The sequence below is a fragment of the Astyanax mexicanus genome, chromosome 22, assembly GCF_023375975.1.
Source record: "Astyanax mexicanus isolate ESR-SI-001 chromosome 22, AstMex3_surface, whole genome shotgun sequence".
NCBI classification, from domain to species: domain Eukaryota; kingdom Metazoa; phylum Chordata; class Actinopteri; order Characiformes; family Acestrorhamphidae; genus Astyanax; species Astyanax mexicanus.
In genome coordinates this window covers 14,759,079-14,974,742 of record NC_064429.1, presented here as the reverse complement: position 1 = coordinate 14,974,742, position 215,664 = coordinate 14,759,079, and the positions used below count along the sequence as shown (strand labels likewise).

The 215,664-nt window shown below is 38.2% G+C and overlaps 3 protein-coding genes and 1 long non-coding RNA gene across 6 annotated transcripts in view; 1 reads left to right on the top strand and 3 right to left on the bottom strand.

Moving 5' to 3' along the window:
- Positions 1-18,840: 18,840 nt before the first annotated feature.
- pdzd2 (PDZ domain containing 2) lies at positions 18,841-160,627 on the bottom strand. 3 transcript variants are annotated; one of them, XM_007250471.4, is made up of 25 exons: positions 160,228-160,627; positions 129,191-130,110; positions 89,297-89,780; positions 76,555-76,700; positions 70,872-71,004; positions 70,368-70,538; positions 63,603-63,702; positions 62,777-62,925; positions 59,492-59,611; positions 57,909-58,023; positions 54,548-54,621; positions 53,087-53,303; positions 51,153-51,270; positions 46,465-46,597; positions 39,461-39,548; positions 38,961-39,064; positions 37,823-37,994; positions 36,404-37,266; positions 34,684-34,828; positions 27,098-29,864; positions 25,043-25,160; positions 24,191-24,292; positions 22,543-22,816; positions 20,791-20,925; positions 18,841-20,220 (listed from the first exon to the last, which is right to left on the bottom strand). In XM_007250471.4, the coding sequence occupies exons 2-25, from the start codon at positions 129,691-129,693 to the stop codon at positions 20,054-20,056; spliced, it is 7,398 nt and encodes a 2,465-aa protein (XP_007250533.3). In that variant the 5' UTR covers positions 129,694-130,110; positions 160,228-160,627; the 3' UTR covers positions 18,841-20,053. The 3 variants fall into 3 exon arrangements, with proteins under 3 accessions (XP_007250533.3, XP_007250534.3, XP_022520614.2); XM_007250472.4 differs by lacking the exons at positions 129,191-130,110; positions 160,228-160,627 and adding an exon at positions 110,465-110,800; XM_022664893.2 differs by lacking the exons at positions 70,368-70,538; positions 70,872-71,004; positions 76,555-76,700; ... (1 more) ...; positions 129,191-130,110; positions 160,228-160,627 and adding an exon at positions 66,557-66,683.
- Positions 160,628-181,956: 21,329 nt separating this feature from the next.
- Positions 181,957-198,804, bottom strand: golph3a (golgi phosphoprotein 3a). Its single transcript, XM_007250470.4, has 4 exons — positions 198,398-198,804; positions 188,787-188,918; positions 187,792-187,906; positions 181,957-185,502 (listed from the first exon to the last, which is right to left on the bottom strand). The coding sequence occupies exons 1-4, from the start codon at positions 198,596-198,598 to the stop codon at positions 185,078-185,080; spliced, it is 873 nt and encodes a 290-aa protein (XP_007250532.1). The 5' UTR covers positions 198,599-198,804; the 3' UTR covers positions 181,957-185,077.
- LOC125786958 (uncharacterized) lies at positions 198,775-202,726 on the top strand. Its single transcript, XR_007428929.1, has 2 exons — positions 198,775-198,858; positions 202,065-202,726. It is a non-coding gene; the product is annotated as an uncharacterized LOC125786958 (long non-coding RNA).
- Positions 202,727-204,013: 1,287 nt separating this feature from the next.
- Positions 204,014-215,664, bottom strand: part of mtmr12 (myotubularin related protein 12) — a 26,328-nt gene continuing 14,677 nt past the window's right edge. The window contains exons 9-16 of the mRNA XM_049470624.1: positions 215,552-215,649; positions 214,252-214,376; positions 214,092-214,170; positions 213,918-213,988; positions 212,803-212,972; positions 210,574-210,756; positions 208,609-208,767; positions 204,014-206,846 (exon numbers count right to left, since the gene is read on the bottom strand). Coding sequence (XP_049326581.1) covers positions 206,259-206,846; positions 208,609-208,767; positions 210,574-210,756; positions 212,803-212,972; positions 213,918-213,988; positions 214,092-214,170; positions 214,252-214,376; positions 215,552-215,649 — 1,473 coding nt within the window. The 3' untranslated portion in view covers positions 204,014-206,258. The remainder of the gene's footprint in view (positions 206,847-208,608; positions 208,768-210,573; positions 210,757-212,802; positions 212,973-213,917; positions 213,989-214,091; positions 214,171-214,251; positions 214,377-215,551; positions 215,650-215,664) is intronic.

Here is a 215,664-nt window from a genome sequence, read left to right as displayed (position 1 = left end):
ATGCAATTCTTATGAAGATTGTTTTCTTTTTTAGGAGTTTATGCTGACAATAATATCATCATTATAGAGGTGCAGACCAGATTTTTTAAAGTAGCACCTTTTTCTTAGATAGAGACACTTTTGCACATCTTGGCTGGATTTTCTCAGTCAGTTTTATGAGGTAGAGTCACCTGGAATGATCAGCTTTCAGTTAACAGCTGTGCTGAACTCTTCAAGAGTTAATTACATGAATTTCTTCTTGAATCAGTTGTAAAGTTGTGAAGAGGTAGAGTTGGTATACAGTGAATAGCTCTATTTGAGTAATGTTCTTATATATATTATGACAAGAAATACTCAAATAAGTATAGAAAACAATACATTAAGAAATAAAGGTCAGTCAATCTGAAAAATGTCAAGAACTTTGAAAGTATCCTCAAGTGCAGTTTCAAAGACCATCAAAAACATTATGATGAAACTGGCACTCATCAGGACCACCCCAGGAAAGGAAGAGCAAGAGTTCCTTCCCTCTGTTGCCCAGGATAAGTTCACCAGACCAGCCTCAGAAACCGCAAGCTAACAGCTCCTCAGATAAGAGCATGGTTTGGTTTGTTTAACATTTTTAAATTGACTACATTATACATTATGTGTTCCTTCATAGTCTGGATTTCACTATTCACTATTCATTTACAATGTAGGAAATATAAAATAAAAATGAAAACATTGAATGAGCAGGTATGCCAAACTTTTGACTGTTACTATATAATAATGAAGGAAATGAAGTTATCCAGACAAAACCTTGCATATCTCAGGCGCATACTGTCTGCAAACAAATAAAATTAAAAGTAAATGTAAAAGAGACTGTATTTTTTATTTGCATTATTTATACTGTCCGAACTTTATCTGATTTGGGTTTGTACTTTTGTGTTTGCAAATGTTTGGACACCCTTTATAATCAGTACTTATAATTAGAAATATCTTCTGAATCTGTGAAAGTAAAACACTTGTAAACACTTTTTGTAGCCAGTCAAAGAAGCTTATGATCCACTTTTCTGTGAAAGGTATTATTTTATTAAATCACATTTGCACTTTTCACAATATATCACAAACCAGCTTATAGAAATCCATGCACATGCCTCTTTCCAGCAACTGGTCACTGTTGAGAGAAGCATAAAGTGTCCTCCTTTAGAGCAAGAGAAAGCAATATTGAGAGGAACCAATTTATTACGAGAAAGACGCTGGGTAGAAGTAGAAAACGGTGACAGCATAATACATGAGCTCAGAATTATTGCAAAGAATGAGGGGAGCAAAATATTATAAAGTCCACACAGGCTAAACAATCACATGCACAAGTACAAGATTACTTGTACAGATTTCTTTTGCTTATTTGTCATACTTACATTTTCACATTATCAGCAAACTCTAATATCAGTCAGAGACAACCTGAGTAAATATAAAAAGCAGTTTGTAAATGATTGTATTGCAAAAAAAAGCTATCCAAACAAACCTGGCCCTATGTGAATAAACTGTGATTAACTACATTTTCTGGAAAGCTGAGCTCGATTTCACTAGGCACATACAGGTCTGATTAATGCCAGACGTGTAGTATCAAGAAATCACTTAAATAGAACCATGGATTTTGCTCTCCTGAAGGAGAATGTGCATCCGTTAGTTTGTGACTGTAAGCTCAGGTGTACGTGGGTTCTGCAGCAGGACAATGAACAGAAAAATAAAGGTTTTGCAGGGGCCTAGTCAAAGTCTGATGTCGTGGCATGATCCTAAACAGGTGACTTATGATAGAAGACCGTCCAATGTGTCTGAATTAAAACAATTCTGTAAAGAAGAGTGGGATAAAATTCCTCGTTGCCAGTTATCTGTAAAGCTTAATTGCAGTTGTTGCTGCCAAGGGTGGCACAACCAAGTTATTAGTTTTAGGGGGCAAATACTTTTTCACACAGGGCTAGATTGCTTTGGATAGATTTTTTCCCTTAATAAATGAAATCATCATTTAATTTTAACTGCTTTTTATATTTACTCAAATTAGCTTTGTCTGATGATGTCTGAAAATGTGTTTGTTAATCTAAAAATTGTAAGCATGAATAAAAAAGCCAAACCTATAGAAATCTGTAGGAGGGTCAATACGTTTTCACAGCACTGTATGCAGCATCATCCTGCTGTGAACAAATCAATGCAGGGATCTGGAGCAGGGCAGCACTGAGGCGTGCAGCAGGGAAGTGTAGGGAAGTTGAGTTGGGGCAGACAGCAGGAACGGGTCACCTCAAAACATGGGGGAGAGACAGAAACAGGAAACTGAAACAGAAAGGCAGAAAAAACATAGGGGTTAAGAGGGTTATGGCAAAAACAAACAAATCCAGAGGAGAGGAAGGCAGCAGATTCACACCAACAGAGAGCAGGCGGCAGGGGCAGGGCAGCTCAGGACACAGGAGAATAAGAGAGACAGAAGAAAAAAGGGGTTTAAATAAGTTTATACAGTATAGTTGATGGGGAGTTTGTAATAAACTCATTGACAAATAGTGAAAGAAAAAGTTTATTGGAAAAAATGTAGCCTGGATACAAGATGAGATACAGGTTCCATGTGCCATCCTGCAGTACAGTTACCCAGAGAAGTTGCAGCTGGGCCAGTAAAACATAGACAACACTCCTAGGTTGCCAAAAACTAGAACATGAGTAGACTGATAAATCACTAGGATGATATAATTTATTTATTTTAGTGTTTCTAAACTCTGTTAAAGCATGAGTAGACTGATAAATCACTATGTGCTGATATTAGTTATTTACTTTAGTTTTAATAAACTCTACTAAAGCATGAGTAGACTGATAAATCACTGTGTGCTGATATCAGTTATTTACTTTAGTTTTAATAAACTCTACTAAAGCATGAGTAGACTGATAAATCACTGTGTGCTGATATCAGTTTTTTATATCAGTGTTACTGAACTCCACTAAAGCATGAGTTAACTGATAAATCACTGTGTGCTGATATCAGTTATTTATAATCAGTGTTAATGAACTCTACTAAAGCATGAGTAGACTGATAAATATATCAGTGTTACGGAACTCTACTAAAGCATGAGTCGAGTGTGATCGGTTATTACTTGATGTGATTAAATACTGAATGTAATTAAATTGTAAATAGAACATATATAACTCTGTCTAGTGTACAAAGGGATGTGGTGCATTTTCAATTGCTTCATACTGAAGGATGATGCATTTAAGGTGGAAAATCTATTGACACAGTTCTCTAGGAAACACTGGTTGTAAAAACATGCTGAGGCAGGGATGGGCATGGGACAAGTGTTCATTTTGTGTGTGTGTGTGTGTGTGTAAGAGAGAGAGAGAGAGAGAGAGAGAGAGAGAGAGAGTACTTCCCACATCATTTGAGTTGACTGCTTCCTGAACCCGCTTCATTAATCCCAATTTCACAGGGAGGCAGACAGTCAAAGAGTGCTGCACATATGCAGCAGCATACACTTTATCATCAGCTTTTCATGCTACATAAAGTCTGCTTAAGTGTCTGGAGACCACAGATCCAATTTAATAAACATTTCACTCCCTCTATCTTCATGATCAGGATCTCAACACGGCATGTAGCGTTGTTGTATGTTTGGTTTTATATTTGTTAGTTTGCTTATCTGCTTGCCAGCCAGCCTTATTCATCTTAATACGGTTAATCCTCCTGTGCAACTCCACTCTTTTTTGAGTCGTTTTCCTCCCTCCCTGCCCAAGGGTGCTGTTAAATTTATATGACATGCTCCATATATTCTCCTTTATCAACATGGGCCAGGAGGACTGCTTCTTCATTTCAAATGAAACTGTTATAATGTTTACACTGATAATCACACTTCTGGGTGTATTATTTCATCTGTAGTTAAACTCTCTGCACAGCGCAGGACAATCTGCATATATATATATATATATATATATACATATATACATACATATATACTCACTGTCCACCTAAGTACACTGAAAAAAAAGATACTTTGGACCTAACTAAAAAAATACTTTAATTAAACTTATATTATAAATATATTCATTTTTATCAAATTATATTTACGATTTAGTAATAAATGTAAAAAAAAATAATTTTAAATAATTCAATTTATTATTTAACCCAAGTACCAAAAAGGTCTTTAAAACAAAGAAAAAAGATGATTTATAATAATAATTATACACTTTTTTATCTGGAAAACCTATTATTTTCTATTACAGCCATGCATAGTTTTACCTTTAAATAAACTAATTAAATATTTAAATTCTGTTAATTTTATAAACTTTTTGTAATTTCCTTTTTTTATATCCAAAATGCATTTTATATTTATATATTTTCTATAAACATAAGTATGAAACATATTGAATAATGTTAGAGTAACTCAAAATGAGTCAATATTCTAATATTAAGCAACAATTGAAACTGAAGGAACTTTCTAAGTTTCTAATCAGGCTTTTATTCTTAAATTGACCAGAGAAAAGCAGTATAACTGTGCAGTAACACAACTGTGAACACTGCAGTAACTTGCTCTTACAGCCTACAACACGCATTATATAAACTTCCCTCAGTAGCTAAGAGCTAAAAGAGGGAAACAACTTCACAATGATAGTGGGAGAGGTCACACCCTTTTTGTGTAATAGTGGTGACGGGAACCAATGGGATGAGTGTGAGACTGACTGACGGAAAAAAACTCCAGGATGAGTGATCTGATGTGATGATGTCATTTGAATAAATTATTTATTTTAAGTTGTTTTAATAGGGAATGGATTTGCTTTCAGGCAAACTGAGAAAAAAACAGGTTTGAACCAAAAAACATAATTTTTCATAAGACCAACATAAAAATGCACTTTAAATCAATAACATGGTAGTCAGACTTTTTTCAGTGTAGGTACATCTTGCTAGTGCCTTCAGAACAGCCTTAATACTTTGTGGCATAGATTCAACAAGATTCTGGAAACATTCCTCAGAGATACTGGTCCATATTGACATGATATCATCATGTAGTTGCTGTAGATTCATCAGCTGCACATCCATGATGCTAATCTCCCATTCCACCACATCACAAACTCTATTGGACTGAGATCTGGAGACTGTGGAGGACATTCCAGTACAGTGAACTCATTGTCGTGTTCAAGAAACCAGTCTGAGAGGATTCACTCTTTATAACATGGAGCATTATCCTGCTGGAAGTAGCATCAGAAGATGGTACACTGTGGTCATAAAGGGATGGACATGGTCAGCAACAATACTCAGGTAGACTGTGGCATTTACATGATGCTCAATTGGTACTAATGGGCCCAAAGTGTTCCAGGAAAATATCCCCCACACCATTACTGCACCACCACCACCAGCCTGAACCGTTGATACAAGGCAGAATGGATCCATGCTTTCATGTTGTTGACACCAAATTCTGTCCCTACTGACCCTACTCATCAGACACTTATCAGACCAGATTACGTTTTCCAATCCTCTATTGTCTGTGTGAATTGTAGCCTCAGTTTCCTGTTCTTAGCTGCAGGAGCTGCACCCGGTGTGGTCTTGGTCTTCTGCTGCTGTAGCCCATCATCCGCCTCAAGATTCAACCTGTTGTGCTGTTGTTCAGCTGTTGCTCTTCTGCAGACCTCGGTTGTAACGAGTGGTGATTTGAGTTACTGTTTTCGTTCTATCAGCTGGAACCAGTATAGCCGTTCTCCTCTGACCTCTGGCATCAACAAGACATTTGCGCCCACAGAACTGAACTGCAGCTCACTGGATATTTTCTCTTTTTTAGATCATTCTCTGTAAACTCTAGAGATGGTTGTGCGTGAAAATTCCAGTAGATCAGCAGTTTCTAAAATACTCAGATCAGCCCATCTGACACCAATAACCATGCCACCCTCAAAATCACTTAAATCACCTTTCTTCCTCATTCTGATACTCTGATGGTTTGAACTTCAGCAGATGATCTTGGCCATGTCTACATGAATTAATGCATTTAGTTGCTGCCATGTGATTGGCTGATTCGACATTTGCATTAATGAGCAGTTGGACATATATAGTGCATCTAATAAATAGAATAATATTGAAAAGTTACTTTATTTCAGTAATTCAGTTTCTATCTGAGTGATCTATCTGAAGCGTTTATTTATTTTTGTTATTGATGATTATGGATTACAGCCTATGAAAACCCCCCCAAAAAAACAATTGGTACTTTCTGCAGTGTGGGCAGTGTGCCAAGTCCTGCTGGAAAATGAAATCCGCATCTCCATAAAAGTTGTCAGCAGAGGGAAGAAGCATGAAGTGCTGTAAGATTTTGTGGGAAAACAAAACTACACTGACTTTAGACTTGATAATAAAACACAGTGGATCAACACCAGCAGATGACATGTCTCTTCAAACCATCAGTGATCATCAGTAAATTTCATATTTCATTTGTAAATCAAGGGACCAGAGTCTGGAGGAAGAGTGGAGAGACACACAGTCCAAACTGCTTGAGGTCTAGTGTGAAGTTTCTACAATCAGTGATGGTACTTGTCTGACTGCATTCTGCCAAGGGTAAAGTTTGGTAGAGGAGGGATTATAATGTGAACTCAGCCCCTCATTTCCAGTGAAAAGAACTCTTAATGCTTCAGCATACCAGAAGATTTTGGACAATGTCTGTGACATGACTGTGCACCAATCCACAAAGCAAGATCCATAAAGTTATGGATGAGCTGGTGAGTTTGGTGTGGAAGACCTTGACTGGCCTTGACCTCAACTTTACAAACTAACTTTGAGATGAATTAGAGTGAAGATTAAGATCCAGACCTTCTCATCCAACATCAGTGTCTGACCTCACAAGTGCACTTCTATAAGAATGGTCCAAAATTCCCATAAACCCATTCCTTAACCTTGTGGAAAGCCTTTCCAGAGGAGCTGAAGGTGTTGTAGCTGTAAAGGGTGATCATCATATTAAACCCTATGGATTAAGAAGAAGATGTCACTCAATACTTTTGGCAATAAAGTGTAGTTGAAACACCTCAGCTGCTATGTATATTTTCATGAAATTGGACATTTCTAAGTAGGTATTGCAGAGTCCACGTCTGTTTTATAGCACTTTTTAGTCCGGTTAAACTAGGTTAATTTTTACCCATGATACACTTGGTTTCACAATATTCAAGCCACAGTGTTATGCATGTACCGAAAATACTCTAGGTGTTTGTCTATAAGGAGCATAAGTGCTTTCCCGACCATTATATAACAAATAGAGCTTATAATTAAAAGATCACTTAAAAATGATGAGTTTCTTTGATTTTAACAAATTAAAAACCTCTGGAATATAATTAAGAGGAAGATGGATGATCACAAGCCATCAAACCAAACTGAACTGTTTGAATTTTTGCACCAGGAGTAAAGCAGCATAAAGTTATCCAAAAGCAGTGTGTAAGACTGGTGGAAGGTGCATGTTTAAAACTGTGATTAAAAACCAGGGTTATTCCACCAAATATTAATTTATGAACTCTTAAAACTTTACAATTATGAACTTGTTTTCTTTACATTATTTGAGGTTTGAAAGCTCTGCATCTTTTTTGTTATTTCAGCCATTTCTCATTTTCTGCAAATAAATAAAAACAATATTTTTATTTGGGAGAAATGTTGTCTGTGGTTTATAGAATAAAACAACAATGTTCATTTTACTCAAACATAAATTTATAAATAGCAAAACCAGAGAAACTGATTCAGAGACTGAAGTGGTCTCTTAATTATTTGTTTCAGAGCTGTATACAGGTGTTAAAGTGTGTGTATATAAGTGTGTGTTAAGGTAAAGTAAGGGTGTGAAATTTCTGCAGGCACATGCTTTCACATCCTCAATCTAACTATAGACACAACTAGTTACACACTGTAGGTAAGATTCCACCCTGAAGTGTGTGTGAGAAAACTACATGCTGTATTGTTGTAGACCAGCGCAGTACAGACCAGTGCACTTACCAGTCAGTTTGATTATGCATCCATGGCTTTTTAAAGAGGCATCTCATGAGCGCATTAATGATTCACTGCCTGAGTAGAAGAGTACTCTGAGTAGAAATGTTTGTGGAATTGTGAACCTGTGTGGTCCAAAAGCCATTCTCCTCATCCATCATCCAGTCATCACACCTTCAAGTCCCCACACCCACTCAGCTTATGTTCCCGTCCATTTATTGAAGACATCAGCTGAGCGCTTGAGTCATTTCAGCTGTAAGTAGGTTTGTACTTGTGTACTCGTGTATCAGTGTAGGCTGGATTATTGTAGGCTGTAGGTTTACATGACAAACATGTGATTACATCATTACATCATGCATGAGATAAAATGAACAACACATTATATTTATGTAAATTAATATACATTTATATACATAAAGTTATTTATTTTACAGTAACACAGACAAGAGTGTAATTTTTTAGTGTCTGAAAAAACATATGTCCAACAGTGACAGAACTGCATATGTTTACTGCATGTGTACAAACAATCACAAGTCCAGTGTAGAACAATGTACAAACAAACACAACTCTAGTGTATAAAAATGTACAAATAAACAAACTTAATTCTAGTATAGAACTATGTAAAACAAACAAAACACAATTCCAGTGTAGAACAATGTAGCTCAAACAAAAAAGTGAACTAAAAATAGCATATATATATATATATATATGTCTATGCTATTTTTAGTTCACTTTTTTGTAAACTAAAGCCCCTGTTTATATCCCATAACGCTAGCTTCAGCTCTGAGCGCCACCATCACTGAACTAAAAATAGCATAGACATATATATATATATATATATATATATATATATATATATATATATATATATATATATATATATATTTTTTTTTTTTTTTTAGTTCAGTGATGGTGGGGGCTTTTAATAAGCTTTTAAGTTATTAATGCCTCGTTTTAAATGTCAGGGCTCTCTGGATTCTACCAAGAAGGTGTGAAGATACTTTGAGCTGGATAACGGTGTAAAAAGCAATTTATCAAGCAAAATATGCACCTTGTCACCCAGTCTGAAGGGTGTTTGGACAAACTGTTGGGGGAGAACAGAGGTGTTTTTAGCATGTTTTACTACACTAAAAGTTCATTTTTCACCAGTGATACAGAATACAGAATGTATCTTTTGGCTGAATAAATGGTACAAATTTGTACTTGTTGCTGTTAGGAATGACTTTGTACTTCAGAGGGAACAAATCTGACCCTGTAAAGACCAATATTGTACCTTTGAGGATACAATTATGAACAGTGTAGCCTTGAGTACAAAAAAGAATTCATTAGAGTGTAGAGTATTGCCCCTTTTTAGGTGATTTCAGGCTGATTGAATGATTACAATTTTTTTCCATTTGTGTTGATGAAACAGAGATATTTCAGCAAGTTGTCGGTGTATGCCAATTTTAAGGTTTTGTGAATACTACACACTAGAGGCTGTGTAAAACAAAACCATACAAAAAGTCCCAAAGTACCAATTTCTTACTCTGTTCTTACTCTAATTAGTCTGGTATTTATGGAGAATTTTACAGCATAATGGAGACTGGATGCAGCACAGCTCTTTACCCACCCCCTCTGCCGCTGTTAAACTAACAAGTTGATTGGGGCTTCATATCGGAGACGGGCAAATCAAAGGGCAGATTTATTTGGTGGGCAGCGGGCCATTCTCCCGCCGATGGGGGAAAATGTGTGCGCTCGTCCTCGCTTGTCATGTCTGGGATTAATTCATGAGCCTCACATCTTGTATTTCTGTAGTTCCTTCCTGTCGCTTGCCCACTTGAGGCTGGCCTTGAGACGATTGCAGCATTTAAAATATCCACATCTCGCCTGAAAACACAGCAGCGGGGTGGGCTTCACCCTGACCATCCTGAATATTATAAAAGTAGTTACAGCATGCCCTCATCTGTAGGGCTAGGGAAAAGTTGTTAATGTCTTTAATATCCTTAAAGAGAAGAAGAACATGGTGTAATTTTAAAGTGCCCAGTTCTACACGTCTTATTTTTTCAGTCTTTTTCCCCTCAACCTAAATATATTTGCATCCCACTTTTTCTGCGACTTGCATGATTTCAGAGTGAGAGAGAGACAGGTTAGAGAGACAGTTAGAGAGTGTGTGACACAGAGCATCCTGATCTGCTCTGTATTTGTGCTCTATCGACCAGATTTACATCCTAACTGCTCTGTTTTTGGGACATTCCAGGATTTTGGTACATTTCCTGTCCCACCACTTAAATTTCAAATGTATATTTTTTTGTGAACAATGTACTTGTTATAAGACAAACTGTAAAATATGGTGGAAAAATAAGCTCCTTAGATATTATTCAAATGGCCGAATACCTTTGAACCACCTCAAAAAACGGCCGTTTTCTCTTGTTCCACACATTGGGTGACCAAATCCTTTGGCAAATTTAACAATTAAAATAAGCTGATATGCATCTTCTTTACTTATGAAAACAACTTCTTTGGTCTACATTGTTTTGCATGTTACAGTTTTTATGCTATTAAGTTGTGTCCCACAACATGCGCTCAATCCTGTTACCATAAGGAATTTTACCTGGCAGAGAAAGAGTTAAAAATATTTGTCTACTGGCACAAAGGAAGTGACATCACAAGGACATTTTCTGCCCACATGACAAGAGCAAGAGTAAGTGCTCTAACAATTTTCAAGTTTTTTTCCCAAAGATGTTTGTCCAAGTTGTTTGTGTCTCTCAGTGAACGCAACCCTGTTACTCATATTGTAAGACTAATAATGAGTATGAGTCAAAATTTACTTTATATACTTATATAACCATGTTTGTCCTTGATCTTGTTTACATAGCTAAATTTTACAGTTAGCATCCGTTCCTGGGGTAAACCACAACTTAGCCTAGATTTACAACCCTGTTACTCGCAACCCTGTTACTGTAAGTTACCAAATATATTGCATAATCTAATTAAAAAAACTGCTTTGATACCTGAGCTTGACGAATCATTGCTCCACCAGCCGCTCGCGTTCAGTAAAACTGAGCCGGATCCTCTTTTAGAGGCTGTACATGTGATGTAAATACGTAAAGATGCATGAGGTGGCCAGAAGAACTCCTGAGAAAAACGATCCCAATTTTTTGTAGAATAAATACACTGTATTTGGCTTAGCAGAGATGCTCATTCCCTTTTTCACTCAGAAATGCTTCTGCTTTCAATGCAGAAACAAAATAATATGGACTGCCACTTTAAGAGAGCCAATTATACAGTAATTATAAGAGTTATATTCTATTTCATAACTAAAAAGACTATATTTTATTCTGGAAGGTTTGATTAAGACATAACCTTCATATGAATTAAGAGTTTTTGATATCTCCATGGGAATATAGCCCTGCTAGAGTTGGAAGCAGTTATTTAAGAATGCATGCCACTTACTCGACAAGCGGTAGTTACACCAACGAGCCATCCATATTTAAACAGCCCGGCATATCTCCCTTTTTTGAACACGAATCTTTAAAATTCCAGCCCCCAATTCCATTCTCGCTGAATGCAATCATTCAAAGGGGGCCGGACTATTCAAAGGAGGGCAGCAAAGTGGGAAATTAGATGGCGCTGCTCCTAGCTCTGGAGAGCCAGATACAGATACCGCCTCATGCCTTTCTTTTGCCTACCGTGGGGTTAGAGAAGCCGGCGGCCGGGCGACGAGGAGGCTGGGTCCTTGCTCACTTTCAGGTTTTGTGGGTCTGGAAGAAATCCTTAAGAATGAGAAGGAGAAATTCAAACTAAGATAATTCAGGGAATGGAAAGAATTGTCTTCCTTTGAAACTGGAACAAAGGGAGAGTCGTGGAAGGTATTAGGCTCCCAAAGGGCAACGGCAAAGTCAACTTCACATACCAGATCACTTCAAAGGGCAGGAGAGAACTCGAGGGAACATCTCTCATCAATGGCAAACAGACAAAATGTCCCTTAATTTCCCAAAAAGCTAAGTTGGACTGGCTTTGGTAATCTTTCAATCAGTGCGTGACTTTGTTATGCTGTCCGTGCTCTTCCCAGGTATGTTCTCTGTAAGTCTAGGCTAAGGTCTAGACAGGATAGGTCTTTAGTAAAAATGTAGAAATGAACACTCCTTCTCAGTAGCCAGTAACCGAAGCTTTGTGGTGACATCATGTATGCATGAACGTTACATATTGACACTGAGGCGCAATACTTGTGTAATTTTACTTTATTAAAAAAAATGTTCATGAATGATTGTAAAACATTTTAAAACTAATCAATTTACTGTTTTTACTGTTTTTTTATAGCCTACTAGCTGTGATGTAGCGTCTGAGAAATGCAGGCCAGCTCAGTTACAGCGTAATCTTTGTAACGCAACTTCTAGTATATGGGCATGTGCTGATGGCATGTGCTTCTGCTTGGCTGGAATGAAAACCTCCCTCCAAACTGGCCCTTTATGGCGCTTTTAGTCGATGCTTCCAACAGGCAAGTAACACACAAGTGTTGGCAAGTAACACAAAAGTAACGCAATAGTTACTTTTACTGGTAACTAGTTACTTTTGTAGTGGAGTAACTCAGTTACTTTTTTGGAGAAGTAACTAGTAACTATAACTAATTACTTTTTCAAAGTAACGTGCCCAACACTGCTCATCTGATCACGTGACTCTCTGCACACAGCCCTACCAGGAAGTAATCATTGTAATTAGCCTCACCTGTCCCCCTCTGTATTTATACCCCCTCAGTTCATTCTCTCCTTGCCAAGTATTGTTTGGTTTATTCTACTTTAAAACGCGGTTTCCTTGCTCTGTTTGATGATCTGTTTTTAACCCATTTTTTTGTGTAACTCTGCCTTTTTTGTCTGCCCTACATTGCTATATTTGCCTGTGTTTTTGACCCTGGACTGTTTCATCGTTTATGGTATGTCATTCCCTGTTGGATCCTGTTTATCGGCATTGACGCTATTTTGTCTCTTTAAAGTTCTACTTTCAATCAGAAGAGCTACAGTAAAAAGTACTGATCTTAGAGCAGCACATGCTGCAATCAAGACCTCATATTTCGAGGGATGTTTAGGCATGTTTCAACAGGACAATGCACATCCACATGCTGCACATATTACAAAGGCATGGCTTTTTAAGCAGACAAACCATTAAATATGGGTTTTTACTGTCCGCAATCAAGTCAAAGTGAAAGTAAATGGAAGAAACCCTGCACTTTTTTTTAAATTAAACTTTTTCATACTGTCTCAACCTTTCCTGTTTTGGAAGTTACCAAGTTTGTACTCATCAGGACTGTCCACCTCTCATATTCTCTCAATGCTCTGAGCACAAATCAGTTTCAGTACAGCGTGCATGCCTAATTTTCAACTTGATCCTCAAAACGACCACTTAAGCCCACTCATCCTGCCCACTTCAACCGAGACTGTGCTCTAGAAAGGTCAGACAAGATGGCCAATGACGTCCAATTGATCTTTGCCTTTAGTCTTATATTCCTGGCCTTGTGAGTGACATTTCAGCTGCAGTCACGTACACGGCCCAGGCAGGCCAGATACAGACAGAGCCGCTATATTTAAAGCAACAACGTGAACTAAACGACAGCAAGCGTGCTAGAGTCCAATTTTAAAACACAGGACAGCGAGATGGGTTCAAGATCTTTTACAAGGGCAGCACATAATAGCATTTGTAATTAAACTGAGCCAGAGAAAGTCAGACTTCCGGTTTCAGTTGTAGCTATATATTTCTGTCTCTCTGGTTGCTGCAGAGGTAATATATAGCTAGGATCCACCAGCTCCTCTGTTAGCAGTAACTGATAGCAGTTCATATAAGCTTATCGTAGCATGATAGCGTTATCCAGCACTAGTCTGGATCACTTTACCCATCTCAAACTGATTGCTGCCTTCATAGCCAAGCAAATGGCTTTTGTCTAGAAAAGGTTAGCTAACCTTAGCTGAAGCCTAATGGTCATTTGTTCAGAACTTAACAAATTTGTCTTGTAGTCCTTCTGGTCTCTAAGGGCATGTTTTACACCTGTAGTTAATGTCTCTAGTCCAGATCAGTGGATGAATTATTTTACTTGGAGCGTTTTCCCCCTTGGTTTGGTTTGTTTTCACACAGGCACAAACCGAAACGCACCAAAATGTGTCCCAACAAACCACGCAAGCACATTATCTCCTCTGATTGGTCAGGAATGTCTGGTGCAGGAGCAAGAAAGTAAATATAAAAGGAAGGTTGTGTGTTCCAGACCAGTGCCTACATTTGTGCAGTGTATAGTGAGTGTGAAAACACAATGGATTCAATGGGATGTCTTGTAGTAAATGAGATGTCTTGAGTTGCACATCTGCAAGCAGTGCACGCTGCACATAAAGCACTCAGTGTGAAAACAGTTCAGCATGGAGCAGCAGCAGAACCTTGTACGTTCATAGCTATGGTCATTATCTGGCTAATATATTTTTATGGTACCACTTTAAAATAAAACTACCTTTATAAAGGGTTTATAAATGGTTTACAATTAGTTTACTAAAGGTTACTAATTAGGTTTTAAGGGTGTAGGTTTTTGCCCTTTCTACAAATGTGTTATAACTGATTATTAATGATTTTTAAGGCATTTACAATCTAATTAGTAACCATTAATAAACTAATTGTAAACCATTTATAAACACTTTATAAAGGTAGTCTTATTTTAAAGTGGCACCATTTTTATTATAGTTTATTGCTGCAACTGAACTGAGCTGTTTACCTTAAATTAAAATAGTTTATATGACAGTAAGGTTGGGTCGGATTGAGACCAGATCACATTCTTGCAACAACAAACTGCTCCGGAGTTCGTTTGGGACCAGACTGAGACCAACTCCACTAGCAGGTATGGGTGGGTGATATGGCCCTAAAATAATATCACGATATTCCATGGTATTTTCATGATAACGATACTCTTGGCGATATGACAAAATACTGAATTTTAAAAAAATTTATACACTGCAACAAAATGAAAATTAAATGTTATTATTGCATATGGTATGATATGGCACACCCCTAACTGAGATATTAAAAAATAGAAGAATTTTATCATCACATTTGTAACAGAACTCAATGATCTAGAAAGTGATAATACTAATAATACACTCCAAATATCTCCATATATTCAGGATTAAAGTAAAATAAATGATACTGGACAGATATAATCTGTCTCTAGTAGATATATAATAGGAAATGAGAACAGTGTCATTTTTTCTAAAAACAGCAAAAAAGTAGAACCCTGATGTGATAATTAGGGGTGGTGCGATATTTCAGGGTATAATTTCATTCACGATATTCAAAAATGTTGGCGATATTATCGCATACGATGCGATATGGAACACACCTAGTAGCAGTATTTAAATGCAGTATTTATCTTTTTGGGGGCAGCCATTGCCTAAAGCAGGGGTCGGCAATTAAGTTTGGCCGCGGGACAAACATTTTCCAAGCCATTGCGTGACGAGCCACAAAAAAAAAAATTGTTTTGGAAAATAAAGTGTAATGGGATGGAGTGCTACAGACTAGTAGCTCTCCAGCCCAGAGGGTTGATGAACCCAATTCCAGAACAGTTGATCACAAAGCAGGTAAACCCCGAGAAAATAGGAATAAATAAATAAATAAATGAATAAACACACCACTCCTCACGCAGGATTTAACCCGTGTCGTCAGGGTCACGGTCCAATACACTATCAATGCCCCGGCTAGTGAAAACGCTCTTATAAGGAGATAAAGAGCCCAAGAACAGGTGGAAAAATGAGACCGGGAGGAAACTAAAGTCACGTCGAGCAACTAAAGGGAAGAGAACTGGGATTTGGACTAGAATTTTGCCAGTTTAATCCCCTGGACCAGCAGGACATGAAGCTTGAGCACATGACTAAACAGTGCCTTCTCTTTTTTTATCAACAGTCATGGCTGAAATGCTTCTGAGCAAGGCACCCTCGATTGCTCACTGGGTACAACGGTAGCAGCCCACCCATTCTGGGTGTGTTCTAACTGTGCTGTTTACTAGTGTGTGGTTGTGTGTAGCGTTTGTTCTCTGTCATGAATGGGTTAAATGCGTAGGCTAAATTCCACTGTACTGCTGTGCACTGGCCATGAAGTGAGTTTTCCTCTAGTGGTTTTAGCTCACTCGGGTGGCCTGAGATGTGTGACTGTTCAGGGGAGAAAGAGGAAGTGTCTGAGAACTGAAACTTGCGACATTTTCTAGATCACTTTCTAGTTTTTTTCCTTTTACTGAAGCGTGTCATTGTTACACCCACACCCTGAGCACTACTTTTTTTATTTTGCGTCTTTTCTTGTGTCAATTCTTAATTAAATCATATAAATAATCTTAAGTAATTACTGAAGTTATAGGTTATGTACAGTACTTCAGGAATTAGATTGACCGCACAAATAGTACACGTTAACTACTGAACAATATGCAAATTGACTGATCAGGTTTTAAATTTTACCTCTGGTGTAGTCAGTGATGCTGAAATCTCTGCAGTTCACACAAGCAAAAAAACCTGACTACTAACTAGAAATAAAACAGCTGTACTTTAAAACCCAAATTGTCCAAAAACATGGACAATCCCATAATGTTTGTGTCCACTGTGTGCAAATTTGAATTTAAGAAATGTACAGCACATGGCACTGAAACTAACTCTGCTGGATGTGGGTGCAGAAAGCTTTGACTCTGCTATAGGTAATGGGTCTTACAGCAGGACAATGACCCAAAGCGTATCTTAAAAAGTACCCAATAATATTAAAGACAAAGGACACCGTTATTGTATATTATTATAACTCTCCTGGGCATGGAGTTTACCAGAGCTTCACAGGTTTCCACTGGAATGCTTTTCCACTCCTCCATGATGACATCAAGGAGCTGGTGTAGTGGTCGACTTGGAGTTGTGTTTGGGGTCTTTGTCATGCTGGGACGCTGCCATGAGACCGAGTTTCCGGAGGGAGGGGATCATGCTCTGCTTCAGTATTTTACAGTACATATTGGAGTTCATGTGTCCATCAATGAAATGTACAGTAACTCCCCAACACCTACTCCACTCATTCCCACCACCATGCTTGACTGTAGACATGACACACTTTTCTTTGTACTCCTCACCTGATTGCAGCCATGTCCTTTGTTGACACATCTTCAGCAAACTGTTTGCAGGCTTTCTTGTGTACAGACTTCAGAAGAGGCTCCCATCTGGGGTGACAGCCATGCAGACCAGTTTAATGTAATTTGCGGCATATGGTCTGAGCACTGACAGGCTGACCTCCCACCTCTTCAGTCTCTGCAGCAATGCTGACAGCACTCCTGCACCTATCTGTCAAAGACTGCATTTGAACGTGATGCTAAGCACATGTACTCAACTTTTTTAAACGACCAATGAGTTCTGAGCAGACCCTGCTCTTTTAAAACGCTGGATGATCTTGGCCACTGTGTTGCAGCTCAGTTTCAGGGTGTTGGCAATTTTCTTGTATCCATGGCCATCTTCATGTAGTGCAACAATTTGTCTCTTAAGCTCCTCAGAGAGTTCTTTGCCATGAGGTGCCATGTTGGAACTTTCAATGACCAGTATGAGAGATTGTGAGAGCTGTACTACAAAACTGAACACACCTGCTCCCTATGCACACCTGAGAGCAAAAGCAAAAAATTATTTCAAACTGCACTTCCTTTACAAAGACTTGCTCAATGTGCCTTTCAAAATGCAATTATAAGCTGCAGTGTCAGAGTGGTGGAGATTTGCTCTGACTTCTAAGCTATTCAAATCAGCCCAAAAAAAAAAGTTGGCCACATGGGAGGGCTATGGGCTGTCACTGACATACCGCTGCCTCTTGCAGTATTTGCGTTTTGCTGTAAAAATAGCCTGTTTTCCAACTGTTACATCAACAATGTTTTCCGCCCCCCTGCATACTGATATGAACTATTTCTCAGTCTTCGGGCACAAAAAAAAAAAAGTCTCTCCATTAGCTACTGTTCGGGTAAACATTAGGGCTTCCAGGATGCCAAAACAATTCTGAAACATCTGCAGCTTTACCATGTCCCAGCCATTTTTGGGGCGTCCAAAAACAAGTACATATTTACTAAACACGGAGTTCTATTATGAGCAGGCCTCTGTCTGGCAGCTTTTAATGAAGCCTTGGCAGGCGGAGAGCGATGGTGGCAGTCTCAGGAGGCTGTCAGTACCATCTGGACAGGTACAAGACACAAAACATTCCTCCCCCTTACTGGCCACCTTCGAGTTGTCATGTCAGCACACCTGTGGCACTGTGCCAGGCAAGGTAGCACAGTATGTACCAATTAACCTTATTTACACTGCCTAAATATTTGTTCAATATTAGTACCACATTGTTTGCACTATAAGACACACTTAAAATCTTTTAATTTTCCCAAAAATCTTCACTGCGCCTCATGTATGAATTTTACCAGTCAGGTATTAAGGAGCAGTAAAGTCACTCTGAAGTGCAGCGCTATACAGGAGTTTCAGTTTAGTTCTCCAGCTCCGAGACTCGGGACGGGAGCAGTATTGGCATTAACCACTAACTGTGCTAAGCGCTACCTCTTTTGCCGTTCAGAGGCGAGTATTTTTGGCCTATTGGACTGCTAACACAGGATAGCACTGCTGGAGCACCAGTGTAAAAATGTATTTATGTTTAAACATTTCTAACTGTTGTCTGTCTCACTGTTAGCCAATTAGAGGTGATATGTTTGCATGTATGAATATTCATGAGCAAGAGCTGAAATCTTATCGTTTCCCTCTCCATCGGACTAAAGCAGTGTTATACCAGATCACCAGATCAACATTTTTTTTTTTCCCACAAAAAACAGCTCACATGGTATTCATTCATACTAGAGACCACAACTATACATTTTAAAATGAATGAAAAAATGATGGAATGAGAGCTTTAAAGAAAGAAAAAGTAAACAAAAGGAATATTCAGGATCAATGAATATCACTGCATTGAAACATGTTTAATGTATTTTTACACAGGGGCATTAGCATGAAATGCAGGTTAGGGAATGCACAGAAATCATAATGTTCACTTATTAGATTTGTCATGATTCAATATAAACAAACTTGTGCTTGAGAGTCCAGATACATTAAGTTAAAATATTGTTTGTGGGGACCGCAATATTTACACATAGACAATTCAAGTAAAATATGACTACAGCATTGATGCAGTGTTGATACAACATAATAACTCACTGGAAAGTCTTTGAGTTTCTCAAGGAAAAATATTCACAGCTGGAAGAATGCAATCAAGTAGTCCAGAAAGAGTCCGGGACTAAGTTCAAAGCAGTTCTAAGAAGTTTGGTGTGTGATTGAGGATATGCTTTTGGGGAGATGTGTGCTTTTTTTAACCGTGAGTTACTTCCTGTGACAGGAAGCAGGTTCATTTAAGGTGTGAAATATTTCAAATATGGATTGTGTGTCCCACTTCTTAAATGACAGCATTCTTAAAGAAATGATGGAATAAAACAAGATTTTTTCAAACAGTAACTGGAGGCATTGCTCCCACTAGGGGATTGGATAGAAATCAGTTAAAAAACAGAGGAGAGACGACAGAAGAAAGAAAAAACACATTTCGTTAGAGAAATTTCCTCAAAATTCAGGCAGGCAGGCAAGCAATCAAACAAACTTCAGCGTCCTTAGATAAGCTGAAACTAAATCCACATTTCTTCCTTGTGAAACAAATGTATAAATTAACAATATGCATTATTTCTATGTGACAAAGTGTCACAAAATTCATAATATAAGATTCTTTTAAGTTCACTGTACAAATGAGTACTTTCTACTCTGATTGCACAGCCACAAATCATCAGGTTTAAGGTATGAATTTGCTCTTTAAGGTTTTAAGCTTTGTGGACATCAATGAACTGGGCTTCAAAAATAGGACTTAATCAGAAAACCCGTGTTTCAGTCAGACAAACACCTTCCAATTAAAAATGGTCGATTAGTCAGTAGAAATCCCATTAAAAAAACTGTAAAATCACAGGGATTGGTAAAAAAAAAAAAAAAAAAAAAAAAAATACACGTATAAAAAGAGGGAAAAACATCCTTATATGTACAATATGATCAGTTTGGCACTCTGATGATCAGTTTACACACTGAATAAGTCCGCTGCTCACAGTCCTGCTGAACGTCATACTGAAGTCCGGGGTTTTCTGATCACTAACTGGACGGGGCCTTCAGAGATCGCCTTGATGACGTTCCAGGCATCGTAGTGCATTAGGCCTTGCAAGGACCTGCCATTTATAGCTAGAACCTCATCTCCCACATCAATGACCCGGGACACTTCAGCAGCACCTCCTGAGTAAACAAAACAACAAGGTCTGTGATTATCGCTTGGTCTGTTTGTGGTTATCATTAAAGTGGCAGTCACAGACAAATGATAATGCAAATTTACACAGCTAATAACTAAACAAGCTATTAGTGCATCATTTTAAAGCACAGTTTAAGTCTGTCATCACAGTCAATAAGATAAGATACAGGAGTTTAGAAGTCAATATTTGGTGGAATAATCCTGGTTTTTAATCACAGTTTTTTATGCATCTTGGCATGTTCTCCTCCATCAGTCTTACACACTGCTTTTGGATAACTTTATGCTACTCACTCCTGTTGCAAAATTCAAGCAGTTCAGTTTGGTTTGGTGACTTGTGATCATCAATCTTTCTCTTGATTATATTCCAGAGGTTTTCAATTTGGTAAAATCAAAGAAACTTCACTTTTTTAAGTGCTCTCTTAGTTTCTTTTCCCAAAGATGTATATATATGGCCAATTCTGCACTAAATACTGTTTATCCAGTCTTTGACCCATGACAATGTCTCCCTCTAGTGGAGGACTAAGGCTCAGAGCAGAGCAGCTGAAGGGAACGGTTACCTCTGAAAATGCGCTTGATGTAGAGTGGTCTGTCTCCTTGAGCTGATGCTTTGCCGCCCTCTAGGCTGAATCCCAGGCCTGCTGCAGTCTTCTGTAGCTCCACACTCAAAGCTCCATCAGGACCAACTTCCATAACTGTAAGACGCCAAGCCATATAAACAATATTACAATCAGCAAACAAAACAGAAACTAAATGCAAAGAGAAATGTGATTAATTATTCATGTAAATAATGAATAATTGAATATTCAAGAATGCAGGTAAATCATTTTATCATAAATTCCCTTATTACTATGGCTTTTTACAGTGGCTTGCAAAAGTATTCATATACCTTGAACTTTATCGCTTTACACCACATTTTAATTGAGATTTTAAGTGACAGACCAACACAAACTAATTCACATAATTGTGAAGTGGAATGAAAACGATACATTGGTTTATACATTTTAATCAAATAAAAATCTGAAAAGTATTCAGGCACCTCTACTCTGAACCCCCAGTAATTCCCAGTGCAAATCAACTGCCATCAAAAGTCACTTAATTAGTTAATAGACTCCGTCAGTAAAAATACAGCTGTTCTGTGAAGGCCTCAAAAAAAACAGAAAGTATGAAGACCAAGGAACGCACCAGACAGGTCAGAGATAAAGTTGTGGAGAAGTTTAAAGCAGGGTTATGTTATAAAAACATATCCCAAGCTTTGGGCATCCAAAGGAGCACTCTTTAGTCCATCATCCACAAATGGAAAAAGTATTCTTCACCTGCAAACCTACCAAGACATGGTCATTCACCCAAATGACAGGTCAAGCAAGGAGAGCCCTGATCAGAGAAGCAGCCAAGAGGCCCATAGTCACTCTGTAGGAGATGCAGAAATCCACAACTCAGGTGGGAAAATCTGAATACAGGACAATAAATGTACTCCACACCTCTGGCCTTTATGGAAGAGTGGCAAGAAGAAATCCATTGTTGAAAAAAAGGCATAAGCAAATGTGGAAGAAGGTTCTGTGGACAGATGAGACCAGAAAAGTAACACTGCTCATCACCCTGAAAACACCATCCCCACTGTAAAACATGGTGGTGGCGGCATCAAGCTATAGGAATGCTTTTCTTCAGTAGGGACAGAGAAGCTGGTCAGAGTTAATGGGAAAATAGATGGAGCTAAACATAGGAGGCTGCAAAAAACTTGAGACTTTGAAGGAGATTCACCTTCCAGCAAGACGATGACCCTAAACATACAGCCAGAGCTTCAGTGGAACATAAAAGATCAGAGAATATTCATGTGTTAGAATGGCCCAGTCAAAGTCCTGACCTAAATCGCATTGAGCTTCTGTGGCAAGACATGAAAATTGCTATTCAAAGACGCTCTCTATGCAACCTGGCTGAGCTCAAGCTGTTTTATAAAGAAGAATAAGTAAAAATCTTAGTCTCTAGATGTGCAAAGCTGGTAGAGACATACTCCAAAAGACTTGCAGCTGAAATTGCAGTAAAAGGTGGCTCTACTAAGTATTGATATAGGGGGTTGAATACTTTTGGACGTTAGAGTTTTCAGATTTTATTTCATCAAAATTTGGAAAACCATGTATCCTTTTCATTCCACGTCACAATTATGCGCTACTTTGGGTTGGTCTACAATTAAAATCTCAGTAAAACAATCAATCTAAGCAAACCCAGCATCTGCAATTGTTCAACAATTATACTGAAACAATTTATTCTCTACACTAAAGGACACTTCCATGACTTTAGTATGGGTTACTTACTTGTTCCATTCTCTCTACTGTGTTCCTGATAGGCTGGGGAAGGACAGGTTCCTGGCTGTAAGGAAACATCACGTCTAGGTGATGAGGGCTCACTGTCTTTGCCTCTCTGAATGACCACAAGAGCCTGTTTTTGCAATCGGGTCTGATGTAGACAGGAAAGAGCCTCGCCATGGGTGGTCCCACTCAGATTGCTCCCGTTTATGGACAGCACAGCATCCCCTCGACGAATGGTACCTTCCATTCCAGCTGCCCCGTGAGTAAAGACTCGATGAACCTGTAACACACAGAGAGAAAATTAAATTCTACTGTTCAAAATATACTATAAATATTTTCAAAAGTTTCAAAATGCAAACAAAATACATTCCCAGCCTATACTGTTTATATTCAGCTCTAGAAAAAATAAGATACCAATTAAAAAGGTTGAGTTTCTTTGATTTTACCAAATTGAAAAGGGATGATTACAAGCCCTTAAACCAAGCTGAACTGCTTGAATTTTTGCACCAGGGGTGCAGGCATAACAATATCCAAAATCAGTGTGTAAGACTGGTGGAGGAGAACATGCCAAGATGCATGAAAACAGTTACTAAAAAACAAGATTACTCAACCAAATATTGATTTCTGAACGCTTAAAACCTTATGAACATGCATTATTTGAGGTCTGAAAGCTCTGCATCTTTTTTGTCATTTCAGCCAATTCTCATTTTCTGCAAATAAATGCTCTAAATATTTTATTGTCATTTAATATATTTTTTCATTATAATTTAAATGTATATTTGGGAACAATGTTGTCCGTAGTTTATAGAATAAAACAACAAAGTTAATTTTACTCGAACATAAACCGATAAATATCAAAATCAGATAAACTGATTTAGAAACTGTATATGGAATGTCTACATGAATACAGATTTTTTTTTTTAAGAACTGAGGATTTAACAAGGAGAAAACCAGGCTGACAATGCACACAAGTTTCTGGCTGAACCCCAAATACTTCTTTAGTTATTTAGTGAACAATTTAAAGCTTCATTTATAGTTTATTAGGTTCTCTTACCCCATTCAGGGCTAGCATTCTCATGTAAGTATTATCATCTCTGTGTGGATTAAAATAATTTCAAAAAAGGAAGTAGAAGAAAGGGTATGAGAAGAAACCTCAGGTTAGCCCCACCTATTCAGAGTACTTTTTTGAATAGCTTACAACATTGGACAGCCAATCAAAATAGATATAATGTGGGGACTATCTGAGAGATAAACTCCCATCTCCACCACAAGGGGGTGAAAAACATTAGTTTGCATTTTTCTTGTTGGTAAATCCTTTATTAAATCTACACAACATGCAAGTTATGCTTTTCTATGTAGTAATGGAATTCTTATTGCGTATGGAATCCTTATATGTTTAAACTCTACACACAAAAAAAACTAACTCTTATAACTAACTATTATATCTATAAACTAGTAACTATTTAGGAAAATATCTTCCTTACTTTAAAGTACAGCATGTTAATGCAACAGGATTTCATACCAAGCAAGTGTGTGTCTGGTATCTTTGTAAGGTTCATTGCTAACAACTAATTAACTACAGCAAGAAGCTGAGATTTTATCAGTCTGAGATAACATGAGCAGATCTGCTAGGAATTGAAATAGTCATATTTACAGTGATGGATTTCTGCACCAAATCCACTCCTCCAGCGATGCTGAAACCCAATCCAGAGCCTTCCTCCTTGGACAAGACCACAAAGTGCACATCCTCTTTAACCTTAACAAGTTGAAGAAAAAACACAGCTCTTTAGCCTGGATATCTTCTAGAAATTCTCACATTTTTAATGATCCATTACAGTTTTTCCTATGTCGTTGCTGTCCAATCAAAAAACATGTCCCCAAAACAGTAACTTTAAAGGAGAGAGATAAATCTTTCTTAACATACAATTGAAATCGATGTAAAAGACTTTATTTCAGGGCATGCTGGAGAACTTCTATTGGTGCATTAATAAAAAATTAGACAGTGCAAGAGACAGTTTGTGTGTTTAGAATATAAACTAAAAAACAACAAAAACAGAGATACAGTTTTCAATTGTTGATGTATTATAAGAAATGCTGTACTAAACTGAAAAAATAAAAATAAAATAAAAAGCAAAATGCTCAACAATCTAGTTTGGAGAGCTGGAAATGAGAAGTGTACAAGACAGGCAGAATAGCAAGTACTTAAAAACAGTGACATTTTATAAATCACAGAAAGTGATGTCTGTATCTTAAATGCTCTTGTGCCTGAAAACACATCTTCCCTGCATCCTAAAAGGAAGCAGCGCTTGTCAGATAGGCTGCATGTGATCATGCCACTCTTGAGATCAAAGTACTGGCTTTCCACAGGGGAGCTTTTGATCATGTTGACAGTAAAAGTATAATCTGAGATGAAAAGATATGTAGTGAAGTACTGTATTATCTGGTGAGCCCTTGATTAGCCTACTGATACACTGCAGAATGTATTGCCTCGCTCACATAGTATTACCTCTGAAACGCTGTTCAGCTCCTCCATCAGGGTCATCATGTCCACTTTGGCCGAAACAGATTTTAGGACATTCTGTACTTTTGTCTGCTCCAGTGGAGATGATGACACATCTTTCAGGCTGAAATGAAGAAAGAGAAAAAAAAACATGAAAGTGAGTTATATTGTAGCTTACTACCAACTTCAAAACCTCAGCAGTCAGGTGTAAGATCAAGTGCCTAAAACAACCTAATTTCATGCAGTGGATCATCCTAACACTGAATAAATAAACCATTAAGTACATGGAGTAATGCAATGTACAAAGATTCTAGAGAAAGCCTTTCTAAAAATGACAATACAGCACAAACTACTACACCCAAAATGATCTTTTGCAAAAAGCAATGGAACAACATGCAAGGAATACAAATACACATCAGTGCCAGACTGCTTGCTTTAGTTTTTAGATGTTTTCAAAAAACACCAGGCTGTACACTTACCTATTCATGCATTTTGCAGCAGTGCAACGCATAAATTCATGGAGAAATGGGCCAGCAGCCTTAGATAATGTTCACTCTGGCCATTAGAAACTCGAAAATAGAAAGTACTGTTTGCATAAAAACAACACATGCATAAAAATACACCTCAGCAGTATTTGCTAGGTGGTCCTTAATATATTAATATACCTGTGGTATAGGTGCTAAGATGTTGCTTGGTGGATGTAAAAGTGTTGCTAGCTATCAGTGTTATCCACAAGATTCTGGTTAATGTTGCCCAAATGTAAGCCCAAAATCGTTTGGCTAAATATTGAATCCCAAAATTGTTTGGCTAAATGTTATAGTTCAAAATAGTTCGATTAAATTATGACATCCAAACCTGTTTGGCTAAATGTCTAAATGTTGAAGTCCAAAATTGTTTGTCTAAATGTTGATTTTGAAAATCTAGAGGCTAAATGTTGACATTTAAAATCGTTTGGCTAAATGTCTAAACGTTAAAGTCCAAAACTATTTGGCTAAACGTCTAAATGTTCAAAATCATGCAATGCAAATATGTTGGGCTAAAAGACCTGCGTACAGAAACATTTGGCTAAATAGTATAGTGTTAATATATTTGGGTAATTGAGCTGTGTTCACAAGTCTTTGGCTAAATGTTGATGTTTAAAATCATTTGGCTAAATGTCTAAATGTTGAAGTCTAAAGTTGTTGGGCTAAATGTTGAAGTCCATAACTGTTTGGCTAAATGTCTAAATGTTAAAGTCCAAAATCATTTGTCTAAATATTGATGTTAAAAATATAATGGCTAAATGTTGACTTTTAAAATCGTCTGGCTAAATGTTGAAGTCTAAAACTATTTGGCTAAATGTCTAAATGTTTAAAATCGTGCAAATATGTGGGGCTGAAAGACCTGTGTCCAGAAACATTTGGCTTAATAGTATAGTGTAAATATATTTGGCTAATTAAGCTGTGTTCACAAGTCTTTGGCTACACGAATAAGTCCAAATACCTTTGACTAATAGAGCTGTGTCTGCAAGTTTTTGGCAAAATGTGGGGTGCCAAAAAAATTGCACAAGCAGCTTATGATTTGAGGTCATCATGCAAAGCACTAAAATGCAGCAAATGGGCTACAGCAGTAGACAGAATTCATCAATACATGTCCACCTTTTACCCATCTTGTAATGGCTACATTCAACAGGATAATGCTCCATGTCTTAAAGCAAAAGTGGTTGAACAGATTTAATGAACATATTAAATTCAGTTTTCTGCAGTGGCCCTTTCAGTCCCAGGATCTGAACCCAAGAGAACACCTTTGGGATTTGCAGCATAGAAGTATTTGAACCATGAAATCTATGGCACAAAAGTAGTGCTACTGAAAGTAGTTTGAGAGCAAAAAGGAATATTTTCTTTTGACATTACCATTAACTGAACACTGAAGAGACTGAATATAAAAAAAAACTTGTGAAACTTCAATGCTGAATTATTATGCCCTTGAACATTAAAATATTAAATGTTCTGAAACTGAAATCTACTTTATATAACTAGCATAAAATTCATAAATGCAGGGATTTAAGTGAAAGTTACTCACCTGACAGACCAACTTGAAAGTGATGTAGTTTGCTCCTGAGTGTGCCCCCCATTGCTGACAGTGCCAGTAGTTTCCGGGTCAATCATGCTCACCCTGGTTACCACAGTGCACTGCTGATGGTCGGATGGTGGCTCTGTGGGTCTTATAGGGTGGATTTCCAGCTCTGTTTTGAATGTGACATTGCCAGGGTTGCGTGAGAAGTCCTCTGTGCACAGCTTGTCCAGCTCAGGCATGCTAAGCGCCCTCAGTTCTCTCAGTCTTATCCGTGACACCCCGCCATGGGACCGGGCGTTCCGGGAGCGCAGCACTGGTGGAGTGTGTGGTACTGGACTGGACTGGGGTACAGCGTTTTCAGTTGCTACCCTCTCCTCTGTGACTGGTTCAGTGGTTTTATCTGTCGCTGATTGGTTACAATTGTTTAGAACCCCATTTGTAAAGGAGTTTTGTGGTGGTAGTGATGAGTTCAAATTGTCTACACAAGAGCTGAAGCTCCTTCTCAATGAACGATAGTCAGTGGACTGATTGCTAGAAGAGCCCATGTAACCTGACAGTCTTCTATTGAGTGTAGCCTTATAGGTAAGAGCATAAGACTGGATGTCTATGTTCCTTACAACTTGACGATCAAAGCCGGCCAAGTTCTCAAACGATTTTATTCTTTGCCTGACAGAAAAAGGGTTGGGATCCAGAGCTCCACTGGTATCTGTGGAGTAGCTCCTTCGTCCCAGTGCAACATCAAGTTTTGATCTTCCTGATTTTAGACCAGGAGATGATATCTTGGCGTTCATGAGACTACTATCCACATTGCTTACATTGCTAGATACTTCTCCCAACAGTTCTGCTGAGCTTCCAATACAAACACTTTGCTCTAAAGGGTGAACTGAACTTCCCTGAACTTGAATGCTTGAAATATTGACATTCGAGGTTTCGTTGCATGCCAGAACGGTTGAGGATGAAGGAGAGGATGAAGGAGGGGATGGAAAGGAAGACGATGAGAGACGCACCTCAATGAAAGTCCTTTGTTTAGAAGCTGCTGGCTCACACTTGGATATGAGCTCATTCTGCTTAGAAAAGGAATTTTCTTTCTCGGTTTCAGAAACGAGTTCTTCCTTTATACCATCCGTTAACTCTGGTCCATTGGCTTTTAAGGTGCTGGGCACGTTTGAAATATTTGAAGCATTTGAAGCACTTCTCTCTTGGCTTGTTTTAATAGAGGACACTAAGTTCTTCTCTAGTGATCTTATCATTTTTGGACTATTTGTAGGGGTGCTTCTCCTGGCTGCTAGCTTCGGGGACTGAACAGGCGATGAATGGGCCTTTTTTGGCAATACATTTTCAGCCCTGGCTGGCCTGCAGACTTGCTGCTCCTGTCCTTTGCATTTACTTTTAATACTTAAACCTTTAAGCTTGGCAGAGGTGCTGGATTTCTTTTCTTCTGGTTTGAACCTGCTATTTAAGAGAGGTGAGACCGGCGTATCACTCAGAGATTTGTGTCCCAAAGGCCGGGGGGAGTTAGCGGCGGATTTAGCTTGAGACTGTGAAAGAAGTGATTTGGAGTCTGAACTAGAATGAGTTTTATCTTTCTCTTTGTCTTTTGTAGTCTGTGTGGTGGATGTTCTTCCACTGGATTTACCGTTGGAATAATTTGAAGCCTTGGGCTCCGGTACAGCTTGGGTGAGTGACATTTGGACAGTGTTGGGTTTATCTGAGGTTGACAATGAATTTGTCTGCATCTTGGATGTCCTGTCCTGACTCCGTGGGGTCACATGGCGGCTACTCCAGCCTGCAGGGGGAGTACTGACACTTGATGATACTTGTGTTTCGCTGGTTGTGACGGGTACAGTCACAATCGTTTCACACTTCTCATCAGCACTACACTCTGAGGGTTCTGGGTTTGACAAAGTCGCACAGGTTGCCTGGTCCATTGCAGGAAGTTGTTTAGTATCTCCATTCACAGCTGATTCTAAACCTGCTGATTGGGAACATACTGGATGAATGGGAGAGGTGGCGGAAGATATGTTAGGAGATTCTTTCCTAAGAGAAAGAACATCCTCAGGAATAATTTCTTTATCTGTCTGACTTCCTGTGATTTGCCCTTTATGCGAAACACAATTGTCTTTTTCTTGACTTGACTCAATCTTGCTATAACACAGCTCAATCTCCTCATCAGAGTCCGTGTCCTGAGGATCTTTACAGCGATCCGGTGGCTTCTCAGCTTTCACAGCTCTATCTGTGGCTGTGGAGTCACTTTCAGAATCACTTTCATCCAACATATTGTACATGCTTGTTTTTTCACCAAACCCTTTCACAGAAAGGGCTGCGTCTTCATTCGAGAGCTGACTGTAATTCCTGGAGTAGCTGTTCAGAAATGTTGTCCCTACTGGCAAAAGGCAACCTTTGTTCTCTGAATCCAAAACAGAGAAATCCAAAAGTTTTGGTCGTAGTGGAACGGTAGTCGTACTCTCCTTCTCTTCTACTGCACATGCAGTAGTCTCAGTATCTTCTGGAACAGTCTGTATTCTGTCTGAGTTCACATTTTCTTCAAAAGAGTTCAGTTCACTTACAACATCGTCAATATTAGTGACGGGTACCTCGTTAGATGTGGTTTCATCCGTGCTGTTTGAATTTGATTCAAGAGAAGAACATTCTATACTTTCAACCACTGTTTTGTCTGTGCTGGTTTTCTCCTCCAAGGCAGCTTTAGGTGCCTCTGTCTTAGCAGACAGTTCACAGCCAGACGACATCATTAAACTAGAGAGTCGATCTACAGCTGTGGAAAGGAAAAGAAGTATAAAATATTAGATAAAATTATTCAAATATCATTGAGATATTGCACAGTACAGTGCAACAGTCATATATGGTGACAAAGCAAACTGTTCAGATGTGTAAAACTCTTATTCAGCAATACATTACTGATTATTTTAGTTTAGTGTCAGATTTCACCAGGATCAATTATTTTATTGTTTACCAGCAGCACAACTGATTGAACCTAATAAAACCCTGATAAGCCAAACCAGGTATTGCATGATTACCAGAGATGAAAATACCAATCAGTTGGCATTGTCTGATAAGTCCATGAAGTCACAGGACAGTGCAGTTCCTCATTCAATAACTAGATGGCAATACAGACCACACTCATATCTGCAGAAACCCAATAAAGCCAGTGTTCTATGTCCTGAGTCCTAAAAAAAGTCAAATTGTAGATTTGCAGAATCTGTAACAATAACAAGTTTTTGAGGAAGCTGAGTAACACCAATAACTGGATATCCCTCTTGGGAGTGCGTCATGCATCAGTCCAATACAGTACAGTGAGTACCAAAACACAGCAGGCAAAGGTACTCTGAGCTATACAATGCAGTGCAGTAAATTGACAGAGTTTGACAGCATTTTAGATGTGGCTGACTCCATTACCACATTGCATAGTAAGGTTAATGTGGCATCCAGTCCTGCCCTCAATGTTTATTGATCTGTGTGGGCTCTAAATACGCTGATCTCAAATGATACTTACAAGTATTGCTTAACAATTAAATTCTTCACTTCATTTCACTGATATTGTTTGTCTTGCCTATTTAAAGACTTCAGAACAGTGCATGAAAACTGTTTTGAAGAAAAAGAATGTCGTATTGCTTGTACTCAGACCATTGTTTCCATCTAGATGCACCATTAAATTCGCAGTCCCATGCGGTGCCTGGATTAATAATCAACATTCCATTTTTTTTACCAGAAGATTTCCCAGAAAACCCTTTAAACTAATATATCAAATTACACATTCCTTAAAGCTGACCCTACTCCAGGGATCCTGCAGTCTCCAGCCTGAAGCACAAAGCTGTACCTGAGGCACATTTCTGGAAAGATTCTGTGCTCAACTTAATGAAAGCCATCACGAGTCTCAGACTCCAAACGAAACATTTGGCTTCTGTTCACACTCTGTACCTCCTCTGAGCTAAAAGAAATCCCATCTAACAATATTTTAGCTATTTATCAAAGCTCTAAGACATCATAACAGAGCAAATGTAACAAAAGTAGTGTTTTCACTGCAGCAAGCAATGTTAAAAACAGTTTTACTGGAGGCAGTTCACATTTCTTCAGTTTACTGAATTTCCTCTACTTCACACACAACTTAAGCCTCTGATCTTTTCATTCCTGTCTGGATCTCAAAGGGGTTGCAACTCCTGGGAAGTTCTCCAGGACTATTTCCAAGAGTTACATCATGATGCATATATAAAGTAGGCTTGCTTTCACATATGCAGATTATTACATACAGTTGAACAGAAAGATATAAGGCATAAAAAAACATTCATAATACAATATTTACATTTTGCAATGAAATGCAAGAATTCTATTCTACTTCTCCCATTCCAGCATGCATTTGGATGCATGGATGCGTCAGCTTTAAAACTACATGATGGGCATACACAGTTCAGTCAGATTGTTATGACCACCTTCTTATTTCTACATTAATAGTCCATGTTTCATATAGGAGCTCTTTGTAGTTCTATAATTACTGACTGTAGTTCTGTATCTGTGTTGCTCTGCATACTTTATCCTCCTCCTTTCACCCTGTTCTTCAATGGCCAGGACCCCATAGGAGAGACCATCACAGAACAACTATTACTTGGGTGGTGGGTCATTATTCTCAGCAGTGCAGTGACACTGTCTGCTATGAGTAAAATAGTCACAGCAGTGCTGCTGGAGTTTTTAAACACTGCATCCACTCACTGTTCGCTCTATTAAACGCACCTACCCCTAGCTGCACCACCTTGTAGATATAAAGATATAAAGAGACAGGAGTTCATATTTTGTGGCACAGTTTGTGTTGGTCATCCTCTAGTTCTTCCTCAGTGCTCACAGGATGCTTCCTACAGGATGCTGTTAGTGGACTAAGGTGTTTAAAAACTCCAACAGCTGAGAATGCCCCACCACCCCAATAATACCTAATTATAGAACCATAAAGTGCTTCTATATGCTCAGTGAAGCTGAAAAAAAAAATAGATAATGGGTGTAGAAACAAGGAGATGGTCATAATATTTTGACTACATACAAAACCAGAGGGGACTCTACAGTGAAGGACAGACAGACACATGACAATCATTCTACTGGGGTTATTTTCTTGACTTGATTGCTGTTAAATAAAAAAGAAGGCTTGATTAACAGCTCTCTACCATCTAATGATTCCTGGAACATGCACAAAAATAAAACATTCTCAAAACAGCAGCAGTAAACGTACATACTACAACAAGGCTAGGCACTAGAACCTACTGAACTACTACTAATCAATGGCAGTCTAGCACTATGGTAATAAATTAATCAATAGTCACCATGGATACAAAGCCAGCTGCTTGCAGTTCCCTTTGAGGTGGAGAGGGGTACTGCCAGTAAGGGAAAGCCTGCTGTGCTCCTACATCTTTAAGGCAGCAAGGGGAAATACAGACTGTTGTCTTTATTAGAAATTACAGTGCTGACACAGACTGTAGACCATTGATCTCTATTGTGACTTTGATGGTCACATAATAAATGATCGTACAAGTGTTTGGATAATTCTGCTTTAGAGAGCCAGTGGAGCACTACAGTCTCTTAAAAGGGTGGAGCCATCTATATCAACTTCACACTACACAGAACACCAAATGCAGACTGCTTTTTTCATTAATACACTCATTGGCAAAAAAGAAAATGCCCATTTGGTTTTACTCTAGCTGGGATACAAGATGATACAGGTTCCACATGGAACCTCCTGGAGTCTTGAGACATATTTATCCATAGATGTTGCAGCTGGGCCTGTTAATCCTGCACACTGGTAGGGTGATCAAACTGGCACTGCAGCTGGTCCCATAAATGCTTAAATTTAGCGCTTTTCCACAAAAAACCTCTGGTTATTGAACGAGTTCCGTACAGGCTTTTAAGAAACGTGGTGTATCGCGTCACATCAATGTCAAAAATCGGGGGCACAAAAACACCAGGTGAGTTTTACTTCTCAGGAGCGCAAATGTGAAACTTGCAAGCAAAAAAAAAAAAAAGGATGCTGAACAAAATATTGGTCCCAAGCTTCATTTTTCTCCTCTCAAATTCATAGTTCTCCTCCTACGTAAATTGCCTGGGGCTTTTTTTTTTTCTCAAGATGCGCTCAAGTGTTGAAAAGGGTGGTTTTGATAGTTTGGGGGAGGGGTCACGGTCACCTTCCTCAGCAAATGTTATTGGCTCCTTCTTTCTTTCTCCGTCCTCCTCCGGCTGTTGGTAGTAGGCGGTTCGTCACAAGCCCTGCTGGAGATATCGGCCAATGACATTCGTTGAGGAAGGCGACCCTGACCCCGCCCCCAAACTGTCAAAACCACCTCTTTCAACACTCAAGCACAAAAGCCTCAGTCAAGCAAAAGAAGAAGCCGCAGGCAATTTACATGGCGCGTAAGGACAACTGTGAATTTGAGAGGAAAAAAACACCCGAGAGGAGAAAAATCAAGCTCAAAAGCGATATTTTGTTCAGCATGCACGCAGTTCCATTTTCTTTGCTTGCGAGTTTTACATTTGTGCTCACGAGAAGTAAATTTACACACGCAAAATGTTAAAACACTATTAAAGTAAATTTATCTCACCTGGTATTTTTGTGCCCCGGTTTTTTAACACTGACGCTTTAGTGGAACCGCCAAAACGTCACATCATACGTCATCAATAGAGGCCGTTGCACAGCTGCATTGCACAGCTGCATTGCACAGCAGCAGTTACGGTTCCTGCTGTTCCAGCTGCAAATGAACGTTCCTGGTTCTGAAACCTACTTTTGTTGGTGAAACCGTGGCGAACTGGTTTAAAATTACGTTCACAAACCAGAGCAGTGCCAGTTCCATGTCGGTTCCATTCTGGCAAATGATTTAACTGGCAGAGACTTTCCTGGTAAACTCTTCTTGTGTGTGGGTGAGCATTATCTTGTTAATAAATGCCAGTTAAAAGTTCTGCTATTAGAAGCAACACACAAGCACAGGAAATACTGCACATATAACTTTATTAGTGTTATTAGAGTTATTAGTGTACCTCATATCACTTCTAGGGGTAACTGACTAGGAGTGCTCCACAAAAATGGCAAGATTAATACACTCACCAGGAGGCCTCCATTTTTTAACCTGAACATTGTCAGTTCTCAAACAGAATGTTTTTAGTTCAAAGTCGTTCATATTTATTGTTCATAACACCACTGCAAACAAAGACAATGGTGTCTAGTTGGATGGCCTAGACAGTGGACCATCATGCTTCTCTCAGTCCAATGATGCACCCCCCTTTCAAAGTCTTTCAACCGAGCAAAATATCTTAGATCTTAAAAAAATGTTTTAGATCTTTCATCAAGAGGTACACTTTCCAAAAGTAGCCTCTGACAGTGAGGGGAAACACTTTTTTTGTCAATGAGTGCACATTAAATAATTTATAGCTGATCAAGAAGTATTAAACTAATTCAGCTAAGAAATTTAGTCACAGAACAATGCTCAGTTTGAAGCAGGTAAGTATTGTGGCTAGTATGAGTATTAGTATAATATAATATACAACAGGGAGGGACAGAACAGACACCCAAGTTTAAGTAAAGAAAGCACTGCTTGTAAACAGCTCACCTGAGACAGGCTTCTTGATCTCTAATGTCAGAGTGACAGGCAGGTTGTGCATGAGGTCACAGATTTCCTGATAGGACGAGGTGCACACAGGGGTGTCGCCAATGGCTATGATTTCATCTCCCACACTCATTCTCCCTCTGGCTTCCTAATAGATAACAAACAACAAAGTTGCAAGAACAAATAAGTGAATCTGATCATATGTTCTTGTCATGTCTTTTATTGAGTAAATATCCAAAGTGCAGGCTAGAAAAAGTACAGTAAGTTATGACCGTTCTACTGAAGGATTGGCATCATCACAATATTCATACTAAGGCAATCTACACAGATACTGTACATGTCCACAGTTTAAGGCTGCTGTCGAAAGAAATCCAAAATATCAATAGCACGTAAAATGTCTGACTAATTTAAGATTTAAGATTTCCCAAATTTCGGATTCCTAAAGTATTTAACCTATTTGCTGACCCTTGTAGTTTGCCATAATAATGCTTTCTACTGCCTGAACACGTAGCTATTAGGGGTGGGACTCTCAAGGCACCTTACATTTTGATTAAGATTCTGCAATGTAATTTTAAAAGGATTATCGATACATCTTGATGCATTTTTTCTTCTATAAAGGATTAATTTTTCCATATTTAATAGGCTCTTTGACACTATTTCTATTTACTTGAAAAAAATAAGATATTTCAATACAAAAATGATAATTACAATGTTGTGTCACTGAGTTTAAGTGGAAGATTTAATGGAGGAAATAAAATAAATAAAGTGTAGCTCCATATTCTAACATATCTTGGAGAGAGGAAATGTGCTATCAGCTGTGTGTATGAGAGACAGAGCGAGCAAGTGAGAGTGCCTGAGAGTCTTCAGCATAGTGGAAGCTTGGGGTGTGCCATATGGTATCGTACACAATAATATCATCAACATTTTTTTATATTGTGAATGATATCATACCCTGAAATATTGTGCCATATCACCCACCCCTAATTATCACATCAGGATACTACATTTTTGCTGTTTTTTAGCAAAAGAAAAAAATTCACACTGCTCTCATTTCTCAGATTATATCTTTCCAGTATAATTTATTTTACTTTGATCCTGGATATATGGAGTGCATTATTAGTATCATGTCATTCTGGATCATTGACTTCTACAAATATGATTAAAATCTTGTATATTTTAGTATCTCAGTTAGGGGTGTGCCATATCATATTGTATGCAATAATAAAATGGAATTTTCATTTTGTTGCAGTAGTGTATTCTTGAAATATTTTTTTTATTTAGTGTTTTGTCATATCGCCAAAAGTATCGTTATTGCGAAAATACCATGAAATATTGTGATATTATTTTAGAACCATATCACCCACCCCTAGTTTCCACTGTTTGGAAAAAATGATGCAGAGGCAAGTACTGGATGTCTCGATTCAGGTCTGAACCGATTCACAAAAGACATTCGCTACTTAACTCCACTTCATGTAATCGTCCATGTCCGAATGTCCATCTTAAAATCGACCCCCTAATTTCTACATTCTTCAATTTAACCCATTTTAACTGTTTCATAGCAAAGTGTGACAGTAAGGTCACACTGTTATATAATAGACATGCACTAAAATCTAGGTTTGCAAGATCCAATTTAATTACATTATTATATGCAAGTTATGTAATGTGATCCATAACAGTGAAACATGACATACAGCATTTTTTTTTTTTAAGTAAGAGTGCTTACCCTCTCTGCAGCTCCTCCAGGCCTCAGTCCTGTGATCAGCACCTTCAGAGGGGATGATTTGATCTCCAGATCCAGTCCAAAGGACTCCGTCTCACTGCGCTTCAGAACCACAGTCTCAATAGTACAAATGCCAGCCAGTTCACTGGCCTCGCCCCTCCTGCAGTGGTGCTGGGGTCTGCCAGGTGTCCGTGCCCCGCTCTGGCTAGTCTGAGTTGGGTTGGCCGTTGTTGTAGCTGTAGTTTCCTCACCTTTGGGCTTCTGTGGAGGGTTAGGGCACTCGATGCTCATCATACTCTTGACCCGTGTCACGGCTTTGTGCTCCAGTTTGGGTGAGCGCTTTGACTCCTGCACTTCACGGTGCGGTTCCTTCTTCACGCCCAGGTTAGCTCCACTTCCTCCAGCACTGTGCTCAAAGCAGCGAATAGGCATGAAAGGCGACTCTGCGCCGGGCGGGAGGCCGCCTCCTTCCTCCGACTCCAAAGAGCTGCCGTAAGTTGGAGTGGCTGGTTCACTGTGCCTGTGACCCTCACTGCTGTCCTGACTCTCGTCGTCTACTTCCACCGAAGATGTGGCCATGACAATGCCCGAGTCATCCTCCTGCTGGTTGTTCTGGCTGGAATCATGAGGGATGCTGCAGTGCAGCCGTTGGAAGGATCTGGAGTCCCCGTCTGGCCCCAGTTCCTCGTCGCTGGGCTCATCCTCGTAGCATATGACCCGGCGCTGTCGGAGCAAGGGGCTGCGGACGGAGCTGGGGCTGCTGCCCACACTGGCCTGCCGGGTTGGGTCAGCTGTGGTTCGGCTAACAGCGCTTGAAGATTTACAGCCGTCTGCATACGCGGGGTTGCTCTCAGTATCTTTAAAAGCTGTAGAAAATAGAAGACAATAGCATCTATTAGTGATGCACTAAAATATGCTTACTTAATATCCTTGATATTACAGCAAATTTTAAATTGTTTAAAAACTAGACATCTGGGCAATAAGATGGACAGTGAAACCTATATAAGTCCTAATGGTGCCCCCTTGTGGACAGACTTGAATGAATTACATGTTTTTAGACAGGTGCCTGAGGTGCTGTGCATCTAAAACACCATATAACTTAGAATAATCACAAACATTAATGCAGGAAAAAGTCATAATAATTCCAGCTTTTTCTTCTAATACTGTGTTTTTACAAACAAGCAAACACTTATCACTCAGTTAAATTGCTCTGACATTTACTTTCTCATGTGTTAGGAGACATTTGCACTTTACTGTCCACATGATTTAATATTTAAAACACTTTGAATTTATTTGTATGTTGTATTAGTTTATATTTTTTTAGATGACAACTAAACAAAATCTTCTGGATAAAGTCCTTATCTTTGTAAATGTACTTTAGGAGTGGCTTAACTAAAATGATGAAATGAAAAAAACAATTACTATGTGAATGTGCTGCTGTTGGCTCATCCATCGAGGTATTACAGCTTCTGCTGATGTGAACCACGTCCTCATCGCTGGAGCCCGTGGCCATAGTCTCTGAGAGAGAAGACTGGGTGGGAACATCATGTGTGAAGTACTGAGAAAGCTCCGCCTCAGAACTTAAAGAACCTTGCTGCAAGAAAAAAATACATAAATACAAAAACAGTCTATTATGTTTACAAAAATGGATAAGGCACAGAGGATCACTGAGGTATTGGAGTTAAAGCCTTTTTAGAGGTATTTTTTACATGTAATTTACATGGTGCAGTTATTTGATATTAAGCAGAAGCAGTGAGATTTTAAACCTTCAGAGCTTTTAAATTGAAAGTAGTACTTTTACTGAATTGGGAGAGGGCAAAATAATATGATAAATGGCATCAGTGTGCCTCTGCTACTATTGCTGCAAAGACAAATAAAGCTCTGGGGAAAAAAATGATTAGTTTCTTTGATTTTACCAAGTTTAAAACCTCTGGAATATAATCAAGAGGAAGATGGATGATCACAAGCCATCAGATCAAGCTGAACTGCTTAAATTTTTGCATCAGGAGTGGCATTCAAAAGCAGTGTGTAAGACTGTTGGAGGAAAACATGCCAAGATGCATAAAAACTGTGATTAAAAACCAGGGTTACTCCACCAAATATTGATTTCTGAACTCTTAAAATTTAATGAATATGAACTTGTTTTCTTTTTCATTGTTTGAGGTCTGAAAGCTCTGCATCTTTTTTATTATTTTAGTCATTTCTCATTTTCTGCAAAAAAAAATGCTCTAAATGACAATATTTTTATTTGGAATTTGGAAGAAATGTTGTCTGTAGTTTATAGAATAAAACAACGATATTCATTTTACTCAAATATATACCTACAAATAGCAAAATCTTAATTCTAAAAACAAGGGGTCTGGTAGGTCCCAGGACTTTTTGCTGGATTTAAACGCTTTTGCTGGCAACCTGAGCAATCATGGTGCTTGGAGATAAATATAAGTGCAACAGAATTTGCTAAAATCACCAGATTCTTTCACTCTGAAAAGAGTGAAATACCAACTTGGCCTTTAAACTGAAACATTAATTTGTTGTATCAGTGCTTGAGTTGGACGCTTACCCGACTGGCTGGCTCTAAGAACCTCTTCATGGTCCAGCTGAGAGCCTGGTTGCCCTCGCCCTGCCTTGCCTTCACAGTGGGAGAAGGGCTCTTGGACGGCAGTCCTGGCCAGAAAAAGCACACAGTAATGAGCTTTGAATGAGCCTTGTGATCCGAAGTTATAGTGCGCTGCAATTTCCAAAAGAGCCCAATAAAAGGAAGTGAACAACAATTTTACAAAATGGAGAAACTCCTCTTTGCCAGTTTTACACTATGAGTGACAAATGACAACAACAATAAAAAAAAAAGAAATTAAGATAACAATGTTAGGTATGACGATAGGAACCACAGAAAAGTAGCAGTGGCAGCTTTTAAGTGAGTTCCAGGAACTTTAGTGAAAGACACGTTGGTGAAAATAAAAACCATTTGAAGGTTTATGAGAGAATTACATCATTTAAATAACAAGGCGCTTCACTGAGGTTGGGGAATGTCTGCAGCTAAGGAGATGAGGTGCAGCTTACCCAGAGTGTGAGAAGAATGACTGTCCCTGCTTAAACTGTCTCTGTGGGTGGAGCGCGTGATCACTTCGTCCATCTCTTGCTCCGACACCTAATAAGCACAGGTGTGTTCCAGTTTTAGTGGCTCAATTGAAAAAGAGTTTGTGTAAACACAAACACATTACAAGGCAAATCAAATAATGGAATAAAATTTAACATAAAAATATGTATTTTTAATTATATGAGCAAAGTTACAGAAGTGCATCACAATAGGTCAAATAGGTCAAATTCCAAACAAAGTACAAAGGAAAAACATGCCTGAAATAATACAAAATAAGCAGAGCTTTAAGATGAAGATTTGAGAATAAGCCACAAGAAATGTGCTAATCTGCTTCACACTGACTGGATCTGGCAGACTACAGCATTTATTTATTTATTTTTGCAAAACTTAAAGGTAGCAGCCACCAGATGGCACTACACATACTATATATACTGTAGACTGGCTGCAGTTTAAGCAGGATGGAAACAATGAATGACAGAGAGCTTCCTCTTAATCTGATTGTTTCCTAATAATGTCCAAAGTAGAAGCCTGGACATCTTCATGCTCCTCTGTTTCTGGATGTTCTTGGCAGTGGCAGCTTCTTTATAAACTCTTACTACATCAAAACCGAACTCATTTAAACAGAAAAGCCATAATTTCAGTTCTGCTCTGTGTTGTATAGCTATAAAAGCAGCATTTACACGTACTGATTACAGCTTGTATAAGCGTGCCAACAGAAAATTCTAGCAAAGGATGAAAGGGTGAACGGTATGCCATGCTTTTACTCCGCACTTACAAACCTTGTCATAATAAAGGGTTCACAGTTATTTTGGCACAGTTCTTAGTCTATCATTTTACATGGCTGTATTTTTTTTCTAAAGCAAGTAATCTCTTCAGTATTGCTCATCCCACATTCCTATCTAAAACTGTCACACTCTAAAGCTACAGTAAATCAAATTGTTGACTTTTCAGTTTGGTCTGAACCAAAATAGCAGGTGTGAAATTTACTGCAAACCACTGTCAAGACTGAGGCTGCACAGAGCACCCGACAGAAAAAGGTAGTTTGAGGAACCTTCGAAAACAGCTTTAAGGTGTCCTTTCTGCTAAAATCCACCTCCATTATCTGCAGTAAATAGTAAAAGAAAATATTCAGAAAAACAAGTTGATCAGGAAAAGCACCGTTTCTACGTCAACCCGTGAATTAGTATTCATGGCCTCGCCCACCTTGGCTTGCAATCGCCCACAGGCAGACCTGAAGCCACGCAGCGTCACCGTCTCGTCAAATAGGAGCTAATATGGCTAGGAACAACATGGCAGACCATTCCTGTGTTATTTGTGCAAATAACACATCATTGCTATAGGCTTTGCCAAGTAATTCAGAGCCTAAGGAACAAATGGTTAGAATTTGTCTATGGAACGCCATCAGTGAAGTACAATTGAGATTAGATTTCGCGTTTTACAGAGACTCTAAGACTAGGTTAGTGGGTGAACTGCACTTCGCAGGGCATTACATATGTTGAAAAGTAACATATGACATTGTAAAGACTGTTATTAGTGTAAAAATGCCTTTATTTTAAAACATTTCTAACTGTTGTCCGTCTCACAGCCTCCTGGTGTTGCAGTGCTGTTAGACAATCAGAGGCAATATGTTTGTATGTAAGAATATTCATGATTAAGGGACAAAATCCTATTGTTTCTCTCCGTCCACTCCTCCACCGGACTAAAGCAGCGTTATACTGGATCACTGAAGCAATTTTTTTTTCACAAAAACCAGACCAAAACTAGACATTTTAAAATAAATGAAAAAACAATGCAATGATATCTTTAAAGTGCTTCAAGGAAGATTTTCTTCCAAAAACAATACTACTGGGATGATTGGGAAACAGAGGAGGTCACTACTGCTTTGTTCAACTCCAGGCCATGGCAAATGCTGGTTGGAGGATATCAGCAAAGTCTATTACATCATTAAAATAATGCGGCTTACCCAAACAGAAAGAGTAAAACTAATAACGTTAACTTGACCATCGATAACTGTGGACCAGGGGACTGACTGAATGCCTTCCTCAGGCCCCGAGAAGCGTAGATGTCTTCCAGAGAAGGCAGGTGAATGTTTGTAATTTTTCTGCAGTTTTTATGACTCTTTGCAGAGGCTTTTTGTCTGCTGCTGAGCTGCTGCCGTACCACACAAGTATCCCATAAGTTTTAACCAGCGAGATTGTGTTTACTGCCCATGACAGATCTCCTGAAATGTGGGTACCCAGGAACCTAAAGCTGGAGACCCTCTCCACTCACAATTTATATACAGTGGCTGATGCTCATCCTGCTTTTGGCACAATGACTAACTCCTTATGTTTGTTGGTGTTCAGGAACAAGTAATTCTCTGTGCACCAATCTGTCAGTCTCTGTACCTCCTCCCTTTAGGCAGATTCCTTTCCATCAGTGATCAACCCCACCACTGTTGTGTCGTCTGCGAATTTGATAAAGGTATTGGTGTTGTTGCTTTGCATGCAGTCCTGTATGTACAGGTAGACTCTGCTATTAGCTGCGCTATTACATTAAAATATTGGCAGTTTTGAAAGTTGCTTAATATTTCTTGGAGGAAATAAAAGCTATTCGCTACTCCTAGCTTGTGATTGGTAATTGGAAAAGTCTAAATTGGGAAGAAAAAGTTGGGATAAAATAAAGGGAACATTGTGAAGCAATAATGAGTCAGAAATAGTAAGAAATAATGATCTATCAATCGCTAACAACCCCCTAAAATCAATATCTTTAAAAGCAATATCTGTACGCTAGAATCGCAAAAAGCTATTAAATATTCAGTATCACAGAATATTAGTACAGGCACTATTTTGTCCACACATAAACGGATTCAAGTGAATCTTCAGAAGATTCTTCTAACACTGACTCTCAACTCCTGACAGGAACTACACAGAGTCTTTGATATATGATCTGGGCAAACTCTGCTGTCTAGCTCACTGTCTTAATTCATTCCTGACAAAGATTGTATGACACCTCTTAACGTCTAATGGTAGTGCCACAAGCTATCAGGTGTCATTTATAATGGAGATGCACTGCAGGATCTCTGTCAGTCTCGAAGGAAATATATCTTCTAGCAGCTGAAGCTGAAAATTGACTTCCTATTTGAGTTAGGTGCAATTTTATTTTGTAAAAGAAGAGACAGTGGTGTCCAAGGAAAGTAATTGTGAAGTTTATCTAAAACATATAATATAAAGTTTTCTGGTTTTGATTAACAGGTTCTGCATTGTGCCTTAAATGGTTCAAATGGTAACATTTTCCTATTTTCCAAAACAAAAGGAAGCAAGGAGAAAAGGAGGAGGGCCAATTTCTTTTACCAATACAGGTCCAAATTACACTGCCTGGCCAAAAAAAAAAGGTCTCACACTTTGTGTTGCATTAATTTTTCACCAAGATCTTGCAGCAGCATTGATGATGGTAGAGTCTGACCACTGCACAAAGCAGCACTTCTCCATCCAGCACATCCCAAAGATTCTCAATGAGGTTAAGGTATGGACTCTGCGGTGAACAATCCATGTGTGAAAATGATGATCTCATGCTCCCTGAATCACTCTTTCACAATTTCAGCCCCATGAATCCTGATATTGTTATCTTGGAATATGCTCGTGATCATCAGGGAAGAAAAAATCCATTGATGGAATAACCTGGTCTATATTCAGTACATTCAGGTTGTCAGCCGACCTCATTCTTTCAGCACATACTGTTACTGAATCTAGACCTGAACAACTGCAGCATCAACCCCACATCATTTACTTTATTATTATTTTTTTTTTTGGACAGTCGGTGTATGAGTAAAAAGTACACGCATTGTTCCAGTGCTGGTATGCAAAAGCTCCCAGCTAAGGGAACAAAGATTATGTGGCTGCTGTTGAGCTACTGGTGGTCAGTGCAATGATTTATGGTGAACTAAGTGTGGTGATGTTAGATCTATCATTATGAGTAGACTCCATTTCCACCAGACCGTAAATGAGAAGGATCTTATATTCTGTCAAAGCCTCCTGTCCACACAAGGCATCGTGAAAACCTCTACCTTCAGGCTTTGAAAGATAAATGACCCCTAAGAGCACCGTGCTTCACCTCTCTTAACCCCTAATCACAAGCTAAGTATTAGAGCAGGTTTCACCCTGTTAAAGCTCACACTCCATTTGCTTTAGCAATCATTTATTAGCAGAGAATGAGGAGTCAGCATATTCCATCCGCAAATAACCATCCCCCCCACACACCGCAGGCCACTACAGGCTGTTCCTCAAAATCTTCATTCATTAGCTGGAGAAAAACCAGAACCGCCGGTGCACAGGCGACAGGAATGTTGTTTACTTTTAGCCGGGCTTCAATGATTCATAGTAAGGGATAATTAGAGCGTTAGCAGGTGGATGAGGCCGTTTGATTTTGACTGCTGCTCATATGGCAGCATGAAAGGGAGGAGGGTAAAGTGGGTAGGTGAAACTGCTGCTGCTGCTGCTTGTGTTGCAGTCACAGCAATTGGAGATGGATGAGTAAAAGCAGGTTTTATGTGTTGCTTTATAGTTGTTTTTGCTTTGAAAAACATCTTAGTTTAGAAGTAACTGGGCCAGAAGGCTGCCTTGCCATTTGAATGCAGCCTGCTTAAACCTGCATTCACACTAGTAGATGACAGAAATACAAGCACTGGGGCACTTAACATGGAGGGGGGGCTTATAACTACGGAGTCTTCTTTTTTGGGGTTATATGCATGTATATAGAGAAATTAGAAGAAAATACACCAATAAATGGCCACACAAAACAATACAAGCAGCCTGAAATGCATCTCCTAGAGACGACTTTGAGGCGACATGAGCAACTTGTCATGTGCCAGTTAAACAGCATTCCCTGATCAACTTAGGGTGATGTAAACTTATACTCAGGGCCGTTTCAAGGCATTTGGGGGGCCCAAGCATAATAGACCCCAAAACTTATCAAAACCTCTGGTCCACAGCAAATAAACACTTTGCACAGAGCCTACAGCACAGACATACTGTGCAAAACTTAACTCATACTTTATATCATTAAAAATTTTACACAATGCAAATACTGCTTACATATGATGCACATACTGTACACATAGTAATGTTTCCATTTAAAAATACGCAAAAAAAACACCACTATCCCATAACAACAAACATATTAAGAAAGAGCAAATTGTGTAGTAACTATAAAATAAAATATACTTTTATAAATATGCACAGTAACTATTAGTTATATTTAGATTTATGTTTAGTACACAGATTTACTACTTGTAGCTTAATATAGCAGATATATGCATTCTACTGTTTGAGAATTTGACAGGTGCACCTGATGCTCATTCTCACTTATCCTCTCCCTCACATCCTGCAAGTGCAGTTTTGGAAATAGCATTTGAAAATAACTGAAAAGTTGTCTGGCAGCCCCAGGCCAGTTTGTGGCCCCAGGCAATTGCTTGGTTTTCCTGTCCAGTTGCAATGGGCTTGGTTTTTACTTGTATACATATGCCATTATGTTAGCAGTAAAATAGAACAAAATAAATCTGTTCTTTCTTTTATTTTTTCAGGAAAGGCAACCCAAACTAACAACATGCCCTTCTACAAACCAATCAGTGTCAAGCTTAGCTAAACAGGGCCCACACAGCTGATGACAAGATGTGAAATCAAATTGAACCAAACCAAATGTGACCAAATGACCATAAGTATCATAAACATGAACCTTGTTCCAGAGCTTCAGGTGAAACAATGTCCTTAGTCTACACATGACTACAAAGACCTATAACAGTTTTTTTTCTATATATCCTTTAGAGTTCCATAATATTGATGCAGCTTTGAAGAAGCGTTGACCATTACTGCCTCACACATTTAACCATTAGAACAGTCATCATGTGTAAAATATTTCTTTAAGGCTAGTAGTTTATGGGAAGCTTTTGTGTGTGCTGTGTTGTGTGTGCTTTTTAAACGGCTTCATAGCAGAGTGGTTAAATCATTTGTTTTCCATGGAGAAGACCACAGCTCTTATATTATACAGCACTTCAACACTACATTCCTGCTGATCTAATAACTGTAATCCTGAGAGTCAAATCTGTTATCACAACCCGTCATAGTGAGTCCATCATGGGATCTCATATAGCAATAGCAATAATGATAATGGTGATTAATCACACGCTTTAACTGAAACAAAAACTATATACCATATTTTTCGCACACCAAAAATCGACTGGAGACTGGTGCAGCATTAGCATTAGCCAATAAGTGCTAGCTTTTTAGCCGTTCAGAGGTGAGTATTATTGGCCTCTAGCATGTTGTTAACCCCGGCTAGCACTGCTGGAGCAGCATTAGCATTAACAGAGCTAAGTACTAGCTCTTTCTTTGTTCAGAGGTCTCCAGTCCAAATAAACAGTTTTCAGGAGAGAAATCTGTGTAGATTAACATCCAGTACTCGTTTGATTTACAAAAAAAAAAGCTATCCCCCCCACCTCACAGCCATGAGACCTGCTGAATTAAAAGTTCCTTACTAGTGTTGATTAAAGTGCGCCTTATAATTCGGTGTGCCTTATAGTGTGAAAAATGCGGTAATACAAACTAAAAGAGATGTAGGGTGGTTGTTCCATGAACTGAAGATATATTTTTGTTTCAATTTCTTCTTTTGTAGCATTTTTATTTTTTGATGTTTTTATCCCATCTTAACCTTCTCTCTTAATGCCATGGTAGAATCATTCGACGTGTTGTACTAATCTCTTAATGACGGAATTGGTCTATGTTACATTTCATATATCAAAGTCAACTTGGTGTGTAAAGTTCATACATGGATGACATTACAACATCAACAGTAGACATCTTACAAGAGATATCAGCCTAAATCTACAGAGGATAAAAAAGGGAAAAGGCAGTAGGCTTTTTTCTTCATCGTCTGCAAGGAATTCCATCCCCTTTCATCCCCCTATAGATCCTTTACTCTCTTTCAAACTTACCTTTGGGTTGGGATGTCTGCTTATGATGAGGCTCACTGGACCAGGGCCACATTCGCTCAGGATAGCATAGGCCTCGCTTAGTGCTGCATGACGTAAGCTCACGGAATCTACCTCCAGCACCTGGTCCCCTCGGCTGAACACACACACACACAGAAAGAGAGAGAGAGAGGGAGAGAGAGGGAAATTTATAAAGACCACCCTCATAAGCATATACCAAGATTTCACAAGTGTGCGAAACACTTGACATTGATAAAGAGAGTTTTCCAGCACATTAAAATGCCTCTCTATCTGGACAGATCTGGTAACAAACAGCAATACACCTTAACGTGTGCATTACTCTCTTATCTCCCCCCACGGACAGCTGCGAACACTTTCACAGCAGAATCCAACATTCAGGACCTCCAGTCTATCTTCTGCCATAAAGACCCCATTCATGGTGTTTTGGCACCCAGTGCACATTCTTGTTAAGTGAAAAGCAAGCCTTTCAGATGCTTCATCTTGACATGCATAGGCAGGCACACATTCACGTGCAGAGACTGCAACAAACACGGACACAAACACAAACACATAGACACTCCCCCAAATAAAAGGGACAGGGATTAATTAATTAGGTAAAACAAAAACAACCAGAAACTAAGAGCACTGTGCATTACACACCTAAGCATTCCTTATAATACATTTTCATTTCTATTTAGTTTTTTGCAGTTTTAAATTGACAAGAACGCAAAGCAGCCTGAAAATAAAGTCTTGGTACTCTGCATGCTGAGCACTTAGTATCACACCCCCTTTGGCAAGTACCACAACTTGTAAATGCTTTTTGTAGGCTTTTGTTTGAAGTTTTTCGCTTTGGTAAAAGGCTTTTAGTTGGGTAAGATTCTTGGGCTGTCTTACTGCACTGGTCTTTCAAGATCTATAAACATATTTTTTATTTTGTTTATTTGATTACTGTTTTATATTGTTTTCTGTTATTGTTTGATACTGGTTTTGATACTGTTTACTGTAATTTTTTACATTATTATGGTCATTATGCCAAGCAAAACAGCAGGACTTGTTTTTAAAATGCATCAGGGACGTTTTAGTTGCAGTCTCTCGGAAGTCGCAGGAGTCTACCGCATATCAATAACGGCTCCCTGATAAAATCTCCTGGAATCTAGAAAGAGTGGCCCAGCGACAGACTTTTTTCTGTGAGTAAGAAAAGGAGCATCATGGCTCCCATCAAAACTCATTTCACCTCTGAATACTCCAACGTATATCCATGTCTGGTAAAAGTAAAAATCAATGAAAGTCTTGCCTGCCCGTACAGTTTGTAATAGTGATTTTATCACTGACATTTCAGGGGTACCTCCCTGAAATTCATTTTTGCAACTTGTCTGTAGTTGTTCATTTGAAACAGTTTAGATGCTAAACTTTCAAGTGTATACACAGAAAAGGTTATCTTCATATTCTCTATTTAAGGGTCTGCTAAATCTTCCTGAAGGTCTTTTGCAGAAAAAAAAACATTGTTTTATTTTGCCTTACTTACAATTATACAAGCAGACCTTCTGTAAAATTTAATTCCACTGTTCCCAGTAACTATTATTCATAAATTACATTATGGACTGAGAAAACAGGTTCCCAAAGAACACTTTGCTAACTTCCTATAACCTTACAGCCTGGAAAAAATATATTATTTTATTTATTATATAAGTGAGTGCTACACAGCTGTTTAGTTGGGAAACATACATCATATTTTATAACAAAAGTGAATTATATACTGTATATGTATTCACTACCATGATAAATCACCAAAGTACGCTTTTCTGTTTCCAATAGTATAATAGTATTGCATGTATACTCATCTTAATGTTCTTTATATACAGTGTGACTCTAAATACTCTAAATATTTATTTATAAATATTTACTCTAAATATATATTTAATAATTGTGACATTCTTAAAACAAACTTGCACAGACACCCTTACAGTATAAGCATCCGATACACACAGTCCTTCACACTGTGGGCTTTACTGAGAATACACAGATTGATACCTTTGGCTTGTTTTCCCTTGTGAGAACTCATTCCTGTCTCTCTCCCTTTCCTTAAACAAACAGACTCAGTTAAGAGTTTGGATAAATCAGAGTGAAGCAGTATCTGCTGCACAGTTCAATCTTTACGCACTCAAGCCGTCAGCTAATTGCAAACATTTTCCTAATAAACGGCAGTGCTTAGCTTTTTCACTGCCCCAGCATTAGAGATAATGGAGCTAATTCATCTGACCAGCGAGAGTCATGCTCTAATCTACTGCCTGTAGGAAGAAATGAGAGTTGCTCTTTTACATGATTTATGATACTGGAGACGAGAGTGTGAAATATTTGTCTGAGCCCAACAGGATCCGATTATTCACATCAGATTGTGTCAGGTTCGCACATCATTTCTCACATATTTGTCGGGCTTGGGTCGGCTTCAAATTTCACATTTGGGTTTTTCATAATCCTCCTTTTTGGCCTGCTTGTATGCCTCCTTTCATAATCCTGCCAACATTTATTACCTTAAACAGTTCGATCTGGCAGAGTTCCACTGAGATGCAGAAGTTTTTTTTCCTGACTAAAAACCTGTATATCACTGAATGATACACAAATTAGGGTTTTCCTGATTACCTATTTTAAACAATATTATGTTTAATATTTAGTGGCCTAGTGTTTAGTTTGCTATTTGAAGGATAAAAAACAGAATCATTATAAAGCTGTGTCCAGCAGTAAAGTCCAATTTCTTTTTTTTATTCTATGTGTAAATAAAGTACTTCGTCTAAGAAAGATGAGAGAGGTCTGTCATTTTCATCTTGGGGACACTTTACCTATGAGAGACAAAATAAGAAAAAAAATCCAAGAAATAACATTGTAGGAATTTGTCAAGAAATTATTTGTAAATTATGGTGGAAAATAAGTATTTAGTCAAAAACAAAAGTTCAACTTAATACGTAACCATTATGATATAGGTCAAATGTTTCCTGTAAGTCTTCACCAGGTTTGCACACACTCTAGCTGGTATTTTTGCCCATTCCTCCATGTCGATCTTTTCTAGAGCAATGGTGTTTTGGGGCTGTCGCTAAGCAACACAACAGACTTTCAACTCAATCCAAACATTTTCTTTGGGGTTGAAGCCTGGAGACTGGCTGGGCCACTTCAGTACCTTGAAATGCTTTTCACAGAGCTGCTCCTTCATTGCTCGAGCAGTGTGTTTGGGATCATTGTCATGTTGGAAGACCCCAACCACATTCCATGTTCAATGCTCTCACTGATGGAAGGAGGTTTTTGCTTAAAATCTCACGATACATGGCCCCGTTTATTCTTCCCTTAACATGGATCAGCCATCCTGTCCCCTTTACAGAAAAACAGCCCAAAAGCATGATGTTTCCACCCCCACGCTTTACAGTAGGTATGGTATTCCTGGGACACATCTCATTCTTCTTCCTCCAAACACAACGAGCTGAGTTTTCCCCAAAAAATATCTATTTTGGTTTCATCTGACCAAATGCTATTCTGCCAATCCTCTACTGGATCATCCATATGCCACCTGGTAAACTTCAGATGGGCCTAAACATGTACTGGCTTAAGCAGGGGGACACGACCGGCACTGCAGGATTTGAGCCCCTCTCTGCTTAGTTTTTCTTTGGTCCCTTCGTGTAGTTGTACAATGGCTGACTAAATACTTTTTCTCCACTGTATAGTGGTCCATTAATTAAGAAATTCTCAAAAAACTTTATTTCCTTTATTTAAAATTTAATTACATCCATGATATTTCTATGAAGTAAAATGAATGGTTAAAGCAGCACTAGATAAAGCATAGCTTATACTTTCCTGCTGGTTACTCTTACAGTAAAAAACTGAACCAGATGGCGTCAAATGTACAATAAGCTTACATTTATTTTTATTGCTAGATATACTGCACAATTTTTTTTTTTTTTTTTTTGCATCTCCTTTTTCAGAAAGCAAAGTTTAGAGCACAGGGTCAGCCAGGCATCACTAGAGCACAGAGGGCTTTGCTCAGGGGCCCAACAGAGGCAGCTTACCTAACTTAAATAGGGTATTTAAGCTCATTTTTACACCAGCATGCCTGAAGTCATAAGATTGCAGTGTGTTATTGGAGGAAAAAGCTTGAGAATGCCCACACATGTTTAGATTTGTGAGTAAGTTTGTGTGAATGTGTGTTTGTGGGAATTATCTTTCTTTGACTAAGGCCTGAAAGTGGGTCAGTGTAGTGTTATTTATCTTCCATTTGACAGGGCAAAAGTCATGGGACACTGGACCAGTTATTGTCCCATGACATGGTATATCAGTGTACTCTGTAACATTAATAAAATATATGTTACCTATTTAGTTAAATCACAGCCCTACTTTCAATTTAAACATTTTTTTGTTTTTATTTATTGATGATCTGATGACGACTTTTACTGATGTTACTAATAACTTAACTGACGCTACTAGACTGCACAAACAATTTAGCTAGTTGATGATGGTTGGGATCATTTCCATTCTTACAGGAGTTTGTTGCAATATTTGAGTTTGGACCATAATTCAACTTTAATCAAGGCTCTAATAGAGACCACTAATTCTGTACAAACCATTCTAATGACATCTGTGTGTTTTGGAAGTGAATGCTGATGAAGCATCAGATGCTACTGAAACACTTTTTGTAAATACAAACCCACCTGAGTCTGCCGTCCATCTTGGCCACAGATCCTGGAGCCAGACTGTGAATGTAGATCCCAGGAGCGCTGTTCTCTAACGTTAAACAGCAGGCACCGATTCCCAGCCCCACACCAGGCTCTAAAACCACCACAGACACAGGCAGACACAAACAGTGAGCTGTTAGCAATGCAAGCACTTCCAGTAAGTTTCCTTAATCATTCATGCTAAAAATATTAGCAACGATAGGCAGCAGAAAGTGTGATATAAATTTCATTAATACAGATTGGCTTGTAGAGTGTTGCAATCGATTTACATTAATTCAAAGCAAACAACCTCTGAAGGAGATGGTTTTAATAGAATGAGCTATCATTATACAACTCAATGACCATGCTCTATGATGCACATTAGGGGTGTTACACTACACACACAAAAAACACTGCAACAGTATAGTTTGGTTAATCTGGACATCTAAGCTTATTGTAAATAAACGTAAGCGCTTTACTCACCCAAATAAACAATTTAGAGGAGAAAAATCTGTGTAGATCTGTGCAATCTGTGTAAAAGGGTATAATTGCTATGCTATGCTATTAAACTATCCTTATGTCAGATATACTTCTTATTGTGACAGATATATAATTCTTAATGTGACAGGCCTATTTATATTTTAACTTCTATTTAATTATTTATTATTCATGGGTTTTATTTCCTATTTAAATTATTTGTACTATTATGTTTATTTGGTTATACATCTTACTTTTAATATAAAATTAATTTCTATTTCAGTTTTCTATTTTCTAAGAATTGTCTTAGTTATTTTGTAAATGAGGGTCAGACTTGATGAACTTGATGAAGTTTAAATAAGATAATAGGATTGCTTGATTGATTCTAACAAGCAGTTAGAACTAGAATAACTGCACACAATGTCACACAGACACAAGAGGAACCTGAAACTGCTCAACCCTGCACACACAGACCTTCAGAAACGAATTTAGAGAATCAGACAGAAGCCCCACCACCTGATAACCTGCTGTCGTAGCTACTGGCAGTATTATCACAGCAGGCTTCACCTGATAAGTTGGTGTTTTTTGCGCTTTGTCAGACTGAAAAAGTGAGAGGGTGATTTATGTGGATTTAACTAAAAGCTTTGAATCAAATGGTGGAACAAGTGGCATCAGCCTCGTGATAATTGAAGATTTCTAATTAACTGAATTTGAGTGTAATTATGATTTTTGACCGCCTCAGGCTTAATTTATTCAGGCATTTAAATTACTATATTATAAAGATTTATCTGTCAATACTTCACAGTTTTAAAAGTTAATTTGAAATATTTTAGATTTAATCCAACCATAATCTTTACTTAATTAAATGCCAAAATATACTGGAGTAAAACAATTTGATAAGCACTGAATTCATTTACAGACTGTAGAATGAAAAATGACTCTTGACTGTTCTTTTTCTTTGTGAGCAGTTATAGTACATCCACATGACTACAGGTTCATACTGTGGGAGTGTAATTAGCCTCTGACCGTTACACTGCTTATTCAGACCTGCAGGAATTACTCTGTTCCAGTAAAAGCAGACTGTAAAACTATTACTGTTACAGTTGATCCATTTCTCAACAAATATTTAAAATTAGACAAGAGGATCAGTATATATGATGTGATGTATGTTATCATAACCTGTCTATTATAGCTTTAAATTGCAATAAAGTGAAACTATTTACTACACTTAAGCTTAAAAGATTTTATAAACATTTATACTGAAGATACACTATTCAAAAGTATCCAGAGCTTCTAGTTAGTGAATTCAGTTACAGCCACTGCTGATACAGGTGTCCATCTGCACACACGTGGCTTGGAAACTCTCCACTGCCAACAAATCAAGATGCTCAGGAGTGTTAACATATAAGCCCAAGGCAAGATTCATTTATTTCATCATCAACAGCAGCAGCTACCTTTATTTAAGGTGACCTCCATAATGATGCGGTCTTTCGGGCCAGGGCCCCTCCGGGAGTCTCCTTCATCAAACCCACTGGGTACGGGTGTTCCACCACTGGTGTTGGAGTTGGGAGAACTGGATCGGCTGAGCAGCGTGGGTGTTGGGCAGGGGGTCAGGCTGGGGCTACGCAGACGGGTGCGTACAGTTAATGTAACTACACCCTTCTTCAGTTGCTGTACAAGGAGGAAAACAGAAGACATGATAATTAATAAACTCATCATAGAATTCTCCGTATTAAAATAGGTTTTATATTCTATAGAAAAGCATCACAATTTTTTTTGGTAAGTCACTTTTAAACAAATTATACAGATATAAGTCTAAATACATTTATCTTAAAACGATAATTGTGTTCACAGTATTGTCCATTGTGGACCCTTGCATGCTTTTCTAGGAATGTGAATCTAAATGATACTGTGTGTAGCTGCATTATTATATTTAATATATATTATAATTAATATATGATTGCCAAAATGTGAGCAGTCAACTGTGCACTGTGAAGCTTGATTTAGGGGGTGTCAGTGTGTCTTTTCTATTGTAACAACAGGAAAAGAACACCTTGCACAGCTCAAAACACAAACAGCATGTACTAATTCTCTTAATGAGTTTTAGGCATAACGTGCAATGAATCAATTAGTGTGTCACCTGCCTCACATTTCCTTAAAGAGCCAGGTGACTTTGGCAGATTGGTATTTTAATGGCGCAGTTCTCAGCAGAGGAAACTGACCTACCAGGAACAGCAATGTTATTTTTTTTAGTATTCTGTTTATTGTTGACGTTAAATTTGAGTTTGTGCACAGCTGTGTGTGCTTGTGTATGTACTGAGCAGGGGTGTACACATGGTGCCAGAGTGTACACAATATGCCAGAAATGTACCTGAACACACCTCACTTAGAGACCACCAAGCTCCATTTTAACTATTGTAACGATTCTTAGTTATTAGATTTGACTAGACATACAAAACTAGTTAATCAACTTTTTGAAAAGTAACATAACAATGGATAGTTTAATTCACATAACGCTAAGTATGAAAACTACAATAAAAAGGATATTGTGCAATAGAGAGCAAAAATATTAATTCAGGTCAATATGCCATAAGAAATAAGCATATCAACTTTTGAGGAAAACAAAATTTCACCACAACAATAGTTATTTATTCTAATACTTGTTTCAGAGACAGAAGCCACAAACATATAATCACCAAAAAAGGGAAAAACACCCACTCTTGGGTCAACAAATACTTCGGAAGATTCAGAGAATTACACAGTTTTTTAGGGTTTATTTACAATCACCAACTTTTGACCTTAAGCTGACTTAACCACGGCCTGAGAAGTAGGATTAACTTTAAGGATCTCAAAATGGCCATGTTGGGCCTTCTGCGTGACTGCAGTTGTCAGAAAGGATGATTTAGAAAGCTCACCTTAAAGGTCTGGATGGCCTGCTGATGTGTGAGGCCTTGAAGCGATTCTCCATTCACTTCTAGAATCTCATCCCCTGAATAAGAAGAAATGAAGAAGATAAATAACAGGGAACATTACATAGTAACATGGTAAATGTGATATAATACAACATAATACAAAAAGCTGATTATTATATTACTCTCTTGTGAGGATATTATATATTTAATCAATCTATTTTTAAAGATCTCATTCCATCATTTTTAAATTAATTTTAAACAGTCTAGTTGTGGTCTCTACTATGAATGGATGCCATGTGAGCCCTTTTTTTGTGAAGAAAAGTGCTCTGGTTTTTCTATTTAGCCCTTCTTTAGATCACTGAATTAGAGGTCAGGATTTCTGCTCTTGCTCATGAATATTCATACATGTAAACATATAGCCTCTGATTGGCTAAAAGCACTGCAGCAAAGAACGCCTACCTGCCTTCCCCCACAGTAAATTTTACAGCTCTAAAAATCAAAGGACAAAATGTTTTCAGAGACACAGCCTTAGTTATAAAGATATAGCACTGAGTGCTAGGAAAAGTTAACCCTTAAACTTAACTTAATGCCAGACTCTCAGCGGCGAGCGGCTCAGCGACGCTGCTCCCTCCGTGGTTTTCCCCCCTCCTCCCCACAGCTAAACGTTTTCCTCAGACTTGGTGATTCGGTGCTTTGACAGTTTCACCACATCGAAGCCCCAGAGTTCACTCTATATCATAAACCCGACATAAACGGTCCGCGGTGTGACCACTGTTCTGTCGAGTTTTGCTACCTTGTCAAACCGTGCTTCCCTAGTGTTTATTTAAGGTCTCGGTAAAACACAGAATCAACCGGAGATCCGATTTAAGCCTATAGCTACTTACACAATATAGCTAATGCTAACTAGCTGCTGTAAACAGAGCTGTTAGTTCTTTCGCTTTTCTAACGTCTCTCTGATCAACTCGTTTTTCTGAGGATTTTTTTTACTAGCTACTGCAGATAAGGCTGAGAAACAGTTTCATATGCAGCATCATATACAACTCAGAGAAACCTACTGTATTTCACAAAGAACAAGAAAACACGAATTTTAGCGGAAGGAGACCTTTATATAAATGCCAAAATACACTAGAGTAAAACATTTCAATGAGCACTGAATTATTTTATAGACTGTAGAATAAAAAAATACTCTTAGCACGTTTTTTGTGAGCAGTTACAGTTCGTCCACATGACTACAGGTTCATACTGTGGGAGTGTAATTAGCCTCTGACCTTTACACTGCTTATTCAGACCCACAGGAATGACACTATTCCAATAAAAGCAGACTGTAAAACTATAATGAAAACTATTATCTTGTGGTCGGATCCATTCCTCAACAAATGTTTAAATTGGACAAGAAGATTAATATATATGAGAAGATTTGTGTTTTTATAACCTGCCTATTTTTACAAAATTTGCACACTAAATTGCAATAAAGCAAAACTCTTTGCTACACTTAGACTACACCCTAAATAATCTCATTTATACTGAAGATACACTATCCAAAAGTATCCAGAGCTTCTAGTTAGTGAATTCAGTTACAGCCACTGCTGACACAGGTGTCCAACTGCACACACGTGGCTTGGAAAATCTCCACAGGAAACCACTGCCAACAAATCTGCTGATTTATTGCTCAGGAGGATCACAGCACATGAACCAGAGGCAGAATTCATTTATTTTATCAACAACAGCTACCTTTATCTAAGGTGACCTCCATAATATAAAAAAAAAGCTTGAGCTAATATTTAAACTGATGATTCAGATAACTGTCTTGTCAGGAAACCTAGATAATATGATTGTGATTAGCACTCTATGAACACTAAATATAAATCTTGGAGTGTAACGGTTCAGTCAATGAATACTAGAATTAATTAGAATTTGTGCATCTGAAATTTAAGTAATTAATTGGAAATTGGAAGTCTTATGACAGCCGATCTGCACTGTAGAGCTTTAAGCATGTGGAAATTAATACATGATGAACTGAATAATGTGCTAAAACAAGGTGTCTATCACAAACAGATCACTTTAGTTCATTTCCAGCATTACTTTTTGGACATTAAAGTAAGCGTATGATCAGTAATTTTTTGATGTGTGCATTGCATGGTTTAAAATATTGAAATTCTAATCATTACAAACAAAATGGAATGAATGGAATTAGCTTCCAATCATTACACTTTTACAGAGGTCTTTGGGTAAATGCTATAAATTATACCACAGTTAGTTCTGACCCTGCTTTGTTAGTTGTGAATGGCTGAGAGGCGTTCTATCAGTTCCATTATCAGCCGGTAATGCACTGTAATCGAAGCTCTCTATGTATTACTCCGCCACATACAGGTAACCTAGCAACAATGCAGCACTTACAAGCTGAAAACAGCACAGCTACAAACAGAGCAGAAATGGAACTATTTTAACTCGCAGAGTTTTTATAACCAAACAGATTTATAACCATATATTTCTCGTCCTCTTTAACTCTTTTTTTTTTACAGTGATAATGGAACTGTGGTATAATCACAATAATACACGCAGTGCCAATATTACACATGATGGCACTCCCTCTCGTGTATTATTGCTTATATGAACCATTTGTAGTACAGACAAGTCAATAACATGATATATAGAACCTCTGTAATGCAGAGTTTGCTCATAATAATAATTGTTTATTCTGTAATTAAGTGTATTAAGAAACAGTGCTTCAGAAAAGGCTTTCTGTGTGATTTTGAAACATTGCTGTGAGGATCTGATGGTATTTTGCGAAGAAAAGACCAGGGTTTGAGATGATCACCACAACACCTCATGCCCAACTCCCCAACTCCAGCACAATCATTCCAAAGAACACAGTTCCACTGCTCTAAAGCTTAATGCTGGGGGCTGTATAGCCCTCTATCTTACCAATAGGTTTATGTTTATCTGCTCTTGTGAGTCTTGTGAATCATATTCTTTTGGCAATACTTCTTTAACAGGGACTAGACGAACTGTGCGAGTTTAATTACAAACCTGTTTCAGCAATGGGTGCAACCAAGAGTAGGTAAAAGCACTAATTAGAAGGGAGGGGTGTTCACAAACATTTGGAAATATTGGGGCAGTTTTAGCCTAGTCTTAAAGTACAGAGCATTTTGGGATTGAGTCTACGACTAAATTCAATCCCTGTATGAGAAACAGGTCCCATAGTGTATGCTGAGGATCTTTTCGTTAATAATATCATTACAGCTGGTTCTTTAGGGAACCATAGGTGGATCTTCTGTGGCATCATTCCAAAGAACCTTTTTTTTTGGATCTTCATTTTCAAGCAGTGAGTAATCCAGTGGCCCACAAGCCTTGTAGCACTTACCCTCCTTGAGTCTTCCATCTGCTGCCGCTGCTCCGTTAGGAAAAATAGTTTTGACAAATATCCCCATCCTCCCTCGAGCGGAATCTTGGCCTCCAACTATACTGAATCCCAGACCCTAGTCATAAAGGAAGAGGGGAAAGAATTTACTACAACTGACGTTTGACCACCTGCATTGACAGTATAACAGTACAGGTTGCAAGGTATGATTCTAATAAGTTACAAAAAAAGTCATGATCATGCCAGGTATGGCAAAATTAGCTCCATTGGCAGAGTGGAGTAAATATTGACAACACAGGTAAATACTGACAATATGTTCGATAAGTTAAGACAGTTTAGAACCCAGAAAGACTACAAGACAAATGTTGAGCTAGCAAAAAATACAAAATAAATAAATTTTAAAAATTGACCATTTATCACAACCACTAGTTATTATGGCCATTTTAAGATATTTTAACATTTGAGTGCTAATAATTCATATTCAGTGGTTTATGTGCAGCTGGTTTATTAACCCACCTATTATCTTTGGGGTCAATTTGACCCCACTTAATGTTTAAAGTCTCTGAAAAAATGATTGACATTAGTTTTGTAATTCATATTTATTGTCTTTTCTTAATTAATTGAAGACAATACATTAAAAATAAAATGTTTCAATATTTAATTTTCAATGTCTGTTTTATTAAAGCTGTTTTACTGCCATAAAACACAAGAAATAACAATATTTTACATACATTTGTGTGGTAATAATGCAGGTCACTATGACGTTCAGTTTTAAAATCTTTCTCTAAACATCCCTTCACTTTAGGCCCTAAATTAACAACACAACATTTGCAATACTTATTTAATACTAATATAACATTACAATAATGCCAGAACCGCTGACAATCCTGTGATCATGTTTCTGTAAAGCGGCTTTGTGCCAACACCAGTTGTAAAAAGCGCTATACAAATAAATTTGATTTGATTTGATTTTATGAAATAAACATGAAGTAACTGAAAAATAAACTTTGCTAACATGTTTATTTAAATGTAATTATATTAATTTTTTGGAGGTTTAAATTGCTGGAATCATGTCGACCCAGAGAATAAAGGTGTTAGTACATTTTTAAAATAGCAGGAGGGTTAAGGCAGCTAGGATTTGAGATAAAGGTAAAGTGATCTAGATTAGTGACGGCTAATATCACACTACAGCATGCCAATGTGAACTGCTATGGAGCAGCAGACAGGCCTCAGCTGTATATTGACTAAGTTAGTTACAAATATAAGTTACGAATATGTTGAAATCACAGAAATTCTTAAAATTCTCATCTTCCATTGGTTTGTGTAGGTTCAGTGTCCTCAACCTGGCAACCCAAGTGAGCTTCATGGAAGGAAGGGATGAACCTGGAACTGTATTAGTGATTTAAATGCTTGCTGTTTTTAACTGCTAAATATATAAAGTTATGCTTAATCTACAACATACAGTTCATCCATACAGTACGATTGGCTCAAAGGTGCAATAGAGCTGTGTCTGACGTGATGGGGAAGGTAAAGGTAATACAGAGAGCTCGGAGCGGCTGCATTTATTGTCCAGAGAGGACAGTCACCTTGCCCTGTCCTTTCATCAGGACAATGTTGGAGATAATAGACGGTTGTGCCAGTCGCCATGGAGACTCCACTTGAACAGTACTTAGGGAACGTGCCGATTTCTTCACAATTTGATATTCCTGGAGAGGAAGACAAAGAGGAGCATGTTATACGAATAATGTGTAACAACACACACCAGGCAGACACTAAATAAAGATTAACTTAATAACTAATTTTGATAACAAGTCAGATCTTCTATACCCAGTCTGCTCTTGCTTTTTTTCTGAATGGATGATGCAATGCAGCTTCAGAACTGACTCAATAGGAAAGAAAAATATTCAACAGTAATCTTGTGGCTGGAATTAGAACAAACAAGTGCTTGAGGGTTCTGTCACCCTTAAAGACCACTTATGTCCCGATACCTTGAGTGATGTTTGCATTGTATATGCATCAGTCTTGAACACAGTCCTGTACTTGGCGAAAAAAAGCGTGGGCCATTGTCAGAGTATTGTGCCTTTAAGCCCTCAAAACCTGAAAATTTTAACCCTTCTGACCATCATATACAATCATAAGTATAAGAAGTCCATTGTTGTTCTAGGTTAAATTTTCCTTTATACATGCATCCACACAGTCATGGCAAGCTGCACAACAAAGTGGACAATAACAGAGTGAAAACTGACATTTGATAAAAGCATGGTTGACTTAGATCTGCAAATTATTTTAATTGTATATGATGACCTTGCTCTGTTTCAAAGATAAATTTGGATTATTAATAAATATTTTAAATACAATGAGAAAAATAGTGAAATTCATGTTGTTAAAACCCTTGAAAATAAAACAGTATAAGAGTTGATCAAAGTAAAAAAATTATGTCAAAGCTTAGTAAAATCTATTCTCTACTATTCTCTATTTTCTGTACTAATTCATAAAATTCAGGTTGCCATGTATGGACTACAATAGCAAGCTACATAGGGCTGGGTATTGAAAAAAAAAAAAGGCATTGACCAAAATGTCTCGGTAAAACCGAGTACAGATAGGTCTAAAAAAAGATTGGTGCTTGTTTTCGATTCTTTGCATGAAACGGGCTCTTCCTTTATTATATAATACAGTAAGAAATGATCTAGTCTGCCAAACCCAAATCACACTACACATTTATTACTGTCCCCTAACAATAATGCTGGGAAATTTCAGCATAAAAAAATAATAATAATAATGATATTAATTCATTTTAAAGTGATTGACACCACTAATATAATATAATATAATCTAATGCTGATATTTCTTAAAAAGACCTCTGGGGAAAAAAACTTAAATGCGTACAGCAGTGTGCTTCTGGAAAAATATTTGTACGGTTTAAGCAGTTAAAGTAAAGCTGTTGTTTTTGTTCTTAACAAAGCACCACAATCAGGCTAATTGTTTGTTTGTTTGTTAGATTAAGATCTAAAAGTATGGTAGCCTCTCATGGTGGCAGTATGAGAATGAGATTACTCATTATCATACTGTTACACAAATACGTTGTGTGAGAACAATCATAATTTTTTGTATTTTTGGTTTCAATTTTGAAAAAAGTACTGTATCAATATGGGTGTCGAAATTTTAAACCAATACCCAGCCCTAGTGCTGCAGCCTTGGCATCCTTTAAAAAAAATCTCCATTACCAGAATTATTACTCTTACCCATTTCTTTTTTTTACCTAACATCAAATCTGCTCCTAACATCAAGGTGGTGGAACACCATCACAGAACTAGATTAAAAGGTTAATCTGAGGCCAGTTTTGACCTTCTTAAATATCTTCATCTCTCAATTAGCTCCTGAAATGAGTGGCAATTAGTGATCCCTAGGGATCTCAAAATCTGTGTTAAAGAAAGAGACAGGTCGATAAGATTAGCCTTTGATGTGCCACTGCTGGATAATTAGACATCAAAGAACAGTTAGAGCTCACTAAGGCTCTCTTTGGGTGGTTGTGGGTTCCTCAGTCACCCATGGGGCCACAAAAGCTTGGAAGAGCAGTGTGTCTCAACACACTGAAAAATAGGAAAAAGACTGCAGGAGACACGTCAAAATTTAGCTTGAGGAATTGAGGAAGGTCATTACATTAAGGGCGTTTTCACACCTGTAGTTCATTTCTTTGGTCCAAATCAATTAATGAGTTTAACATGGAGCATTTCTCCCTCTGTTTGGTTTGGTTTCACACAGGCATAAACCTAAATGCACCAAATGAGCACCAATAAACCACACAAGCATGATGTTTCCTCTGATTGGTCAGAGCTGACTATTGCAGAAGCTAGAAAGTAAACACAGTGAGAAAATTCTGTTTCAGCGTGTATATCTATGCAGTGTGAAGCTGCTTTAACACAGGTCCCTCCAAACACAGTTTTTTTAACAGGTCGTGTAGTGCAGATGTACACTTACTGTAGTAATGCAGTGGAATAGCTGCAAGTAGTGAACACAGCACAGATCTTGTGTGTAAACTGCATGCAGAGTTTTTTCATATAACTGTAGTAATTAGCGTCATCTGGCTAATATATAAGATTAAACGGTGCCTTATCAGCAGTTTAGCTTAAATAAAAGGAGTATTTTTGATAACTGGGTCAGATCGAAAGCAAACCGCTCCAGACCACAAGCAAACCGCTCCAGAGTTTGCTTGGGATTAGAAGAGATGGTCTTGGTCCAGTTGTTTTAATCCAATAAATGCAAATACTGTTTTCACAGATGCTCAATCGAACCGCATTAAGGGTACAAACGAACCAGAGTCAGTTTTAACCGGACCAAACAGTGCTGGGGTGAAAACGCCCTAAGAGTTCACATGTACTACATTTATTTCCCACCAATGTAGCCAATCAGCTAAAGCACGTTCCCCACATTTTCTTCTTCAGTATCACACCAAGGCTATAAAGCTTGGCTATATTTGTTAAAATAGTTAATAAGTAATGCTTACACCACACTAATAAGCACTGTGCTGTAAGTTTAAAATCCATCACCTGCAACAAACTGTGCTGGATTGTTTAGTAATGGGTTTATTTAATGTATTTATTTATTTTTAGTATTTTTAGTAATACACTATAATTAGACTTGCTAGAAAGGTTGTAGAATTGAATCACGTTATTATTATTTATTATAATAATAATCATCAAAACAAAGAAGAAGAAGAAGAAGAAGAAGAGGAAGAAGCACAGCTAAAACATGGACTTATAATCCTGGCTGCTACTTCAGACATTAATCACATCTTGGATGATTGACTACATTAAGGTCTAGAGATTTCATTTTGTAGAATAATTAACAGAAATGTAAGATGATGAACTGACCTGTCGGATTCCGACAGTGTCCAGCTGCTGTGGAAGGGAGTGTTTGCGTCCACCTCGCGAAGGTTTCTCTGCTGTGTCACTTCCAGATTCACCGTTTTCAACAATCAGTTCATCATCTTCTCCAACAGACTCTAGACGGGAGCCGCCACCTAATCATGAAGAGATACATTGTGCTGAAATTAACTATAAAAACGATATTGACATTATTTAATATCACAGATATAAAGATGAAAATATATCATATCATATTAAACATCAAGTGACCATTTAAAAATGATGTTTTTTTAATTTTACAAAATCTCTGGAGAACCTCTGGAATATAATCCAGAGTAAGATGAATGATCACAAGCCATCAAACCAAGCTGAACTGCTTGCATTTTTGCACCAGCAGTTGCATAAAGTTATCAAAAAGCAGCGTGTAAGACTGGTGGAGGAGATGAATGAAGATGCATGAAAACTGTGATGAAAACCAGGGTTATTCCACCGAATATTGATTTCACGGCCATACCCACTTTAATCCCCCCTACAACTGACATTTAAATAACTGTAGGCACTCATTTACTTTACCAGCCTTAAGCTTTTATACCTCTATATTTGCACTACTGTTATACGGGTTCTGTTTATAATGGTACTGCCATTCCCTCTTTAATCCCCCCCATCACTATTGCACTGTCCTCCTGTACATATACAGTATTATCTATAAAACTAGTGGACTTGATTTAAAACTTCTCGTCAGAATCCCATCCAGGCTGCATCCATTTCAAAATTCTCCATGCTCTGCTTGTGCCTTGACTTGATATAAAATGACACCACTTGTGTGCCTGACCTTGAGATCTGCTGCGGAACTTCATAGGCGTCGGGCTGCGGCAGCATCCTTTGGGTCCTTCCATTCGGCCACGCTCATCCAGCTTATCCAGCTCTGTGAACTGATGGAGGATAGAGGGAATTAGTGACACTGCAGTGAACCATCCCTTTGAGCCCAAGAAGGCAGAGCAAAGCCTTTACATCAGGCCGAAATGGGAAAAGTTGGCAGAGGAAAACACGGAATGCTCCTCTTTTCTTCAGCAGCTTTCTGAGACCACAAGAACACCAAAGGTTTGGTCTGGTCCTTTGTTGGCTCTCTAAATATTTGCTGAGCAGTTCAAGAATGTAACACACTCCTGATGGTGAACTCTGACTTTACAATCATAGAAAACAAAACATCGCATCTGAGCAGAAGACAGAGCAGCTAACAGAGCAGCTCTTTAGTGTTAGCAGAGTATGCTAACACTAAAGAGCTGTGGAACCTCAGTCACTGAGGAAAAAAATCTTATAAACTAATACTCTTTATAAATCCTTATACATAGATCAGTGTGAATATCATGACCACCTCTTTGTTTCTACACTTATGTCTATTTGTGCAGCTCCACTGAACTCCATATAGTAACATTTTGTAGTACTATAATTACAGACTGTTGTCTAGGGCTACACTTAATGACTATTTTAGTAATCGACTAATCTGCCGATTATTTGTTCAATTGGTCGCGATTATTTTTTGTCATGCCCTCCTTTTGTACTTTCTGGTGAGGAGAGCTGAACATTTAGGCCACAAGACCAACTGTGCAGTACATTTTGATAATGTGACATGCCTATATTAAATTAAAAATGACAAAGTATATCATAGGAAACATTCACACAAGTTTGTAGTTGCTACAACATATAACTTAATTTAATAGAGTGATCAGAATACACTCCTTAACACTTATCCAGCTAACGTTAGTTTATCTAATGTTATTAATGTTAATGAAGGAGTGAAGCAGCTCTCTGCAGTCATTTAATTCTCCGCGGGTAATGTAGAACTCGGTGTTTAAACTGTACAGAATTGGTAAACACAGACTGTGGAGGTTTTCAGTGGTGTAAAATGTGTTTATTTGTGTTTAATTGATAGAGCGTTTTTATTATACTGTACGCGTGTCTTTCTCTCATGCACTGCAAGTCCCACCCACACTAAAACCTCAATGGCCAACTAAGCATGAGGCGAGGCCAATCAGGATGCTCAGGATTTCTTTCGTCCTTTCTCTCTCGCTCCTTCACACATTAACATCAACATCATTACCCAAAAATAACTGTTGCAGCATTACTGTAGTTCTTGTGGGGTTTGTTAGAACCCCACAAGAGCACTGTAGAAGTTTTTAAAGATGCTATTATTGATGAAACAATTCATTCTAAACAAACCCTGAAGGTATCAGTTTATTTGATATCAGGATATTTGCCCATGAACTAAATCTCAAGAGAACATGAATCATGCAACAAAACAATGACCCTGAGGGCACAAGTCATTTTACCAAAGATTTGAAAGTTACAGAAGTATAAAATTTATATTTTGGGATGGCCAAGTCAAAGCCTGACCATAATCCAACAAAAATATAGTTAAAAGAAATAAAGCAGCAGTTCAGGGGAGAAAACCTACCAACATAACAACAGAGCTGAAGCTGTTTTGTACATGAAAAAGATATTCTTTCCATATTTTCATGTTTTTTTTTAATGAACTTTAAATATGTAGCATTATTTTAACCACTGAAATGTATCTATTCAATATCCAGCTTGGTTCATACTTACAGTGAAAATATGAAGATGGAAAAAAAATATTCTTGTTGACACAGCTTGAACCCATCAAGCAGTGCTGGAACAGGCTCTGATTATCATGCAAGCAAGAGGGACCAGGAGACCACACAGGAGATTCAATTGTACTGTATTAGGTCTGTTAGCCTAGTGTGGCAGATGAATTCCAGAGGAATTCAAAGAACCCCTTACTTTAAATGGGAGTAATTTCACAGGAATTACACATAGAAACTTCACATGATAATACAGAATGTGTTATCTTCTGGAAAGGTCTTCAGAAGCCTGGAAATATGAGACAACAACTAGTAGTATCAGGCAAAGTGCACCAAAAGGATCACACAGAGGTCAGTCAGTATTCTGCAGTCATGGTGTGTGTGTGTTTGTGGTTATCTCTCTGAGTGCTATTACTTGAGTAAGACCAGAGGGAGGGACTTATAATAATGGCTTGCTTGGATCGCTTGGATTAGTAGTATCAGAAGTTCAAATCGCTGAGGCCTGAATGTTTCAGATTCTTCACTTTTACAATTATTTGCTACTTTGTTTTGGTCTATCACCTAAAATCTCAATAAAATACATTTACAAGTTTGTGGTTGAACTTTATGAACAAAATTGAAAAAAATGCACTTTGAGAATAACAAATTCCAGGTACTTGTTAAAGTAGAGCCAAGTACATACCCAAATACTTTTTCTAAGTTTTTCTAAGTTCTAAGTAATTTTCATTTTGTTTGATTTTTTATTTTCTACATCTTTTTCAAAACCCATCTAAGCATTCAGCTATTGATGCTGTGTTGTTTGAATGACATTACTCATCCCTAATTTACATAAAACTTTGTCTAGACAGTCTTCCTCTTTTGTCAGCTGCAGGTAAACATCAAAACTTGATGTGCAAATTTGTGTCCCCATTATCCTGAACATAACAGCCAGCTACGCTTCATAACGAGCTCCACTCTCGAGCAGCAGCCCATGTCCTTAAAACAAGTTTAAACAGAGACACGTGGGAAAAGCCTGGCGCCTCACATTTCAGAGAGTAGGCCTCGTCTCTGATTGTATTAGAGCGATCAGGGAGTTCTCGGTTGCTGGAGATATGAGCCTGTCTCCTGCATGAGTGCACTACAGAGCCAGCTTCACCAGCAGCACTGTCTCAGACAGGCCCGTGGGCTTTGATGAAACCTCACACACCTCCACACCTCACAGGACTCCATGTGACAGTCTGTGTGCCTCCTCCACATCTCTCTCTTCCTTCTCTCTCTCTCTCCTTTCTCTTTCGCTTGTTTTCCTTCTGTTCCTTCCTCCTTATGTCTTTCTCTCTGTTTCAAATGGTGGTGCACCTGCTGGTTATAAAGGAACCTGACAAGTAACTGCTTTCTTAAGAACACACAAGTCACTTTTTTAGTTACATACAAAATCAAAGAAACATTTAAAACATCTTTTCTTAGGCTTAAAGTTACAATGAAACAAGGTAAGGGCTTTGTGATGTGGCAAACAAATCCTATTATGTACAGTGTTGAATAGCAATGATATTCAGAAGGAAGATAAAGGTTACCAGGAACAATAAATGATAAATAGACTGATATGGGCTACATAAACAGGAGAAGCATGCACCAAGACAAATACTTGAAATATCAGCAGCAGTAATGAGTAATCTAACGCGTTACTATTTCTAATCCAGTAATCAGATTAAAGTTACTTATCCAAGTCAAGCCAGGGCGATATTAGCTAACTGCTCTTCCCACATAGCTTGTTTTAACAGGGCAATATACTCACTTCTGAACGACGAAAGAGCTAGCGGGGTTAGCAGGTAATGCTAATGCTGCTCCAGCAGTGCTAGCCGAGGTAAGATGCAGGCTACAGGCCAATAATACTTAACTCTGAACTGCAAAAGAGCTAGCGATGTTAGCGGGTACTGCTAATGCTGCTCCAGCAGTGCAAGTCAGGGTTAGCAGCAGGCTACAGGCCGATAATACTCAGCTATAATCGTCTGAAGAGCTAGCATGGTTAGCGGCTAATGCTAATGCTGCTCCAGTCTCAAGTCTCAGTGCTTGAGAACTAAACTGAAACTCCTGTATAATTCTGTTCTTCAGCTGAGTGGCTTTACTGCTGTAAAATTCATACATAAGGTGCATCAGATTATAAGGAGCACTAATGATTTTTGGGAAAATTAAAGAATTTTAAGTGCACCTTATAGTGTAAATATAGTACTCAGATGCTCAAAAGGTCAATTTTAACAATTAGCATAATTTTATCGCCTAAACCCATACTTTTTCCGCTCCATTAAGATGTGTTATAAATGGCCAGTTCTCACAATAACAAGATAACAACAACTTTTGATACTGACGCTCTACTTCACACTGTTAAACAATTCAGAAGTTTGCCAGATGCAGAGTCTGGTGGAACAGGCCTGAGCCAAGTGTAATTGCTCCAATTCACGAGTGAAGTCAGCAGGAGCTCGGGAATGCTAATGTAATTTGATGGCGGGTGGGAGAGGAGCACATATTCATTTTTTTTTCACCCTGCAAGCAAGAACGTGCAGTGAGAAGCTCTTGGAAGTGGTTGGTGGTGGTGGTTACAGAGCAGGGGGGGAGGTGACCCACTTTACTCCAATCTTAGGAGATACTAAAACGCAGCGCTGTTGACAACCCTTTCTTAAAATTCTAAACTTAACTCTAAACCTGACGACTGCTGCAGGTCTGTCAGGGGTCCAGCTGTCCAGTTTTCAGCTGTCACTGTTGATTGTCAAACTAGAACAACACTTAGCTGAGGCTTGATTAAACATTAACCGTGTCTGACAGCGCTCGGTTGATGTGCCTCTGCTTGCTCACAGCAAATGAATTATTTCTTATCTGTGATGCATCACATGGGCAACTGCTTTATCTTTGACTGCTTAGTAAACGGCAGCAAAACAAAATAATCCGGAAAAACAACAGAAAACTGCTAGAACATGAACGAGCCCCCAGGATACAGATGAAAAAGAGACAAACGGATAAACAGAAAACTTCACTGCCCTATTTAACACAACCGCTTGTGTTTTGGCAACAGCTTGCTGAGGGGAATTAAACGATAAATAATGAATACATGAATGAATTAATAATTCTAGGCAGATAGTGTCTTAATTAACACTTTTAAACTTGCGTAAGCAAGTTATCAATGGGTTAGAAGGCATAGCTCATTCACACAGCAAGTCCCCTATTCACTCACAGAAAGATACACACAGCTTCCCAGCACTAGCAATGTGATATTGATTAACAACACAACTTTTAATTATGCACATGTTGATAAACACCAATTATCTCAACAAAAACCCTATTTTTTATTTTTACAAATAAAAAAGTAAATGTGACGTGTAACGGACCATTAAGGATATTTTCAGCAGTAAATGTCTCAACCCAGACAACCTCAGAGTCTCAACCCAGTATTTTCTTACTAGAACTGTGCAGTAAGTGATAGAGATCTGTGGTTGTGGCTTCTGACTCTGCCTGCTGCTCATTCCCCAACACTAATTTCACCCCAAATGTTCGCAGGTTTAAAAAACACAACACCAGCAGGGGCAGAAGCAATGGAAGCTAGCAAATGGGGTGGTTCAGCCCCAACCATACACAATTGGACAGCCTAAAAAGCCTAGGCATTTGTCCAAAAAACTCAATGACCACAGAGGGAATAAAACGGTAGTAAATATTATATTTACTATTACATTTACTATAATATGACCACGAATTCAACAGATTCCGAGCTTGATTTTTGAGCTTTTATTGAAAAGGTTAGATAAGCTATCTACTAGCCAGGTCATTTATCACAACCACAAGGTTAGCTTACTAGGAACAAGCATTTTAATTAAATAAAAAAATGACGTGTTCACATTCACATCACAAGGCGTATTTTTTTTCCCTCACGTTATCAAAGACACACGACATGCCCTAAACCAAACTGCGTGGTGCACCGTTGATAGATTGCTAAAATAGGGCCTTATGTCTATTAGCAATGTCAGCACTATGAGTCATTTCATTTCCAATTTTTTCCATTTTCTCCCCAATTTAGCACAGCCAATTACCCAACCCACTCACTAGGACCTTCCCCTATCACTAGTAACGCCCCAACACACCAGGAGGGTGAAGACTAACACATGCTTCCTCCGATACATGTGAAGTCAGCCACCGCTTCTTTTTGAGCTGCTGTTGATGCAGCATTGCTGACCAGCCAGCGCACTCGGAGGAAAGCGCAGCGGCTCGGTTGATCTGTGCTGCGGACATCAACCTAGGAGAGATGTGGGGAGAGAGCGCCATCTACCCACCCGGAGGGAGCAGGGCCAATTTTGCTCCCTCTGAGCGCCGGCAGCTTGATGGCATTGCTGCATGAGCGGGGGTTCAAACCAGCGCCCTACCGCTCATAGAGGCAGCGCTTTAGACCGCTGGACCACTCGGCCTGAGTCAGATATTTAATATGACTTTTAAACAACTGACTGGAAGGAGAACAGTAATATTGTATTAATGACCTCAAATGCCACAAACTTATTTGCTTATTTGCCCCAGACTACAATTTTTTGTAAGAGTAGGGCTGGGTGATATATCGTATATATAATGATATATATTTAGAACTATTCTATACAAAAATCAAAAAAATATCTTAATAATCTTAATATAATATCTGCTAAGCATGTTACATGTAAATGTTATTTTTATGCGATTTAATAAATGAGAAGTTCGTATGTTTCCTGGTAATTCAGTAATTCAAAAAAATCTTATTGTATCAAACTGTTTATTGCAATTTCTCTTAAGCATATTGAGATTTCAGGTTTTTATAAATCGCCCAGCCCTACATAGAAGAAAAAACAGATAGCAGATTTAGAGGCTTTTAGACTTTCGATGATAAGTATTACATCATGAAAGCCACAAACACATGCACATAAACAAAACATGTCTGAGTTCCAAAGTAAAAGCAGGCTGCGCGAGATGAAACCAGGAGATACTGAGGCTGATAGGACAACTGGCGTACGTACCGAGCCCTGGGTGGGCAGGGAAAGGCTGCTGGCCCTCACGTCCTCCACATCCGGCTCCATGTTCTCCTTCTCCTCCCCTGGGAAGGGCAGGGTGTCCTGTCCTGAGCAAGGGCTCACCAGGTCCGGCAGGCTGGTGGAGGGGAACTTGTGGAAGTCCACTTCAGATTCATCCTGGAGAGGCACAGGCAGAAAATTTGAACCGGTTGAAAAGAACAGGAGCACAGGAGCGAGAGAGAGAAAGAGAGAGAGAGTGAGCGTGGTGTAAAAGAGCCTGGGTTTATTTTTAACTTTATCTATGAAAGCCACACGGCAAGCACATTAAGGTTCCCTCTCTTCAATTTTTTAGATGCTTCAGGCTGACGCTCAGCTGTAGGAACAGGGAGATCGCTGTGAACACAGCTGCATTCGCAAAAACATTCCATGGGCAAAAATTTCTTTAAAAAAAAAAAAAGAAGAAAAAGATAAAAACAAGTCAAGAACAGTCATTATGTATGAAAACCGTACCCTGCTGGCCACCACCAGCTGCACTAGGCCTGCAGTAGATCTCAGGACAGCCACAGCCTCCTGATGAGAGAGGCCCACCAAGGAGTGACCGTTGATCATCAGCAGCTCATCGCCTGCCTTCAGTCGTCCATCCCTTAGACAAAAAAAAAAACAAGGCCCATGTTAAAATGTGTAGTTCATTCAGATTCATCCAGAATATCCTGAATACATTTACACAGTGCAGTCAGAATATTATAACCACCTCCTTTCATTGTATCAGCTCCATTGGTTATATATAGATCCATATATAGATAAATATAAAACATGAAGCAGCTAGTGTGGACAGTGAGTGGACACAATGTTTAAAAACTCCAGCAGCACTGCCGTGTCTGGTCCTCTTGTGCACTTATAAAATGTTCAAATGTAGGCTCATAAAAAAAGGAATGATTAATAAATGTCTAAAAATGACTGTAAATATATGTGGCATATATTTTACAAGCTAAAATGTCTCCATACATTCTATTTGGATTTAGAAAGCAAGACTGAGCTTGGGACAAGAGCTAAAGAGAAATATTATAAATCAAAATAATAATTATTATTGTTTTTATTATTTTTTAAAAATATAATTTTATTTCAAATTTGTATCCCATTTTCTCCCCACTTTACAAGGCCACTTACCCAACCTACTCATTAGGATTCCTCCTATCACTAGTGGTGCCCCAACACCAGGAGGGTGAACAATAACCTCCTCCGATACATGTGAATTCAGCCATCCCCTTTTTTAACTGCTGATGATGTACCATTGCCAAGTAGCATAACAGCGCGCTCGGAGAAAAGTGCAGCAACTCAGTTCTAATACATCATCTCATGCCTTGTGACGCCTTGTGCTGAGCGACATCAACCTTTGGAGTGATGTGGGGAGAGAGCCCCATCTACCCGCCCAGAGAGAGCAAGGCCTCTGATAGCTGATGGCAAGCTACATGAACAGGATTCAAACCGGCAATCTCCTGATCATAGTGGCAGCACTTTAGATCCCTGGACCAGTTATAATTATTACTAATTTTTTATTATTTACTTTTTCATAATTTCACTATATATAAAAGATAGAATAGATATGAAAGAAACATAGATAGATTAGATATAATATATATATACATAAAAGAGTCAATTGTTTTAACTGGATATATATCTGTTTCTATGCTTCATATCTCAAGTTTTTAGTTCTGCTTACAAAATGTTTTGCTCTAAACCTGTGAGCAGAACTCTGTAGGGATTATTCTAGACTGGAAAGAATGCTTGTCTGAGACTTCAGAGCAATTTCACAGCAATTAAATCTGTCTCTACAAACTTAGGTGGAAATGGTCTAAAATGCATTGGAAGACCATTATTCTAGGAATGAAGTTTTTTTTAACAGATTCTAGGAAATAATTTTCACAGAGCAGGTTACCCATTTTTGGGATGTTTTTTTACCAGCAATCTCCTGTTTTTACCACTGCACATTAGTATTACTATAATCAAGTTCACATTAGCAGCAATGTCAGTTCCAGAGGTGGAAAGTAATTAATTACATATTACTCAAGTTAATTAAGTATGTAATTAAGCAGATTTTATGAGCAATTTATAATTTTTTAAGTAGTTTTTAAAATAGGTATTTTTACTTTTACTCAAGTACATTTCGACACAAGTAATTTATTTTGCTACATTGGAAAACTTCCCATTACTGAGTAAAAAATAAAATGCTGGTGGGAAAAAAAAAACAATTGTCTGAATAAAAAAAAAAAATTGGCACGGATGCACTGGCGCACGGATGCTCGCGCATAGAATAAGGCTTTAACGTCCTCATGCAATGCAAAATGTGCCCCGCCGGACAGAGCTGTCAGCTTTCAAAACTTCCACATCAAACCTGCGAAAGCATGTGGTGGTGAGTATTTCTTGAAAATGTTTTATGGGGTGGTCTGAACAAATACTGCCTGAAAGGTCCAAATTATTATGTGGAATAATAGTTCATTAAAAACCATTTAATTTATTTTTTGTTTTACTTTTTTACATCAAATAATTAAAAGTAACTATGTAAATTTTACTCAAAGTACATTTTAAATTGAGTACTTTTTACTTTTACTCGAGTAGTTTTTGGATACAATCCGGGTTAGCACCCGAACATCCCATTCAGACAGCTTCAGACAGCAAAACTGTGCTCTTACCCTGCTAATTGAACCTTCACACTCTGCTCTTACTGGTGCAATGTGCAATTAATGAAGACTGGCCACCAGGCTGCTCCAATTTATCCAAGAAACCTCCCACACTAAAATGACAGGTGTCAGGTTTCAGTTTCATTGTCCATCCCCTTTATATTTATATGTATACATATACAAAATAAAATAAAAAATAATCACACAGATTCCTGCCAAAATTTGACCACAATTTAGACACTTTTCGGTTCCCTTTTTTCATTAATTCTTTCCCTGCATGGTGCGTCACAATCTGTGCAGTCAGTATGAAAAAAGTGTTTGGTATTGAGTTTTGGTATTACAGCCGGTGTGAACACAGGGTTAGAAGAATCACAAGTTTACAATAAGCCGTCCCCTGACATAAAACATTATGATCAATTTACAAATACTGCTATCCCATGACATTTGCCATTATTATTATTTATATAATATTATAGTATTTTTAAACAACTTTGTTGGATGCATAAGGAGTTATGCATTTTTTAAACATTTTCTTAAAAAAAAAGAAAAAAAAAGCAGAACAAGAAAATGGGTGGATGCAATGTTAACTTTAGAGTCAATTCCTAAAAAGAAAAGCCCAATCATGGCAGTCCTGTATAACCTGACAAGAAGTACCCCACCCTAACTTTGTGGTGAGGAATCTAAAGGGGCCGCATATATACATTTTTTCCCACAGAACTTTTATTTCTCAGGAGCTCACATATCCAAAGTACACTGAACCTTTCTGGGGCTTGTAAAATAATGCCAAGGCAAAAACCACAAAGTCTTATTCTTCCTTTGTAGAAGTCCCTTCTTAACTTAAGAATATCACCTAGGGGGTTAATTCAAATGTTTTAAGACAAGTGATCTTAATCTAATTCTGTTTTAGGCTCATTATCATCCTGTTGTTGTGCTTTCGCAGGCCTCTGCCAACGTGTGGTTTAATGGTTCGCAAAGAGCAGCAAGTCAGCAAATTCTCTAACATGTTACAGCTTTATACACAGTCTGTGTTTAGGCGTAGCTGGCAAGGCAAATGAGGGGAGAGGGGGAAAAGACGGGATGCAGGAAGTAAAGGGATACAGTTCTCCAACATATAACGTTTCTCAGCTGTTGCTGCAAGTAAGAGTTGGGCATGTGCAAATGTTAGTAAATGTTAGTACAAAAATGCAGGAATAGTCCATGACTTCAGAAATACTAGCTGTTACACTTGTGCAGTGTAATCCTCAGCTTCCTATAAGAAGTCTAAACCATAGAAAAAATGTTTTCATGCTACAGACCAACTACACTGTAGGTCAGTTGAACTGGATCAAGACCACCAAACTGAAAATCCAGACCAAACAAGGTATGTGTGAGCACCCTTAAATAATTGTCAGATGCCAACCATTTACTGTTACAAGCCTTTTAAGTGGCATTGTTGTTTAAAGTTCAACACTGAAGGAGCCAGGAGCACAAATGAGTATAGGGTGCTAGCCAAAACAGATGTTTCCAGTCCAATTTTACCAGTTTGGGATGCATTTCTGCCTGACCTTCCTAAAAACACACAGGTAATGCCTCTTTCTAGGTTCTGTACTGCAGGATTTCTCAACCTGTAGGTCACAGGCCATCCTATTTTTATTTTTGTGTGATTTAGTAAAAGATTAGTGTGCTGTTAAATCAGGTGTAATAAAGCGGTGAAGTCTCAAAACCTTGTTGTTGGGAGATAAAAGGCAGTGGTCATTACTGCTACACAGAAACACAGGCCTCAAACATTATGCTGAAAGACAATTTCAACAGAATTGAGACTATTACAATGTTCCCGGACAGATTTATGTGAGATGGAACAGCCAAAAATGTGCCTTACTGCAACTTCAATTCACTCTCGCAATGCATGATACTGCTTCACTATTCTATTTTTATGCCTTGGTGCTAAAGGACACTTAATGACTCTGCTCTCTCTGTATCTAAGCTTGCATTTTGCCTTTTATCATGTGCTTTATGATGCTGTTTCTTTTAAACCTTGCACTTCATACACAGACGGCCAAAAATACTGAAAATGTACAATTTGTCTCAAAACGTTGTAATTTTTAAAAACTGTAATATTCATTATTTTTTTGTTGAACAAAAAATGCAAAATCTGAAATTATTCCAAACCAAACTCAATTATAGGCACCCTCAACTTAATTTTTTGGGTACAAACCATTTGGAAAAATACCGAAATTTACAATGCCTCACATGAACATGACACAGTGTCTTAAACCTTTTCACTTGAATTTTAAACCACTCCAAGTCTTAAACCATTTCTGTGTGTTTTCTGAAGTACACCTTGGATATGTTCACATTACCAGACTGAAGTGACTCAATTCTGATTTTTTGCTGAATGTGGCTTAGGTCTGATTTTTTCAAACACAATTATTTTCAAATCAGATTTGAGTCACTTTTTATATGTGGTCCTAAATCAAATAGGTATCCGATCCATGTACATGCGATATAAATGTGAATGGTCAAATCGGAATTCATGCGTGTTTTTGCTTTTGAGCATGTGCTACGCGCTTCTCTCTCGTATCCACACATCTCATGGTGCAGCTGTGCAGCTATAGCTGTAAAAACAGCAAAAGCAAACCGCCTGGCCTTTTTTCACCTCCTGGACCTGAGCATGAACTTCAGACCAGCTGTTTACTCTCCACTCCAGCAAAAGATGCTCCACATGAGCTGCTAACTCATCCATTTCCCTTTATAAAGCTACGAGTCTCTAGTCTCTCAAATATGACATTGTGAGCCGTTTCAGGGACAGATTTGTTCACAGAATCAGATTTGAGCAATGTGGCTTGCAATATAAACCTAGTCCTCAAATTCAAATTAAACTAAATGTGTAATTTTAATGTGTATTAAAATAAATTTTAATAAATCAAATGATTTGTTCATTAAGGAATTGATGCTCTTTTATCCACCATTCAAACAATCTTTTACTGAAATCCTTCAGTAGTTATTCTGTTCTGTCCACATCCAGGGAAGTTAGCTACAGTGTTATGGGCTGTGGATTGGCTGTGGGTGTGACTTTTATATCACAAGCTCCTGAATACAAATTATATAATCATAAATTATTTTTTCCAGCCCATTTATGAATTTAGGTGGTCTTATGTGTAGTTTGTTTAGTAGCATTTTGCGTCGAGCAGGTTAATACACTTGGCTATGCGAGTCTCTGAGGAAATCCTAAACTGCAATAATTTGAGCCCACTGAGCTGAATATTCTGCTAGACAGTAATACTTTAAGTAACGCCACTCAAACAGAAATTGACACTACCGATGAGCACAAGACGATGTTGTAATGGAGTTGTATATTTTAAACTGCCCTAAACGTGGACACTGCACTGGCTTTGAAGCTTAATGAGTGTCCTGAAGTGCACTCGAGTTGCTACGACACTTTGCATATGGATGATATAGTGTCACTATGGCGCCCGCGGTTGCCACGACAGCAAATGATTGCCTCTTAACGATGGAGCCGTGAGCAAGGATGTTACCTCTGAGCAGCTCCTCCTTCCTCCACGTGGGCCACTATGATTCCATGTGGAGAGCGCTTAGAGCCGCGGCCACCCGTGATCTGAATGCCCAGGCCGTCCTGCCCCTTCAACATGTGCATCTTCCAGATATGACTGCCCTCCTGAGGCTGAAAGAGACATAGGGTTGAGAGAGAGATGGAGAGGGAGATAGAGATGCATTTTGATTAATTAACATGGCCGTCAAAAGTTTGAAGACATCTTCAAAATCTTCAAAATACGTTTAATATAGACATTTACTAAAGCAAAAACAAACACAAAATAATGGAATACCCCACACATACCCCACACATTGGCACTGCTTTCATAATACAGTGACAAAATATTGTAAAGTACACCAATATTCAATAATTTTCATCTAATATAATTAAAAGTAGGCCACATTTATAGAAACTCTTAATTACAGCATTATAATGTGCAAAGATTATAAGGCACAATATCAACAAATGTCTTTGTTCTGGTCTATTATCATATATAATGCGCACCGGATTATAAAACTCATTATGTGTCAATAGTAAGGAACAGGAGTTTTTAGGGGTGCCATATTTTCTTTCTAACTCAGCAGGTCTCGCTGCTGGGGGGGTGGGGGGGGGGGGGGGGGCAGGTGTTAATGGATGGTGGGAGTAGCTAAAATTAAGTAAAGCTGAGCTAAGTAAACAAAACTTTAATGCTATAAACAGACCGGATGTTAATCTAAACAGTATTCTCTCTTTAAAACTGTTTATTTGGGTGAGTAAAGCCTTTCTGTTCATTAACAGTAAGCTTAGATTTCCAGAATTTCAATAAGGCTAGGTGCAGCAGCATTAGCATTTGCGGCTAAATTAGCAGGTTAACAGCAGGATACAGTCCTATATGCTCGCCTCTGAACGGAAAGAGCTAAAAAGAGCAAGCGCTTAGCACAGCTAGCAGCTAATTCTAATACTGAGTTAGCAGCAGGCTACAGGTTAGTAATACTCACCACTGAACGATGTAAGAGCTAGTGCTTTAAAAGGTATTATAAGGCGCACTGACAATTTTTTAGTTTTATAGGTTTGCCTTATAGTGCGAAAAATACGATATATATTAACAAATATCTTAATTCTATTTATGTAAAATGTTAAATGCTGTATATTATTTACATTGTACACAACCCCCGAATATAAGAAAAAGTTATTGCTGTAAAACTTTTGATAAGCTGTATCTCTCCTGGACCACAACTGGCATCATACTCCAAGAAGACAAAGGCTTTGTCTCATGGTCGAAAAATCCAGTCATAATACAGTTACATAACACTCAAACCAAACCCTTGATTCACCAAGCACCAGCTGTTTCTCGGCTTAAATTTGATTACGCTTGTCAAAGTACTTCTCAGCCCAGGCAACGGCTCATGCGCAATGAAATACTAACAATATTTCTGACTGAAACTAAACTCCCACTCCCCCCAATTATCGCTCATCAGCGAAAACATCACTGAAGCAAGAGCACGTCTGCTGCTGTCGAGCTGTAAATAAAGAAACTTCATCTCTAAAGCTGCATTCAGGCTGATTGGAAAGAAAGCAAACTGATGTGTTTTCCATCCCTTTTGGTTGAATCCGTTTTTGATCCAGGCTGCTTCCTCTTTGGAAAGCTCTATAAATAAAGAGTGAGAGACTTTTAGGAGCACCTGCCTCTGACAGCTACTGGAGCCCAAGCCTCCTCCAGACACCTCACATGGTCCTGAGCAGAGTTTCATTAATCTCAGCGTGTCTCCTGCCATTACTGTCCCTGCGACTAAAGGAACATTCTGTAAAAGGACCTTTCAGGGGCTTTCAGCAGGTAAAATCATTTGGAATCGAGCAGTGCGCTGTATTTTTCCATAGATACTGCTGATACAAACTTTACAAAATGTTAGTGAAACATTTGAAATGGTACATATTTCAACAGAGACACAAAAAGCAGGGCAAAGTTTTAGATATTAAAAACCACATCAATATCAGATAAACCGCATAAGATCAATATAAAAGACTACTTTAGATACAGATCTCTGATCTGTTTCTGATCTGTCAAACCCAGGGCTCCAGACTAACTTTTTTCACAACCCTGAACCCAGAACTGCCCCAGAGCTTTCTGTCAGCGGTCTCAAAATATATGGCCAAAACTGTTGGCACCCCTAAATATTTGCCAGTAAATTATTTCTCAGAAAATTATTGCAATTACACATTTTGTTACATATGTTTATTTCTTTTGTGTGCATTGGTAACACAAAAACTAAGAAAAAAAGTAGAATGTATGAAGAATGTATAAAACTGAGTAAAGTAATGTTTAAAAAATACTTTTGAGAATCGACACAGTATTTCAAAATACAATAATGTGATAATTCAATATATCAATATTTTCTTACACGATGAACCTAAAAATAAAATTTTCTAATTATAATAAATTATTCTGTTATCAGCTCTAAATGTCTTCCTTGACTACAAGTTCCATTTGTCTGCCTTTCTTATTATGTCCCAAACATTGATTTTGAAAAGGCCTGAGGTTTGGTCAATTTCGATTATGGTTTTATTCTGGTTTCTCTAGATTATTATACATTCTCTTCTTCTTAATCCTTAAAACAAGACTGCACAATACCTTCAATATACAGTACCTAAGCAGTCAACACCTGTAAAGCCCTTTATCCCAAACATTATAGTTAAAAGGCTCAAACAAATGGATGTAACTTTGTGTTTGTAGTTGAAGGTTTATAGCAGCATCATGATTAGAAAGCTGAAAGTAAAAGCATATACACAGAGTTCATCACTCTTCTTTATTTGTACTTTATTAGGTAAGTAAAAGCAGCATACTTCTTGCAGTCAACAGCAATTACTAAAGCGGCTGTTAGTCAGCTGAAGTTTTTGTCCTGTTTTTGCTCTTTCTGTGGATTTAAACAAAACATACTCCTGCTCCACAGGCCAAGTACATATGTAGGCCCAGGTCTGTGTGATGCATACCGTCTTAATATTAATAATGTGTAAACCAGTTTTTAGTAAACTCTTACATTATAACTAGGCTACAGTAGAACACACATACAAATGAAACAACCGGGTTCAGGAATTTCAGGTAACTGCTACCAAAACCATTTTTTATCCATCTCTACTGCATAAAAGACTTTGAAAAATATTTTGCATCCTATTAAAACAAGCCAAAACGTTATCATTCGTATTAACATTCTTAATTGAGTAAAATTATACAGGAGTTTCTGTTTAGTTCTCCAGCAGCATTAGCATTTTCAGAGGTGAGTATATCGGCCTGTAGTCTGCTTCTAACCAAGACTAGCAGTGCTGGAGCAGCATTAGCATTACCTGCAAAGCGCTAGCTTTTTGGCCATTCAGAAGTGAGTATTATCTGCCTGTAGCCTGCTGCTAACCCCGGCTAGCACTGCTGAAGCAGCATCAGCATTACCCGGTAACTGTTTTAGAGGTGAGTAATATCAGACTGTAATATCAGACTGTAGTCTGTGCGTTTACCACGTTAAAACAAGTGACACAAACCGCTATCTAGTATCGCCCTGCTTTACCGGAACACTCAGGGTTCCTCAGTGTAGCGCTGTCGGGCGGCAGTTAGGTGGCATTAGTGGTAAGCCACTAATGCTAATGGCTCCAGCCTTAGTGGAAATCTGGAAATCTAAACTTACTATAAATAAACAGAAGCACTTTACTCACCCAAATAAACAGTTTTCAGATTAACATCCAGCGCACGGTTGACTTGTGTGACTTTTTAAGAATTACAGTTTTGTAATTAACTTAGCTTAGCTTTACAGCTGAATTATAAGGGAAACATGGCGACACCATTGTTCCTGAAAAGTGCCGCTTAAAATGCACCTTAAAATCCAGAGTCCCCTGCGTATGAAAATAGACCTAAAAAAAAAACAGATGTTTATTGATAGTGCGCCTTATAATGCAGTGCGCCTTACAGTGCAAAAAATATGGTATATTGATTTTTTTGTTGTGACAAATCATGACAAATTGATGAAAATAAATTATACTCTTAATTTTCCTCCTCAGCCTGTTTATTACTATAAAAGCCTCCTTACTGACAAAATGTTCAATATTGTACCCCATACAACACCTACTGTCGCTACTATAATTTTCATCATGTGTAAATAAACGTGGTCCTGCTCACCACCCCCTTTCCATTAATCTGATATCCTGACCTGGCCTGGGCACATGAAAGGAGAAGAGAATGCTATGCCACTTCTTTTTCATGCTAATTTACCCACATCAAAAGTGTTCAATTATACCACAGAATGAGAGGGCTTCAACTCTCCATTTTAAATCATGCTATCGCTGCCTCCTTGTCACGTCTGACACTAAGACGAGTAAGGGAAATGAGACGGCAGGAAAATAAACTGCATTCACCTGCAGCAATAGAGCTGCCTCACCTCATACGTTTCTCATAAAAGCCAATGAATTTTTGGCTGATACCCAGCTTCTGTCGGAGATAAAGATGTGCAGGAAAAAACTCAGTACAATAAAGGATTATAAATATCTCAGATTATTTTAAGGTGTGCTGACTTTGCAAGAACCACCAATTATTCCTAAAAGAGACTTACAGGAAAAAGTTCAGGTAGATTCGCAGATTAAAACGATCCACCGTGCCATTTTTAGCTGAGCAGGATCAAAGCTTGTCTCATGGAAATACTGAAAATAGAAGCTCATGAATTTTCATAGAATATCACCGTGAGATTGGTCTAAAAATAAGCTGGTTATTGATTTCATCTCACACAGTGTAATGCTTTTAACCTTCAACTACTGAAATCTAATGCTATCTGTGGGAGTGCAGTGAAAGCTGTTTGCTAATCTGCATTCACAGCAAGCATACAAAACACAGCTTTGCTGATTTAACCCTGAATGTTGTCTTTATAATGAGTTATACCAACAAGTCTAACCATGTTTTGACAGCTAAAGCACAACTCACACTGATTTGTAAACACAGCCTAACTGATTAGGTGTGACTCATCACTGCTATAACAACTATATTAACTGAAAAGAACTGGTGTTATCAATCTGTTTAGGGTTCAGGTTATACTTGTTGAAATGTTCAGAGGGCAATAATGGAATACAGTCAACAGATGGATAAAATTATTTGGTTAAGATGTATTTTTGTGAAAAAAAAAATAGGTGTATTCTGACCCAATTCAGTGGTTTGTATTTTTTTTTCTTATGGGCTTAAGTAGTGTAATAAACATGTGTAAAAAAAAATTATTTAATGGGTTTGCAAACCACATTCGCCCATTGAAGTCTTCCATTTAAGTTTTTTCCTACTCCTTCATGCAGAACTCTTTTAACTGTGTGATGTTTCACCTTATGTGTTTGTATGGATGTTAAACGACAATCTGACAAATTAATTGTAAAAACTTCCCAGGTCCACTTGTTGCAAGCAGCCCCATATCATGATATTTCTAACCCCTTTCTTCACAGTAGGTATAGGTTAACATTAGGGGTGCGAATCTCTCAGTGTCTGGCGGTTCGATTCGATTCCGATTTTTGGGGAAGCGATTTTCGATTCTGGGACGATTTTTCAATTCAAATGGCCTATAACTTTTGTTTAAATTATGTGAGAAGATAAAAATATGAAAGGACAATTTAAACAAATAGTGAATTTATTTAAAACAATAAACTTAGTTTCCTTACTGTATTAAAACGTTTTGCAACATAGTGACAGTGCAACAATAATTAATGTAGAGATGGAACGATCGAACGGCAGTGTATTGGTATCGGCCGATTTTCAGCCAAAATACGGTATCGGCGATCGGCAGATCTTCTTCTGATTTTAGCCGATCTGATTCAGGAGTTTAGGGTTAAGCAGTTTATCAGAGCTGTGTGTGGATGGCCGGAGAAACTGCTCACTTACAAGAAGCTGCAGTTCCTCATCCAACCACTAGTCGGAGCTGCAGTAGCAGCACAAGCCCCGCTGTCTTCACTCAGTCAGAGCTACAGCTCAGCCACGGGCTACAGAGCTCAGCCAGTCAGTCTGGAGCGTTTTTACAGGTTTTAAAGTTCGTCTGTGTAGAAAATAAAAGTTTTAACCCCACTAAACGGATAATACAGCTCTCTACACTTCATCTTTCAGCCCAACCAGCAAACAGCAGCAGTTTAGAGCAGCCGTCACGGAGTCACTGCTCGGATTACATTATAAACAGGTCAGTTAGCGCGCTGCTAACCTCATGATGTTTATAACTACGGAGTTTAGTGGACACGGCCGCCAGGTTAGACTGTTGAAGGCTACTGAAGACTATTAAAGGCTATTGGAGGTTATTGAAAGGGTTATTGAGGGCAGAAATCAGTAAAGGCTGGTTAGATAAGTGATTCACGTCCTCGTCCCTCGCTGCTGTGGAACTGCGACTAGCGCTGTCACAGTGATGTTTATTAACGTCATTAAAACAGATTTTGTCAGGTATTGTCTTATAACGTTACATATTTACACATTACCGTATTTTTCGGGCTATAAGGCGCACTTAAAATACTTATTTTTTCCCAAAAATCGTCATTGCGCCTTATAATGCAGTGCGCCTTGTGTATGGATTTTGCTTGTGTTTACTGACCTCGATTTTTATGTGGTACACGGCGCTCTGTTGTGCAGAATTCCTCACCCACGCCAGAAAAAGATCCCCCTCTTGGGCTAGCGCGCGGTTACCTTTGACTGCCGTACTGCCTCTCGGCTGTGGCTCAGGGTAGCTAGTTTCCACTGTAGCTCCGTGGCCAGAACAAGGTGCCGGTAAACTTTCCTTTCCACCCGTTCTGGGGTAATAGCACAAACTGTTTCTTTTTAGCGCCCACTTCTAAGTAAAGTTAACCTCTTAACACGCGCTGGCCCACCGGCGGGCCAGAAATATTTAATATTTCATAACTGGCTGTGTTTCTGAATAGTTATGAACAGTTACAGGTTCAATATAGACATCCAATATACCATTTTAAAGCTTAGAATCTCTGCTTTTGAGCTATTTAGCCTATTTAGCGGAATATCCTTTCAGAAAATAAACATTTAGGGCGAAATATGCCTTGGTTATGATTTTAATAATTCATAACTCTCATATTACTCTCATATCACTGCCGCCACCCCCCGAACACACACCCGCGCTCAGCCACAGGTCCTACCTTCAAAACGCGTCCAGACTAAAGAGAATCCATCAATCCAGTCTCCTGTAATCCACAGTTATATCCAAACAGCGCTGGAAATCACTTCATCCAGAAATGAAACTTATCCAATCTTTATCTCTGTTTTAAAACCGTTTTATTCACCGAATTCGGCACAACACGCTATTATAGTCAGAAGCCTCGCGGAGTAATGCGGTACTTGCTGTGCTTCAACATAATATTATGGTCTGTCGGAGCGTTGCGGCTACCGTTGTCAGGAGCGTCGCGGAGTAATACGTACTTGCTGTGCTTGTTGATTTATTGCTCAGAGATGTTGTTATTTTTCACAGATATTGTGAAGGATTTATTGCTCAGAGTTATTGTTACTGATATAAATAAAGTTTAATTTAGTGCGCCTTATAATCCAGTGCGCCTTGTGTATGGACTAACACTAAAAATAGACCGTTCACTCATCGTGCGCCTTATAATACGGTGCGCCTTATAGTCCGAAAAATACGGTACTTATATCTCTCCTAAAAAGCGTTTATTTTGGTCAGTAACACTTGTGTTTATTAACTAGCAGCGTAAATTACCAGTGTTTGCCTAGTCGTGGATGTAATTAGGGGCACTGACGCGCAGAGCTTTTTAACTGTACCGCGGAGTTCACTGCGACAGTAGCTTTACCCAAAAAATAGATTTTTTTGAAAATGAGAATCGATTTGGAATCGTTCAATGTTAGATTCGCGATTCGAGCACGAATCAATTTTTTCCTGCACCCCTAGTTAACATGCCTAGGTACTGTGCTTGGTTTGTGCCAACCATGTCTTTTGTCACTGTTCCCAAATAATCAGACTTTAGATTCAGCTGTTCAAGGCACATTGTTTCAGAAGTCCTGCTCATTGTTTCGGTGCTCTCTGGCAAACTATACTTTTATCCTGATATCCTGAAGGTTTCTTATCCTTGCACACCTTCTACGAAAACCAACTCTTTAAAAAAAGGCAATGCTTTTTGCATAACTTAGATATTTTATATTATATATTTTTTATATTTTATATATTTTGATATTTTATATACTTTTAATTAACAATATTTTATAGAAATCTCTTCATTTTAACTTCTTATATCTGGGTCTAGAAAATCATCCAAGCGGGTGAATATTTTTTTAGGCATTATATGTGTGCACCACTACTCATCTGTGTCAACAATGTTGGGTTACAGAACACCCAGAAAAATGTAAAGAGACAATTTATTATGTTAATGATTACATATCATTAGTCTACCTGCAATCAGTAGCAGGCCTGCAAAAGCTTGTGTGGATTTAACTTTAAGCTTTTTCTTCTTATAGATTTAAATCGACACACTAGAGTCAAGCCCTGTTTGCATGCAGAGCCTGAGAAAGTAAGAAGTATCAGAGAACGGCACCTAGACTGTCTGACAGATAAGCAAACAATCTGATTCCTTCAGCATGTGCTCACATGTTAGCACCAGTCTTTTCTATGGAAGACTGAGACAACGGTTAATGAAAGGCTGCCAGCGAGGATGAATCACCAACACCAAAAGCCTGCGTGCTGAAATCAAGCAGCCGGATTCCTCTCTCCCTCCCTCCCTCCCTTCCTCCATGTTCCCACGACGTTGCTCCACACACCCCAACTACAGCTTAAGGCATGCGTCCTAACAGCACGTGGCGTAACGCTTTCTTTTTGAACATGCTGAGGGGGCGTAAGCAACACGCCCTCAGCAAACAAACCGTAACTGTAAATGATCACAACTCTGGACTACCGTATTTCTCACACTTTAAGGTGCACCTAAAATCCTTTAATTTTCCCAAAAATCATCAGTGCACATTTTAATCTGGTGAACCTTATGTATGAATTTTAGGTTGTAAGAAGCAGTAAAGTCACTCTGCTGAGGTGCGCATTATAGTTTACTTTTACAGTTTAGTCTATAGTTTAGTGGAGACTAGAGCAGTATTAGCAGTAGCTGCTAACCGTACTAAGCGCTATTGCTATTCAGAGGTGAGTATTATCTGCCTGTAGCCTGTTGCTAACCCCGACTGCTGGAGCAGTGCTAGCATTACTGCCAACCATGCTAAGCGCTGGCTCTTTTCCGTTCAGAGGTGAAAATTATCGTCCTGTAGCCTGCTGCTTACCCCGGCTAGCACTGCTGGAGCAGCGTTATCATTACCCACTAACCTCACTCAGTGTAGCACTGTCTGGCTTGCCTTAGTGGAAATCTGGAAATCTAAGTTTTCTATAAATAAATGGAAGCGCTTCAAGAGAGAAATCTGTGTAGAATTATATCCAGTGCTAGTTTGATGTAAACTAATGCCATTTATAATTCGGCGCGCCTTATAGTGCAAAAAATTAAATAGTTAGTTGTGTGTCCAAATCTAAGATACAGCACAGCTGTTTTCAGAAGAAGTGTCTAGGTACTGAAATGGCCTGTCTGAAGTCTAGATATTTCAACAACGGAAAACATTTGGTGCTTCATAGAACAAAAATCCCATAAAGAAGACTTTAATCTGTTGAACAGCTAGAATCCTACATAAAACAAGAATGGGACGATATTCCTCACCCAAAACTCCAACAACTGAGCCCCTTACTTCCCAGATATTTACAAACTGTTGTTAATACTGGAAATGTTACTCTCTAAATGATTTACATTTAGTTACATTTTACACAGTATTTTTGGAATTGTGCTTGTACAATACCATCTTTAAGAGAATGTGATGCATTGCATGGTCATTTCAGTCTACCCTTAAAACCTCTTTACTGACATGCTTTTAATTAACACAATTTCTATATTAAAATAACCACTAAAAAATGAATTGACACATAAAAATGTAACCCTGCTCAAGAGCTTTTAGACAGCTCAGCCCGTGTGGTGCTTTCACTAAACCAGAAACCTGCATTTTGCTCTGTCCACCAAAAAAAGGAATCATTTCTAACATTAAGCAGACTTTGCGCCTGATTCTTTATAGTGGTTCATCAGAAATGTCTCGACTCCACAAGCTCCATGGAAGCAAAACCTTCTTGTCTTTGAAATCACATGTGATTGGTCAAGATCAAACTGCAAGAACTGCTCGTGTGATCCCTTGGAGCTGGTACGAACGACCACTAGCACGAACTGCCACTAGCAGAACAACCGCTAGCACATGGACTCATCTGCTGGGGAAGCCAGAATGGTTATTTTGAGCTAGCAAGGCTTCTTTAGACATTACAAGGCCTATGTGCTCCGGGGAATGCCACAGAGGTTCTCTCAGGGTCGATTAGATCAGAAACATATGCACTCAGCCACACTGTGGGGTCCAAAATAATTACATGATGAGCATCAACCCAGTGCCCTTTAGGGCTGTCATGCAAGACAGTGGAGCTAGTGGAACTACTGTATGCATATAATGTTTGGATTGAGTTTGGGCAATAATTAATATAAATTTAGACTGGCATCTAGAATGGAATATCATACACTAGAAAAATGTTATGTTATGCTCAGATTAATCAGGATTCTAGATTTCTGTTGGGAATAAATGGCTGCAATGTGCTTTAGATTAAAGACAAAAATGACCATCCAGCAACAAGTCTAAAAGCCAGGGTGTGTCATGGTAAGGGGTTATGTAATACAATTTATTCAGTGCAGCAATAATGCAAAAAGGACACTGAAGTCTTAGAGCAACATATGCTACATTCAAGGTTGCTTCACCTTTTTGGGGACATCCATACATTTTTTAACAAGACAATGCAAAACCACATGCTGCACATATAAGAAAAGCATGGCAGGGAAAAAGTTAAGCTATAAATATACATGGTTTATTTGCAATGAAATATAAAGTGTATATGTTTAGTTGTTTGCCACATATACATTGGCAAGTCTATGTTTACCACAGTTTTCTCAAAACACAAAGATGCCCCAACATAGACTTCACTCAACACATGTTTTTCAGGTTTTACAAATCCTTAGAAATGTGCAACTGAAGCTAAGGCCTGCGCCGAATGATTTTTAGCTAAGAGATTAAGAGATTAAGCTAACAACAATTTTTCTGATCTGTTACTTAATCTAATGATTCATTTGTTGGATATTCTTAAGGGGTGTGTGTGTGGCTATGTGCATGTGCATGATTAAAATGAAAAATAAAAAATATATATCTTAATATGTATTTAAAAAACATTTCTGACTACTATTATGCAATACAAATACTGCAGTATTTTACAAATCCAATAAACACCTAGCACAACAAAGATCAGCCTTTTGGTCATAGTATTGTGTGATATTGAATATTCTGTGTGGTACATTACAACCACGTCATAGTACTGTAATTTGATTGCGATAGTTTAAATGTCATTTGATGTAGGTCAGCTACATCAACAGCAGTCAAAAAATAAGCGCATGGCGGGTTCTTATTTTCTAAACAATTCCCTACTAAAGGTATATTAGGTATAGCTTATACAGGTGACAAAACTCTTCTACACAGGTCTAATATAGAAACACAGTAACACAAAATAGTAAAGCACAAAACAGCACCTTAAATCTGGAGTTACACATAGAGCTCATTCCCTTCCCCTGTACTCTACTCTCCAATCAATCACAATTACCTACACAACACTGCTAACCTCCTTCACCTAAAACCCATCAGCAACATTTAACCCAAACAAAGATCAGACACTTAACAGCTAAATTGCTGTGGTCATTTAAGATCCAATCATCAACATTTAAACCAAACAAGAGGATCAAACACCTAACAGCTGGTTGCTGTGGCTGTTTATTATCCAATCAGGAACATTCTACCTAAACATGTAGACCAGACACCTTACAGCTAGGTTGCTGTGGTCATTTATGGTTCGATCATCAAGATTTAACAAAACGTTAAGACCAGACACCTTACAGCTAGGTTGCTGTGGCCATTTATGGTTCGATCATCAAGATTTAACAAAACGTTAAGACCAGACACCTTATAGCTAGGTTGCTGTGGCCATTTATGGTTCGATCATCAAGATTTAACCCAAACATGTAGACCAGACACCTAACAGCTAAGTTTCTGTGGCCGCTTACGATCTGATCAACATTTAACCAAAAAAAAGAGGATCAGACCCCTAACAGCTAGGTTGCTGTGGCCGTTTACAATCCAATCAACATTAAACCCAAACAAGAGGATCAGACCCATAATAGCTAAGTTTCTGTGGCCGCTTACGATCTTATCAACAACATTTAACTCGAACAAGAGGATCAGACCCCTAAAAGCTACGTTTCTGTGGCCGCTTACGATCTGATCATCAACATTTAAGCCGAAAAAGAGGATCAGACCCCTAACAGCTAAGTTTCTGTGGCCGTTTACGATCTTATTATCAACATTTAATCCAAACACGAGGATCAGTTTGGGGTATCTACTCTGGATCCTGTGGAGTGTCTGGACCTAGTACAGTTTGGTGCTATTCCAGCTGAAACATGTCTGCTAAACCTGAGGAGAACCAGGCATGTCTGTGCAGGGATACTATCAAACTGTGCTGGACTGCAGCTCTTCAGAAACACTACTGAATATAACTTTGCTTGGTGACAGGGTGGTGATTGTGATAAGGAACCCTCAACTAAAATCTTCTACTAAGAACAAAACCAATCAAACCAAACTTGAGATGCATTACCTGGCTCGAGGGCTCACTGCTCACAGACTCAGTCTTATGATTCTCAGACAGACGTGAGTGGGAGCGACTAGGCAAAGTGGCAGTGCTCCCAACCTTCATGTGATTGGGTATCGTCGTTGATGGACTAAAGACGGGCCTCTCCTCAGTTGGTGTTCCCGGTGGGGTGCTGGTCTCTGGGGTCGTGACCTCCGTTTCCATTGAACTGTAGCCATTCTCATGCTCAAAGTCTCGACTGTCCTTGCTCTCCTTGCTGTCCCGGGTGAACGAAGAGCGGGAAATTACGCCAAATTTGCGAGTTCTTTTGCCATTCTGAGTGGGGCTGCCCGCAGGCTCTGAGGAGACACTGCTGCGGTGCTCGTTCGGTACCTCTGCGCAGTTGCCACCACTGCTGCCATTGCATGGAGGGAGAGGGGCTTTGCGCTTGATCCTCCGCAACATGATCAGGTAGATGCTGCCGCCATTCCAGCACTGGTCCGCCAGATAACTGTACAAAACAAGAGAAATAACAAGCAGTCAATTCAAGGTGTGAAACCCAGCGTATCGCTTATGATGTAGATTTTAATATGTAGTGGACATACACACTGATATACCATAAATAACACTGCCCTCATATTAAACATATGAATAATGTTAATATATTTTTATTTTGTTTAAGCAACAAAGGTTCTTTCTCTTTCTCTATTGTTAATGGGTGATGATGACCTTAATGGGTCCGAAATTCCAAACCAACCAAAAATAGTCTTTTTACACTGCAAACAAACCAGACCACGACTCAGTTTGTCTGGACCGAGACAACCTCCTTTGCTCAGATCAAATTTTGGCCCATTGATCTGGACTGTGGTTTCAAACTGGTGTTTTAGTTGGACCCAAGTTACCTGTGTTTTCACCCATGAACAAGAAAAAATACATCCTACACAACAACTCATATGAGAAAGTTCTCTCCCTAGACTGATCAGAACTATCTGGGGCGGAGCAAAAAAGTAAATACAGGAAGAGTACTATGTTACAGAATGGCATTTATTTCTGTACAGTTTATTGTGGAGCAACAACAATGATATCAGCACACCACTGTAAAAATATTTACTGAAGTCTAGTTTAACTTTAAGTGTAAAAACACCCCCCAAAAAAAAAAAAATCCAAAAGGTCCAGATCAAACCGAACAGAACAGAGGAACATGGCTTCAACAGGAAATGCTCCAGAACACGTTCTCAGGTATATTCCTGGTACATACATGCTGCACACGCAAATATGTGGAACTCCACAATCAAGATAACAATATAAACAGTAACTTAACCATGGGATTAGTAAACCATAACATTGTAAAACAAGCAGGACCGGAAAAATGCAGTAATATATCTACAAAACACCTAGCCATGAGAATGACATCCACTGCTAAATGTTGCTTGGCATTTTTTCCACAGAGGTTTGTGTTCCTTTCTTGAGCAAACCTTATAATAAAACATTGATTTTCTCAAGCACATTCTGAAGAGTCTTATCCCGCATGACTGATTGTACCTGTGGTCACGACTGCAAGTATTACTGCCGCTACATATTAACTCAGACTGCTCGAACATGCTCAAAGAACCAGTCAATCATTTGTGCTACTTGTTCTGCGAGGTCTGGGTCAGTGATGTGGCATTAAAATGCAGGGCTGTCATCAGTAGATTCTCAGCTGCTATTGGTTAGCAATTAAGATGATACAAGTTCCAGTTCCATTACATTTGTCATGTCAGAGTACACGGTCATGTCCCAAGACTTTTTGCAAGTCTAATGAAAGCTAAAGAACGCTGCATGGATCTGCAGAATGCATGTCCATTGACTGTGGATGTGATTTCTAACAGAGTCGCATGCCTGTCTGGACAATTCTACCCAGACAATGCTGGTCAAGATCAAAACTACCCACTGCTCTGTCCACTGCAGGGAGTAATGTCTTCTGTTATGTATTCCTGGTACACATGTGGCACTATGGATTGAGGAACGTTAAACAACTACACAACTTGGAATGCAAATCAATCCAACTGGCAACCACTATCAGGCCACACTCACACTGGTGTGGGCATTTATAAGCTGTCCCTTGATATTATACATTGTGATCAATTTACATAATTCTGCCAGAAATGTTCTATTCTATGTCACATGTTTTTATTTGTAAAAAACTTAAAATAATTTAATTAAATTGAAATATTTTAATAACATTACCAAGAAATAGCATCTAGTTGTGTAATAGACCCCAGACAATCCAGATTATTTGTACAAAAAATTGATTTAGGGCGCACAAGGACCATGAAGTAATCACTAAAGTTCACCCATAACTGTGTGAAATGGAGTTTCACTGCTACATTTCTTTCTAGAGTAATAGGTCGCTCAATCTTCACAAACAGCTGCAATAAAAATGAACAGTGCATGTCACTAATACAAATGAAAGAGACCATTCCAAAATCAAGGTCAATAAAAATAAAAAAATAAAAATATAGAACAGCACAAAACTAAAAGCAAAATTTGTCTCCATCTTTCCCTTTTTGCTGATCAGAACAAACTGTCCAATCTGTGACTTATAGGTTAGATTAGTTGGACCAATAATTGCAACACACCTTGTGATCTTCTAAAGCCGAAGCAGAAGATTTCCAAGCATGAAACACTCCTCTTCATTCTCATGACTGTCTGGACCTACTCTGTCAATTTTTAGGCCTGCTGTCCCACAAAACAACAGGGGAGGGATGGTCTCCCACATATGACAATGTGACTCGCTGCACTGGCAATGCTGATGCCATGAACTAACAAAGCAATTGCTTACATCCCAAAACAGAGAGCCAGACAATGAGCGTGGTGAACAACTAATGAAAGAGTGCTGTGTGTTTGTGAGTGCCGGTATTTGAGAGAGAAGCAAATATACATTATTTGACCTAGATGCTCATTATAACAGAGAACCTGAGGAACTAGATATTATAGAAAATATATATAATAGAGTGGAAAAACAAACCCTACTGAATTATCCTAAGACAAATGCAATTACGCAATAATATAAAGGACAGAAATACTTTTTAAATTTTACCGTTTTACTAATACTGTGGGTGGTAACTCAGGCCACCAAAGTAGTTCTAAACTATTGACTTAGCAAGACCCCTGTGGGTGTCCTGTAGTCACCCTCAAGTTACGTAGTGGGGTCTCCACAGTCCCAGGTATCAATAAGCCTTGGGCACTCTTGTCCTTGTTACCAAAAAACGCCCTGCAAGACCTGCCTGATGTTTTAGAGTTGCTTAAATGCAGCTGTCTAACCATCTCAATTCAGCCTACATTCACACCTGGTGACTTCATGTGTATTGACTATTAAGTACCATGATTATATGTGGATAAAACCATAAAATGACCACATAAAAATTCACGTGTAAACCCACCTAATGCATTTTAAACAAAAAGATGACATAATTCACTTCAGGAGGTGATCTGATACACATTTGACCCACATGTTATAACTGTACAAACACACCGATCTCTCTGAGAAGCATTCAACAACCAAAACTTCTTCCAGTGCAACTGAAACACCAATAATAATATAATTTAATATAAGTAATAAATAAGTAATTTGGTTAAAATCTTATCAGAATGAAATCAATGACTAAGTTTTGTCTGAATATGGTTTAAAAATATGAAATTAATCACATAGTGGAACCAATATGCACTAAACTGCAGTCACATGTCTTTTATGAAATCCATTGGTTTCTGCTGAATATGTTTTTGCTTTATTATAAAAAATATATAATGTACATGTATTGTTTTCATACAAGTTGCTTGCTATTTTAAGTGTGAAAACAGTACATGTACATTATATATTTTTTATAATTAAGCAAAAACACAAATTCAGCAGAAATATGTTTTGGTCAGCAGTTAAAATGTTAAATGTTCTATAAATAGTCCATCGAAAATCAAGAAAATCAACTTTCAGCCTTTGACCAAATGTTTATCTGGTTTCAGCTTCAGTAAAAATGATGAATTTTGGTGTGTCCCTACTCAGCACAATGCTAAGCAAATGAGGTCACTATTTGCTTATTCAGTAAAACACACAATGAGAATTACTGTACAACTAATCTTCTACTCAACATCTTTAAATGCTGGAAAGTTGAATAATATAACAGAGACAGACAGAGACGTGTGGGGGAATACTGAGCCTTTAGGGAATATGTTTCCCAACATTGCTGCAAAAGGCATGAAACAGTGTTCTAGCACGGAGCATCCGGACGTTCTGCAGCTGCCAAACCCTTTGATGCAATCAGCTCTTTTGACATAGCTCCTTTCTACTTTCATTCTGGATGAAGGAAAAAAAGGGAGAGCTGTCATCTTCCTCTTCCTGACCCACTTCTTCCTCAAGCTATTTGCCCCAGTATGAACAGTCTTCAATTCTTTGTATATTATATACACAATATACAGTGTATCCACAGTAACTGCACACAAATCTCTCTAAATCTGCCAATGGTTAAAAAATTACTGGTTTAGATGGCAAGAAATGTTAAAGATGAATGTTTTTAACAAGACTTGATGAATAAAGACAAAGGTCACTGGGAGACTCCCATTATTCTCTCCAATCTCCTTTCAATCCACTACAATCCATAGTGTTGCTGAACCTAGACCTGACCAACTGCAGCATCCCCAGATCATTTGCTTCCTTAAATCCAGGGGTGTTTTTTTATTTTTTTGGGCCAGGCAGGGTATAAGTCAATTAAGCTCTCTAGAAGTCTCCAAACGTACTGTAATAAAAATCTGCATCTCTTTCAGAAGTTGATGCGAGTGATTAAACACTGGCCATGCAGTATCTCAGAGATGAGTATCTCAGAGTGTAAACATGGCAGCACAGCAGCTTGCAGCTATTGTAGTTAACACCATCATTTGTGCTGTCTTGCCACTCTTCGCCCAATGAGTAGAGCAAAACACTGTTTTATTTTTTCCTTCTACATTCGTTGTGGCATTTCTGAAATATAAACTGAGTGATTTATAACTGACTTTTCCCAGCACCTGAGGGTCTTTCGGAATGCTTTTTAGCCAATGAGCATAATAATTTTAGAATTTGCTGCTGTTGATGCATCTTGTCTATGTGACAAAGTTCCGCAATGATAGTGTGTCATGATACTTTTACTGCACTGTCCTAACTGTAAATAGAGAGCCATTTTGGTCACAACCAATGTGGTTTTAGGACATTATGGACAAATATCAATATGATTTTAATATAAGTGTCCAACCCTACTTTAAACAGAGGCTTTAAGACCTACCTAAAGTTTTATGCCACTTGGACTAACACTGTTACATAAAGTGCTTATCTCGCTCTGGAATTCCAAGTGTCCCTCTAGCCTATACAGAGCAACATTCATAATGCTGCTGATTATATTCCCAGTAGCACGAAGATTACAGTGGAATTCTTTTAGATGCATGTCTAAACATCTTTATCCTAGACATCCGCTTCTCTGTAACGCCGCAGAGTGAGATGATGGATTTCTGGGTGGATGATGGATTTCTCAAAGCAGATCACAGTAATAGAAGAGTTAGAGTAAGAAGGAACAGTAAAGAAATAGAAATTGTGAAATCTTACTCCCAGCAGACCTCACTCAGCAGGTGTGTGTGGCATATTCTGTGGAAGTTCAATGAAACTATCAGTATCATCATCTTACACCACCTAAGGGCCATATGTTCACTACTACCATTAAGGGCAGTAGGTGAGAGCTATGTCCAGACCTGCTTCTGTAAAACTATCTCCATACAAATCAGCAATCTGATAAAGACCAAACAAGAAGAAAACATGCCATGAGCTCAAGTCTGGCACCATGACAAGGAATTCAGCCGCTGTAAAAAGCTAATGGGGCACAAGTGAAACAACAGTTTCAGCCCTTCAGCTTCTTTTCTGATGCTCAGCCCCGGCTCTATTACAGCACTGGGGGAAATCCATCAGGGCTGGACTGGCCCCAACACGTCTGCAATGGAACGGCCATGCTGGGCTCTGGTCCTAAAGGGTTACAGCTTCTTTCACAAGGCTTGCAGAAAGACAGCTAAATATAATATATTTACATTATATATAAACATTAATATATTCATTAATGCAACTGCAGAAATGATTAACGCACACACTTTTCCATGGTTTGCCTTTATGTTTGATTGGTCAATATAAGGTTCCATGTGTTTTTAACACATTGAAAGGTATATTTCAGATAAATGTCAATATTTTACAGCATTACAGGATTTTTCACGCTCCTTGCCTGTAACGTCAAGGATTTCTCTTAAAATAAAGTGAAAGTGACTTGTATCAATATTCAAATCTATTTAAAGGACTTTAAAGGATTTTAAGTATCAACCGTTAAACAATAATCGTGTTAAGTTTAATAATAAGTATTAAGTTTAACTGCAGACTGACTTATTCAAAACGTTACCCAGGAATAAATAACATATACTCAATTTTAAAATCAACTGATCAAATGTATATATAAAAAAAAACACTAGAAGTGCTGTAAAGCACTGTGTGAAACAGCAAAGCTAACCAACAGAGGAATAGCATGCTAGCTAGTATTAGCCAGATTAGCAAACAAACAGTAGGAGAGGCCCCAATGTTTTTTTCAGGTATATTTAGTAAGGTGTTAAAGCTGCTTTCACACCTGGCAATAACAGGTCCTCCTTCTTCCAGGTGTGGAAGTTATCCGTGCCCATGTTCGAATGCGGGTTGTGTAATTAGTTAATTTTGTAACATGACTGTTTCAACTTATCCCATTTGGCTTTGGAAAACGTGTGTGAAAACAAAGCAGCCTACAATTGGTCCTGGGTGCTTAAAATATATATATATATATATTTGGTCAAACCACCCAGCACTAATATATATATAAAAAAAAAAAAATATATATATATATATATATATATATATATATATATATATATATATATATATATATATATTCTCTCTCTCTCTATATATATATATAAGTACAAGCAACATTTCTTCCAAATGTATATAGAAATATTGTCATTTTACATTACATTACATTACATTTGGCAGACGCTTTTGTCCAAAGCGACTTACAATAGTTGAGTACAATGTAAAATAAGTTTAAAGGTAAAACATCTTTGGATAGGGATAAAAGGAGGACAAAGGGGAATAATAGGATAGAGGAGTGAAGGAGAGGAAGAAGGAAATGAGGATAGAAGTAGTTAGTGTGTTAGAGGTGTTTAAGAGAGTAAGTGCTCTTTGAAGAGCTCTGTCTTCAGGAGTTTCTTAAAGATAGCGAGAGATTCTCCTGATCTGGTAGTGGAAGGTAGTTTGTTCCACCATTGGGGAACTCTGTATGAGAACAGTCTGGATTGCTTTGTGTGAGTTTTTGGCAAAGCGAGGCGACGTTCACTGGAGGAGCGCAGCGGCCGGGAGGTAGCGTAAGCCTTCAGGAGCGAGTGCAGGTAGGAAGGAGCCTGTTCTGTCATCACCTTGTAGGCGATTGTAAGAGCTTTGAATTTGATGCGAGCATCAACTGGTAGCCAATGGAGCTCAATGAGCAGCGGGGTGACATGTGCCCGTTTTGGCTGGTTGAAGACCAGACGTGCTGCTGCGTTCTGGATCATCTGGAGTGGTTTTACTACACAGGCCGGGAGGCCAGTTAGCAGGGCATTGCAGTAGTCGAGGCGTGAGATGACGACCGCTTGCACCAGGAGTTGGGTGGCCTGTTGCGTCAAGAACGGTCTAATTTTTCGGATGTTATAGAGCGCAAAGCGGCAGAACCGAGCAACCGAGGCCACATGGTGCGTGAAGGAGAGTTGGTCATCAACCAGAACACCCAGGTTCCTAGCAACCTTTGTCGGTGAGAGAGAGAGAGAGAGTCGATACTTATAGAGAATTTTTTTTTAGAGCATTTTTTTGCAGAAAATACAAAAACAAGTCTATATTCATAAAGTTTTAAGAGTTCATAAATTTTAAAATTGGGGGAATAACCCTGTTTTCATGCATTTTGGCATGCTCTCCTACACCAGTCTTACATGCTGCTTTTGGATACTTTTATGCCACTCGTGATGCAAAGATTCAAGCAGTTCAGAGTTTTATATACACACTTTCTGATATCCAGAATTGCCAGAACACCTAGGCCTCTGATTGGTTAGATTTTCTTTCCCATCAAGTCTCCTGGCACATTTCTTCCCATAACTATGGGCCAAAAAGGAAAAAATTAAAACCACAAAAACGCACACATTCAAGTACACACATGGCTATCATCTGCTGCAACAGATCTCGCAACTTCGTGAGAAGAGGCCCGAGCAATGCAAAGCAGAGCAAGGAAATCATATTTCTTGCTATGGATTTGGACAGAGCGTAGAAGTATTCACCCATAAGCCACTGACTGAGCACCCAGACGGAAATTCCATTCGAAGCTATAAGATTACGTTTTCTCGCGTTAAGACATCACGTTTTCCTGTGCCCCCTCGGTTCGATAGGCTGCGATCATCGTCAGCAGCAGTAGAACAGTTTGAGGGGAGGGAAAGGTCTCCCACAGCAATGGCTCAGCGCCTGCCAAATTTCACAGACTTAAAAGTAGACACTCTCCAGGGTCCCTGCCAAGTAGCAGAAAGCAACATCTGTTGAGCTGCTGCAGAGCGAGAGAAAGAGCGAAAGTTTCTGCTGCGTTAGCCCAGATGCTATCAAAAAGAAATTTCAACAGTGCCACCTCTGACCCGAGACTGCATGTGCTTTACGACTATTAGTGCTGACATGCCTGATGTTTGAACACACAATTCCTAACACAAAACAAATGAAATGAAATGTGTGAAAACTTAAGATGCTCAAGCTTAAGAGACTAAGACTTCTATTAACTTCTATGAACCAGCAGGCTGAAAAAAAATCGATAGATAGAACAATAGACAGACAGACAGACTGACTTTAATAATTAACTAATTATTATTAGATGACGAAAGAAGGTAACCATAAAAGAAAGCTTGTGGAATTGCATTGGAAGCAAAACTTGTGTATGGACATATTTTGTGTTATTATGAGTTAGAATATCAATAACAGCCAATATGTAAATGGTGCTACAGAATTATAATTAAAAATTGTATCATTCATAATTTTATTTTTTAGTTTAATTTTATACGTTTGCAGTTTATATGCATGCACAATATGTTGCACATACAGGCATTTTCTGATATATCACTGTTATGCTACAATGTTTATTTTAGCACTGTTTTATACTAAATCAGTCATTGCAAGTTACTGTTGCTTATAAAATTCACAATCTACAGATTTTCGTTTCTACTGAATGTACTGTACCTGTTTGTGCATTGTGGTACGCAGACATCACAAAATCCAAATCAGTCAATCACTTCCAAGAAACCCCCCACAGTAGCTCAGCACCCTCAGCTCCATCTTTCTGCCCTGACACTAAACCCATACATCACTGCAGTGAGCTGTCACATAAATAAAGAGTCTCAGAAAAACAGGATTATGATTAGTCTAAGTATCTTCGACTTTTATTGTATGGAATAAACTTGTATGGAAAAAAAACTAGTAAATCTGGAAAAACAAGCAGATTAACTCTCACAGAAAATCGCCCAGGCTAATTCCAAGAGGAATTGCCACTAGCACAATGTCCTGAGAAATACCATTCCACACATGAAGAATGCAAAAGTGCAACACTGAGTCATCCTGAGCCGCTTAACTGAGCATTAGGGGAACTACCACCAAGTATGTTTGACCACCAGGGAAACAACATTAATGCTTGATAGCAACACCGCCTTCAGTCATACCTGGCCATGGGTCAAAGTAAGCCACTATTTTACTTGGGCTGGTGGCCAAGTAATAAAAACATTGGAGAATTTTATGATAAGCTGGATTATCAGACTCTAGCACACTAGGAGATGAATAGGAATACAATACAAAAATGCACTGATTTTGAAGACATTAGATTAATCTGCCTATATTCTGTAAATTATTCATAGAAGTTATGACAAAACAGACTGATACCACATGAGCTCTGAGTCTGGGTTCACTTGAAGTGCCTAAAAAAATAAAAACACACTTTCACAGGACTACAGACAGCAATGGTATTGTATTAAGCTGAAGAAATGCTATGCACCCAGAAAGCTTAAGTGTTTTATCCAAATAAAATAAAAAATGCTCAAATCTTTTACACAGTCAAGTGAAGCACAGAACTGCACAACGAGAATGAATTCGGTTCTTGTATGTGAGAATAAACCAACGATAAATACAGACTTTAATATAAGGTTTTTGTCCTCAATCACAAAAAGCACTGAGTACCTGCACATCAGCAAAAAAGCTCACAAATCAGATCTGACCATTCACACTAATCCACAGTATCAATGCGTATCTGATCTAAGATTTTTTTTTTTTTTGTTCACACAGCCCTGACAAAATCCAGTCAGTGTCAAATTAATGAAAAAAAAATCAGAACAAAAATATGAACGAAGCATTGGTTGTTAATTGTGATCACATAAGTCCATACTGACAGCTTCTTAAACATTATCATTTAGTTAGCAGAACTAGCACCAGGCTATGCTGAAGATAAAATAACTAGATTAGATTGTGTTACAATGCTATTTATAATGCTTTTATAACAGGACAAGCTAATATGTCCAAACAGAGAAAACATGAAACAATGATTAATTTTCCGACAAGTGTTCGGCCTACCCAGTTTCCTACATGAGCACAGAAATGACTCGTTCTGAAACTCAGATTAACACCTTAGAAACTTTAGCCTTACACACCTCAGATGAGATCAGTTCACACAATCACACCACTACAAATGTGAGAATGTGTGTGAGATCAGAATGAGAAAACCACTGCTTAACTTTATGAATATAAAGGTTCAATTAAACTTTGACAGGGGTCTCATCATTGCTGATATGATTAATAGCACTATCCATGGTACTGTACCAAAGCAAAACAACTGTTTTATTTTCATTTTACATTTGTATGATAATCTGAAATCCACCCTTTATCTCCGATACAAACTGCACCTATGGTCCTACACCATATCTGATAAGTGAACATGCAACATGAATGTAACATATAGCTTAGAAATTTCCAATTTCTTTTTATCTGTATGCATGTGCCTAGTGCTGCAGTCATCATCAATCAAGTGTCATGCCAAATTTGAGTGCCAACCAGAATCTGATTCTCCTTCACATGCATAATTTTATGCACCCAGAATGGGAACAAGAGATGACTCTCAATATTAATAGTTATTCATAAAATTAAATAGTAAAACACGTAATCAGCTGCATGTAGAGTTAAATATGAAAGGGAGATTAAATTTGGAACAGTTCGGCAAAACAACAGAGGCAACAAGCAAGTGTATCAATGTCATTTAATAGGGACAGATTTATTCACATTACAAACAGATGCTGGTAGCTTTTATTATTGAATGTAAGCCAACATTTGCACTTTGAACTGGTTTACATAGCTTGTGAAGTAAACGTAGCTGAAACTGCAGCTTTGGTGTAAACTCTGCAGACTTATTAAACTAACTGTGAGAGACAAACTAGAGATACTACTATGTTATGTTTTATAAAGCCATAGTTACAGCAATATAGAGCTGGAGTATGTTTTTGTTAACACTGCAGGTGCTCAGGCCTTGGATGGAGGATGCAGCTGGGGAAAGACCGGATACAATTTAAAAATATATTTTTGTTATTGTTTACTTTTAAAGACATACAGGTCTCCATTAGCCTACAAGCTAACAGTCTAAAGGTTAACTAAGGAAACAATTATATATTATTTGTGACTATATCTATGTGATAGATGAAGTGTGATAGAGAAAACTGAGCATAACTATGAAACCATGCTCTATGGTAATTTCCTGTCTGAGAGAGCTGAGTAAAAACATAACGCAAAAGCTTGTATTTGTATCAAGGCTGTTATATCCCTCCAATATCCATCTACTAGGGTTGCAACGGTATGAGATTTTCACGGTATGATAACCGTCTCAGAAAATACCGCGGTATCACGGTTATCACGGTATCACAGTTTGTTACATATATTATTAAACTGACCCTTAAAGAAATTACAACAAAGGTTTTTTGTTCAATTAACTATTTATTGTAGAAACCTGGAACAACTATATAGATAATGTCTCCTTAAAAAAAATAAACTGTACACCATTAGGTGAAGGAAACCAGGTTTTTCCACTACTCTTAAGGTCATTAAGGGTGTATATAATTATATATATATATATATATATATATATATATATATATATATATATATATATATATATATATATATATATATATATACACACACACACACACGTGTCACACATTACATGTCCTCTAAGAAGTAAAGATCCTGTGTTTAAACTATTCAGTACAATTATTTAAGTTTAAATTATTTAATATCTGATAAACTGAGCCTGGGTCAGTGTCTGATCAACAACTGTTGTAAACGTCCGTTTTACTGCCAAGTTGGTATATAACCAGATAGAGGGGATTTATTTCTGAGTCTGGTTTTAACACATGAAAAACAGGCACGTCAGAATTTGAAAATTAACGCATGTAAATGAATGGCGTCTTTCACATCCAGTCCGGCGAGCACCTTTACACGGACACGTGAATCCGTCGTAGCACGCACTTCACGCCTGTACCTGCGTGCCCAAATTTCGGATAACTCAGCGCTTTTGCGGGCGCTTACCGCATGGGTTGTGCACGACTACAAAGAGATTTTATTTATGTTCAGATTAAAATTATAAACTAAACACATACTTTGCGCTGCACGGCGGGGTGGTGTTCTTGGAGATGGGAGAACAGGTTTGACGTATGTCCACCTTTAGCTGTGACTTTACAGCCACATTGATTATAAATCGGATAACCATCCTCGGGTGCGTTCGGCGGGTCTCTGAAATAGTCCCACACTGCTGATTTTAGTTTAGCCTTTTTTTAGGCGGACGGAGGTTTGTTTATTCTGATGCACGTTCTGCCGTTCTCACCGATGTGTGCTGAGCAGCTGAAGCGGAGCAGAGTTGCGCATGCGCGGGTGAGTTTCTCCGCTGGCTTGCGTTTTACCGGTAATAAGCAAACACACACGGTATGATAACCGTGCATTTTAATACCATGGTATACCGTGAAACCGGTTACCGCTGCAACCCTACCATCTACTCTTATGTAATCTAATTAAGACATTCGAATACGTGCTCAAGCTCATGTATCCATCTCAAGGTCTCAACTTTATCAACAATGAGTTTATATTCCCAGAGTTAAGATCCCAAGTTCATGGGGAGGAAGAGACAGCCAGACTTCCACTTCCTCATGTGCCCTAGGCCTTATTTATGATCTGCATGCAAGACTGCAGTGCACTTAAATAGCCATCAATACTACTAAAAGGCTTACTCTCAGAAAAGATCACAGACTGTAGACCCAGTTCTACCTTAGCTTGATGCTTTTAAGACACAAATAGGTCAAGAGAGGTCAAAAGAGAGATAAGTCTACAAACACCAGGGTTCAGTAGTTTCCACTAATCTGTCTGACTGAAACTCAACTTAAAATTTAAAATTTAGATGAGAATGATATTAATAAAAAAAAGTTGTTTTACACTAGCTAGTTAGCTATTTTGTGCAAGTAACCATCAAAATTATGGCTGGATTTCACATTTTACCTGTGGTGTTGGGTTCTGAAGCTCACTTGCTAAGCTGAATGCATTAGCTAACAGACCAAAGGCTAATATATTATAGTGTTAATCCTACGCCATAGGCTAATGTGCACCTCCTCGAGATTTTAACCACGCATCATGCGACACAGAGAGCAGCTGCTGTGATTGGTCGGCTAAGCCTCCCACACATTCCCGTCTAGATCTGCAGTGCGACGCAGAGACGCGGACACACGCATGCATGAATGTATGATTTTAGAAGTATAAACACGGGCAGCTAAATGAGGCTCAAATCACACATGTTTAGAAGAAAAACCAAACCTGCACACACAGTTGGGTGACATCCGGAAAGTGTTGAGACTTTGATTAAACTTACTACTTTGGTGCACCTATATATTTCTTCCCACCCATTTTCTGAGATATCTTAAATGCACATAAATAAATGAGCTATTTTTATCTGTATTAGCAAAAATTTGCAGAAATTTGGCACATCAGACACATCATATTTACACATTACTGTCCTCGTTTGAAAATACTGTTAAATTGTTTTAATACCACAATATAATTTATTACCATCATACTGTAATGAAGTGAAATAAAATCTGCTGACTTGGTGCCAGGGCCATTATTTACGTACTATGACCCTTATTTATCAAACTTCACAGGGTAAAAATGCTAGGACTTGATCAATAGATCAGCTAGCAGAAAAAGCGTAATATTAATAAAACATTTCTGCTAAATAGTTACAATGTAAACAAAGTAATTCAGAGTGTGCTGATGAGAAATGCTGATTACACAGTTTTTCCAATCACACTAAAAGCAGAGACGTATGTGCAGGGGTTATAGGGCCACTTAATATCCGTTATTCTTAGCATAAGTTAATTTGTCACAACACCTGCACATAAAGAAAGCTTATGTAAAAGAAACAAACTAACAGTTTAAGTTTACATATCTTTTTTAAGCCTCTGTTCATTTCAGTTTAAATGAACAGCTGAATAAAACTAACTCTGCTGACTTACAGAATTTATTGCCACTGGACCCATCTCTCAAAAGTCCAGCCACCACAGATCTCTGCTAGCTGGTTGCAGTATTATGTGTAGCTCCACCTCCACCTTATGTGTATCCTCTAAACTGTCTTTCCATTTTCAACAGTGCTAATATTGGCACATTTCTTATTTTCCCTCGGAAAAGCACATCTTTAAATGTATTTTAACATAATCTATATCTGACATTTGTCTAAAAAAGTGCAAAATATTATCACAAAATGCATCGTTCAATAGCACTGTTGAATATCCTAATATTTGGTGTGAAACATGAAAAATAAAGGTAAAAAAAAATAACCTCCACAATTTTTGGAGTTTGGCTTGCACTGTTGACCTCTATCTCATTGTACCTCCAGCCTTATGTCACATGAGCAAACTTTCTAGTGTTAAGAGCTACCCATGTTGCTGCGGTTAATCCAATTTGAGTTAGCTGTTATTCACAAAGTTACAGTAGCATTTACAATGTGTTTAGAGGGAAAACTCCTACCCCAATAAAGATTAAATTACAATTTATATTTCAGCCCCTGTGTGGACAAGGCCACTGATCAGTTCCTGTTACTTATGTTTGAAAAAACAGGCTCATATAGACATTTGTCCAGTAGAGTTTCACCCATTTCCTACCTCAGCACACAGGTTGCAATTCATGACACTCAAAAATCAGCTGAGCAGTTGGATCAGGTAATAGCTGAAACTGTACAGTGCAATAACAGGTCCACAGGAGCAGGATTATAAAACGTGTCCAAAGGCATTACTGCCTTACTTCTCTGGTTTCAAAGTCTCTCTTAAGGCATTGTGAACTTGTTAGCTCACTTATTAGGAAAAATCTTTCGGAAAAAATAACACATCAACTGACTTCCAAGAAATATGAACACTCCTGACTAAAACGAATCCATGTCTAGTGAAATACATTTCCTGATTAAAATTCGGAGATTCGGAAAAACACCAGATCGTTTTAGATTCCACTGATGTAGGAGTGCAGCCGGTAGTAAAGACATTCCAGAGTACGGTGGGGAACTAAAGAAACACCCTCACTCAGCACTCTGCACATGCACAGTTTACAGGGAGGAAATGGTGCCCGCCGCAAGCCCTCAGTGACCAGACAGAATGTGCTCAGATGGAGAACGAGACATCCACCCTCTTCGATAACTAAATGAGCTTTACATAAACAAGCATGTGTACATTTGTGCAAATGTGTGCATGTGTGCCTACACAAGGAGGTTGGGGGTCTGGCTTTCAAAACAGCTGACCAATCCGGTAGCTCTGAAATGCCAGCCAACATATGGTTACTATTATCATATCATGATCTGAATGCAATTAAGTACTTGCTTTCAGACAGCATGCCACTTTTGTCACCTCGCCAAAATAGGTGTGACTGAAAGATAACCTATGATCATAAACTGTAATACTGTAATAGAAAACATGCATTAATTCTCTACAAACACAAAGCCTGAACTAAACACAGGGATTTGAAGACAGCAAACACTACAGGGTTTCCAAATAGAAAGTATTAGGAACAGGCTATTAAGCCTTTGGGGTTAACGGATAAGTCTGCCCAACAGGAAAGGAACTGAGGGGCATTCCTACTGAACAATCTAAACTTATGACTTATGACATCTAGATAACTGAGAAACTTTTTGAGAAATGTCTTATTGGCACTTTGGACTTATACAGTCATTCAGTCATTGTATAAATGCCATAGCATGTGTGCATCCATTCATGACCACATACCTGTCTTCTAACAGCTACCTCCAGCATAACTAATATACCATGTATCAAAGCAAAAGTTTCTCAAACTGGTTTTAGCGGCCTTCCCAGTCAAATAAAATTGTTTTCATAGGAAAATATAGTCAATTAAAAAAAATGGTCAAGTCTGCCCAATACTAAAACAAGCTGAGAGGCATTTCTACTGGACTACCCTCAACTCAAGACTTATTTTATCTAGGTAATTGAGAAGCCCAGCTTTGTGGTAAACCCCCCCCACTCACAAACAAACATAAACAAAGGTCTGACACTGTGCACCAGAGCAGCCTCTCTGAGATTACTGTCACCACAGAGACAGATGGCCTATCCTTCCTAAACCAGTTAGCGCTGTGGAAATGAAAACAAAATGGTTGCTCAAAGCATTGACTACATTCGCATGACCCGAGCATAACCCTTTGGTTTAAAAACAGAACTGAGGACAATATGTTGATAACATTGGCTTCTCAAAGCCACAATTCCCTTTGAGGAACCCACTGGAATTTGGTAATGTGCTCATTCATACACTACACTACAACAATAGTGTTGTCCATTAAAACCTGTGCTAGAGCTGCACAGATACTCTCAGATAACCATGATATCAGGAGAAATATGCAACCAAATCTTGCACTTGAATGATGCAGTACTGCAATGTGGAGGTAGATTTCTACACTGAGGTTTAAAAGGATACATTTTCCCAAATAATATTCACACCGTATTGAAATGGATCAGGGGGCACCAACACAAACTCAGCTGTACATGTGAATGGGTTCACAGAACACACAGAGAAATCAAAGAATTACATATAGTGCAAAATAGGTTTGATAAAAAAAACTGTAATAAATAACAGCATGGACCGGAGGGTGTCTCTGTCTTACCTCAGTGTACACAGTGGAATCAATATCATCATATACAGAGACATTGCAAAGGTCATTGGATAGCAGTGTGTAAACTGATCATGAAGTGTTAACTAATGGGGCTGCTTGGGAACAGCTGCACCTCTTTAAGTTTTGAGGGGATATCTTGTAAGTGAGGTTGAACACTGGCCAGCATACTCATGGGGAGACAACGTGAATGATTAGAGATTGAATAAGGCCTGATAATGATAGTGTGTGACACAGGGATGGGACATTCCATTTCTAAAGTTTTGCAGGTATTTAACATTACACAGTTCACAGTATCACGTGAGATTTAACAGGTCAAAAGTGTGCCAAGAAAATTTTCCACGCACCATTATATCACTTTTACTAGCCTGAAAGACAGGTTAAGCCCAAGCACGGAATCAAGATGTTGGTACCAAATTCTAACTTTCCCATGTGTGCCTTAGCAGAATTATCAGATAAGGTTAAGCTATATTGTTCCAGAACAAAACCTGCAGACAGAAGGGGAACCAGACATGGCTTTCTGCTGTTGTAGTCCATCCACCTCAAATGGGATTGTTGCAATTGCAATTGGTTTGCAATTGACTTGCTGTGTGGTAATCATCACTGTTACTTTGGCTGTACTTGGAGAAGCCATAGTTGTCAAATGAGACTTGAAGAGAAAGATGTGTCTACAGTGCTAGAACATGTGGCTCAAACCACCTCCTTAAGTAGTTTGAATAATTTGATTTAAGATCTGTTTAAATGCGTCTTGGTTATGTTTACACTTGCATTTTTATGTTGTTTGGCCTTATTCAGATATACTCTAGATACTCCAGTGGAAAAAGGCATTGCTATTATGATCCAATAATTAGATCGGTTCAAATCCCAGAAGCTGGTGGTCTTGCTCACTGTTAAGGTGATATCGCTCAGAAGAGTGTTAGCTGATGTATATGAGCTAGGTCATTGAGCTTCCGCCAAGTGCACTGGCAACCCAGTGATGCTACATCAGCAGCAGTTGGGAAAGAGGCGGTGGTTGGCTTCACATGTGTCGGAGGAGGCATGTGCTAATATTCACCCTTTTAATTTTGGGGGCTTTACTAGAGATAGAAGAAGTAGGTTGGGTAATTGGCCTTTAAAGTTGGAGAGAAAAGGGAATAAAATTCTAAATAAATTATAAAAAAAAAAAAATTATGTACAATAATTGAAGCCTTGGTGCAAAACTTCCATATTGAAGCAGTCTAAAATTACAACCGAAACCCAGTGGGCAGAACTCTATTTACTATACTTACATGCAATCAGATGCTCACAATGCAGCTTTATAACACTTTTAATTTAAATGAAAAAAAATCTAAGTTCTCAAAAATGTAATCGATTCACTCCATAAGCCATACAGTAAAAATATAAAAATATCACATAAATAAGCTACAGGAACACAAAGAGGACTGGGTTTAGCCTACAGACAGTTGACAACTCAATAGCCAAGTTATTAACAACTCTGTCAAGACAGCAAGTAGGACAAAATGATATCTCTCAGGGAAAAGCTTGTCCTGTCTTAGAAACTGAGAAATCTGTTTATGTTCATTCACGATTTTGAGCCTGTGACCCAGGATTTTCTGCATCGAGTGTAAGCATGGGCATGATGCCGATGCGCCTCTTTGTCTGCTGCTCCACGGGATCTTATGTGACTCAGAGATAAGTAGGTTTATCTTCTCCACTTACTCACTACTCCCTCAGAAATAGAACGCTTCCCACTGCATTGTAAAACCTGCAACATTCACAGCCAATGAGATGGACTTATTCTAATGCGAGCCAGGGAAAATCTGCTCCGTAACAATGACAGAATCAAATTTAAAGTTACGCTTTAAGTAATTGGTTGGGGGTTTACATACTTGAAACAGTACATTATGACACCACAATTTTCTCATTCATTTTCTCCACAACATTAATTGTCAATGACATAACATTAGCATTAAGGTCCTCACTTACTACACAGTCCAGACTGTGGCCAAGACTATTACAGAGGATTAACCTACATTTCATAGAAAAGAAAGCAACAGGTTGTTTTTGGTAGACCTGCATCTCCACTTCTAGAACAAGTATGGCACGCAAGTCATAGCTCAGCTGGCACATGCAACACACTTGTTTATGAATTAAGATCTAAAACATGACAAAAACATGACTAATGATAGATATATTAGGCCAATATGAGATTGCATGAACATTAATTAACTTAAAAAGTGTTTATGATTGGAAATGATTGAACAAGTGCTGATTATTTACAAATGAGCACATTTAAACTACTAATGAAAATTATACTTTTGCTAACAAACATATCATATAAATACTGGTGGGTATTGGTCAATATCGGGCTAAAATCAGCGATGAAATACTGGACTGGTTGTCAGACATCAACACTGTGAAATGTGGATGTTGTTAGTTCCTGTGGGAACTTCCTATGGGAGAATAGCGTTTGAGTAGTACAAACATTATAGCTTACGTTTAGATGATCTTCGTAGGTGAATAGTTTAAACTAAAAATAGCTCGTAAAAAAACACATTTTAAAGAACAATCAGGTCCCAGTATTTAAAAATAAGTTGCTGTATCAGGTAATGAACCTGATCTGACCTGATCAAATCTGCCACTGATAAATCCCAATTAAACAAATGATCGATATAATCAGAGCCAATAGACTACAGGCTTCAACTATGGACACTTTTGGTCACAATTCTGAGTCCCATTTTAATTACCAAAATATTTATTAGTTCTGCTCATCATTGAGCGAATAAAGAGTTTAAGTTATCTTATAAGAAGACCTTTCTGCCTTTTACTCTGAGAATTTTCACTGCTTTCTGTAATAACTACATAACACAGTACTGTACTTTTACTTTCAGTACTTGAGTAGAACATTTTACAACAAACTACTTGCAATACTTTAGTACAAGAACGTTGAATATTTTAGTTCTTCTTCTTTGAAATACACTTGTACTTTTGCTCAAGTCTGGGTCTTTAGTACTTTATACAGCTCTGCATTCAACACAGATTTAGCCAAAACAAAGTGACAAATGTACTTAGCACATGGTGGACTCTCAAAATCTGCTCACCAGATTTCTGAATGCCAGCCTCTTATCAACAGAATTTCACTACTGTTTTAAATGTTTTACGGCTATACAAAAAGTATATTTTTTCAGTTTTTAAGTGGTATTTGACAATTTACCATTACCCATAACATTCAGTTCGTTTTATATAGATGTATATCGGAAATCACTTCTCAAATGGTTAGATAGCTAACTTTTCACGGGTTGAAGAGGGTGAGAGAGAGAGAGAGAGAGAGAGAGAGAGAGAGAGAGAGAGAGAGAGAGAGAGAGGGAAAAAAATCAACACTACCTGAACGACTGCCCTTAAGCAGCTGAATTCAGCCTTAATTTAAATGTTTTAAGGTTATAAAAGCTTTTCTACCTGGAGTTTTCTTTCACTTCACTCTCATCTTCACCTGTTTTTCTCCTCTCAGCGTCCTACTTACAGTTTTAACTTACATTCGTCACTCAAATAAAATACCAGCATATCAATCACTATAAATAGTTATAAATGTATAACTATATTTTAGGTTTTGCCTCCTATTTAACACTTTACAACATTACACATAACGTTCAGTTCCGTTATACGCGGATTTATATATATATATATATATTTTAATCAGAAATATCAGTTAGAAACGGTTAGCTAAGCCAGCTAACATTTCCACTGTTTACTAACTATAGTTTATTTCCTAAATCCACACACACCCCTCAACAACCGCTCAGCAGCTCCCACAGCTTTACACACACTCACACACAGCAGAAATCAGCTCTAACTGAACGACAGCTCTACAGCAGCTGAATGCAGCGCTTTTTTATAGGTTTTACGGTTTTTAAAGCTTTTCTACCTCAAGTTTTCCTTCACTTTAGCTTCATCTCCACCGCTGAGTCTCCTCTCCGTCCGCCGTCTCCCCGCTGTCAGCCGCGCGGTGCGCGAGCTCTCAGCGACCAATCATGTGGGGTCTCGCGGGCTCTGGCTGAGCGCGCGCTCGGTTCGCAGCGCTCGCGCGTCTCTCTGAGGGGAGATTTGTAAGGGCTTTAGCAGCGCGGCTAACACCTTCCTCCACACGACTCTCCTCTCTCTCCGCTCCACAGCTATACTCCACTGAGGACAGGCATGGCGTTCTGTCCCTAAAATCCCTCTCCTGACTCGCTAGAGTTAGTTATCTGTCCAGCCAGCGTGTTCTAACTCGAGTTAGCTCGAGTCAGCGCGCGCCCTTATCTGAACTACAAAGTCTTGATTATTTGGTTTCTCGCGCCGCCCCTTCCTCCACCAGTGGGCTGAGTCCCCTCAGAGACCCCTTCTCTGGCAAGGATGATGATGATAAAGATGAAGATGATGAAGATGCACACAGTGGAAATCCTCTGCCAGCTCTTTTCACTATTCAGTGAAACTAAACTCTAAAAAGAAGGATAGCTAAGTTAGCTGCATATAGAGGTGGGCGATATGGCCCTAAAAGAATATCATGATTCTATTACTCAATAATTGCATGCAATATGATATGGCACACCCCTAACTGAGATGTTAAAAAATACAATGCACTCCATATATCTCATATATAAATCATTGAAGTGAAATAAATGATATTGCACAGAAGTAATCTGACTCTTGTAGATATACGGCTCTGTATAAATAAGAGACCACTTAAAAATTATGAGTTTATTTTACCAAATTTAAAACCTCTGGAATATAATCAAGAGGAAGATGGATGATCAAACTAAGCTGCAGGATTCCTTATGAATCATGTAGAGTAGAGGTTCATAACAGTATTAGGCCTTCCTTTAATGTATCCTCTTTTTGCTTTTATATCCCATGGCTCAAATACTGCCAAATGCAAAAGTCAGTATAGATACCTAAATAGGAAAGACGCACAGCACTCAAGTGCTAGATACAAGCACAAAAACACACCATGTCTAAATGTCAAAGACATCAAAGCAATACATTTGAGTGCATGCACAAGCTTTAATAAATGCAAGATTAGTGCTGAAGTAAGTACTCTTGAAAGAGATGGGTCTTTGAAACTAGAGTGTCTCGAATATTCAGACAAACAAACAAAATGTTCCAGGACAAAAACTTCTCAAATGAGCTTTTAGTGGCATCACCACAACAACCGCCCCATCCCCATCATCACCCATATGGAAAAGGTCTGACTCTGCACATTTAGTCACTGTAACATATGCAGACAATGTTCCTCCAGAAACAGATTAAGGTCCTGTATCTACAAAAAAACAACTAACTTTTTTTTTACCAGTGCTGTCCATTTCAACTCCTGTAACTGCTGATCAGGTATACTGTAAAGCTGGAGAACGCAAAACTGCTGAGCTGGCTATCTGTTTATCCCACATTGGGGGTATTTGTTATTCAAGCGTGTAATAACAGGATACAGCAGATAATGCACGTCCGGCCCCCTCAACCGTTTAATGTCATTTGCTTGAATGAATGAGGGAACAAAGAATATTGTTCAAGCAGCTGTTGCTCAGGATTATCTGTGTATAAGTTTTAATAGCAGTCATCGAATATATGAGCAAATTTACTTGTTACATCTTACATCACTGTTCTGTTCTGACGTGACACACCATACAACCAGCAGCACTGTATTAATACACATACCTAGTGTACTTTTTTAAAGGGTTTATTGGAATAATCATTAGAATGATGACTAATGCAAACAGTGCACACAAAAAAAAGCCCTTTCTATATTGCCATCTATCTATGAAGTGTCTGTATTGCAGATTCAGGAAGTTGTTATTCAGAGCAAAATATATTGGTAGGGAACTGCAAGCCATTCATTTAAGGCTTAAAACTGTTAAAAAGTTTAACTCTCTAGTACTGTAATGACTCATTTCTGGCTGACCACCTGGCTCCACACTAAACGTGTTCTATGTTGTTCCGTAGAAAGGAAACAACAATAGAAGGCTGTCCCAGGTTTGTTGAGAGAGGTTTCCTTAAGTTGTGTGTGCAGCTGGACTGGTGAAAACATAACAAGACAAGGGCTACTTCACATTTAATTTTTAAATCGATTCCAGTCACTTTTATATGTGGTCAGAGGCGAGATACATAGTCATACATATTTGAGGGCATGTGACATGCATATGAACTGTTAGATGTTTTGTATGTATGCATTCACTTTGTCAAAGTCCTTACAGGAAAAGAAAGAAGAAATACTCCATGCTGAGGGGTAAATTTAAATTTAAATAACTAAAAAAATCAAATTAAAACCTCATGAATTGAATGTAACATTTGGCTCAATAATGCACAAAAAACTGTTCTGGTTACTGCACTTGCACAGATCTCCATATTGAGGGCAGTCTTCCCCAATAGCATTCTCTTGAAATGTAACTCATTTAGAACATCTATGCAAAGCCAATGCACATATATATGTATCAATGTGTGCATGCTTGCCTTTACAGGTCACTTGCATTTATTAAAGTGTCAGTCCGTATTATTTCGTTTCTAAACTGAAAGCAGAAGCATTTCTGAGTGGAGAAGGGATACAATATTGTGTTTAATGGTACCAGTGTGCTGAAATGACCATCCCTGCTAAGCCTAATACATTAGTTCTAAAAACTGTGGTGTCTGGTCGCTTTTTTGCGGGAGTTCTTCTGGCCACATCACGCGCCATTACATACTTACGTCACACATACAGCTCAGTTTTACTGAACGCAAGCGGCTGGTGGAGCAATGGAGACTTCAGAAGGGGGACCTCAGAGCTTAGTAGCTCATTAACCCATAGTAAAAACAAAGAAATGAATGAGTGAAGTTTCTGACTAAGCCCGCTTTCTCCCTCTGACTGAGCATAACCTGGAATCGGATTAATCTGTTCTGAAAGGAGACTGCATCACACCCATCCAGTTTAAAATGATTCTTCCGCATGCTTGGTGCAATTACCCACTCTCACCAGAGGGAGCCCTAAATCCCCCACATCCTAAAGTTTACGGACATCAGCTTTAATGTGAACCATCAGGATCAAGATGAATAAAAAACCAGACTTCGTATCTGAGGCTATATGATAATATGAATGTAACCAAAGAATGTTAGTATTACAGGATCTCTTCAGATAAGTCACCAAAAATGTCTTGCTTTTGTGTTTTTCTGTCTTGGCTTGATCGCAGCACAGCTAATCTCCATTTGAACAGAAGGAAAGATCCTTAAGCACTGCTTACCCCTTGAGGGAGAAAAGACTCCACTAGGATGAATAAATTACACAAACAAACAAATATCACAACTGCTTGAACTCTCCACTGATATAACTTCCATGAGCAGCACCTGAGTGTCCACTGGCTGTCCGTCTCCTGCCAAAGTCTCTTTCATTACTGAGGACATCCGGTCGCTGGCGGCTGTCTGGGCACACATTCTTCACATAGCTCTGCTGAGTTTTGTGGAGGAAATGTCCTGAATACACTAACATCATTCACTACCCACTATACAGTCCACACAGTATGAGAATGATCTGTGTATAGACATAAAAATGTACTGAAATGGTGTTGAAATTTTACAATGTGCTCTCTTACACATTGGACAATTACTGGCTTTTTAACCAAATATATTAAAGTTATAGTGTGAGCTGTGTATAAAATGTACTTTGCAATTAAGGGATCACAAATGGACAATTGGACACTCCATCATATACAACACCAATCCAGAAATTTGGGACAGTATGTGAAATGCAAATGCAAATGGTTGCATGCATTAAATTGCATAATTTGACTTTTACTTCATTACAGACAGAACCCAATATATTTAATTTCCTTTTATTTGTTAATAGATTTCATTCCACTTCAGATCTGCAACAGTATCCAAACAAAGTATGTAGTGTTGCTATTCCTTTTCACAACATTTAAAAGATGTTTTGGGACAGAAGATTTCAAGTGAAGTATTCCAATTAGCTATGTTATGTCAAAAAATAAAAAATATGTTATGTTCCCCCCTTTACCCTTCAAACATGCCGGTGTTGGTTGTTGCATTTTTTCGTTTTCAATTTTTTTTTCACGCATTCTTTAATGATGAAAGTTCAGGACTGCTGGCAGATCAGTCCAGTCTAGTCCACCTGCTTCAAATTATTTTTACATCATTATTAGGTTTATTTAAACCTCATTACTAGAGTTATACTGCCCCATCCCACTTTTTTGGAATATAACGGAGGCCTGAAGAACAGAAACGCATGTACATTAATAAATAAAATTAATTTGATCAGATAAAACATTAAATATCCAGCTTTGTATGCTGCTAGGAAGGAAGCACTCACAGCATACAATCAGACAAACTTCGTAAAACAAACGTAATGAATTAAAAACATAATGGGTACATAATCTCAACACTTCGAATTTAACCTCTTAGCTGTTGTTTATTCCAAAGGCTCTGTAACCTAGTTATGTTTTGCAAGACGTTTCCAGTGTAATGCTCTGTTGAATAATCTTTAACACCCTTTCTTCAGTTGTCTCAGTTGTTAGTTAAAAGAAAACACTAAAGTATTTTGCATAAATGCAGTACAACATCAACTTTCTAAAATAAAATCAGTGACCAATGTGTAGAGTCATGATGAGATGACTACTGTCTGAAGCTTATTGTTTAGCATGTCAGCATGAGTAGTGAAAGGCATGTTGTACACATTTTTGAGTTCTCTTGTACACACTGCCATTTCAAACTGTGTTACATAAACAAAAAAAATGCAAAGATATTACTACACTTTTAAGATCTAATACCACAGAAAGGCCTTTGCAAAAAAAATAGAGTAAAAGTAAGAATAGCAGCCATAACCGAACAAAATTAAATTAGATAAGGAATTAGAAAAAATATGGTAAAACATAAAAGAAACTTAAAAAATAAAGTTGGGCTGCAGTAAACATGAAAAGACATTTAAAAAAAATGGCAAGTACAGAATCTTCAAGCAGTTTTGTTCCATTTGTAAAGCTAAATGCTGCTTTACTATATTTAGTTTCAACACTACTAGTTGAGTTCTTGAATCTAAGGCTGCGTTCACATTACCAGGCTGAAGTGACTCAAATCTGATTTTTCGCACAATGTGGCTCAGATCTGATTTTTTCATGGCTGTGTGAACGTGCCAAATCCGTTTTTTTCCAATCAGATTTGTGTCACTTTCATATGAGGGAGATACATATCCGATTCATGGACATGCAACAAAAATGTGAATGATGAAATCGTAATTCATGCGTCTTTATGCTTTTTACGTTGCACTACGTGCTTCTCTCTCATTCCCACACATCTCTTGGTGCAGCTGTGCAGCTATAGCTGCAAAAACAGCAAAAGCAGAATGAAGCCTGTTTGTTGGGAGTCTTATCATATATAGCAAAAAAAATGCATTTTGCTGCTTTGGATATCTCCAAATGTTCCCTCACTTAATATGTGGTTGACAAGTATCTAACCTTCTTCCTTTGGCGAAACTTACTTATGAAATTCACAACAGGCACCAAACATTCTGTAAAATCTGGTCATCAGTCTGGAAAACATTGGACGATCTGTGATTCTTCCTTTTGTATCATGTCTGTCTTGCATTTAATTTTATTTTTATTTTCTGCAATTTTAATATTATTCTTATTTACCATTTTGATATTTTAACCTTTATCTTCTATCCAAGTTTACATACTATGTTAACCTCCTTTTGATATTGATGTGGCGAGAGATTTTATATTTGTTTTGATTGAACTGTAATATTTGTAAAATTCAATAAACATAATTACAAAAAAAAAAAAAACAGCAAAAGCAAACCACCTGGCCTTTTTTCACCTCCTCGTCCTGACCTTGAACTTCAGACCAGCTGTTTACTCTCCACTCCAGCAAAAGATGCTCCACATATGACCTGCTATCTCATCCATTTCCCTTTATAAAGCTACAAGTCTCCCGTCTCTCAAATATGAGTTTTTTTGTTGTTGGTAAAGAAGGCGACGCTTATACACGTATCAATGTGCACGTGAGACGTTTCAGGAACAGATTTGTTCACATTACACACAGATACAGATCACTTACATTTGTGAATGTAAATAGTCAAGATAGCCAAATCCGATCTGATCAAAAAATCGGATTTGAGCAATGTGGCTTGTAATGTAAATGTAGCCTAAGACACCTACTTCTTGTATAATAATATATATTACATTGTCTGAGCCTCTTTAGCAAGAACCAAATTGCAATGACTAGACGACTGAGTCAGAACACCTGCAAGACAGACAGGTGGCTGTGTTGTAAGTATGTAGGCGTCAGTACTGATGCAATAAATGAGGGCCACTTACTGAAAGGACTTAAAGGAACTACTGTAACCTATGGGTGCCAGAAATCACAGCACACCTTAAGAGGTCTTGTGGTGTCCACGCCTGACACTAGAGAGAGGATGCTGCTAATACTTTTGTATTGCTGCCATCTAGTGGACAAAAACCTTACAAACTTCTAGTCATTAGACATTGTTTATTATGTAAAATCCCAGCATTTACTAAAATAATGATATGCATATCAATATATTAATATAGATGCCTTACAGATTCAACACATTATCAAGATAAGCTCTTACTTGTAATTTTTTTTTGGCATTTTCCCCTACATGCATGTCCTTCACCACATGTTCTGATTTTACACCACATGAAAGAAGAATAGCTAACTAAATTTCACTCTTGTGACTTGAAATAAACAAGTAATCCTTTGAGAGAGGGCTTTAAAATAGAATTTAACAACACATCAAAGACACCAGTTTAAAACACAGACTCAGCTCTCAGTTTTACACCAGACTGGCTGCAGCTGAAATAAGAAAAGTGTGACTTCTTAGTTTATTTACTTTAATCAATGTGATGCAATTTTGGGATGACACAAATTCCACAGCACTTTAACGCTGTAAAAAAAACAAGTGGCAGCATTCACGTGATTACCAATAGTGAAAACTAGGGTTGGTTGCACAAAGACAAAATGCTTTCATAGGGGCAGATTCTTAAAATTGTAACAAATATATATTACATATATATATATTATTTTGTGATTTTTATTCTGAATTATTCTGTTGCACACTCAAGTTAAACAGAACTAATTACACTTTCTGTAATAAAATACAGATTAATTTGGTCAGTGTGTTTTTTTTTTTGTTTTTTTTAAGCACTGGTGAAAAATCCATGATATACTGAGATTTTTGCACCAGGAGTGGCATAAAGTTATCCAAAAGCAGTGTGTAAAACTGGTGGAGGAGAACATGCCAAGATGCATGAAAACTGTGATTAAAAACCAGGGTTACTGCACCAAATATTGATTTCTGAACTCTTAAATAATACAAAGAAAACAAGTTCATATTCATAAAGTTTTGAGGTCTGAAAGCTCTGTATCCTTTTTGTTATTTTACCTATTTTTCATTTTCCGCAAATAAATGCTCTAAATGACAATATTTTTATTTGAAATTTGGAAGAAATGTTGTCTGTAGTTTATAGAATAAAACAACAACACTCATTTTACTCAAACACATACCTATAAATAGCAAAATCAGATAAACTGATTCAGAAACTGGAGTGGTCTCTTCATTTTTTCCAGAGCTGTATGTCAAATATCACAATAAGCTAAAATATTTTTTAGCTTAAACTCCTTTTTAAACTCTTTTTTATTTAGAATCTCACGGCACTTCCCAGGTTCCCATACCATTTGACACAATTCCAACACTCACTTTCCACAACAAAGCAAAAGTGGCCATTGTTTGCTGTTGCTGCATAGTCAAACATGTCAGAATTGAACTGGGCAGGGGGGCTTTGGCATCCAGACAGTAAGACGGGGATATCCGGATTGCCCCGACTTAATCTCCCTTCCATCTGTGCCCAGGGAGATATGGGGGGCTGCTTATTCCCTTGCTGTACTGTACAAGCTAAATGTCTGCATATTAGAGCCAGTTTAGCATCAGATTTGTCTGTGACTAAATAAACACTCGTTAAAGGTTACTGTACAGAGCTCCCTGTGCTATTGACAGCCTAGTGTTTTCAGTGTTTCTCTTCCTCAAACACATCCATGTCAACTCAAGAAGGGCGTGTTAATTGGCTGGTTTGTTGGGTTGTGTTTGCGTTAGGAAAGCAGTAAACAAATATGCAGAGGTACTGCAGGACAGCCAATTACCCACACAGATCAGGAGCACTGGGGTCTCGGGGGCCCACAGCAATTTAACACACCTGTTTAAACACAATGGATAATTATCAAATAGGATAAAAACTATTGGTTGTAAAGCAGGTCTGTTTCAACATAATGGCTTATTGTGAAGACTTGGCAACATCGATCTCCTTAAAACCTAGAATCAGACTTATTTTTCATCTTAATTAAATATACAGCACAAAAACAAAGCAGAATCATGCACTTGATGCCCAGTTTAATTGTCCAATAAATAATGTTTCAACACACACATGTACAGCTTGTGTTTTGTTTTTTTTTATTACAGAGCTCAGTTTGCTCTATTTACTGCTGAGACAAACTGAAGCTTCTATGTCCCAGTTCAACACAAAATCTGCTGTAAGAAAATCAGCTGTCAGTGTACTGTTAAAACTAGGGGTGGGCGATATGGCCCTAAAATAATATCACAATATTTCATGGTATTTTCACCATAAATTTTAAAAATATATATTATTTTATATGATATGATACGACACCCCTGAGATATTACAAAATACAAGAAGAATCAGAATGTCATGATACTAATAAAGTACTCCAAATATCTCAATATATCCAGGATTAAAGTAATAAAGTACTTTTAATAAAGTAATGATACTGGACAGATAGAATCTATCTCTAGTAGATATATAAAAAAAAAAGAAAAAAAAAAAAGAGTACCCTGATGTGATAATTAGGGGTGGGTGATATAGCTTGATGTTTCAGGGTATAATAACGTTAATGATTTTTTAAAATGTTGCAGATATTATTGACCACGATACGATATGTCACACCCCTAGTTACAACTATTTTATTTTGCCATTCTTTTTCACAACACTTGTTGTATATTAAAAATAAGTATATTATATACAGCTCTGGAAAATATAAAAGACCACTTAAAAATGATGAGTTTCTTTGATTTTACCAACTTGAAAACCTCTGGAATATAATCAAGAGGAAGATGGATGATCAAATGCCATCAAACCAAGCTGAACTGCTTGAATTTTTAAACCAGGAGTGGCATGAAGTTATCCAAAAGCAGTGTGTAAGACTGGTGCAGGAGAACATGCCAAGATGCATGAAAACTGTGATTAAAAAACAGGGTTATTTCACCAAATATTGATTTATGAACTCATAAAACTTTATGAATATAAAGTTGTTTTCTTTGCATTATTTGAGGTCTGAAAGCTCTGCATCTTTTTTGTTATTTCAGACATTTCTCATTTTCTGAAAATATTTTTATTTGGAATTTGGAAGAAATGTCTGTAGTTTATAGAATACAATTTTTCTCAAACATATACATATAAATACCAAAATCAGAGAAACTAATTCAGAAACTGAAGTGGTCTCTTAATTTGTTACTGAGCTGTATATGGTACAGAAACAAATCAATGAAGTGTTTCAGGTGTTATTTTGTCCCATTCTTTCTGCAAACACTTTTTTAGGTATGTGCCAGTACAGGGCATTAACGCAAATTTAATAAAAAATTCTCCACACATTTTTGATTGGAGATAACTCAGGATTGCAGACAACCCAGTCCAATCTATTACTGTAGCCTCTTCTACCACAGCTGTACATTTGTAATGTGTGCAGCATGTAGTTTTGCATTGTCTTGTTGAAAAGTGCATGAGCATCACTGTAAAGAAATGTGGTCCTAAAGTCAGCATGTGATGATTTTAATGTACCTTTCTGAATGAATGCTGCATCACAGAACTTTTCTGACACAAAACCAAACTAGGACAGACCCTAGCTGATGGATTTGGTTGGGCTGATAACAGTCCGGATGGTCCTTTGGTCCAGATGTTTGGTTCAAACCACACATGTGTATCCCACGGTTTGGTGCAGCGTTCCATTAAGCATGGAATAAGCCATGTTATACTCTTTTAGTTCCTGTCACATGATAAGCAGCTTGTCATCTGTGAGAACTGCCACTTATTATTTTACCATCCATCTCATTGTCTCTCATTTATAGAAACATCTAACCTCCACTGTGGGAACTGCTCCGTGATCTTCTAACATCAGAGAATCAAAGTTATGGTTTCTATTTCTCTAAGCCATGGGAAAAGTGCAAACTCAGACATCACTAATGCCAGAGAAACTGTGGCAAGCTTTGCTCATGTTCGTCCAAGTGGCAAAGATGCTAACCGCTGTGAGCTGGCTCACGGACGCTGGACGCAGAAGGGAACGGTATCAGAGTTCAAAGCAAACACAGACTACAAGTGCTAACCCAAATGAGGGCTTTGATCTTTAACACTGATGGAGAATCATCAATTTTGTCAGCCACAGTGTGTTACTGAAGGAGACTCTTGGGTATAGGGTTAAAGCCGATTTGTAATACATTCATAATGGTGGCTGGAGGACGGATGAATGGGTGGATGGTATGATGTGATTAAATCACTGCGTTTGGCAAAGTATAGGCCTATAAATATAAGCCTGACAGTAAATGTGTGACCAACAAATGAGAATTCATTGTATTCATTGTAGAATTTATTTTCACCTAGGTTCTAAATGGTTTCCTGTCAGATATTTGTGGTTAGTTTAAACTACATCCAAGGTCTCTGGAAAATTCTTCTCTGGAAATCTCCTAAATGAGCAGAAGGCTGCTAGAAATAGGTTTTTGGCTACAGGTTGGCTATTTATGATGTAGATGGAAATTCATTGGTGATTTCACTAAATTTTACCCTGCAGTTCAGAGAAAAGGGCTCAATGATTGCTATTTTACTATACTTTAATTTCCTTCCTTGTTTTTTCCTTAACCATCATAGCAGCTCTCTGTATAAAGCAAACTCTTTCACTGACCACGTGGAGAACACTTTGCTTTGGCTGCTTGGAGAAGAGCCACTGAGCTATTATCCATGCTCTCCACAGACAGATGCTCAGCCAGGCTGTAAAATCAGAGAATAAAAAAAAAATCTGAGAGCCCAAAATTACAAGAAGACGTATTAAACTAGAAGAGTTTTTCTTTTCAGGCCCAGAGATCTGTACTGAAACCATTAACATGAATAAAAAAAATAAAAGCCTTCATTGGCGGTCCCTCTTTTTTATTTTTTGTACTTGAAGGCTTTACAACCTTGCCTTTGGCAGAAGGGTCTCTCTCCACAGACCATCTATGGGAGCAAGCTAAAACGTTAAGCTACCCATTAGACTCCAGCTAAGCCTGAGGGAGTGGTGAAGGCAGGAGCGGACAAAGTATTCACGTCTGGTGTTGTAGAGTTTGTTCCTGGTCCAGTTCCATATTTTTAACCCCCTAAGAGCCAATGTGACAAATGAGACAAAAGAACAGTGCTTGGCAGAGACAAACTGATTCCACAAGGTCTTTATAAAGCTAGATCCTCTTATACCAGGTCCATGTTTGTCCAATCGCACAAAAAAATTAAATAGCCTATTACTAATCCTGTGTATATTATATGTAATAAATCTGCTTTTATTCTATTGTAGTCTTCTGAAGAAGCTTGCTATTAGGCAGGGGTGCGGGTATGGCCCGCGGGCCATTTGCAGCCCGTTCTTTTTTGGAGTGGTATTTTAGAAATAGAATGCAAGTTGGCCCGCTGTTAAGCAGGTTTTTATAATGTGAGATTAAAAGTTTGAACGCTAGGTGTCCGGAACAGGCCAAAGATTCAGAAAGAGTGCGCATTCTAGCGCAGAAAATCGGGCCAAAGAGTCTAAAAGCGGTGAAAGTGCGCATTCTAGTGCAGAAAATCGGGCCAAAGAGTCTAAAAACGGAGAGAGTGCGCATTTCTAGCGCAGAAAAACGGGCCAAAGGGTCTAAAAGCAGAGAGGGTGCGCATTTCTAGCACAGAAAAACAGGCCAAAGAGTCTAAAAGCGGAGAGGGTGCGCATTTCTAGCGCAGAAAAACGGGCCAAAGAGTCTAAAAGCGGAGAGGGAGCGCATTTCTAGCGCAGAAAAACGGGCCAAAGAGTCTAAAAGCGGAGAGGGTGCGCATTTCTAGCGCAGAAAAAAGGGGCCAAAGAGTCTAAAAGTTGCCGTGATTAAGGAGTTTTACATTAAGAGACATCATGAAATTAAACATCAATTTGAAAAATCTTAGTTTACACAACACTGTCAAAGATAAAGATAGTTAGTCAAGTAAAATGGGTGTAAATGAAAGTAATCAGGAAAAAAGTATTATTTAAAGTGGTATATTTCATTATTTGTTTTATTGCAGAGTGTGGCCCGTGACTTCAAATATATTTCTCCTTCTGGCCCCCAACAAAAAAAGTTTGGACACCCCTGCTGTAAGGTATCATACAAAGATTGGGCTTATAATAAAACTGTTAATATGTCTGTTCGTGTTTTACTGCTGGTAAAGAGATTACCTCTGCTTTCCTGAGCCAAGCAAGTTCTAGTATTAAGGATGCTGGTATTAAGCTTCTGTATTAAAGAGGCTGTTGCCACCTGTGTTCTTAGGCTTATAGATTTACCTCAGAGAACCCACAGTACATTTATGCCATGTTTATTTTATTCACAACATATACATATACCATATTTTTTGCACTATTAGGCACATCTTAAAATATTTTAATTTTCCCAAAAATCGTCAGTGCGCTTTATAATCTGGTGTGCCTTATGTATGAATTTTACTAGTCAGGTTGTAAGAAGCAGTAAAGCCACTCCGCTGAAGTACAGCTTTATACAGGAGTATATACAGTTTAGTTCTTCAGCAGTATTAGCATTACCTGCTAAGGGCTTTCCATTCGGCTATTCGTTCAGAGGTGAGTATTATCGGCCTGTAATCTGCTTCTAACCACAGCTAGCACTGCAGGAGCATTATTAGTATTACCACTAACCATGCTAGCCATTTAGCCGTTCAGAGGTGAGTGTTATCGGCCTGTAGTCTCCTGCTAACTCTGGCTAGCACTGCTGGAGCAGCATTAGTATAAATAGCTAGCCAAAAATGTAAAAATGTTAAAACAAGCTACGTAGGACGGACAAATAGCTAACATCGCCCTGGTTTACCAGAACACTCGCATTTAGATGCTCCAACCTTTTTGGAAATCCTAAAATCTAAGCTTACTGTAAATGAACAGAAGCGCTTTACTCACCTAAATGAACTGTTTTCAGGGAAAAAAAATCTATGTAGATTAACATCCAGTGCTTGATTAACTTGTCTGACTCCTCTAAAATTTTTTAAGACTTAGCTTAGCTTAGCTGGATTAGAAGGAAAACATGGTGACACCTCTGTTCCTAACAAGTGCCGCTTAAAATACGCCTAATAATTCATTGCGCCTTATGTATGAAAATAGACCAGTAAATAGATGTTGAAAATGATAGTGTGCCTTATACTCTGGTGCACCTTATAGTGCAAAAAAAATACAGTACCACATACATATGTCACAGCACAATATATACACTGATTAACCAGACTGCTGCAAATATGTAAATTATAACAGGTGTGGTCTGTCACAAGAGGGTGCAAAATGGTTTGCTTTGCTGCCCTATAAAATATAGCTACTTGTGGGAAGTATACCTCTTAGTAAGAGATTTTTGACTACTAGACATGCCTCTTTGACACCTAAAGACATATTGCCAGTTGACAGACTTTAAGAGAGAAAGCATTATTGGACTGAGAAAAGCAGGACGACTGTTTCACCAAATTGCACTCCATCTAGACTGTCTGTCAGCCAGCCACCATCACCTTCATTTGCAGTGGTGTCACAACTGAGAAACCTGGACTGCTACAAACTGGAACCATATCGACTGTCGTGATGAATCAGGTTCATGTATGGTGGCCTTGTGGTGAGTTTTTCAATCCTGCTTTTGCTGTGGAGCTACACCCTGCCCCAACTACAAGTGGGATGATCTGGGGAGCCATCGTATACAACAGTCGGTCACCCCAAGTAGTGATACGAGGCACAATAACAGCTCGGCTATTTGTGCAAGACATCCTGTTGTCACATGTGATACTGGTCATAACAGGGCTTCCAACTGATGTTTTTCAGCAGGATAAAGCTCACCCACTTACAGCAAAGGTTTTGTTCAGCAATCAAACATTTATGGGACCAGTTGGGATGCCAGCTTTATCAGCCTACACGTGTGCAGAATCTATAAGCCCAGCTGCAACCTCTGTGGGTAAATGCATCACATCTTGTATCCAGAGGAGCCTAATAGGGTATCTTAGGCCTTCTTGCATCTCACCAGTATCACTACCCATTGTATTGTGGATACTGACCGTGTTCACATCAAATGTTCTTTTAAGGCTGTCTGCATTTCCACTTGTAATTGACAAGACACAGTGCCAGTAAAAAAAAATCTATATATATTTCTGTATACATTTGATAAAAATGTGAGCAGATTTACTTAATTATTATTTGTCAAGAACTGTATGTAAACCACCAAGGACTTAATATGAAGGCAGATAGTGGGTTGCAATCAGGCGTGAGTGTTTCAAGAGCAAAGCATTTTCTTATAAAATGATGGTCTTTATCACACTGCCTAATAGAAGTGTATCATGGTGTGAACAGGAGATTCCAATGGACCTCAGAAAAAGTTAACAAAAACACTTCTACAAAGCTTAGCCTCCATCCAAGTAGCAGCCATCCAGCAAAAATCACACCAAAGAGCACAGCAAAAAGCATATCAAAGAACCCACAGGCCTCTTTTGCGTTGAGTAATATCAAAGTTCATGAGTCCATATTAAACAAGGACACTGGACATTGTATAATGGAAAAGGAGGAAGCAATGACTCTCCAAGAAAAACACTGCTGCCGGCCTAAAGTTACACAAGACTACAGAGATAAGCTACAACCTAATGGAAGAATGTCCTTTGGCAAGATTAATCTGATACTAAATGTTTTGGTTTAAATGAAAAGCATTACGTTTCGTGAAGAACCTGAAAAAAACTAATCCTGTCTGTTAAACTTGGGGGCGACAGCATCATAGTGGAGCTGCTTTGCTCCCAATGAACCATTACCATGACACCTTGCTTTTGGCAGGATCTCCACAGACCTTGCATGGGAACCAGCTAAAACGTTAAGCAATTCATTAGACTACAGCTAAGCTCAAGGGAGTGGTGAAGGCAGGAACGGACAAAGTATTCACGCCTGGTGTTGTAGAGTTTGTTCCTGGACCAGTTTCATATTTTCAAGCTCCCAAGAGCCAATGTGAAAAATGAGACTAGAGAACAGTAGTTAGCATACAAATACAATTACAAAATTATTTCATATGGACTTTTTTAGAAGCAGTACATTTTTGTACAGTCCCAAAATTAATTGCCTCTTTCTACAGCCTGATCTTACAGTCTTTGAGAAAGAAAAATCTGCACTAGCAGCTCAATCTTCAAAAGCTTTGTGAGCACCCTCCCGCCTTGAGACTTTGTTGGCTGAGCCGCAACAGAGCCGCCCAGGCAGTTGGAAAAAAAGTGGGTTGATTTTTGCAAGTGTAATTTACTTTTAACTAGTGTAATCTCAATTGTATTCTCTGGTGGTGTTCCACAGACAAATTCTAACCATTTGTTCCTTAACTCTAAATTACTGGGTAAAGCCTGTAACACTGATGTGATATTTGCACAAACAAGACAGTAACGAACTGCCATGTTGTTCCTGGAGACAATGGAGTTTGAAGAAGAGTTGTGTGCAGCATCATATACAACTCCTAAGATCTACTGTATTTCACAAAGATTTTAGTTGAAGGATACCTTTAAGTGCCACTACAATGTTTGCATTGTTATTTGTTTATTATCTATGCCTTTCACATTCACCAAAAATTTCAAGTAAAATTTGTGGAATCATGAGTTTACAATTTTGTTTTCTACTAGCAAAGCAACTGCACTGTTTCTCTTGTATCTCAAATGCTTTGAGTGTCTGTTCCCAAACACCGCCACTGTGTTGTGTCTGTCTCTGAGATATCGTGCCAGGAGCCGTCTCTCTTCCACTTGAGAAAATGATACACTCGTGAGGACATCTATATTTTTTGGTCAAAACTTGCACCACTCCCAGGAACCTCCTCCCTTCCCACATCATGTCGTCCATCCGTTCGTGTGGACAACAAGTCCAGTTTGGGCTGCAGTGGGGGCAGAATCTGTGCCTCCTCAGCAAAACTTCCTATTGTTAATCAGCTAAACAGACACTGCCTAATTACAGAGTATACATGCTGGAGTAAAGTACGCTAGACTCTTAAAGGCCAGTGTTTTTATATTGCTTATATAAGACATGCTGAGATAAGACACTGCAGTTTATAGATACTGGCTGCTGGATCCGTTAGCGGCTATTTTATAGCCGCTGTGGGTATATCACTGGCCGTGGAGGAGCCAATTAGACAAGCATTAAATGAGTAGAGCAGTCTGGATGCCAGTATAGAATCTGTGTGCCAGTTCCCATGTGTTTTTTTAGCTTTTCCACTGACTGCCCCATGATTTAGCCAGAGTGGTATCTGATGAGAGTTTAGCTATATTCCAAACACAATGATTTTTGACTAGAACATCAATAAAAAAAATTTTTTTCCAATTCCATTTCACATATATTAAATGTAACAGATTTCCACATGATTTCATTGGCTAGAAAACGGGTAGGAAAAAGCATGGCACACAGGCCAACATTACACCATCCATTTCCACAAAATGAACAGTGATTAGTATGGTGATTTATTCCTTTCTGTTTAGTTAGAAAACAAGAGAATTGTGCAAGCACAAAAGATTTCAGACAGGGTCTGCTACTTCATCAGAAAAGCTGTAGTAGAGAGACTGGAGATAGAGTCTCTCATAGAGTCTGCATAACTGGCATGAGTCACCACTAGAAAGAATCTGTGTCTGGATAAAGACTGAAGTGAAATATACCATCCATCCATCCATCCATCCATTACATGTGGTCAGCATACAACAACAACTTTTTTATAAAACTTTAGGCCTTCTGGCCTTGTAGTCACTGATACGGTTAGTGACACTCCCCTTCCAAAAGATTAACCCCTTAACAGGCCAGAATGTTTGTCAATTTTCCACTAAATCTTGAGGATTTCTATTCAAGCATTACATAAAAGCTTTCATGTTTGATAAGGATCTGCTAATGTCAAAATAAAATATTTTTTCCTGAACATAAATCAAACAGTTCATGTCCTCCAAACCTTAAGTTTTATTATGTTTGTCTAGTTTTTACATCTATTTTCAAACCTGCAGAATTTGGGTTGATTCCTGTTACTGATCTGGAATTATTAAATGGAGTAGAGAGTAAACATGCAGCTTCTCCAAGCGTCCTGTAGGAAATTTCAAAGCCCTCAAATTTTCAGAATGTAAACACACTATTTTACTGCAGAAAAATACACCTACACCTGTAGCCTGTATACAGGACAAGGCATTTTAAACACACTCAGTTTGTTTCACAATCACAGCAAAAACTTGGTCTCAGCTGCTTATACCAGTGCTACAAATGCTATGTTTCCACTCCAATCAAAATCTGTTGAAATGTCCACACTGTTACTTTCAAGTATTTAAATCGGATTTGCATTTCTGGACATCGCAAAGCTATCTGTGTGGGTTGCTGTGGTAAAGAAGTAGGTGTCACTTGGCCAGCATAAGCAGAAACTTTTGGACCCCTGCTTTTAATCACACTCCTTTCACTCTGGATTTGATGTGGTCATAGTTTGATGCAGTGTTTATGTCTTATATGCTAATAATAGTTGCGTAGTGCTTAGCACTAGTAGATGCCGCCCAACAGCCCTACACTGATGTTCCGCTAAGCCATAAGGTAAGCTTGTTTTAGTACAGTAAACACACAGACTTCAATCCAATACACTCACCTCTGAATGGCAAAAGAGCTAGCACTGCGGTTAGCGGCTAATGCTAATACTGCTCCAGTCCCAGAAACGGAGAAACTTAATTGAAACTCCTGTATAACGCTGTACTTCATCAGAGTGGTTTTACTGCTACTTACAACCTAACTGGTAAAATTCATACAGAACGCACACCAGATTATAAGGTGCCCTAATGATTTTTGGGAAAATTAAAGGATTTAAATGCGCCTTATAGTGTGAAAAATATGGTAATCAGTTTAGAATATAGTGTTACTGCTGCTGTTAGTCTTTACAGAAATTCACTTAATATTAATAAAGAGCTGCAGTGTAAACATACAGACTGAGCAGCTGTTCGTCATCTGAAAAACGTAACAGTTTGTTAATACTAAGCCACAAGAAACATAAGACAACTGCAATGACATGACTCTGCTGTGTGAGTGGAAAATTGATCCAATGCATGACTCAAAACCATGATCTAATCCATTCCACAGTGAGTTTTGTGATCCATGCAAGCCTGTACTTAATAATATCTCAAGTATCTTGAAATATTTAAATCTTGAAATTGCATAAATAAAATATTTAAAAATCAACTGATCTTTAGTTTCTCCATGAAATTAATGTAAATCAACGATTACCCAAGGTATATTCAACAGTGATAACAAATTACACTTTACTTTCCAAATGTTCAATAGCAGCTTTAACACTCAACTGGAAAAAAGGTCAATGTATACACCTTCTTACCTGGCTCCAGTGACGTCTACGCCCACCATCAGCTGCCCATTGAGTGACAACAGCTCGTCCCTCAGCTTAATGTCTCCACAGCGTGCTGCAGGGCTTTTCTTCTTCACCTCCGTCACCCAGATACATCCTACGTCCAGCACAGGGCCCTTATCACCCTTCCTGCGCCTCCGCCTCCCCTTCTTCTTCCCCTCAGGATCCCCAAAAATAGGGATGTTTCCGAAGCTGAGGCCGAACTCTTGGCCATCTCCTTCGGCCTTGCTCTGACAGACCGCCCTCACTTCCGCGTCCACTTCTTCCTTGAGTGACGTGCCATTGTACAGAGCGCTCTCGCACTCTGTAAAGTTCAGCTGGATGTACTCCACCAGCTTGCGGATAGCGGCCTGGCACAGGGCATTACCGCCTGTGTTCTTATCAAACTCCTCTTCCTGATCCCCGGTGTGAGCACTCAGCCAGCTCTCCAGCAGGGGCAAGTGGCTTAGCGCATTCTCCTGGGTGATTGGCATCCTAGCTGTTGGTGCTGGGCCTGCTCAGGCCTACCCTGCATGGCGGGCCTTGGGCCAAATTTCTACCCCCCGACTCTGTGGGGCAGAATCAAATACAGAAAAGCTGACTTGCTTGCATCCCAGCCAGGTTTGCTGAGAAGGCATCGCACCCCTTGAACTTCAGCCCTCCAGACCTGCAGACCTGACATCATCCGATGTTACACTTGGCCTACATTGGGCCATGATGTTATCCAGAAAAACAAAGGCAGCGGGGAAGATGGAGGAGGGGGCTTTACACAATAGGGGGTAACCAGAGGATCTGTGCCATTAGCCAGCCTGCTTGGTTCATTCCAAATTCAATTTCCAGACTAAATACAGAAAATGCTGGAACCTTGCAAATCACAGACTCAGATCTTCTCTTCCAGGCTCCACAGGCACCTACAAAACAAATGATTTCAATGATATTACAACATAGAAAGTACTGAAAGATGCAGTATAATTAGACATGTATTTTATGTGCTTTAATGGCTTAATCAGATTGACCATGTTTTATAAAGCATACCGGATTATAAGGCAGACTATCAATAAACGTCTATTTTATGATATATATTTTCATACGTAAGGCACACTGGTTTATAAGGCGCATTATGCGACACTAGTAAAGAACAGGGGTGTCATTATTTTTTCCTTCTAATTCAGCTAAGTTAAGTAAACAAAACAGTAATTTATATATATATATATATATATATATATATATATATATATATATATATATATATATATATATAAATAATATATATATATATATATATATATATATATATATATTTATATATATATATATTAAAGTCAAACGAGCGCTGGATGTTAATCTACACAGATTTCTCTCCTGAAAGCTGTTTATTTGAGTAAAGTGCTTATTTACAGTAAGCTTAGATTTCCATATTTTCACTAAGGCTGGGAGCAGCAGCAGCAGTATTAGCATTAGCAGCTACCCAATAGCACTAGCCACAATTAGCAGCTAATGCCATCGACAGCGCTACACTGAGGAACCCTGAGTGTTCCAGTAAGCCAGGGCGATATTAGCTAGCGGTTCGTCTCACGTAGCTTTTCTTAAATACTCACCTCTGAACGGCAAAAAAGCTAGCGCTTAGCACGGTCACCAGATAATGCTAATTCTGTGCCAGCAGCAGGCTACAGGCTGATAATACTCACCTCAGTACGGCAAAATAGGAAGCGTTTAATGTGGTTAGCGGCTAATGCCAATACTGCTCCAGTCTTAGTGCTGGAGAAACTTCACTAAAACTCATGTATAACTCTGCATTTCAGTGGAGTGGCTTTACTGCTGGTTAATACCTGACTTGTAAAATTCATACATAAGGTGCACCAGATTATAAGGCAGACTGATGATTTTTGGAACAATTTCAAGGAATTTAAGTGCACCTTATAGTGCAAAAAATATGTAACCTGACATTAAATGCAAGGAATGATTGAACCTTTAGCTTCCTTTAACAGAAATTAGTAGCCACAAAAAGACAAATTCATATTCAGACAGCCATTTACATCTCTGAATGTCTTATTCAGCCTGACCGTATAGATGTTAACCTGACAATAAATGGTCAAACCACTGGCCAGATGTTACTATGGTGCAGCTGAGGCTCATTTTTAGCCCAACAGACTCGCAAACCACATTTCTGACATATTTAAGTATACACTCTTGGCTACAACCACAATCAAATTGCTACCCTGGTTTCGCTCTCAAAATAACACACACTTGTGGCGATCGAAAGCTACGTATACACGTGTGCTTTGCTTACGACTAGATGTTTGTGTATGCTATTAAGGATAATGAAACATTAATCAGATATAGATATGGTCGAGTATTTGGACCTGCTTAATACAGTGCATATACAATATATCAACTGTGTGTTAAGGCCATTATTCACAGTAACAAATACAGCAAACACTATGAGCATATTGGTAAAAGTAATAGATGACTGATCTTAATGCATCTCAAGTGAAATCATGTAATATAAGTACACCTGGTTCTACCAGAAGCAGTACGTTTCAATTTCGAATCAGAAAAGGCAGGAACAGTATTGAAAAATTTAATGTTTCTTGTAGTTACTGTATTTTTTTGGTTTATTGCAGACAGTATGAAGCCAAGTTATTTAATATTTAGCTTTAATAAGTATACAATACTGTATTTTAGTATTGCTACACATACAAAAAAATTTGGGATGTGTGCAATTTAGGGCTAGTAATGAGGTGCCATGTCAACGGGTTATTGTCATCAGGATCTAGTACAACGCACAGAAAAATGTTGGAGGAACAAACATGTAAGTAATTCATTCTAATGTTTAAAAGCAATGTTTCTTAAAGAAAGACTAGAACAGTATTGTATATTTCAAACCCTACAGTGCATAATATGATGGAATCATAAGGAATTTAAGTACGTAAATAGCATAGACACAAACCTAAGCTGAACACCTGTGATTTCTGATCTTTGGAGCTGGTCTGTGGGTTTATTAATACTGTTCTCACCATCCTTCTCCTCTGATTATCTGAGATTTTTCTTGTTCTGCCACTTCAGGCCTTAACTGTTTCTGTGTTCTTAATAACTTCTTTAGGCTTCAACAAGCTTTTTTATTTTAAATCTTTAAAATGAACACCGCTAAGACTAAGGTAGAAGAGTTTGTACCCCAGCCCCACCAGGATATTATTACGGTAGAAGGTGATAAAATAAATCAGTTCACATAATATAAGTAACTGGGGATCTGGTTAGATAATACCCTTGTCGTTCTCAACATACATTAACAAGTTACAGCCTAAGGTTTGGTCTAAAAATGGCTATTTATATAGAACCCGCTCCTCCTTAAGTCGCTCTACCAAACTGACCTTAGTCCAAATGATTATATTACCTAGGATTATGGCGATGTCATATTCAGATCTGCTTATAAAAGTCTTCTCTTTATCACTCTGTTTGCCATGAATGCTCCTTTTAAAACACATCACTGCTCCCTTTAATCTGCTGTAAGTTGGTCATCACTACATACTTGCTTATTTATAAAACTCTTCTTGGTTTGTCTCCTCAGTATCTGTGTACCTCAGCGAATCATGCTACAGGTCCCCAAGTTAAATACAGTACTTGGTCTGTTAGAATGTCAAGCTGCTGCAGCCAAAGACTGGAACTCGCTTAAAACTGGTTCATTTTAAGAAAAGCTTTTAAGAAATCTGACACAGAAGTTTTAATGAAAAATGTTGTTGTCACAGGTCTGATATTGTCTAATGTTTGTCATTGTCTGTTGTATCTGTCCTCAGATGTAAATGTGTGCACAATACTAGGATGAAACGACTCTGTATTGCTGTCTAGCTTAAGATAAGACAAACTATATTCGGAAATGCAGCATTTCTCAGTATCCTTTGTGACAAAATATATATTTTTAAGTGTTGTAAAAAGGAACTTTTCGTACATTCCCAATATACAACTTTCCTTTTATCACCTTTATCCCAATATCACAATTTTTATGCCTTCAACAAAGGAAATGTATACAGAACAAGGAACTGTTAACATGGATGATGCTTTAAAACAATGTACAAAAAAGAAAATAAAACAAACAAATATGAAAGAAATAAAATTAATATATATGTTTTCTGGTAAGTAGTTTATTCTATTTGTGTTTCAATGAAATCTGGTCTTTTGCTCTTTATGTAAATTGTCCATTTTGACCATAGTGTTGCAAATTTTGCAGCCTAATAGCATTTTTTTTTTCCACTACGTAAACACTGCACACACGTTTAATTCTTTGATACAGTAAATGTCAAACCATCCCTCTGACAATTAAAACATGTTTAGGACAGCTAGTCAGGGGACCTCACTAAGGCTACGTTTACATTACCAGGCTGAAGTGACAAAAATCTAATTTTTTGCTCAATGTGGCTCAGTTACGATTTTCTCATGACTGTGGGAACGTGACATTTGGGATTGTTGGTGAAGAAGACAACGTTTATACACATATTGTGAGCATGTGAGGCGTTTCAGGGACAGATTTGTTCACATTACACACAGATACAGGTCACTTACATTTGTGAACGTGAACCGTCAAGATATAGCCATAGACTTCACTCGTTCTGTTCACCACAGAACACACTCCAATTTTTGTGACTGAAACTCCACATATAAACGTTTGCACAAGAATAATAGACAGACTGGATGGACAAAACACACAAATTAGCAATTTCTTTGTGGCGTTTGGTTCTGTAACCCACTGTAACACACTCAATCTCTGATAAGATTTGACGTTAATAGGATTAGCAACACCCCTGCCTCCTGTCACTTAACAATACAATAACCACCCATATACCATCCCCTGTTCTTACACTTATCCTACATTGTTCAGTCCTGCTGCAGCCTAGACTGATGGATTTTCTTAAGCAACATTGTTGACATAATATTTAACAAAATTATACTAACAGCCTTTTTCTCACAATAAGCAAATACTAAGTAGCTAATCTTATTTTCAGTATAAATGTAATAGCAAGCCAGTTTTACCTGTAAATCTCCATAAGAAAGACAGAAGCATAACATTCTCTCCAGTCTGGGACATTAGAGTGTTTGCGAGCACCCAGAGGCTAATGGCATTAAACAGAGCCCCTGCCAATTACAACATCCTCTCCAGTCCCCTCCTCAAAAACAGCTGGCATGTTCTCTTCCACTGAAGTGACCCACATAAAGAGCACCATAACAAGGATTAAGAGCTGAAGGGCACTTTTACAGAGTTCTACTCATTAATATATATTGCAAAAAAAAACTGTTAGACAACAAGCTAACAAACCCAACTCCACAACATCATTTGAGACATGTTTCACTTCTGTAGGCTTATGGTGTCTAGCTTTTGAGTATCTTTTGGTCTACTTCACTTTGTCAGGCAAGTCCTATTTAAGTCTACAGTTGTGGTCAAAAGTTTACATACACTTGTAAAAAAACATAATGTTATGGCTGTCTTGAGTTTTCAATAAGTTCTACAACTCTTATTTTTCTGTGATAGAGTGATCGGAACACATACATGTTTGTCACAAAAAACAGTCATAAAATTTGGTTCTTTCATAAATTTATTATGGGTCTGCTGAAAATGTCACCAAATCTGCTGGGTCAAAAATATACATACAGCAACAAAATTTGTCAATTTTGGTGATGTAGCGAGTTGTGTCAATCAAATTAGCTTCATGTCATGGCCTCTTCACTTCTTGTAAGTGATTCTGATTGACTACAGCTGTTGACTTCTCATGAGCCCATTTAAATAGGGCTCATTTGACCCAGTGATTAGACTCAGCTACAAAAGCTACAATGGGAAAGTCAAAGGAACTCAGTGTGGATCTGAAAAAGCGAATTATTGACTTGAACAAGTCAGGGAAGTCACTTGGAGCCATTTCAAAGCAGCTACAGGTCCCAAGAGCAACTGTGCAGACAATTATACGCAAGTATAAAGTGCATGGAACAGTTGTGTCACTGCCACGATCAGGAAGAAAACGCAAGCTATCACATGCTGCCGAGAGGAGATTGGTCAGGATGGTCAAGAGTCAACCAAGAATCACCAAGAAGCAGGTCTGCAAGGATTTGGAAGCTGATGGAACACAGGTGTCAGTCTCCACAGTCAAGCGTGTTTTACATCGCCATGGACTGAGAGGCTGCCGTGCAAGAAAGAAGCCCTTGCTCCAGAAAAGGCACCTTAAGACTCGGCTGAAGTTTGCTGCTGATCACATGGACAAAGATAAAACCTTCTGGAGGAAAGTTCTCTGGTCAGACGAAACAAAAATTGAGCTGTTTGGCCACAACACCCAGCAATATGTTTGGAGGAGAAAAGGTGAGGCCTTTAATCCCAGGAACACCATGCCTACTGTCAAGCATGGTGGTGGTAGTATTATGCTCTGGGGATGTTTTGCTGCCAGTGGAACTGGTTCTTTGCAGAAAGTAAATGGGATAATGAAGAAGGAGGATTACCTCCAAATTCTGCAGGAAAACTTAAAACCATCAGCCCGAAGGTTGGGTCTTGGGCGCAGTTGGGTGTTCCAACAAGACAATGACCCAAAACACACATCAAAAGTGGTAAAGGAATGGCTAAACCAGGCTAGAATTAAGGTTTTAGAATGGCCTTACCAAAGTCCTGACTTAAACCCCATTGAGAACATGTGGACAGTGCTAAAGAAACGGGTTCATGCAAGAAAACCATCACATTTAGCTGAACTGCACCAATTCTGTCAAGAAGAGTGGTCAAACATTCGACCTGAAGCTTGCCAGGAGCTTGTGGATGGCTACCAAAAGCGCCTAGTTGCCGTGAAAATGGCCAAGGGACGTGTAACCAAATACTAATGTTGCTGTATGTATATTTTTGACCCAGCAGATTTGGTGACATTTTCAGCAGACCCATAATAAATTTATGAAAGAACCAAATTTTATGACTGTTTTTTGTGACAAACATGTATGTGTTCCGATCACTCTATCACAGAAAAATAAGAGTTGTAGAACTTATTGAAAACTCAAGACAGCCATAACATTATGTTTTTTTACAAGTGTATGTAAACTTTTGACCACAACTGTACGTTCACATTATCAGGCTGAAGTGACTCAAATCTGATTTTTTTACTCAATGTGGCTCAGATCTGATTTTTTCATGGCTGTGTGAACATGCCAAATCCCATTTTTTCAAATGAGATTTCAGTCAGTTTCATATGTGGTCCTAAATTGGATACATATCCGTAGGGGTGGGCAATATTATATCGTATACAATATATCGTGGCACAGAAATATCATGATATAAAAAATCCATATTGTGATAATATTGCTGTTCTGTCTTAAAAGTAGTCTATTATTTTCTGTGAAGCTTTAAGTGTATTTATTGTATAATTGTTTTAGTTTGCACTTTATATGCATGCACTAAATATTCTGCAATATTATTTGCTGCATTATATTATTTTATGCTATATTATTTATTTTGCCACATTATGATTATACTGTTATACTATTATACTATATTCCTGAAATGAATGAATTATTTTAGTTTTCCTATATCGGCAAGTACATCGTTATCGCAAAAATACCCTGAAATATCGTGATATTATTTTAGAGCCATATCGCCCACCCCTACATATCCGATCCATGGACATGCAACATGAATGTGAATGGTCAAATCGGAATTCATGCGTCTTTTTGCTTTTACTCATGCGCTACGTGCTTCTGTCGTACCCACACATCTCTTGGTGCAGCTGTGCAGCTTTAGCTGCAAAAAACAGCAAAAGCAAACCACCTGGCCTTTTTTCTCCTCCTCGACCTGAGCATGAACTTCAGACCAGCTGTTTACTGTTTCTCCACTACAGCAAAAGATGCTCCACATATGAGCTGCTAACTCATCCATTTCCCTTTATAAAGCTACGAGTCTCTCATCTCTCAAATATATGGTTTTTGTTGTTGGTGAAAAAGGCAGCGTTTATACACGTCAATCAATGAGACGTTTAAGGAAAAATTTGTTTACATTACACACAGATACAGATCACTTACATTTGTGAATGTGAACGGTCAAGATAGCCAAATCCGATCTGAGCAAAAAAATGGATTTGAGCGATGTGGCTTGCAATGTGAACATAGCCTTAGTGATTTCTCGATTGAGAAGAGATGTGGCAATAATCAGGTTGAGTGTGGCTAGACATTGAGCGTGTGATAGGTGTGATAAACAACAGTTAAGCAAAACAAAAGAAACTAAGTAAAAAAAAATATTCTGTACTGTCTGCAATTAAATAAAAGTTCTAATTAATGTTGTGAAACACCAAAATAATATCAGCTGGTTCTTTTAACATTGGATTGTTAGGAAAAAGAAGACAACTAAATTACTTCCTGGGGGGAAAAAAGAGTAAGCTTAGAAATATGCATCAAGGACCTCTGCTATGGATATTAACATTTGCTCTCTAGACTGACAAAAAACATTGATACAGCTTTTTCTCCTGCCTGCAGATTACATTTCAGGAAAAAAGAAATACATTTCCTGTTGCCTTCTCATTCAGTCCAAACACTGAGGTAATGGAAGCTAAAAATAAAACTTGTGCCATGGCCTCACAGCGAGTTTCAAAGAGGAACTCAAATCCAATACGCACGACTCCAACAATAGCTGGTCCAAAAGCATTTGTCACACTGCAAGGGTGGTCTTTCAGAATCACTTTGCTTTTTCCATTAGAGTTAAGTCTCTGGATGTGCTTGCCGTTTGCTAAAGCTTTAGCAGGGCACGCTGTTGCTTCTCTGCCTCGCTTATGTTACTTCTCTAGAAAGCTTTGTGAAAGTGAGGCCTACTTTGAAAATCAATGCTGTGGTTAGAAAGCAGACTGACAAATAACAAACTTAGATGCCAACTGTGGGAGCAAGAGTTTACTTTGAGTTTTCTAAAGCAGGCCTCCCAAAACCCCCCATAATAACAGAGCGCGCGATGGGGCGAGCTTTGCGGAGGCCCCCTCCACCTCCCTATGTGGGGTTCTGCCCTTGAGTCAACTTGTCACCACTACATAATCTACACCTTGTCATTATGGGTTGGCTCGAGCTTTCATTTCATCTGCCTTTTGATCTGACATATGTAGTTCTTAATTAGATAAGTGATGGGCTCCATTGTTAGCAAAGCTGCTGAAGGACTGAAATAGATACAATACGTTGTTTTTACTAGTATGATGTGGTACAAATGTACACTACTGTATCCTAATCATCAGTACAACCAAGCTAATTATACATAGTCAAATTCAGAGTCTTAAAATCCCAGTAAACTCCCTAAGAGTTTTCCGAGGTATATTCCAAGATAACAATGTCAGGATTCATGGTGCTGGAATTGTGAAAGAGTGATTCAGGGAGCATGAGATCATTATTTTCACACATGGATTGTTCACCACACAGTCCAGATCTCATTGAGAATCTTTGGGATGTGCTGGAGAAGACTTTGAGCAGTGGTCAGACTCTACCATCATCAATGCTGCAATATCTTGGTAAAAATTAAAACATCATCAGTTAGTTAGGTGCTTTTTAAGATGTTACTGTGTAGTGCACTACATGACGTTAGATAATAAGAGGCAAAAAGGAGATTAAACAGTAAAACAATCTAGTGGATGTGAATGTGCCCGAGTTCACACGTTCTATTTTGAGAGGTCGTTAACAAAACAGCAGTTAGTAGAGCAACAAATCATTGTTTCATTTATTTCAAACGTCAAACTGGGTCAGTAACTACAAGCACTGGAACCCATTAGAAACCCTTGGCCTGTCTATTCATCATTGGACAGAGCAGGTCAAGGGAAATTATTCCTGATACATCAACAGCAGTTTCTGCTAATAGAAAGTAAAGGAGTCGAGTGGTTCAGTGCTTTGTTGACCTAGTATTACATTTATGTCAGTAGGCTGAGGGTAGCGGGGGCAAGCAAGTTAGGTCAGAGGAAAGCCCCAATTGCATGCTGCTAATGCCAGGAGTGCAGATGGCTCTGGCACGGGCTGAGGGCAAGCTGCTCAGGGCACGGACTGCTAATCCTCCTGTGCACAGTGGGGTGGTGGAGGGGAAACCCCCAGGGTTCCCCACACTACAGGACAGTGGGTAGGTGGAAGGGCGGAGGCAGAATTGCCTCAGGTTAAATCATGAACATTATCACTGGGGTCGGCAGCCTTTACTGGATTTAGCTGAAGAGACGAACTTTGGAACCTATATTTTAAATAATGTAAATATAAAAACAATAGCGATGCATATGAATATTTGAATGAATATTCGGGAACTGAAAATATTTTTGATGAAAAAAGGCGAATGAGTGAAAAGACAAAATAATTTATATCTAAAAATAAGACATTTTTGAAGTCATATAAAATAGTTTCTTCTAAATCTTAGAATTTTTACTGCGGTCAATTAATAAAAAAAATATCGAATTAATTACAACAATATTCTGTTATTAACCTGCGATTAATCGCACTTGTTCGTCTTAAGACGCAAAGTTAGTTCATTTAAATTTTTAAATGTTTAAATGTAACATGCAATTCTGTATATGTTAGCTGTGTTAAAATACTAGTATATACTTGTATGTTTGAGGGACGATAAAACTTACGTGGGATGCTGAAAAAAAAAAATGTATGACAAGGAAACTTTTAATTTTTTTACCTTATTGTAAAAATCTCAACTCGGTTGTCAAGATTTATAAATTGGTTGGTTTCTCTGGTCTGGATCAGTTGATGAGTTTTTTTACTGTTTGGTTTGGTTTCACACAGGCATAAAGCTAAACGCACCAAAATGCTCACCAATAACCCACACGAGCACATTGTCTCCTCTGATTGGTCAGAGCTGTCTGGAGCAGGAGCAAGAAAGTAAATACAGTAAGAAGATTCTGTTTTCCAGCGTGTATATCTGTTCATTGTGAATCTGCTTGAACAAAGAACACTGAAAATTTGTCGCTGCACTTTTAAACACAGTGTTTTTATTAGGACGTGCAGCACAAATGTCCGTGTAGTAAACAGAGTGGCACGGCTGCACGCAGTGAACGCAGCACAGACTGCATGTGTAAACAGCATGAAGCAGCACAGACAAGCAGCGGCACCAGGTTCACACAACACTGACCCCAAGCAAGCTGTTTATATTTACTAGGGCAGGAAGAGCTGACAAACAGCAGGTTTAAGTTCATTTTTTTATACTTTTTTTCCACATAAATTAAATTAAATAAATTATTCAAAATCACTTATTTTTACACTTGGTATTTCCTACATTTTTATAAGATGATTTTAAGGCCATTTATCTTACAATTAACAGGCTCTGTTTTATTATTAGCAATTTTTTCCATTTTTAAACCAGTTCATCTTTATTGTTATATCTTCAAAGCTCATTCAAACAACTCACTCCCCTCAAAATCACTTTTTTTTTTTTTTTTTACACTTGGTATTTCCTATATTTTTATAAGATGATTTTAAGGCCATTTCTCTTACCATTAACAGGCTCTGTTATATTATTAACAATCCACTTTTAAACCAGTTCATCTTTATCTTTATATCTTCAAAGCTTGTTCAAACTACTCACTCCCCTACATGTGAAGTAGTGCAGAAAATCAGAAATGTGTGCTAGAATCAGACTCTTTGCGCAGTGGTCCATGACCAGAGCTATAAGCTCACTGTGTTACTCACTTGTAGGCGACGATGACAATGTGATTAAAATCATCTATGAAAGTCTTTAAAAAAGGTTTACTAGCCCTTTCATTTGCTATTATAAATGGTACCATAGTCATTCTAAGTAGTCTTGTTTGCATACGTATCTGAGTAAAATGCAAATGTCAATTAAATAATAGTAAATGTGTTGCAGCTTTTTGGTCCAAAATTGCTGATCTATTATTCAATCTGGTTTCTCTGAATCTCTCCTGTACGCTTCCATTGTTCTTTTTGAATGACTACTCTGAACTTCCTATTTCTAAATGTAAAAACTAAATTTAAGCAGCTAAATGGATTGTTGCACTTTGCTGGGAACTAGGAGTGAAGCGATTACTCGAGTTATTCGAGTTACTCGATTTAAAAAATTGATTGAGTAATTTTCTGTGCCTCGAGTAATCATTTATTTAATTAAAAAACTCAGCGTGCGGTAATTCACGCTTTTAATGTGACAACTCGCTTAACGTTACGTCACCCGCGCAGGAAGAAGCAGGAGGCAGCCGAGGTTTTAGTTGAGAAGAGAGTATTTTAAAGCGGCGAGGGAAAAGAGCAACAACTTACGAGGAAAAAGGGCAAATAATAATGCAGCATTTTAGGCTGGACAGCGTGTATTCACTCTTGCCTCCCACAACAGCACGTCTTAATGCTGCACCGTCTCAGCCGAGGACACGGTTTATGCCTGTTTTATTGATTAATTCCCTATAGTTTTAATACTTACAAGAAATCCTTGTTGAAAATTATTTAACTTAATTTATTAAAGTACCAATTATGAAATTATTATTATTCCTTTATTTATATCTATTTGTGTTTGCAGTTTAGAAATGTATGTTGTGAATGTAAAAATATAACTTATCTAAAAAAGGAAATTAATTGGTCATTCATTATTAAGTGAAATGTCTTGTTTTCTCTGGTGTATTTTTAATTACTCTTTAAGCAAACAAATAAGTTTTATCAGATTACTCGATTAATTAAATCGATTTTTTAAGTAGAGTACTCGATTACTAAAATAATCGATAGCTGCAGCCCTACTGGAAACCTTCTTATTCCCTTTATGTTGGAACCTGGACCATGTCTTACATAGACATCATTTACATGGAACTCTCTACAGCCCGAAATGTGCTAATTGTCACTGAAGAATATTCTATAACCCCCAACGCCCCTGTTTCCCCCACCTTTTTTAGTATGTGTGTGTCCTTGTACCTTGTTGCAGTGTGGTGTATAAGGAAAAAAAACCTTACTGAAGAGTATAGAAGCCAACATCCCCTGGAGTTCACTTAAATGCATTATTAAGAAATAAAAACCTACAGTACTAAAGAACAGCATTCTTTTAAACTAATTTATATCATTATTCAAAGCTACTTGCTTCATTTATCAGTAGTCTTAATGTTTTGGAACATTGTGTACACACATTTCTTTTAATGTAGCTTTTAAAAATCACACACACACACACTTCACATGTGTGCAGATTATATATGACCCAGCATTAACAGACAGTCCTCAAAGTGAAATGGGATTTCCTTTACTAGCTGTGAGCCTAGGCACTAAAAAGGCCCACAAACCCCAGAGCAGGAGTGATTAAGCAGCAGACGACAGATCTGTATGACATGCAGGATATCCGACTGGGTCGAGTGCTGCTGTCTGCTTAGTTAGGGAGTGTGTTTGGCACCCTTTGTTTCCCCCTCTACGCTGCCCTACTTGCCCCTCCCTCCTCCAGGGGGGCCATATGGCCAAAGATTACCAAAGCCCCTATTTTTTCATCTCACCCTAAAAGCCACATGGCACAGCATTCTACCACCGCACCACGTCAAACAGAGCCCTCTTTCTGAGAAACACGCTACTTACGACACACTTCAGCACAGAACGGAAGATTTAACGCACTGCCTCACAAGAGCCAGAAAAAAGTTGCACAGTTACGAAACACTTGATGGTTATATCAAAGCTGACAGCTTAGCGAATAAGCCTCAATGTTAACGGCTCATCTATTGAGAAGGAGAGAGGACAGATAAATGGACACAGAGTGCATCAAAAAGGGACTTTTCACATTATTAGCAGAAAGTCCACTTGACTCGGATTCTGGGTATTTTCTTTCTGAATAATCTAATCTAGCAGTTCTCATAACTAGTGAATTAAACATGAATTAATGAAAGCATCATAATATATCTGAAGCACAAGCAGTGTTACATCAGAAAAAATAATAATTTATCATAATAAATTTTCATTTGCAACATGATGAAGAGAAATTGAAGTCATATTAAATTACAATCTATGTGAGACAGTAACCAATGCTCTGAAAAGCAGATAAATAATTAGTTGTTATGCTTTGCAGAGCCCTTTTTGGGACTAATTAACATTTAACATTTCATTCATCACACTCATTGACCCTGGATTGCTGCATATTCTGCATGTAGTTATATCTCAGGCAGATATGTAAATGATTAGAGTTGTTAGATTTAATAATTAGACATTAGAAATTGCCACAAAAGAGCATGCTTTACCCACTGCCCTATTAAAAGTCTTTTAGAGGCCACTTCTGAGTAGAGTACCTCTTGGTGAAAGATGGTTGACTACTACACATGCCTCTACAATGTTTGTAGAAACACATCTAAGCTTTTAGCCCAATTTATACTTCTGCGGCAAACCAACATGATAGCACATTAAGGGTGGGCAATATACAATATATCGTGACACAGAGATATCGTGATATTAAAAATCCATATCGTGATAATAGGGCTGTTCTGTCTTAAAAGTAGTCTATTATTTACTGTGAAACTTTAGGTGTATTTATTGTATTGTATATTGTATTTATTTTAGTTTGCAGTTTATTTGCATGCACTAAATATTCTGCAATATTTTTGCTGCATTATATTATTTTATGCTATATTATTTATTTTGCCACATTATGATTATTCTGTTATACTATTATACTATATTCCTGAAATGAATGAATTATTTTAGTTTTCCTATATCGCCAAGTATATTGATATCGCAAAAATACCCTAAAATATCGTGATATTATTTTAGAGCCATATCGCCCACCCCTATAGCACATATTCGTCACCATCATCCAGACCTCTCAATAACCAGAACTAAAAATATTAACTTGAACCCAACTACTAATCCCCACTTCTTTTAGCCGCCTCTAGATGTAAAATCAAACAGATCCCATGCCACTACTGAAGTATTTTTCATTGTGGAGCCTACTGTAAACTCAAAAACAGTTTCAGAAAATGTATTATATGAGACTCCACTGCATCAATCATGAAGTCGCAATGCTAACAGAGCTTCATCTGCCAGAGGACAGTCTGTCTCTGTCCCTGTTGACTTTCACTTTAGACGTCCTCAGTAATTCCTAAAGCAATTCCAAAGACTGCAGAGCTAAAGAACTAATCTTTCTAATAAGGAATGAAAATAGGTTGGGTCAGATTATGCAAATTAGGCATTAGCTGCCCCACACTAGACTTCATTCTTCGTCATGTTCAACTTCTACAGTTCCAGAGAGAACAGAAAGGTGTTACACACACAAAGAATCACCTGGATCTATGCTGTCTACCTGCTACTGCACACCTGTGTGTCCAGTGAGTCATGCTGATGGATGTTTTGGAGTTTTTATTCAGTTGCAGTGACTGTACAGCTCGTGACTCAGCTGCTTTGGTTATGAATAGTGTTTTTGTGTAATCTACAGAAACCATCAGACTGGTTTTCCATAATAAAAAAGCAGGTGTGTGTGAGACAGGAGAAGAAAAACAACTTTCAATCAACAAAAAACATTGTAATTTAATTAATTGTAGAGCATTTCTATTGGCCAGATTCACAGTTTGATAAAGAATAAGTAAAAAAAACTCAGCCAAATTTTACAACCATTATCATGCGTTTTTGCTGATCAGATGCCCTTCGGATTTCACTTTTCCTGCATGATAAACCAGGTGTAAACATACCCAAGATGCACTGTGATTGGACTACAACTGGATCACTTAAACTACATTCAAATTATTAAAAGTGTTTTCTGTGATCTGATTCAGTTGTGCAAGCAAAAATATATATCTGTTGAGCAAGACTTTAATACAATTAATTATTACTGTTGATTTTGGATTCCCGCTCTCCATCTCCCTTGTACTCTGTCACTCTCCCACACTGAGTGTGTGTGAGAATGTGCATGTGTCGGTGTGTGCGCACGTGTGTACACTGGTGTGTGTGCTTACAGTAGACGTGAATTCTCTTGCTGTTTAAATAATAGCAAATCACGTTCTCTGATAGTGCTGTTGGAAATACAAGAACTATTTACTGTTCTACAGCATTATAGAACTAACACTATTATTTAAAAAGGGGCCACAGGATAACCTAGGAGTTTTTTGGAGAGCAGGACCAACAGACTGATCTCAATTTGGCACAGTGTTAAAATTAACTCTTATTATATGGTTTTGATAAGCTGGTACTGGTAAGAGTAGATGTTACAATTATGAAATGAGAATGTGAAGCAGGCATGATGAAAACACCAATATTATATAATTATTAAATCCACATTCAAATAAATAATTGAGGAAACAAGATGTTCATGTTAAACATTTAGATGTTAAATTCACTTAAAGCAAAGATTTTTAGTCTAATTACCTCATTTGCTTTTCAGTGCTTTTTTTTTTTTTTTAGATACTGTCTGCATTAGTACTGTGCGATATGATGATAAATATCGTTAACTATCGTTTCTACAATAATTTATTAAATTATTCATGCAAATATATAAAGTAGGCTATGATGAAATGTATTGGCATGGTCACTTTGCTTAAACTCGGTTTATATAAGTGATAATAAAGTAAACTTCGCAAAAAAGCTCCTCTATAATATATATATATATATATATATATATATATATATATATATATATATATATATATATATATATATATATATATATATATATATATTGCTGCACTAAAAGGTAGTAATTCTTATTTGTGAAAGTTTGGTTAATGTCACTTTGAAATAAAGTTGGAAAAAATGTGATGTGTTATGTCATGACATATATCGTTATCATGATACAAAAAATTCCATATCGTGATATATGATTTTTCCTATATCGCCAAGCACTAACCTGGATATAAAAACCAATGGTAATGCCAGGTGTATACAGGCCCTTAGATGCCTCTGAAACATACCATATAACCAGAAAAAAGACAAATTGATCAAATTTAGAAAAACACACCTACAACAGAAGCAAATACACAAATGTTTGGTTCAGACCTCTGAATGTTTCAGTTTGACTCAAACCTAATTAGCAGGTGTGAATGGTGCCTGGGTCCAGACCCCAAATTCAGTCCAGATCTACTGAACCATCTACTGGTCTGGACTGACCACAGTGTAAAAGCCCATAATTATAATTTAGACGTTTCAGAATTAGTTTATAATGTGACTGATATGTTTATAATGATAACAACACATTGCACAGACAGCATATAATACTGTACTAAAGCATTGCTTACTTTTTTCCAGCTATGATGTAGTTTGTGTACAATATTACCATCATAGAACAAACAACGTCAAATGTATTTATTTTTTCAAGCTTTTTTGCATTGCAGATCAAACATAGGCAGATTATTTCTCCCCATAATTGTTTATTCAACTCCAATATTAGACACACCAAGTCCATTATTAATATTGTAGCATGGTGGATCATTGTGTTTTGGTGAAATCTGGGGAAAATTCCTGTTTTAATTTCACAAAATATTTCGCAGAAAGAAATATACAACCCCAACTCTCTTGGACCATCTTGGAACATAAAAGAAACATTGAGCAGAATTCAAACCCTAAGCCAGTTGAGCAGCTTTAATGGTAAAGAAAAATGCCATGTCCATGTTCATTAACATTACAGATTATCTTTAGTTTATCATAATCGAGAAAAAATGTTCCATTAATCGTGATATTGATTTGAAGTCACATCGCCCAGCGCTCCAATGACACTGATTGATTTTTTCAAAAACAATCCCAATATTACCTTTCAAAATATCGTTTCCATCTTCTACTAATGGAAAGCATGACGTTAACATCAGAACTCAGCGTCTGCTGGCGGAGTGGAGCATATGGCCCTCCACATCTAGTGAGCTCATCTCTGGGGAATGATTCACTAAGCAAACTCCAAACACAGTAAAATAAAATAAAAAACGCTCTGCGGGCTGTGGGGGTTTGATTTACAGCTTCAACACTACCAACCCTGCCATTCTGCTGCTCAATGCCAGTGAATGGATGAATGTTTAAAAAAATAGAGCCTTCATGATTTAATGTTCCCTGAGGGGGAAGTTGCCAGCATGAGGGCTGAGCTGGGTAGCAGGGAAAGGTTCTTCTCAGACCAAAAAATGATCAAACGAAAGAGCGGAGCCAAGAGGGGTCATTTCCAGCTCAGTATGCGAAGGCTGTGGGGGGCGGCTGCAACAACAGCGAGGGACACATACAGATGTCAGAGTTGAGCCACTGTAGGAGAAAAGAAGCCTTAATTCACGTCTGCACCCTCAACGCAGACAATGCGGGGCACTTACGGCAGGCTCTCATATGCAAATGAAGCCCTATTCAGGGTACAATGCACAGAAGCAGCCATACCGACTATAATAATGCACAAGTGGAGCTTACCTAATGAAGAGTGATCTGAGACTAGCTTTTTTTTATCATACATTTACTAAAGTTTTGCAGGTAGATTCTGTGGTCTTTTGCCAAATTCACATCAGAATGGTAATGCAGTATTAACATTTTGGCACCAGGCAGCAAAATTATGCACTCCTTGTGTTTCTTTTTCAAAGAGCCCATCATCAACAAACAATGGCGCTCTCAAGCATGCACCAGGCCATGCTTTTCTTTTCTCTGTGGCATTAAGTGAAGTGATAGACTCTTAGTAGACAGAAAGGCCTGATTTTTTAATTGAAGCTTGCATTTCACTAGATTTCCAATATTTAAAGCAGGATTAGTGCACTATGTTTCTTGTACAGTTTAAGAATTGATAAAAGAAAAGTTGCACCACACTCAGGCTTCAATTTGTAGATTGTAGCTTTTCACATTTTGAAAACGCCTCAACCCCTTTCCAAACAATTATCAGTCATGACTCCTCAAAGAACTTGCCTAGCACTCCAATGAAGGGCCATTCTCCAGCAAAGTTTGGTAGTTTCTTTAGCAAAAGTTGAGCGTTTCTCAATATGCTTTCTTGTGAAATGTGCCTGATGTCATCTTCTGGTGCCCTAGTTGAATTTTAGTACCTAAGAACATTACTTACCAAGCAAACAGGAAAATTAACAGAAACACCCAGTAATGGGTCACTGACATTTTGTGTTTCATAAGTGAGAATTTCTGTGGACTGATTTAGTTTAAAAAAAGTTTAAAAACACTTTTTCTACTGTAAAGCATGGGGGTGAATGAATCAGTTTTAGGCTTTGTGTCACAGACAGTGGAACTGGGAACATTTTACTGGTAAACAGAAACTAATTCAATTAAACATTAGCAAATTCTGGAATCAAACAGCACGCCATCTTTAAATGAGCAAAGGATGGGTTCTACAACAGAATGATAATCCCAAACACAGCTCAAATCCCATATCATGGTGCAGGTTGGCATGTTGGAATGCCAGTTATACCATGGCCCTCACAGTTCCCTGATATAAACATAATCGAAAAAACTCCAAACAGCAGTGCATCTATGACATCCCAAAATCTCACAAGCATGCAGCAATATCTGCAAGAGGAGAAGTTAGTTACTGAAGTATTAGTAATATGCCGGGTGCCCTAACTTTCACCATGTGGGAGATACATGTACTCTGATTGGCCAAAACTTACAAAAACATACAAGAGACGTTAAGAACATTGATTCTTTGGTTCTAATGCCACATGTGAGTATAGATTTTGGAAGCAGAAAAGAAGAGCGAAAGTAAGACCCACTTTAAAAGCCAGTTGTGATATCCACTGGATTATTGACTGGGTCAGAGCATCTGCAAAACATAGTGATTTTTAGCATGAAGTGGTCCAATGAAGGATATCCAGTGAACTGGATACAGGAATATTATATGGGCACCTAAGGCTCACTGATGTGTTCCATGAAGGCCCTTCTTTACAACTAACAGGATTTAAAGGATTTGCTGTTAACGTCTTGGTGCCAGATACCAAAGAATACCTTCAGAGGTCTTGTGGAGTTCATGTCTCGAGGGGTCAGAGCTGATATGGAAGCATGAGGGGAATTTTAGATATATACAACCGTGCCTGGCATGGTCACTAATGCATTCAAACAAGTAACCAAGTAATCTCATGATATTTGACACTAAACTTGTCTTTTCCATTCTTTTTAAATACATTCTTTACATAAAGACTTGCACATTTTTTCCAGATTACTTCTATTTTAGAGGCAATGCCTGATTGGATCATTTGTTCTCTATTTATTGCATATGACTTATGGATGCAATTTCATGCATTTTCCATTTCATGACAGGCTTCTGTGTCCTCTGAACAGCGGGTTTCCAACAGCAGACACAGTTATAATCATTACATATACGCTCTTACATAAAAAAAAGACCTCAGTGGGGATTTCCTGTAAAATATTAGGAAACAATGGCCTTCATTGTGTTTTGACACGATGCTCTGTACTCAGCACACTGGATGTAAACATCAAGCACAAGCTTAACAAAATACACCCCCACCACTGCCAACACACCCCTTTAAAAAAAGAACAAAAAAAACAATATTTAAAATGGTTGGAGTTCCGGTCGGATTATATATTTTTGTCGATGCTAAAGGGAGGAATATGTGGGAAGACTGTGATAGTGATGATGAATAATGTGATACTACCATATGATTACAGAGCAAGTCAAGCTTGTCCGTGGAATTCTTTCTGGGAAGAACTTTACCACAAGCAGTGCAGGGAACCATTTAACAGCAATACGTCTATTTATAATATCAGCCGGGTTTTCCAGAAAATGACCTGGTTGGCGATGGTCTGGCCTTTACTATGTAGGTCAAAGAATTTAAACTCAAACATTGTCCAAATAAATAAAGCTACAGTAAAATAAAGCTAAGAAATTACATGGAAGAGTAAATGTCACCAAAGAGAATCATACAATCTTAATGATTAATCTCATGACACAACTGAATCACATCAGTTGTTAAATAATCTCATGTTTATATACAGCTATGAAAAAAAAATAAGAGACCACTTAAAAAAAATATGAGTTTCTTTGGTTTTACCAAATTGAAAACCTCTGGAAAATAATCAAGAGGAGATGGATGATCACAAGCCATCAAAACAAAATTCTAAATTTTTGCACCATGAGTGGCATAAAGTTATCCAAAAGCAGTGTGTAAGACTTCTGGAGGAGAGCATGACAAGATGCATAAAAACTGATTTAAACCAGGGTTATTCCACAAAATATTGATTTCTGAACTTTTAAAACTTTAGGAATTTGAACATGTTTTCTTTGCATTATTTGAGGTCTAAATTCTCTTTTCTTTGTTATTTCAGCCATTTCTAATTTTTTGCAAAAAATTCTCTAAATGACAATATTTGGGAGAAATGTTGTCCGTAGTTTATAGAAAAAAACAACAATGATCATTTTACTCAAACTTAAACCTATAAATGGCAAAATCAGAGAAACTGATTTAGAAAATGAAGTGGTCTCCTATTTGTTTTCCAGAGCTGTGGTTAACTGCATCCACAAAGTCTATCAGCATAACAGTCTAACTCTGCGTTCACACTGGCAGACGACAAGTCACTCACATCGCCACAGGTTTATCTCTTGTGGGTGTGATAGTGGTTAGCATAGAGGCTATTTAGCAAGCTAACTATTAGACCATACTAGTAGACCGCTACTTGATGCATCATATAATATATGAAGGGAATAATTAGCTGTTATTATCCTCTCTGTCGTGGTCAGAACAGTTTTACACTGCTGGGGATATAAACTAACTATGGTGGGAATCAAAACATTCACAGAGGGGACCTTAAACCCAGTGTCTGTGATTGGTCTAAGGGAATTGTCCAGCCAATTAGTGTAGAACGGAATAAAATGGTTTGTTTCCTGAGGGCAACATCATGCCATAGATGGTTAAAAGTTCAGCTAATATCACCTTGATGCCACATACCACAGGAGACTATTATATAGTTTTTGGCACTGTCTAAATTTTACTGCATAACTGCATTGTATTGGCCCTGCTGCAGGAAGACCATGGGTTCAATGCCCCTTTTGCAGGCTCAACACAGGCATCTGAACAGAACTGACAGTTTGAAAAGATGCTGGCATTGCCCTTCCATCTTGGCACAGCTGTATTATTTTTTTAACATTTGATTTTCTGTTGAAAATACATCCAGCATTCCAAGGATTTTGCCGCCTTTTTTAGTAAGTGGGTGAAACTGAGTGGACAGTGATATAACGCAGAGGCAAAGCACCCGAATGCAGCATCATTCAGCCTGATAAAAGCTCACATCTGGCTGAGTTTACATTAATCCATCTGACACTACTCAGCGCTGAGGGAGGAAGCCTTTGTTACATGCTGCAATGTACAGCCATGCGAATACTGCAGTGTTTCTCAACCCTGGTCCTGGAGACCCACTACTCTGAATATTTAGTGTTTTCCTGCTCCCAACACACCTGATCCAACGAATCAGTTCATTTCCTGCTCATTATTAGATGCATTCCAAGTTCTAGGCTGTAGCAGGGCTGGGCTGCACCTCACGAAAGTGAAGAAAAAAAAAAAAAACTAAATAAGTGAAAACACAGAACAGTTTTACAGAACAATGACCCTTTTCAAGTAATATTTTAGCGTTTCCTCTAAACTAGAACAGAGGACATTTTAAACAGGCATCAGTGAGATTGTGCTCCACCTAAAAGAAACGGCAGGTTTAAGTTAATTTTTACACTCCAAGTGCACATATGAAACAAAATAAAGCATTCAGCAATACGCATCACACTCAATATCAGTGTGCTATTGTTTCACAAATTAGCTGTTTTACAGCTGAAATATAAAGCTGTACAGTAGGGATGCTGAAAATAATCTTTGAAGAATCATTTTAAAGTTTTACAAATATTTCAATATGAAATGTTGCAAAAAGATTTGATACACTAAGGAACACTAAGTATTGTTTTCAATAAATATTCTATTTGTTTAAATTGTCATTTCACCTACTCCATCACATAATTGAAACAAAATTTATAGACCAATTAAGTAGAATCGTGACCCCAAAAATCAGAATCGAATTGCCAGACACTGAGAGATTTGCACCCCTACTGTACAGGGCTAGGAAACTGATGTTTGCTGAGCCAATTTAACTGTAGCAAATCTAGCTGCATTTCTCTGTGTAATTTTTATTTACAAGTGCAATACTGAGGTACATTTATGACTGGAATAGCACTGCTGAGTAAATAGTAAATGCACCACAAGAATAGCACTGATGAGGTGGACTGTGATTTTTGGTCAGTAGGTCTGGGGGAAAATGCAAAAAAAAAAAAAAAAAACATTTTGGTGGTTCTGCAACTGTATCTGATGATAATAAACTAACCAGAGGCTGCAACTGGAAACTATGCCCAACAAGTCAGAACAAATTCAGCAGGTGGTTAATAGTAGCAGAATCATGACAAACTGCAATGAGTCTTCCCCTAAAGCTGAATTTCATGTGTAGCACTCCTAAATCTTCAACCACTGATGCATTTTGATTTTTCTTTGAACAAAGAAAGATCTGATTAATTCTGGACCATGCTTTTGGGTCCACACCAAGCTGACAAAGCTTCCCCACTTTCTGCCAGCAAAAGCATTTTGGGAAAGACATGCTAAAAATGCATCCTGGCACTTTCCAGCTTGCCAAGTGGTGTCAAGAACTCCCGTTAAATAGTATCCCCTCTCTGACACACAGGCCCGAACAGTTTATTCTCTAAAAGAATCCTTGCCCTTGGTTTAAATTGAGCAGCTTGACATTAAAATGTGAAAATGTAAAGGTGTCTTCAAATCCAACATGTAATAAAAAAGGAAATTCCTTGCATGAATGACTTCTTTTAATCACTGTAGTCTTTCTCTCCTTGCAAAAATGAACAAAACTCTACAAACTCTATACTAAGTAATGAATGGGCACAATACCAAAGCATGGAAAAGAGAGTAAAAAAAAGATGTTTGTGTCTTTTCAGAAGTTTATAATGATAATGATTTCTCTTTCTACCACAATCCTAGTGTCTTCTTCTTCTTTCTCCAAACAGCTGGAAAGCAACTGGCGGTGTGTGTATCTATGTGGGTGTGACAGTTTGGTCTAGCTGAAGGTCCCTGTTTTTTTATCCAGCACAGGAAAAAATGACCCTAGGAAACAGCATGATGTTGGTATTCAAACTTTCCCAAAAATAACACTTTAGCATACTTCAGCCTCCCATAAGAAAGGGTGGGAGGGATTCTGTGCAGAATCCACACAGAAATGCTGTGATGTTACTGAGATTCTGACCCATACGGATATGGCACACCACAATGTGCTGTCAGCGGTGTCGAGTCTTATCTCATCCTCTTCTTGAAACAAATCTAATTAGTTACAATATCCCATACATAATTTTATCATCACTCCTAATGTACTTCCCCCTTAGTCATATCTGTGGTTAAAAATAAAGGAAAACAGAAAGAAGATTTTCATCTAAACCTAATAAGCCTGATGACAACATATTTACAAGATTTATCCCAGACAAAACTGCATCTACAGAGGTTGGACAATGAAACTGAAACACCTGTCATTTTAGTGTAGAAGGTTTCATGGCTAAATTGAAGCAGTCTGGTGGCCAATCTTAATTAACTGCTCATTGCACCAGTAAGAGCAGAGTGTGAAGGTTCAATTAGCAGGGTAAGAGCACAGTTTTGCTCAAAATATTGCAATGCACACATCATTATGGGTGAAATACTAGAGTTCAAAAGAGGACAAATTGTTGGTGCACGTCTTGCTGGCACATCTGTGACCAAGACAGCAAGTCTTTGTGATGTATCAAGAGCCACGGTATCCAGGGTAATGTCAGCATACCACCAAGAAGAACCAACCACATCCAACAGGATTAACTGTGGACGCAAGAGGAAGCTGTCTGAAAGGGATGGTCAAGTGCTAACCCAGATTGTATCCAAAAAAACACGGCTGATCAAATCACGGCAGAATTCAATGTGCACCTCAACTCTCCTGTTTCCACCAGAACTGTCCGTCGGGACAATAAATTATTGTGGTCTTAAACCAAGTGTTTCAGTTTCATTGTCCATCCCATGTACATAGGCTTTAAAACCTTGCTAGTGATGTAGCCTACATGTCTGCAATCACAGATTCAAATCCTTTTTTTTTTTTGCCTTAATGTGGCTTGTGATGTGAGGCACCCTAAAAATAAAGCAGGGAAAGCAATAAAAGTTGTAAACCAAGGGCCAGGATTGAGCAAGATTGTGTTACAATTCCTGCCAAAGGGTTACCCTCATCAAACAGACAATAATACCCTATCCGGACGGGATTAGATTTTCAGGGGGGCATCTATGAAAACTATTTCACAGTTTTACTCAGTGATAAAACTCTTGCATCAGGACTGCAACTGAAAAAACAGGAGAACCAGTGAGTTTTTTTGGGATTTCTTTACTACATGACATTGCGTTCAGTTGCTCCTCCATTTCCACTCGCTGTTGTGTTTACATGGATCTCTGTGAAAATTAGGCCTAAAGTGTAATTACGGTGTGTAGCAGTGGACAAATATCTATTTTATTAAACGCAAGGTGACGAAACTCAGATATGTGAGTCCGGACATGACTAAAATTACCGGAGGATCACAGAGTTCAAAGAAAAGCTGTAGATAATACAGCCTGCAATTTTCTCAGAGGACGTCTTAGAAAAACACGTACACGTACGGAATAAAACCACAGAGGACCCCATAAAAGACAAAATTACTCCAGGACCCCCTGAGAAACTAATCCCATTCTGAGAGGGCTTAACTCTGCACTTAAGCCTAAATGTTTCAATCAGAGAAGACCAGGCTAAGAGTAAGTCTAAACAAAACCAACGTCTTTTAAACCTTTTCTTGGTCTGTTGTTTACCAACCTAACCACACTGTTACATTAAATTACATTCAAAACAGTGGACAAACAATATTTTGTGCTATAATCACTAAGCAAACAAACTAACTGGAACAGGGGAAATAGGAGATTTGAAAATAATGACAGGACCATTATTTGCAAACTTAAAAGGCTGTTCTTTTTCAGGTATTCATGCTATATTTTTTTACCAATAGGCGGTCTGTAAATGTTGTAGCCACTAAACCCTCCCCCTCAACCAACAAAACATATTAGCATAGTAGGCATTTTGTGTGTGTTTATGTACTCTTCAGCATGCAGAACCTTCCCGCAGTTTGTTTAACAATGAAGAAACCGGACAACTCCACAGTTACACTCAAAATTATAAAACTAACACTAAAGAAGCCACTTCTTACCAGACTTCACATATCACTTCCATCCTGCACTGCTGATCTGCTGTCCTGTTCTTCTCTTAGTCCATCATAACATCAGGAGGCCAATAACAGACATGCTTCTACAGTAGAGTGCTGTCCCTGGACAGATGAGCGGCGTGGTGCTTTCTGGGCAGCATGCCATTCCACAACTTACCCTCACTGCTCCGCCTGCTTATCTGTCTCCTGAAACCAGAGGTTCCCCATCTCAACATTACCCTGCTGTTTCTTTTCTCCACACACATCATGACTGCTCACTTTTCCCACCATGGCTTCTGTCACCCAGACACAATACAATACAGTGTTTGTTAGCTTTTATCCTGATACTGCATTAAATGTACAGTATATGGGCAAAATAATTGGGACACATGCTCATTCAGTGGTTTCTTTTGAAAATAAAGGCATTAAAGTGACTGGCTCTACTGTCAGGTTAAGGCTTTCTACTAGATTCTGGAGCTCCACTGGGAGGATTTGATTGTATTTAGCGACAAGAGCATTAGGGATATCAGTATGCTGGATGATCACTTTCCCACCTCACACCCATTTCCCCCAAATATCCCAAAAGTATTACCGTATTTTTCGGACTATAAGGCGCACCGTATTATAAGACGCACTATCAAAGAACGCCTATTTTCTGCTATTTTTCCATACATAGGGCGCATCGCATTATAAGGCGCGTTAAGTGACACTAGAAAGGGTGCCTATATCAAAGTGAACAGGGGTGGCGCCATGTTTCCCTTCCCCCACCGGGGGGGGGGGGGTTGGCTTGCCGGTGGAGCGTCTCAGTATACAAATCTAGCTCAAACGAGTGCTGGATATTAATCTACACAGATTCCTCTCCTGAAAACTGTTTATTTGGGTGAGTAACGTGCTTCAGTTTATTTACAGTAAGCTTAGATTTCCAGATGTCCACTAAGGCTTGCTGCACCAGCGTTAGCATAGCTATCCGCTAGCACGCTAGCTAGTCACCTAAACTAGTAAAGTTAACCCAAACTTAAACGACAGCGTTACACTGAGTAATCCTGCGTGTTCTGGTAAGACAGTGAGATATTAGCTAGCGATTCGTCCTCCGTAGCTTGTTTTAACACGGTAAACAAGCAGATTACAGGCTGATAAAACTCACCTCTGAGAGAGTTAGCGCTTAGCATCTAGCTAATGCTAGCCAGGCAAAGCAGCACAGACTTACAGGCCGATAACTCACCTCTGAACGGTGAACGCTTAGCGATTAGCATCTAACTCTAATAATACTGCTCCAGCAGTATTAAAAGTGCTAAATTTAGAAAATACTGATCTCTGAACAGTGAAAAAGCTAGCTAGCTAAGCGGTTAGCATCTAGCTAATGCTATTGCTGCTCTGTGTGTTTACTGCTCCTTACACCTGACGGGTAAAATTTAGATAATACTGATCTCTGAACAGTGAATAAGCTAGCTAATGCTATTTGCTGCTCCAGCCTCGGAGCTGCACGGCTCTGGACTCTGTATAGCACTGAAACTCTGTATAACGCTGCACGGAGTGTGTGTTTACTGCTCCTTACAACCTGACGAGTAAAATTTAGATAATACTGATCTAAGTGAATAAGCTAGCTAGCTTAGCGGTTAGCATCTAGCTAATGCTATTGCTGCTCAGCCTCGGAGCTGCACGGCTCTGGACTCTGTATAGCACTGAAACTCTCTATAACGCTGCACGGAGTGTGTGTTTACTGCTCCTTACAACCTGACGAGTAAAATCCATACAAAAGGCGCACCGTATTATAAGACGCACTGTCAATTTTTGTGAAAATTACAAGTTTTTAAGTGCGCCTTATAGTCCGAAAAATACGGTAGATGGAGCACCATCATTCCAGCAACACAGTTCCACTGCTACACAGCTCAACGCTGAGGGACTTTATACCCCTCTTTCCACACCAGACAATAGACATGGTCTTATTCTATTGGCAACAATTCTTTGCACAGACTAGAAAAGCTGTGTGCACATGTGCATACCTGTATCAGTAAAAAGTGCAACTAAATGCATTGATTAGGGGCAAAGAGCAATTCTCATATGTTACCTCGAAGCACATCACAGCTAAAATATGTAGCAGTATGATCACAATTTTGTCAAAATGCAACCCTACTCCAAACAGTCAATTTCTGTGACGCCAAAGGTAGCAAAACAGGCATGCGGAGTGTGTAAGTTAAAGCTTTGCAAATGTTTAAGTGGAGAGCGAGGCTGTCAAGATAAAATAAAGTTTACAGAAGTCTGTTTACTGTAACAGATTCTCGTTTAGAGTTACAAGAGATTGTGCCAATACATCCAACTGAATAAGCAAGTTCGTCATGCAACTTGGCTCCAGAAGTCCAAATCTTTACTAGTTTACAAGGATTTCAAACACTGGCTGCAGCAGAAGCCAGTATTAAACATGGGGGGGAAATAGACAAGCCAAAAAGCACAGAGTAATTAATAAAAAACCTTTAACTTTTGTTTACACAGTAGAAAGTGAAATTATTCTCACCTCTTATATGTGGTTATTACATGCTGCATTGCCTAGAACTTATTGCCAAGTTTATTAAGTGCAAATGCTTTTGGTTTAATTAAATACCTAGTACATAAAAACCTTTAATCTAACATATCTTGGTTGGAAAGAACCTGGTTCTATTTACTCTGGTTTGCCTTTTTCAATATTTCTGCATAATTAACTGTTAGCAAAGTTGTAAACTAAGTGGTTTGTTGTAAAAGGCTTTATTTTAGGGAAACTTGGAGTTAGAATTGTTCATAGTGGGGTGAACGAGACATCTGGGGTCTCAAAAACGCAGATCTTAACAAACCTCAGTTTATATGCTGACAGATGTTGTTTGCTGCATTTTCGGTAATTGTAGAAAGGTTGTCAATTAGTCAATGATAATTTATGCCATGCCCTTTCCCCCCCTTCTCCTCTTCCTGTTTTTTTAAAACAACAGAAACAGCTGAACATGGGACTATTTAAATCACAAATGTACTGATATTCAGTGAGAAAATATGTAATATGTCATGTATATCCAAAAGAGTGTGATCAGCTTTCATCCCTTCCAACTTCATTTCTGAAAGTCAGCTCTAATCTATTGAGCTACAAAAAAAACATAAAATTGTTTGCAAATGCATAGAAAAGTGTATCTCTGCATCTCTGTTTTTTGCCCTCACTTCTGTGTAAACTCTAATGCTGTCAGAATACGATCGGCTCTATTAGTTTCATGTGACTGAGGCTGTAATACCTGGACTACACAGTGCATCATTTATCAGCTACATACAAAATGTCTTATGAACTGAGTTTGCCAGACTACATGAATGGGTGTAAAATGCTGTACTGAACACAGGCCTGTAAACCACAGTCAGATGATTAACTTAGGAGTATTAATTTCACACAAGTGCACAACCACTGAGGCCAGAACACTGCAGAGACGTGACTGGGGAGGTCTGAGACAAAGCCAGATGTGTGAGGACAGATGCAGGAGCAGACGGAGTTGCTGAAACCCCTCCAACCTCCAGACTGTCGTCAGCCGTGTCCAGCAGGCGCCGTTATGCCATGGTGGGTCTGTTATAAGAGCAGCAGGTTCAAGACATGAGCTGAAGTCAATGAACAAAGTGGTTATTTAGTTTAAACTGATGAAATATAGTCTGATAGTGTCAAATTTGATATTTGGTGAAAAAGGATTTTATAATTAGTCTAGCTTTTACAACTCACAAAGTAGGCTACCTAACTAACCAGGGGTTTCCTGAAGTACCATTAACCTAGTTAACCTAATCAGCTAGCTAGTTATGGAAATCAAACTAGTCTAAAGTTATGGAAACATAGCTAAACTACTTTGCTAGTTTAGCCTAGCGTTAGCTAGTTTGTTAGTTATGGAAATCTGGCTTACACAGTCAGGTAGTAATGGAAACCTAGCTAACCTAAGTTTGTTTTCTAGTTATGGAAACCTAGCTAAACTACTCTGCTAGTTATGGAAACCTATGTTAGCTAACCTAGTTCTCTTGTTATGGAAACCTAGCTAACTTACTCTGCTAGTTATGGAAACCTATGTTAGCTTACATAGTTTTCTAGTTATGGACACCTAGCTAACCTACTCTGCTAGTTATGGAAACCTAGCGTTAGCTAGTTTGTTAGTTATGGAAATCTAGTTTACCAAGTTAGGTAACATTAGTAATGGAAACCTAGCAAACGTAGGTTAGTTTTCTAGTTATGGAAACCTAGCTAAACTACTCTGCTAGTTATGGAAACATATGTTAGCTAACCTAGTGTTCTAGTTATAGAGACCTAGCTAACCTAGGTTAGTGTTATAACTGGCTAGTGTTTTAAGTAGATAACTATCTTACCCAGTCAGGTAAATTATTTATGGAGACCTAGCTTACTCAGGTTAGTCTTCAAGTTATGGAAACTTAGCTAACCTACTCTGCTAGTAATGGAAACCTAGGTTAGCTAACCTAGTTTTCTAGTTATGGAGATCTAGCTAGTGTGCTAGATATGATAGAAACCTAGCCAGCTAGTCAGCAAGTTGTAGAAACCAAACTAGCCAGTAAGGAAACTAGTTAACTTATGTGGCTAAACCAAAACAGTCTAGTGCTAGTTACTGAAACTTTGCTAGTCCAGCCCAGGTTAACTCGCGCGCAAGTTACGTTTCTTCCAGTTATGCATGAACAGTTACTTCATACAGCTGAACTGGTGTTTATTTCAATAACAGGACGAACGGACAAACCCTTCCTCTTTAAAAGAGGAGGAGGAGGAGAAGAAGGAGGGAGCAGAGGAATAGCCGCTAACAGCCCGACATCCCCCTCACACTAACACTCACTATCACTATCACACTTTCCTTCTACCAGGAGTCTGAACCTCCAAACACAGCAGCGTAGCGAGCACGAGAAGTGGAGTAAAGCTATAATAAGTAAAGTAGTTAAATGGAGAGGAGAGACTCACCGTGCGCGCGGCTCTCCTGTGGACGGAATCACAGTGTGAACACACACAGCGCCTCAGGTTCTCTCTTCAAAGAGTCGAGTTTAATCCCAAATCAGAGGCAGAAAAAAAAGCAGGGCTCCCTCCTCCTTCTCCTTCTCCTCCAGGAGCAGCTCCCCCTCTCTCTCTCTCTCTCTCTCTCTCTCTCTTTCTCTCAGCAGCAGCAGCAGCAGTCCCCGGGTACTTCTACTACAGCAGGACTCTACAGTTAACTCACTAACTCCTCCCGGGGCTCTCCTCGCTCTGTAAAACACCCCTCCGCTCCTCGGGTCCCTCTCAGAAAAAGACCTGGGACTCCGGCGGTGCTGCAGGCTGATCCCCGGCGCCACGCAGCCCGTTAATGGGGGACGCAGTGAGCCCGAGCGCGGGTCAACACGAGTGTGCCGCTTGGTGGCCAAACTGGTGGGCGGAGCCTCTCATTAATGAGCTCACTCACCGCCGTCCAATCAGAAGTGAGCCTGTCCGTAAACACAGACCCAGCCCGCCTCGATCTACAGCCAGACAGCGTGTCAGCTTCAGTCACAACACTGCAGCACACACACAGACACACACACACACACACACACACAGCTTTCAGTCTAAAATTTCCTCTGATACTGTACATCTAAATCCAAAACCTTCATATTAATATCAGTAAAAATGATCAAAAATGACTATAAACTACTGATGTCAATCGTAAAAAAAATTAATCACAATTATGATTAAGGCTACGGCTACGTTCACATTACCAGGCTGAAGTGACTGAAATCAGATTTTTTGCTCAATGTGGCTCAGATCTGATTTTTTTTATGGCTGTGTGAACATGCCAAATACCAAAATTTTTTTCAAAGCAGATTTGAGCCACTTCCATGTGTGGTCCCAAATCAGATACGTATATGATCCATAGACATGCGACATGAATGTGAACGGTCCTTTTTACTGTCATTTTTTTTTAAGTCATTTTGTCAAATGTCTTTTTGCTTTTATGCATGCACTACATGTTTCTCTCTCGAACCCACACATCTCTTGGTGCAGCTGTGCAGCTATAACTGCAAAAACAGCAAAAGCAAACCACCTGTCCTTTTTTTTACCTCATTGACCTGAGCATGTACTTCAGACCAGCTGTTTACTCTCCACTCCAGCAAAAGATGCTCCACATATGAGCTGCTAACTCTTTATAAAGCTACGAGTCGTCTCTTAAATATGATGTTTTTTGTTGTTGGTAAAGAAGGCGACGTTTATACACATATCAACTTTGAGTGGACAAAGTCAGCATGGGGTGCTGGAATAAAGAATGCATGTCAAACTGGACAGAGGAAACTTTTTTTTTTTACTTTATTGCATTCATCTCAGCTTGGTTGTAAGGATTTCTGAATTAGAGCTTAATTTGCTGAGTTTAAAGGGGCATTTTTTTTACACCTGTGGTTGGTTTCTATGGTCCAGATCAGTTGATGAGTTTGTTTACTTGGAGCGTTTCTTCTTCTGTTTGGTTTGGTTTCACACAGGTATAAACCTAAACGCACCAAAATACGCACCAATGAACTACGCAAGCACATTGTCTCCTCTGATTGGCCAGAGCTGTCTGGTGTGGGTGCAAGAAAGTAAATATAGAGATATAGCTGGGTCAGATCAACCCATAACATGTACTCACTGGCATCCCTTGACCTCATGAGTTTTTCAACCAGTATGTTTGCTTATAAACGTTCATTTTAGTGTTTTGTTTAATCTTTTGTTGCCTAGGCTATATGTTTTTTTCGGCCATTGTCATGCTAAAAGACCATCCATGACTGATCTTTAGTGTTTTGGCTGAAAACCTGAAGATTCTACTGTATATGGCCCTGTTCATCAGCCCGTCAATGCAGTGAAATCTTCTTGTATCCATAGTAGAGAAACATCCCCAAAACAGAATACCTTTATGTTTGATAGTGGGAATGGTGTTCTTGGGGTCATATCTTGCTTATCTCTGCCGCCACCAGTTGAAGCTGAGGTAATGCCAAATAGCTCAATTTTGGTCTCATCTGACCACTTTACAATTTCCCAAGAATTCTCTAAATTATTTATTCATTATTTGAATCATTTGTTTATTGGCAAACTTCAGACTTGTCTGTCTGTGAGCTTTTCTCAATTTATTACTGCAAAGTTTGTTACTAAAGATATTCCTGGTGACTATGTTCCCAGCTACCTTGAGATCATTAACAAATTTCTCCTTCCTTCCTCTAATTTCCTCTGACTGTCATCATGTATAGTATCAGTCAAAAGTTTGGACACGCATTCTCATTCAATGTTTTTTTGTAGCTTAATATTAAAGCCATGAAAACAATTAAGGGACAGATATGGAATTAAACAGTGAACAAAAACGTTTTTGACCTCTACCATTCTGTGATCTAAACCTGATGAACTGAGATGGTGATTTGAGGTGATTTAATTGGGATGAGCTGGAGCTTCACAGCATGAAGGAAAAGCAGCAACTATTATTCATCACCTCCAGAAACTCCTTTAGGACACTGAGAAAACTATTCCAGGTGACTCTCCCTCATGAAGACACTGAGATTAAAATAACAAGAGTGTGCAGATCTCTCATCAAAGCTAAATGTGGTAAAAGTGCAAAACATATTTTGGTTTATTTAACAGTTTTTGTTTACAAAATAATTCCATGTGTTGCTGTACAGTTTTAATATCTTTAGTATTACATTTACATGTAAAAAAATCATTAAAGTAAAGAAACCACATTGAATGAGAAGACCTGTGTTCAAACTTTTGATTGGTTTTCTTCTATTTTCCAATTATCACTTGTGAAGCGGTCTCTTTCTTTCCAAGCTTCTTGCTAATGGTCTTGTAGCCCATTCCAGCTATGTGCTTGTCTTGTGACTGTGTGTGTGTGTGTGTGTGGGTTTTACCCATCATACAGATTAAACATTAGTGCAGCATTCTTTTGGGAATCCTGGTTGTCTGTCTAAATCTGCCTGGACATGATGAAGCTGGCTAGTAAACACATGAAAAAAACTGATTTTGTATCCACATATTAAGGCTTAAAACATTGATAAAACATTGTTAAACCTTCTAAAGTTTCCCCCTCTAAAGTATACACATAGGAAAATACAGAACATTAAAGTAAAAAGAGAAAGAGATTTATTAAGTAGGCACATATTGTGTAAATGTGTGTGGCATTCATTCTGAAAGAAAGGCTATTTTGTTTGACTGGGGTTTGGGGGGATGGGGTGGATGCTGTCACAGTGATGCCAAAAGTGGTATGGGGAAGATCAAGAGAACTGTGGAGGAAGTGACACGACCAACAGGTCAGGATTACTGTTCTCCACGTGTTTGCCCAGACAAAATTCTAAATAAAGGAGGTGAATGAGGATGAATAAGGCTTTGGCATTTGGCAGTGTTCAGCCAAGTTTACTTGTGAAGTGAAAAAAATATTGGGAGTATCACCAAACAAATTAAATATATATCAATATATATGTTTTTAATGTTTGCTATATAATATAAAATGTTAATTGTAATGTTAAGATTACAAAACAACTTGTCTTTATCTGAATTTATACACTGTTCAGGAAAACAAGGACTAAAGCTGATTCTAGTGCACATTCTCAAGATTATCTTAAACAATATTTACTATATTAGATTGATGTGATTAATAATTAAAGGAGAACGCCGGTGTTAAATTGACTTTTGGTGTAGTAAAACATGATAAAGAGTACTTACCTTTGTTGAATGGCCCACCTCTGTCCTCTCACAGCTTTCTGAGATCCAATAATTTTGTACTGTTGGCCCAGCATATTTTGCCCCAATTCATCGCCTTTTACCACTGCACAAGAAGTTTATTACAAACACTGTTTATATCTCCTAGTGCAGGTAAATCTCTGGGCACCGCCATCACTGTACTGATAATATCATAGACATAAATACATAGACTCCGCATAGACTTCCTCCTTGCGTATCTCAGGATTCTACCAATGAGCTGTGGACCTACTTTTAGCCTGGATAACAGTGTAAAAAGTGATTTACTGAGGCAAAATATACCCCGATATATATATATATATATATATATATATATATATATATATATATATATATATATATATATATATATATATATATATGTAGCCAGGACACGCAGCACACTTCGCTAGAAAAAAAAAAAAAGCGCAGCACACGACCGGGCGACGCTTCAGCAGACTAGCAGAGGAGTTTGAAGATGCCGTGGGAGTAGAACGACTGCCCTGAAGGTGATCTTGAAATGTAGCCTTCACAGTATTACAAGACATGATCACAATCAACTTCTCTAAAATCCGATGTCGTCGAGTTTAGAACGTTTAGTGATCATAAATAATCTGACAGCCACCTACTGTGCCACGTTTAGGTAGCAAAAAAACCCGACAGCCAGCTAGCTTGCAGTCAACGTTTTACATGGCTCAGGTTATTTTGTGGGAGGCTAACCAAACTAAGTTACATGCAGCTGATGACATTTTATTTTATCAAGCAAGATGAATGAAGGACATAAAGCACTATTCGAATTATTCACATGCATGTTGTGTTAATGCAGAAAATACAGGAAAGAGAGAGACTTTGACCCTGAAAAGAGAGAGAGACCCTGAGTGTGAAAATAGGACCGGGAGAATGTCGGTGAGCAGATTCTGAGGCTACATCCCAAACAGATTTCCTTGATGTACTGCACAGTTCAAGTTTTCATAAAATTAGATTTAAACAATTATAATATGATGCTATTGTGAGCTTTTTATGGTGATTCTTGCCAATACACAGCCCTACTAGACAGATTGAGGTTTTTGTCTCTTTGATATATTGAAGTATTTTTTACATACTTATTTACTGCAGCTGACTGGACTTCCCTGATGCATCCATAAAACTGATGATATCCAGATTACAACATGATGCCTCTAAGGAAGCTTTAAAAAAGGGTAAAGAAAATAAGGCCCCTAGGCTATAAAGTAGTAATTCCTGTTTTGTGAACACGGCCCTGATTCTAACCCAAAAAAGTACAAGCATACCAAGCATTCAGACCCACAAGAAAGCAAAGTTTAGCATGCCAAGACAGAGATAGCTTCATTTAGCCTATGGCATATTACATGGTATGCATATACAGGCAACTAGAATGTATTACAGTGAAGACATATTTGCAATTAAGAGTTTTAAGTGATAGTTCATACCAGTGACAGTATGAAAGCACAAACAGTGCCTCACCTTTCAAAAGTGAGGCCATCACAGGTCTAGTGCCTCTGCTGGCTGGTTGCAGTATGATGTGTAGCTCTACTATAAATTTACTTTAAATTGTCTTTTCATCTCAAGTTTTTTTGTTTTAAATCATTTTGAAATGTGTTATTCAGCTTTATTATATGAAGGTAGGGTTACATGTAGGAATTCATTGATTGACAGCTTTGACTGGAACAGACCATCCAATTGAACTATTTATAGGTATATGTTTGAGTAAAATGAACATTGTTTTTTTGTTCTATAAACTACTAACGACATTTTTCCCAAATTCCAAATAAAAATATCGTCCTTTAGAGTGTTAATTTGCAGAAAGTGAGAAAGGGCCAAATTAATAAAAAGATGCAGAGCTTTCAGACCTCAAATAATGCAAAGAAAACAAGTTATACGTTAATTTAGAAACAATACTAAAGTTTTATCTAAGGAAGAGTTCAGAATCAATAGGTAAAATAACCCAGATTAACTCAGCATGCTCTCCACCACCAGTCTTTCACACTGCTTTTGGGTGACCTTATGCCACTCCTGGCGCAAAAACTCAAGCAGTTCAGCTTGGTTTGGTGGCTTTTGATCATCTGTCTTCCTCTTGATTGCATTTAATAGGTCTTGAGATTGGGTTGACCATGACACAGTCTTGATCTGGTGGTCCTTCTTCTACACATTAATTGATCTAGCTGTGTGGAATTGAACATTGTCCTGCTCTCCAGTGTTGGGGAACACTGCCAGAGCAGAAGAAAGCAAGTTTTCCTCCAGGATAACCTTTGATGGGTACCAACGTGTGTATGTTTGAAACAAATTTTACTTTACCTGTAAACTGTCCTCGTATTCATTTTAGTCTATTTTTATTTTGTGCAATAAATAAAATAAGAATCATCTGTGAATAATATCCTTGTACTTCTTACAGCTTAGTGTAAGTAAAGTTCACACTGTTCATCTTTCCATTTCACTCAAACGCAGACTGGCATTGAGGGCCATCTGTCGAGCAGATGTGAGGCAGATCATGTTAGGCCTGTCCAAACAGCCCAGGCATTAAACAGAAAAGAAGAAATCCACCTATTCACTGCAGTAATTCCTCTAAAGCTATGGAGCCAAGATGAACCAGGTGATATACCAAAACCTGCTGAAGCCCTTAAATGTTCAGGGTAGCTGCTGACTACGCCAAAATCACCCAAACATCCTCTCCACACACAGGCGGTTGGGCGGGGCTTAAAGGGCCCATTTAACCAAGAATAAGGCCTGTCATCATAACTAAGTTTTGTTGGATGATATGTGTCTCATATTATTGTCTCGTATTATTGTCATTTTATGGCCATTTAATACCAATAATATAATAATAATAGTAATACAGTTGCATAATAATAATCGCACACGTTTAAGGACTTTTAATTATCGCTAATTTGGGAGAGATATAAATATCATACAGTAATAATATGAACAAAAAAACAGGCAAAAAAGGGGAAATGGAAGGGAGAAAAAACAAGACAAAAAAATAAGGCGGGAGAAAACAAAAAGACAAAATATGGAAATAAAAAAAGATCAACAACATGGAGAGTAGAACAGCTACAAAAAACAGTAGACAAATAAATATATTTTTTGGTTTGTATGTGGAGATAAAAAAAAGAGAGAAAATAGATAGAGAAAGAGAGGGAATAAAGAGGAGTATCTGCCCAATCTGTGTGTGTGTGAATATAGGCATAGAACTTACAAACTTGACCCGGTATTGCGGAAGCACAGAGAGACACAGACACAGGGAGTGAATGAACTCAAAACGTACCTTTACTAGAAAAATGCCCCATTTATAACCCAAAACAAACTTAAAGAAACATAGTAAAGGCCCAATGCGGCTCCAGTCGTTTAACTTTAGTGTCTCTAGTGTTCGTTTTGCCTCAGTCTTTCTCTCAAATGGTCTTTGTACGTCATGGTATTGGGTGGACCCATGGTTCCCCTGCCACTGCACTTTTGCAATATGTATATGTATTTATATGTTGAAGAACCTACTATAACCTACTTTGGTTCAAGCTGGGAACTTTTCGAGTTAGATTAGGTGCGTAAACAGGAATGGAAAGTTTGTTGTCTTTAAAAAGGTGTAATGGGTAAAAGGGTAAAGGGTTGTTTGTTAGATATTATGTTATCATTATATTAGTGCCATTATATGGTCTTAAATTGCAGACAATAATGTTTATCAATATGTTATTGTGACAGGCCTATGGATCATTCGATTAGAGGTGCCACATGTATGGGATGGTTGATGTTATAGTGGTTGTGTTAGTGGTGTATAGATGATCTGTGTGTAAGAGATGATGACGTCACTGATGTTAAAGGTTGTTTAGTGCTGACCATGTTTTCATGTGTTCTTGGTTCTTGAATTCTGTTTTGCTAGATGCTGATATTTTTTTCTATTTCTATGTGTTCTATGAGCGAGTTTTCACATTATTGGTGATGTTTTTTCTTGATTTCCAATTAGTAAAGATTTTTTTTTTGGCAGTGGTTAGTGTTTGATGAGTGGACAGTACCATAAAGTGTGTATGTAGTTGTCTAGGGTGTTTTTTTTTATATATTTTTTTGTTATTGTATGACTGCCTAAAATGTTGGTGAAATTCATTCATATCTAAGTCAATATGGAAGGAAACACAATAAATGATATCAAGAAGGTCAGCAAAAATGATTAAGGCCATGTCTATTTGTTGTACGGTGATTTGATATCGTGATTATCATGACAGACAAACCAAAACAGTTTTTTTAAGGATGTGATATGCTGTGTAAACATGAATCCCGAGGCTGTAGAGTTAATTTATAAAACAAACAATAAGCTACAAAAACAGAATGTTTTATCTGCAAGGTCAGACTACTGCAGATTATCTTGTACATTCATGTTATAAACAATTAAATTATGGGGTTGTTTTTGGCCGTTGGGAAATAAATGTAAAATTCTAAGCAGTTCAGATGTCTGAAAGGTCTGGCTGGTGTTTAACAGGCTTGAGGATTTGAGACTAAACAGGACATTTGTTAAAGTGTGCCTAATTTCAGATAGATAGATAGACAGACAGACAGACAGACAGACAGACAGGTACTTTATTTATCCCGAAGGAAATTTAGGCATCCAGCAGCAACAACACAATTCAATAAGAAACATATTTAAACATAAATTAAAACACAGAAGAATAGAAAATATAGATATAAACAGTAGAAATGTAGATACACATTGGCCAAATGTCAAATCTTATCATTTATTTCGTCGCTGTCCAATGAAAAACACTTATCTCCAAAACAGCAACTTTACAGGAGAGGGAAAAAACCTTGTAAACTTTCATTGGAAGTCAATGTAAAAACAGTTTATTTCAGGTAATTTTGAAGAGTTTCTATTGGTCCGTTCATCAAGAAATTTTGACACGGTGTAAAAGACAGTTTGTCTGTTCAAATTATGTACTAAACTGAAAATCGACAAAAATGGAGATAAGTGTTTTTCATAGGACAGCGACGAATTGCATCCCATATTCTCACCAATTCGGAAGGCTTATTACCCCACCCACTCATATATAAACTCCCCTATTCATCATTGCACTGCTCCCAACACTAGTAGGGTGAAGGCCAGCGCATGCCTCCTCTGATACCTGTAAAAATAAACTCCGCCTCTTTTGCCCTATAAAAACAGTCACCGATGCCCTATCACCGGGTATCCAGCACTCTCAAAAGAACTTAAAGGAACCTTTAAGAGGACTGATGAGGGGCAGAGTGTCATCTACCCACTGAGACAGAGAAAATTACCAACTGTGCTCTCTCTGACTCTGGCCGCTGCAACCAGCACGATCAAGGATTAAATATATCAAAACTGTTCTGTATTTATTAATTAAACTTTGCTTAATGTATGTTTTATTACAACTGTTTCTGTTTATGTAAGAATATAATATGAATGTATTTTGCTTTTATTCTCTAGTGTGAGATTTTACATACCTTTGCACATCTGTCGAAACAAAATAAATTGAACTGGTTAACTTGTTTACTGTAAATGTAGTGTCTTGTCTGCTGATGTTAAATTAATTCAATTCAAATTAATTAGTTCAAATTTATTAAAATTAATATTCCTCACTTATACACCACTCTATATTTTTAAAAGTGAAAATTATTTAAAACATGTTTGTGAGTTTACTACTGCTGTAAACTGTAAGATTAAAAGCAGTAGCCAGGGGCGCCGAGTGGTCCAGCGGTCTAAAGCACTGCCACTATGAGCAGGAGGTCGCAGGTTTGAACCCCCGCTCATGCAGCTTTGCCATCAAGCAGCCGGCGCTCAGAGGGGGTGCAATTGGCCCTGCTCCCTCCGGGTGGGTAGATGGCGCTCTCTCCCCACATCGATCCTAGGGTGATGTCTGCAACACAGGGCGTCTGTGAGCTGATGTACCGGAACCGAGTCCCTGCACTTTCCTCTGAGCGCGCTGTGATGCTGCTCGGCAATACTGCAGCAGCTCGAAAAGAAGCGGTGGCTGACTTCCCATGTATCGGAGGAGGCATGTGTTAGTCTTCACCCTCCTGGTGTGTTGGGGCATAACTAGTGATAGGGGGGAGTCCTAGAGAGTGGGTTAGGTAATTGACCGTGTAAATTGGGGAGAAAATGGGAAAAATTAGAAATAAATTATATAAAAAAAAAACAGTAGCCAGAATGACACCAGTGTGATATGAGCTAATTAGAAATAATGCTAATGTTCGTGGGTATGTCACCCACACAGCGTAGCCTATGGAATGATGAAGCATTTGGTGCTGAGGTGGTGGTATAAGGGCCCCAAATGAAATTCTGCTCAGGGCCCCATAAAGGCTTGGGCCGGCCCTGGATGAAATGTGTCATTTGGCCAAACGTTTGCACACAGCTAGGCCTGTATATTTAAAGCACAGTCACAAAAAACAGTCAACGGTTAAATTTAAGGAGATAATTAGAAGTAGAACAATGGAGGGATGGTTGTAGAATACATGAGAAATACAAGATATGAGCTTATTAATGCAATAATGTGATTATAAACTGTGAAAGGATCACATTTGTGGCTATTTTGGCTTTAGAATATCTAAATAGCTGCTCCATTAGTAGAACAACAGCTCTGAAAGGGATTCCAATGGATGGAAATGTAGCAACAGTGTTGAGAGACCACACAGGCAGTAATCACACTCACTTGTTAACTAAGACTGGAGTGTTAGTCACATTTAGAGAGAGTGATGAGGAACATCACGACAGCCGAGGTGAATCAGCTAGTGCTCAATATGTACTTCAGGTGCAGTACAAGACTATATATCCATATAAATCATGTTGATTTTGCTTCCTTTAAGGAATGCTTAAAAACATGTGTAATTAACCACCTTTTTTATTTTAATGCATTTTTTTATTTTCTACCCAATTTACATGGCCAATTACCCAACCCACTCACTAGTGATGCCCTAATACCAGGAAAGTGAAGACTAACACATGCCTTCTCCAATCCATGTGAAGTCAGACCCTGTCTCTTTTCGACCTGCTGATGATGCAGCTTTGCCGAGTAGCATCACAGCGCACTCAGAGGAAAGCGCAACGGCTCGGTTCCAACACAACAGCTCACAGATGCCTTTTGCTGATCGACATCACTCTTAGGAGTGATGTGGCAAGAGAGCGCCATCTACCCACCCAGAGAGAGCAAAGCCAATTGTGTTCTTTTAGGACTCCGGCAGCTGATGGCAAGCTACATGAACGGGATTCGAACCATCATTCTCCCGATCATAGTGGCAGCACCTTAGTCCACTGGACCACTTGGAGCCCAGCATCACTTTTTTACAGCTAACATAGTCTGTCTACCATAACAAAAAATATCCTGTTTATTGGCACTATAGCTATAGTCTACAGACTAGTTTACTAACACAGGTCATCCAGATTTAGATAATTTAGCACATCTATAGCTAGTACAGCTTATTTAAAGAGTCACTAAAAATGTTTTTTTTTACTGTGGTAATTTATGCCTCTGCAGCGCCCTCTCAGGTTCAACTGTGCTATAGGCGAGGATGATGTGTCCGTGTACTTTGGTACACAAACACATCACCATATGTACATAAGTCAATCAATAATATCGCCCCCCCTGCTGACATCCAACCATTTGGGTCTTACTGCTATCAGAGGCACACTGCTGCTGCTGCAGCTCAGCCAATCAGCTCTCCCTCCTGCCCTGCCGCCTCTAAACCCATACAACACCCAGTGATCTTCTCAATCTACCCCTCCCATTTTTTAGTCTTTTTCATATATGAGCTGAGGGTGGAGTTAACAAAACACAGGGGGTTTAGTGCCTCTTTAAAGCTAACACAGCCTGTCTTCAGCTATCACGGCCAATATACAGATAGCCCAATCTATCTCAAGCTAAGACAGCCTATCTATAGCTAGCACAGCCCATCTACAGCTAACACAGACTGTCTACAGCTAACACGGCCAATATACAGATAGTCCAATCTATCTCAAACTAAGACAGCCTGTCTATAGCTAGCACAGCCCATCTACAGCTAACACAGCCTGTATACAGCTAACACACCCAATATACAGATAACCCAATTTATCTAGAGCTAACACAGCCCATCTATAGTTAGCACAGCCCATCTACAGCTAACACAGCCTATATTTAGCTAACACTGTATGTCTACAGCCAATCTATAGACAACACAGCCTCTCTACAGCTAACACAGCCCATCTACAGCCAACAAAATCCATCTACAACTAACACAGTCCATCTAAGGCTAACACATCCCATCTACGGCTAACACAGCTTTCCCATATCTAACATACTCTGTCTACAGCTAACACAGCCCACATACAGCTAGCACATGTTAATTACAGGTAACACAGGACATCTATAGCTAGCACAGCCAAGTCTTAAGCTAACAGCCCTGAAACAGCCCAGTTTCAACAAACACAGCCCATCTACACCTAACACAGCCAATCTATAGCCCATCTACAACTAACACAGCCTGTCAGCAGCTAACACAGCCCACCTATAGCTTGTATAACTCGTCCACAGCTAATAAAATCCATCTGCTGCTTACACAGCATATCCACAGTTACCACAGCCCATCTACAGTTAACACAACTCATCTGAAGCTAACATAGACTATCTAAAGTTAACACAGCCTATCCACAGCTAACACAGCCCATCTATAGCCAACACAGACTATTTACAGCTAACACACATTATTTACAACTACCTCACCCTATCTACAGCTAACACAGCTCATCCACAGCTAACACATGTACTTTACAGTTAACTCAGTTAACCCATCTATAGCTTGCACAGCCCATCTACAGCGAACACAGTACATCTACAGCTAACACAGTACATCTACAGCTAACACAGTTTATTCACAGCTAACACACATTATTTAACTACCTCAGGGCATCTAAAGCTAGCACAGGCCAACAGAGCCTGGTAACAGAGTAGCAGCCCATACACAGCTAGCACAGTCTGTCTACAGTTAACAAAAGGCTGTTCTTGGCTGACAGCCTGGTCTCTGTATTCTACATGCAAATTGTAAGAGATACTTTTATACAACATGATCTTATTTACATGCTTTGCTGTGTGTCCAGTTATAAACGTGATATAGCTTCATCAGTGCTGCTATTTGAGTAAGCAAGCTAGTATCAGTATTACATTCTAGTGTAATGTCCCTGTACGGATAACTCTGATTACATAAGATAGTGGTCGTAACAGTTGCACTTCCACTTCCAACATATCCAAGCTCCATGTGAGACATATGAACTGGAATGCCCACACAAGTCGGATTCCTTTCTTGGAAAGTACCTCAAATTCACTGCACATTAACAGTAGTGAAAGCAGTAGTATTATAGAGTTTATTATCATCTCTATGTATTTGTGTCCTTATATTAATCTCACAGTACTGCCCAACCTCTAGCTGTGAACATGTTTTAATTGAGTTATAATATCATATAAAACAATAGTACAGTGCTAGGGACATTTGTACACATATTGATTGGTTCTTTATGGGTTTTTCTTTTTTTCAAAATATTCAGCATTATATTGTAAACGTTCTATTATATTACTTTTATGAATGTTATGTCAATCGTTTGCTGATTTGCTCCTTTCTTGCGTGAAGAATTCAAATTTCACTTAAATGGCTCTGCAGTTACAGCACACTCTTTATGTTAGCTTGTTCGATACAGCATTGTTTGGACACTGGCCGCTGGCCTTGATGAGCATCACTTCTAGAGTGTTAACAGTACAACACTGACCTTACCCCAGCGAAACTACTATGCCAATAGCATTGTTGTGCCAATGGCATTGTTGTTACCATCAATATTAGCACTTCTACCGAGCCGTTACTGTTCCTTTCAAAAGTTGTTGTATATTCTGTTGTATGAGTCAAAAGTCATGTTCATTACTACCCTACATATCTACAAACTACTAAATAACTAAGCAATTTTACTGTCAGACAAATTCAGGGGTTGGACAATGAAACTGAAACACCTATCTTTTTTTAGTGTGGGAGGTTTCATGGCTAAATTGGAGCAGCCTGGTGGCCAATCTTAATTAATTGCACATTGCACCAGTAAAAGCAGAGTGTGGAGGTTTAATTAGCAGGGTAAGAGCACAGTTTTGCTCAAAATATTGCAATGCAAACAACATTATGGGAGATATACCAGACTTCAAATTGTTGAGGACAAATTGTTGGTGCACGTCTTGCTGGCGCATCTGTGACCAAGACAGCAAGTCTTTGTGATGTATCAAGAGCCACGGTATCCAGGGTAATGTCAGCATACCACCAAGAAGGACCAACCACATCCAACAGGATTAACTGTGGACGCTGTTAGAGGAAGCTGTCTGAAAGGGATTTAATAAAAAAAACATAAAACCACGGCTGATCAAATTACGGCAGAATTCAATGTGCACCTCAACTCTCCTGTTTCCACCAGAACTGTCCGTCAAGACAGTAATTTATTGAAGTCTAAAATCAGGTGTTTCAGTTTCATTGTCCAACCCCTGTATAACCTGAATAAATATGAAAAGCACTTTTTAAATTATGATTTATTAAGGGTCCAATTTCATTAACGTGTCTGACAACATGAAACAGCTAAAAGATCTCAAAAAGTAGCACATTATGCCCTAATCTGAATTAATTCAAAAGCAGATGAGAAAAAAGCAAAGTCCACCTCTAAACTGATTAAAAAAAAAACATTTTCTAAACAAACACAATATATGCAAACCAATAATTTGATCAGAAGGGTCAAATTATTGATATGCATTAAGCAGAGAAAACATTAAAAAAAAGAAAAACAGCACTACAACTGACGAATATGTTTAATAGTGAAAGTAAGAGCATTTCCACACACATAGTGCAAAGGAAACTCAAGGGATTGAGACTAAACAGCTGTGTAGCCTTAATAAAACCACTAATCAAAAACAGCTTAAATTTGTTTGTGAAAGTGGAATGTTATGTACCTAAGAATGAGGTCAGCTGACTACCTGAATATACTGAATATAGACCAGGTTATTCCATCAATGGATTTTTTTCTTCCCTGATGATACGGCCATATTCCCAAATAACAATGTCAGGATTCATGGTGCTGGAGTTGTGAAAGAGTGATTCAGGGAGCATGAGATCATCATTTCCACACATGGATTGTTTACCACAGAGTCCAGATCTTAACCTCAATGAGAATCTTTGGGATGTGATGGAGAAGTGCTGCTTTGTGCAGAGGTCAGACTCTACCATCATCAATGCTGCTGCAAGATCTTGGTGAAAAATGAATGCAACACTGCATTGAAACAAATCTTACGACAGTAGAGAAGCTTATAGAAGCAATACCACGGTGAATCTGTGCTGCAATCAGAGCTAAAGGTGGCCCAACAAAATATTAGAATGTGTGACCTTTTTTGTTTTTGGTGGCCACTTCGATGTATAAAGCAAAAACTTTTTTTGAAACCTGTTCAGTGCTGCTATTTTTTAATACACTAACAACCAGCACCACTAAGAGTAACCTGCATCAGTCATTTCCTGCAGTCTGCCCACTCCTCTGACTCAGTAATTGACCATAAAGTGAAACCTGACCCTAATTCATGCAGTATCTCAGAGTGCTGCCGCTGATCTAGGATCAGATTTCTGGCTGTTTCTGCTGATGGTTGTGTCAGTGCAGTGCTGATCCAGAAACAACACTCCCAGACTGAAGCTGAGGCTCTGTGAGACTACGGCCTCAGGCTTAACTGCAGCCAGGTTGTGGTTGGTATAGAGTTGGGATCACTGAAAGCATCACACGTGCTTGTTCATAAAGCACTAACCGTTTCCAGGTGTGTGGCACGGCTCCACTCAGCAGTCATGCAGAAAAACCCGTCTACTGTCAGCAGGGCACATTCAACACCAGCTGCTTCTACTGGCTGTATCGTATAGCCACAGTCAAAAGGAAAAAATGGTGGAAAATACAAAGCGCAGTTTTTATTACATTTACTTTAACTTTATTTGATTGCAGACAGGATGACTTTAATGGTATTTCATGTTTTGTCTGCTCAACTACATGTATTTGTTAATATACAGTGGGTACGGAAAGTATTTAGACCCCTTTATTTTTTTTTCAGCCATTTGATAAAAATCTAAGAAGTTCATTTGATTTCTCATTACGTGACGAAGGGATGTATTAAATAACAAATAAACAAACAAATAAATAAGGAATAAACAAGAAAATATGAAACATAAACAAACAGGGAAACAAACAAAGAACTAAATCTAGACAGATAATAACTAAACAGGGCTGGGGATATATATATATACAAGGAAAATAAACGTAAATATAAACAAGAAATAAACAAGGAAACAAACTTGAGAAATAAACAGAGAAAAACTAATAAACAAAGAACTATGGGACATGGTGAAAAACTACTAGAAACTTGGCAAGACAAACGACGGTGGAAGGTGCAAAGACCGACGGATAAACATAGACAAAAGGGTACTATAACGAAACAATGAACACCTGGGGAGACAGGTAACGAGGGGCAGAGCTACAAATTACAGACACGTGACGGAAAATTACTGAGACAGGAGACACAGAGGAGCACAGGTCACGTGGGGAAAACACAGAGACATGAGACAGGGCTAAGACGTGACAGATTAATGTACACTCAGCACCCCATCTTGACAGAACAAACCCAGAAATGTAGATTTTTTTTACAAATGTATTAAAAAAGAAAAACTGAAATATCACATGGTCATAATTATTCAGACCCTTTGCTCAGTATTGAGTAGAAGCACCCTTTTGAGCAGTACAGCCTTAAATTTTGTGTAACAATGATGTAACAAGTTTTTTACACCTGGATTTGGGGATCCTCTGTCACGCTTCCTTGCAGATCCTCTCCAGTTCCGTCAGGTTGGATGGTGAACGCTGGTGAACAGCCATTTTCAGCTCTCTGCAGAGATGCTTAATTGGGTTTAGGTCAGAGCTCTGTCAAGAATGGCCACAGATTTGCTCTGAAGCCACTCCTTTGTTATTTTAGCTGTGTTTTTAGGGTCATTGTCTTGTTGGAAGGTGACCAGAGGTCCAGAGCACTCTGGAAGAGGTTTTCCTCCAGGATATTTCTGTACTTGGCTGCATTCATCTTTCCTTTAATTGCAACCAGTCGTCCTGCCCCTGCAGCTGAAAAACACCATCATAGCATGATGCTGCCCCCACCATGTTTCACTGTTGGGATTGTATTGGGCAGGTGATGAGCAGTGCCTGGTTTTCTCCACACATACTGATTAGAATTAACGGCAAAAAGTGTAATAATCGTCTCATCAGACCAGAGAATCTTATTTCTCATAGCCTGAGAGTCCTTTATGTGTTTTTTTAATGTCTTGCACTGAGGAGAGGCTTTCGTCAGGCCACTCTGCCATGAAGCCCTGACTGGTGGAGGAGGGCTGCAGTGATGGTTGACTGTGTGGAACTTTCTCTCTTCCATCTCCCTACTGCATCTCTGGAGCTTAACCACAGTGATCTTTGGGTTCTTCTTTATGTTTCTGACCAAGGCTATTCTACCATGATTGCTCAGTTTGGCTGGACGGTCAGGTCTAGGAAGAGTTCTGGTTATTCAAAACTTCTTCAATTTAAGGATTATGGAGGCCACTGTGCTCTTAGGAACTTTGAGTGCTGCAGAACCTTTTTTAACCTCGGTCAGATCTGTGCATTCCCACAATTCTGTCTCTGAGCTCCTTGGGCAGTTCCTTTGACCTCATGATTTTCATTTGCTCTGACTGAAAGAGTAGAACCATCTCAAGGATGATCAGAAGAAATGGACAGCACAAAGCAATTAATATTTAATAGTTTTTTGGTTTTATTCCTCATACAAACACATTTTTCAAGATGTGTAACATTGCAGGATCGCCACCACATTTACCATTCTGTAATTCTCCATACCCTAATCCAGTACCCACCCATACCCTTTTCATCAGCAGCCACTCCTTCATAAAATGTGCAGTGTGTGGTTTTGCATGGTCTTCTTAACCCTTGTGTGGTTTTCGGGTCTGTGGGACCCGTTTTCATTTTTCATCAAATGATACTAAAAATATATTTTTTCTAACTCAAACTCATTGGCATTGGCTCATTTTTTGTGAAAAACGTATATCTAAACTCATTTTCGATAAACACACACTGTACACCCCCCCCCACACCCAACCATTTATATTACATACAGTATGTTTGGCCAAGGGCTAATAAACATTGCTTCATTTGTAAATTTAAAACTAAACAAATTTTCTACTCATATCTTGAGTAGAAATATATATATATATATATATATATATATATATATATATATATATATTTTTTTTTTTTTTTTTTCTTTTACATTTTATTAAAAAACTAATAAAAAAAGAGTAGCACTTTTTGAAAGAAATGTAACATAAGAAAGGTAAAGGACGTTTATATTGCTTGCAATTTAGGTGAAGCAAGCATGTGTAAAGCATTTTAATGTAAAATTGCTTAATTTTGCTGAATTAAATACAAGTAACAAAGTAAACCAGTAACAAAAATATGAACACCACACAAGAGTTAAAGGGTTGCCTTCAATTCTATTTTAATTCTGCTATCACAACCCGATATCATGATAGACCCTGGCTTTTGGACTTTTTGCTGATAACAACCTGGATGGTCCATTTCATCTTTGGTTAAAACGAACTCTGGTCCGTTTGTAACTTTAGTGCGGTTCGATTGAGCAGGTGTGAAAACAGTAATCGCACTCGGGTGCGGATCAAAAGAACCGGACCGAGACCAGCTAGAGGAGGTGGTCTCGGTCTTGTACCAAACGAACTCTGGAGTGGTGAGAACGTGATCCGGTCTCGATCGGATCCAGCTATTAAACATAAGCCATTTATTTGAGTTAAACTGCTGATAAAGCAAGCACAGTTTAAACTGATATATTAGCCAGATAACGCTAATTACCACAGATGTGAACAAACACTGTCCGTCTGCGCTGCATTCACTGCTCACAGCCACGTGACTCTGTTTATTATGTATAAATCTGCGCTGCACGTAGAAACACTGTGTTTGAAAGTGCAGCGTTTCAGAGTTCAGTGTTAAAGCACAGATATTTGCGCTGGAACACAAAATCTTCTCGCTGTATTTATTTTTTTGTATATTTATATTTAATGTACTCCCGTGTCAGACAGCTCTGACCAATCAGAGGACACAGGCTGCTCGCGTGGTTTATTGACGCGCATTTTGATGCGTTTACATTTATGCCTATGTGAAACCAGACCGAACAGAGCGAGAAAACGCTCCAAGTAAACGAACTCATTAACTGATTCGGACCAGAGAAACGAACTACAGGTGTGAAAACGCCCTCAGAGTTCCTTTCACTGGAACTAAGGGGCCAAGCCCAACTCCTGATCATAATCTCCCCTCCGCCAAATTTTTCACTTGGCACAATTCAGTCAGGCACTGGCAACCCCAGACTCGTCCATCAGATTGCCAGATGGATAAGTGTAACTCATCACTCCAGAGAACATCTCCCAACTTTAGCAATTCACTGCGCTCTATCCAACTCAGTATCTGCTGACCCTGCTCTTATTTTACATGGCCTACAACAGGTGGTGGCTATTGATGGCATTCTATCACAGTACCACACTGGACTTCACTGAGCTCCTGAGAGAGACCCACTCTATTATTAATGTTAGTAGAAGCAGTCTGCATGACTAGCTGCTTGGATTTATACACCTGTGGCCATGGAAGTGATTGGAACTAATCAGTTTAAAGCTTTAGACGGTTGAGTGAATACTTTAGGCAATATAGTGTACATAACACGAAAGATAAGAGGGTTCTTGCTTCTTTTCAAAAGTTAAATTGAATGTTTTTTTTAAGACATTTTAAAGACCTCAATAAATATAACTTAAGGCCCAAAAAATGTAGTCATAACTTCTGTATTGTATTTTAAAACAATTCAATTTTCTTTATAAAATTTTCCACTGTGATGCAGAACATGTTAGCATGATAGCTAGCTTTCCACTAACGTAGCTAACTCACCACTAATGTTAGGAAGTTAGCTAGATCACCGCTAATGTTAACTCCGCTAACCTTAGTTCTCTCCACAGTAATGTTCGCTAGCTCTATTCTAACCTTAGTTCTCTCCACAGTAACGTTAGCTAGCTCTCCACTAATGTTAGCTAGCTCTATGCTAACCTTAGTTCTCTCTCGTTAATGTTAGCTAGCTCTAGGCTAACCTTAGTTCTCTCCCCAGTAACGTTAGCTAGCTCTCTGCTAATGTTAGCTAGCTCTAGGCTAACCTTAGTTCTCTCCCCAGTAACGTTAACTAGCACTACACTAATGTTAGCTAGCTCTAGGTTAACCTGAGTTCTCTCCCCAGTAACATTAGCTAGCTCTCCGCTAATGTTAGCTAGCTCTAGGCTAACCTTAGCCCTCCCCCCAGTAATGTCAGCTAGCTCTCCACTAATGTTAGCTAGCTCTAGGCTAACCTTAGTTCTCTCCCCAGTAACGTTAGCTAGCACACAGCTAATGCTGGCTAGCTCTATTCTAACCTAAGTTCTCTCCCCAGTAACGTTAGCTAGCTCTCCACTAATGTTAGCTACCTCTATGCTAACCTTAGTTCTCTCCCCAGTAACGTTAGCTAGCTCTCCACTAATGTTAGCTACCTCTAGGCTAACCTTAGTTCTCTCCCCAGTAACGTTAGCTAGCACTACGTTAATGTTAGCTAGCTCTATGCTAACCTTAGTTCTCTCTCGTTAATGTTAGCTAGCTCTAGGCTAACCTTAGTTCTCTCTCGTTAATGTTAGCTAGCTCTAGGCTAACCTTAGTTCTCTCCCCAGTAACGTTAGCTAGCTCTCCACTAATGTTAGCTACCTCTAGGCTAACCTTAGTTCTCTCCCCAGTAACGTTAGCTAGCACTACGTTAATGTTAGCTAGCTCTAGGCTAACCTGAGTTCTCTCCCCAGTAACGTTAGCTAGCTCTCCACTAATGTTAGCTACCTCTAGGCTAACCTGAGTTCTCTCCCCAGTAACGTTAGCTAGCTCTAGGCTAACCTGAGTTCTCTCCCAGTAACAGGCTGCTAATGTTCGTATGTGCTTTCTTACCGGCATTAAACACACCATCTAAAAATGTAATACAAACAGCAAATTGACAGTAAATTTAAGACAATTTAAGACCTTAATTATCAAGATTTTAATTTAAGACATTTTAAGGACTTTTTAGGAACCCGCGGGAACCCTGAATAAGAATGAACTTTACTACAATTTAGTGTGCTGCAGCAAAGTTTTAGATTTTAATTTAGCTAGCTCACAGCTAATGGTGGCTAGCTCTATTCTAACCTAAGTTCTCTCCCCAGTAAATTTAGCTAGGTCTCCACTAATGTTAGCTACCTCAAGGCTAACCTTAGTTCTCTCCCCAGTAACGTTAGCTAGCTCTCCACTAACCTTAGTTCTCTCCCAGTAACAGGCTGCTAATGTTAGTATGTGCTTTCTTACCGGCATTAAAAGCACCATCTAAAAATGTAATACAAACAGCAAATTGACAGTAAATTTAAGACAATTTAAGACCTTAATTATTAAGATTTTAATTTAAGACATTTTAAGACTTTTTAGGAACCCGCGGGAACCCTGAATAAGAATGAACTTTACTACAATTTAGTGTGCTGCAGCAAAGTTTTAGATTTTAATTTAATTTTTAAAACTTTGTGTCACTGAAATGTAGACTGGTCGCTAAAAATATATTCACATTACAAAATGTGTGCAACAAATACGAGGCGTGGACATTTTCACTAAACATTCTACACCAATTAAGCATAACAATATGACCATTAAGACCAAGCATTACATTATGAACATTATGATTCTTTGTCAAATAATAGTAAATGATGTAAAATAAAAATGTGTAATTCGGCAAAAAACTTTGTGAAGAATGTGAAAATTAAACTGAAATATGAATGTACAAAAAAAATAAAATAAAGGAAAAGGACATACATGCCTTACACAGACACAGCTCACACAAATATATAAGAGATGAATGAGTTTTTTGAGGCACTTCTTATACCTTTGTTTATTTGGTAAGAAGAACGTGTACAGATTACGGGTCCCTTCATAGTGACTTCTACAGCTACACACGACTCGCTTTCTTTACCAAAATACTTTGTTACATATAAAGACAGGAGTAGCTAGCTACTGTGAGGCAGTCATTACCCATAACCAATAAATCAAAGAGAAAACAAATGGAAAAAAGCACATTGCACCAAATTATTGCTTTAAAAATGAGAAAAATCAATATAGTTTGACAAAATTAAAAGGAAAAAAAAACAACGTAAAATAAAGAATGACAGTAGTGTGAGAGTGCTCTCATAGTATCCAGTCCCAGTAGACTGACAGAATAAAAGAATAAGCTTGTTAAAAGATCCGCCAACATATATATATTTATATTTGTTAATAGGATGGTAAGCCATGTACATACAAATGAAACTGTGCACATACATATACACAACTCTGGAAAAATTGAGAGACCACTGCAGTTTCTGAATCGGTTTCTAGGAATATGTTTGTGTAAAATAAGCATTGTTGATTTTGTCTATAAACTACAGAGCTTTCAGACCTCAAATAATGCACAGAAAACAAAGTCTTATTAATAAAAGTTCAGAAATCAATATTTGGTGGAATAACCCTGTTTTTTATTCACAGTTTTCATGCATCTTCTCCTCCACCAGTCTTACACACTGCTTTTGAATAACTTTAAGCCACTTCTGAGGCAAAACTTCAAGCAGTTCAGCTTGGTTTGATGGCTTCCTCTTGATTATATTTCAGAGGTTTTCACTTAGATTAAAAAAAAAAAAACTAATAAATTCAGTAAAAAAAAGTGGTCTTTTACTTTTTTCCAGAGCTGTATGTACACACAGCTGGAATGTGATGTTAAGCACTGTGAAAAAAAAGGCATCAAATGCCTCTGTTGTGGGTGATCTGCCTCCTGTCTCATCATCATCATCATCTCAAGCAACAAAACATACAAAAAGAGACAAACTCACAACGGTTAACCACATCTGGAACTGTGCATATCAGACATGTTTAAAATGGTCATTAGAGTTTTTTTTATTGTCATTATTCATTGATCAAATTTCAACAAAAGAATACAGAAACATGGAAACTTGAGGAAGTAGCAAATTGCTATATTTTATAGACGATCTTTTAACATACAAATCTGCATCAGCAGACTTTTCATTGCATACTCTCATTTCATTTAGACCCATCCTTCTCCTCCCAGTTCAACAGATTTAATAGAACTGATAGATTGGGATGTAGGTGGTGCTCCTGTCTGAAGGAAGACAGTGTTGTTATTGTAGTAATCATTACTCTATAGGGCAATCATCATCATCATCATCTTCATGGTGGAACCAATATCACCACCATCATTATTAATTGCGCTTGAAAGAAAAACAGAAAATCCCTTCTTCACACAACGTAAGTAAAGAATAGCAAATAACGGAAAGCCTAAATCCCTCACAGTTCCCTTAGGGACAAAAAAAAATCAGAGTTCCGCACAGAGGGCCAAAACTTCAGCGTCTCTCCACTGTATGGGAACGCCGATGTCACACGTCACACTGAGGAACAGCTACAGTACGTAATGTAACGTGGAGGTTACATCAGGATGAGTCCTGTAAGCATCATCAGGCACATTAAAAAGTACAGAAGTGGTGCTGTTTTACCTTTGATGTCGTATGCATCAGGAAACTGCAGAGTAACACGCTGAAGCACGGAAGAGGCCAAGAAACCAATGCAAGGCAGTCGAAACAAAGGGGGTGCGTGAGGTCTGAGAGGTAGAGCTCAAAGTGTTAGTGAGGTGTTCATAAACAGTGAAAAACAATGATTTCTTTTAAATGCTGCTGCTCACAAGCGCAACCTTGGGGAGAGAAGGTGTTCCAGTTAGAAGTGGTCCAGAATAGGCAACAACCTACTGTATATAGGAGTTGAATATTGGTTAAATCATTATAAGAAAGGTTCTCATCATTATAAAGGACCTTCTCATCTACATCATCAATATCAGTGTTCCCTTTGTTTGTTTTAAACCTGAAACCTTCACACCTTACCTACATCTATAACCTATACCTTTGGACAGCACGAGGGAACAGCCTTTGGGTTCCTTCAAATGGATTATTACTGTTCTTCTATCTGTATCAAGCTGTGTATTCATGCACTGATATTCTTTGACAGGTGGCTTAGTGCTGCAGTTCAGTTCCATTCACAAAAACCCACTGAAAGAGCCGTCAATGCCATCAAGGAGTGATGTACTGCACGATGCCTGCTTATTCTTCTGCTGTGTTATTCTTCTAAATAGTTTCATGCCTGGTACAAAATGAGAAATAAGATTGTAAAAAAAAAATAGGATAGGGAACACTGATCTTAAAAACCATCCAACTTTGAGAGCCGTTTGTTTATTTGTTGTTTGACAATTTTCAGAGACGTTACACATATCTGGCAACACTTCATCTTCAATTTTCAGTTTTAATTTGCTGACATAAAAAACAGGTCTGAAAAATAATATATTTCTAATGTTTTTTTGAGGGGAAAAAAACAATATCTAGGCAAGCACTCCCTGTTTTATGTCTGCAGTACTATGAAAAGAGCCCCAACCCATGTCACCTCTCAGGTTAGCCTTTTCTCTCATTAAGAAAAAAAAGAAGAAAGAAAGAAAGAAAAAGAAAAAAACATTAAAAGGCCCACTTGTCCAGATACCTGTCCAGAGGGTGTAGATTGCTCCAGCAGTACAAGTTCAAACAGAGAATCAGACTTCAGAGCTCAGACTGAAAAGCCCCATGCATTCAACTGCACAAACCAAAAAGAAAAGTGGAGGGGAAAAAAAAAAATTAAGAAAAGGAAAAAAGAAACCTGGCGCGCTTTCCTTTGCCCCCACCAAGACTGTGAGCAATGCAATGAGAATGCCGAAGGGAAGCAAGTTATCAACAAGGAAAGGGGGTGGAAAAGAAACGGAAAAAGAACCGGACACAGTTCTGCAGTTCTGAGTTATCGTCCAGTTCTGAGACACTGGAACAACGCTTTTAGTTTTTTTTTCAGTAACCAGTCAAACGTTGTTGTTGTTGTTTCACTTTGTTTCTCTTTTTTAGTGCTTTCTGCAGGTTCAATCCCCCCTCATTTGGTGAAGGCGGCCACCACGGCCCACAGCAGCTCGTTGGCGTTGTTTTTCATGCTCTCGCCCTCGGGCTCCAGGTCCAACAGCTGCCGTACCCTCTTCATGGCCAGATCGTACTGGTCGTCCAGCAGCGGGGCGAAAGCGTTCTCCAGCACGTCCGAAGAGTGAGCTAGGAAGATCAGGGCCAGCAGACGTTTATCCATGCGGTGAGGATCGTTCACCCACTTCTCCAGCACGGCCTCCTGCACCTTCTTGATGAGCCGCTGCTTGATGTTGTTGTTGGTGAGCGGGTGTGTCGTCATGTCGAAGAGCAGGAAGTTCTGTTTCTCGGTAGTGAGCACGCCCTTCTCCACCAAGTTCTTTGCCAAGCGCTCTCGTACGTTCCGAAGCTGGTAGTGGAGCTTCAGGGGGTTCCATGTTTCACCTTCAGGAGAACAGAGCCAGATTATTACAGAGAAGAAAAAGAAAGATGCTATGCCACGTGGTGTATACATTTCAATATACTTAAGATACATTGCTTTTAGACCTTAAATAATGCAAAGAAATCAAGTTCATATTCATTTAGAAACAACAATATTAATGAAATGATTACAGAAATGAATATTTGGTGGAGTAACCCTGATTTTTAAATAATAGTTTTAATGAGTCTAGGCATGCTCTCCACCGGTCTTTTATGCTGCTTTTGTGTGACCTTATGCCATTCCTGGCACTATAATTCAAGCAGTTCAGCTTTGTTTGATTGCTTGTTACCATCCAACTTCCTCTTGATTGAAAGCCTGGTGGAGAGCATGCCACCGTGAGTTAAAACACTAGTGTTGTTGTTTCTAAATGAATATGTTGTTTTCTGTGCATTTGTTAAGGTCTGAAAGCACTGCATCTTTTTCATTATTTTTTTTTTTACCATTTCTGATTTTCTGCAAATTAATGCTCTAAATGACAATATTTGTTTTTACTTAAACATATACCTATGCATAGTAGAATCAGATAAATCATTTTGAAGTGGTCTATAATTCTTTTACAGATAAGTGCAATCCAATTTAATAAAAAGAATAAAATAAAAACTGTGCAGTTATGTTGTGTCATGTTTCTCATTCCCTGCACATTTCAAACTATATTCATTGTCTTTCATGAAGAAATATAAGATTTTTGACTATTTTCAAATTACTGGACTTAAGTTACTCAAATTCTCTAACTGTCTGCTATTATTTAACATGAATCTGATCTTCAACTGGTAAGGAGCATCACTGCTGGAATGTGATTTGACTGAATGTGCCACTCTGCTTAGCTAAAGTACAAATCAATAAGCATTATGTAACTATTTGGATAACAGCTAATGTCAGGCAGCATTTTTTTTTATAACACATAGTTTATACACAGACATTCTTGAGCTACTACTCCAGCACTGAGAAGACTTTTTATAAAACCACTTTTTAAACAATGATGGCAGCTCCTTCTCCCTGATGCTTTGATCTCTCAGTCAATGACCCCTCAGTGAGCAGCTTCCTGCTGAGCTCATAGCCACTGTGTCTGCCAGCACTGGACCTTTAAATCAGCAACCTGAATAAGAGCACAGCTGAATCTTGCTCCCGATCCTTAATACTTCCCATGTGTACCCCAGTATTTGGTATGAAAAGGTACCATACATTGTGATTATATTGTTAAATACTGGTACTTAATTTCTCTGCAATATATTTCAACTCATTGGGGAACTTCTGAATAGAGCTGGGTATCGTTTTGAAATATTTGATACTGGTACCGATACAATACAATACTTTAGATTCAACACAGACACTCAAACGATACTTTTTTCAGTACATTTTTCTAAATTCTAACCAGGAAATACAAAAAGCTATTATTATTCTCACAAAGCGTATTTACTTAAAAGCCCACATGACTAATCTCATTATTTGTGGCACGTTACTTTTACTGCTTAAACTACAAATATTTTTCTAAGCGTATTGTTGGATGCATTTCAGTTTTAAGAGTTCTTTTTAAGGAATATCAGCAACAGATTAACAAAATGTAATTATATCTATATAAGTGGTGTCAATAACTTAAAAATGTATTATTGTGAGGGGACAGTAATAATAGTGTAGTGTGGTTTATGTCTGGCAGACTAGATCCTTTTTGGTATTGAATTCTGATACCCAGCCCTATTCCTGACATGACATGTTTGAAGATTTACCCTGCACTTTTCCAACCTATATGGTTTTACATGCACAAACTTGATCCACTACATCTTGGCTTGATCAGAGATGCTCACACTAAATAGGGCTACACCTGTATGTATAGTATAGTATAGTAAGAAACAATTTTTTTTTTTCTAAAAAAAAATATTTAAAAAAAATAATTTAGCTACAAAATATGCTACTTGTATAGACTGAGAGTGTGCCATATAATATCATACACAAAATACTGTTATCATTATTAAAACGATAATATAAAATCCATATCATGATAATAGTGGTAGTCTGTCTTAAAGGCAGTATATTTTGTATTTGTTTTGGTATTTACTGTGATGCTTTAAAAGATTTAAGATATGTTTTTATCTTCAGTATTGTGGTAGATTTGTTTGTTGCATTGTATTATTGCCCCCTATTTAAGACTTAAAACTTAAATGAATGCATACATCTATCAGTATGTTTAAATGCTAAAATGCAGAGCGTTGTGAGATCAAATTCATGCAAATTCCAGTGAACTCGAACATGCTTACCACTAAGGAGCTCAATCCAGCTCTGTACAGTCTCTGGGGGCTGGGTTTCTTTAATGTGTTTTAAAGCCTCGTCCAACAGAACATCCCCAGTTGGAGCATCAGACTTGCAGATGACCTGTTTAATCATTTAAAAGGAGAGAGAAAAGGGAAGGTGAAAAAAAGTCAAAGCCAAAAGTCACATCAGTACCACCCTTATTGCCTTAAAATAATGATAAACACATAATATAATGATAAAGTGCACACTGTCTTAATTCAGCAAGTAATAACCAGGGTTGAATTTTACAGTACTGAGGTAAAAATGATCCCAACACTCACTTTGATACACTGCACAAGTGGACACTTTGAGAAAGAAAATAAAATACTGAAGAGCTCCCCCTTGTGACAAAACAGTGTATTTTTCACAAATTTCTTCCCCAAAATTAGAAGTGCCAAACCCTGATCTTAGAAGATTTTTAAGTAAATCTGGTAAGTTTAATGAAAAAAGAATCAGTCATGGTAAGTGTGTTCTTATCTGTGTAATTATATATGTGTCAAACTAGATGAGTAGCAAGTTTCAGGATCTTAAATTACATCATCTGAGTAATAATAATAATAATAAATAGACAAGTCTGTTAGTTTTGAAATGTCATCAGCACACACACACACACACACACATACACTATACTTCAGAACAGGTGGAATTTAAGAGCTTTCCAGAGACATGCTCTTTGCACTCACATTACTGACATGCTGTTAAACAACAAAGGCCAGGTCTCCCAATACACATAAAACAGCACTACATTCCTCCCCTCTCCATAAACAACTCAATATCTACACACCTGTGTTAACAGAAGAGAGCAAAAACTACATTAGCTTGTAGTTCTATCACAAGGTCAATATAACTGCACAGGAAAAGGCAAGACGAGGATCTCGAGAGGGCTGGATTTAGGCCCGAGAAACAGACTTTCCATGTTTACACAGACCTTGGGTCATAAACACAGTCAACACAGTCCCACCTTTCTGGCGAGCAGGCTTTTTCTTCTCATGCCACAGGCCTCCAGCTGCAGCCTCCCTCGTAAGGCCAGTTCGATGAGCATACAACCCCGCAGTCCGGACGAAATGCAGTCATTCCAGAAAGAGGTATAACCCTGCAGGAGACACATCACAGTCAGTCACAAAACTGTGCGCAAAAGAGTTTACAAATAAAATTTCAGCAAAGGTTGACACAAATCATGTTTCCTTCCAACACAGGTATATAAAATAATATAAAAGACAATGCAGGCAACCATGATTAAAAATGGCATCGAAACAAGCAAAAGATTATAGCAGAATCATCTTTACAGTCTTTTACACTCATTGGTGGGCAGAACAAACATTGGCCCACCTAATGAAGACTAAAATCTCTGTATCTTTGTATTCAGCATAGAGCTGGGCGATAAAACGATATTGATAGTTATTGAGGAAATTATGTATCGCGATAAATATGATAAGCCGGATGATAGGATTCGATAAACTTTATTTTCTATTTCCCGTTTAAGTAGCGCTGTGAACAGGCGCAGCACGCGATCAGGCGGCGCACTGAACTGCATGCTCAGCCCAGAAGTTTCAGGCTTCCCTGTCCTTTATCTTAAAACCCTGCTGATTAACAGGGACTCTGTCACCGAGGAGAAAGGCTGCTGAGATTGTCGGGGTCTCTGGTGGGCTTTTAAAATATTTTAATATTTAATATTTAAAATACGTTAATTGGAAAAGTTTGCTTTTGTTAGCCTATATAATGCTCACTAGACTGTAATAAAGCTCAATCGAACATTTATATTTATAAGTACACATTTATATTTTTTTATTTATATAAAAGCTTGTAAAAAAGCATTTTCCATTTATTAAAACGATTTAATTGGACGACGCAGGAAATGCCTTTGTCACGCCGACATGCAACCAGTTTAGTAGAGGTATAGGGTATAACAGAAGTCTATGGTAGTGCAGTCAGCATACAGCATTATAGGACATAAAAGGTTACTGTAGTGTGTATAAGGCATTATAGGGGAGTATAAGAGTGCAATGAGTACAGGGTATTACAGAAAATATAGGATACTGACAGTATACAGTAGAGAGAATAGGGAGTATAAGATAGTGGAGAAGAGTTGGGCAAAAGTGTAACAACAGTTGATTTTTGTGTATATGCTACATGTCAAGAAATAAGAATTAAACTAATAAAAAAATCATTGTTTTATCAGATGTGCTTAAAGCTTAATATGTTACTGTATTTTTCCACTTTGTCCCAGCATCAAAAAAAAAAAACTTCTGCCAGATTTTTTTTTTTTTTACCCCCACAATTTTTGGAAGAGAGTGACGTATTCCCTTGACTGCTTTCTGAAGCAACTGCTATCCTGCTGACATCATTAGTTCCAACACCACCCATCTCATATAAGCATACGAGATGGCAGTAAAACTACGAACATATAAGAATCAGCATGAAACAAACAAACAAAAAAAATCCACTTGGACTTCATTCTCAATCAACTGTTCTGGAAACAAAACGGAATAACATAATAAAATTGATGCCATGTCTGTGATATATGTGACATCTTTTGTTGAGTAACACAGACATTTCCTGAAACTACAACTGCAGTGTCATGCACAGAGAGCTGAGAGCTTAGTGTGAGGCAGCCCTCCATAACAAGGCTACCTTTGTGAGAGCCAAGCCACCTAGTCCAGAGAATGTTAACATGGAACAAGAAGCTTCTTTCAGGCTGTAGCACTGTAGCAGACCCCTCACACATACAGTGGAGTCTATGGAGAAAACTGGGGACACTTTACTGAAATAATGATTTTGCTACTGTGGCTGTAATGCCACACTAAGATGAGTTCCATTAATAAACTGCTGTAGGATTTCAGAGTCATGGCAAATTCAAGTTAATGTTGGTTAGAGACTACATAAATTTAGGCAATATGTGGATATACAGCAACCAGCCATGACATTACTGTCCATCTTATCAGATCCACTGAGTATACAGTACAATTTATAGTTCTAGAATTATAAATTATATACTTCTCAGCACTGTAATGACAATGGCTTGGTGGTGGTGTGTTAGTGTGTATTGTCAGTATGAATGGATCAGATACAGCAGTGCTGCTGGAGTTTTTAAACACTGTGTCCACTCACTGCACACTTTATTAGACACTCCTGTTTAGCTGACTGACCATGTAGATTTAAAATCAGAGACAGCTCATTTATTGCTGCACAGTTGGTGTACCCAGCACAAATAAGAAGGGATTGTTAAATGTTAAGGAGAGTTAGTGTATATGATATGATATGGTGTTTAAATAAAGCTGCTAAAGTATAGGTTTTCTGCAATATGATGTGGCTTCACTAACAGTAATACAGGTATAGATCTGGCCCCAAACACTTTCATTATAAATATTAAGGCAGTGTACAGTCAGCATTTGACTTGACTTCTGTGATCCAGTGAAATCTGAATATGGTCTCATTACTGAGATCAAACGTTTAAAACAAAGCTCTTAAGACAGGTTTCTTTAGAACTGTTTTTAAAACTGCTATTTTCTTGCTTCCCTTTTTTAACTGAAATTGCTTAAGAAGGATGACTGCAAGCAGTTTTGATCCTTCCTGTAACCCTCTCATTTAAACCTCCATCTACCTTTATAATAAACAGTCTTCAAATACAAGTTCCTACTACATTCATTAATGACAATGTTTAATTCATTAATTCAGAAATAAACCTATATATAAAGAACTATGCACTGGAAGACAGTCCCATTCTGGCAGAGAAGCTGAACATGGCACAACAATTGGAATGGCAATTTGCAGATTTGAAAACACTCCAATATCCAATTCACACCTTTTTACCAATTCATTAATTTCAATTACAGAGACACAACGCAAAATATTTACAGCATTTAAAATCCTTTTTTTCCCCCCAAATCACCAGCATGCTTTATAATCCAGTGAGCCTTAAGTATGAATTTTACCAGTCAGGTTGTAAGGAGCAGTAAAGCCACTCTGCTGAAGTGCAGTGCTATAAAGGAGTTTCAGTTTAGTTCTCTAGCAGTGTTAGCATAAGTCACTAACTGCGCTAAGCGCTAGCTCTCTGGCCATCCAGATGAGAGTATTATCAGCCTGTAGCCGTCTGCTAACCCTGGCTAGCACTGCTGGAGCAGCATTAGCATTAGTTGCCCAAATAAACAGTTTTAGAAGAGAAATCTGTATTGATGAACATCCAGCACTTTGTCTTTTTTGGTTAAGAATTACAGTTTGATTTACTTAGCTTAGCTTTACAGGTCTGCTGAATTAGAGGGAAAACATTGCGACACCCCTGTGCCTTACTTGAGTCGCATAAAATGCGCCTTATAGTGCAAAAAATACGGTAGGTGATGACAATAGAAAGTAGCAAAAAATACTGTTGTGTGCTCACTAAAGTGCAGTGTGAAACCTAAACTATCCGTAACATACGTATAAAATGGAACTTCCAAGTACTGCAAACAAATGCCACTGTAACCTTTTACACACACACCGTTTAAACCTGGCCACTACAACCGCACCAAGTGGAAGATATGATAAAACTACAGTGTGTGCAACTTCCAACTATCAGGGAAGCAAGTAGGATCCAAATGTCCTTCACGCTGTAAAGTGATAACATATCGGAGTGTGCAGCCATCCTCACATATTTGAATGCTGTTTGCATTCAAACAAATGTTTGAAAGTTTGAATTTGTTTTATTACCTGCCTAACACTCTGCTGGACAGATTAAGTTAAGTCTAAAAAATGAATAGGAAACTTAAAGTCAAGACCCAACATGCATGGACAGAGATCTCTTCATCAGCACATCATATCATATGGCATGACTGTGTGTCTGTTGCCTTCAGATAACAGAATGCCTGTCTGTTAACCTGGAATTACCTTCAGTCACCTGCACCAGCATATACTCATCTGTACCTTAAACCTGCATTATTTGTGAAATATGGTGAAATATAATGTTTTGAACTTTTCATTCAAGTGCTGTATCAGCAGATAGCCAAGGCTGGAGGGCAAATATAGACTTGTTTACCTTACTGTCCAATTTCCCAGTGTAAGCACCCTCATAAGATAAAACACATGCTTCTTAAATGGACACCAAGTTCCTCTAGTCAGTGAAAACAGCATTAAAAGCAATGCAGTCAATTTAAATACGCTAATAAAGGCAATTCATCTGGAAAGTTTGCACTACTTTTACAAAAATTAAAAACTGCATTGTTTTGGCCTCAAAATCTTACCGTAATATATTTCTATCACAACGCTTTAGTGATATATGAGCGGCATATTATTTAGCATAAATATGCCATCTCTAATGCAGGGTTCAGAAGGTAGATTACTTTTTATTTATTTTTAAAAAAGAATTAAATCTCATACTATCTAAGCCTCTCTCTCCTCATTATTCTCCTTCTCGATATTCACTCACATACTCTTACACAAACAAACCTCTGTCAAGCATAAGTTTGCCACATGTCCTCTTCTCCCCCCTTTATTCTCTCATTTACCTGTTGAAAATAGTGTTTAAAAGTATTGGTTGTTTTATTGTTTGAGCTACACTGAAGTATACTAGTGTCTCGTTTATTATAGCATTTTAACCAGATTATGTCATAGTTATTATTGCAGCATGTTGTTGGACCTGTCCTACAAAGCAAGATTTCATGCTTAGCTAGTTACGTCCTTGCTTATTTTGTTCTAATCCTGGAGTTTCTGTTTCACAATGGTGGGTCATTCTGTAACAACACAGGCAGGCTGCATTAATGATTTTGGACAATAAACAGCTCTTGGGGCTGAGTATCTGATTGAGGTGGAAAAACTATATAAATATGATAAAAAACTTCAGCAACACCTAAACAAGACATGGTAAATAAGTATGCATCTAACTGTAACATTTATACAACATATTTCACACAACTTTTAAGTAATATTCCCCTGGAAACCAAACCATTTCCACACAAATGACAGAAGCAAGTTATTTTTGTGGAATTAAATAGCGAAAATGATACGACAGTCAATTTTTTTTAATTATTAATAGTTTTTAAATACAATATTTTTTATATTCTATTTATGACATATTGGCCAGCCCTTTGTTGGGCACTCCAGTCAATTATCTTTTATTTATAATGTATGACACGGATATCACTGTTGCTGCACAATTTCTCAAACACATAAATTAATGCATACATTTTTGCTTTTAGAAATACAAATCAGGGTCCATAAAATAACGTGCCAAAACATTGTGACCAACTACCAAATATGCTGTGGCTTTTATGCATGCCACAAAATAAGCATTGGTATCTGGAACTATGACATTAAAAGCAGATCCTACAGGCTTTAAAGCGGACTTTCAGAATATTATACATGCATCACCTAATGACACACATTACTGTACACATGATTCATCAAACCAAGCAACTGTCCAATCCTGACCTTCACATGCCCACTGTCAGCACTTTTGCTAGAGGACTGGTGGTAGTAGAAGCCCTCAGATTTGTCTTCAGCTATGCTCTTGTGCCACATTGGAGATTTCTAAGAGTTGTGCCACAGCAGCCTTTCTGCTGGTTTGAAACACAGTGGACAGCTATTGTTGCCCTTCCCATTAGACTTTGGACTACAAGAACTGACATACACTAACATACCACTGTTCCACAGCAAAGAACATTCTTAGGTTTACCTGAGAGTGGTCACAATGTTCTGACTCATTAGCATATGCATCAACAGAATAAAAACACATGATGTGACTTAAGCTGTTAACTTCTTGCCTATGTGGTTCGGACCTTGAATTTCTGCCTCATAATGGTGGGTAAATCTGCTTCAGGGCAGGACGCATTAACAATTTAAGATCATAGGCATCTCTTAGCATAAGTGGTGCACAGCACTTGATCTGAGGTGGCTCTCACACGTGGTTTTTAGCTCACTAACTGTTGCCTTTGTAACATTTGCATCATCAACCATGATATAACTAACAGGCCTGTCGCCCAAAAACCTTAAAAATGTGTTGCCTCCTGTACTGAATGTGGATGTAATTTGCAGATGCTTATCTTATCTGTTTACATGTACAATTTAGCCAGATGCTGCCGGTCACAATCATTAGGGTTGTGAATCTTTGGGAATCAGAATAGATTGTTTTCTGATTCTTTCAAATCGGTTGGATTTCTTTTTCTTCATCCTCCATACTTTAGCGGCGCAACAACAAACACCTTAACACGACAGTACATGCCTCTCTGTAGCCTAATAGAGAGAGACAGGGAAAAACAGCAAAAACTTTCCCTGTCCTGTCGCTGCTGTCTCGCAACACTCGCCTACTGTCCCGCAGAGCTTTTTAACTGTACCGCAGAGCTTTTTAACTGTACCGCGGAGCTTTTTAACTGTACCGCGGAGCTTAGCTACTGTTGCGCTGAGCTTTTTAACTGTCTCGCGGAGTTCATCTACTGTCCTGCGGAGCTCTTTAACAGCAGGACAGTAGGTGAGCTCTGTGGTACAGTTAAAAAGCTCTGTGCGACAGTAGCTGATCTCTGCAGTACAGTTAAAATGCTCTGTGCAACAGTAGCTGCACCTGCAAAAAAATGGGTATTCCCAGTACACACGACACTGTGGATTAAGGAATGTTAAATGCTCAATAACTCACATTGTCTTGTCATGAGCACGCAGTCCACTCACAAGATCACACCCTACAACTTATACAGGTGTGAGCATTTCCAAGCCAGACCCTGAGTAACACTTCTTAGTCAGTTTACATATTGCTACCCCATCACTCTTTGCATGTATCTCCCATTACTTAGACAAGCCAATAGACTCTAAACTCCAGACTGCTTAAAAGAAAGAAAAAAAAAAAGCAAAACTCTTGTCTGCATTTTACAAATACCATTTTTAAGTGGTCGATGATGCTTGTTTAAGAGGCAAGCTGACCTAAACTGTCTTGTTTTAACCTTAATAAAGGGGCAGGGTGGCCTCTGAATGGCGGCAAAACCAGTCAAACAAATGTTTTTCAAAGGCACGGTTATTTAAACTTTGTACTGTTCAGATTATCACAGCTTACTTTGAACACTCCTGCTGACTTAAATCCTCTTAGGTCATAGGAAACTAGGATGTGAGTCCAATACTTAACGTTAGCTTTGCATTAGTCAGTGTTGACAGAAAAAAATGTAATACTGCAATTACTTTTCTGTCTTTATAACACAGTTACTGTTAGCAAAGTTAACAAAGATAGACGTTACGTTTTTACACCCAACTGAGTAAAAAATGCTATAAAGCAAAATAAGAACTTATCAAAGTCAAATCTACCTAAATTACCTAAAACCTTAAGTCAACTGCAATAGCAATTTGTTTTACATAACTTGCATTAAATGTCAACATACAATGCTACAACCAGATAAAACCTCTCTGTAAATTGGCTTTACTCACATGGTTATGGCTTACACCATTCAACATCTAATGCAAACTGGTACCGTAAAATGCAAATCCTTTTTACAATTATTTCAGAGCTGCTCCTGTAGATGAATTAAATGACTGCTATCTAGGAAGTGAAGTTAGATAGAATGCCACAGCAAAACATGGGTGGTTTAGTAGTTACAATGCTGGGTAGACAGCAGTAAAAGTTTGTTAAAAAAATATTTCACCACATTTAAACAACTGACAATTACCAAATAAAAAACTGCCAATATGTGCAAGAGAACCCTGTAGAGTGACTGTACACAACTATAAATAAAATACTAAATAAATTAATACATTTATAAATTAACAAATAATTACTTACACTGCCGTCAAATCCATCTCTGAAGTTTGTAAGCTTGTACTAACAACAAACTTGTTTCTAATTGTAAATATTACTGACCAGATGTATAACTTTAACTACTTAGCTAAATGTCTTGACAAACCTACAATGGTGTAAGAGGGATTTCCATGTGTTAATATGGAAGATTCTGTAAAAATATAGCAAGCTGAATATTTAACTAGATCGATTTACTTAGGTAAATAGCTAACTTAGCTTAGCTTCAAGGAATGACAGCAAACTAGCTAGCTGGCACTTTTGGAGACCGCAAACTGTGTGAATGAGAACATTATCCCTCTCCAATTGCGTTTCTGTGCTCACAACTTAGTGTATTGCTGTGCATTTACAAATTAACGATTAGCAGAAACTGAAATTCGGAGCTAACACATTTTTATAATCAATGATAATCCCAACATATGGAGCTTAAAAAAGAACTTTCAGTTCCATAATGTTTTCCTAATAAATTCAGTAGCATAGATAAAAAAAAAAATAAGAGGCTTAATTTTTAAGATATGTTACTTCAAATCTGTCTTCAAGATTTCAAGATTTAAGATTTAATTTATGGATCAGGTTATTTTTAAAAAGTTCCAAAATTTATTTTAAAATGTATGGCACCTTTAAGGTGAGAGCATGTATTAAAAAAAAAATGCGTGGCCACAACTTAGGCATGGAACTGAGATCCTAATGTGTGGCCACATCTTTATGAGGGGTGGGAACTAGGGCTGCAACAATTAGTCGATATAATCGTCAATGTGGGTTATTTTATTTTATCAACTTATCGATAATTTGTAACAACACCACATTACCCAAAGTACTGGGGACAGAATCGCAATAGAAAATGGGCACAGGGCTCACTCACACAGTTCACACTTAGCTTAGTCTGTGTCTCCAAAAGTGCCTAAACCGAACAGATTACATAATTACATAATTAAATATCAGTACTTTCCACATTTAAACATCATCTGGACATTAAAATGTCTTTTAAATCCCATGTTTAACTGTTTTTCTGCTGTTTTAGAGATGGAGGGCATGGCAGAAACAATTGTTGACTAATCGAAAAAAATTGGTCGACTACCGAAATAATCACTAGTTGCAGCCCTAGTAGTGACAAGATAATAAAGTCCTGGCTATATAACCCGCGTCTTCCCCACAACTTAATAACCCGTTGCCCATGTCTCAATAAGTCGTGGCCGGGCATTCTTATTAATAATATGTCACCTTAGCAGCTCTGTAGAAATGAATTCTGTCAACAGCTAACGTTAATTATACTATTTGACAAGCTCTTAACACAGGTAAGCAACGGAGCAGTTACAACGTATGAGTTACTCTAAAACATTTTAGTTACATTTATTAATATAGAATACTAGTTAAAAATATTAGCACCCATAAACACAAAATGCAGATTCAAATAGCTAGCATTAGCTAACGTTACTTATATCAGTCTCACAGCTGCAGCCCAGATAACTAGTTACGTTAACTCTTCAGATAACAAATAGCTAACTTTAACTACGACGTTTGTGCTTCTCATGAGTGACAGCAGCTGTTTATGGAAGTAGTTATACTACTATAAACTAAACCGAGGGGAAACTGTTCACTACTTAATCTGAGAGGCGGATTTGACGGTTGAATAAGTTAGCTAACGTTAGCTTTAGCTGGCTAGCTAGGTAGCAAGCTAAGCTAAGCTACTTGGCTAACCAGCTAACGTTACAGAGAAACGGCGGAGCTGCAACTAGGCTAGGCTAGGTGGCTTTTAGCTCTCGAACATTAGCTAAAAAAAAGTTAGCTAGCTAACTGGACTGATTTTGGGCTAAAAACAGATTAAAATGAGAAACCTCGCGGTCCTTCAGCCCCAGCAGCAGCACCTCCTCCATGAGAGTGAGCCTGGTCTCTTTAGAGTCTCCTCCGTCATCGTCCTCCTGCTCCTCTCTCCGCGGCTCGAACTCGTCCTCTGCCCCCGGGCTCCGCTCCTTCTCGGCGGCGGCGGCGCCGCGTCTCTGCACCAGGCCCGAGCTCCGCTGGGTCAACGAAGTCATGGCGAGCGGAAAGGCGACACGAAAACACCTCCACCCTCCCTCACAGGCGCCGTGCGGGGCTGCGCTCTGCTTTATCTGGTCCCGCACATACAGGAGACGGCGGGGGAATCGGCGGTAAGGTCTGGTTTAGAGCAGCAGGCGGCGGGTCCGGAGACTCGGAGCGGGTTCAGGCTCAGCTCGGCTCGGCGGTGGGAGATCTAACATGGCGGCCGGGGTTTGCGTCAGCAGTGGATGTGGATGTGGCACCCAGAGCCTCTCAGGTGAGAGGAAACAACAAACCCAGCAGCATAATATAATAATAATAATCATCACACAGCACACAGCTCTATTATACCTCTATCACTATATCTCTAACATGCCAAGATGCATGAAAACTGTGATTAAAAACCAGGGTTATTCCACCAAATACTGATTTCTGAATTCTTAAAACTTTATAAATATGAACTTTTTTTTTTTTTTTGCATTATTTGAGGTCTGAAAGCTCTGCATCTTTTTGTTATTTCAGCCATTTCTCATTTCTCAATGCTCTAAATGATAATATTTCTATTTGGAATGTGGGAGAAATGTTGTCTGTAGTATATATAATAAAAACCAATGTTCATTTTACTCAAACATAAACCTATAAAGAGCAAAATCAGAGAAACTGATTCAGAAACTGTAGTCGTCTCTTAATTTTTTTTCCAGAGCTGTATATCTGTGTATATCTATAATATGTAGTTCTAGGCTGTGAGAGAGAAACAGGCTAAGCTGCTGGAGTTGTGGAGTTGACAGACTGACTGGCTGAACTCATCATTGTGGGCAGATCATCTGGATTCACTTGTGGCAAAATAATACAAATTCCTAAGTAAATGAAAGTAAAAAAGGGAAAAAAATCTCAGTATTCTGTCCCAGCTGGTTGTGCAGCTCTACTGCAGTTAAAACTTTTCCCCCCACACAAAAAAAACTTATACTAAATCATACAGATTTTCCATAATCATGAATAATGACTTGACATGAATTGTGGCTCACTATTTTTATTTTCTTTTAACATCAACATATATGACACTTTTTAATGCACAGTTACTGTTTATTCACTTTATGTTCTTTTATATGAATGTATAGGAATAGGACAAAAACGAACTTCAGAGATGTTCCCTTTTAAAATTTATCTATTAAATAACTAATTAATAAATAAATAAAATAATTAATTAATTTAATTTTTTGGTTGATAGTCTGACAGTCAGTCCCCTTTAACTGAGCCCATAATGAAACACATTAAATGTGAAGGATACAGATATTTATTACATTTATTACATTAGGTTGATTAATTAAAAAACTTTATTACAAAAACTGTTAAACTGTTTTTACAATACTGTCACACTTTGTAATTTAGTAAGCTAATACCGCAGGCTGATAAGTAGGCACTGTCCTCTGTTTAAGCTGGATTGGGAGAAGGTAGCTGAGAGAATAAGGTGGAAATAAATGATGGAACATTATTGCCGAGCGTGAGCAGATGCCATGAAATATCCATGCTGAGTTTTGAGTTGGTAATGTGTCTCCAACAGTTGTATCTTATCTGCTGAAGAGATGTTTAAAACAAATGTAACACACCTGTTCCCAGTGCACAACAGTTTGTGTGTCTGATTGGAATCTAAATTATTTTTTTTTCCACCTGATATGACCCACTCACCCCTCTGAGAACTCTCCTCATATTCATTTACAGTCTTTATAAATGGGTGGTTGGGTTTGTTGGTTGCTTAGCACCCTTAAACCTCTGATCCTAGAATTGCCCTTGATGTTGGATGATGATGGCCTGATTAAACAATATATTTAATTAGTCTGAAATGGGTTTAGGTCAGAGCTCTATGCAGATCACCAGAGTTCCTCCATTCCAAGCCTGTTAAACCATGTCTGCATGGACTTCAGTGTGTGCACAGGGGTGCAGTCATGCTGGAACAGGAACCAGCCTTCCACAAACATTGAAACGTCCTCATAAAGTTGAAAGCACATAAGTGGCCAAAAGGCTTACAGTTCACTTTAACATTAACATAATCCTTCACTGGAAACAAGGGGCGAGCCCAAACTCTCCTACACTAGACTTCACTCTTGGCACTATGCAATCCAGTATGTAATGTTCTCCTTAGATCCACTAAAGCCTTGATTTGTCCATTAGACTTTTAGATGATGGGCAATGATTAATCACCTCTCACAGTTGCACCACTTTAGAGTCCAGTGGCAGTATGCTCTGTACCAGTTTTGGAACAGTACACAAACCATGTACTTGCATTAAAGTAGATACTGTATTTTTCGCACTAAATGGCGCACTTAAAATCCTTTAATTTACCCAAAATTCGTCAGTGCGCTTTATAATTCGGTGCACCTTATGTATGAATTTTACCAGTCAGGTTGTAAGAAGCAGTAAGTTAGCGCTAGTTAGCTCTTTCACCATTCAGAGTATATCAGACTGTAGCCTGTACATTTACCGTGTTAAGCAAGTTCAACAAAAGCTTTCTTTAAACACAGGCTCCTGAATGGGTGTTCCATTACTATATTAATCCAACTATTGCTCCATATATTTCATATACATATATTATTAATTTGCAGGCATAGGCACTCCCAAAACTTTATGCTGTTGCTCTGATGTTTAACTGTATGCATGCTCTGGACAGCTATAAGAGGTGTAAGTATATATTGATTGTATTGTATCACAATATTTTACACAATATCTTATAAATTTCTTTCTTTTTTTTGTCTTACTTGCATTTTTCAGATTATCAGACAAACATAACCCAAGTAAATACAAAAAGGAGTTTTTGAATAAATAAATTCATTTATTTTATTAGATTATATATTATATATTTTATATTATTTTATATTATATCTTATATACTTTATATTATTCAGGGAAAGGATTAATCCAAACCAACCTGGCCTATATGAAAAAGTAATTGCCCCCATGAATTGCCCCAATAAAATTCTCTAGCTACAACAAGGTCTGATTACTGCTATACATGTTTAGTTAAAAAATCATTTAAAAAGAACCTGCCTGACAACATAAAACAGGATAAAAGATCTCAAAAGGCAATACATTATTCAAGAACAGATGAGAAAACAATGTCATTGGCATCTATCAGTCTGGAAAAGGTTAAAAGTATTTTTTTATTTTTGGGACTCCAGTGAACCACAGTGAGAGCTATCACTTACAAATGCAGATAACATAGAACACTGTTTCTGTCCTACAGAAATTACTCCAAAAGGGCAGGGACAACTCATCCAGGAGGTCACAAAAGAACCCAGAACAACATTTAAAGAGGCCTCACATGTTAATCATTCAAAGAGCCACTAAACCCTAAAGTTATTTTTCCTATAATAGCTGAAATGTTTTCCTGTGACGTAATGAAACATACCAGTCCTGCTTAATTTTGTATAAACATTTTTCCAACCTCTAAAACACTTTTATTGTGAATTTTTATTTCCGCCTCTGCAGCGCCCTCACAGGTTCAAATGTGCTGTAGCCGAGGATGATGTGTCCGTGTACTTTGGCACCTTGACACATCACAATATGTAGATCAGACAATCAATATTACCACTCCCCTGCTGACGTCCAACCATCTGGGTCTCACCGCTATCGGAGGCACTTAGCTGCTGCTGCTGCTGACGCTCAGATTTTATAAATATGAAAGTGTGTTTTTCTAAAATCTGATTTAAACGATTGCACTATATTTTTCAACATAGTGTGATATACTGAATCGTAACCCATGCAAATTCTTTCCAACACATGGCTCTAGTAGGTATTGTATGTTCAAAAGAATATGCTGTACCCTGATTGGAATTCTTGCTCTATGCTTTTTTTATTTTAATAAGATACGTATTTATGCTCACAAAAGCCAAAAGGAATGACAGCTGTATAGTGTAATGCAGTAAACAGTAGAATATTTTACAGTGAAATGTAGTGAAAGAATTGTCATCCCAAAATACTGTATACACCTAATTTAAACTGATGTGCCTGAAACACCTGGAATCACCATTGTTATCCATGTGTAGCCCTATTTATATGGTGTTTTAATGTACTGGCTAACATTAGTCCACTGAAGCTTCTCAGCTCTAAGGATAACACTTCCACAAAAATAAAATAAGGGACACAAAGCACTCTGTGGATACATTCTGATTTATTCTTTGCCTAATATCTGTTTACCATTAAAAAAAAAAACTCTGAAAGTGAAAACTCAACACACACACATATATTTAATATACTATATTATATAATATACAGTAATTAGATATATATATAGCACACAGAAAACAAATATACAGTAATCAGAGCTGATCCAAGTCAACACCCATTTTATATATATATATATAATATATATATATATATATATATATATATATATATATATATATATATATATATATATATATATATATATATATATATATTATATATATATATATATATATTGGTCCAAAACCTGAGATAGATAAGACTTTGTATACACCTGGTCACTGTATTCATGCTTTGTTTCAGGAATATAACTGGATAAGGCCAAGCCAAATAAATATACCAATCAGACCACAGCAGAGTCACGCTTAAAACAGATACAAAGCTGATCATTCAATCAAACCACTTCAGAAGGTGATCTGAGGGTGTTTTCACATCAGCACTTCTTAGTTCATTTAAAATCGGCTCTGAATTTGTATTAAAGTGTGTGTAAACAGTAATTGCACTCTGGTATAGACAAAAACAACCACACTGAGACCCCCGAAGAAAGGTTCGGTTCCAAATGAACAGTGTGTTTGTGGCCAAAACAAGATCTGACCTTGAGCTGACCAGACTATCGTATATACTCCAAATGTTTGAGCTAAATGGCTGTTCAGGTGCAGTTTAATCTGATTTATTATTTAGATTACTACTACAGATATTAACTAATGTCATCTCTGCTGTTATATTCCATTCCACACAGCAATTTAATTTTATCAGGATACAATCCAGATACTTGTTACATGATCTGACCAGGTGTAAACAGGGTCTAACTCACCCCACTGAACTGGACCAGCTTTAACAGTGTCTGAGAGCAAAGGAGCAGTAGTGCAATTCTCAAAAGCAGCACAGGGGGAAACTGTTGGACAGTAAATAAGAACACAGCTTGTTTCTTAATTCTCAGCTTGATCAAGTGCTCAGTAGAAGTTAAGACAACATGATTTCAGTTACAGATAATAAAAAAAAAACTAAAGATTAGGCACCTTGTAAAAGTATTACTGCACAGTAAGTAAGTAAACAGCAGGATCTGTGGGGTGGGACTAGAAAAGGCACACTTTTCTTTTGGCATTCTGCAAATGTTTTTTTTAGCTGATAACAAATGTGTAAAAAATGTGATTTTTTATATTTACAGAATAATCCCTGTATAGACAGTAAGGCATTTGGTTTGCTGCAGGAAATATGTTCATCATTGGCGTGGCAGCTGTCTAAATTACTCTGTTACATTCTGATTGATAAGTTTACCTTCCTATTAAGCTTATACAAGTTTCTAGTCCTAAAAATGTAATCTTTTTGCTAGAGTGTTTCTATGATTTAACATTGATGTGAGGTATTCTACAGTAAGAGAAAGCAAAATACAAATATTCATCTGTCTCAGGTATGTGTGCAAAACAGTATTTTACAATCAAGTTGATATTTCACTTCAAAATAATATTGGCCAATAAGCCAAATAAAGCTAGGCTGTGAATATGAATAATTAAAAGTAAATTACAAAAAAATATATAAAAAATAAAATCTCGTTTTAACGGATATTCCTGATTTTCCTAATTTAGTTCCTGTTTTTCTGAGACTATAAAATTTAACTACCACCAGATGGCACCAAAACAACAAATTTTCCTGCATAAAGTAGAAAGCATTAGAAACACTAGACTCAAACTATCCAAGGCTATTTATTACATATAAAGCTTCCTGTTATCTGCGTATCATTGCTGTCCAATTAAAATTATCTCCAAAAAAGAAACTTTACAAGAGAGAGTAAAAAAACCTTCTAACATTTCAATGGAAGTCAATGTAAAAAGAGTTTATTTCAGGTAACTTTGAAGTATTTCTATTGGTCTGTTTATAAAAAAAAAAATAGCACAGTGTAAGGGCCAGTCTGTTTGTTCAAATTATGTAGTAAACTAAAATGGAGATACTACTTTTTCATTGGACAGCTACGATACATACTTTCTAAACATGTTAATTATTCATAAAAATATTCAGTGTAATACTGGCTGTTTATTAGTAGATTTATTAGGCTAGTCTAGCTTATCCTTTCAGTGCCCAAATCAACCAAATAGCTATTAAATCTGCACAACACGAGCTTAAGCTAATGCGAAAATTCAAAGTACTGCATACTGTATCATTGGAATCTCACTGTAGAGACGTTATTTACAGAGTTAACAGTTTACTAAGCCTGGAAAAAGTTTGGAATAATTGCTATTAAAATGAGTTTTGTATTTTCAATGTATATGCAATGATAGCTACTATATTTGGTTAGGCAGATTGAGTACGAGCCTAGTCTCGTTTAAATAGCACTTTTAATGGGGAAAACATATTGGAACATACTGCATTGTAGTCAAGGGATTACACCCAGTCCTGGACAACATGGTGATGTGAATTTTTCTTTTTAAATTGAAAGTAATAACTTGGCTTAATCCCCGTTTGGAAACCTGGCAATTATATCAAATTTTAGACACCATTTAAATAATTCCAATTCAGTAATTTTGTAATTAAAAGAAATTCTGTACTATAATCGGGAGCTCGCCGGTTCAAATTCTGTTCATGTATGGCCTTGCTCTCTCTGGGTGAGTAGATGGCGCTCTCTCCCCACGTCACTTTAAAGGGTGATGTCTGCAGCACAAGGCGTCTGTGAGCTGATGTATTGGAACCGAGTCGCTGCGCTTTCCTCCAAGCATGCTGTGATGCTACTCGGCAATGGTTCATCAGCAGCGGCTCGAAAAGAGGGGGAGTCTGACTTTACATGTATCGGAGGAGGCATGTGTTAGTCTTTACCCTCCTGCTGTGTTGAGGCATCACTAGTCTTAGAGGGAGTCCTAATGAGTGGGTTGGGTACTTGGCCTTGTGAACTGGGGAGAAAATGGGATACAAAAACAGAAATAAAACAATCTACAGGAGAATATTCAAGCTGCATGGTAATGATTACTGCAAGACACCATGATGAACCTCTATAACTTCATCTGGGATTTTGCCACTCATGCATTACACACTACCTCTGTCTGTGTTTCTCAAATATTGTCCATGAGTCTAAATTTTGAATAATTTATTGTTCCTGGTAAACTTGTGTCTGTGACCAAATGGGACGTTTTTCTAAATTGTTGAATGGTAGTGTAAATATTAGAATTTGTGTGATGCTATGAATGATTATCCCATTCTATAGAAAAGTGATGATGTGCCAACCTGAATATAGAATATGGCAGTCAAATAAAAAAGGGAACATGCCATTATTGATGTAATGCTTACATATATAGACCTTGATCTTAAGCTTTAGTTCAAGTGTTGTGATTTGATACAGTAGGGCACGAATGGTACTATTACTAAGTATGTTGTTCTGCACTGCACCTGCTTAAGGCCACTATAGCCTGGAATATATATATGACTTTAATCTATGTTGCTATATACATACATACGCATCTTTGTCTCCTAAACCAAGCTTATAACCTCGGTGGTCTCATCCTCTTGGCTGGCTAGCTTGTCGGTCAGCATTAAGCTCTGCAGCAGACTTGTGGGAATGACCGGCTTGAAAGTCCAGTTACGGCTGGAGGCGAAAGGGAAGGCGGAGGACAGGCGCAGCGAGTTTCGAGCCAGAGCCAGCGGGCGGGGCTGCAGCTGGACCCGCTCTGCTTCTGGCTGCAAGCAGCCCTTCAGGTCCAGCTTCTTTCTGAGCTCCTGTACTTGTACCAGGAGTTCAGCCATCTTGTTGGTGACCGCCACCGGGCCTCCACCCAGGATCTGCACCTCAGGGATCCAGCGGAGGTACCGCTGCATCCACAGACGCACTGCAGGCCCGTCCAGCCAGGGCAGTAGCAGGCCGTGATGATCCAGAGGGCGACGCTGCCAGGCCTCGTAAAACTCACGCGTGTTCGCTGCTGGAGAATCAGGTGAAGCCATCCAGCGACTGATGCGTTTTACTCTGAGCATCTTCTTCAGACTCTCCGTCTCATCCTTGAAAAAGCCCTTTTTAGGTGGAGTTTTGAAGGCAGAGCTGGGCAAGGACAACTGGCGCTGGTGCTACCAAACAACAGACAAAGACCATTATATTACAATACAGTTTTTCAAAGTACAAAAGCAACAATGCCAACATAAATGGTTTATTGCCTGGTTTGAGGTGCAATTTCATAGTGCCAGACTTTTTCTCCTTTGGTCTACAGTATACTTACTTTGAAAGCCCAACATTTTGGCCCTACCTTTTAACACTGGTGCAATATTACAACAGGACAATGCTCGTTCACATACTGCTGCCATCTCAAGAGCTTGCCTTGAAGACACAAATACTATGCCACAGCCATCTACATTACCAGACCTATCTCTGAAATTACCAACCCCCTACTAAACAATCTGCAGTAGAATATTCAAGAATACATGGGATGTATTACTGCAGATCATCATTAGGAACCTCTACAACTCCATGCAAAGACTTTGTGTTATACATACAATATACTTACCTGGCCAAAAAAAAAAAAAAAAAGACTCTGGCATTGTTTCAATAAGCTTCTGCAATGTCACAAGATTTATTACAATCCAGTGTAACTTTTTCACCAAATTTTCACCAAGATCTTTGTTGTATGGATTATGAGAGATTTGGAACTCTGTGCAAAGTCTTCTCCAGCACATCCCAAAGATTCTCAATGAGGTTAAGATCTGGACTTGACATTGTTTAGCTACATTACTAATATATAACTATCAGGCTCAACCAATGTAGTTAGATATATTTTTACCAGCAAATTAGATGATGTTCCCAGTCATTAGAGTAAACCACACTGTAAAGTCTTATACGTTAACCAGGGGCGCAGCTACATACTTTTTGGGGTGTATGCAAACGTAGTATCTGTGCCCCTGAGGGGAGAGAAACATCAGGGGGGGGGAGGGGTTTGGGGAAATGTGTTTTAAAATCGTCAGCGTCCTGTCATTACTTTCCCAACGCGCTCCGCTAATTTATTTGGGGCTTGGATTTGCCGCCCCCTCCAGGGCGGCACCCCTATGCGTCGCATACGCTGCATACTCCATTTTTGCGCCACTAACGTTAACTCATCCTAGCTGAGTTTGTCCAAAGTGATCTAACTTGGTGGCAGTTTGCATGTTTTTGATGAGAATGTGCATAAATGTTTAAAAATTACTTAAAATCATCTTTATAGATAAATATTAACCAAATTCTGCTCAGCATTTCCCAGTGGCTCCTATGAATTTGTGCTTTTATGCTCCCTCTTATTCGTTGGTAGACATGTGGAGACATACTTGTTTGTTTTATGTTTCTTTTGTTCAGGGGTGAAATTAGCCTCTCTGTGTGGCAAATGCTACATGTACCTTTTCGCAATAACAATACTTTTGCCGATATGAGAAAACATTGAATTAAAAATACACTACTGCAACAAAAGATCAAATTTTATAATGGTCTACAATATGATATGGCACACCCCTAAGATATTAATAAATACAAGAATTTTATCAGATTTGGAACAGAAGTAAATGATCCAGAATGTCATACTAATAATGCACTCGATATATCCAGGATTAAAGTAAAATAAATGATACTGAAGAGATATAATCTGTCTCTAGTAGATATATAATGGGAAATGAGAACAGTGTGAATTTTTCTTTTGCTAAAAACAGTACCCTGGTGTGATCATTTGGGGTGGGTAATATGGCACAACATTTTTGCACCCATTTGAACTTCTCTTTATACTGTGCAAAAGTAAAGGCACATTAATTATTATATGCTACATGTGACGAATCACTGTAGAGTCTTTAAAAAAAAATCTCTCTCTCTTTTTACCTTGGGACGAGGAACCTTGCGTAGGACTTTGTCTTGCTTCAGCTTATCAGCATACAGAGGGTTAAGGAAGAGCTCCTGGGCCTTGCAGTCAAACTGCACCGACCAGTCCCACACTGCAGGACAGTTCAATGGGCCTCTTTGTGGGTGCTGTGACTCGGCCTGCCAAAACAATCAAGCAGTGCAAGTAAGTGAGAGGTGTGTCCGTGTGAAGGAAGTAGCAGCCGAGCGTGCTGCTGCAGACGCTACAGAGGGGGAACTGTTCGCTTCTTGGCCTGATGAGGCAACACTGTGTCGTTACTGTACTGCTGCTGTACGGCTGCAAATGGAGCCTACATTCTATTTGCTGCAAAGCTGCAAAAGCTGTTATTTTAATAATTCATTTTATTCAAAAGTGTGAAACATTCCTCATGGCTTTACTTGACAAAAGAACTATAATAGGTGCAATACACCAGTACAAGTTAAAAGTTTGGACACACCTCTTTTTATTCAATGCGCTTTCTTTCTTTTTATGATTTTAAAGCTATACAGGATATTTAAAACTATACAGGAACACATGCGGAATTACCTTGTAAATAAAATGTTAAATAGATTAGAATATGTTTTTTTCTTCAGATTCTTCTAAGTAGCACATTTAGCTTTGAGAACAGATCTGCACACTCTTGGTATAAAAATGCCTTATAATCCGGTGCTCCTTATGTATGAATTTTAAAAATCAGGTTATAAGGAGCAGTAAAGCTACTCTGCTGAAGTACAGCTTTATACAGGAGTTTTAGTTTAGTTCTCCAGCAGTATTAGCATTACCCGCTAAGCGCTAGCCATTCGGCTGCTTACAGGTGAGTATTATCGGCCTGTAGCCTACTGATAACTCCAGCTAGCACTGCAGGAGCAGTATTAGCATAAGCTGCTAACCAAGCTAGCCATTTAGCCTTTCAGAGATAACAAGTTAGTAAATTGGACTGTAGTCTGCGTGTTTTCAGTGTTAAAACAAGCTACGTGGGATGAACTGCTAAATAATATCACCCTGGTTTACCGGAACACTCAGGGTTCCTCAGTGTAGCGCTGTTGAGCAGCAGTTAGGCGGCATTAGTGGTTAGCCGCTATTGCTAATGCTCCAGCCTTGGTGGAAATCTGGAAATCTAAGCTTACTGTAAATAAACAGAAGCGCTTTACTCACCCAAATAAACAGTTTTCAGCAGAGAAATCTGTGTAGATTAACATCCAGTGCTGGTTTGACTTGTCTGACTTGTTTGAAAATGTGTTTTTTTTTTTTTTTTTTTTTTTAAGAATTATAGTTTTGTTTTCTTAACTTAGCTTAGCCTTACAGGTATCCAAATGAGACCTGCTGAAACCTGCTGAATTAGGGAGGAAACATGGTGACCCCCCATGCTCCTAACAAGTGCCGCTTATAATGGCAAGCTTATAATCTGGTGTGCCCTTTGTATGAAAATAGAGAAAAAAATAGACGTTTATTTTTAGTAATTTGGTGGATCTTATAGTGCAAAAAATATGGTACATTATTGTGTCTTCATGAGGGAGAGTCACCTGGAATAGTTTTTGTAGCATCTTGAAGGAGTTCCTGGAGGTGCTGAACAATAGTTGATGCTTTTTCTTCATGCTGTGAAGCTCCAGCTCATCCCAATTAAATCACCTTAAATCACCACCTCAGTTCATCAGGTTTAGACTTTTATATGTGTCCCTTAATAAGTGTCCTTAATTGTTTTCATGTCTAATAATAATGTATTGTCTACATTGTAGATTAATATTTTTTTTAAATAGTAAAGAAAACATTAAAATAGAAGGTGTGTTTAAACTTTTAACCAGTACTGTAAATTTATAGCTTGTAGGAATTTCCTTATATGATGCAACACCACTCTGAATGAAAGCTGATCGTCTGTAACTGAACCACGGAGAAAAAAAACGCTTTTACATTCTTAAGACATCCTAATAAAGAGTTATCAGCTGTACCTTCAGAGTGCTCTCCCTCTGGTAGGCGGAGTTAAAGAGGAACGTGCTGAAGACGGGTACGTGAACGCTGTCGGACAGCACAGTCAGGTATGTCTCGGAGAACTGGAAGGCCGGACTATGCTGCTGAACCAGCTGCCACACGCACTCCAGGAAGAGCAGGAAGATCGGAGATGGAGACTGACACTGCAGAAACACAAAAAAACACAAACTGCCATAAAGATCTGACTGCACTTAAACCCATGACCACAGCCTAGATTACCTGGAACCAAGCCAATTATAGGCTTTACAGTTTAAATGCTGTAAACTGGGTGTGAAGAAGCCAAGTTGGAAGGCTGTTGGCTGCAACAATACAAATGCTACTGTAGTAAAAAGAGTACCAGACCTTTTTTTTGGTAAAAAAAAAAAAACGTATTTCGCGCTCCCAGCTTAATACAATATTTAGCATTTTTAAATTCATTATCATCTATACGTATAGCCTTCAGCTGATTACTAGAGATGACTATACATTATACACATTATACACTGTTTACAAATGCATAATCATTTATTAACATTTATTAACCACATTACACTCCACAGGATCACTGAGCTTCAGTTAGGTTGCTAACTTATTTATTTTATTTAATTTATTACCCCATACTAGAGAAGTAGAGATGGGTATTTAGAACACACATACAGCTCTGGAAAAAATGAAAAGACCACTTTAGTTTTTTGCAATTTATAGGTATATGTTTGAGTAAAATAAACATTTTTGTTTTATTTTAAACTACGGGCAACATTTCTCCCAAATAAAAATATTGTAATTTAGAGATTTTATTTGCGAGAAATGAGAAATGGCTGAAATAACAAAAAAGTTGCAGAGCTTTCAGACCTCAAATAACGCAATGAAAACAAAATTATATTCCTTAAGTTTGAGGAGTTAAAAAAATATATATTTGGTGGAATAACCCTGGTTCTTAATTACAGTTTTCATGCATCTTGACATGTTCTCCTCCACCAGTCTTACACACTGCTTTTGGATCACTTTTTGTCACTCTTGGTACAAAAATTAAAGCAGCTCTGCTTGGTTTGATGGGTAATGATCCTTCATCTTCCTCTTAATTATATTCCAGAGGTTTTTAATTAGGTAAAATCAAAGAAACTCATAATTTTTAAGTGGTCTCTTATTTTTCCAGAGTTGTATATTCACTGATCAGCTATAGATTTAGACTAATCTTCGTTTGCCGCTGTGTGTCAATCTCTCAACCTGCATGAGCTTTGCATCTGGGGCAGAAAAGCAGAAATTGGAATCGTTTGCAATTTATTACAGACTGTTTCTATAACGGGCAAGCTTCTTTATTTTTATTTTTTAATAGTATTTCATAGTTATTAAAGCTTTTTTTATTGTTTGCTTACAGTTTTTTTTTTTTTTTTTTTTTTTTTTACTTATTTCAATTTTTCTTCCATTTTTATACCCAATTTAGCTAGGCTGATTGCCTCACCCATTAGGCTGTATATCCCCCTATCACGAGTAATGCCGCACCACCAGGGAGGGTGAGACTAGCACATGCCTCCTCTGATACATGTGAAGTCAGCCACTGCCTTTTTGTCAAACTGCTGCTGATGCTCATTGCCGAGTAGCATCAAGTGCACTTGGAGGAAAGCGCAGCAACTCGGTTCTGATACATCAGCTCACAGAGGAATGACATCATCTTTTGCAGTGATGAGGGGAAAGAGCACCATCTACCCACCCAGAGAGAGCAAGGCCAATTGTGCTCTCTCAGGGCTGTGGCAGCTGATGGCAAGCTGCATGACCAGGATGCGAACCAGTGCCCTCCCAATCGTAGTGGCAGCGCTTAGCCCGATGCACCACGCAACACACCACAGCTGCATAGGGCACTCGCTCAGGCTACACAGTCGGCAACTTGACGACACAGAGGTATAAATGAGCCTTTACATTTCTCTCTCTTAGTTCATATTGTAAAGTAATTAAACTGCATTTTAAGTGTATGAAAGACTTAGTATTCATATATTTGTAATTTTTTAATTATTATTATAGAAACATTTTTTTAATCTTTTTTGAAGTATAACAAAATGCATTGACATTACTGTTTGTGGTAATTAACTGTACCACACAGATACAACAGACAACACTGCTGGAATATTACTGTAAGTGTGAGAGAGACCCACCACAAAGCCAGGAGGAGCTTTCTAGCAAACAAAGACAATGACTGAGGGTGAGACAACTACCTCCTTGTCCTTCTGACAGAGGTGATTACATCGATCCAGGAAGGCATGGCACCCTGCCACCCACTCTTTCTGCACCAGGCCCTGGAATCCTGTCAGCGTTCTGTAGTGAGGATCCAGCATGATCTGAACCAGACTGGATATGACGCAGCACAGGTCTGTACCTTCCTCCTCTGAGAAAAAAAAAATTTAGCAACATGCTAGCTAACATTATTTATTGTAAAAAAAACAAAAAACGTATAATATATTTTTTTGCATGTTTTACTGTATTATTCTATTTATATAGTAATGCATTTACATTTCAGCAGGTAAGTAACAATGAAAATAAACTGAGCTTTGGAAATGGATTTTAAACTATTTAAAAAATATATCAGAGTGTAATACTCAGGTGATAAAACTCTTGCATCTGGACTGCAATAAAAAAAAACAAGAGGATTAGTGAGGTTTTGGGCTTTCTCTGTCACAACATCATGTTCAAAGTGTAATTACGGTGCGTGGCAGTGGACAAATGGCTATTTTAATAAACGTGAGGTGAGAAAACTCTAAAACTAAAATTACCAGAGGACCACGGAGTTCAGTCTGTAATTTTCTCAGAGGACGTCTGAGAAAAACATGTAAATGGTCATTCCGTACGGGAATAAAAATCACAGATGACCATCATAAAAAAGAAAATTACTCCAGGACCCCCTGGAGTGAAACTAATCCCATCCAGATACGGCTCAAGTCTAAGTTGCAGCAGTGAAGAGAAGAATTAGAGGTCTGGCAGGTGCAGTAATAAAGTCATTAATAAGAAAATTGCTTATATTGCTAAGAAAATAAAATTTTGGGCCATACAGTACTGCTACTGGACAACTAAAAAATAGGCATGTTCTAAATCTTTTCACGGATAGTGTACATAAAACAATCAATCACAGTTTTTGAACAAAGTCAACATACTTGTTGGTTCATACTAGCATTTTGAGCATTAGCATGCATTTTTTCAGAGTAAACTCAATGTGCAACATTAAGGTCATCAGTCCAAAATTGTCAGTAAAGTAATTATTGTGACAGGCCTAGTTTTATTCACACTATTTACTTGAGAACATCTGAAATGATGAGAACCAGCTTCCAAAACCTACCCATTATGAGGATATTTGTGTTTTCTTTTTCAAGACACTCCACCACTTCAACAGCTTTTTGAAGACATTTCCTGCAAAGAGAATAGAGTTAGTCCTTTGTTCTTGTCTAAAATGATAAGCAACTTTGGATGTACCAGCATATCTGTTTCTGGGGTTAGAAAAACAGAATCTGACCTGATAATATCCATCCAGCCTGTGTTTTCCACAGAGGAGAACCACTTCACATCAGACACCCAAAAATCTGTCGAATTGTCTATTAAAAAAAGGGGAAAATGTATTTAATTTTGTTCTGAACATTTAATATGCATCAGCTTAGAATACAATCAGAACTCACCAATGAGAAAAAACTGCTTGAACTTGGCGTAAGACTGCTGAATATCTTGGACGGTGGGAAGCGTTTCTGAGAGATCTTCTATTTTTAAAGAGTAAAGGTGGGTTTGGGCTGCTGCATCCAGCATTCTGTAACACACACAACAAAACACACACACACACACACATTGGTGTTCTGAACAGAAGAAAAATACAAGGTTTGAGAGCTTTTCTTTCTTTCTATATGTAATAACTGTGCAGCATGTAGGAGAAATGAATTAGGGATGGACCATATTACATTTTGTGTAACATAGTTTTGTATTTGTTTTTGTGCTTTAGCCTATTTAGTTTTTGCAGTCGTGAAAAATGAATAAATCCTGAAAAAAACTGTTTCACTCTTCAGGCATATGTTTAATTTAGTTTGGTGTCGGCTCGGTCAAAAAAGTGCATTTCAGTGCATCACTCATTCCATAGTTTTTTCATTAATTTTAAAATGTCTAGTTGTGGTCTCTAGAATAAATGAATGCCATGTGAGCTGATTTTTGTGGGAAAAAAACTCCAGTGATCCGGTATAACGCTGCTTTAGTCTGGTGGAGGAATGGGGCAGGGAAAAACAAGGATTTCAGCTCTTGCTCATGAATTTCCATACATGCAAATATATTGCTGATTGGCTAACAAGACAACAGTTAAAAACGTAAAATAAAGACATTTTTACACTAATAACAGTCTTTGCAATGTCATGTTATTTTTACATGTGTAATGCCCTGCTAAGTGCAGTTCAGCTGCTGACCTAGTCTTAGAGTTTCTGTAAAACAAGAAATCCACCGGAGATCCTATGTAAACCTATAGTTACACACAGAGGTGGGAAGTCCAGGTCCAAAAATCCACCCATGGTTTTGTTTTTTACTTTAAACTAGTGTAAATAGAACAGTTTTAAACATACACCTACCTATTTCAATTGTACTTCGCTCATGCTGTTCCTTAGAAAAATTCTAACCATTAGTTCTTTAGCTCTGAATTACTGGGTAAAAGCCTATAACACTGATGTGATATTTGCACAAATAACACAGGAACGAACTGCCATGCTGTTCCTAGCGCTGTTAGCTCCTATCTGACAAAACGGCATAGCTGGCAGGCTTCAGCGGGGCCATGAATACTAATTCACGGGTTGACGCAGACACAGTGCTTTTTCGTGATCGACTCATTTTTCTGAATATTTTCTTTTACTATCTACTGCAGACAGTGCATGTGCAGCATCATATACAACTCAGAGAGACCTACTGTATTTTACAAAGAACAAGAAAAAGTAGATTTCAATACTTTACCTTTCCATGTATCTTTGTATCACCCCATCTTCCTGCGGCACAGGCAAAGTGGAGGCTTTGAACAAAGCACAGCCACTATGATGAGACCAACACCATATCTTTAAAACACATCA

What these genes read in the sequence shown, in the direction of transcription:
- pdzd2 (XM_007250471.4), bottom strand. Translation starts at nt 129,693, where the DNA reads ATGCCAATCACCCAGGAGAATGCGCTAAGCCACTTGCCCCTGCTGGAG. An exon ending in GTAGACGTCACTGGAGCCAG is followed by an intron (nt 89,781 to 129,190) that starts GTAAGAAGGTGT and finishes TGTTTTGTACAG; the next exon opens with TTATCTGGCGGACCAGTGCT. An exon ending in GCAGTGAGCCCTCGAGCCAG is followed by an intron (nt 76,701 to 89,296) that starts GTAATGCATCTC and finishes TGTCTCTTTCAG; the next exon opens with CCTCAGGAGGGCAGTCATAT.
- golph3a (XM_007250470.4), bottom strand. Translation starts at nt 198,598, where the DNA reads ATGACTTCGTTGACCCAGCGGAGCTCGGGCCTGGTGCAGAGACGCGGC. An exon ending in TGGGGCTGAAGGACCGCGAG is followed by an intron (nt 188,919 to 198,397) that starts GTTTCTCATTTT and finishes TGTCTCCTGCAG; the next exon opens with GGTTATACCTCTTTCTGGAA. An exon ending in CTGGATTGAGCTCCTTAGTG is followed by an intron (nt 185,503 to 187,791) that starts GTAAGCATGTTC and finishes GTTCTCCTGAAG; the next exon opens with GTGAAACATGGAACCCCCTG.